Source organism: Rutilus rutilus, assembly GCF_951802725.1.
Source record: "Rutilus rutilus genome assembly, chromosome: 2".
In the NCBI taxonomy this organism is placed as follows: Eukaryota; Metazoa; Chordata; class Actinopteri; order Cypriniformes; family Leuciscidae; genus Rutilus; species Rutilus rutilus.
This window is the reverse complement of record NC_140210.1, coordinates 13515602-13803959: the sequence shown is the minus strand read 5'-3', so window position 1 is coordinate 13803959 and position 288358 is coordinate 13515602. Positions and strand designations below refer to the sequence as shown.

General features: G+C 38.5%; 11 protein-coding genes and 1 long non-coding RNA gene across 21 annotated transcripts in view; 4 read left to right on the top strand and 8 right to left on the bottom strand.

Annotated features, from left to right (window-relative positions):
- Positions 1-35928, bottom strand: part of trim2a (tripartite motif containing 2a) — a 36017-nt gene extending 89 nt beyond the window's left edge. Inside the window, exons 1-13 of one of the 4 annotated variants that reach the window (XM_084401674.1) lie at positions 35802-35928; positions 12510-12688; positions 10936-11170; positions 10566-10717; positions 9404-9584; positions 7187-7619; positions 6893-7027; positions 4466-4569; positions 4158-4325; positions 3786-3954; positions 2153-2223; positions 1837-1977; positions 1-1612 (exon numbers count right to left, since the gene is read on the bottom strand). The exon at positions 1-1612 is cut by the window's left edge and continues 89 nt beyond it. In XM_084401674.1, coding sequence (XP_084257800.1) covers positions 1460-1612; positions 1837-1977; positions 2153-2223; positions 3786-3954; positions 4158-4325; positions 4466-4569; positions 6893-7027; positions 7187-7619; positions 9404-9584; positions 10566-10717; positions 10936-11170; positions 12510-12643 — 2076 coding nt within the window. In that variant the 5' untranslated portion in view covers positions 12644-12688; positions 35802-35928 and the 3' untranslated portion in view covers positions 1-1459. Of the gene's footprint in view, positions 1613-1836; positions 1978-2152; positions 2224-3785; positions 3955-4157; positions 4326-4465; positions 4570-6892; positions 7620-9403; positions 9585-10565; positions 10718-10935; positions 11171-12509; positions 12689-27600; positions 27772-35801 lie in introns of those variants that run through there. The other 3 variants (XM_084401673.1, XM_084401675.1, XM_084401672.1) reach the window with 3 other exon arrangements.
- A 17039-nt stretch (positions 35929-52967) lies between these two features.
- On the bottom strand, positions 52968-79816 carry fhdc1 (FH2 domain containing 1). The gene is made up of 12 exons (XM_084395485.1): positions 79688-79816; positions 66194-67081; positions 60170-60231; positions 59021-59123; positions 58410-58495; positions 58192-58292; positions 57337-57407; positions 56992-57099; positions 56778-56848; positions 56366-56483; positions 56063-56227; positions 52968-55428 (listed from the first exon to the last, which is right to left on the bottom strand). The coding sequence occupies exons 2-12, from the start codon at positions 66629-66631 to the stop codon at positions 53257-53259; spliced, it is 3495 nt and encodes a 1164-aa protein (XP_084251611.1). The 5' UTR covers positions 66632-67081; positions 79688-79816; the 3' UTR covers positions 52968-53256.
- A 2485-nt stretch (positions 79817-82301) lies between these two features.
- On the bottom strand, positions 82302-113582 carry arfip1 (ADP-ribosylation factor interacting protein 1 (arfaptin 1)). 4 transcript variants are annotated; one of them, XM_084401676.1, is made up of 10 exons: positions 113390-113563; positions 111046-111356; positions 105358-105456; positions 94146-94251; positions 86536-86637; positions 85343-85455; positions 84734-84955; positions 83620-83777; positions 83345-83519; positions 82302-82524 (listed from the first exon to the last, which is right to left on the bottom strand). In XM_084401676.1, the coding sequence occupies exons 2-10, from the start codon at positions 111352-111354 to the stop codon at positions 82369-82371; spliced, it is 1440 nt and encodes a 479-aa protein (XP_084257802.1). In that variant the 5' UTR covers positions 111355-111356; positions 113390-113563; the 3' UTR covers positions 82302-82368. The 4 variants fall into 4 exon arrangements, with proteins under 4 accessions (XP_084257802.1, XP_084257804.1, XP_084257803.1 ...); XM_084401678.1 differs by lacking the exon at positions 111046-111356 and having other exon boundaries at positions 113390-113573; XM_084401677.1 differs by lacking the exon at positions 86536-86637 and having other exon boundaries at positions 113390-113554.
- Positions 113583-115218: 1636 nt separating this feature from the next.
- On the bottom strand, positions 115219-119733 carry sfrp2 (secreted frizzled-related protein 2). Its single transcript, XM_084402698.1, has 3 exons — positions 119175-119733; positions 118914-118994; positions 115219-117846 (listed from the first exon to the last, which is right to left on the bottom strand). Exons 1-3 carry the CDS (start codon positions 119668-119670, stop codon positions 117539-117541), a joined length of 885 nt encoding a protein of 294 aa, XP_084258824.1. The 5' UTR covers positions 119671-119733; the 3' UTR covers positions 115219-117538.
- A 32377-nt stretch (positions 119734-152110) lies between these two features.
- LOC311285849 lies at positions 152111-152877 on the bottom strand. Its single transcript, XR_014626444.1, has 3 exons — positions 152777-152877; positions 152416-152537; positions 152111-152177 (listed from the first exon to the last, which is right to left on the bottom strand). It is a non-coding gene; the product is annotated as an uncharacterized lncRNA (long non-coding RNA).
- A 6858-nt stretch (positions 152878-159735) lies between these two features.
- Positions 159736-214299, bottom strand: dchs2 (dachsous cadherin-related 2; the record flags this gene model as incomplete). Its single annotated transcript, XM_084402770.1, has 20 exons — positions 159736-162868; positions 166676-166817; positions 166940-167226; positions 167365-167495; positions 169306-169457; positions 169683-169894; positions 170492-170605; positions 170811-171662; positions 178124-178333; positions 179824-179958; positions 185368-185607; positions 186890-187730; positions 190398-190555; positions 190685-190781; positions 192221-192408; positions 192810-193838; positions 204483-204719; positions 208996-209227; positions 209317-209508; positions 212566-214299. 20 exons carry the CDS (start codon positions 214297-214299, stop codon positions 160257-160259), a joined length of 9795 nt encoding a protein of 3264 aa, XP_084258896.1. The 3' UTR covers positions 159736-160256.
- Positions 214300-220433: 6134 nt separating this feature from the next.
- On the top strand, positions 220434-229628 carry plrg1 (pleiotropic regulator 1). Its single transcript, XM_084401775.1, has 15 exons — positions 220434-220577; positions 220782-220888; positions 221653-221789; positions 221917-221970; positions 222096-222189; positions 223327-223417; positions 223742-223840; positions 224044-224136; positions 226334-226483; positions 226588-226689; positions 226786-226888; positions 227020-227128; positions 227650-227789; positions 228415-228608; positions 228834-229628. The coding sequence occupies exons 1-15, from the start codon at positions 220569-220571 to the stop codon at positions 228891-228893; spliced, it is 1542 nt and encodes a 513-aa protein (XP_084257901.1). The 5' UTR covers positions 220434-220568; the 3' UTR covers positions 228894-229628.
- A 2923-nt stretch (positions 229629-232551) lies between these two features.
- fgg (fibrinogen gamma chain) lies at positions 232552-236269 on the bottom strand. Its single transcript, XM_084402066.1, has 9 exons — positions 235966-236269; positions 235823-235879; positions 235527-235710; positions 234792-234876; positions 234540-234670; positions 234312-234445; positions 233807-233991; positions 233129-233406; positions 232552-233023 (listed from the first exon to the last, which is right to left on the bottom strand). The coding sequence occupies exons 1-9, from the start codon at positions 236023-236025 to the stop codon at positions 232842-232844; spliced, it is 1296 nt and encodes a 431-aa protein (XP_084258192.1). The 5' UTR covers positions 236026-236269; the 3' UTR covers positions 232552-232841.
- Positions 236270-243780: 7511 nt separating this feature from the next.
- lrata (lecithin retinol acyltransferase a) lies at positions 243781-245428 on the top strand. Its single transcript, XM_084402108.1, has 2 exons — positions 243781-244313; positions 244614-245428. The coding sequence occupies exons 1-2, from the start codon at positions 243795-243797 to the stop codon at positions 244764-244766; spliced, it is 672 nt and encodes a 223-aa protein (XP_084258234.1). The 5' UTR covers positions 243781-243794; the 3' UTR covers positions 244767-245428.
- Positions 245429-247957: 2529 nt separating this feature from the next.
- LOC311286072 (lecithin retinol acyltransferase) lies at positions 247958-249929 on the top strand (the record flags this gene model as incomplete). The annotated part of the gene is made up of 2 exons (XM_084402109.1): positions 247958-248464; positions 249774-249929. 2 exons carry the CDS (start codon positions 247958-247960, stop codon positions 249927-249929), a joined length of 663 nt encoding a protein of 220 aa, XP_084258235.1.
- A 4086-nt stretch (positions 249930-254015) lies between these two features.
- On the top strand, positions 254016-256491 carry npy2r (neuropeptide Y receptor Y2). Its single transcript, XM_084395372.1, has 2 exons — positions 254016-254233; positions 254953-256491. The coding sequence occupies exon 2, from the start codon at positions 254976-254978 to the stop codon at positions 256119-256121; it is 1146 nt and encodes a 381-aa protein (XP_084251498.1). The 5' UTR covers positions 254016-254233; positions 254953-254975; the 3' UTR covers positions 256122-256491.
- An 838-nt stretch (positions 256492-257329) lies between these two features.
- map9 (microtubule-associated protein 9) lies at positions 257330-285643 on the bottom strand. 4 transcript variants are annotated; one of them, XM_084395327.1, is made up of 14 exons: positions 285541-285643; positions 285358-285445; positions 285060-285174; positions 284247-284864; positions 283389-283588; positions 281606-281687; positions 281388-281443; positions 281090-281160; positions 278534-278690; positions 278324-278413; positions 277870-278031; positions 271889-272034; positions 258833-258968; positions 257330-258388 (listed from the first exon to the last, which is right to left on the bottom strand). In XM_084395327.1, the coding sequence occupies exons 2-14, from the start codon at positions 285430-285432 to the stop codon at positions 258269-258271; spliced, it is 2028 nt and encodes a 675-aa protein (XP_084251453.1). In that variant the 5' UTR covers positions 285433-285445; positions 285541-285643; the 3' UTR covers positions 257330-258268. The 4 variants fall into 4 exon arrangements, with proteins under 4 accessions (XP_084251453.1, XP_084251455.1, XP_084251452.1 ...); XM_084395329.1 differs by having other exon boundaries at positions 277870-278025; XM_084395326.1 differs by having other exon boundaries at positions 284247-284867; positions 285541-285627.
- Positions 285644-288358: the final 2715 nt, after the last annotated feature.

Sequence of the window (288358 nt, the reverse complement as noted above, 5' to 3'; positions counted from 1 at the left end):
TTTTTGTGCAAACAAGCAGCACTAGTTCCATGTTTATGACAACGGGACTGTACATGAGAACAGACATACGGTGAGACAAGGCAGATTCACTTTCTGCATTTATCTGTTTGGCATTAGTACACTTGAAAAGAACACAGGGCACTTTTTCAGTTTAAGCATGAGTATGAACAACACAAAATAACCACTCTCACAAGTCACAACACATGATCATCACTAACTAATACATGTCTTCTGATAAACATTAAACCAGGGGCCCTTTAATATTAGCACTATACATGTTTTTTGTGGTGCTAATTCACAAAGTGCATCGGGTGAATTGCGCATTTGATACATCACTGATTTTTTTCTGGTCAATTCTCTGGTCTTAATTCAGTGCATTGATATTAAAAAGGTAGTTTTTTGTAGACATCTAAACAGCATATCAAGTGATTTGTTTCTTGCATATTATGGGTTAAAGTGATTACAGAGATGTACAGTAATTGCATTATACAAACATTGTACCAACCACAGTTGTGCACATCACAGTCATAAGCACATATATTGTGGTATAAGTTATAAATATTCCTGACATCACTTTTAAACATAACTCTGGCCAAATATTGGTGATACCGGCCCACCATAGTGAGATTATTTTGTCTGTTTGATGTGTAGATATATAAAATTGAATAGCAGTTTGGAATTGCATTACTTACATTCTTATACATGCCAATACTTTGAAGAGTTCCCTTTTTAATCAGCTGAGTGTTGAAAGAAGAACATTCAGATTCACACAGTAGAAACAAACGCTTCCCCTAATGTGTAGCAGTTTTTGAGTCAAAAGTGAAGAACAGCGTAACCTAAATCTATATTGTTTAATTCTTAAAGGGACAGTTTCAATCAAAAATTACATTTCTGTCATAATTTACTCATCCTCTCGTTGTTACAAATTATCGTGACATTCTTCCATGGAGCACAAAAGGTTTTTTCATATAATGAAAGTGGGAAAACAATCGAAAAAGTAGTCCAAATAACTCATGCGTCATGACAGATTTGCATACAAATGAATGGCAATTAAAAAAGATCAAATTGAACATACATATATTGTTTATCATCCTCTTCAATGAAACTGAAATCAATTACGAAAATGATGCATCAATGCCAACATCATTTACGCAATTTATTTGATTTGAATTACAGCGATGATTTTCAATGAATAACAAATTTCGTTTCGTGCCTTTTATATTCCATGGAAAATTTTGAACAACATGAGGTGAAAAAAAATAAAAGACAGAATTAATATTTTTGGGTGAATTATCAATGTTTTTAGGTTTGCAAACCTCTATGATCAGGGTACAGAATCCCATTTCCTTCGGTTTTATTCTTTTCTCCAAGGTGAGGGTGTCACGAGGCTACAACGACAACTTCAATGCAATATGAGGGTCCCATTTGGCACGAGGGTGGCAGCATTAAGGAATAAGTGCTATTGTAGATAACGGTATACTTTAAAACAGTGGTTCCCAGAGTCTGCCACCACAACGTGGCCATCAGAGGTGAGAGCCAATCCTTGCGGGCCATACAGAGGGTCCGCGGAGGTGTTGATGTAGGACAAGAAGGATCCACTGCTGTCAAACACCTGGAGTCCCACAGATGGATGATATAAAGATGTTAAATCTACTATTTTTTACCTGACATGACTAAAATATATGTGTGCTGCCAGTCATCACACTGTTCAACATTTACTTAATCTCACAAGTTAATGTGCTTACTTTGATTAAACTAAAACTTTTTGTTAGGGCTACCAATCACACATTTTTGTGAAATATTTTGAAATATTCAGTTGATCTAAGCCTGTGTTACCTGTATCCGGCTGTTGCCCCAGTCGGCCACTATAATATTGCCATTAGCATCTACCGCCACACCTGTCGGTGCATTAAACTGCCCATTTCCTTCGCCATTCGACCCAAACTTCAGTAGAAACTCCCCCTCTGGACTGAACACCTGCAATTAGATGACACAATCTGCATTAACACATCAATATTTAAAAAGACTGAGGTTTTGAATGACTTTGAACAGGTATAAGTGAACTGTTTTTCAAAAAGTAACCACAATGGTGGCTAACAAGACAGCACATTTTAGGAATATGACTATTATAGGATAGGATAGGAAATTTTACCTTTACAGAATGATTATGAAAATCAGTCACAATGATTTCATTATTTTGATTCACTGCTGCAAAGTGGGGACCTATGAAAATGATAGAAGAGTTGCACATTCAACTTTTGGTAAACTAAAGCCCTCATCCCACTAGTCTACTCAATAATAGTCACTGTTGTTTTTGATGAAATCTCTCCTGTTCTTTTTTTGTCATTAAGTGTCCCATAAAAGTGCTTGGTTACACAATCAACATAACATTTGTGATAAGTGGCTTTTCCTTTTGGTTGAAAAATTAGCTAGAGAAAACACTGTTTTAGATACTGTATGAGCTGAAGGCTGAAACAATTTGAGCAAGGACAAGGTCGTTAGATTAATGCCGCCTTCATGTGTTATCTACATTTTTCTAATTCTTTCTTCTGAAGTCGTAAGTATGACTGTGTTGTATTAAAGGGATAGTTCACCCAAAAATGAAAATTCTGTCATTAATTACTCACCCTCATGTTGTTCCAAACCCGTAAGACTTTCATTTATCTTTGGAACACAAATGAAGATCTTTTTGATGAAATCAAAAATGCTCCGTTGACAGCTACTCAACTACCACCTTGACGCCTCAAAAAGTTAATTAAGAGATCGTAAAACTAATCCAAATTAATTGAGTGGTTTAGTCCAAAATTTTCTGAAGAGACGCGATTGCTTTATATGATGAACAGATTGAATTTAGGCTTTTATTCACATATAAACATTCATCAACACACACATCAGTTGTGGTAAACGGAAGCTCAAGCATGTTTGCTTGACGTGTGAGAACCAATGAGGTTCATTCACGTGTGTTACGAGAGCAAGAGGTTTGTTCTCACGCGTCAAGCAGGTTCGGTTGAGCTTCTGTTTATGTTCGCTGATCAATGTTTAAATGTGAATAAAAGCCTAAATTTAATTTGTTCATCATATGAAGTGATCTGAGTCTCTTCAGCTCAATTCATATAGATTAGTTTTACGATCTCTTTATGAACTTTCTGAAGCGTCAAGGTGGTAGTTGCGTAGCTGTCAACAGAGGGACAGAAATCTCTCAGATTTCATCAAAAAGATCTTCATTTGTGTCCTGAAGATGACCGAAAGTCTTACGGGTTTGGAACAACGAGCAATTAATGACATAATTTTCATTTTTGGTTGAACCATCCCCTTAAAGTGCCGTTTAGTCAGAAAAAATAGGAATTATGGAAGATGCCAGGTTTATTCTTGCCTATTTCTTGGGGAAATCGGATTTTGAATAAAATGTAGCATTCAATTTGTTGGCAACCACATAAACATTACCTGCGCTATTGTATACATTCACCGTGTTATCTAGAATCTGGGATTTCTTTCAAATAAATGCTGTTTTCGCTGTATAAAATGCATACAGTGTGCATCAAATGGCTATTTATATACATGATTGTAACAGCAAAAGAAAGTTGAACAAATGAAACTTAACAGTCACTACAGCAATGGTTATCTACTAAATTTATGTCCTGCCCAATTCGGAAACTTGGGTATCAAATTAGTTTTGCGAAGCCATTCATGCTCAATTTCTTACTAGGAAACTTCTATTTACAATAATTCGGATAGCATGTGAAGGCTGAATAAGTGCCAGTACAGTATGTAACCAAGGTAAGTACCTGCAAATTGCTTGTCACTGTTGCCTCGGTTTCCAAACTTGGAAACAAGTTTTCCATTGGGCTGGAAAATGAAGACGCAACAAGATTTATTGTCAACCACAATGATGTGGCCATTTCTATCAACCGATACACCCTTAGGACCCATGAGCTTCCCTGAGCCAATTTTAGTCTGAAAAAAGACACAGAGGACACGAGAGAGAGAGAGAAAAAAGTGTTAAAATTCAACCTGAAATAATTTTCCTTTAAGTGTATTTATAAAAAACATGCCAATAGTATTTGTCACAAGTATTTGGTAAAAATCTATTTGCCATAAATTCTTAAAAGTTAACATATTCTTTAATAAAACTAATAATAAAAAGCAGATGCAGATACCTTAAACTTGCCATCACTGGAGAAAATGCTGACCCATTTGTTATCATAGTCAGCAATGATGATGTCACCATTGGGGTGCACAGCGACACCAGTTGGCCGTTGAAGTTGTCCTGGTGATCGGCCCCTCACTCCGAAGCGACTCTTAAATTGTCCATCATTTGAAAATATCTACAAATGAAACAATTTACATCTTAAATTAAGCACTTGTTTTCTTACTTGTTTTATTAAATAAAAAGGACATTAAGCACAGAACGATGGTAAAAAAGAGTGAATTTAAACTGTGATTAGACAGGTGAGGTGTAGTATACCTGAACACACTGGTTGTTACTGTCTGCTATCAGGACCTTGCCAACAGAAGAAGCAGCAACTCCCTGCAGATTGGTGAACTCACCCTTATTTCTGCCTTTAGTTCCTAAGAAGAAAAAAAAAAAAAAAAAAAATAGATAGACGGATGGATGGATGGATGGATAGATAAACAAACATTTTTCATTCAGGGGCCGTATAACAGAAACTTCCTATCTTAAAGGTATTGCGGAGGATTTTCTTTTTCCGGGTGGATCATCAAGTCTATTGGTCCTCCTAGTTGTCAATCATTCTGGTGATATGTTTACGTAAGGCCGTCGTACGTGCTCGTCCCTAGGTAGTTTTCGCTTTCTGCGCATGCGCACTTTCGGGTGTATGTGTGTGGTGAGCTACGGTTTCAGCCATTCATTGAAGCTCACCCGTTCTCACCGGGTTTTTTCAAAATGTCTGAGGGTCGCAAGAGAAAAAGTGTCTACGAATTGTATGACAAGAAGAGAAAGGCCTCTGAAGAAAGAAACAGGACCAGAGTGTTTTTGGGAGAATATTTCACACGCTGGCGTGCGCTAAAAGCACAGGTTGGGCTTCCCACTGATGCCTCAGTCGCGAAGTTTCTACTCGACAGGTAAAGTTTGGCATGCTATTTGGAGAAATCCATTTAAAATCACTGTTAGTAAAAGTTAATGTAAGCTATGATTAGCGATGCTAGCCCTGGCACAAGTCTGCACGCACCGCGCAGACACGGTAAACATCTCAATTTGTCTAAAGTAATTATGACCAACTGGTAAAAGGTATCACGCTGAAATGTTCTAAAACCTTGTGTGTTCATTTTTGATAATTCCAATGTGTTCACATAGTATTTATTACACAAATGCAACAAGCTACTTCTCCATTGCAGATCATGTCTTGAGTCCTCACTCAATCGATCAGTATAATAAGTAAATAAAACACAGAAGGGCATTTGACATTTTGTCTTGCATGAATGTTTTTGAGTTAGAGTGTATTTGGGAGAATATTTGACACGCTGGCGTGCGCTAAAAGCACAGGTTGGGCTTCCCACTGATGCCTCAGTCGCGAAGTTTCTACTCGACAGGTAAAGGAAAGTAGGCTTGTATGAGCCATGCCAACAGCAACTTGTAAACAGAGCGTGCACGAGGAGAACTAGGCTCGTGCATGCTCTCTCGTGCACACGTTTAATAGGCGTTCCCTCTCGGGAGCAGGTAGAGTGTTGCGCATGTGCATTTTTTCAAAAAGTGGAGAGGGCGGGAAAATCCTCCGCTATACCTTTAAGTCTAAAGTTAAGATCTCACAAATTAATTCAGGATTTTTCACAAATTTGTATTACAGAAGCAAATCTTGTGTTGATTTAGGATTCTTATCCTATCTTACAAAATCTCATTTTATCTGTAGTTAGGAAATCTTTAATCACTCCATCGAGTTCGGTAATCAACTCTCAGGTCTGTTACCAAGCAACCAACTACACATAAACACCTGCTGTGAAGTAAAACGGAAAAACTCAGATAATAGAAATAACTGAGATTAAAATGGTGAAACAAAATAAGTAGTGCTTTTCATTATAAACCTTTGATGAGCTTGGTAGAAAAGGCAAAGCCTAATCCTTTTATTTCATAGAAGTCTGTAATTATTTGTCAGTGTTTTGTTGTCAAAGTGCAGCACACCATTTGGGTGTTCACAAAGTCTATCCACCATCAAACATCGCTGGTCTTCATTTTGTATCATTAAAAAATGTGACGTCATTCTCAGACAGGGCTATTATGTGATTTTTATAGTTTATGTGTCCTTTTTAGTTAGGACACCAGTGGAGTCAGGATGCTTCTGTAATACCATTTTCCTATCTGTAGTTAAGATAAGATTATGCACTTAAGAAATATCATTTTGTAATAGCTTTTGTCCTAAATGAGGTCCTAACTGAAATCGTCATGGTTACCAAACAGATAAAATAGGATTATAAAGTTCTGTAATGCGCCCCCAGGATAATATAAATGCTGGATTATTGTATTTTTGTGGACATTCATTCAAAACTGATTATTCTTTTTTTATTGTCTATCATCTGCCAATATTGGATATTTAATTGTTTATTAAGAGTATAGATTTATATACATTTCATATAGATTTATAATATCGACCAATATTAAACACACACTAATCATTAGATCCACAGAACACCTGGAAATGTAAAAGCTATTGCACTTTAACAAATAGATACTTTTCTTAGCAAAAGTAATATACAAATACTAGTTTTTTACAAATATAAAAGCATTTGTTCCTCTTTATAGTTTGATTATCATCAAATGATCAGGTTTTTATTTATTAAAAGCAATCCCCTTTTACAGTGACCTGACTGTAGTAGTTTTCATTTCTTATGCAATCTGTTAGGACAGGATTCAGACAAAAGGAATGTGAGCTCATCATACCGATTCGGAACATGAGGTCATCTTCAATTGGGTTTTCTTTCCGTTTGCCGGTGCTGTACATGCTGGCCGGGCGCTTGATGGCACGCTGTTTCACATGGCTGCTTCCTGGAGATTTGAGGCGTTTCTTGCCTGCGTCTGCAGTCAGGGAGATCTCTGTCATTTTGTTGGCACGTATGCTGAATGGGCTGCCTTTAATATGCTGATCATAGAGCTTCAGCGAGAGCGTGAAGCGGCCCTCACACGGGGCCATGTATACAAACTCATAAGTGCCATTTTTATGATCCGTGACTTCACCTTCCCCCACTATGGTGCCATCAGAGGCAGAAAGATTAGCTATGAGCAGAGCATTTCCTGTCCGGCACAGTCCGCCGTCTCTGTCTTTTGTTGTTATGGTCACAGAGGTTTGCTGTCCCACGATGCAGTGCCTCAGGCCTTCACCGGTGGCAACAGTTTCTGCGGCTACAGCATTGGTGGTTACTATAGCACCAAGGTTGTGGATGGATTTGCGAAGACCGTCGGTCTCCACCAAGAAGTCCAGCTGGTTGTTCTCCTCAGGCTGAAGTGGGAGCTCCTGATTGGCCAGCTCGTCAAGACGCTCGCTCATCTGCTTCTTGACCAATAGGACCTCAGCTTCCGAGCCGTGATTAAGAGCCTGCTCAGTGAAACTGCAGCTGCTGCATATGCCCTCCTGCCCCTGCAGCAACGACTCCAGCTGAGCTTGCAACACCTGCAATGACATACAAATTACATTTCAGTCATGAAAAATTTCAACCAGCATTTATTGGCATGGGCATTATACATAGGCTTGATTTTGGCGGACAAGATCTGCTACGCTGCTGCTGAGCAAATACAATCATTTGTATTTGCGGAGGAGGAGGGATGAGGGATAACAGAAGTATTCATATCGCGCAGCGTGCCGATCGCAGGCTAGGGTGCGATATGGTTACGTGGATTTGGAAGTACTTCTGATTGGCTGGTGCCGCGCCATTGAAAGAACAAATCGGTGTTCGGGCGTAGAATAACACTCATTTAATGGCCCAACGCTACAAATAAGTGTTCCTGAATCCAACTGAGCCTAAAAGGTTTGTTCACAATGGCATAAATATTTAGATCTGCAGCCACACAGACATAGCAGCACAAACAGATGATGATACACATATAAACTGCATATACAGTGGGGTCCAAAAGTCTGTGATTTTAGATTTAGAAAATGTAAAAGAAAGACATTAAATGAGAGGAAATATTGAATATTTTGCATTATTTCTAGATCACCAATCAAATGCAATAATTGTGTGATCCTCTTAACTTCATTTGAACAGAAGACCGGATGTTTTTGCTTCCATTAAAGCACAATATGCTCTCTTGAACATTGACAAATCACGCTGGACAACATGATCATAAGCTTTTGTACTTAGGCTGTGTAAGATCAAGTACATGCTGTCAATTAAACTACTAAAAACCAAACCATTTTCACTTGTGGAGCCCAGTGTCTGTGTAAACAAACAAATGCTAGCAGTTAATAAGTGCTAAAAGCATATACTGGACAACATAAGTCACCTCTAATGAACATCAATTCCTGACATGTACAAGTACTAATCATTTACCGAATCTGGTACTTATAAAAACTTTCTATCATGAATATCATGGTCTGATGAATTAGTTAGCATAGCATGACAAGGACCAAATGTACTCAACAGTGACAGATCCATGCTTTGATAAAGCCACCCTGTTATTTCAAATACAACAAATATCAAATGAGGAAAAACTTGACACAGTTTGATCCTAAAACTAAACTAAACTCCATAACAAACTCAATTCAGAATCCTACCTCACCTCAACTTGTTTATCACAGTCCTCTTCCATTACAATGCCCCAAACTATCTGTGCCTGCTAGCTACTAGCTGTGCTGACTTTGTTTACTTTGTGTTTAAAGGCTGACTCTGTAGTTGGTCTGGTTCTTCCAGATGAATCATTCCCATGTGACGCACTGCCAGATGCCAGGACTAATGTCAGACCCACAAAGAAGCATGTGCTACGGAGTTATTAATTTGTTTAATTCACCACAGCAAAACAGTGCGACTGATATGGGAGGAGACAAGATTCAGCATGCATGCAAATAAACATTGCAATGAATAAACAAGTCTACTCTACTTTGCAGCTTATTTGGGTCGAGAACTGCCCTTTGAATAAGAAAGAGGCAGGTATGTAAAATAGTCAACCAGAAATCACTAGTTTTTATTTGACATTTATTTGACATTTATTTTGGCTCTGCCTTCTTTGACGTGGATATCTTCTCCAGTTCATTTCTTCTGTTTAGTCAGTTGAGGTCAGACACAAGTATAACATCAACACGCTGGAGAGCTGCTTTAGAAATTAAAGTTGTGATTCTAACTGAAAGTGACACTGACACGTTTCTTTTTTCATGGTTAATACTGTAGAACACGCTAAACAGCTAATTACTTACAAATGATAACATTTAAAAAATGATAGCCTCTAGATAAGTGTACTAGCCTTCTGTTTGAGTCCGTAGTTGACCTCCAGCTCCATCAGCAGAACACTCTTCCGTACATTGAGGGTCTTCTGAAGTTCCTCAAAAGTAGCATGAATCACTTCTTCTATTGAACTCTTCTGATTGCTCAGCTGCTGCAAAATCTCAGACAGAACCTCCAGCGCAGAGTCAATTTCTGGCAGTCTAAGGAAAAGACGAACAAGTTACTCATTTTATCTCTTTTTATGTTACTTTTACTAAAAAAAAATTATACAAAACTAGTCAAATGTTTGGACAAATCTACTCGGTCACTGTATATGTTAAAGCAGTGGTTTTCAATCCTGATCCTGGGGACCCACCGCTCTAAACATATTGTATGTCTCCCTTATTTAACACCTATACATACACTGCCGTTCAAAAGTTTGGGATCGGTATGATTTTTTTATGTTTTAAAAGAAAGTCTCTTATGCACACGATGACTGCATTTATTGAAGAAAAAAAAATAAACTAAACTAAATTTAACTAAACTAAAATAATATTAAAAAAAAACTGTAATATTGTGAAATATTACTACAATATAAAATAACTGTTTTCTGTTTGAATATATTACAAAATGTAATTTATTCCTGTAATCTCAAAGCTGAATTTTCAGCATTAATACAGTCTTCAGTGTCACATGATCCTTCAGAATCAATCTAATCTGATTTGGTGCTCAAGAATCATTTAGACTTATTATCAGTGTTGAAAACTGTTGAAAAATGTAAGTTCTGAAACATTATACCTTACTGTTCAAAAGTTTGGGGTCAGTAAGATTTTTCTTTGTGGAAAGAAATGATTACTTCAGCAATGATGCATTAAATTGGTCAAAAGTGACAGTAAAGACATATACAATGTTACAAAAGATTCTATTTCAAATAAATGCTGTTCTTTTGATCTTTCTATTCATCAAATAATCTTTTGTATTATACACATCATGTACTTTATATAATCTAATAAAACAGGCCTCCCTGGATGACATATTTGGTGTAATGGGTGAAATTCACAGTACATTTCAGGTGTTCACATCAATTTGCTTGTCTTCATACTGCGTAACGAGCCTTATTTTTAATACGACATTTTACTTAAACAGAAAACAATGTAACAAAAAATTCTGTAGCAATGTGTACGTAAGCGTATGTTACATGCCTGTTTTTGACGGCGTCCAGCTGCTCCTGTAGCGAGGCTTTGTGCTGTTCTAAAACATCCTTAAGCGGGACGGTGGCGTGTTCTGCGTGTTCGCCGCTTGTACACTCCTCACACATGGCTGTCTCGCATGGTGGACAGTAGAACTCCATTACCTGATGAAAAGAGAGGGAGAAGCATCCCTGCTAGTGACAAGCCAAAGACAACTTTTCACATTATGTTTACATATACTCCCTTTGCAAAAACCTTAAGGAATTTCACATACAAAAAAGAACAGAATGCAACTTGCCAGGAGGAAAATACTTCTAACATATATAGTCGGGCTTCTGTACACTAGAGATTCAGTTATCCTGTACTGCTGTGTAAGTCTTACGTTTCCTCCATGATTGGGACAGGAGAGTGGTTGTCCAGTGGCCACTCCATTGATAGCGTCTGTGCAGTCCTCACTGAGGTTAATGTCTGGGCTCCTCTTTAGCACCTCCATCAGGTTGGTGATGAAGAAATTACTCTGAAGTGCCGCCACACCTTTCTCCGGCAGGATGGAGGTCTGACGGCACACGGGGCAAGACAGAGTCAGACTGTGGGCGGGAATGTAGTTCTGCAGACACCTGGAGCAATAGGAACAGGTTATTGAAATGACAACCTATGTGGTAATAACTGGCTCTCATCAGAAAGACATATTCATATTGTTTTTTAGATAAAACTGATCATTGGGCATCTTGTGGGCACCCTGTATAGATTCATGTGGAGTGCTATTCTGGAATAAAACAGCAAACACCTGGTTAACACTCATGTTTCCTGTGAAATATAAGGGAAGTATATAACACTGATGCCGTGAACCTTTCCCTTCCCTTTCCCTGTTGTGTGTTGCTTCACGGGATATGGAAATGAAGCCTCATGAAGCGCTTTTCCCTGATGAAACCAGGACATTTTTTTAAAGCCTTTGAGTATCGACAACAGCCCCATCTGCTGGTTTGTAAACTTACAACAGCCATTAAGCCAGGAAATGTAATGCATATTTGATCAATTTGAAATGTTATTAGACATAGGACATTCTAGTTTTTAAAGCAGATGTAATTTCTTATATAAGTATATAAGTATTTGTAAGAATTATCACTGCTTCACTCAAACACCAAAACCAAATGGCTTAGAAAACTTTAAAAGTACACTACACTCCTCACAGTTCAGACTAGGATTAAAGTTCTGACATGGGAATCGATTGAACAGAAAATGAGGCTTTGTTTGTCATCACTCACGTGATTATCTGAAAAGAATAGAAGCCATGATGCAGGGCTTCATTGTAAATTGTGCTGCATACTCGATACATGCATTGGCACCCAGGTGCCATATATTACATCACTAGTTGGTTCTATAATTTTTGTTAAATGCAAAAAGCTGGTATAGAAGAAGGGACATCCTCAAATTTCAAAAATAATTTCCTCTCTCATTTTTATTACTCCTCTATTATCCTAGACGGAACTGTGTCCAGTCAAACTTTATGGCATCTGTGAATTAGTAATATGGCCAATACTAATATTTTGTTTCACATTTATTTATGCATGTACAAATGTGTCAGTGTTTCTATTCATGTTCACACAGCATCTATTATACATGCATCAGGTTCCCTGCACATCTCCTTCAGACAAAAGTGTTGACGTATTTTGCAGGCGCCCACTTATACTCTGCTGATGACGTCATAGACTTTGACTTTGACCACTGACTTTCATCGTATGGACATTTTCTGTGATTCTCAAAAACAAATGTAATTTTTTTTAATGAAATATCCCTTTAAGTTGTAGTCTGTATTACAAAGCCTTCTAATGAGTAAAATTACCTTTACAGAACTAAGAATTGGAAATAAAAAATAATGCAATTTACACTTTACAAAACAAATAGCTGTAAAATAACCAAATTAAGCAATATAACGGAATATCAGAAGTGAAGTACCTTTCACAGAAGGTGTGGAGGCAGGGAAGGACCTTGGGATTGTTGTAGCGATCCAGACAGATACTGCAAATCAGGAACTGTTTGTTGATCTGACGCACCACAGGACTTGGGAGGGTAGAAGCTTCAGTGGCCATCCTAACACTCTATCAAAGGCCTCCCACACTTCTTCAGCCCGGGCCCTGGGGAGAGGGTAAAGGAGTTCAAATAAATAAATGAAAAAATAACAGATGAGCTATTTTTCCTGGAAAGTGCCACATGATGTAGCTGTTAATTTTTTCTGTGAAAACGTACTGTATTAATTAACACAAATAAGGTGCTAGGTGCAGAGGAGCTCACGTCACAACACTAGAATTCCAGTTCTCAAGAAATCTTAAGCTTTCACCATTACAAGGTGGAGTAGTACGCCATGCCTATAAAACCATGCCTTGCAGCTGGTTTGCGTCTGTAAGCTCCGTATAGCTTTCTGTTTTGAATCTCTATTTCCTATCATTCCTTTTTGTTTATATTGCTAAATATAACTTACTCATCAACATATATTAGATTTAGTCTAATATTGCCTATCACATTAATCTGACTTCGCTAGCTTTTATCTAAATCGTTATCGCTAGTACAACACGCTAGTATTTCGCTAGCCTGTTAACCTGCCACCCGTGCTTGCCATCTTTTTTTTTTCTCTCACGCTTTTTACGAGTCTATCAAACAACTGTGGTAAGTTGGATCAGTCAACAAACACGGTGAGTAATGTCTTCTCCTGTTATTGTCACTTGCACTTCGTGTCACATGTATAGCATAGCCTTCTCTGTCAGCACAGAGGACTTTTCATGTGATAAATACAGGGAGATAGTCAGGCTGACGGAGAAGATCTCAAAACTAGAGACACACATCCAACCTTAAATCGAGAATAGTAAGAATGCAAGGGCTATAGATACTGCTTTGGATGCGACTAGCTTAGTGAACTATGTACATTGTTCGGTTCCGGCTGTAGAGCCTGTGCAGCAGGGCAACTGGGTGACCGTGAGACGCTGTAGTCACGGGACAAAACACCACTCTTCCATTCCGATTACCATAACAAATAGATTCTCCCCACTCAGTGAAACACCCACTGTGAATCCTGTTGAATGTGCCCTAGTCATTGGCGATTCTATTACACGGAATGTGAAAATAGAGACACCAGCCACCATAGTCACATGTTTGCCGGGAGCCAGAGCGCCTGACATCAAAGCAAATTTAAAAGTGCGGGCTAATGCTAATCGTAAATTCTCTAAGATTATTATTCACGTCGGCACTAATGATGTTCGACTTCGCCAGTCGGAGTTCACTAAAATTAACGTTAAAGAGGTGTATGAACTCGCAAGTACGATGTCAGGCACTGTAATTTGTATTAATGTTTAATAAAAAAGATTTGCTAACACAATTCAATTTAAATAGTACATTTGGTTTAATTTGTGGTTTAAATAGTACAGTGGTCCAGTGGCAGAACTTTTACCAAGTGTGTCAGAGGTTCTGGGTTCTAATCCGCACTCGTATATATATATATTTTTTCATCAAAACCGATTATGTTTATCAGTGGTTGTATATCAAGCAAGGACACTTTTGTGTGCATTTTGTTTTGTAATTTCACCGGAACGAATAGAGAGTCTCCACAACGGATTGAAGCGCGCGTCCGAGTGAAGACTGTGCGCGAGCCACAAGAGAACACAGTCTCCGCGCCACTGATCGCAGCAGCAACGAGCACATTGATCACTTTATTTAAAAAACAACACATTTCAGTGCTAGATCGCCTCTTATTTAACAAACGAACTAAATGAATGCACTGCTAGTTAACTGAAGATGTTTTATTTATTTGTATTGGTATATTAGTGCCGCGAGATGTTTCAAAAGTAGTGGGGACAATATCGACCTTAGCAAAAAGTGGTGGGGACATGTCCCACCCGCAAATTACGCCTATGTTAAAATAACACTTGCCTGATGGGTTATGCTACTGCTAGATCGGACGTTAACGTTGAGAAAAGTCAGTAAAAGTCCTGGCAGAAAGCGAAGCATAAGGATGTAGTGTGATGATGATCCGAGATCCTGCGAGATCCATGTTTGGCATGTTGTCCTATCTTTTAAGTCACGCTACAGTAGTCTGAAGGAAATAGTGCTTTATTTGTAATTTAAAATAATGGTGCTGATGATTTTTAGAGACGCCCACAGGTGTATGATTTTACTGCTTTCATGGGAGCTCATCCTCTCTCTATGGGAACTCAGCTCCCACTGGCTCCCACGTAATTCGAACCATGTGCTCAGGTCAGGAAGCAGACAGACTGGCTAAACCGACCATCTGCTAGCTGTCTCACGTCACTGAGGTCAGATAAATTCCATCACATAGAGACTCTTTCACCTAGATATCATCATATAGAAACTGTGTCTGTTCCCCGAATTAGGAAATACAAAAAACTCCCAAACCCATTTAAGGGTAAAATTTTTATTGATGTTAAAAATAAATAAATGTTAACAACAAATAAAAAACAGATATAATATAAATGAACAAATGATAAAGCTCGGGTTGCTGAATATTTGATCCCTTACTTCAAAAGCACTTATTGTTAATGATATGATCACAGATTATAACCTAGATGTGCTGTGTTTGACAGAAACCTGGCTAAAACCAGACGATTAAATTACTTTAAATGAGTCCACCCCCCAAGATTATTGTTATAAACATGAGCCTCGTCTGAAAGGCAAAGGTGGAGGTGTTGCTGTAATTTATAATAATATCTTCAGAATTACTGAGAATTGTTTTGAATATAATTATTTTTGAAGTGTTGGTGCTTAATGTAACACTATCTAATGTAAATGATAAATCACGTTTGAGATCTTTGCTGGCTACTGTATACAGGCCACCGGGGCACCAGACTGAGTTAGTACTGGCTGCAGAATAAAGTCCTAATTGTTGGTGATTTTAATATACAAGTAGATAACGAAAAAGAAAGATGCATTGGGAATGGCATTTAAGACATTCTTCTGAACTCTATTGGAGTTAGACAACACGTGTCAGGACCTACTCATTGTCATAATCATACTCTATATCTAATATTATCACATGGAATCAATGTTGATGCCGTTGAAATTCTGCAGCAGAGTGATGACATCTCAGATCAGTATCTAGTCTCGTGTATACTTCATTTAGCCAAGGCTTCAAAGCCGACTCCGTGTTACAAATAATGTTAGACCTATCACTTCTGCTCCTAAAGATTGCTTTATTAATAACATTCCTGATCAGTTTAATCTCCTCAGCATCCCAGATAGCTTAGAACTCTATATATTTATTTGAAACAGTGGCTAAATTAACGAAAAATAAAGCTTCAACCCCAGACGTTTCCAAGCAGCACAGGAGTAATGACTTTATGAACTTCTTTACTTACAAGATTGATAATATCAGGGAGAAAATTATAACTATGCAACCGTCTAATACAGTATCGCATCAGACAGTGCATTGTAGTCTCCCTGAGGAAAATTTGATTCATTCATTGCTATAGGAGAGGAAGAATACTCTAAATACGTTAAATCATCTAAATTGACAACATGTATGTTAGACCCTATACCGACTAAGCTATTGAAAGAGATGCTTCCAGAGGTCATAGATCCTTTTCTTAATATCATTAATTCATCTTTGTCATAGGATACGTACCAAAAACGTTTAAGCTGGCTATGATTAAACCGCTTGTTAAAAAAACGAAACTTGATCCTACAGCATTAGTCAATTACAGGCCGACTTCAAATCTATCTTTTCTGTCAAAGATACTAGAAAAGGCAGTATCCTCACAACTATGTTCCTTTTTAGAAAGAAATGGTATCTGCAAGGATTTCCACTTCCAATCAGGATTTAGACCGTACCATAGTACTGAGACTGCTCTCATTAGAGTCACAAATGATTTCTCTTATCATCTGATCGTGGTTGTATCTCTCTATTAGTGTTACTCGATCTTAGTGCTGCATTTGATACTACTGACCACAACATTCTTTTAAATAGACTCGAAAATTTTGTTGGGATTAGGGGAATTGCATTAGCATGGTTTAAATCATACTTATCAGTATCAGTTATCAGTTTGTAGCAGTAAATGAAAAGATGTCTTATTGATCACAAGTTCAGTATGGAGTACCACAAGGCTCTGTACTAGGACCATTGCTGTTCACTCTGTACATGCTACCCTTGGGAGATATCATTAGGAAGCATGGCATTAGTTTTCACTGTTATGCCGATGATACTCAGATCTATATTTCTTCACACCCTGACGAAACTTACCAATTCACAAAATTAACAGAATGCATAGCTGATATAAAAAACTGGATGACTAGTAATTTCCTACTACTTAACTCTGAAAAAACAGAGATTCTAATTATTGGACAAAACATTTCGTCACGTAATAACCTAGAATACTGTCTAACACTTGATGGCTGTTCTGTCAAACCTTCATCATCGGTTAGGAACCTGGGTGTGCTCTTTGATACCAATCTTTCATTTGAAAGTCACGTTTCTAGTATCTGTAAAACCGCATTCTTTCATCTTAAAAATATATCTAAATTACGTCATATGCTTTCAATGACAAATGTGGAACAATTAGTTAATGTGTTCATGACCTCAAGGCTAGATTATTGTAATGCTCTTATGGGTGGTTGCCCTGCACACTTAATAAATAAACTACAGCTGGTCCAAAATGCAGCAGCTAGAGTTCTTACCAGGACCAGGAAGTATGACCATATTAGCCCGGTTCTATCAAGACTGCATTGGCTCCCTATTAAACATAGTATACATTTTAAAATATTGCTGATTACTTACAAAGCACTAAATGGTTTAGCTCCCCAGTACTTGAGTGAGCTCTTAACGCATTATAGCCTAGTCCTTCACGTCTATTGCAATCTCAAAATTCCGGCCAGTTGATAATATCTAGAATATCAAAATCGACTGCTGGCGGTAGATCCTTTTCCTATTGAGCATCAAAACTCTGGAACTGTCTTCCTAACATTGACCGGGAAGCAGACACACTCTGTCAGTTCAAATCTAGACTAAAAACACATCTCTTTGACCTAACATTACACATAACACATTATAAACTTCTATAATGCAATGTTAGGCTGCATAGATTAGGTCAGCCGGAACCGGGAACACTTCACATAAATCCTGATGTACTCGTTACATCATAAGAAGAATGGCGTCTATGCTAATATTAGTCTCTCTGTTTATCCCAAGGTTTACCGCAGTCCGCCGGATCCAGGCCGTATCCAGATCTGATGAAGGACCTGCGCCTGGACACGACGACAACGCAGTCCTGAAGTGTCAACTAGTCTCTCCCCTGTGAAGGCCCCCTTCTCCTTCCCTTTACCTCAGTACAGATAAAACGTTGGCAAAATAGTTCCGGTTCACATTGCTACTCGGAAGCGATAAATAATTCTGTATTATACATTTTTAAGATCAGACAAGTAATTTGTTTAGGTCAATTTGTAAAGAAAGACAACACGCCTGCACACATATATATTCAAACGTGCATACCTATAGACTAAACATGTAATACGCATGTGCACGTCATCAGCATTTTCACAGGTTTGCGTTTTCAAAGCTTGCGCAGAAAAAAAAAAAATATATATATATATATATACAGTATATATATATATAGATTTCTTTTCTTCAAGGCTTGCACCTTGGAACCTATTTCAAAGTTTGCGTTCTCGTGCCACCAGGCACTGTTGTTGTGCGAATGAGCAGGCCGGAGCTCGTTAAGGGTTTTCTGTTAGAACGGTGTTGTGTAAGCGGCCCCTAAGTTAATAACTAATGATCTTTGCAACGGAAGTGAGTCGATCAAAACTAACTTTAGCTGGACAATAACTTTATTCTTTATTCAAAACAATCTCTGTTACTTCAATTTCCTATTATTACTGTAAAGCTGCTTTGAAACAGAATGAAGGTGATTTGACTTGACTTGACTAGTAATTAAAGCATGCTGTCATAACTTATTGTCAGTGGACAAATAGATCAAATGAATAATTTAAAGGGTAAAACATGAGCCATGACTGACAGTGGACAGTGACCTGATCTGAGTGCAATGTCACAGCTACAGCACAATATTAAATAAAATGTTTACTGGTTAACTCTGGATATGTGGTATTGCAGCACTGCATTATAGGCTCCTTATGATCAATTGTGTGTTTTTTTCCTTTTTCTGTGTGCTAATTTGGATTCAAAATAAATAAATGTGAAGTATATATATGTTCATATATGTTCAAAATGTAATAAGACATACTGATTCACACACAAGATTAGGGATACGCCAATTTTTTTATTCTGACCGATATGATAATAAGCTAATAATTATTTCCATGTTATGGCTGATAGTATAGTAAATTCTACACTAATTTGTGTAGTAAGTAATTAGTAAAGAAGTTTGTAAATAAACAAGACAATTAATAATAATAATCAAAAATAAAATACATTTTTTAAAGCTACAAGTAATTTTTGCCATTGCAACTTTAAAATGTACAGTATGAAAAATCAAGGCCTATTAATTTTAAGATTTGCTAAAAATGTAATTTGTTATTAAATGTGTTAATAAATTATTAAGTGTTAAATATTAACTATTATGAACCTTACATGACAGCTGTCAGGGGTTGCATGAGCTAAATCCGAGAAGAAAGATGCATGACGCAGTTAATGTACACCCTGGTATGAGTGGTAGTGTGTCAAACTTTTACAAATTACTGCTAGAAAATGTGGACAATAACCCAGAGAAAATAAAACATAACTGGGAGGAGGAAATTGGTTTTAACATTCATGAAAACGTGGGATGAGTGCTTGAGAAACATACATACATGTTCTATGAATGCTAGACACAATTTTATTCAGTTCAAGGTAATTCATAGGCTTCATTATTCTAAGTCAAAACTGCATAAAATGTATGTGTAAAATGTCAGAAGGCACACGGAATTTTTTTTTATTTTTTGCTTGACATCTCCTTTAATTTAACTGTCTGATAATACATTATTTTAATTTCTGTTGTTGCCGTTCACCAGGATAAAATATTGTGCATGTTCACTCTTTGCCCATGTACAAAGTGTTTTTGTTTGTAGAGCACTTGAAGAAACCTTTTACAATCATTGCAATAGTGTGGGGGGAGGGGGGATGGATGTTCTCATTTAAAAGCTGTAAGTACCTAGCTCAAAGTAGCATGTACAATGGTACTGCTTAAAAAGTATATTTAGTTATATTCATGTATAGTTACTGTTTTGGTGGTATTGTGCGTGTGAGTTGTCTTTAAGAAAATTTAAATAAAGTAATAAAAAAAAAAAAGATGTGTGATGCAGAACTTGGAACTGGGCTTAACCAACGCTGACTTGGAACCGGGCTTATCCAGCGATGACTTAGATGACATGGAACTGGGCTTAATCAGTAAAGACTTGGAATTGGGCTTAACCAACGCCGACTTGGAACCAGGCTTATCTAGCGACAACTTAGACGACTTGGAACTGGGCTTAATCAGTAAAGACTTGGAATTGGGCTTAACCAACGCAGACTTGGAACCAGGCTTATCTAGCGACAACTTAGACGACTTGGAACTGGGCTTAATTAGTAATGATTTAGCTGTTCCTTTTTTACATAGTAAAAATGAAGGCAAAATATCTGCATTTTAAAGGATACTTTTAAAAAAGCTTGGTTGTCTTGTTGCAGTGCAGGTTGAAGGCTCTCACCAGTTTTGTAAATATCTATTTTTATTTTTAAGAGATGCATTCTACAGTACCCCTAAGATGTTATTAAAACAGAAAGAGTCATAGCAGTAAATATTTCATTCAGCCTTTAAAAGCTGTCTGTTTTAAAGCACACAATGCAAAAAGCCAAGCAGAAGAGCAGGCCAGATGTCCTCACTGCTGAGCAGAGCAGAATCATGCTTCTGTGTTTCGATCCACTGACCACAACGTGCTCAGTGAAAGTCAAACTCTAAAGACAGGCTTCAGGACAATATCTACATAACTGACTGAAAATTATACTCTGGTGTGGGTTACGGAAGCTCATAAAGAGAAAATTGATGGGTTTGTCTGCACTGGATGCCGTATAAGGTAATCATTTTAGAGTGAAATGCAAATCTCTTACATATTGGGAAATCTATTTAAGTCTACAGTTTAGCAAAGCAACACCCTCTCATCGTAGATAGATGGTTAGTATGAAAAAAAAAAACTTTACCATACCTTATCATGAAAACAAATACAGTGATAAAAAGTCCTAAAATGTATTATTTAAAGACAGACAGCTTGTCTTATCCAGTCTGCCCTCAATGATGAGGAAAATTTAGACTTTATGCTCTAAGATTAAAATGCTTCAGATTACCACAATGCCAGCATGGTTCCACTCAAACCCATTTGTTCTGTAATTGCTATCATTTCCTGTGTAGAGTATCATCTTTCTTTTCTTTAAGGCAAAGTGTTTGTGTGTTTTTTCCGTTGGCTCTGCCTCCAACACTCTTCTTGGACCCTGATGATCTTAAGCTCTTCTTGAAATCAATAACACTGCCTTTTTACGCATACTGTAGCTACAGTGTGAGCTTCATGTTACATGTAAACCATTTATGCCCAGTTCTTAATTCCAATACTAAATTTGGCAAATTTGTGCAAAGTCATTAGTACAGTCATTAGTACAGTTCAAAGTTGTAGTACTAAAATTACTAAAATGGAAATACAAAACTAATTAAAACTATATTGAAATATAAATAAATGAATAAAAAATGACAAGAGCACACAGGTAAAAAAAAATAAAAAATACACAGCATAAAAATAAATTACTAATAGTTTATAAATAATAGTTAAATAACACAAAAAACGTTCTCCACAGTTGAAACTAAGCTGCAAACCGTTTGTTCTGTACTTCTGCAAATGTCTGACGTGTGCATTTGAACGCATGAACACATGAACCCACATTTACACATCATCGATGCCTATTTAGTTTTCATAAATCTGACTCGCCCAGTTGCGTTGAGGAAATACGGAGGAAGTAGGATATCACTGATAACCATCAGAAGAACTAATGAAAAGAGTAAATTGTGGGATCATCTGTCAGACCTTGGGATGTTCCCGACTATGCATATAACAAGATGCTCTACATATCATACAATTGCTCATATTACAAATGAATATCAGCTGGGAAAAAAATGACTAGTAAGACACTGGCATTAGAGATGTAACAAGCAATTTATGAGAAAACATCCACAAACTGTCATCTAAAATAGAAACATTAGATATGATTCACATAGTGCAGATTAGCTTGCAATGTAGGGCATGTCACAAATACTGTAGATCAGTGAGACTGAGAGAAGCAGGACACAGCCACAGTGCTGGAGCGGATCCCTCAAGGGCATCCACCCCCTCGTTCTACTGGAAAAGAGCTTCACTGAGAACACATCACCATAGCAACGTTGAGAGACGTAAGGAGGCCATGAATATCTGAACCAGAGCATAAGGGGGCATTCACGTAGGACAATTTCTTAAATTAAAACCAGCTAAACGGAACACAATGGAAGTGAATTAACTCCCATACACTGCTGCAAATAAAACAGCAGTACCCTAATACGTAATATGTAAATGTATCTGTATATTGATCTGATTGGTCCATTGTTTTGATGTAAATTGGTGAACTATTTTTAACTTGACATGGTGTCAAATCACAGAGATCATGGTGGAAGATGCTGAAAAAACAATGATACATAGCACAGTTCACACAGCAGCAGAATACGGTTGTCACTCTAGTATTTGAGTCCTTAATTTGGTTATGTTTACACACAGTATGGTTATTTACGGGAGCGACAACTGCATTCTATAACCGAACTCACACCCGTACATTTTCAGGACGCATTCTCAGAAAACCCCTGTGTGACGGAACCGGACTGGACAACTAGTTGTTGGTCACGTCATACAGTGCGAGAGAGACGGTTAGCGGGTGGGACGGTTAGGACATGTCCCCAACACTTTTTGCCAGGGTTGATATTGTCCCCATCAATTTGAATCTCGCTGCACGTATATACCTAATGCAAATGAAACATATCCAGTTGATGTTCATTTGTGTTAAATAAGAGGCAATCTGGCACTGAAAAGTGTGCAATGTTCGTCATCAGCAACAAGAGGAACAGACTATGGCCACGGGTCGTGCTGTTCAGGCGCTGATAACCCAAGTGTCTGAACTGACTAAACAGGTACAGCAATTAAGAATCGAGGCTGCTGCTACTCAACACCAGGCCGCGGCTAATCCACCTGCTCTGGTGATCCAGACCATTCGTTCCACTGAACCTCGCCTTCCGCCTCCAGCATTCTACTCCGGTGAGCCCTAGTTGTGTCGTCCTTTTTTGGCCAAATGCTCATTATACATCTCGCTTCAACCTTCTGCATTTCCCATGGAGGAATCCAAGGTAGCATTTGTGATTTACGTTGCTTGCGGGAAGAACGGGCAGCTGGGGAACGACTGTTTGGGAGCAGAGACTACCGTGTTGTGCATCCTTTCAAACCGTTTCTAATGAGCTCAGAAAGGTTTTTGAACGCGCTGCTTCTGGCAGATACGCGGCGCGTCTTCTTGCAGAGCTGCAACAGGGAGAACGAATGGTAACAGACTATTCAATTGAAATCGAACGTAGGCTGCAGAGTGTGGCTGGAATGCTGAGGCACAGTGGGACATGTTTTTATATGGACTTTCTGAGTTCATAAAGGACGAAATCTACGCATTGGAATTACCCGTCGGGGTGGATAAACTTATTGATCTGGCGGTTCAAGCGGATACCAGAGTACGTCAACGAGGTCCACGGTCACCGCGAGGTTGGTCTACTAGTGCACTCAATCCTGTTTTTAATTCTCCTGGCAAAACTACGGCATTTCTTCCTGATCCTGAGCCCATGCAACTGGGCAGGTCCCATTTATCGTCACAGGAGAAGCAGAGGAGGAGAGAGAGGGGACTATGTTTATATTGTGGAACCGCCGGTCACATCGTGCTGCAGTGCCCGGTAAAAGCCAGCACTCTAGTAAACTCAGGAGCCGAGGGTAATTTTTTGGATGTTAATCTTGTATCTTGTCTCTTGAACTCAAGATACCAGTGGTGGCGCTCTCCCAGCCCATCTCTGTGGTTGCACTTAATGGTCAACTTTTACCTTCCGTCACACACTCTACCGTCACCTTAAGACTGATCACCTCTGGTAATCATTCAGAAAACACTGACTTTCTATTGATTGACAATCCTTCTGCTCTTGTGGTGCTAGGTCATCCCTGGCTGGTACTCCATAACCCGCATATTGACTGCCGTATGAATTCTGTTTTCTCCTGGAGTGAATCTTGTCATGCTTCTTGTTTATTGTCTGCATGTTCTTCTGTGCCTTGTTCTGTGTTTCAGGATGAACACACGGATTTATCTAACGTGCCATGTGACAGGGGTCCCCAATTTATTTCCAAATTTTGGAGAGAGTTCTGTCGTTTTCGGGGGTGAGTGTCAGTCTTTCTTCTGGGTTTCATCCTCAAAGCAACGGCCAGACCGAACGTGCCAACCAAGGTTTAGAGAGAGTGTTGCGATGTTTGGTTTCTCAGAATCCTTCCTCCTGGAGCCAGAAACTCTCATGGGTTGAGTACGCACATAACTCATTACCAGTGTCATCCATGGGCCTATCTCCGTTTTAGTGTAGCGTAGGGTACCAGCCACCTATTACACTTGGAGTAGAGCCCGCGAGACTCTCCTCTAGGTGGGAGCGCATATGAAGGCTCAGGCCGATCGCCACCGGTCGAAGCCTCCCGTCTACGTCGTGGGTCAAAAAGTGTGGCTTTCTTCCAAGAACATTCCTCTCCACTCTGTGTAACAAGTTAGCTCCCAAATTCATCGGCCCGTTCACTGTCACCAAGATTCTTAGTCCGGTGGCAGTCCGCCTCGAACTCCCTCCTGCGTACAGGAGAATTCATCCCGTCTCCAAATTAAAGCCTGTGTTCCATTCACACATTAATCCGCCTGCCCCGGTTCCCCCTCCGCCGCGACTCGTAGATGGGGAACCCACTTATTCGATCAATCGCATTCTGGACTTGAGAAGGAGGGGATTTCAGAACCTGATGGACTGGGAGGGTTACAGTCCGGAGAAGAGAAGTTGGGTTCCTACTAGGGACATCATGGATCACTCCCTTATCGATGATTACAATCGCCGGGTAGGTTCTTCTCCCGTGGGCTCACCACCTGCAGGAGGGACCGTAAGGGGCCGGTGCTTAGTGGATCGGGCGGCAGTTGAAGGCGGGGGCCTCAACAACCCGATCCCTGGACACGGAAACTAGCTCAAGGGACGTGGAACATCACCTCTCTGGCGGGGAAGGAGCCTGAGATTGTGCGTGAGGTTCAGAGGTTCCAACTAGAGATAGTCGGGATCACCTCCACGCACGGCTTGGGCTCTGGAACCACACTCCTTGAGAGAAGATGGACTCTTTACCACTCTGGAGTTGCCCATGGTGAGAGGCGGCGGGCTGGTGTGGGTTTGCTTATAGCCCCCCTGCTTAGCCGCCATGTGTTGGAGTTCACCCCAGTGAACGAGAGGGTCGCTTCCCTGCGCCTTCGGGTCGGGGATAGGTCTCTCATTGTCGTGTGCGCCTATGGCCAACATTGCGTGGCGGTCGGGGACAGTACCTTTGGACTGGCAGACCGGGGTGGTGGTCCCTCTTTTTAAGAAGGGGGACTGGAGGGTGTGCTCCAACTATAGGGGGATCACACTTCTCAGCCTCCCCGGGAAAGTCTATGCCAGGGTACTGGAGAGGGGAATACAGCCGATAGTAGAACCTCGGATTCAGGAGGAACAGTGCGGTTTTCATCCCGGTCGTGGAACACTGGACCAGGGTGCTGGAGGGTTCATGGGAGTTTGCCCAACCAATCCACATGTGCTTTGTGGATTTGGAGAAGGCATTCGACTGTGTCCCTCGCGGCATCCTGTGGAGGGTGCTCTGGGAGTATGGGGTTCGGGGCCTTTTGCTAAGGGCTATCCGGTCCCTGTACGACCGGAGCAGGAGCTTGGTTCGCATTGCCGGCAGTAAATCAGACTTGTTCCTGGTGCATGTTGGAGTCCGGCAGGGCTGCCCTTTGTTGCCGGTTCTGTTCATAATTTTATGGACAGAATTTCTAGGAGCAGCCAGGGGCCGGAGGGTGTCAGGTTTGGGGACCACACGATTTTATCTCTGCTCTTTGCGGATGATGTTGTCATGCTGGCCCCATCAGACCAGGACCTTCAGCATGCACTGGGACGGTTTGCAGCCGAGTGTGAAGCGGCTGGGATGAGAATCAGTGCCTCCAAATCTGAGGCCATGGTTCTCAGTCGGAAAAGGGTGGTTTGCCCACTTCAGGTTGGTGGAGAGTTCCTGCCTCAAGTGGAGGAGTTCAAGTATCTTGGGGTCTTGTTCACGAGTGAGGGAAGGATGGAACGGGAGATTGACAGACGGATCGGTGCAGCTTCTGCAGTAATGCGGTTGATGTACCGGTTTGTCGTGGTGAAGAAAGAGCTGAGCCGCAGAGCGAAGCTCTCGATTTACCAGTCAATCTACGTTCCTACTCTCACCTATGGTCATGAGCTGTGGGTCATGACCGAAAGGACAAGATCCCGGATACAGGCGGCCGAAATTAGCTTTCTCCGCAGGGAGCATGTACCACCGGGAGGAGACCCCGGGGAAGACCTAGGACACGCTGGAGGGACTATGTCTCCCGGCTGGCCTGGGAACGCCTCGGTGTCCCCCGGAAGAGCTGGAGGAAGTCTCTAGGGAGAGGGAAGTCTGGGCATCCCTGCTTAGACTGCTGCCCCCGTGACCCGGCCCCGGCTAAGCGGAAGAAGATGGATGGATGGATGGAGGTAGGTTCTCCTGGGAGTTCCAGGAGGCACTCTTAGGGGAAGGGGTACTGTCACGGTTCATGGATCCGTGTGTTCATTTTGTTTGTGGGTACTGGGTCTGTGTGTGTGGTGGCTGGATTATTATATTGATTATTATATTGGATTATTGGATCTCTCTCTCTATTGGAGTTTGCCAGCCTTGTGGATGTGACATTCTGTCGGAGTATTATCGCTGTCCTGACTGTCTCAATAAACTGCCATACTTGCATTTGGATCTACGACTCTCATTGTGACACCTTTAAGCCCTCAAGTTGTTTCAAACCTCTATGAGTTTCTTTCTTCTGCTGAACACAAAAGAAGATTATTTTAAAGAATGTTGGTAGCCAGACAGTTGACGGTAGCCATTGACTTCCATAAAGGAAAAAAATACATTGGTAGTCAATGGGTGCCGTCAACTGTTTCATTACCAACATTCTTTAAAATATAATATTTTGTGTTCGACAAAAGAAAGAAACTCATACAGGTTTGGAACAACTTGAGTTATGACAAAGTATTCATTTTTGGGTAAACTATCCCTCTAAGTTGACAACATAATTAGCTGAAGTTCACTTTCAAGGCAACAATTGTGTAGACCCTTAACTACTCACAACTTAATATATTTCTATTTTAACAATTAGTGTCTATGTTTACCGGTGTATATATATTACAATAGTCAGGCAACTCTAAAACAAACACATTTCCCAGACTCATAAAGCCCTTGTAATTTTCCGCATACCATCCCTGCTTGGGTCTGTTACATAATATTTATATAAGCAAGCCTTGTGCAGAATTTCTGTCACATCAAAGAGTGCATGCTAAAGATGACATCTGATTTTAATACCAGACTGAATAACAACAGGGATTTACCACTATAAATTAACAGATCATTTTTGGCTAACACTACACACCAGAAGTCACACCATAATGCAGTTACTGTAGTCCTTATGCCAACCCTAAAGATGCATCAAGAACAGATTATTCTAAATATATATAAATATATATCAAGATATCATTTTCTCCACACACAAATTAGCAATAATGAAGCATTGCTGTATCAAGATAAAAGAAGAAGCCTACATTCTGGCCAACATAACCGTGTAAAAACATAATGTCATTGAGTATTATCATCCAGTGACAAAATGTTACCAGCAGCAAGAGAATCAATGGAGCATCAACAGTGCATATCAGAAAGAGCTCCAGCTGAAACCTACCATCAACCAGCTGTTCTCAAGGCACCATCCCACATGTTGATACCCGGCAATACTGCATTTCACGTCTGCACTGAGAAGAGAGGAAATCTGAACACAGCTAAGCTAGAAAACAGATGACAGCTCATTTCAAACTATCATATGAGGAGAAGGATTACTGGTCTCTCACTCTCTCTGGATCTTTAATCAGGCCACACCTTTCTTTCGTTCACTCTCTACGTCATTCATAAATTCAGCATGTAAACATTCACACACACCCCCCCCCCCCCCCCTCCCTCCCTCCCTCCCTCCCTCTTTTTTCTCTCATCAACTCACTCTCTCTAAATGCTAACTCACTGCAGTACTCTTTGCAAAGCATTGTGGGATTGTGATGTAATTCTGACTTAGAGTAGATGAAGGTGCAGATGCCGCCAATGCGAGTCTGTTTCTCAGCCAACAGGGCATTAGGAGATTAGAGTGAACAATGATGCAGAAGCAATAGTGTCAGTGTGTGTGTGTGTGTGTGCGAGTGAGTGAGTGAGTGAGTGAGTGAGAGAGAGAGAGAGAGAGAGAGAGAGAGAGAGAGAGAGAGAGAGAGAGAGAGAGAGAGAGAGAGAGAGAGAGAGAGAGAGAGAGAGAGAGAGAGAGAGAACATGAGAAAGCGCAAGCCAATGAGATACAGCTGCTTTTGTCAGCATGCATCCTTAGTGCTGACTCACAGTAAGGCAGTCAGAATAAGAGGGACGCTGTGGGACTGAAAAACACACACACAGCTAGAATAAACAAACATATACAGTTCCAAGAATGAAAGCTTTATGAATATGAATTTGTATAATAATTAAGAGATGTGATCAAAACCAGATTAAAGGAATGTGAAATGAACTATGAAATAAATAAAAAACTTAAGTCATTCCAAACCTTTATACATTTTTCTTTCTTGTATGAAACACAAAAAGAGATATTTAGCAGAATATCCAAGCCATTTTTTCATATAATGAAAGTGGATGTGGATGGAAAGAAAAGAAAAGCTTTGTTCCACACAATAAAAATGTATGTGTCAAAACATTGCATATATCTAAGGTCTAATACCTTATAGACAAAAAGACAACTTTTTTCCCCCAATTATATATATGTATGTGTGTGTGTGTGTGTGTGTGGGGGGGGGGGGGGGGGGGGGTGGGGTGGGTGTGAGTGTGTGTGTGTGTGTGTGTGTATTCGATTCATATGGATTACTTTTACGCTGCCTTTATAAACTCTCTGAAGCATGAAAGTTTTGGTTGCATGGACTTTCAATGTACAGAAATCTCTGCCTATCTTTGAGGATGAATGAAAGTCTTATGGGTTCGGAACGACATCAGGGTGAGTAAATGATAACAGAATTCTCCATTTTGGGTTAACTGTCAGTTTTTAACTTATTATATAACCAGTGTAACTCATTTAATAATCAGTTCTGTGGTGTTAAAATTGTTATCATGAAATTGTATTGCTTTTTGAGTCCACTATTGAAATTCTGCTATTGTAAGAACCCAAGTTTGTACACAAATAAGCAATCAGTTAAAGTGTAAGAAAACAAAAGCATAAAAGGAAAGACAAATTCATATACAGTTTTATAATTTACAAGTGGCTCTAATTTTTCAATCACTCAAAAATAATATTAAATGCATATTTAATATACCCTAACAGCAACACCTTTTTTGATACCTTACACTGTAAAAAATTTGCTGTAGTTATGCAGCTGTTTGCCAGTAACTTACTGTAGATTTAAATGTATGCTATTTACTGGCAACAGTTTGTTCAAAGTTAAATGAACATTAAACATTAACAAGTCTTTGTCTTTACAGAATAAAACTATAAAATAACAATCTAATGCAAAGCATTCTGGGAACCAGAAATCTTCATCAACCTTTTTCTGTTTTTCCTTCAGATTTTGGTTCCCATAATGCTTTGCATGAGGCTGTTATTTTAGTTTTATTCTGTAAAGATAAAGACTTGTTAATGTTTAATGTTAATTTAATTTTGAACAAATTGTTGCCAGTCAATAACATCAATTTAAATCTACAGTAAGTTACTGGCAAGTAGCTGCCAGTAATACTGTAATTTCTACAGATTTTTCTAACAGTGTAGGTTTAAGCAAAAGCAAAGTTAATCATGACTAATCATTATTAAGACAATATTTCACATTATAATATGCATTGCTTTAAACAGAAATTTCATGGTAGGGTTTACTCACTCTCTTACAGAGAGAAATCCTAGTTTTCTTCAGAATTCAGCTATAGCAAAGCATTACTCTGCTATGATGATGTTGATCTAAACAGTCCAGCCCATCACAGGGCTTTCCAGATACTGAGCTCAGCTGTTTTGTTTATGACCCGCCTTTGGCAATTGACCACATTGGATTCGCACAATTGTACTGACCAGTGACCATGGTGATACCAAGACCTTGACCACATCAGTCCAAACAACAAAAGCATAACAAAGCTCTGTGTTTTAGTGAAAAGTAAACCTATTCCTCTTCTTACAGCAGAATGTAGGCTAGGGATTTGAGTAAGACCATACTTATAGTGATCTGAAATCAGATATTTGATTGTTAATGTTGAATATACTTTACTGTAAGTATTTAAGCTAAATATATTTAGATTTTTCATCTTCCTAAGCAACCAATATAATAACATTTACCATGCTGCTGCCTTGACCAGCTCTGGAGGATACTATGTTATAAAACTAGTTTATTTTCAATGTACAGTAGATTTACATTTTTTATATCACTTTGGCATCTTTTTTTCATGATTAAGTGGCACATTTTCCAAACTCAAAGTACTAATTTGATAATCAAAAAGATAATCATGATCATGGCTATTTCCAAAATGCTTAAGCTTATTTTGAATAAAGATTTCATCTAGACATACCTTTCAATTTAAGTAGCATAAGTAGCAGCCTTTCAAAATGCAATTCGCATTAACTTTTCACTTGCATATGATCTCGTCCATTTAAATTCACTGATCTTAAAGTTGACATGAAACGATTGTATTTTCCCTCTTTATTGTGACGTATATCAAAGTAAAATGGCTTCTAGAATGTAGGGCAGAAATAGATTTTTAACATCGGGAATTGATTGGATTGCTGTCATGTGAGTAACAGGTTGCTAGATGAAAAGGATTGAAACTGGACAGGCAACTAATGCAACATTACTGCCCAGCCCTTGTGCAGGTGCACACATTGTGTTTGTAAAGTATCAACATCTAAACTACTATTCAAAACCAATTAATTATTTTTGCAGTATAACCACTACAGTTGACCATTTATTGTATGTAAAGTATTTGTGTGAGCATTTGCAGTTTGTTAGTATACAGCAGGATAGACAACAAGGGAGAGCAACCAATCAATGACTTTGTAGAGGCTCATCAGAGAAGTCAAAGAGGCGGCCCTGGGGCCTCTGAAAGAGGGAGGAACACTGTTGTATCAATGCCTGGGAAAAGGTCAACTGTCAATTTTGATGTACTCACTCACTTACTGTATGGAAAGATACATGTTAACAGTAAGAATGCACAATATGCACTACACTACACCATTGCTGTGTACATTAGTGCAAGTACTTGCTATCTGTATCTATCTATCTATCTATCTATCTATCTATCTATCGACCAACAGAAAGAAAGAAAGAAAGAAAGAAAGAAAGAAAGAAAGAAAGAAAGAAAGAAAGAAAGAAAGAAAGAAAGAAAGAAAGAAAGTGAAAGCGCATACTGGAGTTAAAAAAAAGAGCGATTTAACTTTTTTGAGTTAAAAAAAAAAGAGCGATTCAAGCCATAGATTGTTGGGTCATTCAAACCAACAAACCATACAAAAAGTGAAAACAACTGTATTATAGGACATAATAATCAATGTTTCACAAACTGTCTTTGATTCACTTACATCATATGACAAAGTGAAAACCCACTTTTTTCATTAAACAGGATGTAAAATAGGGCTGTGTGATATGGATTTATTTTAGCAATATTACGATTTCGATTTTAATCAGTTTTGAAACAATATTTCCTTACACACATAGGCCTACTTGTCTTATTGATGATATTTGCGGGCACCATATCTTTGCATAAATGATAGATTATGTGACGGCGTCGGTTATTTTTTATGCCTTATTTCTTATTTAGTTATGAGCCAGCTTCTTCTTCAGCTCCGACTTCGCGTGCAGCCGTACACGAGCACAAAACCTCACAACACCCTCCCCCAGTCGGTGATTGGTTGGAACACTATTTGTTTTGGTTTTGAGTGGTTGGTGAAACCAGCTGTTTTTGTGTGCAGATCTCAGAGCCTAGGCTGCCTACAGAGACGTGTTTTTTTGACGGCATGCTTATGGGGCGGGCAGCTAGCGGATCGTTAGGAAAGATTAGATGAATGTGATCATTTTTTTGGGGGGGCCTGAAATCACTGATACAACCTTTAATGTATGTTTGTATGTCATGAAAACATGTTTTTTTATTACAGCCACTGTTTAAATATTTACAACAACAAATTGGAGTAGAAACATAATTCTGCTGTATGTGCACTGTTTGTACAACTCCGTTTTTTCTTTTTTGAGTGTTAATTATTAAACAATTTGATTAATCAATTGATTATTAAATAAACTTTATTTTTGGCTTTGGCGTTTTAGTAAAAATTCATTTTGGTGCATCACTAGTAGATATATTCATTTATAACTAATAAGTCAGCAGCTTTTATGACCTCATTAATTGAAAGGCTACATAGAATATTTTGTACTTATAAAAATCCATCTGTCACACTGCAGGAATATTTGCAAAATGCAATTAATGCAATGGAAATATAAATAAATAAACACATACACAAACAAGTCAAACAAGTAGGCTACACCTCAGAGAACTAAAAATATGAAAGAAAATTAGGTGCACACATAGACAGCATATAGACATGTTTGACCTTTGCCATACATTCACAGCCCATCACCATCCATGTCACACAGGGTCGACGGCCCTCCCCCAACAGTTTCATCAGCAGCAGTAATCACCTCATCAGGGCTTTAACCCAGACAAACACACACACACACAACCAGGGCATGTGTGACATCCAACAATGAGCACAGGAGAAACCACAAAGTAATAGTAAAACTACATTCTGCTCATTCATCCTACAATAACTCTTAAGAGGAATGGCAACTGTGTTTATTTAATCAGGTTAGCTAAATTCCTATTTCTTACGAACCTAAAAGATAATGAAATTACCCTACAGTGTTGACACATCATTCAATAGAATAACCATGGAAACTGAATCATATCAACAACCTTTGAGTCTATGATTTCAGAATGAGGGCAGTGGGTAGAAAGATCTGGTTTACATCTGGCTTATATCTGTCATGTTTTACCATATGTCTTCTTGATTTATAAGAGCTTTGAGTTACCAATATAATTAACAATTCAATTGATGACAATTTTAATAACTTGAATTGAGAATCCTCCTTTAAAACTTTGTTATAAAAAATCTGTGAACAGTCAAAATACTTGTGCAAATACTCTGTTTTAACTAATAAACATAATTTGACCAATTTGTCCTCAGCAACAACCTAACCTAAAGCCTTAAAGTGTTAGTCCACCCAAAAATGAAAATATCCTGGCTCTTCCAAGCTTTATAATGGGAGTGAGTAGCGCCAGAGATTCTGAAGCCCAAAAAAGCACATCCATCCATCATAAAAGTAATCCATACGGCTCCAGGGTGTCAATGAAGGCCTTCTGATGGGAAGCGATGCTTTTTGTAAGAAAAATATCCATATTTATAACTTTATAAATTATAATCACTGGCTTCCAGTAACGGTGGACGCGGCGGAAGAGTGACCTCTGACCCCATGCATGACGTATTGATGAACAACGCGGAAGCGCAGACGATAGAGCAAAACAAAACATCAGTCACGAATTAGAAGTCTAAAACGAGAATTTGTCGGAGGATTTCGATATACTGTAAGAGAAGAGAAGCTTGAGTTTGTAGCCCTATTTGTTTATAGAGGCGCCTAACTCTCACCTAAGCTTATGCTACATTCTACATCCTACGTCATACGTCGGGTCAGAGGTCACTCTTCTGCCTGAACTCATCTAGCCTTTACTGTACACTTCTGCCTGAACACTGGCCTTTACTGGAAGCCAGTGAATATAGTTATAAATATGTTTGTACAAAAACGCATCGCTTCACTTCAGAAGGCTTTTATTAACCCCCTGCAGCCGAATGGATTACTTTTATGATGAATGGATGTGCTTTTTTGGGCTTCAAAATCTCAGGCGCTACTCACTCCCATTATAAAACCTGAAAGAGCAAGGATATGTTTTAATATAACTCAGATTGTGTTTGGCTAAAAGAAGAATGTCATATACACCTAAGATGGCTTGATGGCGAGTAAATTATAGGATCATTTTCATTTTTGGGTGAACAATTCCTTTAAATTTCCATTAAAACAGATTGGTAAGTCTAGTACATTTTTGTCCAAAATGACCAATTTGTATACTCTACATACTAAAATTAATTATACTGAAACTATGAACCATACTTAAAAACTGCTAAAGTGTCAATTTAAATCATGATAGAATAGTGCGCAGAACTTTATTTGCATACAGCTGTGAGTGCAGCACACTTAGACAACATGATTAATAAAAGAGGAAGAGATGTGCAGGAAACTGTGCAGGAACATCATTTGTTTTTGCATGTGTGATATTTTGTAGCAGATTTACAATAACTTAAACATCAATCTCTTCTACACAAAACTTGTCTAATTGTATGGTCATTTTTTGGACAAAGTATAAATCAATAACCACTTTAGTTGTATGGGAATAAACAGCAAGGACATTTTTTCTAATTTCTCCTTTTATGTTCAACCAAAAAAAAAAAAAAAAAAAAGGATAAAAATAAATAATAATCACACAGGTTGCGAACAGCAGGGTGCATACATTATGATAACATTTTTGGAGGGTTAATTTTTCCTTTCAGTGTTAAATTAAAGACAACATTCTGTCTTTAGTACCACTAAAAATATCATGAGCCACTGCCTTCCTGTATGCAAACCAGGACACTGGGCCAATCAGCTTCCTGGACGCCTCTCTGCTTCAGTGTGTGTGATTTACAGCCCAAGAAGACAAAATGATCTCGTTTATAATCTGCATTTCCTATCACAGTCTAATTTTGGTTAAGACAAACAATAATACACAATGTTTGTCTGAAATGATGTGTTGATTCAGACAAACTGCTGGCTTGGAAGTAGTGCAGTGTTACAGATAACTGCTATTACAACTGTGTGTGTATGTGTGTGTGGCAGCAACCTTAACTGATTATATACATTACAGTGATCATTAAAATTGCAATCACTGAGTGATTTACAATAGGAGAGCAGAGAGCACCACCAAGGTCTGTCTAACTGTCGAAAAGATTAACATTACAGAACACACACACACACACACACACACACACACACACACACGTCTTCTCATATCAGAGTGGCATATTTTCCTTGAATAGGCGTCAGTGCACAGTCTGCAAGTGTAGATAAACTCTTTCCAGACGTGCAGGAAGCTGAGCAGGGCTGTCACGTTACAATGAATTACCACAAAAAGAAAATGGCTTGTATAATAATGTTTAGGCATTCTGAATCTGAAATATGGTGGTGAATCGTGATGATAAAATTAATCACATGTGAATAAACCTCAATAAAAGCCGCGTCTGCTTACTGATTAAATGTAAATAGTGATAAATGGTAGGCCTAACTGTGAGATTTCTAAACATGTCGGCTACAGGTGAATTCAAGTCCGGTGACCTGAAGCATCTGAACACACTGCTTACTTGAGCTTCAGTCGAATACATGGCTTAAATAATAACAACATATTTTAATCATAAAGTTCATTATTTAAAATACCAGAGCTGTAGTTTGTATCTTAAGGCTAAATATTAATGTAGTGCATATCATTACAAACTTACAACCTAAGAACCGACAAACGAATGTTTTCTAGTTATGTCTTTTATGAAGAAATGCTTATTCATTCAAAAAAAAATAAAACAGGTTGTCTGCTATGCCATGTAAAAAGTTATAGAAGCATGTTGCATGCCGCATAATGTATCACAATATTGTTTAAAAATGCACATGTTGCTGGCATCGCAGATAGCAGAATAAAGCAACACAACGTTGGGAAAGTGCATCTCTTTGGGTGCCTTCTTTTCTCTCTATGTCTAAAAATACTTACGCGTTCTCCATGTCTGCACTCCTGCTCAAGCCGATTAATTCCAGAAAACAAAACCGTCAGATTGTCTGTCCATTCATCTTTCTCAAAATGAAACGTGAGTCACGAATAACAAACTCACTGTACCGTCAGCAACTGTCAAAAGCCAAAGGGAGGAGCTGTAGAAAGTGACCAATCAGAGCGGCTTTGATGAATGTCAGGGCGGAGTTAGCGTCTGTAAGCGCAGGTTTCCAGTTCTTTTTAGTGATATTAAGTTATGTTTTTTTTTTTTTTTTTTTTTTATCTTTATTTACTTGCTGCTACTACTTAGTCGACAGAAGCTTTTAGGAGCACAAGAGATCTATTCAGTCTATTCAGGTGTCATTGTAGGCCTACATTAAAGTACTGAATATAATACTTAAAATATTGTAGTGTCCAATGTTTTCGGAGAATATTTGTTTATTCATGATGATTCCTTTGCATGTTAGGCTCTGATTAGGTTGAGCTGTTACAATTTAAAGAGAATACTAACAAACGTGTGCGATATATTCAGCCGTCAAGAAAGTTTCACTTAAACCAGGTAATCAAGGTTGGCAACCATGGCCATCACACTACTCATTGTTAGCATGATATACATTTACACCATCAAAATTAATGATCACTTAAATAAGAGGAATATTTTTTTTTTTAAGATTGATAATTGTATTTAGTTATTTCATTTAATTAACACTATCTTCTAACATTTAAAATTGTAAATATATTTTAACAATCATCAACCGTTTCAATTGTGAATTATACAACCAGTTAAATTAATGTAATTTAAAATATGAATTCAAATAAATTTACATTCTTTATCGTCACTAAAGCATACACACAAGTATCAAAGTGAAAGTCTTGGATGCAATTATGTTGTGACAGGAAAGACCAGAATCCACAAAACATTAACTGCATAATATACATGTAATGCACAGTATTCTCATACATTACTATACAAAATGCACAATTACAAATACACAATACATTTTATACATTTTAAATGTTGCAATGATTCTTTAAACAGTTCCTGTTGCAGTACAATAGCAAAGCAGTGACTGGATACAAGCAGTACAAGGATAGTCCTTTACTCTAATCATTTACTCACCTTCATGCCATCCCAGATGTAGGCTATATGACTTTCTTCTTCACATAAACATAGACAAAGATTTTAAAGGAAATAATCCATCTCTGTGAGTCCACAATACAAGTGGATTGTAACCCATGTACGTAAGACAGTTGGTCAGAAGTGATTTTTAATAGTTAAAACAGTCACATTATTAGTATTTCTTTTATCTAGCCATATTGTTTCACTTCAGAAGGCATTGATTCATTCACTGAGGTCGCATGGATTACCGTCATACTCACTGTGTGTGGTTTAAAGTGTCTTTAGGACTCGCAGAGATGGATTACTTTCCTTACAATCTTAATTCGTGTTTATCTGTAGAAAGAAAGTAAAATGCATCTGGGACAGCATGAGGGTGAGTAAATTAAGTGAGAATTTTATTTTTGGGTGAACTATGCCCTTAAAGGGATACTCCACTTTTTTCGGAAATAAGCTCATTTTACAACTCCCCCAGAGTTAAACAGATGAGTTTTACCGTTTTAGAATCCATTCAGCCGATCTCCGGGTCTGACGGTACCACTTTTAGCATAGCTTAGCACAGATCATTGATTCTGATGAGTCCAGTAGCATTTCTTTCAAAATGACCAAAGAGTTTCAATATTTTTCCTATTTAAAACTTGACTCTTCTGTAGTTAAACCGTGTACTAAGACCGACGGAAAATGAAAAGTTGCGATTTTCTAAGCCTATATGGCTAGGAACTACTCTCATTACAGCGTAATAATCAAGGAACTATGTGGCTGTACCATGGGTGCAGCAGGCGTAGTGATATGACGCAGCGCCTGAAAATAGTCCCCAGCTCGGAAACTTCTTCCAACGTGACCGGGACTTAGTTTGTCTAACCTATAAGACCTATTTTCAGGCGCTGCGTCATATCATTACGCCTGCTGCACCCATGGTACAGCCGCACAGTTCCTTGATTATTACGCTGGAATGAGAGTAGTTCCTAGCCATATAGGCTTAGAAAATCGCAACTTTTCATTTTCCGTCGATCTTAGTACACGGTTTAACTACAGAAGAGTCAAGTTTTAAATAGGAAAAATATTGAAACTCTTTGGTCATTTTGAAAGAAATGCTACTGGACTCATCAGAATCAATGATCTGTGCTAAGCTATGCTAAAAGTGGTACCGTCAGACCCGGAGTTCGGCTGAATGGATTCTAAAACGGTAAAACTCAACTGTTTAACTCTGGGGGAGTTGTAAAATGAGCATATTTCCGAAAAAAGTGGAGTATCCCTTTAAAGGTACAATATAGCATTTTTCGCCGCGAGGGGTCGCTAACCTATTTACAATAACAAAGGCGTAGTTTGATGACGCAACATTTGCTAAGAATTATGGATCTTGTCGTCAACGTCAAGCCGACCGATCTAATAATGTTTATAGATGACTGAATACATCAATGTTTTTATCATGACTGTGATATGAAGCAGTTCGGGATTGCTAAGAGACAGCTAACAGCTCCACACGTGACGCGAGTCCCGCGGATATAAAAGGAATATGGACATTTCATTCTACCGAACTACTCGCAGAATTACTACTTACAGGTCAGTTTATGAGACAAATTAAACTTGTGAGGTAACGCAGCGCTGTTTCACTTGGTCTAACATTACACTAGCACACTAAACTGCATTTGAATGTGTTGAAATGTGTTAGTCTATCTGTATGAGACTAACCTAGCAGTAAACTAGATCAACATTAGAATAACATACAGATTATATTCTGACATTTTATCATTGTTGAACTATAAAACATTGATTAGTTTTATGTAAATGTGCTCACCTGTTTAATAAAGTAACTGTAACATGTAGAAGTGGTCGAAGTCTCGGACGTGGAGCTCTCGTTTATATAACTTTACTGTCTATGGGAGCTCTCGGCATCTCGAAAACACCGCGCTGATATTGATTCTCGTTTTAGTTCTCCTTTTTTTATACAAAGTCTGCTTGCCATGGTCCATAATGTTTGAACGAAACAACAACAGCGTGCAGATAGACATTACCAACTACAAAGTTGTCCGCGTCGTCGCTTTGGTTACTATCAGACGGCTCTGGTTCATAGCTCTGGTTGCTATGGCAGCACGAGCAGAAACCAGGGACAACACGGATATGACGGCATTGGCGGCGACAAAACGGAAATAAAGAAACGGGACGTTTCTCGAATTAAATTACAAATTTCTCCTGGTTTGAAAGTTGTTGTAAACAGTCAGGATAATGTAAGTACACAACTAAAAAAAATATATAACATAGATATAGTGATTTTTGCTATTTTTAAAGCAAAAAAGTTACATATTGTGCCTTTAACATTCATATGCTGTTGGTATGCTAATCCAAGATCAGCATGATTAATAAGAATAAAGTGCAACCTCTTGTGTAGGCCTACTTGTGAACTGTGTTTGTTTTAATCTAGAGGAAATTAAAATATTTGCTAGTTTATATTAAAATAAAATAAATCAGGTGTCTGAAGATCAAGATCCCAGTCATTCAAAGGTGATGTGTCTGAATAAAGTAAGATTATTGTCTGATAGGGACAGTGGATCTCTGGTACTATCACTCCATCAGCATCACTCTGTGTCAGCATCAGAATTTTGTTTATGGAAAAGTTGCTTCACTTCCTGGAAAATGAGAGAGGAAATGTATTATAATCTAACAATACAAACTGCTTTGAACTCCCACATACAGTAACAAGTTGCAGACTTAAAATATTTATTCCAAACAAATTATATAAATGTTTTAAGGGATTTTACAGTACTAAATATTTACCTCGGAGTCATGCAGCATTTATCATCTGTAATACGGTTGTGTAACCAGTAGATGGCTGTATAGCCCTACATATAAACATATATCCATGGCTGTGTATTCCCTAGTTGCTGGATGTTTTCAGTCATAATCACTTGCATGTATTAAGTTTAGTTGCATGTATTAAGTTGCATGTATTAAGTTTTTAATTTGGACAAATATTTATTATTAAAGACTATTAAAGATTAAACATTTTTCTCAGAAATGTTCATTTGAAGTGCATATAGCTACATATAATAGCTTTATCAGTCATATTTATCACAAAGTAATCAGAATAAATATTGCGACCAGGGCGATACTTCAAAATAATTGAGTGTTTACATGTTATGAACAAAGACGTGTTCTGTGGTCAAGTCGTGTCTCCCCTCTTTCAAAAACTCTGCATCGCAAATTAATCAGCAATTTAGAAATTCAGGTTTAAATAGCTTTATTGGCATTGTAAAAAAAGGCTTTAAATTGCCAAAGTTGAATCAGGCAGCGATTGACAGCGCTCTGGTCCAATGGCATCGGTCATTGACTGATACAGTACTTTTTGTACTTTAGGCTACAGTACAGATACTGTACAGTACTCTAGCCCAATGTTGTTTGGGGTGGCTGGGGGGAAATATGATCTAATCGAAGACTGTAACCGAATGTAGATAAACAAGTCATGTAAGTTAACGTTAGCCTATTTGGACTAAGTTAACAGTTCAATCAAGACAACACAGCTGTATAATGTTATGGGCTCTCACTGAGCTCTAAAATGCCTCTCCACCTGAAAAAAGCCAGTACTATAAATAGTATTAGTATAGTATTAAAAAAATATATAAAAAAAAAAACAGACTTACCACGAGTAGGCTAACGTTATCCAGTATCCAGATAGCGACGATGACTAATGATAATGATATCATTCGTCTGTACTCTGTACTATTCCTTCTATAAGAAATTATCTCAACAATATAGTGTAGCAGCAAATAAATACAGATATAAACTTAATATAACTCAAATTAAATAGAAAGCTGCGATTACAGACGCTCACATCCACACATAAACACACCACTGACGTCTTCACTTCCAGGTGAAGAAGCTGTCAATCAAAAACTCAGTAGCCAATGAGAACACATTGTCACTAGCCCCGCCCCCACGAGAGAAATGTGTCAGAACGGCGAACGAAAACTCAGGCAGCGTAAACGAAAACTCCAGAAGCTTAAGCGAAAACTTCAGAAGCGTAAATGAAACCTCTGGAAGCGCATTTGTAAGTTCAGATCAGCGATTGAAATATGAGAAATAGTCAGCAAAACATGCAGTGTATTAAAAACGAAGTAAAAAAAATTGCCTGCGATTTATTCTTTTTCAGTTTCAAAGATATTTTATTCAGTTTCAATTTATATTTTCATTAGTTTCTTGAAAAGCTACGTTCATTATTATTGGCACAAGAATAACTCCATAGGATGAGAGGATTTAAACAGTTCAGGTTGTGTATGTATGTGTGTGTGTGTGTGTGTGTGTGTGTGTGCGCGCGGATGCAAATTTGTACCCAGAAGTGAGTTAAATCTGACAAAATCTCCTGAATCCTAACCCTCCTTTTGGGGTCGTTTTCATTTGTAAAAACGATAGGCCTATAAAAATGATTATTATTTTTATTAAAATAAATTGTATTTAGTTTTCTTCAAATGCTACACACATTAAAATTAACTTGCTATTCACTTGTTTTCACGCATGCACCAATCTGTAGCCTACAGTATGCACTATGCCTAAAATAAAGTCCATCAAATAATTTTTCCAGATGTCAGTGTCTCTGTGTTTCATTGTGTTTATTCCCCATTTTCCTATGACCAGTTTCCCAGTGTGTCTGATTAGTTATCCCGTTCATCTGTTGTCTTGTTAATGAACTCATTAGTCCCTGTGTATTTAAGCCCTTTGTTCTGATCGGTTCCTTGTACTGTTTACGTTAATATATGTTCTGTTCCCCTGAGGTTTTAGCTGACTGTTCAGTGAGTTATTGTATTGAAGTCTGTTTCTTGATTCTAGATTCTTTCGTTTTGTACTTCCGTAGGCTACTATACCGCCTGTGACATAATTGGGTTAGGCTATTGTATTTCCATAAATTAGATGCACATTTTAGATATATTTGCTTTCATTAAAACTTATAGGTAGTTGATGAAATCATTCAATTTGCATTCAGTGTTGCTATGATGTATCTTCAATTAAAATATGGGTAATTAAATATGTAGCCTAAATATTCAAATACCTATAAAAGTCACAGAATAATTTAACTTTTCAGTTGAATCTCTTTTATAGGATTCTGCTTTGTCTGTCATCGGTTATTCAACTAAATTGATTTCAACAAAATTCATTTTTAAATGGAAAAGTTGATTAGTATTTTACATTAATGACACTTTAAAAATATAAGAAAAGTAATTAATTTATACATTCTGTAAAAGTTTTTCCAGGGTTTTCTTACCCCAGGTATATTCCTGCACATGTTAAACTTATATCAAAATATGTTACAATTTAAAAGTAAATGCACATTGTTCTAAAGGGGGCATCATACCCCATGTTACCCTACACGTATATCTCCTGAGTTTAAAGGTCCAATAAGTGATCTGGGAAATGCTAATTTTAGCCTGCTAGCGTTGAAAGCATATGATCCTGCAAATTGCTGTCCAAAACCACTGCAATGATTGAACAAACATTTTATGGTCTTATGCCTTCCACAGACAATATATATTTATAAAAATATATTTAGACCACGTTACATAGTGATTTCTATCAGGATATGAGGAGACTTTCAACTAGCATAACAACAACAAAAAAAAACCCAGCCATTGCTCCTTTAACATAAACAAATCTGTGATCTCCAAACACCTTATATATCATTAAATATTACCTATTTTTTATATATATATGTTATTATTCATATTTGTCAGTTGCCACATGACTGAATAAATTGCTGACACAATTGAGACAATCTCATTTGTGTCTTTTAAAATAATATATAGTAGGCTATACTATTTAAAGAGGCAATTAAAGAGATTATATTAAAAAAATACATGTTGTAATCTTGAATCGTTTGCATGAGCCATTGTTGATTGGATAAATTAATATATTTCATTTGTTTGAATTTCTGTTATTAATAGCATTTCTTATTTTTTTATTTTTTTATTATTTTTATTTTTTTTTAGGTCTAAGTGATGCTCTGTTGCCCTCTTGCGTTTGTATCCAAACATTCAGCCTAAATATTTTAATGCGATTATTCGAAAATAAGCTAACTTGAATAAAAAAAATAAAAAATAGAAATCGTTTATGGTGTTTAACCTGGTGTAGGCTAATGCTGGAAAATAATTAGAAAACTTTAGATTTTTGTACTATTGGTGGTGTTATTTCTATTGCCAACTGAGTCGTCAGTCCATACTTTACAGTCCATTCTTAACTACATGTTTGTGTGCTTTGTACTATTTAAGAGCTCTTTGGTTTGTAGTACAACAGTAGACCGTGTAATATTCGACGCCATCGTGGACACGTTAAACTGCAGTTATGTTCTTGTATTTGCATAAACATTTTGTTAACGTCATGCAATGGAACACAGTGTTGCTGTAGTCTGTAGTAGGCTATTTTGATTCTTGTTTGTGACTGGGACGAACAATATTGTCTTCCAGTGAACGCAAATATACAGAAATACATAAAATAATTATTAATTTGTGTTTAGATTTATACCTTTAAAACATATTTCTGAAACATCTCTAATTCTGATTTTCTCCTCCTTGTGCCTGACTCATTCCATCTACATGCTACTGTTTGAGTCACGGGGCGAGAAAGATCGACGAGAGAGCCAGAGGTAAATTAAAAAACGGTAGGTTTAGTAACCCAAAATTTGAATCCATAATATTAATGTTACATACAAATAGTCTACATAAGAATGCATCAATAATTCTGGTCTAGCCTCTTTATTTCTGTGCATGATTCTCTCCATCTAGAGAATGGAGTTTGACCACACAATGGAAAATATGGCAAGAATGGTCATGCGAAAACATTAAATTAACATGGTATGCCAGCTTTCTATTTCAAACACTAAATCACATGCACAATTCAACAATTCTGACCTGTCCAAACAATATAAATAGCTATTATGCCATCTAGTGGTACAACTGTACATACTGGAGGATCTGGAGTTAAACAATTAAAGAGAAGAGGTTTGGACTTTTGCTACTCTTCACCTAAACAATTTGCTCATTTTCAACACATGGACATTTACTTTTCTTTCTACATTCACAGATCCTAAAATTCACTTTGTCATTTTTCGTCCTCTTGGTCAACAGGGTAACTTTGAGCTGCTTTCCTCTGAGAATGACACTCAAATGCTACATTAACATCTATCTGGACTAACCTCCATACCAGTTGCTGTCTTTCTTCCTATACCTCATGACAGCTGATAGCTTTGGCATGTTTTTCACCAATAAGCTGGCGACCATCAGCAACAATTTCTCAACGCTCCACAACCAGCGACTGCTCTTAGCAATCTGTTGTCTTTCATGAAGACTGACGTTTCTCCACCTATTCTACCAACTCACCTCAAGACCATATTTTGCAAGATACAGCATTTCTCCATCTCTCACATACTGTACATCAACAACTACATCAACAACACATTTTCTGTAAAAAAAACACATTAAACTTGAAAAGATGCATTTCACCTTTACTTGTACATTTCCCGATGACTGCCACTGTATGTCACATTGGTTTAAATTGTGTGCTAAAGTAATAAATATAAATTTGACTTGTCTGTCCTGTGGTAATATTTTGCACTTTGAGTACAAGTGAATTAGGGGCAGTAAAAAAGAGATTTACTGATAGAATGATGAATCAGTTTATTCATCATTCATCAACCTTGCAAGGCTGTGTGTGGGACAGTTAGACAGTTAGAGGAAATCTTTCCTGGCATCAACAATGACAGCCTAAAAAAAAAAAAAAAAAAAAAACGGAGATACACTTGAACTTTACTTCCTAAAACCTTAAAAAAAAAAAAAAAATCCCCCATAAATCACTGTAAAAATAGAAGATAACTGTTTGTTTCTCATATACTGTTATTTATAATTCTCTAAATAAACAATACATCAGAAAATTCTGATCTGACCTCAGAGTAAACATTGACCATACACTGGACATAATAGCTTTGGCTAATTTTATTAGTAGCCAAACACAATAAAAATAAAATTGTTACAGGAGGGACTTTTGCATTCCTTTCACAAGTCCATTTGCCCATATAATCTTTAAGATAATAAGGTTAAGTGTATTTGGCTTGCTGTCTGCAGTGGAGGGGCTTGAGGAAGCAGCTTCAACTCGAGCTTAGATATCACTTTAGATAAATACTTTAGAGTTGATCAGTGCTATACAACACAATTTCTCTAGCTGAACGGTAAAAGCATAAGAGAGAGGTCTAATGCGCAACAGAAAAAGCTCTTTCCGTCCATTCAATATTTAAACAGACCCTGATGTAGTGTGATGGGCATGATGTTTTTTTGTTTTGTAACCAGTTATTTTTAGTCTCTCAGTTATCAGGCAGTATTTAAACCAAACTGGACATAGCCTATATATTCTATGAATAAATATTATCTTTACCAAGAATGTTAGTCAAATGTTACTTAATCAAACGCAAAGCAACGTTGTTATAATCAAAGAAATCTACATTTAGAACTGATCGTGAGAGGTATTTTTTTTTTTAGTTTAGATATTCCTTCTAGCAGAAACTATTTAAGACATAAACACCAAAATCATCCAGACAAGCATAAAAGACAAGAATAAGCCTTTGTACATGTATGGGTATGTATGTAAATGGGTTTACATACATTTAACAATTAAACATACATTTAACTATGTACTTGTGTCAAAAATGTAATTTAGTATGTACTTATTGGGTTCATATTGTAATGCACAACACTTTTTCTGCTATTAAGGTGAGATACAAGTTAGTGACAGATTTCATGGTATGGTTAGTTTTAAGGGTCAAGTGTAATTATAGATGTAATTAATGAAATAAATTTAAGCTGTAATTATGCAGGTATTTAAAAAATATATATATAAGTACAATGTAAAAACATGTATGTACAAAATAAGTGCATTTTATCAACTGATTAATTTAAATCACTGTACAGATTTACACTCAATATAAAGTGGGAAAAGCAAACAAGCTGTACCTTTGCAGACAGATGACCAGATTAAATCTAATTTGCTATGATAATCTATCTGCACAATGACATTGACATTCATCACCAACACAAAGTCAAGAGTAAATAAACCATTTTGAATGTGTTCGTGCAAACGGTTTTTGTGTATGTACAGTATGTGTTTGGCTCAATATACAACTGAAAACAAGTTGTCAAAACATCATCAAATTCAATCAGTTCACACAAATCATTTTAAAAGTAGTAGAGTAATGATGTGATGGAGGACATCTGTGAGAAAAACATTTTCACACATCTTTAAAATGATTACATGAGCATGGCAGGCATTAGAAATGTTTAAAACTTACGCTTACTTTGTAGGTACCCAGAAGTCCTAAGAGTCCTTTTTGCATTGAATTATAACGGTCTTGTTGAGAGAATAACTATTCGCACTGCCTACAGCATTCAAAGTGAACGTCATCTTGCTGAGTCTCACTAGGATGCTTCATGTAAGACCAATTTGATGAATTATTCAGCTGTTCGTGAGGAGGGCGGAAAATATAAATAAATCATAGATTAGCCTTGTTTGCAGAATAAGACTGTTTTAAAAAATAAAATCAATGTTGCAGGATACTGTCCTGTGACAGATAGGTGTGTTGTTTCTTTCATATTCATTCAGACCTTCCTCTTGAGCTGGCAGACATTCTAATCTCCAGAACATTTTTGGTCAGTGATTTAAAAGTTTAACAACTAAAGTGAACACATCATTGATTTGTGGTGAATGTATCTAATGAGTGATTATAATCAAGGTATTAATCAATATTTTTCCTTCTAAATATCACATGAGTTGAATGACTTCTCTAGGCTTATGAGATTTTACTTGTTATAGAAGTTACTAATGTGATTACTGAACTGTTCTTTTCATGTATTCTCTAATGTCTGTTTTAAATATCTGAGAGGTGACTGAAGGGTCTGGCCCATGCCAGGAATGCAGTAACAACACATCTGTTCTTCTAGCTCACCATGACGACTATAGGTCGTACCATCTCTATTCGTACCATCTCCCTTCTGAATGTGGAGGGCAAGATATTCTTTGGAATATTGGCGAGCAGACTCACCACCTTTATGCTGAGCAACAAGTATATGACACCTCAGTACAGAAGGGGGAGTCCCAGGAGTTCCAGGGTGTATCGAGCATACAAGCGTCATCTCAAAGATAATTGAGGATGCAAAGCACAACCACGGAGATATTGCAGTCCTGTGGCTCGATATATATCCAATGCATATGGAACTGTCCCTCACAAGCTGGTGGATCTCACACTACATGTGTACCATGTCCCAGGGAAAGTCCAGCACCTCCTGCAGGAGTATTTCAACCGTTTCAGGATGCGATTCACCTGTGGGGACTTCACCACCAGCTGGCAGCGGTTTGAAAAAGGCATCGTAACTGGATGTACCATCTCGGTTATCTTGTTTGCAGCTGCAATGAACCTCTTGGTCAAGACAGTGGAGAAGCCTATAAGAGGTGCAGTTCTGGCAAGCGGGATTCAGTAGGCTCCAGTTAAGGCATTCATGGATGAGCTGATCATAACGGCAAGATCATTCCCAGAAGGTCGGTGGATTCTGGAAGATCTATGCAAGACAGTATCGGGAAACGGAAGTGAACGCTGGCACGTATGGTTGCAGCTGCTTTCTCCGTAAATTTTTTGTTTTCTCTCTTTCTCTCTGCCTCTCCTGCTGCTTACATTCGTAATTTCAGCAGGGAAATATATGGTTATGTACTCAGCAACTCAACAACTAACCTTGATGGATTAACTTGCCTGTTGATTCGTTAAAGTCTACATTCTTGGCTGCTGTGGTTCGCGGCCTTGCCGGCCATTAACCTACCTGCTGATGTTCTCGACTGCTGCCGTTTGAAAATCCACTATGGCGATCAACGGATCGTTCCTATGGACTGTTTCTGTCTGGATCATTCTCTCATTTTTGCTTGATCCGGTTTCGTCAGTTCTTCGGTACTCAGTGGTTGAACTTTTCCAGCTGCGACTCCATATATCCGACTCACCCTCGGTTTTACATCTACATCCGGATCTAGTTTTCCATCAACGGCATAAATATGTCCACCGTGGATACGGATGGAGATTCAGCATTGATGACTCAAAACCAATAAAATATTTCTGGTCATCATCACCTCGTCCGCCAAGAAAACACCACCGTGCTGTTAATCGTGGTGTGCTAGCTGACTTAGCCAGGTCAGCTAGGGCAAATCCTGGCTACAGCCCTGTCTCTGTCTGGGCTGTTTAACATCCGCTGGCTCACAAACAAGGGTCTTTTGATCTACGATCTTTAGCAGGAAAACAAATTTGATTTTTTGTGCCTGACTGAAACCTGGCAACGGCAAAATGATTACGTACAACTAAACGAGGCTGTACCTCCCGGGTTTGTTTACACCTGTCAATCACGCGTGTCAGGTCGTATCCTGGTCGCCCGCCTGCTATACGTGGTGTTTTGAGTTATTCATCTGTTCAACCTGCCTTAAAGGTATAGCGGAGGATTTTCTTTTTCCGGGTGGATCATCAAGACTATTGGTCCTCCTAAGTGTCAATCATTCTGGTGATATGTTTACGTAAGGCCGTCGTACGTGCTCGTGCACACGATTCACACGATGGAGTGCGCTCAAAACACAGGTTGGGCTTCCCACTGATGCCTCAGTCGCGAAGTTTCTACTTGACAGGTAAAGTTTGGCATGCTATTTGGAGAAATCCATTTAAAATCACTGCTAGTAAAAGTTAATGTAAGCTATGATTAGCTTGTGCATGCTCTCTCGTGCACACGTTTAATAGGCGTTCCCTCTCGGGAGCAGGTAGAGTGTTGCGCATGTGCATTTTTTCAAAAAGTGGAGAGGGCGGTTCTTTTCTAAAATTCGGGAAAATCCCCCGCTATACCTTTAAATAAACTGTTTACTTGCACTTGGATCTACGACTCTCATTCTGACAATAACGTAAGATACAAGATAATGGAGCCTTTTATACATTTTCGTGTTTCTTTAGAAATAAATAATGGAGTCTTTAAACGCCTCAGATGTAAAGTTATTTGCCGTCAAAGTGACGTCAAAATGAATGGGAGTCAATGGAATGCTAACAGCAGGTGATGGTCCGCTAATCAATGGCGGCCCCCGGGGAAGCTTCATTTTTTTCTGAAAGATTACCCCCTTGGTTATTATCCCACTTTTTTTTTACATTACATTTTGCCCCAGTTTCTAGTCGTTTATGGTTTGGTTGTCTTATGCTGTGGCTCCTCCTGCTGGTGACTAGGTGTACTGAATCAGTAGCTGCCTGATGTTATATTACTCTTTTTTCCCTCATGCACCGTGTGATGGTTTTGGAGACCATCACACGGATTTAAATAATAACCTAAACTGTCACAGCCAAAGTGCCATCTTTTAACAATATCACTGCTGAAGGACTTGATAATTTTATGTTGTTTCTGGTTTCTTGAATACAACTTGTGTCTCTCTGAATTCATTGGGTGCAATGATTACACCTTACTACCAGTGCAGAAACAATTGAATACATTTGCATATTTGGCTTTAATCCAAAAAGACTAGGGCTGGGCAAGTGGGATTACATTTTTTTGCCATTGCATGTATTCCCTGAGAATTTACCCTATATCCTTGGCATTGCTAGAAATATGTGCTCTCACAGAAAACTATTCAAAATGACTGTTAACTAACTGTGCAGCAAGCTAGTCACTCTAGCACAAGGATTTTTTTCTGTTTATATAAAGTTTTAGACAAACAGTGTCTTATTCAAACCCATGTATAAGTGATTTATGTGTCACCCATGTAGCTATAAACTGACCATTTATTAACCTAACTATTGTTAACCGAGGGACTGTATATTTTTCTGGGTCAAGCTCAAACCAATTATATCAACAAGCATCATAGTGTCTCAAACATGTACTGTATTTCAACATACAGTATGATTACACAATTATCTACATTAGTAGATAGGCTAGATTGTAGATAGTAGATAAGTATTTAGCTTCCTGAAATGATTTATTTTATTTGATAAGAACTCTGATGACATGCAAATCTGTGCCATTTGTTTAATGCTAAATATTTTTCAACACAAAATCATTTTGTACTTAGATTTTATGACAGAATAATTGTTTTATGTGAACTACTTCAGTCATAATTTACACACCCTCATGTTGTTCCAAAACTGTTTTACTATTTTCTTCTGTGAAGCACAAAATAATATATTTTGAGGAATGTTTTAGTGTTCATACAATAGAAGACAATGGTAACCAAAAATGTTTTTAAATGAACTATCCCTTTAAGTGCCATGGACAGAGGTGTTTTCACTTAGTTAAATTGTAGTTTGATATTTAGAGTGATACAAATAAAACCCCCTTTAAGGGTAAATAGTTCTCCACTGGAACAGCATCACTATAGCAACTTAGGAGCTAGAATAGAGACCACCATAAAAGTCAGGCGGTGGGAAAAGGATCTCACGCCAGCATCACCCAGCACCGTTTATGCTCCTTCACAGAATGAACAGCAGGTGGCATTCTAGTAGAGAAAACGTAAAAAAGGTAGGATGAAATGAGAGCGTTTGCCCAGAGCTACAGGGGTGTGTTGAGCTTGTGTGGGTGCAGGTACCGTGTAAAAAAGAAAGACTAAAAAGAGTGGAGTTTTTTTGTGGTACTTTTGCTGTTATCAGTGTGATTTTCCCTCTTTTTGTTTGCCGTACTATTTTTCATTTGCATCTCTTTCTCTTTCTCGCTCTCACACACCCACACAACTAAACATTGGGTGTGGTTCAAAAAAAGGTAGTAAGCACTCCATAGCTAATAATATTACCTCCTCCCCTCCCCTAAGGAGCAAAAATAACACATTGTAATTCACAATTGGCAAACTGAAATTTTCTCAGTGTACTTTTCACATGTATTTTATTGATGAGCTTATGTTGATTGTATATTCTACAATCACAGATGAAAGGGCTCAGAAATAACATTCAAAATAGAAAATTAAAGCAATATCAATAAAATATACACATTGACACATATGCCCAAGTTGTCTGACTTGGACAAATGCAACTTTCATTTTTATTTTAAAGTTATAGCTTAAAGTGATTTTGCTCCAAATTTTGCTAGTTTTATCTACAGCTGGAACAAGGATTCCATTGTGTCAGACTTCACCATGTTGCCATGGATATATTCTAAAGCATGTTAACCAATCAGTGCTAAATACAGATATGTCAACACATAAACCTTTCTAAGAACATAAAAAGGCATTGTACATTGTAACTGAGGTACACCTGCAGAATCATTGTGAAAAGACAATGATTCACTTGATGAGTGAGCCATCAGAATATAAGAACCAGAGGTGGCAAATATGATTCTAGAGGTAGAAATCAGGATTTTTAGGCTATTTTTTGTTATCATGCTGTGAAATCAGTATTGTCTTCATCAGCTGACAACTATCTATGGTTACACTTTATTTTAAGCTGTCCTTGTTACAGTGTAATTATACAGTGTACTGAGTAATATGAATTAACTACATGCACTTACTATAGGTTTAGGATTACATTTGGTTTAGGGTTAGTTGCATGTAGTTATGCATCAGTTTTTAGTTATTACAACAGTAACTAAATGTAACGTGTAACTAGGACACTGTAAAATAGTGTTACCCTATCTAATTTTTTTTGTATTTATAATAATTATGAATTTACATAGCCATATTCTATTTTGAGCATATACTTTATGCCCTCACCAACATGGTGGTTGCTTGATAAGGAGAAAATGGTTAAAGTACTCTTGGTGTCTGGTTCATATTGCACAGCTTTTACCACTGTATTAATCAAAACTAATTATGTTTAACCAGTAACACTTTTACAATATGGTTCAATTTGTTAAACTGAATTTTAACTAATCAGTTAATGCATTAGGTCTCTAATACTATCAATGAACAGCTGCTTTTGTCGCATGTATTAATCTACAGTAGGTTCATGTTAATTTATTATTGTTCATAATACATTTGCTAATGTTAATTTTACATTTCGTTAGCCTCATAGCATAATTGCCTAAGTAATATTTAAAAAAAAAGGACTTAGGCAATTATGCTATGAGGCTAACGATTTGTATTAACTAATTTATTAGCACATATATATATATATACATATATATAGTATACAGAGAGAGAGAGAGAGAGAGAGAGAGAGAGAGAGAGAGAGAGAGAGAGAGAATAAATTTATATTAACCTAAATTAATAAAAGAAGTAAAAAATATTATTTCATTCTTATTATTGAATTAATTGGTGTTTAGAACCGTACTGTAAAAGTGTTACCTCTTATTCTAACACTGATTTGTTAGTTTTGAGCAACACATGTTTTTGTATGTAAACAAAATTTTTTGACTACCTGTCAACTTAATTTCAAGCAGATAATTTGAGAACATTTGTTGCATACAGTGTATGTGCTTTCTCAAAAGTTTGGGCCAAACTGAAACTTCACAGCCTTTCCTCTAGCACCAGGTTTTGCCACTCCCGGTTAACAGTATGGCTTTATAAAGAAAGAGCTATCAGCATATTCACAGAAACTTCACAAATACAGTGTCATCAGCAGCAAGACAGTGTACAGCGATGTGTACCCTGCATGAAAAGGCAAATTGAAAATAAGCAGTTCAGTTTCCAAAAACATCACTGGAGAGGCATCTTCGAACTACTAGCTGTAGTACGTACTCATTGCATCAGCTACACTAAGGTGTAATTGGATAACATTCATAGACATATTCATCAAACAGTCTTCAGTGTGATTTGTCATCATGCACAGAAAACAGCTAAGTGAAATGTGGATAAAGTGTTCATGATTTTTTTTAATGGAAATGTTACCCTAGTAAACAGTATTACATTACTTTTACTACATATTATATAAAATAAAGCAAGCATATGGATATATGACATAATTGTCTTCTATTTTATTTGTCCGCAGCAATTTGTGAGAACAGCTCACATAGTCTTTGTAGAATTAATATCTATTATAAAATATAGGGTTAATCTAACACTAAGTACAATTTGTGATTGATGTGTTTTTTTTTGTGACAGTTGATAATGTGTCAAGTATATGTAAGAAAAAGGCCATCAAAACCATCCTTGTGTGGATGTTGAAGTGCTACTAAATGTGCTGTCAAATGGTGACAGTAGCTCACGTTAATATTAAAACTCTTGGTGAGCATCTAGTGACACAACTTTAGCTACATTTTAAAGGCTGTAGATACATTCAGAATAATTTAAGAGGCTTCTGTGCCTCTTTAGTAACTTTAGTATGTGCAGAAAAGTTTGATCTTCTTTGTTAAACATTGTTTTTTTGAGCCACTACATAATATGTCCATTCTACTTCCATGTAGGTTTGTTGGTCCTGTTCGCGATAGAGTCTTTAATCTGTGTGGATCTCTCTGAGAAACTGCTACTTTTGAGGGAGTGTTCTCGTCCAGACTGTGGAGGAGGAGTGTCACTGCTCCGACTGGAAGCCCTTACACTTTGAACCCTCCTAATAGACCCCCCTAGTTTATCCTCACTCCTTAGCAAAGGTCCGCTACTGACAGAGTCCGTTCTAACACCAGGCAATTTCTGAGAGCTAGTTCTGGATAAGCTCTTTGATGGTGTTCCTGTTACAGCTGGTGAGGGCAAGTCTTTTTTAGATCTGGAAGATGATGCCACAGTGTTGCGAGCAAAGCTAGGTAAAGGCGAAGAACTTTTTAGGGTGTTGTTGGGACTGTCAGGTGTACTTCCTTCAGAGGTTCCTTGTGTCTGGGCCTGAGCTTGGGCCAAGGCACGCATTGTAGAACGACACATCTTTTCCTCTGGTGCTGGTTTTGAAATGTTACGAACCGGTTTGGTATTTGTTTTTTTGATGGAGGGTCTGTGTTGAGTCGAGTCCCTTGCCCACCGAGAGTTGCTTGGTGTCGCTCCTCTTTGTGCCCTGGGATCCTCTGGAGGGAGGCTTGAATGCCGTGCAGGTCTACCTTGTCTCTCGCCTCTCCTGGCTGGCATGCTTTGGTCGCGAAGTATACGTCTGGGTTCAATGCTCTCATGTCCAGGTGGTTTTTCGACTTTCTTCATGCTGCTACTAGATCGATTCTGCCTTGTAATTGGCACCACTTTGCGCAAGTTCTGAGTCTCAGTTGCTGTGAGGGTTCTTGTAGGACGACTGGCATGAGCAATCACTTTGAATGGAGACTTGGTTTTGACAAGTGTTCTGGGGATACAGGTCTGGACTGCTTTCTCACCAACTCTTCGCCCTTCAGCTGTGTCACAGCTATCTGTCTCTGCTTCTTCAGTATTTACAGATGGACTGACTGATTCTAGACATGCTTGATCAAAGCTTCCTACTAGTGGTTCATCACTTGATATGGACACAAAGTGACAATCGGTGGACTCAAAATTGGAGGATAGAGAATTGGTGTCCTGAACGACTCTTGGATAGTTGGCATCCTTTGACTTTTGGTTAAGTCCAAATCCTTCTTTCATGATAGGAGAACTCTCAATCTCGGAACAGTCCAACACAATGGAACAATCAGTTTCAGTGCAGTCCATGACATTCAACCCAGGTTTCTTACTAGACACAGAAGGATCAAGGGGCAAAGGGGTGTCACAAGTTGTTGAGGAAAAGGTGCTTGTGTCCGCTTCCTCATTCTGTGATGAGATAATTTTGTCATTCCATACTTTTTCTGGCTTAGGTCCCACCTCAGAACTCTTACTAGATGGGGGCGTATCAAGGACAAATGCTTTGGGAGGGTCTTCTTCCCTTTCCAGATTTGTTACAAACACTTCACACTGGTTGTCAAAAGAAACATTACTGTTATTATTGATCTGGCTGGTTATCTCAAAGGGTTGAAGGCCAGAAACTAGTTTGTGTTTCTCAACACAAACACTCATGTGTCCAACACCATGACCAGATGTCCCCTGATAAACATTCTTTGTGTTATTTAATTGAGGTGTAACTCCACCTTCAGAGAGAGTAGTATAATTATTATTATTATAGGGATCTGTGTTCATGTTGTAGCCAAAACTTGAGTATCTAGCTAAAGGACTGATGGGTTCTGTCTCAGCCTTTGGTGAAGCTGCTAACTTCTCTTGGTAAACCTGACTCTGCGGACCCAGCTCCCTATTATCATCCTGTGAGACAAGCCATGCCATGGTCTTTCTTTGATGGTTCCTGCCTGAACGTGGCAGGCTGTTGAATTTGGCATAGTCGCTTTCTGAAGACCCAGAGATCTGCTCCATATAGCCACGGACGTTGCGGTCACTAGAGGTGTGATGGTAACGGCGGGCACTAGACGAGCGCCCCAAAGGACTGTGGGGGCTTTGAGGTCTTGATTGAAGCAGGAAGTCTCGGAGGCCTTCTTTGGTAAGGATGTCAACATCATTTTCGCTGCTGCTGCGACCAAAACCTCCACTATCACCTGTCTCATTATTGGCTGCACCCCAGGCACACCGTCTCTCCTCCAGTTCACGTAAGCGTCGCAGTCTCGATTCCTCCTTCAGTTCCCTGTCCAGGTTGTCCTGCAAGTGGACAAGAGATCACTATAAGAGGGTGTTCACTGACAGATGATCTGTAGCATGATTCATAAAGACTTTAAAGGGGACCTATTATGCCCCTTTTTACAAGATGTAAAATAAGTCTCCTGATGTCCTCAGAGTGTGTATGGTAAGTTTTAGCTCAAAATACCCCACATATATTTTTTATAGCATGGTAAAATTGCCACTTTTTGTGTGTGTCCCTTTAAATGCAAATGAGCTGGTGCTCCCAGTCCCCTTTCAAGAAGAGGGCGGCGCTTCAAGAGCTCATGCAACAACAAAACAGGACAATCTCACGCACTTAAAATGTCAAAAACTGTCAGTAATGGTCTTCAGCCTTATATGTTCAAACCGAAGTCGGACAATGATGCCTACAGAGCCAGAGAATATATGGTGCATGGAGATATGACAGGTATAGTTTAGTTTAATTACGGTTATAACTTGTGTTGTCATCTTGCTTTCATCCACTATTACTACAAGCCTCTTGTAGCGGACCCGTCTGAATGATGGCCAAAATTTTACTGATGAGTTTTATGAAGTTTATTGTACATCACACAAAAATAGATGATGCGTTTAAACTAAAGGTTGGACTCGATATAATAGTAAATGTGATATGTACCTTAACAGCTTTTTTGAATTTTAGACAGAAGTCTTGGAAAATTCTGAAGCACTCATCCAGTTTAAAGGTGTCTTTGTCTTCACAGAAGAAGTCGATGAGGGCATTGCCCTTTTTACGCAAGTCTAGCCTGCGATGTTTGAGGTCCTGCAGGGCATGTGTAGAGCTCTAACAAATAAGAGGGCAGCAGGTGAGTCATTCTTATTGGCATAACAAAGTTAATCAAATTATTATAGCAAATACAATAGAAATATAAAACCATAACCCCCCCAATTGGAATTCTAATTGGGGGAATGATTAATTTACCTGCAAAAATGGACCCAGCTGCTTTTGCAGCTCATCGTCATCCTGAATCTTCTCTTCCAAGGAACGTGTTTTGACATAGAGAGAGGAGAACTCTCCTTCTATATTTTCTACTGAAATTCTACAACAATAAAAATCTAAGTCAGAGAAAGATTGAGGAAGGGGTCATAGAAAGGTGAGACCTGTTGCATTATTAGCACTAGTTAAACCAGAAGAATTTGGATTGATTTTGCTGTAGTCTCACATAGCTAGACCTTTACAGGATTATGGATTATGGATACAGGATACAGGATTAATAAAACTCTTAAGAAAAAGATTTTCTAAAAATAGAGTTTAAGTTTCATCAAATGAAAAGATTATTAATAAGAGAAGTTTTGAGAAATAATAATATTTAAAAAATAATATTTTGTGTTACCTGGCTGCACTCTGAACATGTGTTAGCTTCTCTGGGAACTTCAAAAGGGCCTCATCCTTTTTCTGTGCTTCCTTTGTGACAAAAGTTAAGAAAAATCCAAATCAAATCAGTTAAAAAAATTGTTGTTGTTATTGGCTGGTTTCCTAAAACATTTGCAAACATTTATCAGTAAATCTGGAGAAAACTACAGTGCATCTGGTTCGGTCCTACTTACTAGTGCCACAAAATGGAGCAGGTTCATGCCAGGCTTGTTGGCCTTCGTATCAGCCAGAGAGAGAAGCGAGGACAGTTTGAAGCCCAAAGCATTGCCTGCATAGCCACCCTATGAATACACAGAGAACATCAGTCAGTGTCTGGTCAATGCTGTAAAAGCCAACAACCTTTCCTGATTTAAAAATGTCAGGGAATGTTTTGGAGAGAAATAGTTGAAAGGAAAGAGCAAAGGTGAAAAGAGGACTGGGGGGAATGTCCACAAAAAAGGGACAGATGAGGGGTAAAGGATAGGGAACAAAAGAAAGACAATAAACGGAAAAAAGGCTGGAGACAGAGAGAGACTTACTGCATTCATGATATTTCCCGCTTGGAGAACTAAGTGTAGAATGGCATGGAGCTCTTCACAAGTCATTAGTTCTGAGGAATAATCAATAGAAATTGAATAATCATAGGCCATTTGGTAAATTACACAACACTCTAAATGCTATTACATATCCTTCCTACTGTCTACAGTCTAAGAAATTGAAAGGAAATCTATAGACTCAATGCACATTTAAATTAGAAAAAACATTGCTGACAGTATGTCCTACTGTATCATGATGTGCTGCTAAGATTAGTTAATGCAGGATTAATAAAACTCAATCTGAGTTTTTATAAATGCTCCTAAATCAAAGTGATGATTAATGGAGTGCCATATCTTTACATTTAAGTACTATTGAAGTGTAGATAGGTCATGAACCATTGAATTCTGCTAAGGCTAATACAGGCAAAAATGTCTGAAAATGTAATCCCATATCTCTACCCGTAAACCTAACCCTACCCTATAAGTTATCCCTAAAATCAGAGGGAAATGATAGATGAAAAACACTGATGTAGAAGCATCTAACCCTGGTTGTAAGCCTAAACTTGACATAAATTGTAAACTTGTCCCTCAAACCTAATTGGCTGACTGGAATGTTGTTCCAGGATCAACAAATATGTTGATCAGAAACATGTTGCACTTGGTGAAAAAAGCTGAGTGAAAGAACATGACTCAGCAAGAATTGAGTCCTAATGAAAGTTCACTCTACTGTTTATTGGTCTACACTTGACAGCATATATTTTGAAAGTGGTGGAATGGTGCATCAAATTATATGGGTTGGTGAGTTTGTGTATTAGAGAGAGAGCATTAGATCATTTAAAAACGTATGTATGTTCTTACCTTCTGTAGCCTGACGCACGATGTTAATCTCACGACTCATGACCGTACAGGACGGGAGAAACTCTTCCTGAAGTACCATAGCCTCAATACACACCTCAAAGCTTCAAACATGAACACACAATCATAGTCGACTTGTCTTTTTGTCATGATGTTGTTCGGTATTATGAAAATGTATATTTGTATCTCCTCGGTAAAGAGAGATGTTGTGCGTCTCTTACCGTGGCACTTGAATCAGCAGGAACATGAAAGAATCAGCCAGTGTCAGCTTATTTGGGTCTCCCTTGAATTCCTTCAATCTCTTCACCTACAGAAGATAAGTGATTTAAATTCACATTCAAATATCAGAGCAAACACAAAGCATTTGTACGATGGGATTCTCAATGTATTTGTACCATTTTTAATGTATCGATAGATTGGATTAATTGTACAAGCATTTTTTTTTAAATAATATAGATTACCATTGCTATCATATCACTCAAAGTTAATCTGCTGTCGGTTAATTAAGATTTGACATATGAACTCACGGCTGCTCCATTTGACACTTGTTGTTTTAAAAGTGATGAGACTTTTCAGTTTTATGGACGTCGCCATCTTTGATATTACTTTAGTCACTTTGATATTACTTTAGTCACTTTGATATTACTTTAGTCACAGAATACGGATTCAATTACATGTAAGAAATCCCATTTGATTGCATGTTCACGCAGACAGTATTCGAGATGCTTGTGTAAGTTGCTGTGTTAACAGAAAGTTTCGAGACTCACACCTGTAAGTAAATGTGGTTGTTAATTCTAAAAACTGACAGTGTGAATGTAGCCAGAGTTCTCACCTCTTCTGCCTCTGGTAGTAGTTTGAGCAGTTCTTTCAGTTGTTCAGTTCCATACTGCTCACTGTTGCCAAGACGGATGTCTTCTACTATTGCATGATTGGGCCTGAGGGAGAAAAACAGAAGAACAAAACAGACAATCAATTCGTGGCTCTGCCTGATCATCAGCTCAGTAGATCTCTTGAAGGATACTTCAGTGTATTGCTCCAAAGAAAGATGGAAATACAAACCTTTAACTTCACAAGGACATTGTGAGTTATGTATACATGTATATTTAAAACAGTGCAGGTATTTTGGGTGCCACTCTTGCCATTTTAGGTGTCTAATTACTATGTACATATATTAAATTAAGCATAATGTAAGTTTAGGGGTATATAACTATGTAACAGCAATCACACTAATTCTATCTATCCATCCATCCATACATACATATTGTACATTAATGTCCCATTTGGAAATCTTCATTAGTTTTGTAACAGGGTTTGATTATCATTTTTCTTAATAAAATACAAAATGAATGTGTCTCTAAATAAAGACCCATTCAAATATGAATATTAAGTAAAAAAAATAAAATAAAATAAAGTTGTGAAAGGTTCTTCTTTTTTCTATGCATTTGTCTTTACATGTAACTCTAAAAATAGATGCAGGAAGTGACTTGACTCACAGTGTCTGATCAGCCTTACTGTACATGGCCATTTACATACACAGAATACACACAAACATCACAGACAAACATAAATATGATCACGTAAATCTGATTACACATGAAAACATTGTCTTTTTGCATAATCATTTATAGTCTCTGAGGATGTTGAAATACCTGTTCAAAAATAAACAAAAACCCTGTTTACACAGGCCACATCCACCTTCAGCTGCCCATTTCACCAGGTCTGACGTAAACTTATCTTGTTTTATTCTTTTATTCTGGCCTAGTTGTCCGTTGAGTACTGACGACATACCATGTGTCTTATCTGTATCACGGTGAATGTATACAGCATCCTCATGTGAACTCTCAAGTATCAATCAGAACCTGAAAGCTATTGATCTTCACACAAGATCATCGGGTTTCTCTTGACCACCACCAGATCCTATTTCTGTGCTGAAGCACATGCATACAAAGGTTTTTACACATGATGATGCTTAGAAACTTACTTCTTAAACTGTTTGAGGAAAATTCCAACGTTCATTCCTCTCTTGGAGTCCAAAATGCTGATCTGGGAGAACAGGGGAGAGAGGTTAATTAAAACGGATGGAAAGATACACAAAGGACAGACTGTGTGTGTTCTAAGCAGAAGCATCACTCCCATTCAAATTTTGGGCTTTCAGGTAGCTGTGGTAAGCTGATTTGAATGGAACTTCCAAAATAAATATAACTAGTATCTTTGATGGTGCAAGATTACTATAGGTTAAAAAAACAATTTATTTATTTATAGTTATTATTTTAATTTTAGAAAAATAGTGTGCATTTGGTTCCAAAATGTAATTAGAAAGAAGGAGACAGATGAATATCAAGGGCACACTAAATTAAAACCACTAGACTTATGTGTCTTATATTTAATAGAACTAGAACTAATAGAATATAACTAAGTTGTGTTTTTAAGTGAACCATACCCGGACTACCACTGGTTCCCCTTAAATAAATAGATTTTTATGATATGACAAAGACAGGCAGAGTTTCTTAGATTAATATGCTTTGCTTTACAAAATAGCTGACCATCAATTCAGATAAGCTAAACAGGAATGAATCTCTTTCCAGTTTCTAGACATGTTATTATTATTTATTTGTATGAATCTTAAAGGGATAGTTCACCCCGAAAAAAAAAATTCTGTCATTATTTACTCACCTTCATGTTGTTTCAAGCCCATAAGACTGTTGTCAATCTTCGAAAAACATAATGACGATCTTTTTAATAAACCCTGAGAAATTTCTGTCCATCCATTGAAAGTTTTGAAAACTTTTTTAAGCATGACGGCTTTTAGGGGAATGGACTTTCCATGGAGGGACAAATATCTCTTAGGTTTGATTAAAAATAATGATTTCACTTTAATTTTGATGGTCCCTTTAACACATCCTGTTGACTGTAAGTAACATGTCTACTAACTCTCATTGGAGTATTAATTGAGTATTAGTAGACTTAGGTTATGGTTAGAATACTGTAAGTTGACATGTTGTTGCAAAGTTACTTATAGTCAGTATAATGTCTGTTGGGGACCATCACAATAATATTAATATCAAGCAGACAGTCTACTAATAATCTAATGAGAGCTAGTTGCAAAGTTACTTATAGTTAACAGAATGTTCAAAAGGGATCATCAGTGTTACCAAAATATCTTCATCTGTGTTTTGAAGATGAGGGAAAGTCTTATGGGATTGGAACGACACGAGGGTGAGTAACTGATGACAGAATTTTCGTTTTTGGGTGAACTAACCCCTTATAGAATACAATGTTATACTTGTTATTCTCATTAACACAACATCAGCACCAGGAAACCCTCAGTAGCGTGATGACTCATTTTGGCCCATGAGATCATTAACTTACTAACATGACAGCCATTTTAGTGGCACCTAAACAGACACACAATCTGTCACTCTCTCTAGCAAACACATTTACAGTATCTCACAAAAGTGAGTACACCCCTCACATTTTAACAAACATTTTAGTATATCTACTCAAGGGACAATATTATAGAAATGAAAATTGGATATATTTTAGAGTAGTCATTGTGCTGCTTGTATAGCTACTGTATATATATATATATATTGACTGTCCTCTGAAAATTACTCAACATGATACAGCCATTATTGTCAAAATAGCTGGCAACAAAAGTGAGTACACCCTAAGTGACGATAGCTGTACGTCATTTAACCATGCAAAGCCACATGTCATGTTCATCATGTTCATGTTTTTGTCTGCTTGACAGGACCATACAAATTGTTGTATCTTGTATTAGAGCAGTTCAAATTTATGCTTTGAGTACAATTCTCTCATACTGACCACTGGATGTTCAACATGGCACCTCATGGCAAATAACTCTCTAAGGATTTGAGAAATAGAATTGTCGCTCTCCACAAAGATGGCCTAGGCTATAATAAGATTGGTAACACCCTGAAACTGAGTTACAGTACAGTGGCCAGGGTCATACAGAGGTTTTCCAAAACGGGTTCCAATTGGAACAGGCCTCGCAAGGGTCAATCAAAGAAGTTGAGGTGATGAAGGCGATGGAGTGGCCAAGTACTTGTCCAGACCTGAACCCTATTGAGCAGCTGTGGGGCGTCCTCAAGCGAAAGGTGGAGAACCGCCATGTGTCTAACAGCCAGCAGCTCCGGGATGTCATTATGGAGGAGTGGAAGAGGGTCCCAGCAACAACCTGTGCAGCTCTGGTGAACTCCATGGCCAGGAGGATTAAGGCAATGCTAGATAACAATGGTGCTGCTCACACAAAATATTGACACTTTGGACACCGGTTTGACATGTTCAGTTATGGTGTACTCACTTTTGTTGCCAGCACAATGACTACTCTAAAATATATCCAAGTTTAATTTCTATAGTATTGTCCCTTGAGAAGATAAACTAAAATGTTTGCTCAAATGTGAGGGGTGTACTCACTTTTGTGAGATACTATACATGACCCATGTGTGTGATACATGCAATTTGTGACGCATCACAAACTCAAAGGACTAGCAGGATGGTGTCTGAAATTACAAACGAGGCCACACGCATGGTCCACGCCACCTCATACAAACAATAAAAAAGCTTCATTAGATCGGTACTCTCGGTGTCTTCGTGGATAATTACAAAGCTACCAAGACCAGCGGCAACCACACAAAACAAAACAAAAACACAGCTGGTCGCTTAGACACAAAACGACAAGCTCACGGGAGTATGTGTTTTGGATGAATGTTTGTTTCAGCGACATGTTTGTTTTATGTGAAGGTGGAAAACTAAGTTGCGCACACCTAATAACACCTCTTATAAGCCAGTAAGAAAATCCCCATGCTTCCTACATGATAGGAAATTGTTAGCAAATTAAACATAAACATATGAATATCATAACCACTTTGTTTGGAATCAACTTGATTTCTTTAGTTTTTGTAGGTATATGTACATTATGTTTACATATAAACTGAAAAGGACACTTTGGATTAATTTACAGTATCTAAAACATAAGTAATTATGCATGCACAGCTTTTGAAATGTTAAAATCTTTATGAATCCCTTATATTACTTTTATATAATAGCATTTTACTATTTTATATTTTTAAGCCCCTAACCCACCCCTAAACCTAAACACTTCTTAACAATATCAAAAACATGTATACTGTTATAATGCCAAAGCATAAAAAACGTGATGTGATTTAACATATTAATCTTATGGATTAAATACAATAAAATCAATATTATACTATGAACGTAAAAGTTATTCATACTGTAGATAATATGCGTATGTTTTACATCTTGTCAATAATGTTCTTCAGATATTGTAAAATAAATAAACAAATATGTTTCAGTGTCTGCAAATTTATGGAAATATATGTATGCTAGCACCACCTTTTATGTAGGAATACCAACGATTACTGATAAAATCATATTGAATATAAAGATGTTTCACTGTATCCGGTAAAGTAACTAAATAAAGTTACTCTAGCAGGCCTAGTAGATGTAGTAGATGTAGCCTACTTTACACTGAACAACGCAAATAGTTCAGTGATGTTATGTTAGCTTGCACTTCACTTCAAGGCATTCATTTTTGTCAGTGATATAATTCAGAAATATCAATACTGATAAGTGTTAATACTTAAGTGTTGGTTGTGGGATTTGTTTCTCATGTCTTAAATAATTTCTAACCCAATTCTATGCCTGATTGCAGAGCACATTGCAAATGCAACGTGTGATTTTTCTAATATTGTTTCTACAGAATAACTGGATTAATTACACTGACTTCCAAAGACCACAGATAAAAATAAATAAATAAATAAATACTATAGCTAAAGCTCTTTAGAATTCAGAGAAAATGAAAGAAGATTCTCAAACCTGGGTATAGGTATCGGATCATAGGTAAAATAAAAATTAAGCTAATAAATTATAGCCAAATGATCATGGGGCCCAAATTATGCCTAGTATTCCTTTCTATAGTTAAACACAAATTACATCAAATGTTTACTTTGAGTCTGTAAGTTTTCTTTATTATTCACTATATTTGTGAAAGTATTTATCATTACACTTTTATAAAAGAAAGTTGGTCATAGATGCGTATAAATTTCTTTTTTTACACCAACGGTTCATTGTAGGCCAGCATTTGCTACATGATTGTGGGACAAGGTTGTTTTCTGCAATTGTTATGCTGTTAACTGAATGTTTTTTGCATTATTTTAGTGTCATGTGTGTTACCAACCATGACAGTGTTTTGTATTTTGTATTTTGTATGACACTGTGTGCACCTTCTATAGTTTGTACATCAGCTTGTGGAAAAGCTACCTGTGATGAACTTTGATTCATGTGATTTTCTTTTTACCACCTGTGTTTTTAAGGGAGTTGTCAGTATACTATAAATGCAAAAAAAGTACTTTGGTATATTAACATAATTTCCAAAACATTTTACTGTACATTTATTTTCTGTCTGCAAAACTTAACCCCCCCCCTGTTGGTGAAATGTCTATGTGGTGTTAATATGCTTGCAATGTGCAAATTCATGTCAACACCATTGCTGAGTATTTCCTCCTTAAAACTGCAGTGAAAAAAAGACGGTTTGAAATGGTTGGTGTTTCTACCTATAACGCGTCACAAACTTCCTTGTAACCAGTCACGTCAACGTGCAGGCGGGCTTTAGCATATCATTAAAGGAGAACTCCGGTCAATTTTAACATTGAGCTCATTTTTTTGTACATTTGGAGTGCTGTCAGTACAGAGAACAACGCCAAAAATCGGTGTTGCCTACACCGAGTTATCCTCTTTTTAAAATTTGCACCCTGTTGACTTCAATGGGGCAAGTTTTAAACCTGCTTTTAGGCTCTTAACATCCTTGATGTGTCATTACAAGTGCACAGAAAATGTGAGTGATTCCTTCGGAGTGAACGCGGGTGAATCTGACTGCAGTAGATGTGAAAGATATTAATAAAAATGATGTTTATTCAGCCAGCGCTCACACCTGTATTTACATCCTGTTTTCGGTCGAAGTCCACAGTAATCGATTGTCGAGTTCATGCGCATAGGTTTAGTACCTATGATCACGCGCGTGAACTCGACAATCGACTACTGTGGACTTCGACCGAAAACAGGATGTAAATACAGGTATGTGCGCTGGCTGAATAAACATCATTTTTTAAAAAGAGGATAACTCGGTGTAGGCAACACTGATTTTTGTCGTTGTTCTCTGTACTGACATCACTCCAAATGTACAAAAAAATGAGCTCAATGTTAAAATTGACCAGAGTTCTCCTTTAACTGCTGCGAAGCAGAGGAGTCTCAAGAGAAGCCAGGTTTTCCCGGTATAATTTTCTGTTGATATGAAAAATTGGGTTCTTTTAGCAATTTAGCGGGTGAATTATGCATGATGTATATTATGATGTTATAATGAACTATATGCCTTTCTCCACTAAAGTTCTAGTTCTAAGCGTTTCTAAGGATACTGATTTTTAGAAGGCAGCTGTCTGACTCTGAGATGGCGAACGGGAACATGGTTTGTGTAACATTAGCAACACATTATAAGCTGTTGGATAACGTAGTCAAGCAAAAGGCTAATCAATTACCGTTATGTGTCCGATGTTGTAGAGAGCGATACATAAAACACATTACCTTGACTACAGGGGGACTTTAAAACTTTCCTTTTTACAGTAAAGTTTTGGCAACCACATCTTTTACCAAAAATTACAATACATCTATTTTTTCCATTGCACAAAGTGTATATATTTATACTATTAGCCATTTTCAGTATTTAAGCAATTATTTTCATATTGATGCATCTCTAATATCTGGCAGTATTGGCTAAAATTTTGTCTTGGACAATCTTAACACAAGGCCAGCTATTCATCTTAATTGAAATAGGATGTCTCACGACTGCTGCATGGAATCGCAAAACATATGCATATTGTGTAGAGACAAGATAAATCACACTGTCTAACAAGCTTTAACTGCAGATATTCCAAGCAATGATTCATTTCTACACAGGTTGCCTTACCTCATCCTTGCTCTCTTTAAATGAACCTCTAGATCTCCCAAGACGAGACTGTCCACCGCTTGTCTGGGTTCGAACTTCCTCCTGCTGGCCGAACAGCTCCTCCACTGTCTTTACGTCAATCTGATACTGCTGCTGTCTCACTGCTAGAGTCCAAATATTAGGTTTACCCCTAACCTTCTCCTCTGGAATGGTTTTCCAAAAGAAGCTCCGTACCCGTCGTTTCTTGCGTGAAGCGTGTTGACCTGGAGCCTGGGGTGGTGGTGGAGGAGGTGGAGGTGGTGGTGGAGGTACTGCCGAAGGGCAGGAAGTGCTGTCATGTCCATGGCTAGGGTCATTTGTAGAGGTTGTAGAAGGTTCAAATGGCAGTGGATTTACTATTGGTATGGTACAGTCGCTTGCCGACTCCTCCAGAGCAGTCACACTGGCCATGACAAGCATTACATTAGCAATGACACCAGTCCCAGAGGGGCAGGCTGTGAGGGGAATTTTTGCCCCGTTTCCAGAAGACCCTTTTATAAAATGCCAAACAAATCGGTACAGCCTCCTTGTTTGATTCTAGGTGGTGTCTGTTGGAGTCCCAAGGTCTCTCTCACTCATAGTCGCTAATATAACAACTAACAGCTATGTAAATAATGAGTTTTTCCTCAAGCAGAATATGTGCGGCGTTCATTCTAAATTAGGATTTAGTGCAAAGAACAAAACTGTTGTACAAAAATCTGTTGACTGACTCATGGCTCTGACATGATGGGGTTTCGCAATCTTCTTAGGTCAATGTCGTGACATTCTCACATATTTTGTCTTCACTTCTTCTACATGGTCCCATAATGCCAAGCTGTTACTTCCAAGCTTTCACCCACGGCGGTGTGGTCAGAGGTCAAACCCTTGGATCTGCAGGAAGGACAAAACCCACACACATTCAAAATCAAAATTACTGAGGTGCAGTCAAGCGAATGAACTTGGAACCTAAAAACAGAGGAAATGAGAAAGTAACAGACATCAAAAGAGATGTGGTTGTACACTCAAGAAAAGGCCCCAGTAGGAAAATGCCAAAAGCTATTGTTCGTCTTAAGGCATTGGGGCCAGCCTGATATGTGTAAAAATGATCTTGACAGATGAATCAAATCTTCACTAATGAAAACTAAGGCACTTTCAAGGGATTTGTACGTCTCATGGCAAAATAATTTGGCACAATTACCTTTACATAACATTAATTATACAGTAGTTACATAACTTGTGGCTTACAGTAGTTTGGTGCTAATCTAAAGCGTTGTACATATTAAGAAATAAATAGTGTTTTTTATGAAGCATCATATGATTGGTGTACATGAAATGAAGACTCATAATACTGTGGTTCTGGAACAAGTGTTTTAAGTACGGTTCAGGTCATCAACAATAATAAAGACTCAAGTTGCTTCCTTTTTTGTTGGACAGGTATAGGAATTAATTATTGTGTAAACCGCTCTCTAAAACTCACTTGTATTATCTGTGTAATTTAAAAAAATAAAAATAATTCAAAAAAAATAACTGATAGAGTTAGCTAGCTAAAGACCTACTGAATACACCTTTAAAAATGTAAGTCAAATGTGTGCACAATCATAATGAACACTGAACAAGAACTTTGCTCATGGTGTAAATGATCTAAAGATTGTTTTTATTTTACATTTGGAAGGAACTGCACTATAAATTAGTATAATATTTTATATAATAAATATTGGTAAAAGTTTAGCCATTAAATAGTGAATGACATAATTACAATAGTTTTCATACTGGTGATTCACTTGAGCCACATCTGTTATTTGAATATGCAAAGCAACTGACATCAAACAGCCTTCAAAGTACAGTGAGGTTGTCAAGGAGACCAGGCAACAACCAATCCACAAAAAAGCAGCTATTTCACGCAGACATTTGCAAAGAAATGCAACCAAAGCTCTGAAAGAAACAAAAGATATTGCAGCTTATCTGTTATTTTGATATATAATTTACAAGAGCTTACACTGATCAGCACATTACAGTATCAGATTACTATATGGCTCAGGTCTTGTCATGCAGGTGTCTCTGTATCACAGATATCGAGTGAACAGACTGAAGTAAATGGCACTGGTTTTCGTCTTATGTCCTACTGTCAGGAGAGACATACTGATGTCTGCTGGGAGAGGCCGCAGCAAAATGCCACAGCACTTTTGACTGTCAGACTGAACAGTCTTATTGGGAATCTGTTATGTAACCTGTATCTCAGAGAAACTGAAGGTTATAAAAGTCTGATTTCATGGTAAAAGCAAAAACGCAGGTTGTAGTGGCATCGTTACTTATGAGTTAGCCTATCTTTAAAGTCACCATGAAATCAAAATTGACTATCCTTTTTTCTTATGGAATATTGCAGTATTTTTAAATGCTACATCCATGCACATTATTATTATTATTATTATTATTTTAATTCATGTGCCCTTAATCTATATTTAAAAAAACTTCCCCTCCCTCTTACAGCAACATCTCTTCTCTGATGACGTGTTTACTGGTGCGAGGATGGGGATTTTTTTCCTGGTTGAGAAGCCGTTTCACTTAGATATATGTAACAATTAGCCTGGGTTTCCCCATGCTGCCTTGAGCGCAGCGCGATTTTATTCACGCTGCTAGGCAGTCTGGATACCATGGACCAGATTTTCCCCTCAGTTAGGGAACCAATCACAGAACGGGGAGGGAGCAGCAAGACGATGACGACATCTATGCGACACACCGAAGCAGTTTGTTTATATCTATGGCTCCAACATGACAGACGTAAAAATATATGCATATTTTTAGGAACACATCTACAAAAATATGCCTGTATTTCAAGTTGATAAAATAATTTAAAATCCACATCAGTTTATTATTTACCACGCCCTCCCAGGATCTATAACGTTACCTAGGCTACTTTCACTTTTAAAAATTCATCATAACCGCGCACGCGCGATCTGCTTGCAGTTGTCGAGATAGATGCTGAGGAGTTGAAGAAAAGAATAGCTAGTGGAGATTGTAAAGTTGTCGACAATACGTCATCAAAAATCAAGTCCAGTGTGTGGGAGAAATTTGGAGTTATCTGAAGAAAATATTGTGAAAGGCTTTGCTGCAAACATTTTCGTGTTGGATAGCCGCAAATGTGGAACTTCATCCCTGAGGAAGCACGCAGAAACTGTGGTAACAAAGCAGTTCTATCGAACAGTATTTTTCATATTTAACACTGTTAAGTATGTGTGGTGTGCAGGGCGTGTTTGAACCCAGAATTGTCAGATGTAGGCTAGACGAAATAGCAGATATAGTGTTGTAGCCGCGTCTGTTATTAGGCTTCTCAGTTTTGTGGTAACGTTAGCCCTGTTCTTCATGTACCGGCCTTTTGACAGCTTCGGCTGAAGTTGTCCTTGTGTTAATTGTCGTGTAATAACTTCTGTATGACCTGGCAATAAACATTTTTGTAAGTGTGTCTATAATGTGATTGTCTAAACTGTTTTTATTTCGGGTGCGGGTCGGGTGTCGGTTCTATTTTAAGCGGGTCGGGTGAAGATTTTAATTAGTGCTGCTGTCGGAAAACTGGTCGGGTGCTGTTTTAAGCACTGCGGGTACGGGCGGGTGCGGATTTACAAAATCGGACCCGTGCAGGACTCTGGTGTACACATAAATCTCTGACCCATCGTCGTCTTCTTCGTTGAATATCTGTCGCTCTACATATGTCATCTGGTAGAATTGAAACGATTGGCTATGAGCTACGTACAGGCACATTTGATAGACATTTGTAGCACCCAATAAACGGCTCTGGGCATTCGTAAACCACGCCTCAAATACGAGAAAATGAACATGTAGTTCCCAGACCACGTCTCAAAGAGAAAGTGGTCTGACGTTAGCCAGGCTATGTAACAATAGGGAAGAAAAGACTTTAACCGACTTTAATGCTGAGATCGATGTGTAGACAACACAAAAGTCTGAAGATGTTATTTTTTACTAACAAAGTTAATTGCAACTGAATCCTAAAATGGTCCATTGTTATTGGTTTGTACAGCTGTGGTGAAAGATGTTCTAGAAACAGAGAATAAGACACCAAGTGCTGTAAACCAGAGCTCATCATACTGCAACCTGTTAACAGGGTCTCATTCGATCCTCTAGGTTTTTACTTATTAAAAGACAATTGACGTCACAGGAAGACTCTGTTTCCATGCTGGTTCAGCTGAGTTAGGCCTCAGCTACTTTGTATAATTAATTCATGTGTAAAAGTAGATGTATTTTTCCTTTTAAGGCATCTTCTTCATAAGGGTTATGCTGTATTTACCACTTATACAGAGTAAAAACATGCACTTTATTTCAATATCTACAGCTATTTTATATACATACAGTCAATTAAAATAAGATTAGTATAAAATAGATTAGAGTCCAATTCTCACTATTAACTATTAACTACGACATTTGCCTTAATAAACTCCTACTGCTTATTAATAGTTAGTAAGATAGTTAAGTTTAGTTATTGGGAAGGATTAAGAGATATAGAATATGGTCATGCATTAATATGTGCTTTATACTAATAAACAGCCAATATCCTAGTATTATGCATGCTAAAAAGCAACTGGTTAATAGTGAGAATTGGACCCTAAATTAAAGTGTCACCAAATATAGATATATATGTGTGTGTTCAGATCCTAAATGAACATGTACTATGTTGGCTAGAGAAGAGAATACAGGGTTAACACTCTGTAACACATTCTTCCTCACCTCAGTGGTGTCTTTGCTGCAATGTCAGCGACAGTGTACAGCAACACACCCAGATACACCGCACCAAATCTCTTAATGATTATAACCAACAACACATTTACAAACATGCTGAAAACCCATTTGAGGGTACGTTAAAGTAACAATCATTTAAAGATAAATCAGACACTACAATAATGTGATTCAACACAAACACACAAAGCCTAGCAAATCTAAAGAACGCAAGAAATCCAATCGGCTACTCATGAGAATAACATATGTGGATGAAGGAAACAACACTGTTCATGAAATGAATAAACAAAGGGATAGTTCACCCCCCCCAACAATTCTGTCATTATTTCCTCACTCACATGCTGTTTAGACTACCACTAATCTTGAACAGAAATTATGTTTTTTATTTATTTATAATATTCTCTCATCATTTTTGTGTGTCCATGCATTGAAAGTCAACACATCAGCCAAAGCTTTCACACACCAAAAAGTACAAAAAGACATCAAAAAAGTAATCCAAATGAATCTAGCGGTGTCCTGAAGAGACACCGATCGCTTTATACAAACAGATTTAATTTAGACTTTTATTCATATATAAACATTGATCAGCACCCATACCTAGAGTTCATTAAATATGCCATATGCAAGCTCAACCCTGCTTGCTTGATGACGTTTGTTGATTCCATGTTTTAAATCCTAATGGCTTTAATGATCAGCCTCCTCCTGTACTGTGATAATAATGTTTTTCCTCTCTCACACTACTTAAACATGTGACATAATTTAATATTGTTGTGCCTGCTGGCAATCCTGAATGTTTACCTCATTTTGGAGTGGTATGATTTCCCAGATCATGTCACAAATACAATTTATTTAAAGGGATAGTTCACTTTGAAATAAAATTTTGGTATGTTTTAGCTTACCTCAAGGGCATCCAAGATGTAGGTGTCTTTTTTTCCGCAGTAGTTTCAATTTTGATATTTTTAGGTCAAACCGTTCTTGTCTGTCAGTCATATAATGCAGGTCGATGGTCACTGTCTCAAAACACAAGCACAGAGTCCAAATTAAACAATTCCCCATCGTAAGTACACATTGATGGCCTAAGACACGAAACGAGCGGTTTGTGTGAGAAAACGAACAGTATTTATATCGTTGTTATCTCTTGAACACAGCACACGTCCAAATGATCTGACGGCGCGGGCGGGTATAGATATATACATAGATGTCGCCTTGGCTACTGCAGTTCATTGGAACGAAACCGTAGCCATGCGACATCTAGTGTATACATCTATACCCGCCCGCGGGCGGGTATAGATGTATACACTAGATGTCGCCTTCGCTACTGCAGTTCATTGGAACGAAACCGTAGCCAAGGCGACATCTATGTATATATCTATACCCGCCCGCGCCGTCAGATCATTTGGACGTGTGCTGTGTTCAAGAGATAACAACGATATAAATACTGTTCGTTTTCTCACACAAACCGCTCGTTTCGTGTCTTAGGCCATCAATGTGTACTTACGATGGGGAATTGTTTAATTTGGACGATGGGGAATTGTTTTAATTTGGACTCTGTGCTTGTGTTTTGAGACAGTGACCATCGACCTGCATTATATGACTGACAGACAAGAACGGTTTGACCTAAAAATATCAAAATTGAAACTACTGTGGAAACAAAGACACCTACATCTTGGATGCCCTTGAGGTAAGCTAAAACATATCAAAAATTAATTTCAAAGTGAACTATCCCTTTAAGCTTATGTTTAAACAATGAAGCATGTCCTTGTTTCTGTGTTGATATATATATATATATATATATTTTTTTATTCATAAAGAATGCAGACTGCCATGATACATCACATGATGTGGACAGCAGAATACTTCATTAATTTTACTGATAAAAAGAGAGGCTGTTTTTAAAAAGAGGCTAAGCCTCTTAATAAGAACTGGGAGCAGGACTCCGGGACTGTGATTTAAAATCTACCTCATCACAAAGCTGACAATTTTAAGTATACTTAATGGATATTTGGCACATTTAGAAAGATTGGGACAGTGTTAATAAACAAACACACTGTACCCAGACCATTAGACATCTGTTCACATGCTTGGCAGTCTAGCAAATTAATCTGACCTCCTTTCGAGAAAATCTCCTAACATTTCTCATTGTTTGTTTGTTAGTGATTAGTCCTTTTGTTTTTGGAAAAGATGGCGGCACAGAATCATCTAATAAACTGAATGGAGCGTAGGTTATATGCTTAAATTTGAACTTGATTTGAAAACCAAATTTCCCGGGAAGAATACTCATCCTATTCTGGTTCAAAGGCTCTGTTCAACACTGTAAAAATATTAAGGGGCAATCTCTACCCAATCTACCCCTTAAATTTACGTAGTTTTAACCCAGGTTTTCCCAAACAGGAGTTTGTGAGTTGATGAAAAGCTAATAATAATTATTATTTTGAATGTAAAATCTAAATAATGTACATGTATAGTCTGATGCGCCACATGTTTTAGAGTCAAATTATTATAATGATCAAATATTCTCTGTATATTCTATACAATTGTAATTTACAATATAATATATTTCTGCATTCATTCTTACAGTAGCCTATACTTCCAGTTAAAACATGCTACTACAACTACCACTACTATTACTACAACTACTACTAATTATATTATAATAATTATTATGTATAATTATTATTATATTATTATCAACAACAGAGATCTGTGAACATGTGAATGTGTTAAATTATTGAAATTTAAACTTAATATAAACAGTTTACATCTAAGGGGTTTGGCTGACAAAAAAAGTTTAGGACCCCTGGTTTAACCTAATGTATATATAGGGTGATGATAAATAATATTTTTGACTGGAATAAAATCAATTAACTTAGATGTTACTACATTCAACATTTTTAGACTAACATTTTTTTTCAGTGAGGTAAGGATACTGTGATACTGATACTGAAGGGTAGTTAGTGGCAGTGATCATTCAAAAGACCCTCAGAGGCAGCAGATGCACAAAAGTGCATTCATATTCATTTTCAGACAGCATAACAGTAGATATGTTTGCCCTTGGGTCTGTCTACACACAAACACAGACAAATGGTACGTCTTCTACCCCATCACAACTCTTCAGACAAAGTCTTGCCCTGTTACCTGACTCAATTGATACCGCAGTTTGAATCGCTCTACTCGTAGATTGATTTCCAGTATGTCTGGTAAACGAGGGCCAAGGCAACAACCCACATAACGATTATCTAATACCTTCAGTGGGATATTTGGGTGCAATGAACAGCACCAAATACAAAGAACCTTTGAGGAAACACACAGCGATTAAGAAATACTTAAGGAGATTCAAGTATTAATGTCTTAATGGTGCTTGTGCTTTGGATTCAGTGTTTTCGGTGCAAGTGTTTCCCGGTAAATCGGCCATGTATCAAAGTCCAAACACACACTGCTTTCATAATCAAGGGAAAGACTGGCAAGCTAAATGATCTAAAATGAACATTGATAAAAGCCACTGGTTTTGTTTGAGACCCATACATACTGACCACAGTATAACATCATCAGCTATGCAAATCATGAGGTTTAATTAATTTAATGTCAAAGTGTGATGATGGTTTAAAGCTGTTTAAAGCTGATGATTTAGATTAGAAAGGCTAATTATAGGGGAATCATCATCTGTAGCAGCCATAACATGTGATCATCAGCAGGTGCGAATCTTGTGTTGTGACATTTTATGACAACTCACTAATTCTCAAATGCATACAACAATTTTCTATTATTTAGGGTAGGAAATATCCATGAAGACCATCTTTATTTTGTTGAGTAAGTATTACAGTGATAGTGTGGCTGATGTCAAATTTCAGACCTTGCAAAAGGAAAATACAATCTGCTTCAAGCTCTGTCAATACTGTCTTTACAACCTCAGGTTGTAAAAATATGCATTTTTATGTATGTGTAAAACATGAGGCAATCAAAGCAATCAAGACTGTACCAGTCAGTAGCTACATTTGGCCTACATTTATCTACTACAATAAAAATATTGTATATTAAATTGAATATTGTTGTTGCAAATTGTGCTAATAACAATATCACCACCCTGGGGGTGTTCACACTTGTAGTTCAGTTCTCCTGGTCCCTTTGGTCCGGATCAAAAAAGAAAATTATATTTAGTCCTGGTTCACATTGCATTCACACTGACAATTTTAACAATGAACCAAAAGATACAAAACAACAACAACAACAAAAAACGCCTTTTATGAAGTACATTTTCAACGGATGGTAATCCAAAACAATGCTGTGTGCTAAATGGGCTCATTATGTGCTTGAAGATCTGCTGCAAGGAGACATGGTTCTGACAGCTGTACTGAACTGTAATGGACAACATTGTGACGATGAGATAAACCAGGGATGCTCAAGCATTCTGTCCTTTTTAGTGTCGCATCTTGTGACATCACGTCCTGTTTGTGGTTCGTTTAGATGTCTTTGGTCTGTGTTGCGTTCAGTCGAATTGCACCAGAGTTTATTTGGAAGTGGACAGAGACCCATCTTTTCAGCATTCTCAGTCCTCTTGTTTGGTGCGGACCAGGGTTCGGATGGCAGCGTTCACACTTATTCAAAATAACCGCACTAACAGAGCAATCACACCAGGGTTCGTTTTAATCAAACCAAACCTGCCAAATGTGAACACACCCTAAATGTTATAACTGGTTTTTTTTTAACATAAATATAGCTTTTATGTACTTAGTAGCCTATAGTTATATAGCTGCTTAATTTGCTGGTTATATTGTAAATGAAAAACATAGTAATGTTTTGTAAAGTAACTTAACATGTAATGAAAAACATAAATATTTTATATTTGCATTATATATTTAAATTCTATATTTTTATCCGTATTTCTGTCACATTAAAAACATCTAGTTGAAAATATCCTTATTGTTTTGCCCTGATATGACTCTTTTAATGAGGTCACTACAGAATCGGCCCTATTTTATGTGTGAGGTGTTGGTCTGTTTGTGAACAGGCTGGTTTGGCAGCATCAAAGTGCTTAGATATTTACACATCCTCCTGCATTCATTCACAATGTGGGACACAAGAAGTGAGAAAAAGATAGATACGTGCTATGGAGTTGTTTCTACTATCCACAGAACCACATAAACACTGGTAGTACCATCATTTTTTAGCTCAAGTTGCAGTGTATCTTTGATTATAAACCTCTCTTGATCGAATTCTGTATAGGTGAAAATATTCATGTATTTAAAAATATAAATTTTTTATAAAAATGTGTACTAGCATAGCACCATGATTTCTCCATTGGTGGCAATGATGCATTTTCTGCTAATCAAATTTAACCACAGCTAGGGGGAGGGGTGAAGCTTAACCCAAATACAGATTGAAAGGAAGATATTATAATGAAGAGATTAGATAAAAAAGAAGAGGGACTCAGACATGAAACACATCTGGATACATTCAAGAGAACTTTAGGAGAAAATAAATAAACAAATCGAATTCCCTAAACCAGGGCACCCAGCCATCTGGGTAATTATATTATAAATTGACATAATTGCATAAATGTAAAAGCTGATATTTTAACTGAAACAGTGCTGCCGGAAGCTGTTAAGTATCCAGCATGAGAAAGCTTGCCTCTCAAAGCCTAGTGATCTCTACTGATCGCAAATGGCCATTAGAGAGGGTAAATAAAGCAGCAACAAAGACCACCTAACAAGTAACCAGACAGAACTCAGGGAAATCTAAGAGCTTCAAGAATTCAAAGATCTCAAAGAAGCAAAGTTCCAGGATGATCTAATTTCTGTACATCACACACTGCATGAATCTGAAGCATCCGATATGAGAAGGGTTTTTTAATGTGCCCTTTAAGTTTCTGGGAAACCCATAATTTGTCTATAGGTTCTTTTTAAAGCTGTTTGAGTCCTGAAGATCATCCTGTCTGCATGGGACAAGGACTTTAAAAGTGCACCGACTGGAGTCTGCACTAATGTTAATGGTCCTTGCTGTCAATCACAGATGCTGCATATTGACTATAGTGTTGGGCAAAATGCTAATGCTTCACATGCTTCACTTTGATGTGAACTGAATGAGTGTTTAGTTTGTAATCTCTCACATACACTCACACGTGCTAAAATGGACGCAGTTCGATTACTAGAGAGGACTAGCAAAGCGCACGCATTGCTCATATTACAGTCACACACTTGGTCTGACTTGCCCTTTGACCACAAACAGACAATATTTTCTGTCTCCCACAGCCACTACAAGCTCAACTAAATGATTTAGAAACCATGGGAACAGCTAGTAATAGTAGACAGTGAAATGACCGCAATAAAATATAAATGGGCTCATACAAAGAGAGCACACAGGTGTAAATCAAACCTCTCAGAATACCAAAACAATCCTAATATATCTGGATACGTAGCATAATCGCATTTAGCTATTTAATAGAACTAAATAGGCAATACTAGATTTCTGATGTTTTTCAAGCCATTTTATACAAGGAAGTGAATCAGCCAGTGGGACGACAGTATGCCCTTTGGTTGCCATGGTGACAGCAGGTGGGAGGGGAAACTGAAGTCCAAACACCTGATGTTTACGTGTGTGCAAATGAAAGAGCTATACGCTTGCTGCTGAATAGAGTCCCTTTAGAGACCATTAGAAGTGTTGAGACAGATTAAGTAAAAACAGCAACTGGAAGTGTCATGACGGCAGTGTTGTTATGGTAACTTAAAGCTAAAACTAATAATAAAATTTTTTTTTATTTAAATTAAGCTGAAATAAAATAAAATATAAATATTAGATGACAACTTAAACTTAAAAAACTTGGTAACTAATTGAAATAAAATAAGTTTAACAAGTATACTAAACTTCTCAAACTGAAATAAAAAATACATTACAGCTAAATAGGAATGTTTAAAACCAACAAAACCTAAAAAAAATGACAAAAAAATATAATTATTAAGATTAAAATCAAATAATACTAAAATTACACTGCAAGACAGGCACATGTTGTTTCCTGGTCAGATGCTGTATTTCGGTGTTCTGTCTGTGATTAGAAAATTGATCTTTAATATGTCTTTGTTTAACTCAAGTCAAGTGCTTTATTTATTCAGCGCTTTTACAATACAGATTGTTTCAAAGACGCTTGACAGTGATGACAGGAAAATAATGCATCAAAGTTTGTTTTGGCTGTAGAAGATCTAGAAGAAAATAGTGTCATACAGCCGCTTTGGAGAAAACCGTGATGTCATCGTCCAGCTCAGTTCAGTTCTCATACAATGGTGTCAATGCATGCTGATCAATAATTTTGTTGAATATTAAGTGTCCCCAACTAAGCAAGCCACACTTACTAAAACTTACTACAATTTTGAATGTTACTGTTTTCAAATATCCACTCTGATATTCCTTGTACATGCAATTTACCAAAAACATAAAATAGCTACACTGTCAGAACCCAAAACAATCCACAAATTCGCAATCATGTGTTACCACGGTAATCAATCAAGTCAGCACTACTTTAGGGGGGCTTCCACCAATTGAGTTCCACTACTTTAGGGTGTGTTACCGTGGCAATGTGACAACAGACAACCACCCTCCCCGTTGACCTCACCCTGAGGGAAAACTTTTTCCTAAGCTTTGTTCCAGAACTCCTGAATGGATTGTCTCAATTCATCTCACCATGAGAAATGGGATGGGTCACTAAAGAAGCTGGCTTCAGAGGATTACAATAAAGCCCATCACAACCGGTGACAAAGCAGCACAAAAGCACTAGAAACAGCCCTAAGGTTCTCTGCGGGGCATAAGAAAAGCTGATCAGCAGCAGAAAACTTCACATTTATTTATTTGGACATACAGTTCTACTGTCAGTAGGCAGCCTACACATTTATACTGTGTGACTATGACAGATTTCAGATGATGTAATGTTTACAGACCATGTTTCAGGCACAATAGGGTTAAATAAAGGAGGCACTGGAGGCTTTTGAGCAGGAACCTGGTAGACTTTTCTTATTAAAGTCTGAACAACATGTTCAGATTACAGAGAGGTGACTGACTCATGGGAGCAGTGAGGTTACACCAGCAATACTGTGATCTTTAGTGATGCGCGTCCTATGGCGTGACAGCGATCACACTAAAGGCTACAGAATAAAACCTGAGTGTTAATGAGACGAAAACACAGGATGGATCGATTAAACCCAAAGGGGAAGACAGGGAGAATTACGGACGAAATTGCAGAATCAATAAATGGATACAGCTGTCAGTCTACACTACTCGCAGCATTTATTATAGCCTACACATAGCATAGCCTACTATAAGTATAACTTTAATATTCTCCTCGTGATCTCGCATGGTAGCACATTAGGCAAATATTCCTGCTTTAGGCTATGACACAGTAATAGCCTATAGCCTACTATAGCCTATATATATATATATATATATATATATATATATATATATATATATATATATATATGAATAGCTCATTTGAGCTATATTTCAAATGAGAATATTACAATTACTATTATTGTGTTAAAAAGCAGAAATATATTTACCTGTGCGTTCATGCAAGAATCACGAGCCCATTAAAGTTATGCTTTTCAGAATAAACCCGTTCAGTCGGTCTATGAATGAATGGCATACGCATATCTACAGGACATCGCTAGAAGAAACAAATCATTCAGCAGCAAAAGAAGAGTAGGCTATAAAGCAAGACGAAATTTTCGGATCTAAACATGCACATTAAACTGCGTTAAAAAAACGTACCTTGTACAGTTAAAGGACAATATGTACTAGTTTTTTTTTTTCCTGTTGCGGCAGGTGCGTGTATCCGAGGGTAGGTGAGTGTGTGTCGGTATCACCGGCATTCTGCGCGTCCAGCGCGGCAGCGACGCTCTCCAAACTGCAGTGTATTACAGCTTGCGGACACACTGCGCATGCGTTTTGTGGTGTGTGCCGCGAGACCGCGCATGAGCAGCGCGCTCTCGCTGAGACTGGTTCAGGTGAATTTTTGGGACGGGTAGTGTGTGACGTATATCACTCGCTGGTGACGAGTGTAACATTAGCCTACTGCTCAGACACAATTATTAATATTGACATACATCATCGCTGGCTGTATTAAACATAAGCAATTCGGCAACCATGGATATGACGGGCCAATTATCTAGATACAAACAGTAAGTTGAGGGTAATTTTAGAGCTTACTGAAAATGTATTAAATATTCTAAAAAGCTGTATGAGCACGAATATATATTTTCAAATCCAGTGGCAGGAGGAATGTGACTGACACATTGTCAAGCACCATTTCCCTCACTTGAAATCCATCTCCCCATTCACAGCATCATCATCATGATCCATCATTAACGACTAAACGAGTTTTATAGAAAGTTATTCCAGTGGTTCTCGACCAGGGCCCACTAAGGGGCTGGCAAACTTACAGGGGAGCCTCAGTCTTAAAATGAGCAATCTTGTTTGACATGCTAGAAAAACAAAAAATAGAAATGCACATCATTTAACTGACATTATATTCTAGTTTTATGTTTGTTTGTTTTTAAACAAAAATGCTACAGGTAGCCTACAAAGCAGCTTTGATAGGAAGGCCTTTGAATATTGTATTGGACAAATGGGGGCTGAGTTATTCTGTAATGCTAGCAGAAAGTCAATGAAAACGCTAGGTCAACTAGTAAGAAAGACAACAGTGCCCTCTGTAGGCAGAATGCAGTCTTGACTGTATGATAAATAATGTCATAATGTATCCTGTGAACTGAAACAATGTTACAAGTCAAAGAATGTTTTAATTCATAACCAGAAAGGGTGTCAGGTGTAAATATGGTAAAAACGCATAAATTAGCAATGAGAGTATTTAATAAATGTGAATAAAAAAAAAGAGAATTATACATAAGAATCAAGAATTTTATTATTGTCTCCCATAATTCAACATTCAGTACTTCAGTCTTTTTTGCCCTTAAACACCCAGTCCATTATTTATCAACAAATCCTCAAAAAAAGCACACAGCAAAATTCTTTATACCCAAAGTAAAATACACGATTTTACAAATATATAAATGTGTCTATGAATGTGTCCCCTCCCCACCTACATACTGCTATGGCAGAATTTCTTTAAATGTCCAGGCTTTTCCAGGTTAGCATCTGAGTTGGTACTGGGTTAATCTAATTTGACCAAACGTTCTACTTTTGCATTTACAGAGTTCAATTTATAGGACCCTTACTACAATAATCAGAAGTGAATGCTTTAGAAAATCTCTTCTTCCTTTAACATGTGTATATATATATATATATTAAAAAGTTGCGTAGAGAAAGAACAACAAAACCCAAACAGATATAAACAGCTGAGGCAGCTGACATGGTATTTCATGTCAAATTAATTTGGTTTACATTTTGTACAAAATAGTCTCCTGGCTTAGTTATTAAAGAAACGGAATGCAAGGAGAGATGGTTTAAAAATGAAACAAAAGAAAAAAGAAAGATATCACAGATTGTAAATGTCAAGTTAAGTAAAGGTTGCTGGTCTACGTGTACACATATGTGATTATCCAGGGCTGCACATATGGCTGTGTTTATTGGTCCATTCTATAGTCTGTAGGATAGCAATGGGAGTACATTTGTTTTTCACAACTCCTGACAACACTGAAGATGATTCAATTTGATGATTGACAAAGAGCAAGGCACATCAAGTCAGAAATGAAGCTCCATCCTCTTCCCATGGAATCTACAAGTTTCCCTTTAAAATTTGCAGTAAACTTTAAAGATAAAAAGCCAAAGATTGAGCATTTATAACGTCCTGTTATCCTGCCCTTTTTTAATTTTAATTGTGAGAACAGTAAATGCATCATAGCAAAACTAAAATGCCCAACCTTTCAGTTGAACATGCCCTTGAAGGCAGAAGTGTGGAAATCTATGCCATTGTACTTGATGACAATATAACAATGCAGTTACATAAGAGTTAGGAGAGGTGGACACAAGTGAGGTCTAGAATTATGTCTCAGATTGGTAATGTTTTTTATTTCGAATCATTTGAATCATCTTTGTGGAAAAACTACTTTTACAACATTCACATGGTGCTTCATTTCTTTCTGCTTCCTGTTAAGTTTTGTATACTATAAAGTGCTGGTAACTTGATTCAAAAACAACAAGATTGTCTTTTTGTTGTTGTTGTTGTTGTGCAAGAGAGTGCAAACTCTCTGACAAAAGAAAAAGCATTTATTTTAAAAACTAAACTTCAAGTGTAAAGTCAGACATAAGGATAAAGAGAGGGGCTAAATATTTCTCTCTTTTATCAAACAGTTTCCTGTTTTAGACATTTATTGACAGGATTTAGTGTCCTGAAAAGGAGTAAAAAGGGAAAGGAGTGATAGAAACATTTTTGCTTTTTTGTTTTGGATTTGGTCTCTTTTAGGAGTGCACATATTTCAGGAATGCTGACTCAATCAGTGCTCCTCCAGCCAAGAGGGGGTTTCTCCTCCTGGTAACTTTAGTTTGATGTGGAACTGTTTAAGGGTTTGTTCCAGCTGCTGTTGGTTGCCTGCGAAGTACGCTGCGATGGCGTTATGGAAGAGAATCAGCTGGTTGTGTAAAACTTTCACCTGAGGAAAAGGGAATGAAAACTCTCAGTGACTCACACCTTGAGAATGTAATTCAGAACTCAAAGTACGGAAAAGGAAAAAAAATTATCAAAATCATCAGTATAAAAGAGAATTCAAGAGACGTATCAACTATTTCAATTATATTTCAACAATAAAAAATGTATTGGAAAAAATTTACTGAAATGACCCCACATTTTCTAACTGATTATTTCCTAAAATATGCCTGGCAAATTTGGAGTAGCCTAGACAACCGCAGCGCTAACCAGCCATTTTTGTGTTTATCTTACAGTGACTGAATAAAAAAGATGCCTTAATCAGTTTGAGTTTCCAACAGGATATATTAGTCAACTTGAAATGGCCTTTGCAACATATTTTACTTATGTAATGTGATGCGCTGTTTCCAAGTGAACAAGAAAGGTTGAAAAACAAGAGAATTTAGTTAGATCAGCCAAAAATGAAGGTTGTTTCAGAGTTGGTTAGTTTTTTAAGATCACAAACATCAGCATCACATTTACAAGGAGAAGATTTAAATACAAAGACATTGAACTTTGCTAACATTAGGACTGTAGGTACAGAATAATGTATAAAACCTGCTACTACCTAGAAGGTCTAGAAAAGAGGGAAGTAGCAGTGTTAGGAAAAACTCATTATTTCAGCAATTACGTTTTGTCATACAAATGGCCATTTATATTGAACTTTCAATTTGGTCAATATAGTGCAAAAAAGTGCCAAACAAATACTGCATAGCCACCATATTAACTTATTATAGACTATTAAGATATACAAAAGCAGCTGATTTCAAAAGACACATTTCACCTACCTTGTTTTCCTCCAGAAACTTAAGTTTGACTGAGACGTCATTGCGCATCTTTTCATATTTTTCACGGTGGATCTGGAACTGTTGCTGAGACAGCTCAATCTTGGGGAGTGTGTTGGCGTCCCGTGGACCCAGATTGAGCTCCTCTAAATCTGTGCGATACGCATCATATTCAATCCTACCAAAAAAAGCACATGCCTTACAGAATGAGGATGTTTTGCTCTACAGGTAAATTATATAAAAGTAGCATACAGTGGTTTATAAAGATATATTCAGACCTTGCTGCTTCATATTGCTTAATGTTGATCAAGGTGTCCTCTATAGTTTTATCCACTAGAGTTTTAACACTGGCAATGAAGAAGTTGATAGCTCCTAACAGGGTTTCTCCATTTTTCGCCAGGAGTTTTTGGGTTTCAGCATTGTAGCCAAATTCCTCCTGAAATACAATTCAATAAATAAAACACACTGAGATGAAATGCGTATTTGCACAAAAATAGACAGCTAGACAGTGAAACACCACAAATAAAACAATGAAACGGTCCCCTCTCTTCAAATTAAGTAATTCAAATAAAATGGTACTCCCCAAGAAACCAATGCACTTTCTGGTTATAGTCTAGTCATAAAGTATTTAGTATTTGTGGTGGTTCTGGAAAAAGCAATGCCAAAGTGTATCCAAAACAGTCCATGAATAAATGATACCTTAGGAAGGCAAGGCAAGACATCCAGTTATACTGTCAGAATTGCAATTTTCTTTATCAATAAAAGCTGAAAATCGATGTACAGTAGTCTTCACAGATGCATTTAAGTCGTATTATAGTGATTCAAACCAAATGTCACAATTATGAAATGATTGTTTGATGGCTATTTTCTATTGGTATATTGCATTTATCTCATATAGACACACACAGACTATAAATAATAATAATAATAATTTGGTTTGGTGAGAACATGTATTCTCTTTGTATTAACCAGAGTAATCACAGTTTTTATCACATGACCTAAGGATATGTACTAAGTCTGACAACCTGAAAGCAAGCACTGCTGTTTTTTTTACTTGTATTATTTCAAACAGTACTGTTTTACCTTTTAAAAACAAACAAGAATTTTGTAGAATATTTGAAAGATGATTTGAGATTATTGGTTTTGAGACCACTGACAGAAAACCAAGTGTGAGAACAAGGTTAAAATGTGTGTTCATGTTGTATAACCAAATTTATATAGCAAAATCACTTACCACTGTGAAAAAGTACTTAATAAGAACAACGAAAAAACTATAAGATGATTATTATACATTTTTAATGAAAACTCAAAAACTGATTCTGATGACATTTTATTTAAAATCCAAGAGGCTGTAGCAGATATAACATTAGATGCAAGAGTTTTTATACTTACATGTAGTTCGGGTGTCTTGAGACTTAGGTCAGCGAACGCATCACCTAGCTGTCTTTGCGTCTGCAGCATCTGCGCCAGCTGAGTGCACAGCGTCTGCGCCAGTTTGACAACATGCTCGTACTTGCGTTTGTTTTCACGAAGAACCTCGATCTGAGCCTCCAGCTCCAGATCAACTGTACGGGAGCCGCGACCTAACTTCTCTGACAGAATTTGCTTAGTGCACTGTAGGGATACAAAAAAAAAATCGAAAATAAATATCTTTTTTTCACCTTATACCCTTTAAGATGAAAAAAAAATATTTACAAGGCTACACAAGACTACAATGGGCACAGGGGAGATATATAGAGGAGATATATTTTTTGATAATAATATAGAGAGGACAGGAAATGATGGAGAGAATAGTGGGGAGCAGGACTGTTGGATTAAACTTCTATCACACATTCTTTCAACTCCATACAGACCACAACTCTAAAGAGCTATGCACTACATTTCTGTTTCTCAAAAATAATCCAAGTGCCTCAACCCCAGCCTTTTTTGACACATGGATGCTTGAGACATTTTTTACTGAACACTGATACCTTCATAACCAGCATGGCAGGAATCACTCACTTTGTAAGTGTTGATGCTCCACTTCCTCACCAGCTCCAGTTTCTCTATGGCAGGACTCTTCATGTCATCGGCAAGGACCACTGCTCCTCCCATCTGCTGCTCTCTCGAATCACCTAATGACAGAATGACATCTGTTTAGTGACAGTGATTACTGTATAGTATGTTATTACCCCTCTACTCTTGTGACTCACTGGCAAAAATGATTAACCCCAAAATATGTCACCTGAAGTGATTGGCTGAATCAAGTCAATCAAAAGTCTGTAGAGAAAACTCTGCATTCAAAATAATTATGCATTTGACATAAAACATGACAGCGTAGTTATCGTTAACTAAAACAAACTAAAAGTAATAAATAATCATTTTTGTTACTTGAAAAAAGACTGATAAATATTAGGATGAAAACCCTAAACTAAATGGAAATTAGAGTATAGATGATATAAAACAAACTAAAGCTGAAATACAAATAAATAAAACCATTAAGAAATTAAAAAAAGTTTCAAAAATGGCAATAGCAATTTTGAAAAAAATACAATTACTAAATTAAGCTCAAATTAAAGTGAAAAGATAAAAATAAATGCTAATTCTAAATATTAACTGAAAACTAAAATAGTATATATATATATATAAAAAAAAAAAAAAAACCCTACTGAAACAAGACTAATACTAGACTAAGCATACTGTAGTTGAAAAAGAGTCTCTTTTTAAATGTCAGAAGGTGGCAGAGACAGTGAGAATCGACAAAAGCAGTGCATTGTTTTGCATTAAAGTCCTGAAAGGGGAAAAATAGTAAATTATTGATGAGAAACGGTCTTTATCATTTGCGATCAGTCAGGAAGGCAAAAGGTTACAGGGTGGTCAGCCAACACGAATAAATGAGCCCAGACTTCAAGTTATTAAAGAGGGAAGCAACAATAAGGAAGAGAACAGGCCTGGAGATCACAGAGTTTGAAAGAACACCATCATAAATTTAAACACTGCCAATCTAATGAATGCTGCGAGACACATTTCAAAAGCAGGAAGTGATGTCAATTTTATGTCTCTTGAAGATTGAACATTTCAACAGACATCACTGGAATCTACTAGAATAAAGTCTTTATGATGGTATAGTCTGAAACGGACAGTGCGGCGTTAGTAAGGGAGAGATTAAGGAACGCAGATTCATGCGTGACATCGTCTGTTACGGTATGTGGTACCTTTGTGTGTCTCCACCTGACTATCGCTGATGCTGCGAGCTAGCCGGCTGGCTGCTGCAGGACTGGGGACAACTGTAGGTGTGGTGGCCTGGAATGGCGACTCTAAAAATGGTCAGTGATTAATTTTGATCATTTACACACCGAGTCTGAAAAACTATTAGTAAAATACAGCCACAGACGGGGAAATGTCCATCTATCAAAAAATGTATTAATTAATGAATAAGTAAAAAGAAAGTATTGATTGTTTGGCCTTGTTGTTTATGGAAAGTATGCTGCAAAAACAGGTAAACCAGAGCGTGGTAATAGTATCAAAACTACTAGCGCATTAAATTGACTACCCACATTTACACTACCATTCCACTACCAAAAGTTTAGGGTCAGTTAGTTAGGTTTTTTTTTTTTTAGAATAATGCTTTTATTCAGGAATGATGCATTAAAGGTACAGTAAGCAATTCCTGAGAAATGCTATAGAAAATTTAAATCAACACCTAAACCATAGACTGTAAAAAAAGATGGACAGTGCGTCTCCACTTCCTTCCATTGTAGAAAAATGTCTACGCACTAGTGATCCTGAGGTGGAGCCACGGCATCAAGGTCCCTCTTATACTCAAACTTAGTGCTGGGCTGTATACCGGTTCATCCCGAATACCGGTGTTTATTTTTGTTATGATATTAATATTTAATATACCGCAATACCAAAAAGAGTATGTCGCTTAAACAATGTTGGGAACGCAGCACGGCGTGACACTGTTTGAGAGGGTTCCCTTTTCACTGTTGCACTGTGGTGAGGGCACAGCTGTATGTGTTACTAAGTGTGACGGTGAAGATGGATAGGTTAAACTATAATTGATAGCTGTCAAATTATATTACAGTGTTTCCCAAACACTGGTTCACAATATCAACACTGCCCGCCACAAATAGATTTTTACAACAGGCTTTGAGATCGTTGAATAAACATGAGCACTGCACATTTCAAAGTAAAAACGCGGTGCAAGTTTTTTATATTAATGTATCTTTGAAGGGAACTTCAAAGTTAAAGTCTTTAGAAAAGTGTCAATGTTATTTTCATTTAATCTTTCTTTTTCTTTCCAGATGAAGCAGCGTTTATGAGCGCTGTGCTGCTGTGTACAGCCGTTACCGGGGAATCCGCCATTTCTGCTGCTCCTAAAGCGCCTCCTGCTGGCACCTCTTTGTAAACTTTACAAACCTGTATTAATACTAGTGTGGAATTTTTCTAAAATATTTACTCATGCCAGTACAATAGGGCATTCTAAGTCAATCTACTGCAGTATTTCCTCTCTCAATCGGTCGAAAATGTGGTTAACACCCAGTCATGCTTGAAAAAACAAAAACAAAACGTCATATACCGTGAAACCGGTATATTTAGAAAAATACTGTGACATAAATCTTTGGTCATACCGCCCAGCACTACTCATACTTGTACACCATGTATATAGACTGTACGATGATGACACTTTGAATCGTAGGCTACGACACAAGTTAGTATAGAAGAATAAAACGTCAACAGCATGTGCTACTGGTAAACAAATCAAGCAAGATGAATCGCACTTTTATGTGCACTGAAAAAAAAAAAAGGAAGCGAAAGAAGAGAATATGCACAGATATTGGCACAACTTGGCATGCCAATTTTGCAAATGGCAAATTTTTGCAAAGGAGCATGAGGTAAGTAGTTTTAGCGCCGCCATGTCGCATTGATCAATACGCCATTTCATGTTGCGTTTTTATTGACTAGTCAGTAGACGTGGGTCGTGACAGCAAACGCACTGCGAGATGATCATGTTAATCATCATTCTGACACTGTCAAAAAAATGATGCAGGCTATTTTTAGTCGAAATACCGTGAAAAAGGCCGCCTTTGAACCTCTCTCACTGTATGACGTAGGACCACCGTTTAGGAGCCACGAACACAGAAATCACCATGATGGTCATCTTTTGTCTGGGACAGCCCAAAATCGTACAATGTGTACAGGGCACAAAACCAAACTTATTGGGAAAATCTGTAAAAAAATTTTTGTATAAAAAAAAAAAAAAGTGATTGGATTTTTAGTTTGCCTCATATCTCATTCGACTACATGGAGACCTATACTGCAGACAGCCACCAGAGGGCGATCAAAATGCTTTGGCTTCACTTCTCAGGACTTGCGCGGCCACTTTACTTAAACAATTTTGTGAATATTTTCTAGATGTCTGTTCTGTGTGTGCTGGAAAAAAAATTTGGTTAGAACATAGTCCTGGCTGGATAAAAAACAAAGTGGATTGGACGATCCACTGAGTGCCACAAAACTCTTATAGCCAAACCGCATTAGGGGGCGTATACGTTCATGATGGGGGCAAGAGAAAGTAAGACATTTGCAAGACACTACAAGACACTACAGGTGAATAGGGTAAATTTTTTAACTAGCAGATATCACCATGAAACTTTCCCAGTTGATTACCTACATTAAGATGAGAAAAAAAGTTTTCTGTAATTTAATGTTTAAATATGCAAATCAGGCAATATCTAATCAAATATGCAATATCTGAGTATTGGATAAAGCCAGGTTACATTTTTTTTTTTCATTGTGTTCACATATTAGATGGGGAAAAAAATACAGAGGGATTTATGGATATCTACTTTTGTTATCCTGTAAATCAGAAAATACTGTCAATAGCCTTAAAAAAATTATTTTCGCCATGTTTTTTGGAATAAAATGTTATATAAATCAGGCTAGGAATAATATATTTACAAATCCCTCTGTAAATGTCTTCATAATATAACTAGGTACAAGTCTGGAAAGTTTGGTGTATATAGGTGCTACTGAAGTGAAGATTTTGGACTTGGAGTATGAGAGAAAAGTCATTTTGAGAAAACGGGCTTTAAAGATTTTTCATCAGCCAATGAGATTGCGCATTCAGCCCTTTTACTTTCACGATTGGTTGCTGATAAAAAGGAAATGACCATATTTGGATCCGACAGGATTGTACACAAGAGAGAGAGCTTCCTAACGGTGCATGTGATGACAGGCTGACGGCAGAGATCCCGGAGCAGCATGTTGATTTAGAACGCGAACTTTTGTTGAATTTATGAGAAATCTACAGACGCAAACAGACAAAGTGTAGTAAAATAAAGACCTAAATGTGTATTTCGGACTTTTTTTCAACACAACTCTGAAAGAAGACATGTTATTGAAGACAAATATCCAAAAATCTCAAAATTGACCAGTAAAAAACCCCGATGTTTTTGCCTGCCGTGTCTCGCCTTAATATGGGAAAAGCTTTCCAGTGCTGGAGAGACGTTAGAGAGCAGGAAGGCCTGAAAACAGACACAGAGTTTGCTTTGTTTCTGCTCGATACATGAGTAACATTGGTTTTTGTTGTTGCAGAATTTGTTGTTACATATCGTGTTCATTATTTTGGGGGCAGAGCAATAAAGGGAGGGGTATGTTTGTTCGGGTGTCGATTTCAAATGTCAATAGTGTTTCTCAGAAATTTCTTACTGCACCTTCAAATGGATTAAAAAACGTTCTATTCATCAAAGAATACTGAAAGATCATTTGACATTGAGGACTTGCTGCTGAAAAATCAGCTTTGCATCACAGGAATAAATTACATATTAAAACATTCAAATAGAAAAATATAATAATAGAAAACAGTTATTTTAAATTGCATAAATATTTCATTATATTGCTGTTTTTACTGTATTTTGACCGAATAAATGCAGCCTTGGTGAGCAAGCATCAGTGACTATTTTCAAAAATATATAAAAAAATCTTCCTGACCTCCATATTTTAAACAGTAATGCTTGTGTACTAGGGCTGCGATTTAATATGTGATTATTTTTTAAGCTCTTTATCTTCTGTATTATTCAGCAAAGACAAGCAATAAATCATTGTATAGTAGTGATGGGAATCTTTAGGCACCTCATGATCTGATTCCCAAACTATTGTTGATCTACTATATTTTCTTATTAATGAATCTTATTATTAAAGCTTAAAATCTTTTTTATTTAATTAGGGCCCAAGCCCCAAAAGGGCGAAGGCCCTATTGGTTCCAGAAGGATTTTTTTTACTTTTGGGGCCCTTAACATGCTTAAAAACTCTTGAAATTTTGCACACACGTCAGAACCTGCGGCCATCAGGGCCGGACTGAAGTTGATACCCGGGCGTGGCAGGGGGGCTCGACAGCGCCCCCTGGAATGGTGTCCGAAAACTTGGTCCATAAATCAAACACGCTTGCATGTAATAATATGAAACTCAGTACACATATAGATCTCATCGGGCCGAACAACTTTCATGCTCTAAGTTTTACAAAAGCCCAACAGGAAGTCGGTTATTATACGTTGTTTGGAAAACGCATACAATGGAATGTGAAATACTCCTCCTAGGGAATTCATCCGATCGCCACCAAACTCGGTGTGAATGAATTCAAGACATTGAGGATGAATTCTTGCGAACGGATTTTTGATATCTCAAACGGTAACTAAAGGCACCGGGGTTGCGGTGCTACCGGCTTGAGCCCATAATCGCTGCTCGCAGCTATATTTACATATGTAATTATAAGTACTTTAAAAAACAATTACACAATTTTTTTTATTAAAACAATTGCATGTTAAGAATTTTAAATAGGCTATATAAACTAATATAGCTTCAAAACATAAAAACAAGTGAATAAAAAAGAGGAACAAAAAACATATTACAAGCAATAAACAAAGAGTGCTTTCAGTAATTAAGAGTAGGCTATCCAAAGATTTTCCATTCAAGAGCTTGAACATTAATTTTGCGTCATAAAAGCATTTTCAGATGCAAGTAGCTACATTTAACCACGGAGACGAGTCGCTCACAGCCGCATGCGCGAGCGCTCTTCACAAAGCGCGCTTAATAGGCTTGGGCGGTATTCGAATTTTGAAACCGTCAAACCGCCTCCCTATTTTACCGGGGTATACGCTATTACCGTGACTAATTAAAAATTATGACATAATGAGCTCAGACTGCGTCACCAAACTGTTGGCTTGTGCCTACACCGTTCAGAAACTGAATGCCAGATCGGGCAAAAAAACAACAACAAAAAAATTTGTGTGAAAAACACGTTGTGTCTGAGTCAGGCCGACGGCATTAACTGTTATTATGAGCCGGAGCCCACCATTATTCAACATAATATCTGTGTGCGTGCAACAAGCAAGAAGTGCCTTTGTAATCCGGTGACGCGTGTCCATTGATTTTTATTAATAAAACTTTTCTGCAAAGATGGAAGTTGACGATCGCCATCTCTGTAGTGAACGCTATAGAAAGAAATGCACATCATTACACAATCAGAGAGTGGCCTTTTTCTTTTCGTTTTGAATGGTTTCGTTTACTGAAATTGACGATCGCATCTCCGTATGAACGCGCCTAGAGAGAAATGCACATCGTGGATTACTTAGCCTAATCAGTGAGTAGCCTATTTCTTTCGTTTTGAATTGTTTCGTTTAAAGAAATTGACGATCGCCATCTCTGTAGTGAACGCTATAGAGAGAAATGCACACCATTGATTAATCAGACTATATTTCTTTTCGTTTTGAATTGTTTCGTTTAATGAAATTGACGATCGCATCTCTGTATGAACGAGAGAAATGCACATCATGGATTACTTAGCCTAATCAGTGAGTTGCCTATTTCTTTCGTTTTTAATTGTTTCGTTTAAAGAAATTTCAAGCTTTATTTATTTGTCATGTCTGTGAGGCATAGCCTTTTTTATGAGATTTCAATGCAAGTGACAGCGGCATGCCCATCATGTCATGATTATATTAAATCCAGGCAATTTGTTGATGAAAATTTTATAAAAATTTAGATACAATTTATACAAAACGAAATTCGTTTTAAAGAGGCCTTTTACAAAACTAAATTTATTGAAGTGGTCAAATTGTCTGACTCCCGATGCATCCCATCTTATTTGTGCTGTTCACTTTTCATAATCAACAAAGATGGAAAAAATAACATTATAATATTTTAACAAATACGAAACTTAATGCGCTTATGTATCCTGGCAGCAGTAAGTGGGCGGTTGTTTCGGAGATGCGACTTTAGAGGTGTTTACATCTCTCGCGGTCACCTTTTTATTGCACAATTTACAAATTGCCTCGTCAATATTTACCGCCTCTCCCTTCTCATTCGGTTGGAACCAGAAATATTGCCTAACTGCAACCACACATAAGCATTTTTTAGGCAATAAATAAATTATATATATTATAGGCTATATAAGTGCCGGTAATGACGGTATTGAAACTGATACCGGTGCTATTTTAAGATCCCGCGGTATCCGATATTACCATAATACCGCCCAACCCTAGCGCTTAAGTATTTGAAGTTGAAAGCAGCCTTCTGTCAGTGAGTTTCATATATTACTATGTAAGAACCACTGCATTCCAAAAGACCTTCGTAGAGCATTTGTAAGTAAAATACCGGCGGGCGATACCGCGCACTGCGAGTAACATCAAGCAAAGCTTGCATATCCTGTGCAATGAAGCCTTTTAAATGTCCCTGTAATTCGCTTCAACTTTTCCGAACTTTATGAAAGACTATTTTACGGAAGGTCCGAGTGGTGTGCGTGTGTACGGGTGTGAGAGGATTTGGAAGCAAGCAGAATAAGGGTGTTTTTAAAACACGCAGCATCATCACGCATCTGTGTTTAAAAACTCAGAATCGATTCTGAAATTCTCTGAATCGATCCAGAATCGTTGGAGAGAGAATCTATAATACAATATCACATCAATAATGTCTAAAAAAAATAATTGCGTTTTATCATATCGCGATATTATCGCAAATGCAATTAATCGTTCAGCCCTATTGTGTACACAGAAATTACTATTTTGATTTCAGCAACATGAACTGTCGGAGATTCCAATCATAACAGGACTTGTTTACATATGGACGTCTTAAAAGTACGGTATCAACATCAGGGGAAAATTTTAAATGATACAAAACTTTACAATATGGCACCTTTAAATAAAATGTTTCAAATTGATTTCATTGCCAGTAGGTGATACTGCAGCAAGGAGATGAAACAAGCTCCATAGCTTACTAAGCTAACAAGTGACAAGGGAAATAATAAAAAGGGGTGGTGCGCAATTACACCCAGCTAATGACAGGTTGCCAGGTTTCTGTCCTACAAATTAATTCACATAGTAAATGAGCATGAAATAATGAAAGGGGAAAGCAGATTAAAAAAAAAGAAAAAAAAAAAGATCACAGACGACTCTGTAATGAGACAGGGACACTTTTCTTTTCAAATTCAAATTCTCCCTCTCTCCACAACACACACAAAGAGAAACACAGACAAACAAATGTGGGTTTAAAATAGACGAGCTGGATAGTGAGAAGATATTGAACCTAATGACTGAAGAATAACGCTCTATCCAGCCTGATCTCATTTAATACAATGAGAGGAAGTGTTTTTAAATTATTAACATTTTGTCCATCTCTGAGCGAATTGCCAATCTGTATGTAATCTTATGTAAGCACATTCGTTTGTGTGCAAACAAACTAGTCAGCTGTAGCATGCTGAGTCATTGTTTGTATTTGTGTGAAGAACAAACGCAAAATAATATTCATGTCCAATGCATGCTTAGTGTTATACCTGTGAATGGACCCACTTGGACCACTCCCTCGGCCATTGCATAGTTTTCATTTGAATTGTGGGAGTGTGACATGATTGTTCCAGAGGAGATATTATGTGGCAGATCCTTGAGAGAAATAAAAGAAAGAGAACAACAAACAAGAATATAAATGAATGACACTCAAGAAAGATATCACAACAAAGCATTTCCCGAGTATACTGTGTTTTCTCCCATTTTTCCATCTGATTTTTAGCCGTCAAAATTTTAAGTTACTTAATTTCAAAACTGAATAATTTATCAATTTCATGCTAAAAAACAAACAAAAACTTCTAAAATAGTCTAAACTCTGTAAACTCAGGGTTAATGTTCTTATTTGCATATTTATGAGGTCAATAACAAATTACACAAATACAATGGGCATATTATCAGTGTCAATGTGGCCAAGTAAATCTGTTCTGTGTGTTTTAAGTCACCCTATATGTACAAAAGTATAAAACTCTACAAGTACAAAAGGGTCTCTCTCCTTTACATCAAAATGCTCTTTATTTCCTCAGACACTGAAACTAAATACATTGTGCATGTGCATAAAAATAATGCATTTTTATAACACAAGGTTAAAAGCGGTGCAAGGCATCTTTAAAATTTCTTGTGTGAAACGTTTAAACAGGTACCATTATGTACAGTCATGGCCAAGAAGTTTAGGCAGTGACATGAATGTGTTTCGCAAAGTTTGCTGCTTTAGTATTTGTAGATTCTTTTGTAGATGTTTCTATGGTATACTGGAAAATGATACGAATTTCGTAAGTTTTAAAGGCTTTTATTGGCAAAAACATTCAATAGATGCAAAGTGTCCATATTTACAGTGTTGACCCGTTTTTTTTTCATAACCTCTGCAATTCGCTCTGGCATGGAGGATATCAGCTTCTGGGCCAAATCCTGACTGATGGCAATACATTCACAAATTGTGGTCTTCTGCTTGTCCACTCGCCTTTGGATGACTGACAATAGCTTCTCTACGGGATTAAGATCCAGGGAATTGCCTGGCCACATATCCAAACTTTCAATGTGATGATCTCCGATCCACTTCATTATCACTTTAGCCTTGTGACATGGTGATCCATCATGCTGGAAAATGCACAGATCATCACCAAATTGTTCCTGGATCGTTGGGAGAAGTTGCTCTTGCAGGACATTTTGATACCATTCTTTATTCATGGCAGTGTTTTTGGGCAGAATTGTGAGAGAGCCCACTCCCTTGGATGAAAAGCAACCCCACACATGGATGGTTTCAGGATGCTTCACTGTTGGCATGACAGGAAGCGTTCACCTATTCTTCTCCAGAAAATGAAATTTTCAACAGTTGGAAAGGAACATCAGAAAAAAAAAAAGAAAAAAAAAACTTCCAAGTTCCAATCCTTGTAATTCTGCAGAATTTCAGCCTGTCCTTGATGTTTTTCTTGGAGAGAAGTAGCTTCTTTGCTGTCCCTCTTTACACCAGGCCGTTATTTGACAAGTATTTGCCTCAGTGTTTTCAGATGCAAGTTCTTGATCAGGTAAATGGTTCTTTCAGGTGCAAAATTGTGAGGCATTTTTGATGCATGCGATGATGGTTGCACATCTTTTTTTTGGAGGTAACCATAGCCAACACAAGAACACAATGATTGGAAACACTTCTTCCCTCCTTTTATAACAATCACTTATATAATCCAATCAGAATGATATGTGATTTCACCTGACTAATACTTGTTCACACTTTCCCATGTGCTGATGATATGATTAGTAATATAATGTTAGCTGCTCATTTCGTGCTAGGGCCAAAAAGAAGAAGCATAATTTGGGTAGTGATAAAGCAACATTTTTTGACCAATGAAGTTTTTGCAATTATTTAAAATGCATCTGATCACTCTGCACAATAATCTAGAAACAATGTGAAACAAAACCACAGCAACAACTGAAGCAAACTTGTATTTGTCAAACAAATTTGTCACTGCCAAAACTTTTGGCCACGACTGTGCTTTTAGAGATGCCTGTTGATTCATGTTGTCTAATTCTTCTGTTTAATGTGAAGAATGCCTAGCATATAGATTTGCCATAGACATGACACACATTTAGTTAAATACTCAACCATGAGCTCTCTGGCTGGCTTGGATGTTGGCACACTTTTATGAAGCTAATAAAAAGAAGTCAAGCTCAAAGTAAATCCTAACCCGGATACATGAACCTGAAGGTGGGGCTGGGCAAACCAACATAATCCATAACATACAATAATAGCAACTACGGTACATTGGTTGGTTATAGAATCAGAGCAGTGCTGCATTGATTTGTAAAATAAATAAATAAATAAATAATATGGATTGGAATCCACTGCTGCTTCAATGTATATGTAATGAGTGATTATAATCAAGGTATTAATCAATATTTTTCCTTCTAAATATCAAATGAGTAGAATGACTTCTCTGGAGATTTTACTTTGTTATAGAAGTTACCAGTGTGATTACTGAAATGTTTTTTTTTTCATGTATTCTTTAATGTCTGTATTTGATATCTGAATGCAGTAACAGTGCTTGCTTATTTAGCCCGGCATCCAGAAATGAAATAGGGACTTGTTTTGTGTTTAAACATACGTTTAAACGTGTTAAAACATATTGGGGGCATTGAAGACAATAGTTTAAGAGACCATTTCTTTGTTAAAGCCTTACTTTAAAGTTAGACTAAAGTGTAGCTCTCCTTGAGAGAAAGAACGCATTATCTTGATGTTTTTAGAGGACTCTCGTTTATAGTTAGAGCCTGGCCAAATCCAACCTTGGAAAAGCTGTGTGTCGGTGTGTGTGTTAAGGCCTCATTATACTTCTGCGTCGGACCTACGCCGGAGCCTATACACCGTAGGCAATGTGTTGGTTTTAATTTATACTTCTGTGTCGTTGTCCGCGTTGACGTGTACCTAGGGAGTGTGTGAAACCCCGAGGGAGGGGTTCTGGCAGACCAATCACAGCGCTTATGTCCGCGTAGAATTGACGCTTTGTTACATTTTTGGAGAGGTGCACGTCAGGGTACGCCGTAGGGTACGCGCGCTACACACAGCCTACGACGTAGCTACGGCGGCAGTTCGACGCAGAAGCATAAAACAGGCTTTAGTCTGTGTGTTAGTCTTCTTGGTTACAGGTTAAGGAACCACTGGCATTATTGGAGATTGACTGAGTTGTTGACTGGACATGTTGGCGCCCAGCAACCCAAGTCTGAAAACTGGAAGGTCACGACATGCCTAACTTGCATAATCAATGGAGATATGCTTCAGTCTATTTGTATATGTGTGGAAAATGACTGTTTATCTATTTCTTAGCCAATCTTAGCCGATCTATGACGTCAAAGGGTATCAAACACCGCCTCCGCAGAAGATCAACGCCTACTTCAACACTGCCTGATTAGCCCCGCCCACCGATTCACACTTTACAAGAAACTCATTATAATATGCAAAACTGTTATCCAATCATAGCAGTGGCCGTTTACTTCCAAGTCTTCAATGCGGCACGCCCATAAAAACCGAACGTTTCAGGAGCTAGGCTCAAAACCAGGGTAGAAAATAGCCTATTACTTATTCATTTTGATGTTTTTGAATGTAAAAACCAAGCAAACGTCATAAGTTGACCTCAGACAACATTATACATTTTTTTAAAAAGCCAGTTCATGACCCCTTTAAAACCATGTCAGTGGGCATTCGATTATTTGTCAATACCTGCTCTCTCCTCATCTTCATCTTTCTTTTTCTCTCAGTCTCCTCATCCTTCCCTATTTCTTCCCCTCCTAATGCAGAACTTTGACTGATAATCTTTTCATTTTCGTCTGTGTCAGTGAAGAAAGTAAACTCAACTGATATTCATATGTTTTTATTAATCATTTTCTTAGTTAATTGACTCGAGGCTACCAGGAAAGATGTAGCCTAAGTCAGCATTGCCAACAGAAACCTTCTACAAGCTTTGAAATTTGAAAACGTGTTTTTAAATGTTAAAAGTAATTTAAAATAATACAAATTATAAGCTGGGGTTTACCACAGTTGGTGTCATTGGCAGACGTTCCCTTAGGCATCATGCGCTGTGGAAACGCATTAAAGCATTCTCAGGTATAAATATGCAGCATTAATGCACGTAGGTGATTCTGAATGAATATTTAATGTTGATATACAATTGTTACATAATGTGAAAACTAATCCTGCTATTGATATCTTTGTAAGACTGCCGACCCTATAGAACATTGGCAAGGGCAAACAAATGTCAGACGAATATCGAACCTAAAACTAACTTTACCGCGCTCAACCACCGTGAGTGCATTTCAGGCATTAGTGTTCAGCGGGGAGGGAGGAAGGACTTTGTCTGCATGCGTGAACTGGTGCAGATGCACTCAAATCAGACAGGAGAGCCGTGACTGAAAACATAACATCGGGAAGCGTGTTTGCCAACCATCAATACCCTACCATCGCGCTATCATTGATATTAATGAATCTATTTATTTATTAATTTATCTGAGGTGCCGGAACGCAGTTCCGCACCGTTCCGGCCCACTTTAACCCCTGTATATATATATATAGAGCAGTGTGGTCTTCGGTGGTGGATGACGGACATGGTCATCCACACAGTAAGCAGTAGCCTACCCACGTGATGTGCAAGCCCAATACTGACAATAAATGTAAAATAAATGCAATGAAACAGTTTGTGATTTTCCTTATCTTATTTTGATATCTCATACTATGTATGATCTCTTAACAATGTTTGTTTCTTTTGTTCCTCATTGTTTACACATGGTTGCTTATTCTGGTTCATTTTTTTGGCCCCTCATTTTCTTCCGGACTGTGTCTGCTATAGGCTATGCAATTATCAGACTAGGTGTCACCATCACAGTCATCCTTTCTTTCCTTCTTTGCAAATAAAGCGGTGATTTTACCACTGGTTTTCATAGCTTTGTAAGATAAGATCCTTCCTTGCTAGACGTGATAATTATTTTTGTATTGTCATATTAATATTAAAAAGTAGCATTAAAAAGTTTATTTTAACTAATAGTCTAATTTTCTACCATATACAGTACAATAGAATAAAATTAGCAGCTAGCTAACAACAACTTGATTTGTTCTGGTTTCACCTCACTCTAGTTTAAACTAAATGATTTTGAGTAATTTACTACACATTGTCAATATAAATAACCTGAAATTGCTGTGGATTATTAAGGCTAAATCTTACAAACCACTTTTGCTGAATGAGGTAAGCACACTTACGTTTTCATTTCAGAGGTGTTCTGAGTAAATGATTTGTTATACCCCGATTCAGAGAGTGATGTCTCGTGAGTTCAGTGTTGGACAGATCACTTGTTTTAACCACTCATTAAAATGAATCGGTTCAAAGGAGTCATTAGGTCGCAAATCGGACACTAGCGGATGTAGATGCGCTGTGTGCTAATCCCGGCTGTTAGGACAGTGCAAAAGATTTGACAACACAGAAAACACTTCATCACTGAATACGATTATTTTTAGTTTCGTTTAAGTGTGGCTTATGTCAGCTGCATGTGTGGAACGCTTGTCAGAGAAGAGTCAATGTTTTTTTTACGGTAATTCAGGAAAAAAATTCTTCGAATGCACCACGTGCAACATAGATTCTGTCTTCCAACCTTTTACCATTTCTGTCTTAGTTTGAAGACAGAAAGTGCGGGCGCAGGAGGGAGAGGCTCTTTGTTCGTTCTCTATCTCAGTTAACATGCGCCCTGTCACAAGCGCAACAGTCATCTACATCACTCATAAATCACAATAACTGATCAAATAAGGCTTTGGCAGGACAAAAGTTCAATGTAGGAAAAACCCTACATAGTTGTAATTTCAATTATTGAACCCACATTGCAAATCAGGTTGATTGGCAAAATGTACAGACCTTCAGCTATTTGCAATGAACAAATCAAACAAAAGTAATTGAAATAGCTCAACAAAACAAATGTGTCCCCAAACTCAACTGGAAATGCAACTTTTAATGACTTCTGCAATCTCAAAATTATTCAACCCCTTCATGGCAAGCATCTTTAGTACTTGGTAGAATACCCTTTTGCTGTTATGACCTGCTGCAAACAAGATGTATAACCACACCAGCTTCTGCCAGCGTTTCTGAGGAATCTTAGCCCATTAGTCATGAGCAATGGCCTCCAGTTCAGTAATATTCTTGGGTTTGCATGTTGCAACCAACTTCTTCAAATCTCACTAGTGATTTTCTAGGGGGTTCAAGTCAGTTAACTGGTATGCCACTTTAAAAACTTCCAGGACTTCTTCTACAACCAAACCCTGGTGGATTTTGAGGTATGCTTGCGAATGTGATCATTGTCCTGTTGGAAGATCCAATGATATCCAAGCCTCAGCTTCCTCACTGACGGCATGACGTTTTTTCCTAGGATTTCCTGATACTTCAATTAATCAATCTTGCCTTTCACACGCTGCAGGTTTCCAGTGCCAGAGAATGCAAAGCAGCCCCAGAGCATCACAGAGCCACCACCATGCTTAACGGTGTTATTTTCAGCATATGCTTCATTCTCCTTCCTCCAGACATACTACTGATCCATAGGGCCGAAAAGATCCAGTTTTGTTTCATCGCTCCACAGGACAGTGTCCCAAAACTTCTGTGGTTTATTTATATGATTTTGAGCACTTTTCGTGTGCTTTTGGGTCAGTAGTGGTGTACGTCTTGGAGTTCTGGCATGGAAACCACATGCATTTAGTATGCGCCCTAGTGTGCAAGCTGAAACCTCAGTGCCTGTTGCCTCCAAGTCTTACTGCAGGTCTTTTGCAGTCACACGATCGTTTTTCTTAACCTGCCTTCTCAGAAATCTGGTTGCAGCCATTGATAGCTTCCTTTTTCTGCCCCGTCCAGGTCGTGTAACCACTGTTCCTTTAAAGGTGCTGTATGTAACTTTTTCACTCTACTAAAGCATAAAAATACCATAATATGTTTGCATATATTGAGGAAACATGCTAAGTTCACATACTCGTTTCTCTGAAAAACACTTCTACAGCCAGTTATTTTACTTTGAAATGTGCGTTTCCAGGCTGGAATGTTTGATTTTGTTTTGATACAGCACGTTGCCAATTTGGCAATTTTCATTGTCCATTGCACTCGTTTCTGTTGCATGTGCTCAAACTGGCAACCCGTGTGAGCGCCATCCAAACTGAGGAGCAATTGGCGGGAGAAACAACGATCTCCGCTATTTTGAATTAGACTGCAGTACCCATGTCATTCTTACAGACTGCACCTTTAACTTTAAACTTGCAAACTGTGCTTCCAGCGGTGTCTCTAGAAACATTTAGTACCTGTGTTACTGTCACTCTCACACCACATGGACTCGTTATGTTTTGTCATCACCTACCTTCCTCACTCATTTGTTGTCACAGACACTAATTACGTTCAGCTGTGCACTCATCAGTCACCATCATTAACACCTGTATATATGTTCAGTTCTGTTTGAGTTCAGTGTCCGGTAGGCTTGGGCGGTATTCGAATTTTGATACCGTCAAACCTCCTCCCTATTTTACCGGGGTATACGGTATTACCCTGACTAATTAAAAATTATGACATAATGGGCTCAGACGGCGTCACCAAACTGTTGGCTTGTGCCTACACCGTTCAGAAACTGAATGCCAGATCGGGCAAAAAAAAAAAAAACACGTTGTGTCTGAGTCCGACGGCATTAACTGTTATTATGAGCCCGAGCCCGCATTATTCAACATAATATCTGTGTGCGTGCAACAAGCAAGAAGTGCCTTTGTAATCCGGTGACGCGTGTCCATTGATTTTTATTAATAAAACTTTTCTGCAAAGATGGAAGTTGACGATCGCTATCTCTGTAGTGAGAAATGCACATCATTACACAATCAGAGAGTGGCCTTTTTCTTTTCGTTTTGAATTGTTTCGTTTAAAGAAATTGACGATCGCCATCTCTGTAGTGAACGCTATAGAGAGAAATGCACACCATTGATTAATCAGACTATATTTCTTTTCGTTTTGAATTGTTTCGTTTAATGAAATTGACGATCGCATCTCCGTATGAACGCGCCTAGAGAGAAATGCACATCATGGATTACTTAGCCTAATCAGTGAGTAGCCTATTTCTTTCGTTTTTAATTGTTTCGTTTAAAGAAATTTCAAGCTTTATTTATATATAGTTGTCATGTCTGTGAGGCATAGCGTACACTGAGTTTCGGTTAATTTATGAGATTTCAATGCAAGTGACCGCGGCATGCCCATCATGTCATGATTATCCAGGAAATTGGTTGATGAAAAATTTATTAAAATTAAGAAACAATTTATACAAAACGAAATTCGTTTTAAAGAGGCCTTTTACAAAAGAAAATTTATTGAAGTGGTCAAATCGTCTGACTCCCGATGCATCCCATCTTATTTGTGCCGTTCACTTTTCATAATCAACAAAGATGAAAAAAATAACATTATAATATTTTAACAAATACGAAACTTAATGCGCTTATTTAATGAACTCGAGAACAAAATGCATCCTGGCAGCAGTGAGTGGGCGGTTGTTTCGGAGATGTGACATTAGGTTAGAGGTGTTTCCATCTCTCGCGGTCACCTTTTTATTGCACAATTTACAAATTGCCTCGTCAGTATTTACCGCCTCTCCCTTCTCATTCGGTTGGAACCAGAAATATTGCCAAACTGCAACCACACATAAGCATTTTTTAGGCAATAAATAAATTATATATATTATAGGCTATATAAGTGCCGGTAATGACGGTATTGAAACTGATACCGGTGCTATTTTAAGATCCCGCGGTATCCGATATTACCGTAATACCGCCCAACCCTAGTGTCCGGTGTCGTCAATGTTAGGTGTGTGTTCTGTTCGCCTGTCTGTTGTTCTCTAGTTAAAGGGGTGGTTGACTATGATTTCACTTTTCTAACTGTAGGTAGTGTGTAATGTTGCTGTTTGAGCATAAACAACATCTGCAAAGTTACAACGCTCAAAGTTCAAAGTAAACGGAGATATTTGCTTTTAAAGACTACAACAAACAGCTGGTAGGGACTACACGACATTCCTCACGGGTTAGAGATTTACATAAACCCCGCCCCCGTGAACCATGTTGAGAAGAGGAAGAGTTGTTGTAGTCGAGCACATTTGTGAGTCTGCTCAAGCTGTCGCATCCGTCTTTTCACATGCAATAGAAAGTCACTCTGTGTGCATCTCACAACAGTTCCTATATGAGCGATTTATAGATTATCATGACAGAATATGCTAATTGAAGATAGTTAACTCCACATCAGCAACATAAATTCATCAACTAACCATTCAGAGACGCTTTATATAGCATGTTAAAGTTGTCACTTTTCTGATGTCCCCAGAGATTTATTTTACATCTTGTGAAAAGGGCATTATACCACCCCTTTTAATAAACCTTTGAATTGGATATCACGTCTTCCTCATCTGTCTGTCAGCAACCACCCATGACAGAACACCGGACCAAACAAGTGAACGCGTGTGTAAAAACGTTCTTTTTCAGTTTTCGTGTTCAGTGTTTTTGTTCTGTTTTCACCCCTGCTTGCACCATGGACTTTCCAGCAGTAAGTCTCATGTGCCTTGAGCAGGGAGAACGCTCCCACGAGAAACACTTAGAAGAGTTGTTGAGTCTCGCCCATCAGATCACCTTCCCGGACAACTGCTTGTGCACGTTTCCTGCACAGTTGTCCGGGGAGGTTCCACGAGGGAGCTTTGCGTCATATGTGGAGTGGGTGCTGGCATCCTGCGGATCTGCGTTCACCGTCGAGGATGCCACCAGCCTCACTCCCCATCCAGTGCCCAGCCAGAACCACCCAGACAGCAAGGATCGTCGACTTGAGCCCACCGCAGGTAGCGCGACGGAGACCGCTGCAATGAATGAGCATGCGCCCACAAGAGTGACCAAGGACCATATCGCCATGGAGCCCGAGCAGTGCGCGCCTGACCAGGTGTGTGAGCTGGCCATCGGCCATTCGGTCTCGCCGGACTCCCTCGGCACGTCGGCTCCACCGAGGTCAGACATCGCTTCACCTCCGCTGCAGACTGTCCACTGCTCTCTGGTCCTCCACCCCTTCTGCTACGGTTTGCTCCGCCATACCTCAGGCTCCACCTCCGCCCTCGGTCACTCCAACTTGCCCTCAGACCTCCAGATCCCCACCTCGCTCTCGTGAGGTCGTTGTTGCGACTCCGTCGCGGCCGCCAAGATCATTACCATCTCGGCTCATCGGCTGCGCGGTGGGCTCCATCCTCTCCGGTCATTCCCATGGTGACCCTCACCAACATTCCACCGCCAGTCAACGCCACCATGGGGCACTCCGCTGGCTGTGGCCTGGATGGAAATCCATCAGCCCCTCCTACTGTGCCTGCTGTCTATTTTGCCAAGCCTTTGCCATCTCCTCATCCTCTTTGCCTCGTCACCACGGTTCTGTCACACTGTCACACCTGCCTTCGTCACTCATTTGTTATCACAGACACTAATTACATTCAACTATGAACTCATCAGTCACCATCATTAACACCTATATATATATATATATGTTCAGTTCTGTTTGAGTTCAGTGTCCGGTGTCGTCAATGTTAAGTGTGTGTTGCTCTCTGTTCACCTGTCTGTTGTTCTCTAGTTAAATAAACCTTTGAATTGGATATATTGTCTTCCTCATCTGTCTGCCAGCAACCACCTGGGACAGTTATCTTTTAGTATCTTGTTCTAGCTCAAGCAAACCTTGTGCAACTAATGAAGCCCTTGATTAGTTGCATCAGGTGTGCTTTAGACAAGACCTGTTTTGCCGATTTGTGCTGATTTGAGGGATTCTATTCAGGGGGTTGAATAATTTTGAGACTGCAGAATCATTAAAAGTTGCATTTTTCAGTTAAATTTGGGGAAACCACTTTAAACATTTGTTGTGTTGAGCTATTTCAATTACTTTTTTGATTTGTTCATTGCAAACAGCTCAAAGTCTGTACATGTTGCCAATAAACCTGATTTGCAGTGGGGGTTTAATTATATATATATGTAACAATATAATAGTCTGTTCATCCTTTCCAATAATTAGGAACATAAGTACAATCATGAGATAACTTAAGTCATTTTCATGTGTCATCATTACATAGTACCTTGGAAACATTCATCTCCAAATATTCTGTGTCAAATGGCACCATTGTTAGTTGAAAAAAATTGGTCTTGCTCTATGCAGCATGTCTTACCCTCTGAAACACTTCCTCGTGACTTTTGTCTGCTTCTCCGTTTCTGGTGACTGAGATTTGAGCAGCTGGGCTTCTGTGGGCCTCCTCTGCCATAGCCACCTTCAATACACATTACACAGACACACAATTACTAGGACATAAAAAAACAACATTGAAGCGGTTAAGCTGAGAGTTCAGATGCAGAGCGCTTCCACCACCAGAAAAGCTTTGCACAGGGGCTTGTCGGGGCTTGAGAAGTTATAACCGCACCACCATAAGCAAAGAAAATATAGCTATAAATAAAATGGATCAGGTCACCTGCTGCTTTGGAATAACTATTTAACAGCAACAGGGAAATATAACTATTAGTGAATAAGAAACTAATCACAGACATATCACCCTGTAGCCCAAGACTGGTTGCCCACTGAAGCCAAGCAGGTTTGAGTCTGGTCAGTACCTGGATGGGAGTCCTGGGAAAACTAGGTTGCTGTTGGAAGAGGTGTTAGTGAGGCCAGCAGAGGATGCTCACCCAGTGGTCTGTATGGGTCCTAATGCTCCACTATAGTGACGGGGAAACTATACTGTCACAAGCACCGTTCTTCGGATGAGATGTTAAAACTCTTGACTCTCTGTCTGTGGTCAATAAAAATCCCATGGCACTTCTCGTAAAGAGTAGGGGTGTAACCCCGATGTCTAGGCCAAATTCCCTCCATTGGCCCTGATCAATCATGGGCTCCTAATAATCCCCATCCTTTGAATTGGCTTGATCACTTTATCTCCTCTCCACCTATAGCTGGTGTGCGGTGAGCGCCCTGGCGCCGTTGTTCTGTGGCTGCCGTCACGTCATCCAAGTGGATGCTACACACTGGTGGTGGTTGAGAAGAGAACCCTGACATTGATTGTAAAGCGCATCTGGGTGTACAGTAGTACATAGTATAGCACTATATAAATGCTTGCTTCCTTCCTTCATTCATTTATTCATCAGGTACAGTCAGAATAGCTAAGTCTAACTACACTGCCATCTGGTGATCATTGTTTTCAGTTTGAGGGACAATTTATTTTCTTTACTTCTTTAGGGGAAAAACAACAACTTTGGACTCATTGTAAGGGAAGAAAATACATTTAAAATTTTTTTTAGTAATGTATTAGTAAATGTTGAAATGAACAACTACTAATGTAGTTAACTAATGTTAACAAATGGAACCTTATTGTAAAGTTTAACCTAATAAAAAAATAAATACCCTAAATAAAATCTAACCTGACTGAACTCTGTACAATGATGAGAGAAAGTGAGAGAGATAGCAGGCGGAAACTCACTAACAAGATAAAGCCTACGTGACATTGCATTAGAAAGTTGTGCCAAGTGGCTAAGAAGATTGCTGATGAGCTTTGTGGACAGTCTTTAAACGCTCTGATAAAAGCTGAAGTTCACTGCATTACAGTAAGTCCACCGGCTGTTTTTACATGACACACGATAGACAGAAGAGCTTCTACTTGGTCACTTCATGCACTTTTACTGAAAAAGACATGAGAAGACACATTTGAAACGCACAAAAATCTGATCACTCAATCCAGGTACACATGAGCTATAGCGACCATACCCGATCCGACAAATGACCCTGGACACGATGCAGGAGTGAGAGTGGAGACTAAGGCCCCGTTTACACCTGCTATTAAGAGGAGTTTTGGTCGATTGAATCACAAGTAGATGAGGGAGACACAAACCCGTTTTAATACGTCTCTTTTGTCCACTTTCAACCACTTCTGTCCTGATTTCTTCAAGGGGAGGGTCTATGGGCTGGTAAATGAATGTGTTTTTTCACATCTATCTAATGGACAAAATAAGCTTGCGCATTTTACATATGAACATGCCCGGAGATGACGGAAAAACAGCAGCTTTCATGTCTGCTCTGATAGCCCACGCTGAACACGGTGGGTGCATGTTAGAAATCCGGAATGGTGAGAGTACATTGTGCTTTGTACGTTTTTCATCTTCAAACCAAACTTTGGTCTCCAGCCGACAAAGTTTAAATCCATTCTGGCTAGTATAACGTTAATGCATTAAGTCAGTAGGGGGAGAGTAGGCGGTATTTTGTGTCTGTTCAAACACATTCGACCACATGAGCATTTACAATACGAAAGCAATCCAGTCTAACGCATTTTCGACTACCTCTGGAAGTGGTCGAAAGTAGACAAGCTCACAACAGTTTAAACCCTGTTTACACCTATATTTAGCGTCATCACCTACTTATCTACTACAGCAGCGCAGGGAATTCGTTGTGCCCAGGAGTAAAACAAAAAGACATGAACTTTCTTTTATTCAAATTGTTTTATAACTAACTTACAGGTTTGAATGTATGATGCCTGGTGTATTTCAGGTTTTTCTGTGTATCTGTTTGACCCCACCTGTTATTTTTTTATTGTTGTTGTTTTAAATTTCTTTTAAACTAGGTACATAAGGTTGTCTTGAGTATGTGTTATGTTTGATACATTGCAGGGTTTTGTTCTACAATATTCTGCCTTGTCAAACTCTAAATAAAACTAACTAATCCACTTGTGAGCCGATCGAGCAAAACGCATCTTAATACCAGGTGTAAACTAGGCCTAAGGGTGCGCCGATTGATCAGTGCACTTTCTTTCCTCCCTAAAAGCTAGCTAGATCATTGATTGACATGAAATACAGTCAACTGCTAAACTGCAGTTACATGTGCAAATGAAAGCAAATTACGAATGCAAAATACAGCTTGCTGTCACTTTGGTTTTGCAATTTATGGCTTTAAGCAATTAAATATGCCATTATTGTTAAAGTGTCCTTGCATGTGGTTTAATGTGTAACTACAAAAAAGGCTATTATGGTTTGTGTTATGCGGAAAGGCTCAGTGATTTGAATCTTAAAGAACGATCGCTTGTTTGTCTGGCCAGTGAAAACAGCACACAGTGTCCAATAACAGCGCATGAATCTTTTAAAGCCACCTGATGCCATCATGCCAGGAGGACAGTGACTCTAAACTCTCTCAGATGAATCAAATGACAACTGTGGTTGTCACTGGTTTCTTTAAACAACTCTACAAGCGATTCAAATCTGGATTGTCTTTTGCAGTCACAATTTTAAAAGCCCTTATTTCCAAACACTGTACAGTTTGGCATCAGATTTGATGATTAAAGCAGCATTGATGAACAGTGCCTCGGTCAAGCCCAGCAGAAGAGTCCCCTAGAGTTCAGTTGCTTAGAGACATTAACAAAGAGAGCTACAGAAACAACAGCAATCTGATCAGACATTCTAAAGACAGAGCTGTTGTCATGATCTCTTCATGAAAGCGACATAGGTCTAATAAATGCTTGAAGAAAACAAAAGATAGGTTTCTTAAGCAAACCCTTCAGTTATCAGAAAGAGTCAGTTAACATTTCCTTATCAGGACAGGCTGAATAACTATTTCAATCATGCTGACAGATAAAGTGCAGTAATCAGGCATGTGACTAGCTGACAAAAGACAAAAAAACTGACATGACGTGAAGGCCGGGTAACCCATCCTCGGAATTTGTCCTCTGCGTTTAACCAATCCAAGTTAAGTTAGTACGTTAGGAACGAGTAGTGAACACACACCCAGAGCAGTGGCCAGCCAGTTTTGCTGTGGCGCCCAGGGAGCAATTGGGGATTACGAGCCTTGCTCAAGGGCACCTCAGTCATTTCCTACAGGTATTGAGAATTGAACTTACAACCTTCAGGTTACCAGTCTGACTCTATAACCAATAGGCCACGACTAGGCATTTTATAAGCAACAACACTTGCAGAGTAGCTTTTTCAGAAACTGAAAAAGAACAGTGCAACAAGTAAGACTATTTATTCATATAATTACATCAAACCGTTACGATATGATGATCGCACTAAACCATATCATTCTCACAACCATGCACTGTCAAAATTCATAATAAAGTTACAGGGCAACTGGGGAGTAGCACAGTTTCAAATGCGATTTTTACTCGCATTTAGTGCTTTAAATCCTGGCCAACAAGCTAAGGGTGTCCCGCAGATGGCGCCGCGAACTTCAAGCAATCCTTGCATGAAATAAATGTATTAAAAAACAACATTTTGCTGATTATTTTGTAATTGTTTAAGGCCATTTCATGATTTCAATCATTATACAGTAACCAGCACCCCCCATCCCCATTTTGTTCCCCCTCAGATTTACCCAATTCATGTGGGTCATACTTAATACGGAAAAATCACATCTTGAGTAATATGCGTCCTGCTGTCAGTTTGTTAGAAAAGCACCCATAGTGCACTGGGCTTGTTGCTCCAGTCTGCTATGGATATGCCTACCAGAGTCAAATACCGCCTAGCTTTAATAGGAAATACTTCTTAGCAAACTTTTAGTCACAATGGTGTTGGACTTGTATTGTTCCCGGGTGCAAAAATGCACAAAAAAAAACAAGTTACTTTTGGTTTCCAATGAAGGATCCAGCATGTTGTAGGCTGTGGCTAAAGGCCGCAAAAAATCATAAATACGGAGAGAACAATGCAACGGAAAATCTGAAAAACCTCAGTGTTTGTAGTCAACATTTCAAACTGGATGACCATGAACACAATGTTTTAGGCCAAACAGAGGGGACAAAAATGAATGAAACTGCTGTTCTGTCAGTTCCGCCAAACCTCCGTAGCAAAACACAGTCACATACAGGTAAGAAAGCTGTTGCCATAATGTTTCATTTTTACCATAATGCCGTCTAAAGAGTAGACTAAGTACGATAATAACTGTTCTGTTAATAACCCTCTGTCAATCGAACTGTCCATGGGCGGGGATACAAATACGTGGAAGTATAATCTGTAGTTTTCACGAAAACCTGGGAGCGTTTTGCATCATCCGGCGGACTTTTACTGACAAATAAACATGAATTTCTCGGTCCAGGTAACACGGAGAACATTCTTCATTTACATATACTACCGACATTGAAACAATACAAAGCGGATTGAAAATAGGCAAATTTACACTTTAACGTTAGACAGTTTAGATTTATATGCTGTTGAATGATTAATGATCACTTTGCAATTTGCATAAGCAACTTACTGGTTCAAACATATTTTTATTTGCTTCTTATTGGAACCGGAGATGCTGTACTATTTCAGAAGATCCGTATTGGTGCCACCTCTCTGCTAACTTTCCACTGTAAATTTATTATGGTTACATTTAGAGGAATGTACTAGCAGATCGTTTCACTGACATTGGACATACATATTATATATATATAAACTTTGGTTGAAATAAAGTGCATGATTTTATGCACCGGTGAATTGTGTGTAAAGTGTGTAAAGTGCATCACATCACCACAATGCATGGCAATGACAAGTCTTTAAACTAAAGAGCATGAAATAGTACATTAAATAAATGCAATAATAACAGCAACGACCAAACAAAATTTACCAGAATAGGCAATAGGAATATATATATATATAAAAATAAAAAAAGCACCATCACCCATATAAAGGAAAAAGGACACCTCGCAAAGAAAGAGAACAAGAGAAAGATGCTTCATAATGCTGTAACATTCAGGCAAAAGTCCAGTTATTTTAAAATCACAGACAATTTGGCTGATTCAAATAATATTTATATTTCCACTTATGAAAAATCATTCATGCCTGAAATCATAGCAACATGTATGAGCGAGATTAAGCATAAGCCAAGCTACAGGTCTCACAATATCATTAGTCACCTTCACTTCAGCTTCTGTCGCCACACTGCTCGTTTCAGAATCACGATTATCCTCAATGATTCCACTAGTTTTACTGTGGGCCTGAGAATCCTCATCTTCATCACCATCCTTACTAAGAGTATTATTGTGGTTTCCAACCTCCTTGTTCTCACTGATGTCAATTTCAGTCATGTGTGTTTCATCCAGGCTGTTTTTTCTGGCCTCTGATTGGCTCAGAGATTCAGCAGTATTTTGGAGGCCCTGTTCTTTAGGGTCCAATTGATTATCCTGTGAAGCATTCTTCTCCGAGTCAAAACTAGCTTCTGACATTCCTGAAAGTAAACATACATATGAGCAACTGACCAAGTTTTTTTCCCTTCTTCTGAATTCAAGAAAATGTTAGAATTCCACAGAGGCTGATGTTTTAGGAAGGGGATCTGCCATTACACATCACGAAACAAACATCCACTTTAAGTACAAACCACCTATAATTATTACAGGTCAATGACCAAGAACCAATTTTGATGGCTGAAATTCAGACCTGGCAAAAGATGGGTTAGTAAATCGAAATACAGTGTATGCGCCACCTTTCTGTCGAATGTTAGTTTCAATCGGCTTTTAGATCATGTTTTTTGACAGAAAGCCATTTTGACTTCCGGTCTGTATTTTCACAGCGATCTTGCGTATTTATGAATGAACGGCTCGTTTTAAAATCTTCCCGGTCTACTGACATTTGTTGAGACATCTGCTTTAAACATTACAATCCTCATGATAACTTTCGTTAACTTTTCATTAATTAAATCCACTTCAAAAGCTAATTACTCCTGGACAGCAATGCCATAGAAATATACAGAGTGACTGCAAAAACGGAAGTTCAAAGACAATATTCTAAAGATGGCGGCGCCCTCGTTTCTCTGGCGCTTAAGGTCTATAAACTACACAAATAAATGCAAATTCAGGCCTAAAAAGACTTTTTTATACATTTGCAGCACATAGCCTACAGCAGTGACTAGTAACTAAGATCCACCATCTACACTACTCACATCCAAAATATTAAGTTTAATAAGGGAAGCCCTTTCTACAAAGGAAGGCTCAAATGTTCTTTAATTATTAAAGTCTTGTCTACATATTTTCATATCCAGCAAACAATATAAAAATTATATTCAATACCAAAAGCAACCTCATACTATGATCATGCTGCCTCACCAGTGGCAGTAAGTCGAAGTAAGTCCAATTTTATGTGTATTGCTTGCCATGCAAATCTGTCCTAGTTTTGAAGATTGGTTAACCATTCATACATATATTATTAACCATGATTTTACTACAAATAAAACCAAAAAAACAATACTTACTATAGTTAAACCAAGTTTAACCATGGATTTTGTTGTAAAACTGATTATACAAATGGTAATCAATTTGCCCAAACACATGGTTACTACACTTTTACTATAATAAAACCATGGTTAATTTTCATACCTTTCATGAGTGTAATTTACTCATTCCGAGTTTAAAATAAAATATTTAGAATTTTTAAGCATCTATTTAGTTTTAATAGAAGGAGGGTAAAAGTAGGCCACAGACAATTGTAGGAAGAAGCCCACTGTTCCTTAAAAAAAATAAGCTGGACAAGAAATTAAGAAACCTATTACGGCGAAGGCCTCACACTGGAATATCTCACTTAGGTCACGCTAGTTTGAACTCTTCATTGGACCGTCAAGTCACATGACGTTATTAATATTCATGAACAATTCCTTTGCCATAGTAGGATTCGTTATTTCGCGTCGTGGACACGTAAACGATTTTCTACTTTCCAATGTTAAGCAACTCGTAACACTTTCCGATGTTAAGCACAACACTTACAATCAAAAACAAAACAAGGTGTATATTTAAAAGCATCCTCTTTATGAACACAAGTGTTGTTGTTTAATTAATGGCATTGTCTTATTCCTTCCTGGAATTCAATCTCTCACTGTTGCACCCGCACGTCACAAAGTTGCTATTGAGTTACTTCCTTTGCCTAGAGCACTTAAGTCGAGTTACGTGTTACAAAACGCAATAAACATGCTCTTTTACTCTCTATACCGCTTTTAAATCAACAATGCGTCCTTCATTAATCATAAACATATGAATGATAAGGAATATGAAGAGTTGACATTCAGTTTTTTCGCCTCCTCATCTAAGGCGTGAAATGATTAGAACCGAATATAAAACAAGTCGACAGTTTGGTATGCTGAATTTCCTTAAGTTACTTTTCCCCATGGAAGAGGAGGCAGAGAATCAACCCCGCACACTGAAGCCATCATGCCAGCCATCATTACATTCATGAGCACCGATGCAACAGTTGACTCTGTTCAACAGCACTCACCTGCACACGGATTACAACTGTTCTCTTTCCTGTTGCACAGCTCGTTTCATAAAAATAATCTTGGCTTGACTTTGAGTTGCTAGGTGTATCATTCGATACACAGCGAGTCCCTCCACAGCTCAGTGAAAGTCTTTTCAAACACACCCGGAAGAGGACGTGTGTGTCAGTAGATATACTGGAACCAGAGCATGTCTGTCTCCTAGCGGTCAAAATAACAATGCCAACACCAACCAAACAATAAACATCGCACTGTAACCACAGAACCAACTCAAATATTATCAGAACCATATTTTATTATTTGATTTATTATCATTTTATTTGATTTTATTATAATACTGTTTATTCGTATTTTAAACGAGCTTATGTGTATTATATATTTTTAAATGTATATTTTTTAATGTTTTTAATTAATGTTTTAATTTTGTTATTATTAGTTTTTGATATTTATATGTAGCTTTAATTTGTATTTATTTTTGTATTTTAATCATTTTAGTACTTAATCTATTTTTTACAGTCTATGTTCTTAATCTTAAGATAATTTTCATCTAATATATGTATTTTATTATATGTCAGCTGTCTTCAGAAATGCATTGAATATACTGACTTTACATTTAGTCCAAAACAATTGTGTGGTGGTTAAACCGATGACTAGTATACGAAATAAAACTAATATAAGCAGTGTGGTCTCCTCATGGATCCAGGGAGGCCGCCAGCAATTTTGGGCCCTATGAAAGAATATGAGGTTAGGCCCCCTGCCGCACCCATTCCATTAATAAAATCGATCTCTGGGGCCCCCAAAAGTGCGTGGGCCCTTAGAATCGTCCTAACTTTCACCCCTTAGCAGCCCCGCTGCATGGATCATTCCAAAACGTAGCATGGAAATCACAATAATGGGTGTCTTGTAAAATCTGCTCTACCTTGGTAAACGGACACAATTTTCTTATCAAATTAGCCTATTTATTTTTAGAGTGGGATATCTACAGTATGTTGAGTGCAAGTACGCATAACATTTCAGCCACTAGGTGGCATGGTAGGCTATGTATGTTTTAGTAGTGTACAACAGCCCACATGCTAGGGCAGAAAACAACAAATCTAAGCATAGGCCTATAGGCTATTCATTTCTAATTTATCCTTTTTTTTTTTTTTTTTTATTCAGCGAGCATTCTACATTTTTGCAAATGTAGTGAATATTAGTGAATTTTATTGTGATTCTATTGATAAAGTTATTGTTAAAATAAGTTTTAATATGCAGTTTGATATAATGCAACATTTAGTTTTGGTCCAGGGCTGAAAAAAGTTTGAGCATCTCTATAGCGGTTTTCAAAGTAGGGTAAAAAATAAATAAAAATAAATAAAGTGTTATGTTTAGGGCTGTCAAAAGTTAACTTAAGTTAAGTTAAGTTTAAAATAAAGTTACCATTAATTAAATAGGTTTAACATGTTCATTTAACACACATAACACACTTACCATATTTGACATTATTACTTTCATTCTCATTTCTAAAGACAAAAATGTCATGTCATGATTATTTTATTCTGTCAACAGCTCTAGTTTTAACAGTAAGAAAAAAGAAAAGTGCTTATAAAGCATTTCTGAATTCAGTGCCATCACTAGGGGCCACTAAAGACCACAGATACCTGCAACTAACTGAAGGTCTGTTTTAAAGTTAGAGGTCTGTTTATCAGGATGGTGTGGATATAGGATTGTTAGTGTATTAGCAGGAAACGTTTTAGTCAAACAATCTTCGTATACATATTGTTAAAAAAAAACCTTTAAGAATAAACATCACGTATGATTTTCTTTTCTTACATTTATTTGCTTTTATTTTGTATTGAGTGACGGCTGAAGAAAAAATGATACAAATCATCAATGATCAAATTACATTACATGACGGTGGGTGTTAATAAATGCACTTAACACTAATGAAATGACAACATATTGCTACTGTGACAAACAAATAAAATGAGACAGGTGTTGAAAATATGTACAAACATAAAAACCTGAATATTTACAGAGTATGACAAAAGTTTGGACATTACCATGAGACGATTTCACTTACCAACTTCTGTACATAAAGTACAATTGAATCAACATTGCTCTAAATGAGCACTGAGACCGAGAGAAAAACATCTCTGTGGTTTTACCAACATGTGACTTTACTCTAATACTGGGTATTCATAAGCCAAAACGAAACAGCAAACAACTTTGTGAGCATAACAAGAAACAGACCCATACAGTACAACATTATTAATATAACTGACACAGAAAAGAAATAAACCAATATTGTGTATATAAAATTGCTGATTGAAATTCAAAAGGCATAACATAGAAACAGTGCAGTATTGAGGCTCAAGTATGGAGACAAAAACACTGGGCTAAAGAAATTATGCATTTGTGGCCTTCTCATAACTGTCTGGGGAGAAATGAAAACATTCACATTAACATACATGATTATGCTTCAGAGACTAGCGTCACATGGGATATTTTGAAACATTGAGAATAGAGCCAGCTATCTCATTGTGCTCATAAAAGTACTTATAGGAAAACTAACTGTTGGCAGATTCCATGTAGTCCATGCTAAAAAAAAAAAGTGTCTTAACCATGTTTGATGGAAACATCTTTCATCTTTTTTTTCATCTATCATCTTATGGCCTTAAAATCTTCACACCTACCATTTTAACATCTCACATAAACTACATATTTCCAAAATATATGATAAACCCTTTCTAATTAATGGGTCTGGTGATTCCAGTAATTTTTGTGAGGACAATTATTGCAATGGCATACAATGGCATTCTATGGATTTTAACTTTGTTGCAACGAAGATTATCATAAAGATTTTCAATAGGGTTCTGACTGGTCAAATTCTTGCACATCCAACTCAATAAATCAATACTATATGGAAATTGCTTTGTGCAAAGGGGTATTGTCATTTAGAAACAGAAAAAGACCCTGCCCAAACTGCTGGAAGTACAGAATTGTACTTCTGTCTATGAAGTACAGAATTGTCTGGAATGACATTATAATGAGAAGCATTACAGGGATACTTTTCTTTCCCTTGTTTTCTGCCCCTCCACTTCAAGTCTATTAACCACAACTTTGATGCTTCAAAATGTTCATAAAGGCATCAGAAAAAGTCATCCATATAGGCGAGACATGATGAACAGATTTAATTTAGGCTTTAATCACATAAAAACAGGGATCAACATGCATAGAACAAATCAGATCTAGTAAACGGAAGCTCAAACATGCTTTCTTGATAAACGAGAATAAATTAAGTATCACGGAAGCACGTTCAAGCTTCCTGCAAGAACCAGCGAGGTTTGTTCTTATGCGACAAGCAAGTAATGTTAAGCAAGTTTAGCATATTTGTTGAGTTCTATGCATGTGCGTTGATCAACTTTTATATGTGAATAAAAGCCCAAATTAAATCTTTTCATCATTTAAAGCGATCATGCCTCTTCAGACGACTTGGATTATGCCACTCGATTTATATGGACCACTTTACAATGTCTTCTACAATTTTTTAAAGCATCAACATTTTGGCTGAATAGACTTTCAATGGAGGACAGCAATCTCTCAGGTTTCATGAACAAATATCTTCATTTGTGGTTCGAAGATGAACAAAAGTCACAAAAGATGAACATGGATTTGGAAGGACATGAGGGTTTTTGGGTGAACTATCCCTTTAAAGTTTGTTTTCACTGGAATTAATGGAATAGCCAAACTCGTTAATTAGAAGGGGGTTTCCACATACTTTTGCCCATATAATGCAGCATCTCATTAATCTCAGCCAATTTTAAAATAATAACATAAAAAATGTAGACTAAAGATATAAAACATCTCTCTGGAAATTGTTCTGCACATGAGTATTGTGGATGGTAAATATTACAGGTAAAGTAAATGAACAACAGTCATGAGTAGAAATGAAAAGTTGGAACTGAGCTGAATCTATGCTAGGTACTTTTTGACAGTTACATCCGACAGCTCCACTACCCTCAATCCTGAGATCTGAATGGCCAGTTCTCAAAACGGCACTGGGAAAGCAGACATTAGGGTTTTGAATGAACTTTTGCATCTATCTATGGTGTGACTCTAACAGGTCTTCATTTTCAAGATCCTTTGAGTGCTCTGATCAGTGGACAATCCTAGCACTGAAGTTTGCGAATACTGCGGGAAATTCTCTTAAACTCCCGCTGACCCTTCTGCCAGCGCTTCAGTGATGTGATGACTAAATGACCGTCCATCTTCTGGCCCATCACCAGATAAGCAGCGTTGATGTCATTCATTTCGTCGCACACACACTTAAGGCCATCTTTCAGCCAAAGCACTGTCTTCCTGAGGTCACGCTCAGTGACGCCACCATTTAGCTTGTAGATAGTCTTGCTCTTGGTTTCTGGAATGATCTTTGTGTCGCCATTCATGTAGGAGATCTCCTTGACTTTGATCTTTAAAGCTAGTGAGTGAATATGATTGAAGGTTGAGGACAATGGATATAAACAACTGCTTAAATTCATTGCAAACTATGTATATATATATATATATATGACCTTTTGGTTTTTCTGAACACTTAAAAATAAACATTCCTCAGTAATTCTTTGCAGATCATTTTCTCATTTTCACTTAGTCTGCTGAAGAGTATTAAGATTGCTAAAAGTGCATCTTAAGCCAGTGAAGAACAGTAAACCAGCCTTTGCTGGTTTAAGCAGGTTTTTCAGCAACTATATGTGACCCTGGACCACAAAACCAGTCATAAGTTGCACTGGTATATTTGTGGTAATAGCCAACAATACATTGTATGAGGCAAAATTATCGATTTTTCTTTTATGCCAAAAATCACTTATATATTAAGTAAAGATCATGTTCCATGAAGATATTTAGTAAATTTACCATAAATATATGTATCTAAAAAAATATTTTTGTGAGTGGATGCAGCAAAATCACGAACAAAAATGGACAACATAAAGGCGATTTTCTCAATGTTTCGATTTTTTTTTCAAAGGTTCTTTAAGTTTTTGAGCTCTATAAAGCACCAGATGGTTTTCAAAAGAACAAGAAAACAAAAAGTCCCTTGTTGAATTTAAAGGGATATTTCATGTTAGTTCTCCCAAAAATTATTTACTCCTGTATGCATTTTGTTCTTTTGAGGGACACAAAAGAAGGAATTCTGAGAAATGTCTCATGGCCAGTTTTTTTCTTTTTCTTCTTCTTTCTACAATTAAGTCACATCAAGTGTTGTTTTGGACCCCAGTTGCTTTCATTTTATGGGGAAAAAAGAGTTGAAATATTATACAAAATATGTTATTTTGTGTTCTGCAGAAGAAGAAAAAGAAAGTAAATAATACATGTTTGGACATGAGGGTGAGTAAATGATCTTCATTTTTGGGTGAATATGGCTCATAGCTTTAGGCTGCATAACCCATTTAGGTAATAAGAAACCTTTATTTTTAATAGTGTAAAACAGAGATAACCCTACATTAATTCAGATGCTTAAAGCAAACATAAAACATACTGTATCCTTACCGAAGTCATTTTTGCACAGGCTGTCCACAATTTCATTGTCATTCTCAGGCTTTTCTTTGCAGGCATCACACACCTTTGGAACTAAAAAAACAAAAACAAAAAACAGAGAGAGAGAGAGAGAGAGAGAGAGAGAGAGAGAGAGAGAGAGAGAGAGAGAGAGAGAGAGAGAGAGAGAGAGAGAGAGAGAGAGAGAGAAAGATCACCATATCAATGAAGGTAAAGGGTGAAGATGCATCTAAAAAGTGACTTATACTTTCATACCTTCCTTGGTATCTGGCACTAAAGCATCTGCACCAGCGGGTGGTATGCACAGGTCATTATCCAGAGGGAAGCGATCGCAGTCCAGCATGTCCGGCCAAGGAAACCCAAAAGCGGCCATCACTGGAGCGCAGCCGCTCTTCACGTTCTCACACAGTGACCTGCACGGCTGAATCGGCTCGTCCAGATCATCCAGACACACCGGAGCGAACAGAGAGCAGAGAAACTTCTTGGTGTCTGGATGGCACTGTTTCTGCACCAGAGGGGTCCAGGAGGATGCCTGCTGGAGAACCTCGTTCATGGTTTCGTGTCCGAGGAGGTTAGGCAGACGCATGTCCGTGTACTCGATGTCATGACACAGGAGCAGGTTTGCAGGAATGGGTTTGCAGTTGCTCTTTTTCTGAAAGAGCTCTGGCTGATCGAAGGCGTATAATCCATGAAGCGCATCTAAATATCCAGGTAAGGTAAGCGTAACCAGCAGTGCCAGATACGCGCGCATCTTTATTTCAGTTTTGCGGAGACAGAAGTCTAACGAGGTGTTATGGATAACTGAATTCTCTTCTGTGCCAACCTGTTATCTTAGGAAAGTCTGGGCGGAGCGAGAGAAGGCGCTCAGATGTCCACAGTTGTTACGCTGTTTCCTGCATATAGCCTATAGGTTTGATTTCACAACCTAGTTAGTTAGGATGCACACCTACATCGCTTTTGGTCATCGAACGTTCGAACGGCGAAATAAATTCTTGAATTTGTGAAAAATGTTTCCTCCCAACTAAAAAAAGCAAGTTCTAACGTTGCTAACGAGTGTTATAAAAACGTTAGGCTTTCTGTTCTCTGTAGGCTACGTTCAAAACGGACCCAAACCTTAAAAAAAGATTATTCAAGCGCGCTATTCTTCTTCTTCTTCTTCATCTTACAAACTAGAAGTAGGGCCTAAGATTTGTACTTTTTATGTACTTTTCAGATATATAAAACAAAACTATACAAGTGGCTTATTTATCTTTTTGTAGCCTACTTCTATTTCATAAGAAATAACACTTAGAAAAAGGTTACAAAAGGTTGTTTTTTTGCAGCGGTGCCATTGGGTTCCCCAAAGAACCTTTCGGTGAACAGTTTTCATGGAACTATAGAAGCTAATAAAGAGCCTTTATTTTCAAGGTACACTCAAGTGGAATGAATGCAGATTGTTAAAGGGTTAGTTCACCCAAAAATGAAAATTATGTCATTACTCACCCTCATGTTGTTCAAAACCATAAGACTTTCGTTCATCTTCAGAAAACAAATGAAGATCTTTTTGATGAAATGTGAGAGCTTTCTGTCCCTTCACTGACAGCTACACAACTACCACTTTGAGGCTTCAAAAAGTTTATAAAGAGATCGTAAAAATAATCCATATGAATTGAGCGGTTAAATCCAAATTTGTGTTCCGAAGATGAACGAATTGCTTACGGGTTTGGAACGACATGAGGGTGAGTAATTAATGACAGAATTAGATGGAGATTTACATCGACTTATTTAAATGACTTGATGATGATAAAGCACTTACACAGTCATATTACTATGACAATATTTCATATGAAAATATGCAAGATATTGTGGTAGATTTTTCTTTTTTCGCACCTGACCTAAGACTACCTGGGTCTCGTCTACAATCGACGGCCCCGTTCAATAATATTTAGGCTATATTCTAGCGCGTCTCCTCATCGACGTCGGCCGAGTCCCCTAATCCTATACTCTAGCTTCTGTTACTTGGTAGAAGCAAACTCTGTTTTCTTGATTACTTCATTGTTAATCACAAGTCCCCTATTTGTTATTTATACACTCACACACTCAAAGTCACGAGTTTTCGACCAAAGGGTTTGGAAACATTTAAGATTCAAAAGCATATAAATGTTGTTCCTGCAAGAAAAATAAATGTTAGTTATGATTAATTTAAAAATCCATCAAAATATCCATTCTCTTTTCTTTTCAAGTGATCAATTGATTTATGAGTTGCTGTAAGGCTTTCATTTGGTATAGGTGCATAATTCATATTCTTTGGTGAATGATGCTGTGGTCTTTACCCTTTTCACACTCACGGTCATCTGTCATCATTAAGGCACAATATGAGAAGTTCATAAGTTTATACAACATGGCTAACATATATATATATATATATATATATATATATATATATATATATATATATATATATATATATATATATATGTGTGTGTGTGTGTGTGTGTGTGTGTGTGTGTGCATGTGTGTGAAGTGAAAATGAGAAAGAATGAGAATGATGGAGAAAATAAGAGAAAGAGAGCTGTTGAGGGAATCTGAACTCCTGCAGTAGATCTGGTTCCTGCATCATTCATCACTCTGTACGGTCCAGTTTTAAGCCACTGAGTGGGTCACACAAACAAACCCTTTCTCATCTCAAGACAGCCTCCCACCCCTCGTCCCTCTAGAGTTAAAGGAAGCTTAGAGTTGACAGCGACAATTCTGAACCACATAATTCGTTAAGTGAAGACAAAGGTTCTTTATAGTGGAAAAGGTTATTTTTTGATTATCAAAATGTTCTGCACTCTAAGAAAAAATGTCCATCATTAAATCAAAATCAAAATGCCATCTCTGCAAAAATCCTTTTGAATCCTTTTTAAGAGTGTATAAAGAAACTTTTGTTGAATAGAATGGATCCATGGATGTTTAAGGTTCTTCATGGAACCATATAGATACCAATAAAAAACATTATTTTCAAGAGAGTATTGTAATGGTCTGGGTGTATGTTATTTTAAGACCCATGTTTAGAGTTTCCTCAAGTCTTGCATTTGTGAGGAGAATGACGAAGGCGAATATATGCTGTGCCACTCTGTTCTGGTTTATGCTTTAAAAAAAGAACAATAATAGTAATAATTGTTAACAGCAACCTGTGTCATGTGGATCATTTACAACACACTATGGTTACAGTATGTAGCATTGTTGAGACACATTTTTTAGATCTGTCTTGTCACCAGGTAACTGAGTAACAGTTTCTCCTGAAGTCCTTGTGGAGAAATTCCCCTAAGGCTTCTAAAGGTCATAGGTTCAGAGGCCCCCATTAAATACAGGTTAGCTGCTGGGGTTTCCCTTCTTTGGGATCCTGCTGGGAAGTAGTCATTTAAAGGCTTGTTTCTAGCTGTAAAGTGATATTCCTGGGTCTCTATGACGATAAGACAAGTTTTGCTCTCTAGGAGATCTGTGTCCTCCATTTGCCCTTTTGTTGTGCTTAAGTTGTGTGTATGTGTCAATATTTGTCTGTCTAGCCAGAGTGGAGGGGTTACTGATATTGATTAGATACCAGATGGTGTCTTCTTAAGTTTGGATCATTCGGGGTCTCATTTTATGAGCATTACAGACAATGTGTGTGTGTTTTTTTATATCAGTGAAACGGTTCTTAAACTGATTTAACATCAACTGTTCAGCTGTTGAACAGTCTAACACCAACTGCTTTAACTTAACCTTGTGTCAGACAGCTTAAAAACTGGTTTAAATCAATTAAAATATCAGTGTTGCTGGTTTTATTAAATCCCCTTTCACCAAAATTGAATAATGTTTACAAAAATCATGCTGAAATTTCATGGTGAAGCTTGAGTTTGATTTAAAAATGGTTTCTTATCAGATTTACTCGGTGCTTTTGACCTTAGAGCCATTCAGAATTGAATTAATGCCTTTTAACTCTTTCCCCGTCATTGACGGAATTTTCCAGGTGGTGCTCACTGCAGAGCCAAATGACGTCCAGCTCCACCACTTCTCTGGACGTCATGGGTTGAGCTAGTCCAGCTCCACCTCTGTGGATCTAATAGGTGGAGGGAAAGAGTTATGGGCAGGGTTAGGGTGTGGATGGACCTTCTATAACTCCACCTATTACGCCATATTACATCCAGAGAGGGGGAGCTCCAACAATGGCTCTGCAGTGAGCTTCCACTCGATTTGTCCTTCTTTTCCGTGTTTTCACTTACGCATATTCTGAAAGAGGGTAGAATCTCTGGATCAAAACACTGGCAAAAAGGGAGCAGCAACAAGTGACAAAAGCATTGCTTATGCACGTTTTATTCTTTGAAAGAGTCTTAGCCGCTGCCAAAAAAGAATGCATGAAGCTTGAATAAAACGGGTTATTATGTTTAAATTAAGAAGCTTTGTTCTTTCTTTTGATGTATTGCAGGTTGAGATATTCATACAACAAAATATTCTGGGGGCCATGGAAGTTTTGTGAAAATGATCAAAAATGTTGGTGGTGGCTGGCAATTTTTTTTTTTTTTACGCTTGTGGGTGAGGAAAGAGTTGAAATCCAGGTAAAAAATAAGATGCTGTATTGCATTTGGAATTTGAACATAAGTAAAAATGATATAATTATTTTTTCATTCTAATTGCTAGAAAAACAGTGTGTCAAGACAAACTTTGAATGTTAGTTTGACAAAGACTTGCTTGAAAGTTTTTTTGGAGAAAAAGGTTTAAAAGGCTTGAAGTGTAGTTCACCCAAAAATGAAAATGATGCCATAATTTACAGTATTCACCCTTATGATGTTCCAAACCTATAACTTCCTTCTGTAGAACATCATTAGCATATTTTGTATTTATTTTATAATAGTTGTTGTTAGTTGTATGTTGTTCAGTACAAAGAAACCAAAATTGTTTGGTTCAAAATATCTTTTGTGTTGATGAAATGCCAAGAAAAGTATCATATTAACTTTCCTAAACTATTTACATTTACATTTACATTTACATTTAGTCATTTAGCAGACGCTTTTATCCAAAGCGACTTACAAATCGACTTATTTAAAAGTGTATACTTAACAAACAGAGATGATTAACTACTAATTAACAACTAATTAAAAAATGTAACCTGTGATGTTAAGTGATGTAGTAGTTAAAGTTTAGCGCTTGTAATCAGGTCGCTAGTTCGTCTCCAAAAGGGTTTGGAAACATTTAGGATTCAAAAGCATATGAATGTTGTTCCTGCAAGAAAAATAAATCTTAGTTATGATTAATTAAAAAATCCATCACAATATCCATTCTCTTGTCTTTTCAAGTGATCAATTGATTTATGAGTTGCTGTAAGGCTTTCATTTGGTAGGTGCATAATTCATATTCTTTGGTGAATGATGCTGTGGTCTTTACCCTTTTCACACTCACGGTCATCTGTCATCATTAAGACACAATATGAGAAGTTCATAAGTTTATACAATATGGCTAACATGGCTAAAATATTCTGGGGGCCATTGAAGTTTTGTGGAAATTATCAAAAATGCTGGTGGTGGCTGGCAAAACATTTTTTAAACGCTTGTGGGAAAGACTTGAAATCCAGGTAGAAAATAAGATGCTATATTGCAATTGGAATTTGCAAATGAACAAGCCAAAAAGATTAAATATTGAATACATTTTAATAAACAAAGTATGGCTAAAGCTATAACACAGTTGCAACCATCTGACATGATATTTTTAAATACATATTTAAAAAAAAAAAAATGTATGAAATTTGATTTTCATATGTGTAGCATGAATTGTATGTATTTAGCATAGTCTTTGGTCAGTTGTGTTTCTCCTAAGAGTCAGTGCAGGGTTAAAAGCTGTCTTCGGACCAGTTTTGAGATATAACCTTCACCTTCAGCCTTCATAGCTGACAGCAGGTTCTCATTAATGTGCCCATGAGAAAATGAGAGCCAGCTTGCAGCAGTTCAGCATCTTACATCTGTACCTCTCTAACCTATGTCTCTCTCTCTCTTTCTTTCCTCAACTTCCAACTGCATTACGCATCACTATTTCCCTAATACATTTTTTTGATCAAGATTCACATGTCAGGCCACTGTCATAAATAATTAGAGAATGTATGCTTTCTCTGCCTGTGACCCTGCAGAGGCTAAATCGGTTTGGAGAATGGATGGATGTACTTTCTGGCAAGAACAAATGGGCCTTTGATAGTTAAACATCTTCTAGTGTAAGTTCAGTTCTTCAGCGTTTTTATTTCTTCGACATTAAAGTTCTTTTTCTTTTTCAAATAGGGTGGTCAAATAACAGGAAAGTATGTTGGCTCATACAAACTAAATGCTGCCAGCAGTTGTTATTATATGGTAACTATTTTGTTTCCCAAAGGGCACACAGCAATCATAATGTAACAATTGCATATTTTTCCTCATAATTGTTTCTTTGAAATGAATATTCGGTGTTGCTTGTGGTAAAAGAGTCAAAATTTCCGGTAAGATAAATATGTTTCTACTTTGTACAACTAAAGTAAGTTGTACGGTGATATCTTCAATGAGATCATCAAAAAGGGGAACTTGTGATTTTCTAAAGACCAGAAAAAGATACTTGCAGGTCAATGATATGATACTAATTTTTTGTTGTTGTCCGGATCTATTAATTTATTCAAAATTTCACACATGCTATGACTAGAGATCTTCTATTAACTTCCATGATTATTTTTTATTTAAATAAAAGTAAAATTCTGATATTTTAATATGTGCCATAAATTCAAAATGGTCAGGTTGATGATACAAATGTCCATATCATAATGAAGGAAAAAGGCTCATTAAAAGAATGAAAAAAGAGACATATTTATATTATTACAAAAGAAAATTGTTTACTCTTTTAATATTATTTTCAGAGAAAAAACATACTCACTGATAAGTATTTTAACAATTTTGTCTGCCAATGTCTATTAAAAATCAGGGCTGCATTTCTCAAAAGCATTGTGAGCTAAGTTGATCATAAAGACCACTGTTGGCAATGGTTCTTCACCGTAGGCTCAGGATGCTTTTTGGTTGCACTTTATTTTACAGTACAATACTTACATGTACTTTCAGTACGTGCTTGCCTATAAAAAAGTACCCAGTAATAATTAACTACATTAGGTTTTTGTGTAGGTTCAGGGTTAGTGCCACACTCTGCATGTACATGTGGAATGGGATTGTGAAATAAAGTGTTACCAATATTATGTTATAACTTTTACTTCTGACACTACCTGACATATTTAGTCATTACATTTAACCATATGAAATCAACATACATACAAAGATAACTTTTCTAACAAAGTGGAACGTGTTTGAAACCAGATTTCCTTTTCCTTATTGTGAACACTTTAATGTGTCATTCAGGGAATGTGGGGGATTAACTGTGGATGAGGTCTAAAGATTCAGCAGAGGGCATTAGCACTCATGTGGACTGTGTCTCCCCTGCTGGGAAGGAAAAGGGCAGTTTAGAGAGAGAAACAAGCTGCAGCCCTAACAAGCTTGTTAGTGTCAGTCTCGGCTCTGCACAGCTTGAGCTGAAGAATTCAATCACACTGCAAACGTATTAATGTAACTGAAGTTCCATGTAGTCATAGAGATTGTGCTTACATGCTGTAATTCAAAAATGCCCCTCAATAACACATACAGAGAACTGGGAGGTAATTGAGTCAGCATGTAACCAATGGCAGTATAGACTGAATGACTAATGTGGGAAGACTTTCTGCAAGTGTGTCTGCATGTGTGAGTTTTTTTTTTTTTTTTTAAAGCAGGCCTATATGAGATTAATTTTATTGCTCAAGGTTCTAGTCATTTCTTTCGTAAATTAAATCTGTAAGTCAAAGTCTGGTCCACACTGAGAAAAACAAACAAACAAAAACTGTGCATGTGTTCTTGTTCACTGGCTAGTGAAGTATGAAATTCAGAGGTGCTTATATACCATGCTACCAATTATATATACCATGCTATATTATATATCATACGGTTTGTTCTTGGCCCACAGATACATACACAGATTAATATATTTAGCTTCTCTTCAAAGTAGCTGAGATTTCAGTATACAAGTTTAAATCACATACAGTCCCACCGATAGAAAAACATTAACTTTTTTACAACATGATAATGTTCATATACTATTTTGCAATGGTTAATTTATGTCCGTTCATACAGTGTTTGTAATTTATACAGAAAAACCTTGTCATATACTGTACCGTGGAAAAGTTTTAAATGGTTTAACATTGGATCACATGTTTTTTTTAAATGAAAACCTTTGATTTATCTAATAATTTATAGTGAAAAACAGTAAAAGGACAGTCCTAGATGTACCTGTGTGACACTGTGTACCTAAATGTACCTGTGTATATATTTCATCTAAACAATTTTGTTTCTTCTTATTTTTGTCACAAGTAATCTGTTAATCTGGTATTTTGTTACATTTTCTGTTATTTAGTTTGTACTGTATTATTTTAGTGTTGTGTATTACTCTGATTGTTACAGCCCTGCCCCTGTTTTTTAACTTTAGATTTTTTTGTGAGAATTCTAGGACCGACTCCTCCTTGATGGGCGGGATTGCCCTAATGAAAACCAGCTGCACCTGTGGCACCCTACACTGTTAGAAAAATCTGTAGAAATTACAGTATTACTGGCAGCTACTTGCCAGTAACTTACTGTAGATTTAAATTGATGTTATTTACTGGCAACAATTTGTTCAAAATTAAATGAACATTAAACATTAACAAGTCTTTATCTTTACAGAATAAAACTAAAATAACAGCCTCATGCAAAGCATTCTGGGAACCAAAATCTGAAGGAAAAAAAAACAGAAAAAGGTTGATGAAGATTTCTGGTTCCCAGAATGCTTTGCATTAGATTGTTATTTTATAATTTTATTCTGTAAAGACAAAGACTTGTTAATGTTTAATGTTCATTTAACTTTGAACAAACTGTTGCCAGTAAATAACATACATTTAAATGTACAGTAAGTTACTGGCAAACAGCTGCATAACTACAGCAATTTTTTTATAGTGTATTTAAGAAGCTCCTGGATTTTATCTAGCTCTCTCTCATTTTTGTTTTGTGTCTTTGTTTGAAGAGTGGGTTCTTGAGTTGTTGTGTTCCCATATTCAATTCAATTCAATTCAATTCAATTCAAATGTATTTGTATAGCGCTTTTCACAATACATATTGTTTCAAAGCAGCTTTACAGAAAGTGCATTTCAGAAATGTACATAGAGAAATACAGTTAGTTAATCATGTATTGATTTAGGGCATAAACATATCGCCAGCGTCGAGTCGTCTCTTTACGGGCGTCGAGTCGTCTCTTCACGGGCGTCGAGTCGTCTCTTCACGGGCGTCGAGTCGTCTCTTCACGGGCGTCGAGTCGTCTCGTCACGGGCGTCGAGTCGTCTCTTCACGGGCGTCGAGTCGTCTCTTCACGGGCGTCGAGTCGTCTAGTCACGGGCGTCGAGTCGTCTCTTCACGGGCGTCGAGTCGTCTCTTCACGGGCGTCGAGTCGTCTCGTCACGGGCGTCGAGTCGTCTCTTCACGGGCGTCGAGTCGTCTCTTCACGGTCGTCGAGTCGTCTCGTCACGGGCGTCGAGTCGTCTCTTCACGGGCGTCGAGTCGTCTCGTCACGGGCGTCGAGTCTTCTCTTCACGGGCGTCGAGTCGTCTCTTCACGGGTGTTGGGGCATCTGTAGTTTCCATGGGAGGCTGGATACAAACTGGAGCTGACGATCTGTATTTATCTCGGGACTAGCGTCCCGAGATAACAACAGAAAAGCAGATGGGAAATAATTAGCGTAGCTGCTGTTCATAATATTAATGCATTCAATCTGATTCAACTGTGGTATAAAAGGTAATTATTATGTGAATGCTTGGCTAAAGAGATGCGTCTTTAATCTAGTTTTAAACTGGGACAGCGAATCTGAGACTCGAACAATATCAGGAAGACTATTCCAGAGTTTTGGAGCTAAATGTGAAAACGCCCTCCCTCCTTTAGTGGACTTAGATATCCTAGGAATGACCAGAAGCCTCGAATTTAGTGATCTTAAGGAGCGCGATGGATTGTAGGGCGATAGAAGTTCCGTTAAATACAGGGGGGTTAAACCATATGAGTTCCATGACTCTACAAACCCCATTTCCAACAGTTTATTAATTTGAGGTTGTATTGATATTTATTATTATTACCTTATGTTTTGACCCTAGGCATTATTTGTTTAACTTTAAATAAACTATATTTTCTTTATTGAAACCCATCTTGTGAAGTGTCCTCTTTATTTTATGACTTTGAGCCGGGCCGTAACACTGGAGTTTGACCCTGTACACCAGCATTGGCCATGTTTTGTGGACAGGCCACATGCCACTTGCGATGAACTCTGATTCATTAGGGTTTCCACCACCTGGTGGTTATTTGTACATTTTAAGGTAATAGTTCAGGTAGACAGATAATGTGGCAGTTCAAGACTGGTAAATGAACAGTATTTGTAGGTGTGAGTTGTAAAATATACAGGCTCCGATTTTACTCTTTTTTGTTTTGTTTTGTTTTTTACCGTAAAGTTCATGGTATTGTTAATGTTACTTTATAGAACTTGTTTAACACTAACCTAGAATAATAAATGTTGAAAAAGTATTGTTCATTGTTATTTTCATGTTAATGATTGCATTAACCAATGCTAACGTATATAATCCTAAAGGAAAGATTCACCAAAAATCTTTTATCTTTATAAAATGATCTTTGTCAGCTAATATCACAGTGAAATGTTCGGAATGTTTAGTGTAAAACATGCCAATGCACAAATGTCTGTGACCTCTCACCTGTGAGTCTTCAATGTCATAAAGTGTCTTTGTGGATGACTGTGCTCCCTAACATCTGTTTTACTTGTGATTTGCTCTTGGTAAGTATATCAGAAATGTAACTTCAACAAAGACTTACTTTTTAACTCAGAACAATAAAAGGAATACAGGAGTTCTCAATTAAAATGAAGGATGCATGGTAGTTACAGAAAAGGGATTAACTGCTGTTTTCTGGGCTGATACAAGAAAGTATTTCATAGAATAGTCTGGAATAGCGAATGTCAAAGTTCAACTAAATCATCCACTGCATATAGAGTGTTACATGGGCTGCAATGTGACATAAGGTGACCCGGGGCATTCCTGAGAATTGCTTTGTGGGTAAATAAAGCCTGGCATCTATAAGAGTTTGCCTGGTGGCAAAAAAGGGTTTACAGGCATCAGCCAAACGAGTCCTGGTGATACATGAGGCAAAACAGACACTCAGTAACCCCCACTTACTGTCTCACACATGTGCACACATTTATTCTGTTATGACTGTGATGTATTTAAACCAAAGCTACACTACACAAGGCATGCAAAGAGAGTACATTCATCATTGCATGGTCATTTAAAAGATGTATTGTTGAATAGATATTTTGTTTGGTTTTGTTGCTGTAGACAGGACTGTTGGGACTGTATTAATCAGATTGATATACGGACAAAGCTTTTAATCTGTTATGCTCTAGATTATATTGTTTTAACAAGTGAAAGTTGAGTGATTCACTTAGAAAAAATCTCAGAAGTGGAGGTAAAAAGATAGAAATCTATGTGGAACCAGCTGTATCAAGAAAGAAGGAATGCCATGCTCTCTGGGACATAAAATAACAGACAAGGTTGTAATCAAAGAAATTTAGAAAATAAATGATTTTCTACTAAATGAAAGATGTAAGCAAAGGGGATGCTTTTACATCTTGGCAATCGAAAAATAAACATTTTTTTCGGCTGTAATTTTGCTATCATGCAAAAACACTTTAAAAAAGCAAAAAATGCAGGCTATTGCTCAAAACTGTGATGGATTTAGTTGTAGAAGTGTATTGGGTGACAAGATCTATTAAAAACGGTAACGCTCACAGTTTCAGAACTTGTGGACCAGACTGAACTAGTAAAATTACTTTTGATCTATGAGACATTTTCCTCTAATCTATTGCAGTGTTTTGTAATCAATGTTCATGCTAAGTGCTATCACAAGGTCACCATTTTCCTCTTCTGTATCACTTCAAGTCAAGTGTTGCACATAATGAAACTTGCTTTCATCAAGCTGCTGCTGCATGTTGAAGTGTTTGAGTTAAAGTGGCTGTTTGATTATTATGACAAGGCATGATGAATGATTTTGCAGTGGCTTGAAGTCCCACAGCATGAAGGCTTCTGGGAGTCAGGGTAATTTCTTTGTTGTTTTTCTTTAGCCAGAAGGCTTTTCCTCTGACTAACTAAACTTAGTACACTTGGGCAGTATGACAAAAAGGAGATTATCATCTTTGGCCTTGTCCCAGATGGCACACTTCATGTGCACTTGCAGTCTTGTGAACTTACAATGGCCGCCGTGTGCACATGTCCATTAAGACCACAAGACCATTTTAGTTTTTAGACGGGTGCTCGTGAACACCCCTTTTGGGGCCAATATGCACCCTCGATGTGCACTTTTGCCGAGCAGCAAGCCTGCGAGCTCCGCAGCAGAGTTCTGCTCGACAGGAAAGCAGCATCAAATATGTGTGGTCTCGGAGGAAGATCTTAGGGTACATTTGGGACAGGGCCTGTGTTTGGCTGTTTGTCACCTTTGTTCACCTGAAAGTACAATTTTATGCAAATAAAATTAATAGATTTTGTTTGAAAAACTTTCAGAGTAATATTAATGTGGTTTTGTTAGAAAAAAAGAATGTGTAGGTTTCATAAACTTATACTGTTTGAGCAGTCATGAGTTATGAATTTAATTAACCTTTTCACACATAAGTTTAAAATATTCTATCTTGACCCCCCAGCGTGAGTTTTTTAGAATGTATCACCTTATAATTTCCATGGGGACACATCATGCTTGTCACGTGACACACCGCAGCCACAATAGTGTTGTATGACAGATGTATCGCTTTTATTTCATTTTTCATTTTTTATTCGAGGAGTCAAAGGTGCTCCACTTGTAGTTTTTGTTTTACACTCGCATACAGACAAGCGTCTCCTGAAGACAAAAAGAGTTGATGTCTACAATAATTGTCTCTTATACTTACCGGCACTCCGGTAATGACGTCATGGACTGTCATCGGCCAATGAAATTGTTGTGTCTTCATGTTCTTCAGACACCGGTCACACTGTTCCTCATAGTAAGTAAGTAAAGTTTATTTATAAAGCGCTTTTCATAGATAAAATCGCAAAGTGCTGTACAATAGAATAGGTAAAACAAACAATATATTAAAAAAATATTATATACATATGTAAAATTTAAGTGACACTAGTGAAAATCCATCAACCAAAAGCTTTCCTAAATAAACATGTTTTCAGATCCTTTTTAAAAGAGACAACAGAGTCTGCCAGACGCATGGACAGGGGCAGGGCGTTCCACAGTCTGGGCTCAACAGACTGAAAAGACAGGTCCCCTCGGGTCTTATAACGAGTCATAGGGACTACAAGCAGGTTCTGGCCAGAGGACCGAAGAGTGCGGCCAGAGGAATAAGGCTTCAAAAGGTCCAGGATGTACTGTGGGGCCTGACCGTTTAAGGCTCTGAAAGTCAGCACTAAAATCTTAAAATCAATCCTGAATTTTACAGGTAGCCAATGGAGAGCCGACAAGACTGGAGTGATATGAGACCTTCGAGGGGCACCTTTTAAAAGTCTAGCAGTTCAGAGCAGACTTATTCAAACAGGTAAAAACAGAGTTGCAGTAGTCAAGTCTTGTTGATATGAAAGCATGAATTATAATTTCCAGATCCTTCTTTGACAACATTTTGCGAATTTTAGAGATGTTCCTAAGATGATAAAAGCAATTTCGGACGAGCTGTTTTGAGTGTGTCTCCAAAGACATGGCCTGGTCAAACACAACCCCCAGATTTCTGAGGCTGGATTTGACAGAGGAGCCCAGAGAGCCAAGGTGCTGTTTGATCAGTGGGATCTTATGGTCTGGAGCAAAGATCAGCATTTCAGTCTTGTTTGAATTTATCTGCAAGTAGTTAGTGGCCAGCCAGTCTTTGATGGAGGACACACACTCTAGGAACAGAGACAAACTATGGAACTCAGCATCATTAAAAGAACAATACAACTGGACATCGTCGGCATAGAAATTATATGATACATCCTTGAAACAATTAATGTAATAATTTGACCAAGTGGCAAAATGTACAGTAAAAACAAAATAGGACCCAAAACTGACCCTTGTGCCACTCCGCAGGACAAATTGGTCACATCAGACTGTACATTGTTTACAGCAACATTAAAGGTTCTGTCATGAATATAGGAAGAGAACCACTGGAGGACAGATCCTGATAGTCCCATCTCATTATGAAGCCGATTGATCAGTATACTGTGATCCACAGTGTCAAAAGCAGAAGTCAAATCAAGAAGTACAAGTACAGTGTAGTGGCCAGAGTCTGCTGCCATCATCACATCACTAGAGACTTTGATAAGAGCTGTTTCAGTGGAGTGTAATTTTCGAAAACCAGACTGAAAAGTATCAAACAAGTTGTGCTGCTCCATAAAGGAGGTCAGTTGGCATGCCACTACTTTTTCCAAAATTTTGGAGATAAATGGGTTTAGATATGGGCCTAGGTTTTAGGTTCTGAAAGGTCAAGATTGGGCTTTTTAAGTATCGGGTTTACCACAGCGTGTTTGAAGTAGCTGGGGACTGAGCCAGATCTAAGTGACAGATGAATTATTTTTACCACACAGGGGCCGACAATATAAAACATTTTCAACAATAGAGTTGTTGGGACAATGTCAGAGGGGCTCGAAGACGGTTTCATATTTCCTGTTATGGTCTTCACATCCTGTAGGCTGACAGGAGTGAAGGACGACCAAGACGACACCGGTGAGAACTCAGTAGAACAAACACTAATGAGTGGAGGATTAACACTGGCCCTAATGTCATGTACTTTGTTAAAAAAAAACGACAAAAAGTTGTTACAGTCCTCATGTGTGTACACAGGCACAAGAGGAGCCGACGGTGCAGTAAGATTTTCAATGGTGTCAAACAAGACTTTTGGATTTTTCTTATTTCCTGACACAAGATTAGAAAAATAAGCTGAGCGAGCCTGCTTTATCAATTCATTCAGATCCAGCATCATGTCTTTTAAATGGAGCCTGTGTACCTCTAATTTAGTGGCTTTCCACAGACGCTCTGTCTTCCGACATTTTCTCCTAAAACTACAAATGTTATCATTTATCCATGGGAGGGCCTTCTTCTGTGACCCTGAAATCTTTTTAACAGGCGCTACCATATCCAAAACCGACAGACAGTGGTTGTTGAAACTTTGCAAAGACAACAAAGGAGCGAGAGTCAAAAGAGGCAGAGAAATCAGTAAGTGTTGTCTCACTAATGATGCGTTTTTGTGTTACAACATTACAGACAGTAGGCATCATGGTAAGTGACAAATTAAAAGAAATACAACAATGGTCACTAATTTGAAATTCTTCAACACTCAGTTTATCAATGTTTAGGCCACAAGAGAAGACCAAATCTAACGTGTGGCCTTTTTTATGCATGGGGCCAGAAACATGCTGTACAAAATTGAAGTCCATAATAGTCAACAGTTCAGCTGCAGTCGAACAAGAGGGATCGTCAGTATGCAGATTAAAGTCCCCAAGGACTAAAACGCGATCTAGTTTGATGATAGATGTTAAAAACTCAGATAAATCATCAAGAAATGTACGTACAGGACCAGGAGGTCGGTAAACTAAAACACAGTAAAAGGGGTGTGTTTTCTCAACCTTACACATCTGCAGCTCAAAGGAGTCGAACGAAGCGGTGTCCATCAAACTGCAGCAGAAAGAATCCCGAAAGACCAGCGCAAGTCCGCCTCCATGGCGCGCGAGCCGAGGAGTCCCAAACACGGAGCAGTCCGGGGGGCAAAGTTCTTTAAGATGAAAGTGCTCGTTCTCCCGCTGCCACGTCTCCGTAATGAACAGAAAATCCAAGTTCTCTTTAGTGAAATGGTCGTTCAGGGTAAAAGCCTTGTTCGCAATGGAGCGCGCATTGAGAAGTGCAATCCTCGTAGAGCGCGTGCGTGACAAGGGCTGGCCTGGGACAGGCTGGATGGCATGATCCGTCCGACAGGTAACCGGACACAGGACACGCTGGCGGGGCGCATGATGGCAAGCAGACCGGGTGGGAAAGATCCGGTCGGAGGTGCTCCACACAGGCGATGACGCACAGACTGCGTCCCGATCTGACTCGCAGACTGGAACCGGCCTCAGGCACCGCTCACTCCCGGGAGCTCTGGATCCATTCGGCCCAGATGAAAATCCACGGGATCGCCACTTTCTCCTCCAGACTTGGACCCCAGCCCTGGATCCCCGCTTCCTTCTCCTGCCGCGGCGCCGGGTAAGCAACAGGTATTCTGGCGATGATGCGTGGCACTCCAGTTTTGGAGGGAAAAACTCAGAAAATCTGTCCCGGGTAATACAAAAGTCCTGCATATGTGCCTTAATGCGGAACAACACGGCCCGATCATACTGTATAATTGCAGAGACATAACTGATAGTTGATAGGGTTGACACAAGGAAAATCACAAGGAGGATTACAAATGTACGAGAGAGCAGAGAGGTGACCGGCGCATAACCAAACACAGGCACCATCTTAGTCCCTGACTAAGTCCCTGACTCTGCTCATAGCTTCGATCCAGTCGCAGTGTTAAATTCCACTTCGAAAAAGGAACTACAATTTTTGTTCCTTCACTAATGAGATCAGATACAATATGGTTTTAGTTAAAAAAATGTAAGTTGTGACTGTTTTATAAGCTTACTCTCTGCCGGGTCCAAACGTACTGGGGAATGCAAAAGGTGTATACAGCTTCCTTTCGAAGTGGAACTTAATGCTGCGTCCTTGAAGCACAGTAAGATGATGTCACAGTTGCAACGACCAGCTATAAAAGGGCGCCAGACCACGTCATCAGATTCTTTGTCTTCAGGAATCAGTTTGTTTGTGTGTGCATGTGAATATCTCTGTCTGTCGTCAGGAGAAAATAAAATAAACCATGACTAGCAGATCTAAGTGATGTGTAATGCCGTGTTTGAAGTTTATCCACCAGATGATACACATGAATTGTGTGTCAACTGTTTAGGAGCAGAGCACACTTGGTCAGCTCTTGAGGGGGCTAGCTGTGCTCACTGTAATCGTTTTAACAGTAAGGAAGCTCTGCTCCCACCTGGCTTTCCTTAAGGGGGATGGAAGCCAGTCATCTGCACTCCAAGGCTCGGGTCCTGCTGCTACCGAGGCATGTGATTTGCAAGTGGAGTTGGGCTGAAGACCTTGAGATGGGTTTATCCCTTTCTCAGGCATCACTCGCCAGCTCCGATGCTCACTGGCCAGATCAATGTATTGTATCTCGTTTTAAAATATAAAATTATTCCAGGCTACAACAAAAGCATAATGCATTAACACCAGATATGAGGTCATAGCAAACAGGTTTCCAGAAACAGCAACAACTTTTGGACATACGACTGCCTTAAGAAGTTTACTTTAAATAGTTTCATCACTAGAAGGTCTTCTTTCTGTCCCTAGAAAACGAGAATCATCAGTGCTGGACTGGGGCTAATCCGGCCCACACGTTTCTCCATTCATATTTTGCTGTGGTAAGTTCTTTAAATTGGAATAAAAGAAGGTTTAACAATATTAATATTGCATTATATTGCAAGGATTCAAGTGAGTCAAGCAACTTGCACTGGTTATTGCTTCAATAGAGTGGCGAAAGCGTCAAGCAAGTTCGTCAGCACTGTGCGGAAGATGGTCCAGATGCTCATGTGCTGCAACTGCTGAATGAACTTGTGGTTTAATCAGGTAGCCATTTCATTGCTTAGCTTTTGGTCTTTGTTTCCAGGTGCACCAACAGTGCTTAATATATGGGGGCGTGGTGGGGGTTTTGCCATCGACCCACCGGAAAAAGTTCAGGTGCTCCTGATGGTACTACTCTACAGCCAATCGTGGGCCCTCGCCTTGCTCGGCTTCAACTGGGCCTTCAACCCCCCTAGCCCTATTGTTAATGCTGCCCTGGTTATGACCCACGTCACAGTCAGACTTAATTTAAATTGGTCTCTGGAAAGACCGGAATCTGCTCCTGACAGACTTGATGAGTGTTTGCTTGCGGGTCACAGATTATTATTATGATTTCTGCAAGATGTAAGTAGGGGGTGGTTGGGTGCTGTTTCATACAGTGAGTGCTAATTCAGGAAGGGATGTGGATGTAATTGAGTATTTCCACTTTTTGCCCGTTGCTATTTTCAGTTGATTTGGATGCATCTCCCTATCATCATTTACAGAGATGCATGAGGTAGAGATTGGGGAATACCGCCACTCGCACCCCACTCTCTTTCTGTTATTCACTCCAATACAAATATGAAGATGATATCGGTATTTATCCTCCCTGTTAGGGGTGTATACAGAATAGGAGAATGAGCAGCTCCACCACTCGCATCTCATTTCCTAACGTCACCCTTGCTGATACTGGAAGTGCGGGCGTTAGTGATATGCTCTCTTCGTGGCAGAACTGATAATGAGAGTGGGCATAATCGCTGTTGCACCCCACTCTCTCATCGGATGCTGTCCCAGTTCAGGGGCTTTATTCTGAAAGAGGGTGAAGATGGTAGACTAGAATACTAAAATGTTTGTTGTACCAACAACCTACACATTCCAGCATAAACGCTCCCGATAAATTATTTGTTATTAAAATGGTTACGTTCACAAACCACTATAATTTGAACAGAAAAGCAAGAATAGCCTACTGAATGCGTGATTTAGCATGGCAGCCAATTTGAATAATAAATAACTATCGCCTTGCCTAACGCAGCAAAACAAAAGTTTTATTCAGATTCTGAATAGATTATATATTGCCTAGCAAGCATGCAAAGAGCGCTCCCTTTATAATCACTAAAATGCTGTCACCTTAATTCAGCAATATCACAATGTTCCTCTATAATCAATAGCTATGTTTCCATCACCTTGTTTTAATGCGCATTTTGAAGTATCGCATCAGAAAGGAGTGATGGAAACGGCAAATAAAAAAAACTCCCTTACTTTGCAAAAAAGTTTTTTAAGCTCGCTTGAGGTGTTTTTTGACTTGTGCGAAAGAGAGTTAATGTGAATAATGGGAGATTGAAACTCATTTGCGAATAAATTCTGCTGTAGCAAACATTAAACCCACGTGACTACTTGGCTAGTTCCTTATGATGGGAATTCCGGCTCTTTTTAGGGAACCGGATCATTTGGCTCAGCTCAGTAAAAAGAGGTAAAAAAACATATACTGTAGGCTTGTGGCAAGATAACCGATGGCGGAGTCAGGGAAGATGCACGTTTTCTAACAAAGTCTCTTGTTTATTTTTTTTGTTCACATATATTTTTTCCAAATACGTGCAAATATTTACAGTGTCAGGATAGTCAAAAATGCTAAATAAAAACTGTTCAAAAAGTAAATAAATAGGCATTAAGTTGCCAGGCTACGTCTCTCAAGACCCTGCACACTTTACCCATCAGCAATACTATGTCACAGTTCTCTCTCTCTGCACAGCACCCTGCAACTGAGGCCATGGGGCCTAATACAGCCTTAAGGCCTGTTCACACCGGGACGAATTTCGCGCGCGATATTCGCCGACGTTTAACGCCTCGTGACTAAACAAAGGGCGCCAATGTGAGTGTGCACACCGACGCGAAAAACGCCACGCGTAAAAGCGTCATTTTAAAAAAAAACGCCTCGGGTTCGTTTTTTTGGTTTGACGCGCCGCGTCAAAAACTATCCGACCAATGAGATTGGCGCTTTTGCTCACGTGTCTGGAGCTTCTGAAGTTACAGTAAAACACAACTTGGGGGCGCTCAAACACAAAACGGTCTTGCCGAGCACACATACAGGCGAAGAAGATAGCGTCTTCACTGCTGGGAAGAAATAAGACGAGGAAGATGCAAGGCAAGATGAATGTAGAGCTGCTGGCCTCGTTGGTGTCGGAACATAAAGAACTATATGACAAACGCGACTACAAAAATCTTGATAAAAGAGAACTGTTATGGAGTGGTATTGCAGAGCAAATGGGCCTTGATGGTGAGTTTCATTTTACTTAATTGTCTTTCATGTACATAGGCTTGTAACTTTTTCCCACGAACGTTTGACAATCGCGCCATCTAATGTCAGGGAATGAATTTGCATGTTCACTCGGCTCATCGTCAGCGAAAATCGCTTGGGTGTGAACACAAAAAACGCGTTGAAAAACGCTGGCGAATAACGCGCGCCGATATTCGTCCCGGTGTGTAAGGCCCTTTAGACTAGCTATAGCCCCACCCACTAGATTGCCCCATTGCTAACAAAACAATTAACCATGTAATCACACAAAAATAACCAAATAATAAACCAAACAAGCAACCAACAAATATACAAACACATACCAAATGTTTCCCCCCACCAAAATCACATTTGTAGAGAGAAAAACCCATAGTAGTGATAAACACAAAAACACCCCTGCAATAATGGTTCCCACCACCAATCACCCGCGAAACCCCTCTATTTCAGCCTAGTGGAACATCCCCTCGGCTTCCCCACGCGAAACCAGGAAGTTGAACTGGAGTTCGGGGCGGTGGTGGGTTAATTGCAGGGGGGCTGGGTTTTGTATTATTTTGAAGTTTCCCCGGGCGCCGCCATTGGCTAGCGGACCATCACCTGCTGTTAGCATCCCATTGACTCCCATTCATTTTGGCGTCACTTTGACAGCGAATAACTTTACATCTGAGGCGTTTAAAGACTCCATTTGTCCATTATTTATTTCTAAAGAAACACGAAAATGTATAAAAGGCTCCATTACCTTGTAGCTTACGTTATGCAGCGTTATTACGTTACTTCTATACGTAGAAGCAATTTTTGTAAAAATAGGCTAACGATTGCGTCATAACCACGCGACTCTCTGTCGCACAGTAGAGAATTACCGTATGGACAGGAGGAGAAGCTCGCGGGCAATCGGGGGGACGTGGAGGCAAAATGACAAAATAATTAATCTGAATACATAGCAAAAGTTCCTCCTGCTCCTAGCTCATGGACACCTCCTACTCACACTCTCCGTCTCTGCTAGTTTCGGAAGGGAATGATTTAGATTTCTCTTGGCACAGCTACTAGAAGACAGATGGGGTGCTCCCGTCACATCTACGTCGTCAAGCTCAGTTTGAGTCTGCGCAGTACGCTCGACCATCAGGAAGTAAAAGCTTCTAATTGACTTCACTTTTCTCCGTTGAATCCAATGGGGTCGCTGTGTCCAGTTTATATACTGTCTATGGTTAATTGTGTACAGATTTGAAATTACAAAGTTTTAACTAAATAAATGAGAAGTTTGACAGCCAGTGTGGATATTTTCATTACTTGATACCAGAAGACATTAATACAGATGGGCGATGAAAATGACAATGTATAGTTCGCGTAATATATGCTTGGAGTCATGCACAAACATTTGCTACTTAAGAATGCCGGCGAACGCTTCGTGAGCACGTAGTAAACACTATTAAACGTGTATTGAACATTTTATTTATATTGAACTATCCAAAATAAAAAGCAAATCACACTTAAAACAGAACACATTTACTGTATAAGGTTGTTAAATTTTGTCTATGTTATTAAAATGCACCCAAATGCTACTTGGTCATCTTGTATTCTGACCAGAGGATCTTTCCACCACACTGCTTGACCACACGCACTCCATGCAGTGACTGTAAATTACAGTATGTTAATGTATAGCCTTCTGTAGCGACAAATTGAGAGCAGCGAAGTAATGTCATCACACGTGATCGCACTCACATACATATCAGAATTACATTCAGCTAGAAACTACTTGACGTGTGGCTGCGCAGTGTAGCGAAAGGATAATCATATTACTCTGTCTTATATTAATATAAAAAAGACTCTCACTGGTCACTTAAAGGAGCCGGCTCATAGAACCGACTTGTTCGCGAACTACACATCAGTACTGTTTCCGTAGATGTTTTATTTACTGTTGGTTACTAGTTTACCAATACCACCGTCATCTGCTCTAACAACTTGATTGAAACGCACCTAATTCGCATTTGTTTTTGTTTTTTTGCCAACTTTGAAAAGATTCGATTCACGTTTGGATGGAAACCCAGCTAATGAAGCTGACTACACAATAAATCTCTTATTTAGCCTACATAATAACACTTTGTTTGGTATAAGATAACTTATAATGAGAGGATTTGCTAACATGCAGAACTCAGCACTGGAGCGGTTTTGAGTGGTGAATGGATTCTAATTTAAACACGTCTGATGGGCCATTGCATTCAAGAAATCAACTGATATGTTTGTGATTGGCTACATTGCTTAACACTGCAAAACGCCTTGTAAATAGAAACCTTTGATGCTCTCAAGAGCGCAAACACCAATCTGTTTTGCCAATATGCTATTATTACGGAGAAAACTGATCCTAACAGCTATGAGCTATGTGCTCCCTCTGTAGTTAAATAAATGGGCTGTTACAGAAGAAGAGAGTGGGCAATACCTCTCCGATACTGAGAGTACAAAGGTAGTAGCGATATGCTCCTTCTGTATTCACATAAGAGTGATAGGCTGGTGTAGATGAAGAAAGTGGGCAAAGGGCTGGTTACAGAATAGGAAAAGTGGGCATTACCGCTAGTACTGTCCCACTCTCCTATCTGTCGCCCCCCACCGGAATGGTACGGAGGTTGCATTAGTATGTATTAGTATGGAAAATAGTACAACTAAATTACATAATTTGTGCATGAAACCTTGATTAACATTCTAAGTAGAGAAAAAGATACAATATTAAAAAGTAATTTAGACATCTCTAGGTTGTAAACATTACACTTTTTTATTTTTTATTTATTTATTTTTATTAAAATGCACATAATAAATTACAGTATTGAACAGTCTGTATGTTATTACAATGCCAGTGTTTGTACATTTTAAAAATAGTTAATTTACACTGTAACAAATTCACAAAAGATCAACCTAAATTAAAGACATGGGTCTTATTTATAATTCATAAGTCTTTAAATGTATAGTCAAAATTGAAATGATGTATATTTGCAAAAGTGTTAGAATGCCCTTTACATTTCCCAGAGGTATAGCCATGACTGGTAGCCTGTGTTTGTGCATGTGTGTGTGTGTGTGTGCGTGTGTGTGTGTGTGATCTGCGTTTGATTAATGATCTCACTGTCTGATTGAAAGCTGGCTTGTCTCACAGCATTTCCCGGCCAGCCAGATGTGTTTTATGCTTTACAGTTGTTTAAGAAAATACAATAAACTCTTATTAAGCTCCAAAACTGTTATGACTGCACTATATTAAACCTGACAATATAATCTGGTATATCTATTTCATACCTACCAACTAGAGAGAAATTAGACTTCTTATGTACCGTTTTAATAATAGTATATGACAATTCACTGGTTACAAGCTGTGCAAATATCAGGCAGTTTTATTATGAAACTCTCCAACTTTTTTATCTCTCTTCTCAGTCAATCCATGCAACAACAAAAAAATAAAAAATTCCACCCACTAATGGCCAAGAACATAGTCCTGGATGAGTTATAAAAAGAGGTCTGGATTGAAATGCCTCTTTTGACTGTCAAGGACACATTTTATTGTGAATTATTAAACTGAATTATGGCTTGAACATGCTGGACTGAGCTGAAAAAAATATAACTATTGGTCTCAGTAAGATGACATGACAAAAATATATTATCTGACCCATGTCTGCAACTATGTATGTTGTCATATGTAAGGCATAGTCAAGACTGAAAAAACAAAACAAAAAACCTTGTATAGGATGATTCAGACAATACACATATCTTGTGGTTTTGCTCTAACTGTGACTTGGAAAGGTCTTTTAGTTCTGAATCACAAAATAAATTTTAATAGATTATATATCATTCTTTTCAGCTTATCAAACCCTTGGAAACAAATGTTACAAGGCAGTATTCGCACTATTAAGTTGTGGTTTTGCTCAGTGCCATGTGATTTTCTATAATTTTGGCAGAAAAAGAGTAGGCCTATGTTCACCACCAGCGTTTTAGTGCAGGCTGGAACAAACCAGATTCAACCCTCTATATGCTGCTGACAGAATTAGAGAATAGATTTTTAGCGATAACTTTTAACCTGTAAAATACAGACCTATACTGTGAGCTACAAGGTTGCTAATCAATGGTAAATGCTTTTGTTGAAGCCATCTGTTTGCATTATTTTAACTTATTTTTTAAATAATCCTTTTAAACAGTGGAATTCCAGGTGAAAACCTACATTACCCTAGCCTGACGTCGTCATACTCAGATTCTAGTCAGAATATGAGTCTGATACTGCTCCATTGGGCTGTGATTATGGGGCGTGTTTCAACCAAACCAGGAAAGAAAATGCCTCTGCAGTCAATTGGATAGACCTGAAACCAATCAGAGCAAGGAAGGACATAGGCAGGACGGCAAAAACATCTTTCCGATCGACAAATGCCTTGATCGCGGTTCTCTATTCCTCTTTTAAAATGAATGCGCTGTCGATTTCTTCTATAATAGACGCGATGGCGGAATCGACACATCTCAATTCTCCAGCGGCAACCGTCTTTGTTGTAAACGAATTCAACCCAAGTGCTCTTTGGTGACGTGGATGATTACGTTACTGTTGATCATCTGTCCATCATCGTATAATGCCTGCCCTGACAATTTGATTGGTCCAAACAGCTCTGGTTCGAGCATAGTTGCTCTACAATGGATCAAGTCCAGACCGAACTTCCCGACCTCAAATGTTGTGGGCTGGCATCCAGGCTAACTTTACCCATAATTCTGCAAAATAATCTCCACCAATCAGAGAATTGAAACAAGCAAATTGCACCAAAAGAACAGGCGTTTTCGGCTTGAAGTGGCTCTGCGCAGACCGACTGGTCTATGACATCAAAGTAGCACGAGAGTGATTCAAAAGCATACAAGCTCATACACTGATAAGCCTACGCAGCGCCACTTCATGCCGAACACACCTAAAATTGCCTATAATCAACACATTTAAATAAATATTTTCCTCCATCTTTTTCATTTATGTCATTTGCAATGCTTCTTGGGATTGTACTAGTACACAGTCTTGTACATACCTTTGTCTTTTTGAACAATTTGTCAAATAAAAGTTTAGCTGGTAGTTTATGGCTTTTAACTCTTTAACAAAAATTCCTATGGGGAAAATGCTTTCGGAACTAAGGTTGCTGAGAAAGTGGCATGCTAGCATGCTAAGTGGTGTTAGTAGCATACTAACACTGTAGCAGAGATTATGTTGGAATGCACCAATATATATGTTCGCGCTTTGAGGTCTCAGAAAAAGCGCTATATAAATGTAACAAATTATTATTATTATTAAAACAACAAAATTGAAGGAAGAATAAGTCAGTAATTATTCATTAGAATATAAGGTACATTTTTTTATTACTGTTCTGGCACACACTGATATTCTGAGTTTGTATGAATTTGCATCATTGCATCATTCACCCATCCATCTATGTTCTATTTATTTTGAATCATTTATAACTGATTCCTGTAATTTAAAAGCAATCAAAAACTTAGTTTTTTCTCTTTCAGACATCTGGTTTCAACCATTCAGAAACTTGGTTTAGGCAGCGAGAAGCATATTATTCACTCCCTAATTATTGTGTGCTATGATTCAAAACATTTGATGAGTAGGTTCCCATATATTGTTCTTATAACTTAGATTCAAGGAAATTAGTTAAAAATTTGTTCAATTAAATGCAACATTGATGGATATGTGCCGTTAGATGCAAAGAACCTGAAGCAATAAAAAATATCTGCATGAAAGAAAAAAAAAACACACACATTGTGTACACAAAGTAAACCTAAAGGCAAGGAGGAAATTACTGTTACTCAAGCATTTGAGACAATAGCACACAAAATCATCATCATTCCTGTAATCTATCATTCAAAAAATTTGGGGTCCACATGGTTTAAAATAATAATAATAATAATAATACTTTTATTCAGCAATAACAAATTACTTTGTTACTAATAAAAAAAAATTTTTTTTAAATAAATGGTGTTCTTCTGAACTTTATATTCACAAAAGAATCTTGAAAAAAGTCATGGTTTTAACAAACAAATAAATCAATAAATAAGCAAAACACTGATGATAATAATAAGAAATGTTACTTGAGCAGTACCAAATCAGCATATAAGAATGATCATGTGACACTGAAGACTGGAGTAATGACTGCTGAAAATTCTTTTAAAATATATTAAAATAAAAACAGCTATTTTGAATTGTAATAATTTATCACATTATAACAGTTTTTACTGTGTTTTTGATTACATAAATCCAACATTGTTGAGCATAAGAGACACACTTTTTTGTTGCAGAGTACCACTGCTTACATTGAAAAGCAATGTTAAAGCCTGTATGATTTTCATAATTGGATCCACTGAGGACTTCTTTGCACCAAGGTATCCCATCATAAATACTGTACAGTGTAACTGAGGTGTTTGAAACATGATCCCATTGCAGCACAAGGTTCATTGCCCACTGCTAACCTGTGCCAAAGGTCTGACTACATGTTCCAAGGCTCTGTTTAGTCCTGAAGTCTTTTTACAGAATGTTTTGTGTATCTTTATTGATTCCAGGCATGACTACATTTGAGCAATCCACGTTTGCAGAAATTAAGATTAATGTTGTGAACATGCTCTGAACCTCATGGTATCTCTTTTTGTGTTTGTGTTGATAAATATTCTAAATAAATATTCTAAATATTGATAAAAAAAAGTTCACTTTTTAGTATGAAAATTATTTTCCATTGCTTAATGGAAAATTAATTTACAGCAGGAGTCCTGGTTTATGAACCAAATCAAATTCATTTTATGATCAAAGTTGTTTTCTATCATAAGATTTATTGGTTGAACAGTGGTTTCTGTTGCTAAATTTACTTACTAAGTCAAGAAATATATGAAGTTGGTTATCGAGGAACAAAGAAAGATCTGGGTTTCTGCGTGAGGTCGCAAAGCCATGCTTATGTAACACAGTGCATGTGTAACCAATCAAAAAATGAACTTTCTCTCTATATAGTCAGGGCTCTGGAGCATGTGGGAAATTAAGCCCTCGTTTCACCCTCTCTTTTCGTTTAAGTCAGAAGCTATTAATGATTAAGTGCACCATGAATTGCTTACGATAACAGTGTCCTTCCTTTCAAATGCAGCTTTTTGCTTACAATAGCACATGGTACTTCAAACGAAACCCCTATGCTGCATTTGCATCCGTGATTAAACCCGGCCCAGCTGCGGTCTGATGCCTCCGCATGCCTTGGGAAGATGAAACTTGCTCCTCATTCTGCATCAGGTACCAATTGGGATCTGGCAAACCACAGGAGAACTGGAACAACTTGACCTATACTGTATAGAGTCTGTGACCCTCCGCAGAACATAACATATGGATTGTTTCCTGCTTAATTTAGGCATTGTGGGCCAGTGCACTCATTACCCTTGTCAGTCACACTCCAGCATACTGCTCAGCCCAGCAGGCCATTTGAACTATGGACTGGCGGGGTGTAAATCAAAAGCTTGCTGGCCTTGACCTGGTGACCGCCCTGGTTGAAATGCATTCCGACTGCTAAAAGACTGGAGTAAATGGGTCAGTCTAGGAATCCCAGTGTGCACAGAATGAAAAATGTTTGTGATAAACCTTCCCAAATTCTCTGGTATTTGTACGGTAAGTGGTATTTTAGCATGCACAGACATTAAAAAATGCATTATTTATAAATTGACAGCCTCTGAAACGTAAGAATTTTACATATGAATAACTTTAAAGATATATACAAATGTTTACGAATTCTTATTCTCACATTTTATGCCCATAGTTTTATATTGTTGAGAAGGAGGTTAAGGGTAGGAGTGGGGTAAGGGGATTAAAAATAAAACACTTTACAACATATACTTTATTTAAATAGAGTATGTATTATAATAACATTTAAAGAATAAACTTAAATGCAAACTGAATGTAATGTTTTTGGACATTTTTGTAAATTGCAATGAAATGAAATGAAAAAAATATTATTGTTTAAATTCATATTAAACGCATTTAGCTGAACTTTAGACTGGTTTTTTTTTTAAACCCACTGACTTTTTTTTTTTTAACCCACTGACTCTTCTACAAAACATTCAGATTATTATGTAATTTCATAATTACTTCTTTTGTCTTTGAAACATGGTTAAAGTGTACTGCTGAATGTCTTGACAAACATTTATGGTAACTAAAATATACTTTAATGTAATTTCTATTGAAACTTGTATGTCATGCATTTAAAAACAGTTGTAATTGTACATTAATAATGAAGTTGCAATTTAGTACATGAAAACATACTTGTCCAATTTCACAAACAAGGCTTAAGCCTAGTCCCAGACTAAAGATTTAGATTTTGTTGACTAAAATCAAATGGGTTTAGTTAAATTGTAATGCATCAGATTCCAATTTCCAAACTCATCATATAGCTACTTCTGGAGAAAATATCTATTAACCTGTTAATATCAATTATATTAAGGTTTGAACATGCAATACAGACACAGATTTAACTGCTATGACATATAACATGTCTTTATTTATCTTAAAATTATATATTATAAAACCACTTGTCATAAAGAAACAAGAACATGGTCTTTTTAATGAATGATATATGCATTATTTATAACAACCTCCATACAACATTCCTATTCCTTTCAAGCTGACATATTTATTTGAATAAATTAAATATAGAGATGAAAATCCTTATTAAAGTTATAAAATGTATTCAGTCAAGAACATTGAGTGATTTTCTCTTTTTCCTTTGTTGTTTTTTGTTGTCTTTGGACAGCAGCAGGTTATTGGACTGCTGCCACTTTAAAGGGTTAGTTCTGTCATTCTGTCATTAATTACTCATCCTCATGTCGTTCCATCTTTGGAACACAAATGAAGATCTTTTTGATGAAATCTGAGAGCTTTCTGTCCCTCTATTGACAGCTACACAACTACCACTTCAGAAAGTTCATAAAGAGATCGTAAAACGTCTTGGTTACTAATGTAACCTTCGTTCCCTGAAGGAGGGAACGGAAGACATCACGTCAACGTGACGACGTAATTGGGATCACTTCAGGGAGCCCTATCATCTTCGAGTGTCTACAGAACGAGCCAATGCGTGAATCGCGGCCAATGCGGGTATAAACAGGAAGCGGGGTGCACGCACACATTGTTTTTCGCTGAGGAGCCGAGATTGTGACGGCTGTACAGCGATGGTCAGCAACGGTGGCGACGGGACGTTACGTCTCCCATTCCCTCCTTCAGGGAAGGAGGGTTACATTAGTAACCGAGACGTTCCCTATCAGTCACTCACATTCGACGTAACGTCGAAACGTAATTGGGATCCCATGGAAAACGCCGCGGTTGCTGCCACATCCAGCGCTCTACGCAAGACTCACAGACCCCCAACTGGCTGTGGCGGAAGGCCTGCGTAGAGGAGTTCAAACTACTGTTCCGTTATACCCCACACAGTATAACTCTTGGATAACACTGGGAAAGCATGCCCTTCCAGGGGAGAGGGACGCTGCGGAGCCACATTTACATTTACATTTACATTTAGTCATTTAGCAGACGCTTTTATCCAAAGCGACTTACAAATCAGGACTAAATTAAGCGAGTCATCATGAAGAGGCAAAAGACAACAACAACGCAAGAAGTGTTCAGAATACGAAGTTCAGGCATTATTCAGAGTAGCATAAGCATGATACGTGGGATTTTAAGGGAAAGTTTTTTTTTTTTTTTTTTTTTATATTTTTTTTTTATGAGTTTAGGTGCTCATGGAAGAGATGGGTTTTCAGCTGTTTTTTGAATGTTGTCAGGGATTCAGCATTCCGGATGAGGGTGGGGAGAGTGTTCCACCAGCATGGAACTGTGAATGAGAATGATCTGGAAAGTGATTTTGTGGCTTTCTGTGATGGAACCACGAGACGTCGCTTGTTGATTGATCGTAGGCGTCTGGTGGGGATGTAGGCTCGTAGGAGTGAGTGAAGGTAGGAGGGAGCTGAGCCTGTGATAGATCTGTAAGCAAGCGTCAATGCCTTGAACTTGATGCGAGCAGCGAGAGGTAGCCAGTGCAGAGAGATTAACAGAGGGGTGACGTGGGCCCTCTTGGGCTCGTTGAAGACAAGACGAGCTGCAGCATTCTGGATCATCTGAAGAGGTTTGGTAGCACATGCTGGAAGTCCGGCCAGAAGAGCATTGCAGTAGTCAAGCCTAGAAATGACCAGGGCCTGGACGAGGAGTTGTGTTGCGTGCTCAGTTAGGAAAGGCCTGATCTTCCTGATGTTGTGCAGCGCAAACCTGCATGATCGAGCTGTCTTTGAAATGTGATCTGTGAAGGTCAGCTGGTCATCAAACGTTACTCCCAGATTTCTGACCGACCTTGATGGGGTGATTGATGATGAATCAAGCTGGATGGTGAAGTCGTGCTGTAGAGACGGATTGGCAGGGAGGACGAGCAGCTCAGTCTTTGCCAGGTTGAGCTGCAGGTGATGTTCCTTCATCCATGTGGAGATGTCTGCCAGACAGCTCGAGACCCGTGCAGCTACTGTGGGATCATCTGGTCGAAATGAGAGGAAGAGTTGTGTGTCATCAGCATAGCAGTGGTAGGAGAAACCGTGTGCCTGTATGATGTGTCCCAGTGATGTAGTGTAGATGGAGAAGAGGAGGGGACCAAGAACTGAACCCTGGGGAACCCCTGTGGTCAGTTGATGTGCTCTGGATACCTCGCCTCTCCATGCGACTTTGAAGGACCTACCTGTGAGATAGGATTCAAACCAGTCGAGTGAAGTTCCTGTGATGCCCAGTGATGAGAGGCTGGACATAAGGATCTGATGGTTCACGGTGTCGAAGGCAGCAGACAGATCAAGGAGAATGAGGAGTGAAGATTTGGAAGCAGCTTTTGCAATCCGTAGGGCTTCTGTGACCGACAGTAATGCAGTCTCAGTTGAATGCCCTTTCTTGAAGCCAGATTGGTTGACATCCAGCTGGTTGTTTAGAGACAAGAAGGATGTTACTTGGTTGAAAACAGCTCTTTCAAGTGTTTTTGCAATGAATGGTAGGAGAGAGATGGGTCTGTAATTCTCTACAAAAGATGTGTTTAGCGTTGGTTTTTTAAGCAGTGGAGTGACCCGAGCCTGCTTGAATGCTGTAGGGAAGGTGCCAGTATGGAGGGATGAGTTGATGATGTGTGTGAGTGCTGGTAGAAGTGTGGGAGAGATGGCTTGTAGAAGGTGTGAGGGGATGGGGTCTAGAGGGCAGGTGGTAGGGTGACTGGAGAGGAGAAGTGTAGATACTTCTTCCTCTGTTAGCGGCGAAAAGGAGGACAGAGGGGTATTGGCTGTGGAAGGGGTCGGTCTGGGTTCCTGTGTGTGTGGAGCTGAGAATTGACTGCTGATAGTTGTTGTTTTGTTGGTGAAGAAGTTTGCAAAATCATCGGCAGTTAAGGAGGAGGAGGGTGGTGGTGGAGGTGGACAGAGGAGTGAGTTGAATGTCTTGAAGAGTAGTCGTGCGTTGGAGGAGCTGTTGATCTTGTTGTGGAAATAAGAAGATTTTGCAGCATGAACATCAGCAGAAAAGGACGAGAGGAGAGATTTATACATACTCAGGTCAGATGAGTCTTTTGATTTGCGCCATTTCCTCTCCGCTGCCCTGAGTTCGGTCCGGTGTTCACGAAGAACCTCAGATAGCCAGGGGTTAGAAGGAGTAGCGCGTGCTGGCCTGGAGGAGAGAGGGCAGATTTTGTCTAGAGTAGAGGTTAGTGTGGAGCATAGGGTATCCGTTGCAGTATTCACATCCAGAGATGAGAATTGTGAGGGTGGGGGAAGAGAAGAAGACACGGCAGAGGAGAGATGGGAGGGGGAAAGTGAGCGTAGGTTTCGCCTGAGGGTGACTGGTGGTGGGGTTGGTGGCGCAGGGGTAGCGAGTTGTAGACTGAAGGTGATGAGGAAATGATCTGAAACATGGAGAGGCCTCACCAAAATGTTGTCTGTGATGCAGTTGCGTGTGTAAACCAGGTCCAGTTGGTTGCCTGATTTGTGAGTACCTGTGGTGATGTGTCGTTTGAGATCGAAGGAGGCTAGTAGAGAGGTGAAGTCTGTTGCATGTGGTTTTTCGAGATGAATGTTGAAGTCACCGAAGACTAGAAGTGGGGTGCCGTCCTCAGGGAAAGAGGACAGCAGCACATCCAGCTCCTCTACGAAGTTACCCAGCTGACCTGGGGGGCGATAAATTACTACAATATGGATCTTACTGGGAGTTGTAAGTGTGATAGCATGATATTCAAATGAATTGTTGTTGCATAGAGAAGAGAGCGCTGAGTATTTCCAATTGTTGGAAACGAGAAGCCCTGTCCCGCCACCCCTCCCAGACTGGCGAGGGGAGTGAGAAAAGGAGAAATTGCTAGAGAGAGCAGCGGGGGTTGCTGAGTCTTCAGGACGAATCCAGGTCTCAGTCAAGCCCAGGATACTGAGAGTAGAATGAGATGCAAAGGCTGGAATGAAGTCAGCTTTGTTGACTGCTGACTGACAATTCCATAGACCCACGGAAAGAGAGAGAGGAGTGTGTGAGGATGAGAGAATGGGACGCAGATTAGCAGTATCGCGCTGCCTTGTGCGCGTGATGAAAGGGCGTTGTCGAACGATAACAGGAATGTGTTGAAAACACATGCTGATTCGGGAGAAAGATAAGATAAGAAGTGGAAAGGGAAAAGGCGAATTTTAAGTGCCTTTCTGGTGTCCCTGCTCGGTGGAGTCGCGCAGGTAGAGTCGATGGTCTTTACCCGAGTCGGTCTTCACACGAGAGCTGAACGCTTCCGCTGACGCTTCCGCGACAGCGCGCAAAATACACAGATATACAGAAAAATGCTTTCACCGCTTGAGTGAGTACAGCTGTTTCGGTCTTGCAATTAAGTGGATAACGCGATAATGGGCCAACTTTCGCTTTGAAAGTGCTAGGAGCAGAGGCTTAAAGTGCAAATTAGACTTTAACAATAATAATTTTCACTCGCGGCTGCTTGTTTAATGTGGCAACGCGTCCAACTAAAATACACAATTATGTGAAGTTAAAAATATAAGGGAAGCTGAGAATCGAAGATGGGCTTACCTTGACTACAAAGCAACGCTGACAATAACAAGAGAGCAGAGTATTCCAGAAAACACACAGTTGCGCGTTTCAGTCGAGCCTCTTGTTGCTCGCTTGTCCTACGGGAGTGAACTGAATCTCGTCTATTTAAAGGTATTCTAACAGATGCTGGTTCGGTCTTGCAATTAAGTGGATAACGCGATAATGGGCCAACTTTCGCTTTGAAAGTGCTAGGAGCAGAGGCTTAAAGTGCAAATTAGACTTTAACAATAATAATTTTCACTCGCGGCTGCTTGTTTAATGTGGCAACGTGTCCAACTAAAAACACAATTATGTGAAGTTAAAAATATAAGGGAAGCTGAGAATCGAAGATGGGCTTACCTTGACTACAAAGCAACGCTGACAATAACAAGAGAGCAGAGTATTCCAGAAAACACACAGTTGCGCGTTTCAGTCGAGCCTCTTGTTGCTCGCTTGTCCTACGGGAGTGAACTGAATCTCGTCTATTTAAAGGTATTCTAACAGATGCTGGTTCGGTCTTGCAATTAAGTGGATAACGCGATAATGGGCCAACTTTTGCTTTGAAAGTGCTAGGAGCAGAGGCTTAAAGTGCAAATTAGACTTTAACAATAATAATTTTCACTCGCGGCTGCTTGTTTAATGTGGAAACGCGTCCAACTAAAATACACAATTATGTGAAGTTAAAAATATAAGGGAAGCTGAGAATCGAAGATGGGCTTACCTTGACTACAAAGCAACGCTGACAATAACAAGAGAGCAGAGTATTCCAGAAAACACACAGTTGCGCGTTTCAGTCGAGCCTCTTGTTGCTCGCTTGTCCTGCACATCCTGCACGAAGGGAGGTACCATGTGGAGAATACACATATGGACTGGCCGGTTAGGGGCAGTGCAACATATGGAATGTCACTGGGGTGGCTCCAGCCTAAGAAGGGCGAGGCAACACTAGACAGTGACGGCAGAGCGGACTCTGCCACGGGAAAGACACGGGCTCACCGCAGGGAGCTGGTCGTGGAAGAATACACATATGGGATCGCCGCAGGGATCACCATATATGGAACCCAGCCTAGCACAAGTTACACAAACATATGAGCACTAGGCCTGGCGTCGGACGCTCACAACGTCCGAATGCCGAAGGGGTGCGGAGGAACTCACAGGGTTCGCCTGAGTGGGGAACTCGACTGGAGCAGAAAAGCACACGTATCCGCTCCATATGGAGAGGAGTTGCGCAGCAAGCTGACACTACAGCGGGAACTTCGGTGTTACCGGCTGGTTGAAGCGAGCACACAGGAAGAAACCGGCTCAACACGTAGGCTATAAAACTTAGCGAACATGTTAGGTGTCTCCCAGCCCGCAGCTCTACAGATATCTGTCAGCGAGGCGCCGTGTGTCAGTGCCCAGGAAGAAGTGACACTCCTAGTGGAGTGGGCTCTCAACCCAAGCGGGCAGGGCACGCCTTGGGCTTCGTAAGCCAAGGCGATGGCATCCACTATCCAGTAGGCCATCCTCTGTTTGGAGACAGCCTTTCTCTTCTGCTGGCCCCCGTAACAGACGAAGAGCTGATCTGAGGTCCTGAGGCTTTGCGTTCTGTCCACGTACAGACGCAGAGGGAGAATGGGACAGAGAAAAGCCAGGGCTGGGTCTGCCTCCTCTGAAGGCAGCGCTTGCAGGTTCACTACTTGGTCCTGGAAGGGATTGGTAGGAACCTTGGGCACGTATCCAGGCCGGGGTCTCAGGATCACGTGAGAGTTAGCCGGGCCGAATTCCAGGCATGATTCGTCGACCGAAAATGCATGCAGGTCCCCTACCCTCTTGATGGAGGCCAATGCAAGCAGGAGTACTGTCTTACAGGACATAATTTTTAACTCAGCTGACTGCAAAGGCTCAAAGGGTGGTCTCTGAAGTGGCGAAAGGACCAGAGACAAATCACAAGAGGGTATAGAGAGCGGGCGAGGCGGATTTAGTCTCCTCGCCCCCCTCAGGAACCTGACGATCAGGTCGTGCTTTCCCAGCGACTTACCTTCAACTGCATCATGATGTGCGGCGTTGGCTGCAACATACTGTACACTTCAAGGGTGGAGGGAGACAGCCTTTGCTCCAACCCATCTTGCAGGAAGGAAAGCACGGCTCTGATCGAGCATGTTCAGGGGTTCTACTCGTGAGAAGAACACCACTCAATGAACAGGTTACACTTCAACGCATAGAGGCGCCTCATAGAGGGGGCTCTAGCGGAAGTGATGGTGTCAACTACTGCTTGGGGTAGGTCACCTAGAACCTCCGCGTCCCGTCCAGGGACCACATATGGAGTTTTCAGAGGTCCAGACGTGGTTGCCATAGGGTGCCCAGTCTCTGAGAGAGCAGGTCCTCCTCCCGGACAAGTACCGGCTAAGTGTACCATATTTGTTGGCGTGATTGTGGCCCAGTGCCGGCAGTGTTGTCTCAGTTTTAGTACTGGCCCAATGCTGGAAGTTTTGGCAGCCGGACTCGGGCCAGTGTATTTGGACTGATTCTGGGGCGTCATTCATCCCACGTCCATCCTGAGTCTGTCGACCGCAACCGGGCCAAGTTATTTCTTCCGGCCTGCCGGATCTGGGCCATTATTGGGTCGAACTGTTTTGCCTACCTGGGTAGTTTTTCTCTAGTTTACAAGACTACTGTAGTGCATGGGAACAAAACTTCTACAGTTCAAACAAGTATTAACTGAATAAGTATAACAGAGCTGCCAACTAGGAAAACTCTGATAAAGTTGAATCTGCCACAGGCCTTGATGATCCAGTTCCTCTATCATTGAACATGTCACCTCATCCATTGCTGTGATGAGTGTGTTATCTGATCAGCAGTGATTCATTGGCTGCAGCGTGTCAAGATCATAAATGATAACCCTTTACCTCTCACTTTGATCTTTTAGATCTCAAACTTAAAGAAACATTTCAGTCATTAAAACAGCCAATGAATCACCAGGCACAATTCTTCCAACTGGGAAGTGTCTGTCATCAGCAACTTTATAATTTAATACATTCAGGTACTAAACGTACAACCTGTTTTTTCTTTTCTTTAGTTTTTTTCATTCTTTAATATTAACCCATAAATTGTATATATTTTACACAGAATTTATATAGCTTGTTGTTTTCAATATGAGATACATTTTCTATCAATAACCATTTAGTTTGTGTGGAAAAACTAAAAGGCTAGAGTCTAAATTGTGAAATCAAATGTTCTCAAGTTCACCCAACATCTTTGATTGAGCAAAAGCAAGTCTGAGAAATAGTCTGAACACCCAAATGTACATAAAAATAAGGCCTTTGCCTTTGTCTCAAGGTCCAGAGAGCAATTTGGAACACATCTGAAAATCATAGAGCTAATGTTCCACATGGTTTTGATAAGGTCTGATGCAAACAATAGAATGTGAGGGAAGCTGAGGCCTATTGTACAAAATATATGGTCATAAATATGCACAGAGGTTTAACACATTCACTGTCAAAAATCTAAAGTATTTTAGCTTTTAACTATGTGATAATCATGTAGCTTATGATATATACAAATTAATATAAAAAAACACCTTTATAAAAAATATAAACATTCAGAGAAAAGTGTTTAGCATGTAATACCACATGAAATGCAATTTAGACCCTAATTATTATTTCTATTATTTATAATTTTATGTTTGATTTTTAAAAAAAGGTATCATAACCTCATTAATTTAATGTATACCTTGTTGTCCACTTATACACACAAACACAAAATAGGCTACATACTGTATGGACTTCAAAATGAGGCCAGAGACCAGCAGGCTCAAAAAAAAGAAAAAAAAAGAAAAAGAGAACCAACAAAAATATAGCTCAAATGACCTTGGGGTTTTTGGGGCAAACTTTTGACCCTGTCCTCCTTTCCCTAAATGTCTGGGTCTGGTGTTGTGGAGATTGTTCAGCGATGATGAATGTTCGGCCATCATTTATGCAGTGCTCTACTGTAGTGATGAAAGATAGTAAACAGAAAACTGGAGCTGCTGTAAAGTCTGCTGTCTGTCATTTATCTGCATTTAACGCATCACTCTAAGCTGGCTGAAATCTAACACAGATGTGTAGTCTCTCTTTTTCATGTTTTTTGGCTGCTTTGTCTTAAAGGCTCTGGAATATTGTCGACAAATGGCATGATTTAATGGTTTGGGATTGCAAGGTTTCATTGTTACCAACAAGTGTTGGCAAGTGGCTCAAAGCTCATAGAGTTGATGTGTAATACATTTTTGATGGCTTCTGCACAAGCTGAAATTAAATGAGGGTATTCCAGAAAATGGTTGGGTGGACAGTTGAAATCTGAACTTTCCAAACTAGATACTTTGGATGATTGGATGGATATGGACAATGAATGTTTGAAATCTTTGGTCTGTAGTTTATTCTATTACAGTGTTTATTTTAAATAAGCAGTACGCTTCAAATTAGGCAAAAATGTATTTTCAGAACCATCGCTAAAGACATGTATCTAAGCTCTGCAGTTTTTTTTTTTTTTTTTTTACGTTTTCATAATTAAACACACAGAGATAAAATAAAAAAAGAAACACAGAAGACAGTTTTGGCATGTTAAGTTGGGGCATGAGGTTGATTATGTATTTCAGGAAAAGGAAAAGAAACACTCCCAGATGCTTTGTTATGATGCTTCCGTATGTTTGAGCTTAGAATTGTTTCTCTGAGTCTGTCCAAGCCTCAAAATTATCCATGCTATCCACATTGGAGCACATCTGTATACATTTAAGAGCTGCTTCATAGTGTTTTGTTTGAGTGCTATACATTAAGCCCTATGTACTGTAGCATCCTAAAATGTAATTCAGGCTTTTTTTAATAACCAAAGGTTAATTTGCTGTCTTCCAACACCATTGCTTAAACACATGCAAGAAAGTGATCAGATTCCACAGTGGCATGATAAACAATTTATTGATGTTTTCCATAAATTAGTTCTATTATTATTTATTTATTTTTAAATGTGAGTTTTAATTAAATATGTTTATAATAGGGAGAAAAAAAAATAGATGCAGTATGTGAAACTCACACATGCCAAGTAATCAAAATACACATACTGAAGAAGGGCCTGCAAATCAAGCAGATCAATACATCCTTGGTGTCCAAAGATAGCATGGTTTGTTTGTTGTCACCAGTGTCATGGCTCAACTTTTTTTTCTTTTTTTTTTTAAAGCCGCTGAGCTGAAAACATTTAAAGTAGAAGATGAATAGACGGTAAGGGGTGATTTGTGGGAAATGTGGGAAATGTGGTCATGCGCTTTTACTGAGTTTGGATTATAGGAGTTGTTAAATTGGCTAAGGCATTTCTGCCACCTCACTCATGGTTTTAGAGCCCCTTATCGTGGTTCTGGAACTTGGCAAATTGGCAAACAGGTGGCCACATTTAACAACTCAGCTATAAGAACATAACTCTGCCTCTTTGTTCCAACAAAACCTTAGTTCCACTTCTTCAAAGTAATGTATAAACAACATATTTGGCCGCAATATATTGGTCATGTGACGCACAGGCTTGAAGAGTCTAGTGGTTTAGACTTTGCATGTGGCCTTTTCTGTAATTTCACTAAACTCGTTCAACATTTTGACATGCTGAAGAAACAAAAAGTGAGAGAAATTCTAATAGTGAGGAGATTTTCTTATAATTGCAAGCACTGCTACTTGGGCGCAAAGATATCACGCAACACCTGAAATCCGCTATCTCTGCGCCCAAGTAGCAGTGCTTCGCCTGTGCTTCGCCTGTGCTTCACCCCAATATAAGTCAATATCTGCCTAGGAAATCGCCTAGTCTTGATCTGCACTGCTATTTGTACTCGTTGTGAATACCCAGGCCACAAGAAGTCATTCGTTTTTTATTTTATTTTATTTTTTTATCACTTTTACTCACGACATCCAACAAAGGATTCCATTCATTATGCTAAGCTAAGATAGCGGCGGCGCTGCCAGACTAAGACAATGCATGAACTGAGACAAAAATGCGTTTGACCACCTATCTCAATGTAGGGGAGACGGTGAATAACCCCTATTTAAAAAAACGGTGGCGTGTTCTTTTAAGATCTTTCGCATGGAATGGCAAATTCAAAATAGGCCTGTAAATGGACATATCGGCTGTACCCATACACAAAAGAATTGTATTTGAAATATATTTTCTGGATATGTTTTGGAATATATGCAAATATTTGAAATTGGCCCAATAAATATATTTCATACTTATATTTCATATATTTTTGTTATATTTCAGAATATATTTCAATGTATTTGGAATATATGCCACATATATTTTTGACACTTTTGGGGACCCGTACAGAAAAAAATACATTGAAATATATTCTGAAATATAACAAAAATATATGAAATATAAGTATGAAATATATTTATTGGGCCAATTTCAAATATGTGCATATATTCCAAAACATATCCAGAAAATATATTTCTTTTGTGTATGGGTATCACTCCCTGGCTTTTTAAGAACTGGCTTAACTGCTCCTGTTTTAAAAACGGGAGGGACAATCCCATCAAGTGAGGCGTTAACAATAGTAATAATATGGGGAATTATATATAGCTGTCAAACAGAATAGTGGGAAGAGGATCAGGTATTCAAGTAGAAGAATTCTGTGTTAAGATTAATTTAGAAATATACTACAACAGTAAAACGAACAAAAAACAAACAAAAAAAAAGATACAGGAAAATTAAGAAGATGCAACTCAACTAATTTAGATGCAGAAGCACAAGCAATAGAGTTAAACATATTCTCAGTTTTAGGTGAAATGTAAATGAGAAACTTGTTACACTGCTCAGCTGATGTTAGGTTTAGTTGTTCTAAACAGAACTTTAGAATTAGAAACACCACTACTGATAATAGTTGAGTAATATACAATTTTTGCAGAAGAAGTAATCAAACTAAAAGTAAGGAGCTTGTGGTCACTTATACATACATCATGATACAAGTTGGTCAATAACTACATCTGAAGTTCAAACTAGATCTAATGTATGACTGTTTGTGTGTTGGAAAGGTAACATACTAAGTCAAATTAAAACATTCTAAAATATCCATAAAACTCACAGTATTATTACAATTTACAGTCAATATAAGTGTAGCCTGGCAAAGCAAACATATTCAGATTGAAATAGTTTATGGAACGGGTGTTCAAATGTGCAAACCTGGTTGTATCAAGGCAGACACTTCCACTAGATGCAGTAGACTTCTTAAGATAGGAGAGATTAGTGGAACAGATACCACATGTAGCTGTGTGATGACAATCCAAGCACCTTTGAGAATTATGAAATCCAGGTGTTCAAATAATTCTTGCCTTAAACTCTAAATAAAACCAGTATGTAAATAATACATTTAAAGCAGCAAGGCCGCATATTGTTATTGGATATAATCCAAATAGCGAATAGTTAGGTGTCCGGGCAGATTGGGTGGCAGCAGAGTCACCACAAAAAGCAAATCCACATTGGCAGCCGACAACGTCCTCTCTCACACCTGAAACTATTTCCTCATTCAACTTTAATATATGGTAAAGTGTGGCCCAGAATATTTATATTAAATTATGATATTAAATCATATTTTCTGTTTCACAGGTACAAACAGAAAACAAAACACACCTTATAGCAGGGCTATATATTTGACAGTTTTATTAACTAGACTATGGCCCTGATTGTTGAGCATTTTAAAACAAGTGGCAAATGTTTGTCAGTGCAGATACAGTAATTACGATGATTGGTCAATACATCACTAATAATTTATCTTAATTTAATCTTAATCTTATTAGGTACTCCAAATGTATAATGAAATGCTTGTTCAGTTACATATACTCAAATGTACTTACATGTATAGAGATCCTTGCATAGCTTTTTGCTTCCTAACCACCACAATTCAGAAATTCCAAAGCAAATATTTGCCAAAATAAAATGAGAGAATTTTAAGTGAATCAGCATTAAAACAATTAGAAATGATCAAAAATAAAAAAAAACTCACATAATAAAAATGTTTGTGTGTTGTATTTTTATAACAATAAATTATTATGATTATAACTTTGGTTATTAGCATTATTTATATAAAAAAAACAGTCATTACAGTAATCTTTCATACAACACCAAATAATAATTCATACAACACCAAAACAAAAGCACATTCTAAATTAAAAAAGTGAAAATTTTTACACATGTACATACATATTTGAAACACAAGATTACACTTGAATCTCTGCATCGTCCAAGATATCTCTTGGCAGTGTTGCTATTTTTGTATAGCATCCCAAACCGGTTTCTGAAACCACTGGGGAGGTACTGGGTGTCCTAACGGTAAGTAACGACAAAGAGGGGGAAAAACTAGGAATCATTGCTGAATGGGTCAGCTCTGTGTTTCTAGTGCAAGTATTGGTGTATGTGGGCAATCTGACCAGGGGCAATCTTCTATGGGGCATTCTGGGAGGGACAGCACGAATTCCTGGTTGGGCAACTGCTGTGATGAGAGGAGGTGGGTGCAAAAGGCTCTGTGTCTCTGGCTCCACATCTCTGGCCCTCATCCCTTCATCTGGAAGCATCCCAATGTCTGTAAAAACAGAGGCCAAAGATTGGAAGCGTGGCTGCCAATTGAGAAAGTAGTCCCAACCGTAGCTCCCATGTAGCTGTTCCTCAGAGGAAATCAGATTGGTGAGTGAGCCCTCAACTGAACCCTGGTTATCAGGCATAGACATGCACCTTCTTATGACCTCCTCCACTTCCTTCATGTTGACTACCTGAGGAAGCATTCCCTCACCTCCTCCTTCATCCCTGAAATTATGGAGACTATCAGAACTGGGCATATCCACTATTCTGACTATACCAATACTGGCACCAGAAATTGGGTCTTCATCTACCGAGTGAAAGGAGAGTTGGTCTGAGTCCCCAGGAATCCCTGAGTCTGAGACTCTTGATGCCTGTTGTGTTGTTACAGAGCCAAGCTGTTTGTAACATGGAAACTTGTTGATCATCTTGATCTCTTGATCCTCAGCAGTCTCTTCCTCAGTAGATCCTCTTCCACTTGAGGCTTTTGAGTTTGAGTTTCTTGAAGGGTTTGGGATATCCAATCTTCCCCATGATTCTAATGGTTCTTGTAAATTTTGGAGGTTAATACCATGGATACTCCTGTTAAGGTTGCCATCTGTTGTTCCTAAAGAGTCAGTCTCAAGGTTAAGGTTAGCAGATACGGAGGATGCCTTCTTTACGGCATTCTCTTTGGACCTGTACCTTAGAACAAGGGCAATGAAGCTCATTAAAAGGAGGAGGAACACTATCAACGACACACTGAGACTGGCAGCGTGGACACTGAGATCAACACTTGCCAGAGACTTTGCTGAACTGGTTATGTTCACAACAACATGACACGTTGATGACCTGGAGTTCAGTTTGGGGCTGCTTGCTAGAACTATCAGGTCCTCTGTTGTCTCGTTTGAGTTCGATCTTCTTCTCTGATACACAGAGTTTGAGACATATAGACAGCCAGTTGTTTTGTTGACATTGAAAAATGGGGATGGGTTGACTAAAGAGTACTCCACTGAGCCATCCAGACCACCATCATGATCCATAGCCATCAGGTTGCCTATACTTTGGCCAACCTTGGCATTAGTCGGCAGAGAGAAATGGTACACATTCTGGGTGAAGATGGGGCTGAACTCATCAATGCCTTCAATTTCGATTTGTAGTCTCAAGGTTGCCACTTGATCTCCTTTGTCACGTGCCTCTACCACAAAGCAGAATTCACTCTCTCCTTCATAGTCAAACATTTGCTTGGTGTAGATGTCTCCAGTAAGAGGATCAATACCAAAGGCTTCTTTCTTGTCTGGGTTGCTACTGTCATAGTCCACATAACAGGGGGTTAAAATGGAATAAGTAAGTAGTCCGAAGATTCCTGCATCTTCATCAACAGCATGTACCGTGCACACAGGGGTAAAAGCCGGCAGGTTTTCAGACACCGAGCAGTTGTAGGTAGGGAACATGAAGAATGGGGAATTGTCATTCTCATCAAGTACCAATATGTAAACAACCGCAAATGATACTTTTTTGTAACTTGGAGCACCACAATCTGATGCTTGGACTGTTAAGGTAATTTTTTTATTCTCTTCATAGTCCAGTGTCCCATTAACTTCAAGGACACCTGTTGCAGAGTCCATTCTGATCAGGCCTTTGCTGTTACCTGAGATGATGTTGTACGTTACAGTCCCATTTGCCCCTAGATCAGGATCATAGGCAGAGATATGGATAAGGGCTGTACCTATGGGGCTGTTCTCAGTGACCCGTGCATGATACTCTGGACTACTGAAAATAGGTGCATTGTCATTAATATCAAGGACTTTGACTGACACTACAGCTGAGCTGTTCAGGGGTGGGGTTCCCCTGTCTGTTACAGTCACAGTCAATGAATAGGTGTCTGTGGTCTCTTGATCCAGTGTATCACAGAGCACTACTTGGCCAACAGTTCGGCTGTGGGCTTCAGCTGGAATGCTAACAACTTCAAGGCAGAACCGCCTTTCGTCATTTCCAGCTATGATTGCATACTCCAAATGGGTGTTCATATTTGAGTAGTCACTGTCCTCTGCTAATAGAATGAGTAGAGTGCTTCCAACAGATACATCCTCGGGAACACTCACCTGGTATGAGTTCTGTGTGAAGAAGGGGGCATTATCGTTAAAGTCCACCACCTCTATGTCCACAGAAGTGACACTAAATAGACTGGGGTCACCACTGTCATGTGCCTCCACCAGTAGCCGTAACATGTTTCCATTTGCAACATAATTCAGAGGCTTGTTCGTGAACACTGCACCTGTAGGCAGTAGAACATTCAATAGAAATTCAATTTTACACACAGGATTGTTTTATTATTATAGCAAGAACTATGGTAAAACTAAAACCACTCTAATTTACATAACTGAATAAAACCCCAATAAAAATAATTACTTTTACATATCTCTAAGATACATGTTATATTATACAGTATATATCGTCGCTGTCGGGCGGAATCCTCGTATCTCCAAAACCATTCTTTTTCAGGAAATTTAAAAAACGGCATTTTTTTTAGTTATTAAACATTGTATCGTTAAAGTTGGTATTATACCTTATATTGCTATCATATACTGTTGTATACCAACATTAACACAACATTTCCCCAAAATAATGTTTAATCGGAGATACAAGATTTATGACTTGGAAGTAGGGAGATACGAGGTTAGGCTGTCATTGATAAGAATGGTACGGACACAGACGTCGCTGCTGCCAGCAGTGTTCATCAAAGTCTGCGGTCGCATTGAGTCTTTTGACAAGAGATAAGGCTTTAAGAGCTATTCAAATCTAATGATTGTGGTTACATACATCTTCCTAAACTCTATTTTAAACGTTTAAGAGATATGAGTGATGCAATACCAAAATACTAGGCTGTCTAAAATAGGCGAAAATTAATCTGCACGCAAACAAAGTCGACGGTCGCGTTGAGACTTTTGACAAGAGAAAAGGCTTCAATAGTTAACCAAAGCTAATGACTGTGGTTACATACATCTTCCTAAACTCCATTTTAAAGGGTTAGTTCACCCAAAAATGAAAATTCTGTCAGTAATTACTCACCCTCATGTTGTTCCAACCCCGTAAGACCTTCGTTCATCTTCGGAACACAAATTAAGATATTTTTGATTAAATCTGAGTGCTGGATCACTCCTCCATAGGCTTCTAAGACACTATAACTTGCTGGCCCAGAAAATGTATTAAAGACATCGTTAATATAGTCCAAGTAACTCCAGTGGCTCAATCTTAAGTTTATAAAGCGACGAGAATACTTTTTGTGCGCAAAAACAAACAAAAATAACGACTTTATTCCACTTTTCATTTCCTTCTCTCTGGGCCTCGAGTCTTTTCACGTAGTGTTTAAGCATAGCGCGTCTGTGTTGCATGTCACCACGTATCACACACATGACCAGCGTCGCCCAATAGTGAGCCTATGTGGTGACGTGCAACACAGACGCGCTACGCTTAAACACTACGTGAAAAGACTCGAGGCCCAGAGAGAAGGAAATGAAAAGTGGAATAAAGTCGTTATTTTTGTTTGTTTTTGCGCACAAAAAGTATTCTCGTCGCTTTATAAACTTAAGATTGAGCCACTGGAGTCACCCACATTTTCTGGGCCAGCAAGTTATAGTGTCTTAGAAGCCTATGGAGGAGTGAGCCAGCTCTCAGATTTAATCAAAAATATCTTAATTTGTGTTCCGAAGATGAACGAAGGTCTTACGGGGTTGGAACAACATGAGGGTGAGTAATTACTGACAGAATTTTCATTTTTGGGTGAACTAACCCTTTAAAGGTTTAAGAGCTATAAGTGAAGCAGAACAAAAAACGATGAGGTGACTAGGCTGTAATAGGCAGAAATTAGCCTAATCTGCACGCAATTGAGGCTCACGGGCCTCCTTCTGCACTGAAGCATTACAGCTATCGATTTTTAACAAAACAGGCCTACTCAAATGTATCTAACCTAACTATTTTCACTCGTTATTGTCTAAAAAACAGATAGGTAAGCTATCTAAAACCTATCCAAAGAAGGTACCTATCCAAAGATAGGCTTACTTGGCGCCAGTAGACAGACCTTTTTTCTCCCATAAATAAAACCTGCTAACGTTACTTGGGGTATTTTACATGCACAGTGCCAACTTCGAGTCAGTAAAATAATAATAAAAACAATAATTTAATGCTGGTATCCAAAACATTTAATTCAATTCAAGTATTATATTAGATACATTTTAAAACTTCAATGCACACGTATAATAAGCCTAGTAATAATAAGCCTAGTAATAAGTAGACATTTAAAATACATCAATAACTGATATCATAGTTTAACACAGATAAAATCAGAGTTAAGGCTTGCTTTACGTGTTGCTCGATGAGGATTTCTTAATCGTTGCGACTTTCAATCCTAAGGGGACAAAATGCAGCGGAGGCTCCCGCCGCGGAGTGAAAAAGAGGTGGAGTTACGAGGATTCTCAGACAGTTGAAGTGTCCAATGGAGTTAAGAGATTTGCTCTCAAGCTATTTTCAACACTTTAGATTGGTTAATAATTTGTAAAAATAACAGAACCACGTGGGGACTGACCAATAGCATCGATTTGTGAAAAAATATGAAATTGACAATATTTGGACATACAAGGTTTCCGCCCTGACAGCGACGATATGCTCCATTTTTCTGTTTTTATTAGCATTTATACAACAGTTCTGGTTCTCGAATTATCTGATTGGCTTAGAGCCTTTTCCAGGCATGTGATAATTTCACACAGAAATCGTTTCACAATTTGTATCATGCCACTTGTTTATGCCGCATATACTAACAACATTCCTCACAGCGAGCATCAATGGCAGAGGAGCAAACCCAATATAATTTTACAAATACTATGTTGTGTGAGTTTTTTTTTAGGTCAGAATGTATTTGGTTAGACCTCAAACGAGAGATTTATATATAAAAATAGTGCCAAGTTTTCGGAGATTTGGGCGCCAAGCCGTCAGCGGCTTTTTACCACTCATGCACAGCCGAGAACAGTTTTATATCGGCCAGTCCTTTGGGAATTTGCCACTGGCTCTTATGCAGTTAAACATGAGATATAATTTGTATTAGGTATATCAAACAGGCAATCTTTGGTCTTATTAATCTATTACTTGTTCCACATCAAATAGATTTGTCAAATGGCAAAGTTAAGTTTCATAACTTTATATATTTTTTATATTTATATTTAATTAACTTAAATCCTGTACTAACTAGAGCGCTGCTTTTGTACTTTTGACTGAATTGTTTGCCTGTGTTTATTTCCTATTGTACAAAGTTCTTATACTTTTATATTGGGTATTATTGTTCATTTAAATATTATTGTTCTTTAAATAATATTTTATTTTATATAAATAATATGCTGTATTTGGTATTGAGAAAGGGTCTGTGAGTGATTATGATTTCGATTTCAGATTTCGACCTAAATACATTATTACGGCATTAGATGACGGCAAAATCTGTCTTTATGAGTGAGTCGGTAGCAAAGACTTTTATATTGAAAGGAACTGAAACAAGGTTATTAAAAAAAGACATTATTTTTACTTTAAACAACACCTTATAAGACTCAACCAACAACTGCATTGACTAGTGCTGTAATGTGAAATCCTCTTAACTGAAGCAAACTAAAACAAAGATATCACTTTCTTTAAGCAGACATTCAAACTGATTATTTATTATGAACATAAGATTGACCTGAAGAATAAATGCTAAACCAGATGCAGGTAATACACTCTGTTAGTTGATATCTTTCTCATAATACTCTACATAATACAATAAGATTCAATGAAGCAACACTGCGATCCTTTGTTGCTAGTTCTAAAGTGACGTTTTAGAATAACTGAGCCTTGGGCTCATCTGTTAAACTGTCAACTTGAGATTTGATTCTGCGGCAGAAGGAAGTAGTTTCACACAAAAGAGGGTTTTGAAAAACACTCTGTTATTGTTTCTTATTAATTTACACACTTGTGCCATTGAACTGTTGTATAAAAGCAAGCTTGCTTTATTGTATTACTTTAGGTAGAGATTTGTGAGCAAGTAATTTTGGTGGAAAATTACCATTGTCAGGATCAATGTAGAACCCTCTCACTGGGTTGGAAAGAAGTCTGTATGAAATTCTTCCATTTCGGCCAGAGTCTTTATCAGTTGCCGATACAGATACAACATATGTGTCTGCTGATGTGTGCTCTGGCAACAAAACCTGGAAGTGAGCAGCAAAAGATGGTCAATACTATAAGAAGAGCATGAATAGTGCATGATTGTAACCTATGATACTAAAAAGTAATCAAGACCTCTTAAAATAGTTTAATATAATATTTTTACCTGGTAAGACTCCTGAGAGAAGACTGGAGGGTTATCATTGACATCCAACACCTGGATGGAGAGTTCGGCCTCAGTTTGATGGACAGAGTCTGATGCTTCCACTCTCAATGTATAGACAGCTTGATCTTCATAGTCCAGGCTTTTAGTTGTGGTAATTACCCCAGAGTACTGGTCAATTGCAAAACTTCTGCTGGTCTGATCCTCATCTTTGAATCTGTATGTAGCTGAAGGACTAAGGTCTACATCATTTGTAATCACTTGGGTGACAATGTAGCCAACAGGAAGATCTGTGAAGATGGCAAGGAAAGAATAAGTTCAGTGTGTTGTACTTTAACATTTTGAACACATACTAAAACTCTTTAAAACAAATAAGAAAGGTGTGAAAATGCAGACATTGTATCAGTAAACATAAATAAGTTTCTTACTTTCTGCAATGGTCGCTGGTTCCATGGATGGAATTGTAGGACTATTATCATTTACATCTACAACCTGGACACGGACAGTGCAGGTGCCTGTAAGGGGAGGACTTCCCATGTCCTTGACCTGAAGAATTAATCTGTATTTGAAAACAAAATAGTTTTATTAAAAATAGAAATTCATAACCTTTAGGGCTAACAGGAAAATAAATAATTATGATATAGGGCCCTATTTTAACGATCTGAAACGCAAGTGTCAAAGCGCAAGTAACTTTGTGGGCGGGTCTTGGGCGCTGTTGCTATTGTATGCTTTTATAATAAAATGTCTATCTATCTATCTATCTATCTATCTATCTATCTATCTATCTATCTATCTATCTATCTATCTATCTATCTATCTATCTATCTATCTATCTATCATAATAATGTATGATTTGCAAAAATGATAACTGCTGCGTCTGTGTGTAGATGAGAGAATCAAAGTGTATGCACGTTGTGCACATGCTACATTGATTAAGGCCAAGCATGCGCCCTTAAAATAGCATATGAATAACATGGCGCAATGCGCCACTGACTTTAAACTGTTTTTTTTCGGTCAGTGGCGCAATTGTTTTTTACAGTTTTTCTCAGTCGCTTTGGTGCATTTCTCACATCACTACTTACATTTGCACAACAGTTAATTCAGTTCTCAAAACAATTAGTACAAACTGCAAAACCTAGTTGATAACCTGCAAAAGCGTGTCACTTGCTCAAAATGGATAGCTCATTCCTCAAAAGCAAGTATTCATGTCAATGAAAGTGTCAGTGTCATCAAAATGAAAAGTCCTGACACCATTGTTTATGAACAAGATAGTAAATGTTTTCCAATGCAAAAAAGTCAGATCTTGGTGACACTACCTGAAAATGCTCAAGACAGCACTACATACTATTTGCACAGCCATTTGAAAAATACAGTAAAGTTACACATTACTGTAGTGAGGTAACTGAGTACAAGACACTGAATATGTATGTTTCACATTTTTACTGCATATGCTCTTTGCAATTCTAATTTGTTCACAGCATTGTGCAAAAGAAAAAATACACCCTTATTTTACAACAAACATAAACTCCCTTTGGGTAGAGCTGTGCACAACTGTAAACAATATTGCAGTACATATTGGAACTGAACATACAACATACATAGTACTGTAATCATTCATGCACATCCAGACGTTCCTCATCAGTGAAAGCTGAGATTCACCTGAGAGAAATTGTTCAATTTAGGAGACATTTTCAGGAAAAAAAAAAAGATTTAAAAAAATGTGTAAAATTTGCTTGACAGATTTTGACAACTAGTTCAACATTTTTGTATGTAATGACTCAAGCAATGAAATGAGGACTATTAGTTTTATATGGAATGACTATTCAGCATTCACATGTATAGTTAATTTTGACTGACATGACATAAGCAAATGATAATGTTTTAAAACAGCAGAGAGTTGTATGAAAGCAATTGATGCATGTCCAAAAGCATTTGCAATTTGTTGGAAGGAATGAGAAACTGCTACTATGATGTGCACACATGACTAAATGTTGTGGAGGTTGAACTAACTGTTGTGCAAATGTAAATAGTGATGTGAGAAATGCACCAAAGCGACTGAGAAAAACTGTAAACCTGTAAAATAGCATGAGGGAACGTTTGCGCCGGAACACGCCTCCTCTTTGCGCTGAACCGCCCCGGGGAGCGCAAGTGTATTTCTTAGTTAACCGACGTGCATCTGTGGAGGGAAAAGTCCGCTTTGTATTATAATGATACATGCGTCGGTGTACAAAGTCAATTGCGCTGGGTGCAAGATAGGGCCCATAATGTCTAAAGGACTTCCATGATTGTTCAATTAATTTCCAATAGACCATTTCCATATAAACTTAATTGCGAAAGAAATTGAAGAAGTTCAAGAAAGTTTGCCATACTTGTAGGATGAGAAAATTTCTCTGTCCAAGACAGCATTGGTGGCAAGAATCCCACGAACAGAGTCGATCACAAACGCATTATTGTGGTTCCCATCCACAATGAAGTAACTGATCTGCCCATTGATACCACTGTCAGAATCTGTCGCTAAAACCTACAAAATTACAGTCATATAATGTTAAAATTGGGATCTGAAATGTAAGTTAAAAAACTTTTGGGTTAAACTGATGATCATACACAACATGATTCCATTTTATTTTTGATTACAAAATAGTTAAATAAAGTCAGTTTGTGTTATTGTGTGAATCAGTTACAAGATAATTTCATAATAATTACCATATTAATCATGGCATGGTCAAACAAATCACAAAATTTGTACCTGCATGACATAGGTGTTATGAATTTGACCCTCCCATACTGCTGTTCTGTAGTGGCTTTGCTTGAAAACTGGTGCGTTATCATTGATGTCCAGCAGAGTGATGGCCACCCTGGCATAGGCTGTTTGGTGTCCATTTTCAGCCAGAACCACTAGGTAAATTTTACACTGTACCTCAAAGTCTATCAGTCTCTGCTCCTTAACTGTGATATCACCTGTCAATGGTGATATTTCAGAAAATTAAAACTTGACAATGCCCCTGGACCACATACTTTATACTACAAAGAACTTTATACTACAAAGCATGATACTTTTTATTCTTTTTATTCTTATTAACTTCAACTACAACTGTTTGTTACATTTACTTTCTCAATACTGGAAATATTTAGAATTTAGAAGTGCCTAAGTGAAAGGTGTCTAAGTTAAATTTTTATTCTGTTGTCAACAAAACTGACAAAAGAACTGAAGAATTATTTTAAAGATTTATTATTATTATTATTATCATCATACATAGAATTCATGAATAATATTAATGTACGAAAGTATCATCATCGTCATCATCATCATCATCATCATTACAAGTACCACCACTAATACTACTACTACTACTACTACTACTAATAATAATAATAACAATAATGTATTGCTGTATTATTATCATCATTACAAATACCATTAATAATAATGCTGATGACAACAACAACAACAACAACAACAACAACAACAACAACAATAATAATAATAATTATGAAAAGAAATTATTACATTTTATTAACACTTTTAAATTATGTGAATGCCTATACAATTCTCACCTGTAATTGGGTTAATAGTGAAGGCTTCATTTTCACTGCCGCCGAAAATACTGTACTTGATTGTTCCTTCATCTGCTGTCTGGTCATGAGCTACAACATTTGCAACCCAAGAGCCTTAGAAATGATAAGCGGTACACACAAACACAGTCAGTTCAGCATCCACAATTACTGACCTTCTCAGAAATACAAGCTTTTTGGAAAATTACGTCTAAGTAAATGACATTAAAGTAAATCAATGGTGAAATGTCAAGAGAAATATCTCAAAGGTGGAAAAACATCTAAAATCTGTAAGCTTAAAAAAAAGTTGCTCAAAGTATACCTGTTTTGCTATTTTCTGGTATGGTGACTTCATAGAGTTCCTCAGTAAACTGCAATGGCGGCTCTTCACTCTTAAGGTGAATGAGCAGAAGGCAGCTAGAGGTGAGGGAAGGTTTACCTAGATCCACAGCCCTTATCCGGAGCAGCTTTGTCCCAAACACCTCATTACTCAGGGGGACTTTCAACCTGACAGCTCCAGACCCATCAACCTGAAACAGCTCATCTTCTTCTGCTAGGCTAAACACTACTGTCCCATTGTCTCCTTGGTCTGGATCTTGGGCTGTAACTGTTATGATGGATTGATTAGGACGTGTGGTCATGGAAGAGACTGACACCCGCATGGGTTCCTTAACACATGCAGGTGGATTGTCATTAATATCTTCTACATGTATTGTAATTGTAGCGATTGAGCTGCGTGGACCTTGGCTGCAGCCGTCAGTAGCTACAGCGCGGAAGACATGCTGGGAACGAGTTTCACGGTCCAATGGCTTTGTGAGCCTTACCACACCAGTAGAACCATCAACATAAAAGTTTCCAGAATTATCCTCCTCCAAGGAGAAGGTCACTACACCATTGGGCCCCTCGTCGGGATCCCATGCTATCAGATGTAGGATCTCTGAACCCACATGGAGCCCCTCACTAATGCTGGCACGATAGCTTTTCCGAGTGAATGAGGGGCTGTTATCGTTTTCATCTGAGAGGGTGACGTGCAGCATTGCAGTGGAGCTCAGAGGTGGATGCCCATGGTCAGTAGCAGTGATGAGAAGCGAGTAGTTGGATCGTTCCTCTCTATCCAGGAATCTAATGGTGCTGATCGCCCCAGTCACAGCGTCAATGCTGAAACACTCTTCAGCTTATAATAGTGGATGAAAAAGAGACATAAGCACTGGTTCAGACCCTGAAAGGTTTTCTTTAAGTATACATTTTTTTTATTTATAAACACTACCATTCAAATGGTTTGGATCAGAAAAAATTTTTTTTTTTTTTTTTTTTTTTTTTTTTTAGATTTAGATTTAGATTTCTGAACGATCAAGTGACACAGAAGACTGGAGTCATGAAAATTAAGCTTTGCCTTCACAGGAATAAATTACATTTTTAAATATATTAAAGTGCCATTATTATGCTTTTTCAGATATTACCTATCATATTGTGTAACATAGCTGTCTGTCTGTGAATGTAAAAGGTCTCCAGCAAAGTTTCAAAGATCAAAGTGCTCGATAAAAGAGTTATTTTCTCCCAGGAAAATGTCTACTTTGACCAGCCCTCAAACACTATAGTGCTAGCTGAGGCTTGGAAGTGTTTAGTTTGTGTTGTTGACATATGCTGTTTTCTGTGCTGTGAAATCAAATCCACTTTGCATGCACTCCCAAAGGATGAGGACTCGGGCTTGTATTGAAACGGTAAAACGACGCCATCATTACTGTTTGTAACACAATGTATTAGAGATGCTCGGATCAGTTCTAACGTCACCCAAATCCACTGTTAAAAGCAAATCATTCAACCGCCACCTACCCGCACCAATGATTTTCTCTGATTTAGATATCCGCACCCGACCCACACCCGATCGTCACATTACAATTATTAAAATTCTCAGTATTAAGCGCGATGATATGCTATTACATTACACTGAAGTAGGCTGCTTTTAAATTAACATTTATTTAAAGCAAAAGTTCTTCTTTGGCAAAATTTCAGGGGTTGGCAACCTATATGGCACACAGTGTGCCATATAGGTTGCCAACCCCTGAAATTTTGCCAAAGAAGAACTTTTGCTTTAAATAAATGTTCATTTTTTCAATTGCTGGCACGTGAGCAAAAGCGAGATATGTGTATATCGAGTACGAGTACATTGCACCTGCATAAAGATCTACATTTTGAGGTAATCATTCATCATAGTAGCACAGCTTGTATTATTAAGTTAGGAGCTATAAATATGATTAAAGTGTGAGATTTAAATTACGAAAGCGAGCAGCTCTGAAAGCACATTAAAGCAGTCAAAAGTTACTGACTGACAGCTTACAGCTTGATCCGCTATTTGTTGCGCTTAGCTTTGAGAATTAAAACAAATTTTATGGAAAATTGCTTCCACCATTATGTTGGAAAACACTCTTATCAGAATAATTTATCTTAAGATTGTGTATATTTTTAGATAAACCTGTCAAGTTATTAAGCAATGTCTCATGCAGGTTCCTTTTGCGTTTTATATAATGACCACTAGGATGTGCTCTAGGCATGTTTTCTTTGATTGATTTTCCCTGAAGAGAGGCTAAATGTTGTTGTCGAAAACTAAAGTAAAAGAGTGATGCAGTAAAAGAGTTTGTTGCATTTTACTATGAGATGAGAGTTAATGATTTATCTCTCATCCACCCACAATTTTCGGAATGTTATTATCCGCAGCATCAGCGGATATAACTGCGATCCGCGCATCACTACTATGTATACAAGTAGAGGGGTTCCCTTAGAACAAGTGTCTGCCTCCGGAGATGAAATTCAGATGGTAACTGGAGTTTAATTTCTGACATGCGCTGTAAACAATTAGACCAATCACAGCAGACTGGACCACCTGACCAATCAGAGCAGAGTAGGGTCTCGGAAAAGAGGGGTTTATAGAAAGACCGAATCCCTTTGTCGAACCGTTTCAGACACTGTGAGGAAAGAGGGGATGATGCACCAAGCCACAAATTGTGGCCCACTCTCTCATCTGTTGCCCTTCCCAATTTATCAGATTGGGGTTTAAAGCAGGGTTATGCTCCTTGATAAACATATTTATGGGTTTAGAGCATGGCAGATGAGAGCTGGCATGGACTAAGTCGCAGTAAACAGCCCACTCTCTCATCTGTTGTCATCCCCAATTCAACAGATTGGGGATTAAGCAGGGTTGTGCTCTCTTGTGAATGGTTTAGTGCCCATTTCCAGAATACTTGAAGGTAATAGTGGGGCCTTTGGCACAGTAGATCTGTATTATGCATGCCAGACAAGTAATTGGCAATGTCACTTTGTAAAGAAAGACTACGCGCCTGAGCACATACACATTCAAACATGCATTACATACACTAAACATGTAATGCGCATGTACATGCCGTCACCGTTTTCACAGATTCACGTTTTTGAAGTTTACACAGAGATAATAATGACGGGCAGGACTGCCATCAGCCAATTATACTGCCGTGATTTCACACATGCTTCAGACACCAGTTTCTGCGGACGTGTCCCCATAGCTTCAGCATCTGATGCAGCATCTCGTTCCTCTCTCAGGGAACTGGGGATACATACGTAATCCAAAGAGGTTATTTTATAGTGTACTAATATTTCAAAATTACAGTTACTATTGTAACCTCCTTTTCCTGCTGGAGGGAACGAGACATAGTGTTAATGTAGTGACACTAGGGGTCGCATATGGGGGCCCCAAACACCTCTGACACTTTGATAAAAGACAAATGAGAATTGGCAAGTGAAATTTCTAAAAGGAGCTGGCGTGCATCCACTCATTCAGGTTTGTGCTGAGGAGCCGAGAGCATGTACCGGCCATTTCAGCAGATGGTTCAGTGTTTTAGCAGGAGGGACACTATGTTTTGTTCCCTCCATCAGGGAACAGAGGTTACAATAGTAACCAAGACGTCGCCCATCTGTCACTCACATCTGAACCAGATTTTAGAGATGGGGAAGAGCTCTTCTTCCTAAGTAGGAAAAAAAACACAACTGAGACCACATCATGCCAAAGGGGAGGTAAATATGTGGAGAATACATCACATAGACTTATCAACTGGGAAGTACCACACATGGAAAAAAGTTGCTGCAGTAGTTCCTAAAAGGGCCAAAAGGGCACAGCAGAGCACACCCTTTGCCTGCTAAGCCAAGGCAATGGCATCAACTATCCAGTGGGCCAACCTCTGTTTGGAAATAGCCTCCTTCTGCTAACCCCCAAAACAAACAAAGAGCTGCTTAGAGGTTCTAAAGCTCTCCATGTGGTCCAAGTAAACAAACAGGGTGCGCGTACTGGACACAGCAACGATAAGGCTGCAAGTTAACCACTTGATCCCTAAGAAGTGGTAGTGGGAACTTTGGACATGTAGCCGGCTGGGATCTCAGGATCACATGAGAGTATGCCAAACTGAACTCAAGGCATTTCACTGGAAGAAAACGCCTGCAGGTACCCGACCCTCTTGATGGAAGTTAGCACGTTCAGGAGCACCGTCTTCAAGGAAAGGGCACTTAGCTCAACTGACTCCAGGGGCTCAAAAAAGCTGTAGGCCCAGCAAGACCATAGAGAGGTTCCAAGAGGGAATAAGGCACAGTCTTGGAGGATTTATCCTCCTGGTGCTTCTGAGGAACCTGATTATCGGGTCATGCTTTCCTTAAAGAGTTAGTTCACCCAAAAATGAAAATTATGTCATTAATGACTCACCCTTATGTCGTTCCAAGCCCGTAAGACCTCCGTTCATCTTCAGAACACAGTTTAAGATATTTTAGATTTAGTCCGAGAGCTTTCTGTCCCTCCATTGAAAATGTATGTACGGTATACTGTCCATGTCCAGAAAGGTAATAAAGACATCATCAAAGTAGTCCATGTGACATCAGTGGGTTAGTTCGAATTTTTTAAAGCATCGAAAATACATTTTGGTTCAAAAATAACAAAAACTACGACTTTATTCAGCATTGTATCTCTTCCGGGTCTGTTGTCAATCCGCGTTCACGACTCCGCAGTCTTTATTACCTTTCTGGACATGGACAGTATACCGTACATACATTTTCAATGGAGGGACAGAAAGCTCTCGGACTGAATCTAAAATATCTTAAACTGTGTTCCGAAGATGAATGGAGGTCTTACGGGCTTGGAACGACATGAGGGTGAGTCATTAATGACGTAATATTCATTTTTGGGTGAACTAACCCTTTAAGATCTACTGTACACTGCGTTGTGATGTGCTGCTATGGTGCCACATACACTTTCAAAGGTAGAGGAGGACAGCCGTAACTCTCCTGCAGGAAGGAAAGCACTGACGAGAATAGGTATAACTGTGGGTCTTCCTTTAGGAAAGAACACCAGTTAACGAACAGACTCACTCCACTTCAACTCATAGTAAGGGCTCTAGCCTGAGTGATAGCCCACTCAAGTCTTCCATGTCCCATCCAGGGGCCAGATATGGAGGTTCCAGAAGTCTGGGCTCAGGTGCCAGGTTGTTCCCCGTCCCTGAGAAAGGAGGTCCTTCCTCAGGGGGATTTGCCAGGGAGCTCGGAGAACCAAGTCTGGGAGGGCCAATGCGACGCAACCAACAGTACCTGTTCTTCATTCTCCATGACTTTGCACAACGTCTATACAATCAGGCTCACTGGGGGAAAATTATATTTGCGCAGGCCCCAGGGCCAGCTGTGTGCCAGTGCATCCATGCCAAGGGGGGCCTTGGTCAGGGAATACCACAGCGGGCAGTGGGAGCATTCTTGGCAAGCGAACAGATTCGAACTTGCCAAATCGACCTCAGATCAGCTGGACCACCCAGGGGTTGAGTCTCCACTCTCCCTAGAGCGTCACTTGTCATGACAGCATGTCTGCTTCACAGTTGAGATCACCAGGGATGTAAGTGGCCCGCAGTAACTTCAGGTGGGCGAGTTGCAAATGCAAAACTGGCAGTTTATGTATGCAACTGTTGCCATGTTGTCCATCCGGACCAACAAGTGCTTGTCCTGGATCAACAACTGAAACCTCCACAGGGCCAGCCATACCACTAGCAACTTTAGGCAATTGATATTCCAACGCAGTCGGGGTCCTGTCCAGGAGGCTGCGTGCTTGTTGCATACAGCACCCCAAGCCAGACTTGGACAACGAATTTGCTGTGACAACAACATATCTGGACACTTGTTCTAAGGGAACCCCTGCCCATAGAAATGCAAGGTCTGTCCAAGGGCTGAACATACAGTGACATATCGGCATGATAGCCATGCAATGTGTACCGCAGTGCCATGCCCATCTTGGGACTTAAGTCTGAAGCCAGTGGTCTAAAGTGGTCTCATATGCATCAACCCGAGTGGCGTTACTACCACAGAGAAATATGGCGTCCTCTGCGATAGTAACGCCACTCGGGTTGATGCATATGAGACCCCAGGAGCCTCTGAAATTATTTCAGGGGGAACGCTGTTCTTCCTCTGAATGATTTCAGGCATCAACATCTTGAAGAGAAGCCTATGCAGGGTCCAGTTCAAAACTCGTAGGTCTAAGATTGGTCGTAACCCATCACCTTTATTTGGTATGAAGTAAGGGCTGTAAAATGCATCTCGGCTGGAGGAACAGGCTCTATTGCGCCAAGGGCATCTTTTCCTGCCACCAAGTAAAAAGGATGGCGTTGAACCAGGGCGGGCGCCTGGCAAACTGAATCGCATAGCCGAGTCTGAACAAATCTGAATGAGTGGTTGCATGCCAGCTCCTACACATATGTCCGGGGGAGTGGAGCATGCAAATTCCACTTGCCTATTTTCATTAGCCTTTTCTCAAAGTATCAGAGGTGTTTGGGGCTCCTAAGTGTGACCACTAGTGTCACTATATCGACACAACGTCAAAGAGAGTGACAGAGGGGAACTGCATTTTTGCAGAAATCAAGGACTAGATCCCCTTCATGTTTTCCAGAGTGAAATTACTTTAGTTTTTTCTTTTATTATTTTGCTATGTATTTAATTATATTATATTGAAATTCATAAAATAACCAGTTAATAACATTAATATTTAGTCCAATCCTTTCATTGTACACAGGAGCATCACTTCAACAGGACACTTATACAGATATGTTACAGAACTACTAATAAATATATAATACAAATAAATAATTTCTGTTGCTGTAGGTATGTCTTCAATATAATAACTGCCATGCCATGAACATGTATTCATTACTTCAATGAGCTCTTTGTTTCTGTCTTAAATTATGACATTGTTTAAATGAATACATTATTAGTTAACTCTGTGATTTGTATATGTACATTTCTGAAATACATAACTTGTATAACACCTCTGATAACAGATCACTCTAAATTGTAATGCAGACATGTATTTTCTGTAAAGCAGCTTTAAAACAATATGTATTGTGAAAAGCACTATATAACTAAATATGAATTTAATTTAATTGAATAAATTATACTATTTGAAAAGTAAGTTATGGAATTCCAGAATGGGAATTATTGTTTATAATATAAGTATTGTTTCTACTCAGAGTTAAAATTAAAAACATTTTGTTTACTAATCCCTTGTATCAATGCATAAAATGTAATAAAAGCAGTTAGATGTAAAATCAGTAAATATCAATAATGTGAAGGACAGATGAATTTACTTACCTTCTATGGAATACTGAATAGTTCCATTTAGTCCATTATCAACATCTGAGGCCTGGATGATGTGAATGACTCCAGGAGGCAAGTTCTCTGGGATAACTATGTGCAAATCAGGCTGAGAGATTTCTGGAGTGTTGTCATTATCATCCAGGATGAAGCAGAGGACTGTTGCAGTGCCAGAGAGAGACAGAGTCCCACTGTCCTCTGCCTGAACTGTAAAGCAGTCAAAAACACATAAGGAGGTGACCATGTTATTATAATCAGGGAACCATTGACAAGTGAAGGTTGTAACAGCACTTAAAATTCCAGTGGTTAAAGTATTTTTAATGAACATGCAATTACAGATTATTAAAAATATTGTGCAAATGTCCTTAAAAAAATAAAATAAAAAAAGGCTTGACAGGGTTATCATGGTGAACTAAAACTAAAACTATAAAAAATATATATATATATTTTGTTACTTGAAATAAAATAAGCATTAACTGAAAAAAAATATATATATATTTTAATATAAATATATAGGAAAAAAATATACTATGGTAGTCAATGGGGACTGAGATCTGTTAGGTTACAAACATTCTTCCAAATATCTTCCTTTGTGTTCAGCAGAACAAAGAAACTCATACAGGTTTGGAACAACTTGAGGGTGAGTAAATGATGACAGAATTTTCATTTTTGGGTGAACTATCCCTTTAACATACTGTAAATATATTGTTTGTTTGCAACTCAGTTCAGGCTTGCGTCCTTTGCCTGTATACCTCACTTTTACCCCTTGATTCCCCCATAGGGATTGTAACACATGTATATTAAATTAAAGTATGGTAATTAATATTATATTATTATGGCATTATTATATTATTATGTAGGGAGCAGTGAACACTGCATAGGGACCCTGTCAATCGGGATGCATCCGAGTTCATGGAGCTCTATTCTAACGAGCTGATGATCTGAATCTGAAATCGTGCCCTAAACCCTCATTCACTATTCCCTACATTAGTCCACTAATACTGTTCACTTGAAGGAGTGAATAAAAAAGAGTGAGCAGATTCGGACAGTCGTTGAGCACACATCGGTTGTACACTCGTTATTGCAGTGCAATGTCGGATTGAAATTTGATATTTGAGGGTATTGGGGGCGATTTCCAATTCAGCCATACTGTGCCGAGCAAGGAGCCGCGAGGACTGGAACTGGGAACCCCTGTTCTAAAATAACACTGTGGCTTGATATTTGCATTTGTGTTTAACAATAATCATTTTAAAACTGCCTTACCATCTTAATGTTATCCTACAGATTTCTGTTATTGTATTTGATGATTAGCTATAATTACCCATTACACTCTGTAAGCAAACACTGACTTGTAAAACATCTGAAACCATTTACTATGCTAATAGTCCTATTCCAAACCATATAATTCTACAAATAATATTAATACAGCAACAAAAATTTGCTGTTAAATTTATCTTTGTCAATCAATAATCCTACCTACCACTAAAAAATCTCATATAAATCATGGCCTTCAGTGTCTAATTTTTAGAAGCAAGTTTGAATAGACAGTGTGACCAAGCGAGTTCATAATATTCAATAATTGCTAAACAGTATATAACTTAAATAGTGTGTTCTAGATTCTGAACACTCAAACATAAAAAAAAAAAAAGGTTTAGGAAGGACAGGGAGGAAGGATTCAGCCAGATGGAAGATCTCACCTCTGAGAGTAAACCTGGATTGGATCTCTCTGTCTAGCCGAGTGGAGGTGCTGATCTGGCCCGTGTGAGGGTTTATCGTGAAGAGCTCATATCCAGGACCGGGTAACAAGCTGTAGCTAATAGCAGAATTCACCTCTGTGGGAAAAACACACATACTCTTCATACAACTCTTCACAGATTGGATATCAGACCAGAACATTTGTTTGTCTACAAGAAGTTGCTCCAACATCTTCTGATTCTGATTGCATAACGTCATGACAGAGAGTTGACGTACTATTGTACTAGTAGTAATTTACTTTTTAATGTGTGCCTTCCTCCACGTTTGTGTTGCGGGTTCCAACAAATGCAGGAGAGTTGAGCTGTGATGAGTATTTGACAGCTGAATAAGGTTTTATTTTTAGTTTTGAATTAACATTTTTAAAAAACATCACCAATATGATTTATACGCTGTTTTTCTCATGGGGACCAAAAAATGTCTGATTGTATTTTACTTATACGTAATTACTTATTCAAAATAAGTACCTACTCAAGAGAGTATGTGATTTCAGGCGCAGCCAGTTTGCCCACACAGTGACACTCATTCAGACACACATACAGATACATACAGGCATAGGTCAATGACAAAAAGGAGTGTAGACAAAGAAAATAAAATAAATAGAAGAGATTAAAAAGATTAAAAATCTAGTTTAAATCAGAAGTGCTAGGAAATGTACTTTTTTGTATTTATGCTGGTTTCATAGAGGTTTTAAAAAAACTCTCCACCATTATCAACAAAAAAGGTTGAAATTTTATTTTAAGTATAAATATTAACTAGTGTACTGTCACGTATGTTCAGTGTTTGATCTTATTTAATTTTTACTGTTACCTGTTCAGTATTCTGAGTTAGTTCATGTTTCCTGTGTCTTAGGCTGCGTTCACACTGTCAGTCCAAATCCGATTATTTGTGTATCCGATTGGAATCTGATCTAAAATTATAGTCGTCCACATTATGTATCGCAACTGTTCAGAGCCGATCTGTGTGTCCATGCTGGATTATCTGCATTGGTTTATATGACGTTGCTTTGGCATATGCCAGAAACAACAACCGCAACATAGAGGGGTTTGCAATACAGGTGTTATCTTATTTACAACATGACAATGAGTAGCCGCTGCGCTGGACTACTAGGTCTTATGAGGCAGTGGACAAAACGTAGTATGAGGTTGGTATGCGTGGCTTTATTCCATGCTGTTGTTTCCGCCGGCTTCAAAACATGTCTCCGTTACAGTGTATAGTCATTTTCTGCTTATCCGGCACTTTGCAACAACACTTTCTGCAGTGACTTTCAGCATGTTTCCTTTAACAATGGCTGACGTTTACATTTTACGTGGCGTGAGAAAGTCACATAAACCATGCGAAATCTGATCAGAGCAGCCAGATTGAAACGGATTTCCAGTGCAATTTGAATAGGTTTTCAAACCACATATGAATGTAGCTCGAAACGGATTTGTAAAAGTCGCATTTTATGTGATTTTTTTTGCCATTCACACTTGCTAAGTCTGATTGGATTTCAATCGGATATGCAAAAAATCGTAGTCATTAGCCTTAGTCATTAGTTGCCATGGTTTTTGATTTGCCCTCATTTGTTACACCTGTGTCTAGTTAATAATCTAATTTAGTCCTTTTAGTCTCGAAGAGTTTCTCTGTGTATATATTGCCCCAGTTCCAGTTGTTCTTGGTTTGTTATTGTCTGTTTAAGGTTGTTCTGCCTGAGTTTACTGAAAAAGTTCTGAGAAAATTCTGAGAGTTTTGCTATTCTGATTTTGTTAATAAATAAGACTGCTGCACATAGCTTTTTTATCCTTTGCTACAACCATGCTATGACACATACACATCTCAGTCATTATTTATATAAAATTTTATTTATATTATATTTTTACAATTGTAATTAATTTATATCTTCATGTTTTTGAGTCGCACCACAGGACAATTTAGAACCAATTTAGAACTAACCTTGCCTTGTCTTAAAAAGTCAAATTAACTGATATTTTAACAGATGTATTGACCTTGACGCCTTGTCTTTGATTTTATGAAAGTTTTTTCCAAATACTAATAAGCACTTTTGTTAAAAATTTAAATGCTTGTCAAAGAAATAAAAATAACATTACTTATTAAGATTGTCACATTAAGTTGGTGTTTTGGTTTAATTTTCAATGACTTTTAGTTTGTTTTCCTTAATTCCGGTGTGTTCTTCCTTTTTTTGTTTGGCTGTCACGGTAATTCATTTCACTGATTAGTGCACACCTGGTTTGTATTGAATTCCATTACTTAAGGCCTTCAGTTCTCTCATTTCATTCATTGTCTTGTGTTAGTTGTGGTTACTTCACAGTTTCATTTATTTCTTGTTTTTCTTTTTGTTCTTTTGTTTGATTTAACAACTTTTAGTCGCAATTACATCTGCTACACCTCTCGCCTTCTATCATCAGAGTAATGTTACATATTATGGCAAACATAAGGAGGTTTGCCTTCCCAAAAATGTAAACATGAATTTTAATTCCAAATTTAAAATGTTACTGTTAATATATTTTTCAATAAATTAATCAATTGTAGAAAAAATCATTGACCCTCATACACACACTCAAACAGACACACTCGTATGCTGGAAACTTCACCAGCAGCCAAAAACATCATATATCAGCTTTATGAGTGTACTAAAATCAAACAATTAATGCAAAAGTAAGAGATAGTTGAATCAATTACTAACATTATCAATCTTCATCTGATGAACATTTGGCACTGTGGTTTTGTGAGGTTTAACGCAATGGAAGATAAAATCTAAGAACAAACCATAGACCACACTGCTGAAAGGAGTGAATTCTGGGAGAAAAAATAACCGGCCTTTATTAGCACAGATGGCTTGAGTTAGTGAATCATCACACACAATTTCAAATATCCTGCAGGAGGCCTGACTGCTGTTCTAGGATAACGTCAGAAACACAGAGACAGGCAGACACTGATATTGAGGCTGAGGTATTTTAAAAGGGCCTGGTAGATTTGTGAATATTTGGACTAGGTACAAGACGCACAGAATAACACACGGCGTGCGAAAAAGAACACAAAGACCCGTTGATTTATGTTGGCAATCAAGTTCGACGAAACATAATTCAGGTGGATGTATGTTTTTTACAGCAGTCTGCTAACTAAATAAATTTCGAGTCTGATGACCAAGGCCATCTGGACTTTTAGACTGAAATCATGATGAACAAATATGAAAAGAAATCTACAACCTCAAGTTACTAGTGCTGACATGTTTTGCTACATGGAGGTTTTTGCAGGCTACTGTTACAGAAATGTGTGCCTGTGTAAAACCCAAGTAAATATCATGAGTCACGTCAAATAACAAAACAACACAAACTAAATTGGAGGATGGGATTTTCTGACCAGCACAGTACTTGTTTGGTCTAACACAGATATTCTTTGCAAAGAGACTAAAGTTACAGAAAACATGAACAAACATAAAGAACATGAAGAGTGTTTGTGCCAGGGAAATGCATGTTTTAATTTGGCCAGTGAATTTCGCACAAGCCAGACAAGTAATAATGTCATTGTGGACTAGTTAAATATACACTATATTGCCAAAAGTATTGGGACACCCCTCCAAATCATTGAATTCAGGTGTTCCAAGCACTTTCACGGCCACAGTTGTGTAAAATCAAGCACCTAGGCATGCAGACTTCTTCTACAAACATTTGTGAAAGAATGGGTCACTCCCAAGAGCTCAGTATATTCAAGCGTGGCACCGTGATAGGTTGGTACCTGTGCAATAAGTCCATTTGTGAAATTTCCACACTACTAAATATTCCACGGTCAACTGTTAGTGGTATTATAACAAAATGGAAGCAAATCAAGCAATTGGGATCAACAGCAACTCAGCCACGAAGTGGTAGGACACTTTCAGCGCATGCTGAGGCACACAGTGCGCAGAAGTCGCCCACTTTATGCAGAGTCAATAGCTACAGACCTACAAACTTCATGTGGCCTTCAGATTAGCACAATAACAGTGTAGAGAGCTTCATGAAATGGGTTTCCATGGCCGAGCAGCTGCATCCAAGCCTTACATCACCAAGTGCAATGCAAAGCGTCAGATTCAGTGATGTAAAGCATGCTGCCAATTGACTCTAGAGCAGTGGAGACATGTTCTCTGGAGTGACGAATCACGCTTCTCTGTCTGGCAATTCAATGGACGAGTCTGTGTTTGGCGGTTGCCAGGAGAACGGTACTTGCCTGACTGCATTGTGCCAAGTGTAAAGTTTGGTGGAGGGGGGATTATGGTGTGGGGTTGTTTTTCAGGGGTTGGGCTTGGCCCCTTAGTTCCAGTAAAATGAACTCTTAATGCTTCAGCATACCAAGACATTTTGGACAATTTCATGCTCCCAACTTTGTGGGAACAGTTTGGGGATGGCCCCTTCCTGTTCCAACATGACTGCGCACCAGTGTACAAAGCAAGGTCCATAAAGACATGGTTGAGCGAGTTTGGTGTGGAGGAACTTGACTGGCCTGCACCCGATAGAACACCTTTGGGATGAATTAGAGCGGAGACTGCGAGCCAGGCCTTCACGTCCAACATCAGTGCCTGACCTCACTAATGCGCTTCTAGGAGAATGGTCAAAAATTCCCATTAACAGAAGAGTTGAAGCTGTTATAGCTGCAAAGGGTGCGCCAACTCCATAATAAACCCTACGGATTAAGAATGGGATGCCATTAAAGTTCATGTGCATGTAAAGGCAGACGTCCCAAAACTTTTGGCAATATTGTGTATGTGCTGTGGTATGCAGAACCTCAATCACTTCATAACATCACTTACAGAAGTGAAAAACGCATTTGTAAGATAAAAGATGCATTTAAAATGGCAGAAGCCATTGATCAAAGGTCACAACCCAATTTGTGTTGAGCATTGAAGGGACATATTCAGAGAGTTTAATTTTGAATCACAGCCTACATTATGCACATATTTCCATTTCACAACAGTTTGGAATAACCAAATACCAAACTACAGTGTCAAACAGACGAAGCGAACAGAAGAATTACTAATGCAGTATTAGTAATTTGCATTATTAAGATGAAATTAGAAATTAACTTTTGGATCTTTAAAACATCAAATGTGTGTGTGTCATAAATTCAGCCCATGTCATAAAAATCTCACTCCAGCCAGGCAACCTAAGTTGGCAACCCTGCAATTGACAAAAGCTAAAAGATAATTAAGAGAAATATGAGGCAGACTTTAGGCAGGTGAGACAGCCTTATAAAATCCAGACACTAAAGCAATAATGATTAACCCATGAAAAAGGGGAAGAAGGAAGCTTTAAGCAAAGCTGTTTCTGGGTATGACAACGGCATGATGGAAACTGTGAGTAACCATACTGCCATCTTGTGGTGATTTCCACAACAGTTTGACTACCAACTAGTATTTCACTGGCAATATATGTTTGACTATGTTAAATGTAAAACTAAATTGAGCTGAAATTTTGTCAAGGTCACATCATGAGTTTTTAAAGGCGGTAGCCTACCTGAATCCAGGTCGATTGCAGTGACTGTGACAATGATCTCTCCCGGTTCTCTGTTCTCCATGACAGTGGTATTGTAAATGTGATGCTGAAACACAGGAGGATGGTCATTAACATCCAAAACCTCCACTGTGAGTGCCTGAGTGGAGGACATAGAGGGAACACCGCTGTCTCTAGCCTGGACAGTCAGAATGTAGACATGCTGGGATTCATAATCCAGGGATGAATTCAGGTACAGATGTCCTGTAAGAGAGAAAATATGATATACAGTATATATAAGACTTCTTGTAAATACTTGGTGTAAATCTACAGTACATCCGTGTAACAACAGGTGTATAAGGTTTAAGCACTCTTTTAGGAGTAAAGAGGATGATGCTGGAAACCATCAGAGGCAGACAGCGCATAGGTTATGCACTCTATTAGGGGTGATGGGCTCTGGGAGCCATTAGAGGCGGGCAGTGCATAAGAGAACTCTTATTTTAAAATATTTTTCATGTAAAGCACTTTGAATTTCCATTGTGTATGAAATGTGTTATAGTCATGTTAAAAAGAAAGTACTCCCTTTTGAATTCTATAGTTTTATTAGGACATCATAAAAAAATCATCTGGTCCTGGCATGGCAGGTCTTAAAATATGTTAAATACAACCTCAGATGAATAATAACACATGACATATTACACCGTATCATGGTTTATTAAAAAAATTAAAAAATTTAAAATAGGCCAAAATGGAGAAGACTTGTGTGAAAAACTAAGTACACCCATACGGCTTCCGTAGGATTTAAGAGTTTTAAGTAGCAGTGAGGCATTGCTAATCAAATGCATTTGATTAATTGATCATCAGCAAGTGTGATCAACTCTATAAAAGCAGAAGTTTGCTGCTCTAGAGCATTCAGATGTATGTTAACACAGTGATCTCCAGCGTCCCCCTGTCTCCAGCATCTCCCCTTCCTCGGTGTCTCCGCCAAGATCACCCTTTGGACTCCACAACCCTGCTCACCTCATCCTTGCAACTTTGTTATTAATAAATCACTATTCACCATCCATCTTCCTCTCCTGTGTCTACTTACCGTAACAATTATTTCTTTCTCATTAATTTTTGAGCACAAACTCCGCATATTAAGAGTAATTTCTGAAGGCTCATGTGACACTGAAGACTGGAGTAATAATGCTGAAAATTCAGCTTTGCCATCACAGGAATAACTTACATTCTTAAAAACAGTACATTCAAATTGAAAACAGTATTTTTTTAATTGTAATAATATTAAACAATTTTACTGCTTTTATTTTGGTCAAATAAATCCAGCCTAGGTGAGCACAAAAGACTTAAAACATAAAGAATTTAACAGTAGTGTATATATATATATATATTATTTTTTTTTGTTCTTTTTTCTTTTTCCTAATGTTACTAATCAATCATGCCAAATAAGATCAAGGAATTTTTAAAGCTAGGGTCAACAATAATCGATTAACTCTTAGACCTACATTTGCATCCATAAAATGATCCATCCATAATAAATATTTACCTGTGTGCTCCATGTAAAAGTAGCCTTTCTCATTGCCTGAAATAACACTGTATGTGACGTGTCCATTACTTCCTTCGTCTTCATCTTTAGCCATAATATGATGAACCAACAGTCCCATCTCTGCATCCTCTGAGACATAAGCTACTTCCATGGAGACAAATGTGGGGCTGTTGTCATTGATATCCAAAATAATCAGCTGAGCGATGACTGATGTATGTTTCCTATTGTTGGGCTCTTCTGCGTTGTCTCTGGAAGTCACTTTAAATACAATGCTCTCAGTGCACTCACGGTCCAACTGTCCATTTGTTGTGACAACTCCAGTGTGAGGGTCGATGTGTAAAGGCAGTCCCTCTATGGCAGAGTCAGGGTCATAGGTCAAAGAATAATAAAGCTCACTGTTACACAGACTTCCATCGCCATCACGGGCGTTAAAGACATACACCGCTGTTCCGTTGATAACATCTTCATAAACGCCAAACACAACAAAGTTGTCATTGCCAGGGAACCAGGGGGTGTGGTCATTGACATCAACAACACTGATCGCCACAAATACAGTGACATTGAAAGTGGGGGTGGCCTCAGCACGTACAACCAAGAAGTAACGCTGTGTGACTTCATAGTCCAGATGTTGTGCCACATAGAGCTCGCCACTTGCACTTTTGATGCCAAACTGCAAACTACCATCACCCTCAACAATAGAATATCGTATCTGCATATCTGGTGTATTAGAAATCCCAAGTGCTCCAATGACAGTTCCAAGTCTGGCATCTTCCTGCACAGTAAAGTGTTGAAGGCTCTGTAAATCCTCGGAGTTCCCATTTTGTTGGTCTAAGACATAAACCTGTAATAAAACAAAATTTTAGTAACTATACTTAAAATTGGCCAGATTTATATAACACTTTATTCCTTAAAACTTGGTAACATTTTTAACGTTGAAAAAATCTACTCGGTAAAAACTTTTAACTCTAAAATGTCAACAAAATGAAACAACAAGTTTGAACCTGAGTTTATCCTATGTTTATATTTATGTTCTGGAAATGTATGCAAAATGCAGCATATTTAATTCGATCTTCAAACACTATGCCACAGCACCTTAATGTCAGGTGCAGTCAATTTATCATTTATCAGCAAAATTTTGCAGGTTAAAGAAAGCAGACAAAAGAGAAAACAAACAAATTATATAATAAATACTGGTTACACTTTATTTCCATGGTGCACTATAGCGGTGACACTCTGCTAACTAATAACCTTGCAACTACATATCTACTAACTCTTATTGGAGTATGTAGTACTCAGTTTGAGTACTGTTTGTAGACAGTGCGAGTTAGAGGAAGAGGGGCCCTCCTCGGGGGTGGGGTTTGGGGTGATGGTCCCCCACGTTCCTTTCACGATTGCCACGGGGCCCCCTAAGGCGTGCACCAGTTGCACCGCCCTAAGGACAGCTGTGCTTGCAAAGTTACTTATAATCAGTAGAATGTCTGTTGAGGGACCATCAAAATTAAGTGTTAGCAGATATTAAGTCTACTAGAGCAGCATGATTACTCGTTACATTCAAATCTGCTGAGCCAGAGAGAGCAGATGTCACGTCTAGGTATGAAACAGCTTCACAAACACAGTATAATTATTTCTGTGTAACACATTCATATTGTAACCGGAATAAAAGTTTATAGTTCGGATATAAACACTGATGTCATTAAATCATTCATTCAAAGCGATTTCTTTAAATAATTGTGTTAAAATAATTGTTTTTAAAAAATTGCGATTCTCAATTTATCCAGAATTATGCAGCTCTACTAATACTCTAAGGAGAGTTAGTTCACATGTGGTTGCAAAGTTACTTATCATACAGTAACACTTTAAGATACCGTTCCATCATTAATGATGAATAACTACTGAGGAAAAAATTTATAACACAATATTAACATTCTAGTAACTGCTATTAACTAAACAAGAAACTCTGATGAACTTATTAGTAAGTAATAGCGCTCAGTTGAATAAGGTAGTTCACTAACTAATCAGTAACTACGTTTTTTTATTTATTTTTATAAAAATAAAAATAAAATAAAAACATTGGGTTATAATTAGGGGTATTGTACATCCAGCCAGTTGTTATCTCAGAATAAACCCCTGACAGGGTGATGAGGTCTTGCATCAGCCTGAAGGGGGTTTATTCTTAGATAACAACGGGCTGGACGTACATTATCCTGCTTATTACACGTGTTATTGTCACATGTTGTGATTTGTATAGTCACAGTGTGTATAAATAACGTGGTCACATATTCTCAGAAGGCGAAGCATTGCTACTTGGGCGGAGTGATTTGCTCGCAGCGCCTGAGAAGCCCCATGGTGAGGAGCAGAGTTCGCTCAGAGTTGGACTAAATCACTCCGCAGAAGTAGCAGTGCTTCGCCTTCTGAGAATATAGTTCCCAGTATGTATACGGTTAGAAGATGGCTGTGTCTCATGTGACTTTGTTATTCGTACATGCTGTGACTATACAAATCACAACATGTAAATAGGAAAATGTTGGCGTTATTTTGTCACTTATTGGGAGCAGTATGCTAGCTGGAGCCATTTACCTTCAGTCTTTGTGCAAAGCTAGGCTAGCGGTGGGTGCGTCAGACAGAGTTACGGTAGACACGGGGGATAAGGTGAATAAGCTTAAGTCCCAAAAAGTCGGCGTGTTCCTTTAAAGGTGTACTAAGTAACTTTTTTACCTTAACTGAACAGCTTCAGAGTCATTGGAATGGTTATATTACTTATTTCGGGTTGAATGGTGGTCGTTTCGCACCCCCCTGGTGCCTGTGAGCGGAAAATCCGCACTTGCAACTTTGAGCCGGCGGGCTGCCGGCCGCCGCGTCAGGAAGTATCGCGCGATATCAGGTCTCGCGATGTAAACAATTGCTTTACGGCCAAAAGAAATCTGCTAAAATGCTGTCATTATTGCGCTCCCTCACGCTGTTCGAACCCGAATGAAGAAAACGTTTTAAAGAATGTCCCATCTGCTTTGATGTCGTTGATCTACTAGCCTCTGGTGTCTGAGAATCGCCAACGAGTTTTTACAACAGTGTTGTCAAATATCTATTCCGAAGCTGTGGGGGGAGCTCTAGAGAGAAACCTGCGAGCAAAAAGCAAGAATACAGCTAAGAAATCCCGTAACTACTGAGCCCCGCTTTAAGGAAACATTTTTTAAAGTGGAAAAAAAGTGGCTAATGAGTGTAGAATAATGGGATTTTTTTTTTTTTTTTTTTAGCATCTAGCGTGCTGCCTTATTTAATGCTATTGAAGCGTAGTTTGCAAAACTGACTGAGACACTGCCAGAATAAGCATCTCGTTCATTGTGTTACGAATCTCCGCCTACACAGAGGTCATAGATGAACGATACATGAGACTGCACTTTAAGAGGCAACTTTTCTTTAGATTGTACACAGAATAGAAAAATCTAAGTAAATCTTCTGCCCTACTCTGACACATACAGTGTTGTTATATGCCTGAACCAGCTTCACTAACTTGTATGTGAACAACTGCGATTTCCTCCAGAGGAAAAAGCCCATTGTCCATGGCAACCACTCTCAGGGTGTAGCGCATCTGTGGGTTTGAGGAGAATCGTGATGTCACCTTGACGTCACCATTATGACTATCAATACTGAAGTGTCCCAGCTGATTATCTAAAAGAATGTGGAAGAAAACAAGACATCTCAGATTAAATCACAAATATAGTTTTCCTTCATTCAGAGGGATATAAACATAAATGAGCCATGAATTAAAAATAACTTGTCATCTCCTCATCAGTTTACCTTTCATGGAGAACTTGACAGTTCCATTCTCTCCAGCATCCAGGTCTTTAGCAAACATACTGATTACAACAGAATTCACAGGAATGCCTGCCCACACCTGCACAAAAAGCTATATAAATATTTTCATACCATATATGCATTTGTTAGATGCTGCTATCCAAAGTTCTAAATGTCTACTGTAAAATGTCTACTGTCAATTTTGATCAATTTAATGCACCCTTGCTGAATAGAATAAAAATATTAATCTTACTGGCCCCAATCTTTTGATGGTAGTATACATTTACAATATAAAGATTCTGAAAGTCATGTACTTTCAGAATTGCGTAGAAAATGTCACTGAAACAGTTTACTTCTCGAGGATAGATCGGGGGTTGGCAAACTGTGGCACACAGGCCAACAATGGCACATGAGCAAAAAAGAGAGGAATTTTATTAAGTTGGGAGACAGAGATACTATTAAAGTATGAGAATAAAACTACACAAGTCAATGAAATCGTGCAGCTCTGACAAACCATTAGCGAGACAACTGCGCATCATGAGCATCTGAAAGCTTGATGCAGATTAAAGGGATAGTTCACCCAAAAATGAAAATGCTGTCATCATTTACTCACCCTCATGTTGTTCCAAACCTGTATGACTTTCTTTCTTCTGCTGAACACAAAAGAAGATATTTTAAAGAAGGTTGGAAATTAAACAGTTGCTGGTCCCCATTGACTTCCATAGTATTTTTTTTTTCCTACTATGGAAGTCAATGGGGTCCATCAGTCGTTTGGTTACCGACTTTCTTCAAAATATCTTCTTTTGTGTTCAGCAGAAGAAAGAAAGTCATACAGGTTTGGAACAACATGAGGGTAAGTAAATGAGGACAGCATTTTCATTTTTGGGTGAACTATCCCTTTAAAACAGCAGATGTATCAAACAAGTTAAGTAAGTTTGACTGACAGCAGTTTGTTCTGCTGTTTATTGCCCTTAGAAAAAAAGCAGTTAATGCTATACATTTCGGAGATATTCAACTAAGTATATTGAGTCCTATTAAACATTCCACACACATCACAATAATGGTAATGTGCAAACTCCGTTCAGGCATAGTGGGTTTAGAATCACTTTGGAAATCTGTTATTCAAAGTCTTATTTAAGCCTGAAAACAAACAAACTTGTAGGAGTTTGACAAATAAAAAAAAGGAAAATGGGTTCAGTAATATTTAAGGTTCTGAACTATTTCTATGTAACTAATCAAATAAGCATGTTTGTGATTGATCAAGTAATGTTTGATCATCAGGTTTCAACTGTTCTGTTACGAACTTTTAAAATATGGTTATTTGCATTTATTCATGGGGGAGGGGGCGATAATGGTCAGTGATTAACTAGAAAACCTAAAAATGGCACTTCATGACAAAAAGGTTGCTGATCCCTGTCATAAATTGTCAATGTACATGAAATGTATAATTAACCAGAGGTTCATTTAACTTCAATTATAAAATTATAAAATGTACAATTATATTTTGTATATTTAGTTTTCTAGAAAAAGTATTATGACCTGTACGTTTAGCTGTTTAGTCGCAGGTAGGTGTGTGAATTGTGGAGGGTTATCATTGACATCTGTGACAAGGATGCGAACGATAGTGGTGGTGTTGAGACGAGGTCGACCCTGATCTGTGACCATCACTCTTAAAACATGCTGCGCCTGCTCCTCACGATCCAAAGCCACCAGGTTTATGATTTCTCCTACAGCCAGAAAAAGAGAAAGAAGACAGAGTGAGAGAGAATGATATACTGAAAAAAAGGTTTAAGATTTACTAGGAAACAATTTTCTTTCAGAATTTAAAAAAATATATAAAAAAAAATAAAAAAATAAAAAAATAGATACAATTTTATTTTATTTTATATGATTACTTAGTTTTATTTTATTTCAGTCTGCTTCAGTTTGAGTTTTATTCAAAATACAAAATAATGTAAAAAATGAAGGGAACAATTTTCAACTTTTCAAGCTTTGGCTAAGTCTGTGCACGAAATATCAGCAGAACTCAATGCCTCAACCAATTTTTTTTGCTTTATGAATTTCTGGAATGATATTTTGACAAAGCAGTCTGAATGAAATACAGCACTAATTCGACAGTAATTCTGACCTGTTCTGGTGTTGATGTTAAAGTATTTTCCATCAGACAGCAGGATGTAGGACAACACTCCATTGTTAAGCGAATCTCTGTCTGTAGCTTTTACCGTTCCAATCAGGCCATGAGGAGACGGTCCCTCCTGCACACTGAAGAAGTACACATCCCTACTGAACACTGGCTTGTTGTCATTCTCATCTTGAACCATGACGACCACCGTTGCTGTGGCCTCTGTTTTTCTATTATGTGCCTTTGCACACACACAAAATCTATAAATGGGTTCAGTTTCGTAGTCCAGACTATGAGACACAAACATCCAACCAGTCTCTGGGTGGATCCTGAAAGGTGGGACTCCAGAGAGGGGTTTAAGAGAGTAAGTGATGACAGGGGGCTCTGTTCCAGGGGTCCCTTCATGCTGGGATCTGGTTCCGTGAGCACGTACCTGAATCATTCTGGTGTCTTTTGGAGCACTTTCTCCGATTTCCACCTGGTAAACCAAATTTTCAAAGGCTAGCGTGTCTTGCACAGAGCCTAATAAGTCTATCTCTATCACAAGCCCTAATGTAGAGTTCAGTGAGGGATGACCCTCATCCTCAGCTATAACACTGAGATAATACCTTTGGCTGGAATCTCTTGAGAGGTCGCTGTTCAGCATAAGAGTCCCAAGATGTGGGTGAATAATAAACAAGTGGCTCTCAGGACGTAACATATAGTGAATTCTGCCATTAAGGCCACTGTCACTGTCATGGGCATGTGCAATGAAGAGTGCCGTTCCTGGAGGGGTGTTATGGGATATGGTGATGTGTTCTGAGGTTTTATGGAACACAGGTGGGTTGTCATTGACATCAATGATGGTAACATTGACCTGAACACTGCTATAGATAGGATGGGTTCCTGTGTGGAATTGTATGGTCAAAAGAACATAAGAGAGGGACTCGTGGTCCAGGGGTCGGGCAGTGGTGATGATGCCCGTCTGAGCATCCACTGAAAAAAGCCCTTCCAGATCACCTGAGGATATGACGTATGAGACTACGTCCACTGAATCTGCAATTAGAAAGACAAATATCAGCAAAATATCATCAATATGACATTCAGTTTTTACAGTTAAAAGCATAGTTGACCCAAAAATTTAAATTCTGCCAATCTTATTCTCCCTCACATGCCAATCCAAAACCATTTGCTTAAATTTTTCCATGGAACACAAAATGAGACTTTCTGCAGAATTTTCAGAAAAGGACCATAAGCTCCAACACAATAAAAGTACACTGTTAATATATTACAGGTTAATAATTGCATTACTTTCTACAGTGCATATGTACTATGAAGGCACCCAGCATTCAATACAGCATAAAATATTATGCTGTACGTTTTCTTTGTTGTTGTTGATATTTCTTGTTGGTTTTATCTGTGCTGCTAAACTTATTTTTAGTTCACTTTTAGCAGTTTGTGTTTTTTTCATTTTTTTTTCATTTGATTTGTCACAGTTCTGACTTGGCAAGATCAGAAATTTAAATATGAATATACAAGGTCCAAGATCCCAAGCAAATGGAACTCTAATCACCATTATCGTGGCTTCAAAACAAATTCAGTGGTAAACAATTACATTTCTTACAGTGGCATGGTTAAAGACAACTTTATAATGATAAAAATACTGTCAGGAACTGTCAGTCTTTAGTTCATTTAGTTTTCATTTTCATAGACTTTTAGTTTAATTTGTTTTAATTTCAGAGAGAGAGAGAGAGAGAGAGAGAGAGAGAGAGAAAGAGAGACTACTTTATGGTTTTAAAAGAACTACGTCAAGATCATTCAATAATTCTTCCTTTGTTTCACCTTTTTACTGTCGCATAAAGCTTTGTCAAACTCCCACAAACTGTATGATTATAAATTTAGAACATACTGACATACTCAACCCTGCCATATGTATTGAAAGCAGTATTGCAGTTATCCTATTGTTTGGCAGTTGAGACCTTGATACAGCTGGACTAAACAAAGCCTCCAGAGATTAAGGGATCTGCCCCCCTTTCCAACTCAGAAACTCAGAAATTCTGGCCCTTCGTTTGACTTGAAGAGAGGGTTAATCAGTTAATCTAAACGTTAACCTCAATTGACTGTCTACTGTTCAACTGTTAAAGTGGAAGGCTAAACGTTTGTGTGTGTGCATGTGTCTGGACCAAAACCTAATCACAAATCACTTTAATAAATCAAGAATGGAGTGTTTAAAATGAGTGATTCAATACTCATTATGCTTCATTTTATGATTCAAACTGGTAGACTCTAAATCACCTGGGCCAGATGGGTTTTGCGGAGAGTTCTTTAAGGAGTTTCAAGAGTTGCTTGTAGACAGACCCATTGCTTAATATGTTTAATTACATAATTAATTTCGTTTGTGGTTAAAGAATTACCAAAGACCCTTAGAGATGCTAATATCTCTCTTATATTAAAGAAAGGTAAAAGTCCTGATTTATGTTCTTCTTACAGGCCAATTGCATTAATGAATGTGGACCGGAAATTACTTTCTAAAATTTTAGCAATGCACCTTATTCTGCCTACGATAATTGGGATTGACCAAACAGAATTAATACCGGGTTAGGAATTCATCTGATAACATTAGACGCCTTTTAAATGTTATTTATGCATTTAAAGGGAAATCCATAGATGGGCTAGTGCTGTCTTTGGATGCAGAGAAGGCGTTTGACCGTATTGAGTGGTTCTATGTTTTCTTTGTTTTGGAAAAATTTGGTTTAGGTGAAAATTTTGTGCAATGGATCAGAGTGCTGTATACAGACCCAAAGAATAAAGGCATAGTTACTTTTTGTCCATTGTTCTTTGAATTTGTCAGTCTACACATCATTGTCTTCTGTGTACTTGCTGTAAAAAAGATCGGTACTTACATATGTTTGAGTTCGCAAACAATTACCTCCACCCTCCCCACCCCCACCAGGATGGTCCTGTCCATACCTCCCGGGGGGTCGGCTGCGCCCCTGCCTTCGTCTTCAGGCAGGAAATGCAGATCCGCTACCCTCGGATTATGCACTACGGAAGGGGCCTACGCCAAAGAACTTTATAAATAATTGCTTGCTGGGCTGTCAATAAATTAATGCTTTGTTACATCATTCTATCTCCCGAGTCTTTCTGGTAGAAATGACTTTATTGCTAAAATATCTGACCTAAGCGCCGCGGAAGGAACGTTAACTTTTCTTTTTTTTCTTTTTTCTTCTTCTTGCAAAACATACAGAAATGAAATGTAAATGATATACAACTTTGTATACAATATACAAAAAGAACATTAACTTGTGCTCATGAGAGAGTCATTCTCCACGATGATTGGCCGAGAAGACATAACGTGAAATGAGCTGGAAGACATGCGCACGTTCACATTCTCCTCTCAATAATGACGGTAGACGTATAATCCACAGCTAGATCAATGAGTATAGAAGCCCTATGATTACAACAACCATCATTTGAAGTTAGGGTTAGATTCTGAAATTATCGTACATTATGGGATTTTTTTCATTATTGATCGTACATCGTACAGAGGTCAAAATTATCGTACAAACACGATAATTATCATCGTCTGGCAACACTGCAGCCCAGTGATTGGGTTAAAATAGTTCTTTCTCATGAATAATGCAGAGAAGCGCTCAGAAACCGTTGAAGTAAAATCGTGTTGGCAGCCAGTCACACACTCCAAAAGCACTCTTCTACTTTGCTTTTCAACCCAGAAGAAATTGCGAAATTGCTCAGAAAATTGCTGAGAAAATCACAAAAATAACCAGTTTCTACTTGTTGGTAAAATGTATGAGTGCTTTTAGTGTTTTCAGTGCATATCTGTTCACATCTCAAAAAAATATGTTTTAGAGTTTCATGACCCTTTAAGACTGTGTGATTAACCCTATACCATAGCCAACTACTGCGCATGAGATACTGTTCACTAAAAACATTTGATTGTAGACTAAGAGAGCCACCAAAAAAAAACAAAGCATAGCAAATCTTATTATCTACCCAAACAACCCTGTCAACTAGACTGATATTTAACCCTCTGATCAGCTAATCCCTGACCCGCAAGCTGGATTAGTCATTGGAGTAACAATGTCTGGAATACTAGGTTACTAGTGGAAAGGGAAGGTGTAAAAAAGGATGGATGTGTTTTGAAAACTTGGACTGCAAGTGGATTTGGATTTGGTGTTATAGGGCTTCAAACTGGATTTCATATTTATTATTTATTATTTACACTGGAAAAAAAACAAGTTCCCTTTCGAGGGAACTCATGCTGCGTCAATGACACCATGGGAACGCCTCCGCGTGATTACGTCTGAAGCACGTATGTCAACTAGTCCAATGGAAAGAGTGAACGTCACGGGCAGGTGACGTCATGACAATGAAAGGATAAAAGCACATCCGGTGCAACTGGTTAGCTTTTGTGCCTCAGCAAAGCGTTCTGTGTCAAACTGTCTGTGTTATTTATTGTTTGTCTGTCACATCCTTATCTAAGTATGGCGAAGCAGTTATTCAAGTCGTGAGCTTCTCCCTGCCCTCGTTTCCTTACGGGTGGGGATACTCACAAACTTTGTGTAATCTGTTTGGGAGTGGAGCATGCAATGTCAGCCTTCGAGGGGGCTGACTGTCAGCATTGTGAGCAGCTACCGCTCCGCATGCTCTGCTCTTGCTTGTCACTGTTTGATGAAAATGGCCAGGCTCGCGAACCCCAAGGTGCAGGATCCGCTGCTGCCGAGGCAGCACAGAGAACACATTCCTGGGGTTCGCAAATGGATCTCTCAGTGGGGTTGGAGACGGGTCCTCCCTTACCCGGGGGATCCAGTGCTCTCTTGCCGGTGTCGGAAGCCCGCCCTGCGGCTTCTTCTGCCCGGGGAGAGAGCCCAATGCTTCGGTGCTCTAGCTCTGAGGAGTTAGATGTACTGAGCATTGGAGAAAGTGACACAAACATAAAGGACGAGGATTCACCATCTCTTTCCCCAGCATATGAGGAGCTTGTGAAGGTGATAACTCGTGCTGTAGACAAATTAAAAATTGAGTGGCCAGCCGAGAGAAACTGTGTTCGTCCCAAAAGCAAGTTAGACGAGCACTTTTTGACTTCTAATTTAACATCTCCATCACGGGGCCTTCCATTTTTTCTTCCAAGTGGAATAGACCTTCCCGTCTCTTCAGTCCCCAGGTGCATACATATTCAGATATAAGGGGACTGAAGGAACATGGTTATGGGTCGATGCCCCGGGCTGAACAGACACCCGCGAGCTATCTGTCTCCTGGTTCAGCATCGTCCCTGAAGGCTCCCGCACTGCCCCCTAAACCTTTAAAAACCACATCTAATTTAGTGGGCAAAGCTTATGCAGCAGCAGGTCAAGCTGGAGCCTGTCTTCACACTATGGCAGTGCTTCAAGCCTATCAGGCAGACCTTTTGGGGGATCTGGATAATAGTGAGGGAGTGGGTCCCGACGAAATTCGAGAACTTCGTCGGGCCACAGATCTATCTCTCAGGGCTACGAAGGAGACCGCTCGTGCTATTGGGTGGTCTATGGCAGCCCTCGTAGCTACTGAGAGGCACCTCTGGTTAAACTTAGCAGAAATAAAAGAGAAAGATCGGGCGTTTCTGTTAGATGCTCCAATTTCTCCTACTGGTCTTTTTGGCGACTAGCTTCTCATTGAAAGATTTTAAGAAGCTAAAAAGCAATCAGAGGCTTTCAAGAAATTTCTCCCTCGCCGGGTCCAGCCCCCCGGGGATGCTGGGCGTGAGCATCCCCAGCCAAGCTCCTCATATCGTGCACAACAGAAAGAGAGTGTCGCGTCTCATGCTCCTCCTAATAAGTCATGGGGGCAGAGCCGACACTATTAGCCGAAGTCTTCTAAGCCAAAGCCAGATCTGAGGACTGTTCTAATGGCTAAGAAGGCTTCGGCTCATAAGCGGTCCTGACGCCACGTGCGTCAGACCGTTGAGGACAGCCCCAACCGGAGTGGAGCGGTGTTCACCTCAGTATATGGTGCCCGTTCCACTTCGGGGTCCTCAGGGGACCGTTCTGCCAACACCGCCACCCTTGGTGCCTCGGGACGGAGCGGTCTCCAGCGAGCTCTTGGCTTAGCGTCAACTCAACGTTGCGTCAGACTCGCGCCCTCTGAGGGGGGGGGGTTCAAAAACAGTCAGTTCGTTTTTTTCCTGCCAGGATGCTTCAGGTCACTGAAGTGGCTGTTACAGTAACACCAGAGGCCAGTCTCGAGAGACTGGAACACTTTGTAGATTTTCTGACATAGTGGAAGAATCTGCCGAATATATCTCCATGGGTCCTGCAGATATAGAGAATGGTTACAGAATCCAGTTTGGTTCTCCTTCACCTCGTTACAACGGGGTGCTACTCATGTTAGTACATCCCGAGCAGGCTCTGGTAATGGAGCAAGAAGTAGAGTCTCTATTAGCGAAGGGAGCTATAGAGCAGGTGTACTCGCCCGACAGAGAATCAGGGTTTTACAGCCGATACTTTATTGTTCCGAAAAAGGAGGGGGATTGTGTCCCATTTTAGATCTTCTTCTGTTGAATCGTGCAGTCAAGAAACTCAAGTTCAAGATGCTCACACTCAAACAGATCATGATTCAAATCAGATCCGAGGACTGGTTTGTCACGATAGATCTAAAAGACGCTCACTTCCATGTCTCCATCCTCCCTCAAAACAGGAAGTTCCTGAGGTTTTCTTTCGAGGGCAAAGAATACCAATATCGGGAGCTTCCATTCGGTCTAGCTCTATCACCCCGCACGTTCACGAAGTGCGTAGATGCAGCTCTGGCCCCGCTCAGGCTGCAGGGCATACGCATTCTGAACTACATTGACGACTGGCTGATTCTGGCGGAATCAGAGCAGTTAGCGGTTCAGCATTGAGATGTCGTCCTCGCTCACATGAAGAAATTGGGGTTGAGACTCAATGCCAAGAAGAGTGTGCTTTCTCCACTACAGAGAACCACTTTCCTTGGTGTGGCATGGGATTCAGTCACGATGCAAGCCACACTATCGCCCGTGTAGCTGCTATCCTCAGAGCCACAAAAGAGTTGAAGCTAGGCCAGTCACACACTGTGAAACAGTTCGAAAAACTGTTGGGCCTCATGGCAGCAGCGTCCAATGTGATACCCTTTGGCCTACTGTACGTGAAACCCTAGCAGTGGTGGCTCAGGACCAGAGATATAGTTTGGGGCAAGACCATGGAGTGCTTTGAATGTAATAAGGAGTATCTTGTACTGAATGCGATAGCGGATGGGTAACCAATGTAGACTGCATAAGATGGGAGTAATGTGGGAAGATTTCTTAGTGTAAGTGAGGACTCTGGCGGCAGAGTTCTGGATATATTGAATTTTATTTAATGATGAATTTGGTAGGCCATAGAAAAGAGAATTGCAGTAGTCGAACTGATGAAAGCATGAACTAGCGTCTCAGCATCACTGATGGTAAGAAATGGACGTAAGCATGAAATATTGCGAATATAGATTTCATGCGAATATAGATCATAAAGATTGGTTTCTCAACTGAGGTTGTTGAGACCATCCTAAGCTCCAGAGCTCCAGCTACGAGGAAATTATATGCACTAAAGTGGAGAGTGTTCACTTCTTGCTGTCATCAGCATCAGTGGGATCCAGTTAACTGTTCAGTTAGTACAGTACTTGAGTTTCTGCAAGATCGGTTTGCATCAGGTTTATATCCATCCATCTTAAAGGTCTACGTGGCGGCCATTGCGGCTTTCCACGCCCCGGTGGGTAGTACATCATTGGGTCGAGACCCCCTGATCATATGTTTCCTTCGTGGCACCTTGAGGCTGAGGCCTGCAACTCGCACTAGGGTACCGGCTTGGGACCTGACAATAGTTTTGGAAGGCCTGTCAGGGGCTCCATTCGAGCCCCTAGAGTCGGTTTCAGAAAAATGTCTGACATTCAAGACCATCTTTCTTCTAGCCCTCAAAAGAGACGGACGACCTTCTGGCCCTTTCGGTTTCTCCCACCTGCCTTGAGTTTGCATCCGGGAAGGTCAAGGCATTCTTATTCCCTAAACAGGGATACGTCCCTATGGTGCCGACCAATATTCCGAGGCCTATTGTGCTGCAGGCTTTCTGTCCTCCTCCGTTTGCTTCTTCGGACCAGGAAAAACTGAATCTCTTGTGTCCAGAGCGAGAACTGGATACTTATGTCCACAGGGCTGCCCCGTGGAGAAAATCAGATCAGTTGTTTTTCTGCTTTGGATCGCCTAAGAAGGGTCTTCCAGCCTCTAAGCAGACAATCAGCAAGTGGATAGTTGAGGCTATCTCTCTTGCCTATGAGTCCTCTGGCCAGCCGTGTCCTTTGGTGGTCAGAGCTCGTTCTACTAGGAGTTTGGCGGCCTCTAAAGCCTTATTATCTGGGGTTTCCCTTCAAGAGGTTTGTGATGCGGCAGGGTGGTCCTTGCCGCTCACATTTGTGAGGTTTTATAGCCTGGACCTGGACGCTACCCCAGGGTCTCAGGTGCTTTATACTTAGATTGCCGACAGTTTCACATACAGGCAATTGTAAGTATGGCGTATTGGGTATTCTCGTTCCCAAGGCATCATCGACGCAGTGCGACTGCAAAGGGAAAAGGGAACGAGACGCTGCGTCGGCCTGCCATACTTCCTGCATCCCTGTGATAAATAGTCTGAAATCCTTAGACATGTTTGCGAAGATTGTTTTGTTTACAGCGTGCGTCTCCCTCAGACTGTAAACGAAGCTCGGGCGCACCAGATAACACGTCAGCAGCGTCTTACGTCAGCAGCGTCACTGCAGAGTCGTGAACGCGGATTGACAACAGACCCGGAAGAGAATACAATGCTGAATAAAGTTGTAGTTTTTGTTATTTTTGGACCAAAATGTATTTTCGATGCTTCAAAAAATTCTAACTAACCCACTGATGTCACATGGACTACTTTGATGATGTCTTAATTACCTTTCTGGACATGGACAGTATACCGTACATACATTTTCAATGGAGGGACAGAAATCTCTCGGACTAAATCTAAAATGTCTTAAACTGTGTTCCGAAGATGAACGGAGGTCTTACAGGCTTGGAACGACATGAGGGTGAGTCATTAATGACATCATTTTCATTTTTGGGTGAACTAACCCTTTAAAGCCTTAGTTATTTTGAACTAACAATGAACGGCACTTAACAATCAAAAGCAATTAAGTTTTTATGAATCTCATGTTAAAGTGGAAACTATTTCAACATCAGTTAATGTGTTTCTAATGTTTGGGCTCTTTACTAACATTATTTATCAGGAAAAGAGCATTTATTAAGGTATTGCTGGACCTTACTGAAATCTGTACACAAAAGTTGTTCATTGTTAGTTCATGTTGACTAATAAATTAACTAATGTTAACAAAATCAGCTATTAATTTTAAGAGATACATTAGTATATGTACAAGTTAACATTAACAAAAATTAGATAATGCTGTATACAGGTGTTGTTCAGTTGTTAGTTAATGTTAACTAAACTGTTGACTAATGTTAACAAATACAAACTAATTGTAAAGTTCCCTTTCGAGAACAGTCTTTCGTATTGCGTAGCTATACGCTATGGGAAAACTCCTTTTCTCGAGAATATTGAAGCCTTTATTTTAAAACGCAGTGCAGCTGCACAGTTCTCGTTCCCGGAGTGTCAGGGGCCCCGACCCAAGATTGTGTTGGACCCTGAGCCTCGAAAGCCTTCCTAGTCGCATGACAGGAAGGAAAAGGGAGGGTTTGAGTCCCGCTGCGGCTGGACCACCCTCAAAAAGAGCTTGCATACTTCTCCCAGTCCCCTCTTCAGTTCAGGCGACTGGAGATGTTCATACTGCAGTCAATGGGCCCGTTCTAAAACACGCACCCCTGCAAACAAACACTGTTTTATCAGCGACCCAAATAGAGCACAAAAAGAGCATTTTTCCAACTCACAATATCTGGGTGGCTGGGTCCCCTTTGCATGGCGGCCCACCCCCAGACTTCATTCAACCCCTAGCCAATCGGGCCGAGGCCTGGGCAGCCATCCCCGATGTGTCAGAATGGGTAATGAACACAATAAAACGAGGTTACTCGCTCCAATTTGCTCACAGACCCCCGCACTTTCGCGCCGTGGTCGAGAAGATGGTGAGAAGCAGCGTGGCTCATGTCCTTTGCACCTAAGTATCAAATCTGTTGGCAAAAGGAGCTGTAGAAACTGTTGCCCTGTCAGTGAGCGAGTCAGGCTTTTACAGCCGCTACTTCCTAGTTTCAAAGAAGGATGGCAGCCTCAGGCCCATCCTAGACTTCAGACACCTGAAAAAGGCCCTCATGAGACGGCCATTCAGGATGTTGACAACCAAACAAATCCTCGTGCAAATTCGCCCGGGGGATTGTTTTTTGTCAGTGGATCTGAAAGACGCTTACTTTCATATCCAGATATCACAGGACATTCTTGAGATTCGCCTTCGAGGGGCAGGCTTATACACAGTCCTGCCATTCGGCCTGTCTCTGGCACCTCGTACATTTACCAAGTGCATGGACGCAGCTCTTTCCCCCCTGAGACAGCGGGGAATGCGTGTTCTGAATTACCCAATCAAAGGCCGAATTACTGACCCACAGATCCTGGCTTCTAAGCCATTTGCAATGCCTTGAGCTCAGGATAAATTTTTCCAAGAGTGTACTGTCTCCCAGCCAAAGTGTAACCTTCCTGGGAACAGTTATCAACTCGGTTCAGATGAGAGCATGGCTCACATTAGACCGCGCTCTCTCCATTCAACAGCTAGCAGCTTCGTTCAGGGCGGGCTCTCACACGCCCCTCAGAACATTCCAGAGGATTCTGGGCCTTATGGCCCCACCATCGTCAGTACTCCAACTGGGCCTACTGCACATGCGTCCCCCTAAAGGCCAGAGTACCAGCTCATGCCGTGTTCATACTCATACTCATGTTCAGGCCACTTGCGCATCAAAGTGAACCACGGCTGTATCAGAGCCCTGGCTCCTTGGAAAGTAGCTGACCGGTGCCAATCGGCATGAACATGGGAGTGGTCTCGAGGAGGAAGGTGATTTCAACTGACGCCTCCAACCTAGGTTGGGAGCTCTGTTTGAGGGCAGGCCCGTATCCGGCCTCTGGTCGAGCCCGGAAAGGGGCTTACATATCAACTGCCTCGAAATGAGAGCGTTTTTTTCTGGCCTTAAAAGCCTTCCTGGTCCGGTCCCCATTGGATTTGACTTTAGCTCTACTATTAACCTCAGGCTTCGAGCCCTAGGTGATAGTTAAGGGCAAAGTGTTAAGCTGATAGCATGGCATTTTAAATAGGTTCCCGTAGCATATAGCTACGCAATACGAGAGACCGTTCTTGAAAAGGAATGTACTCTAAGGGAATGTTGCAAACGTAACCTCGGTTCCCTGAGAGTAAGGGAACGAGTGTTGCGTACCCTGCCATGCTATTACGCTTGGTACAGGTGCTGTCGCTTCAGTCGATTTAAACCTGATTCCTATGGCGACATGGCCTGCTTTTATAGCCAGAAGCCACGCCCATGTTTTCCCATAGCATATAGCTACACAATGCTCGTTCCCTTACTCTCAGGGAACCAAGTACGTTTTACCAAATAGGTTTCTTCTTCAACTACATGGCATCACACTGTCCAGTTTCAAACAGGGAACAGTGTGACAGCCATAACATTTCAGAGAAAAAGCACAGAAAACTCACTGGCATGGGTAACAGCCTGAACCAAACCAACGGTGGAGCCCACGGGTGCATCCTCAGAGATGGAGAAGGTGTAGTGGGCTTTCTGGAAACGGGCAGCGGGCTGGTCACTCTGCAAGATGTTCACGGTGATGTTAGCAGGATGAACGGCAGACATACCTCCTCCGTCCTGAGCAGAGACAGACAGCTTCACGCTGCTACTGCGCAGCTGGGAAAGTGAAGAACTCAGGTAGACAGAACCTGAAGAACAAAAAACCTACATTAACATCTTAGAGGATGCATTCATAAGGTCTTGGCTATTGTTGCAGTGAAAAGAAAGTTTATATTTGCCTATAAGTAGATTACACTAGACTTAACTTAGACTTAAATTTAAGGGAACTGAAATGAAAAACCGGTAACACTTTAGAATACTGTTCCTACATTAATGAATAACTACACAGGAACAAATGAGTAATGCACTATTAACATTCTAGTAACTACTATTAAAGGGATAATTCACCCAAAAATGAAAATTCTGTCAGTAATTACTCACCCTCATATTGTTCCAACCCCGTAAGACCTTCGTTCATCTTCCGAACACAAATTAAGATATTTTTGATTAAATCTAAGAGCTGGATCACTCCTCCATAACGTAACGTTAGGCTTCTAAGGGTTTGAAACTTGCTGGCCCAGAAAAGTTATTAAACACATCGTTAATATAGTCCAAGTGACTACAGTGGCTCAATCTTAAGTTTATCAAGCGACGAGACGAGAATACTTTTTGTGCGCAAAAAAAACGACTTTATTCCACTATTCATTTCCTTCTCTCTGAGTTAGTTCACGTAGTGTAACTGCGCAGCGCTTCTGTGTTATACATCACACGCATGACACACATGACCAGCGTCGGCCAATAGTGAGCCCACGTGTGACGTATAACACAGAAGCGCTACGCTGTTACACTACGTGAACTAACTCGAGGCCCAGAGAGAAGGAAATGAATAGTGGAATAAAGTCGTTTTTTTGTTGTTTTTTTTCGCACAAAAAGTATTCTCGTCGCTTGATAAACTTAAGATTGAGCCACTGTAGTCACTTGGACTATATTGTTTAATAACTTTTCTGGGCCAGCAAGTTTCAAACCCTTAGAAGCCTATGGAGGAGTGATCCAGCTCTCAGATTGAAGATGAACGAAGGTCTTACGGGGTTGGAACAACATGAGTAATTACTGACAGAATGTTCATTTTTGGGTGAACTAACCCTTTAACTAACTAAAAACTCTGATTAACACATTAGTAAGTAATAGCGCTTAGTTGAATGTAGTAGTTCACTATTAGCTAATCAACTACTATTTTTTTCATACCTCCCAGAGAACTAATACAGGTTCATAATTAACATGAATAATGCATAATTTATAATAATAGCCCACTAGTAATGACTCAAGTGTTACTACATCCTTCTAAAGCAGGGGTGGGCAACTTCGGTCCTGGAGGGCCACTGTCCTACAGAGTTTAGCTTCAACCCTAATCAAACACACCTGAACAAGCTAATCAAGGTCCTCAGGATTACTAGAAAATTACAGGCAGGTGATTTTTTCAGGGTTGGAGCTAAACTCTGTAGGACAGTGGCCCTCCAGGACCGAAGTTGCCCACCCCTGTTCTAAAGGAATGATTTATTATTTGGATCAGTATTCTAAAGTGAAAAACATGATAACTTCCTAATATTGACTGAAGTCATTGTAAGCTTTTGAGATGTTTGTAAAAATTTGAATAGTAATTATTTCCGATGGATTTGGTAACACTTTAGTCATTCCTAGTGTGTTCCCATGATCTTCACTTTAGAATACTGATCCAAATAATTAGTTGTTCCTTTAGAAAGATGTAGTAACACTTGAGTCATTCCTATCCAAAACCTTGCAAAAACCTCAAAAGCTTACAATGACTTCAGTCAATATTAGGTAGTTAATCAAGCTTTTCACTTTAGAAAACTGATCCAAATTATTAGTAGTTCCTTTAGAAGGATGTAGTAACATTACTAATGGGTTACCATTACCTTATATTATACATTATGCATTATTAATATTAATTTTGAACCTGTATATAGTAGTTCTTAGTAGTCTTCAGTGAGGTATGAAAAATAGAAGTAACTGATTAGTGAACTACCACATTCGACTGACCCCTATTACTTACTAATTCGTTAATCAGAGTTTCTTGTTAGTTAATAGTAGTTACTAGAATGTTAATAGTGCGTTACTCATGTGTTCCTGTGTAGTTATTCATTAATGAAGGAACAGTATTCTAAAGTGTTACTGAAAAACCTTAGTGATTAATTGATATACGGTTAGGTTGTTAAGGTTAGTATCTAATCAAAGTAAATTCTTTGACTGATAAATAATTAAGAATCTCGTAGAACAAAGTCATGATGATTTAATTACACCCTATCTCAGTCTCTCTACTTTTAATAAACTAAACAAACTTTAAATCCATACATCACTGATGGTGATATGGTGGATATGTCCATGGCTAGTTCAACTTTTGACAGATGGTTGGGGTCCTGCTAGATTCTGTCACCTTGATCTAACTTAAAATCCTTAGCATCTGTTGATTTAAACCAGGGTGGGTAACCTTAGGCATGCGTGCCCCCACTGGCACACAGAAGGGTAATAATAGGCATGCAAGCAAGAGCAAGAGAGATTGATTTGATTTAGCTGTTTGTTTTTGAAGTTCATATAGCACCTGCATGCTTTACCATTCAACAGTTGTTTAATAATCGAAAGGCAAACACTAAAATACTTTTGTCATAGTGAATCTGCAAATACACTTGATTTACACTAGTCTTTGTGTATCTAATAAACATTTAATGCCTCACAAACTTTGGTGAATCCAAAGGGATCTTCCAAAGAGCCCTATGCTATATTGGTTTAGCGGCTATGTCATATTCACTGTATACTGTATGCTCTTTCTGAGAAAATATAATTCCCAGTGGGCAGAAAATAATGCAAGTGACATTTACTATCTTTAAATTAAGTAGTGAGGTATATAAATATATATGGTAACACTTTACAATAAGGTTCATTAACTAACATGAACTAACAATGAGCAATACATTTGTTACAGTATTTATTAATCTTTGTTAATGTTAGTTAATAAAAATACAGCTGTTCATTGTTTGTTCATGTTAGTTCACCGTGCATTAACTAATGTTAACAAATACAACCTTTGAATTTAATGGCGTATTAGTAAATGTCAAAGTTAATATTAACTAAGATTAATAAATGCTGAAGAAGTATTGTTCATTCTTAGTTCAAAGGTAGTTAACTAATGTTAACTAATGAACCTTATTGTAAAGTGTTACCATATATATAAGGCACACCATGTCAAAAAGCTCTAAACCAATGATGCTTAGCAGGGATTTCCCTATAAGCGAGTGAGAGCATGCAGGCGATGTAAAAGAGGGATTATTTACTTTGACTTCAGGGCACTACATAAGAGTAAGCACACATAGGACAGAAAGTATTTTTCATCTGTGTCACTGCATTCTCTTAACTGCTATCTGCTAAAGGAAACCAAATGAAAAAAGAGAGAATCATGTAACATCATTAACGGCAGAACTGTGATTGTAATGGGATTATGGAAAAATAAAGAGCAGACCCTCTACTTCATTACAGTGTAATCTGATTACTGTAATGCGTCACGTCAAACACAGCTCAACAGTAGATCTATGTGTGCGAAAAGCCAAGGACAGTGATAGTAACAGATGCCATTCAAATGACTTTAATAAGCGGAATTATCTGTATTTACCAAATCAATTTAGACAATTTATACATTAGACTTAATGTATACTTATCCTATAGATTGTTATGCTGAAAATAACTTAAGGAAAAGTAAATGTTTATAAATCTATATCAGACTCACTGTACAATACTTAATTACTCAGAATATCACAGTATATTCATATTATATTGTTGCCAGATTAAACATCTTTTTTTTCACCAATAACTAGAAATGTTATGTGTTTTTACTTAGCCACAACTGCAACATTTTTTAATAAGATAACTGAGTACACCGGTCATCATATAAAGCCTAATCACAGATTTCTGCAGGCATTCATTGCTGTATGACAGTCCACTTCAACACTTCACACAGCTTTCCATTTGCACCCATGTCCAGCAAGGATTTAGGAAGATGCTGTGTAAATCCACAGGCTTCCAACTGGGACGTGACAAAAGCAATTACTACAGTATATCTGCTATGGAAGACTCTCAGTCTGACTGTCAAGATAAGCATGCACTATGATGTCTAAACAGAATATATGAGTTATCTTCGCTGTCCATAATGGACTATGAAATCACGCATGTTTGTGTGACAGCACAACAATTTTCTTCATTTTAATCCTTGTTTTGGCTTTATATTTTATTTAAAATAAAAGACTCTCTTAGGTGAACATTGTGGTTTTGTGTACTATAAATAAAAGTAATCTGTAATGTGGCAAGTAACACAAATTTCAGTCCTAGATAAACACATATTAACTTGGGGCATGTTACCTGTTGACTGGTCCACAGTGAATAAAGAGGCAGAATCTCCAGGCAGAAGCTCATAGGTGATTTTTCCATTGTTTCCAGAATCTCGGTCAGAAGCAAAAATGTTGAAGAGCTCAGTGCCAGGTTGAGTATGGATGCTCACACTCGTGACATATTTCTCAGGACTAAAAACAGGAGCATTATCATTCACATCCTCCACATCAATGTGAACAAATGTCTGCGAACTGAGCCCATCCTATAAAAAAAAGAAAAAAAAAAGAAAACATAATTAATACCTTCTTATATAAAATTCCACAATACCAGGATTAACATATTTGAACTCACCTGATCTTCAGCTTTAATCAACAAGTCAAAGGTCACAAGTCGAGCTTCATGATCAATATCTTGAGACACACAGATTTCCCCAGTAACAGAGTTGATGTGAAAGAAAGGGTGGTCATCCTTGCTGCTGAAGCCATCATAGAGGGAATATCGCACTGATCCAAACTCAGCATCATCAGCATCTATGGCAGTGACCTGGACCAGATAGAAATGTATTATTAAGGTAAATCATTTTTAAATCACTTATTTATAACTGCAGCTGATCCAATTTCTTTTGCCTCCAGTTCTAAAATTACTCAGAATCACATGTAATGTTGTGGTCACACTAATATTCCTTTTTTAAGACATTTCGCAAACTTATTTTTAAAATGAACTGTTAATTAATTTTTCATCTGTAACAATTCAGCAGTTTGTAAATGAACTTGCACCATCTTTCTGAAACTAGGAGCCTGTAATCAACCATCTGTGTATTAGAAGCACCAAAATGACCATACGGGCAAGCTTTATCTCATTAACTTTGGTTATGGTGTTGGCACAGCAAAGGGTGTCTCAGATTAACATTTCCAGCTTCACTCTTTCAGATGACTAAAACCCACTCTTGTAATACCACGGAAAAACATCATGCTGAAAGACTCTGTGTAATGCGCTTTGTGTTTTCATTATTATCATCGTTATGCTTAGGGTTGGGGTGGACCTTCATGTGTAGTTTTTTATAAAAATCTTACATTTTCTATTAATTAAATTGTACACATTCATAAAAAACTCACAACCAATTCACCAAAGTCATGTCAATGTTTTTTTCTCATAAGACCAGGTTGGATGGAGAGTCAACTATCTCTTACTACAACATTATTATAGACAATGTTAACATATTTTATTGAATTAAAAGCTAAAATGCATCCTTTGTTATACCTCATATGTATGTTTTCTTTTAGTGTTCTAGATTGTGATAACATCTAGTTAACACTACAGTGTGTTAACTGAAATGTTTTAGCAGACTGGTCACTTTGTCTTTCAGAAAATCTGACCAAAAATATTGATGACTGCACTACACAGACTTACTGTATGTCCTTCCCCCAATACCATAATCAAATACTGTGACATAGCTATAGTATTGTTTTTTTTGTTTGTTTTTTAAAGGGGATGAACCTGAAATGACTATTTTTATTGCATCAACACAGAAAATAAGTGTTCTTGTCAAGCCATTTTCAAGGGGTCTTTAAGCTTTCCACTCAAGTTTGCTATAACATGATTACACACAGCATAAAATGTTGCTTAGTGTAAATCATTAGGTTTTCATCCACAAGTTGTCTGTTGCTGAATCATTAGGGTATGAGTACTGTCCTATCTTTAGCAGCACCTCAAGATCTCATTCTCAGCCTTTCTGTCATAAAAGAGATACTATACTATAGCATTTATGATCTGGTGGGTGGAAGGACTGGGACTTCTGGTCAAAGTCTAAAAGCAACTGTCTGAGATCATAATTACTCTCTCTGCACGCAAAACTGATTGCGGCTATGATCAAAAAGAGATATCTAAAAATATTTCCTCTGAAATTATGACCAAAGTAAATACCTATCAAATATGACATTTTCTCACAGTATACAGTACAGTGTATTAGATCTTATACAAAAAAAACATTTGTCTTTAGATGGTTATTTATATATTCTGCTTCAGCATAGTAGGAAATATCAATTTCAGATGTCTACATTCCTTTTGCAAATATTGTAATAATCCAGAGAATTTTGTAATGACATTGAGTCCTACAACAGATGGTATAGTATCCACAGAGCCCTGATCTTAACATCGCAGAGTCAGTCTGGGATTACATGAAGAGACAGAAGCAGTTGAGACTAAAGCCTAAATCTACAGAACTGCTGAACCTTCTCTAGGATGCAAACTTCCTTAAAAACTGTGCACACAAGTATATCTAGAATTTGTGCTAATTTAAAGGCAAATGGTGGTCACACCAAATATTGATATGATTTAGTTTATAAAGTTCACTGATATAACAAAAACTATTCAATGTATCCTATTGGTTTTGAACATTCTCACTCTACAGCAATGTTGTAAAGCCTAAAACTAACTTTTTTTTTTTTTTATGTTTTGAGACATAGGCTATAATCAATGTGGGTGGCTGGAGAGAGACCACAAAATAGTCTTTAATTAAAATGTTTAAGATCCTTATAAATGTATATTTATTAAAATGAATGAAAAGAGCTTGAAGTGGAACTCAATGTACACTATGTTAAAAAAATGTGGGGTTGATTTTATTTTTAAATTGTTTTTGAAAGAATTCTCTTATGCTCACCAAGGCAGCATTTATTTGATCAATTATAGTTAGAAATTATTATTGTGAAATATTAGAACAATAAAATAATAATTATTATTATATTATTTACTTAATCAAATTGATTCACCTGCTGATTAAACTGTGATACCTTTTCTATTCTTTGATGAATAGAAAGTTTATAAGAAATAGAAATAGAAACCTTTTGTAGCATTGTAAAATGTCTTTACTTTTACTTAATCAAATTGATACATCTTTGCTTAATAAAAGTATTTAAAAAATATTATGTACCCCAGACTTTTGAATAGTAGTGTAGGTGTTTCCAATAAAATTTTAAACTACAAACATGATTTCATTTGTCATGCCAAGTACAATTGTGCCAGGCTACAGTTTCACACAAGGAGCCAAAGCAGTGAGCAGTGTGATTTGGCTATTTTGCAACACTGTTGTCTTTGTCTCAACAAAAAGTCTTAGTACGGTCTCTGTTTTGAGAGTGAGTGTGTGAGTTGTTGTGATAGTAACTGAGTGTTTCTTCTGACATTGTAATCCCTACAATGATTTATTTGTTGAGAAACAGCTTCATTTAACAACTTCTTTTTGATTGCACTTGTTTTAATTTTTTATTCTTGCTTGTTTGTAATTGTTCACCCAAAAATTAAAACAAATTTGATGGTGATAATAATGTGATAATAATAGTGATAATAACAAAATAATGGTCAATGGTTACCAAAACAGTTTGGTCGCAACATTCTACAAAATATCTCATTTTGTATAGAAGAAAGTAAGTCATGCAGGTTTGGAACAACATGAGGGTGAGCAAATCATGACAGGTTTTTTATTTCTGGGTTAACTAATACTGACTTAAATCTTTTTTTTCTTACAAATAATAGTGGCATATTTTTATCACCATAATCAAACTGGCTGCAGTACAATTTCTTGAAAAGGAGCATAATAATAAATACCTGTAGGATGCATGTCCCAACAGCTGTGTGCTCTTTGACGGTTACATTATAGAACTGTTGTTGGAATATAGGTTTATTGTCATTGACATCCACCACGTGGATGGTCACAGTGGCCGTGGAGGACAGCGAAGGAGAACCACCATCGGAAGCCACCACTAAGAACCTCAGTTCCATCTCTCGCTCATGGTCTAGGCCTGCTGCAGTAGTAATGAGACCTGATGTTGGATCTATGTTGAACAGATGCTCCTGCTCTGATTGTACAATAGAGTAGGTGATTCCAGAATCCCCTCCTAGATCTCTGTCCATGGCCTTGACTTGGAAGAGAGCTGTTCCCTCAAGCACATCCTCAGAAATGCTCTCCTCATAGATGTTTTGATCAAAAACGGGTGCATTGTCATTCAAATCTGTTATCTGAACCTGAAATGTTATCTCACTGCTCAGAGGAGGAGAGCCGAAATCTGTGGCAGTCACAGTGAGTTCATACAAGTCCTTTACCTCTCGGTCCAGTGGGCCATCCACACAGAGAACGTAAAGAAAATCATCAGTGGATTTGAGGGAGAACATTCCATCCTCACCTTGGAGAAGAACATCAATCTTCTTGATATCTCCTAAATCTGGATCTGAGACGGCAATCCTGGCAACATAGTCTCCGGCTCTCGCTCCCTCTGATACTTCAGGTGCTCCGGCCTCATTTAGGAACAGGACGCTAATATTTGGGTGGTTGTCATTGACATCCAGTACTTTAATACTTACAAATGTGCTGGAGGATTCAGGTTGAATCCCAGAATCCCATGCTGTCACAATGAGCTCAAAAAATGACTGGTTTTCATAGTCCAAAACCTTATTTACACTAATGATACCTGAGGAAATATCAATAATGAAAAACTCATTTGGATCACTTTGACGGCGGTTTATCTCATAGGTGACTCGACCATTGCTGCCAAGATCTGGGTCTGTAGCAAATACCTGGCAGACTGGTGCCATCAATGGGGTGCTTTCCAATAAGACAGCATGATACTCTGACTGATTGAACACAGGCTGGTTGTCATTTTCATCAAGTACAGTAATATGTACTTGCAACTGGCCTGTTTTGGATGGTACACCACCATCAAATGCCTCAATTGTGAAATTGTAGAAGTCTGTAGTTTCTCTATCTAATCTTGCTTGCAGAATAAGGTCTAAATTTGACATACCAGCTCCACTACTGCGGATCTCCACTTTAAAAAGTTTCCTCATGTCTCCATCTGTAATTCTGTAGCCCTGGGTGCCATAATCACCCATATCCTGATCCTGAGCTCCTTCCAACTCAAAACGGCTTCCTGGAGGGCTTAATTCAAACACATTCAAATTGATTGTTTTTACAGGGAATACAGGGGAATGATCGTTCACGTCCTTCACCTCGATGCTTACTTTAATAACCTCTCCTGTTAAAGCGGCGGCCGCGAACTCGTACTTATCTGTGCGCTCTCGATCCAACACCACGGCGGTGGAGATGATCCCGGAGTCTCCATCGATCTCAAAGTCTCTGAACACATCTGAATCTTTGCTCTCAGATATAAAGAATCCAGAAATTTGGGTTTGCGCCGGCAGTCCAACACTTAAATCCCCGACAATAGTATTTGCAGGTAAACCTTCCTCTATGGAGAGACTGAGATTGAACACCTGCGCGCAACCGTCCTCACAAAATAATGTAAATAAGAGAAACAGGAGTAGAGTCCTTACGTAAAACTCCATCTTTAAGTGAAAACATCAGAAGGCTATAAGTTTGTTAGTTCGCTATCCAAACCGCTCTTCTTCAGGGGCGAATGCTCGTCCGTGTCTTTCCAGCCATCACTCTTCTTCCGCTGCGTGTATGTATAGGTTCAATATAGAATCACCTTCTCCTGGTGAAGTAGGGCTGAACGCGGCACATGAGAAGAAGATCAGCATGAAGTGTCTTATGTCGAGCGGCACGCGCGCCTGAATACTCTCCTTGTCACGTGACGCGCAGTATCTTGAAGCAGGTGTAAAAGACCGACCTCCTGCCATTTCGATTTTTGTATTATATTATATTATATTATATTATATTATATTATATTATATTATATTATATTATATTATATTATATTATATTATATTATATTATATTATATTATATTATAGAAAATTAACCATGGTAACCACAAATGATCCATTGTTTTGCTACACTAACCATAGTTTAACAATGGTAATATTTGCTGTAAAACTGTTATATGTTAATCAATCCGCCCCCCAAAAAACATGGTTACTACACTTTTACTTTTACTATAATAAAACCATGGTAAATTTTCGTATGATGATTTATTCAATCATCCAAGATATTTTAGGCAAATAAATTTAAACCATTTTTAGTTGTTATAGGAAAAATCATTATAGTAAGATCCCAGTGACTGTTCAGAATTAAATATAAATAGCATAGACTCAAAAAGGAACTTTCACTGTTTTACTGAATATCTTGTCCATGTTACTCAGCAAAACAAGAAATGTCCTCTCGCCTTCAACTGCTTTTATTTCCAGTGTTTTTACACCCTTTTTAAGGTTTTTTATTCTGATGAATATTTGAAGCTAACAAGATGTACTTCCCCCATTTTTGCATAGTTGTTTTTAAGGTGGTTGTTTTCATTCTGCTATGTCTCTAGCTGTCGCCCTGGGGAAAGGGGCTTGCACACCTTTGTATTAGATGTAACAGTGCTGGGGAACCTCCAGGAAAACATGAAGTTGGCCTACTACTGGCCTAACCTGTGGGTCCTCAAAATTTAAGGCCATAAAATATCTTAAATATCTTAAATATTAAATATCTTAAAAATCTTAAATTGTATAAGAAAAGCGTTAATTATATTTTCAAGAGGACTTGAATTTGGGGACAAAGCAACAGAAATCACAATGGTGGCATAATGTGATTATTAAACTTTAAAGAGCTATGATTTAATCACACATGAGCGCTGCATGTTTCAAAGCACACACACACACACACACACACACACACACACACACACACACACACACACACACACACACACACACACACACACACACTCACACAACAAGGAAATCAAGGTCTTCAGGATTATTAGGGTGTGTCTCAATCAGCTCCCTAGCTCCCGAGCTTGTGAATCAGTATATCGTGTTCACACATTCGGACACTGGTGAGGACAGTAAAGGATGCTGGCTCACTAGGACACTGCTCTTTCCGGTGTTGTGACAATGTCCTTATTGTACAACATCACTACTGGTATTTATGAACAACAGCAGAGCAGATATTTTTCTGACATTATGATTATAACTCTCAGAAAATAAGGTAAGCTGTCACTGGGACATTACCCTTCAAAAGGGTTCTAATACGTACCATTTAGGTACTAATATGTACACTTATGGTAACAATTTGTGCCTTTGAGGGACTAATATGCACTCTTTAGGTACAAAGGTGTTCCTTTTGAAAAGGTACCGCCACAGTGACAGCTTTTGTACCTTTTTTTATGAGAGGCTTGTAATGTTATTTAATGATAAATACTTTGCTTGTTACATATACGTGCAACATTAAAGCCGTAAATAATCTATGAGACCAACAAAACAATAAGACCTATGAGAAAAGCAAGTGGACAACATTAGTATAACAGCCTTCCTTGGTCACTTATATTGATATAAATGGCTGATCATTTAGAACTTGCTGTAACCCTCTAGCATCAGAAATATTTTTGTATATTTTCTCAGTGTTCTGTTTTTCATGTTTACCAAGTTTGAACATAGTGTTCACAATAAATAGGCTTATTATTAGTTATTATGGACCACTCCCCAAAATAATATATGCTGAATGAATAAATGTAACTCGTGTTAATGTAAAGGCACCGAAAAATGAAAATTCTGTCATAATTTACTCAGCCTCAAGTTGTTCCAAACCTGTATGAATTTATTTATTCTGCTGAACAGAAAATATATATTTTGAAGAATGTTTATACCCAAACAGTCGGTGGGACCCATTGACTTCCACAGCATTTTCTCTCTCTCTCCATACTATGGAAGAAGTCAATGGGGCCCATCAACTGTTTGGTTACCAATATTCTTCAAAATATCTTATTTTGTGTTCAGCAGAAGAAAGAAATTCATACAGGTTTGGAACACCCCCTTTTTTTAACATAGATCTGAACTTAACCCTCTATGATACAAAATATGATATCAATGAAGAAAAAAATATTATTTGTAATATTTTTCCTGCTTAAAATTGGACACTTTAACAAGATCAATAAACATTTTCATTATTTTTACATTTATTTATTTATTAAAAGTTTGCGAGCTCAAGGCAACATTGTACCACACCAAACAAACTGAAACATTTGACATTTTCATGCAGAAAAAATAAATATATTTATTGAAAACATCAATTTCTTGAACCAAACACTTGGATAAACAGATGTTGCCTGCTTTGGCCATCGTACCATCGTGGAACACAAGTATTACCAAACCATCATATCATCAAGTTATCATATCAAACATTAAAATCAGTGTTGTTTCATGGTAAAACATTACAAATCACCATAACCTCCTCCTAATATACCTTATCCTTACAAGCATGCACATACACACACAAGAACCTGCATACACACAAAATCTCCTTTCTCACTGCTTGTGAAAGTTGAGAAAGCAATTCCTCTCAACAGAAAAACACAGATAAGTTGCCAGTTTTGAGCACTGCACTTTTACAGTGCCTGAACAACCTGGGAATTTGCATTGCCCCTTGCTTTCAACCCAAACCGGCCAATGACCTGTCTGATCAAAGCAAACCAGCGTTAACTCTTTTCCTTACAAATTAAAATATATTTGTATTCCAACCTATGCCTGGTATGCCTTATGCGATTCCATTACGGTACAATGTTGCCTCAAGGACACATATCGTTAGTCTCATAGCATAATTGCCTAAGTCATTTTTTTTTAAAATATGGGTTAGGCAATTATGCTATGAGGCTAGCGATATCACTTTTTTGTAATGTCCTGTAATACATCTGATGATATTGTAGTGTAGGAAATTTAAGCTGACTACGCCACCTCCTTATTCAAGGCAGGAGGAGCCCTCCACAGATCATACTTGATTCTAAGCAGCAAATGTACTGTAGTTTGTAAGAAAAAAATCACAATTTTACTGCTCCAACACAAATCATCAAAGATTAAAATACTAATTAAAACATGTATCCATAATTAAATCCACGGAAGTAGGAAATAGTTCTCCTCAAGACTGCAAGAGGGTTGGGCCTGCTCTTATGGACCTTCTGCCACCTGTAAGAGACAGAAGAAGAAAACAGAATAAAACCCACAGCATCCCGCAAATAAGAAGTCACCTTTAATCACCATCACAGTGCCAACCTTCTGGTACACACCACACAGCAGTGCCACACCACCCAAATCACCTACACCAAGGGAGGTTAAGTGTCAATGCAGGCCTGGCCCTGTACAAAGTCACTGAGTAACACACACTGTAACACACAAAGAGAGGAGAGCAGTACTGCCGCACTAAGGCAAAAGGTCGTAACTTCAATTTTTGGCGAAAATGAGTTATTGTACTTTTTAGGACAATAAACATAAGTTTTATCATGTAGACAAACATCAAGTTTCAATTCGATTGTTTTTTGGGTGGAATAAGATTATGTTTTTGCCGTAACTTCAAAAAGCCAAGGGGAAACTATGGTAGAAGCCCGTAACGTCAGTTACGGCTTTATGCCTTCGTTTCTCGCTGCTCCTGAACACTCGAATGAAGTTACGGGTACGCTGCCGTGAAGTTACGGCACTCTGCCTTGTTCTAACCGACCATCAAAGTATTGCCGCGCTGGAGTTAAGGGGTTATGATGTAGCAATTAAATCACCTCAGACACACACGTACATTTTTCACAGTGATTGCTTTTACAATATAATTTAAAGCTTTCAAAAATACTTCTTTATTGTATGTCATTTTGAACCACACTCCATACCAGTCAGTGGCGGTAATACACCATTTTGTTGTTTGTCAACCACCAATAAAATTTCAAAAAGAAGAAGAAGAATACTTCTTTACTCATCAATGAAGTGATTATCTGGATGAAAATTAGTGAAAAAACACAAAAATATGGAGTCGTACACATGTGCTAAAAGAGGACACAAAAGGATTTTTCGACTTAAAGTCCCCTTGAACCAGAAGTTGCAAACGACTTTTCTCCAGTGTTGTGATGTATTTCCAAGTGAAACGGAATATTGAACAGAGGGCAGGGTTTTTCTTTAGCGCTCCTTCTCTCCATTTCTGCTCATGGCAGACTAATGGTTTGAGGGGAGTGGTTAAGCGTTTTCAACTCAAGCCGCCAAACTGACGTCATCAGAAAAGGAACGCCATTTCAGACCAGAAGTAACTTTTCAGATTTTGATTAAAGATTACCACGGCAAACGATTTTTTTCTGTGTATTAACTTGCACAGATTAATTGTTCACCACAAGACTAGTAATATACGCTAACAAAGTAAATAGGGTCAATTTTGATTTCATGTCGACTTTAAAGCGGCGCTGCACAGACCAATCGGTTTATGACATCAAAGTACCGCAAGAGCGATTCAAAAGCTTATGGAGCTGTCTGCTCTAACACTCTCACAAAACTTTGATGTCATAAACTGATCGGTCTGTGCAGCACCGCTCTAAGTTGATCAAGCCTAAAATGGACACCTGTGGGTCATGCAATTTTATTGTTTAGTATTTGAGTTCTCCTCCCCTGCGATGGCATTGACCAATGAATGGGTGTCTTATTTAATATAGGTCTATAGCCTTTTTTTTTATTAATAAAATAGGCTATATTGCCTGGAGCCACCACCATAGAGGGTTAAATGGTCATTCATAAATGATTTGGAGTACAGACCTATAGCCTATGGTTGGTTTCTTTTTAAAGAAGACACTCAACACCTTATTGCTGAAGGAAAGACAGCTTCAAAAAATAAAAGCATAAAGAAGTTATAGATGATCATCTTTGCTGTAAAAAAAAATTAGCCTACAAAATGTATATTTTACAAAATAATTTTGACAATACATTTTCTAGAAAAAGCAATATGTCTAACCAAGTTGTGTTCCAAATTTAGTTGATATCACAAAAATTGAGCCCACTAAAAGGTATTGCACAGAATGAATTTTGAGTGTGATACCAAGTGTCCGGAACACTGACAGTTAACAGGTTAAACTGTGAAAGTTGTCTTTGCAAGTTAAGTTAGTGTTCAATTTTCAGGAGTCAACACTTCACATCTAATACATAAGAACAGAACACTACTATTAGCCCTTAGTTAATGCAGTTTTCAGGGGTATTTTTTCTCCAGCCAGTTGACTAGCTCAGCAGTGTCCAATCCTGCTCCTCGAGGGCCATGTTCTGCAGAGTTTATCTCAAACACACCTGAACCAGCTAAGCAAGGTCTTACTAAGCATATTAGAATATAGAATAGAATATGGTGTGTTGAGGCAAGTGTGAGCTAAACTCTGCAGGATAGTGACCCTCCAGGGCCGAGTTTGGACACCCCTGATTTAGCCTGTACCTTAAACATTACATTAGCCTACTTTATGCTTCATGTGGTCTGTCTAAAGTGGCAGCCAGTATAAATACATAAATAGCCTATTCGTACATGAATGAATAAATATCGTTGCAGTGTACTTTTAAAGTTTAAATCTTGAAGTTAAATGAAAATATTAAATATGCAAATATGTTTGAATATTGCTTTGTAAAATTACAAATATAAAATAGAGTAACCACGGATGACCAAACCTAACCGTATGTTACTGCATAAATGTGTACATTTCTTATAAATACAAATTAGTTACATCTATTTCCATTTTATAAGCGGACTTTTGTGTCATTCTGACGTAACGCTCTACCGGAAGACAGTTTGTCGCGGCCGGAAGTATTGTGTTCATGTCCGGTTCAGGTTGTGATTGTTTGGTGTGTGGCGAAGTTTTTATATTTAAGTTTGAGCATCGTGTTTTGGGGAGCCCACAAACATGACTGAGGTAAAGCGGTGAATTTGGTTAATTGGCGAGTGTTTCAGATTGGTAGTCAAGCTGCATAGTTTCGTGAATAGTTTGTGAATGAAAGCAGCGTGCCATTTTTCTGCACATGTTTGGTATTTTAGATATACAAATCTAATAGTAACATGTTTCTGTATGACTTAACCAATCATCTGATTTTGATAATCTGTGTTTTTATTCCTATAGGACGTGCAGAAGCACTCGGTCCACACGCTAGTGTTTCGCTCTTTGAAAAGGACACATGATATGTTTGTGTCGGATCATGCTAAACCAATAGCGCTGGACGAACAGAGGTAACTTAATACACAATAAATACACCATCCTGTTGCTCTCGGTTTTATTAACGTAGAAAGGTAATCTGGAACGGTGGCGATACGATGTAGCCAGAGCCGTTGAAAAAGATAGTTACGACAGCCTTTGATCGCTCCGTATGCAGCTCTCAATTTTCCAAACAAATCTGAGCTGAATGGTTTTATTAAGCGGGACAGATAGCAGCAGCTAGTGTACATATATGTAACAATATAGTACAGTTATAGTAACACTCTTTTGAGTGACACAATTAATATTTTTCTGTTTAATTTAGGATGGAAGGGGGATTGGGATTTTCATACTTTTAGATGCCACTCATATTGATCATATTCATGCGAGGAACTCCCATCCTAAAATTTAAAAGGCAGCTATAAATTATGTAAAGACACAATGTATACTGTTAAAAAAAAAAGTACAAATATTATTTGGAAAATATTTAGTAGTACTTTTTTATCATCTATTTTTTTACCTTTTATATGTAATTGTATTCATTAATATATTTATTTACTACATTTTACTTAAAGCTAATGTATATTCATTTATTTACATTAAATTTGTATTTTTATAATCATTCATATACGTATGCACAAGTGAATATAATTTTTTTCCTATTAATACCAGCCACTGCTCACTTTAACCCAAGAAAGACATTTTGTGATATTGAAAGTTGCGATTACTTTGTTTTTTCTTTTTCATTTGTGCCGTAAACAATGCTAGTTAATATTACTTGTACCTTAAATGTTTTTAGCTTCAAAATGAAGATGGCAGTGAAGATGAAAACCGAGTACAGACCTGTGTTAGACATGCCTGTGCTGAAAGAGGGCAGAGACAAAGGGCCACTCCATGCCTCTGACTCGTATGGCCAGCCGGAATACCCACTGCCTGGTACGTCTCTTTCTTTTTGGCCTTTGTTATATTAATGTTTTTTTAGTGAATCTCAAAAGGTTTGTTAGTGAAATCAGCAACATCGATTAATCAGTTTACTGTAATTGTTTTACTTTTATTAATGCAGATACTAGTCCAGATTACTTGGTGACAGGAACTCATCCATACCCATCTGCTCCAGGTAAGACTTGAGGTTTTCAATGTCCTTTCCTTTAAGCTTGAGAACCTAGATGCTGAACATTTTACACTGTTTTCTTACGAGGCCTAATCATAGAGTTTTTTTTTTTTTTTCTCTAATGTTTTCAGGAGTGGCCCTCACTGCAGACACACAGATGCAGAAGATGCCCAGTGAAGCAGGTGTTCACTCTATGGCTTTGGCTCTTCCTCCTTCTCAAGCTAGGTACTAAGCTAAACGCCAATACTTCACACTACAATCTCTCATTTTCTTCTAAAGGCCCAGGTATACGTAAGGAGTTTACTCCTTTGACCTTGAGCGTGAATAGATGTGCATGTCGTGTGTGCACTTTCTAGTGCACCATTGTTTTCAAGTGATTGACTCACTCACACATGCTAAAGTTTTGACCACTCAAGCTCTGTAATCTGTGAAAGAGAACTGATTTTGCAATCGCATGCTGTCTGAAAGGCGGCTTTGCGTGCACGCACTTCAGGTCTGAGCGAGAGTAGCGCATTGAGAGAGTTGATTTTTTTTTTTTTTTGCGCTTCCATGGTTTGAACAAACACACATACACACAATTTTCTCAAAATACCCATCTCTAGGGCCTAAAACAAACTTTTTGCTACACCTGCCAATTATCTATGCTTGTAATTTGTTTGTTTGTTCTTAATTTATTACTGACTGTACACACTTGCCTTTAATAATGTTTGAAATGTATTAGTTAGGCTTGTAGTTTTTGCTATGGGTTCGAATAACTTAGTGTTTAGTGTTTTCTTGAAGTAAAAATGGAAAGGTTTTTTTTTTTTTTTTTGGGCTGATCCGCGACTCAAAAACGTAATATGATCCTTGGGTTTTGTGATCCATTGCACTCCTATTAAAAATACCGGTTCATGAGCTGCTCATGCGTAAAAGAGCATGGTGCCGTGCTTCACTATGAAACAAGCAGTACATGTATTTTTAAATTGCAGCGTTTGTGATTTAATAATTGCACTAAGCAATATCATGATTTTGGTTGTATTTTGGTTAATCATGGGCACCTACTCTGTTCTTGATTTAAAAAAAAATTTAAACAAGATGTTTCAGTTTCTATCCACAGCCCTAAACTGATAAAAATTAATTAATATGTGGATAATTCAAGGTAAACACAAAATCCCTTAAAGGGTGCTTTAGCGTTTGCACTGTAATTGTGATGTAATCGCATGGGTTTTTGAATATCTAGTAATGTGGTTTGTGTTTCAATTGCAAAACATTTTGGACCTTGTTCTACTCCTGTATTTAGTGCTGTTCACTTGTTTGATCATTTTGAGACAAATTAAAGTGTAAATTAGATTTTTGAGATGTTTATTTTTCTTTGCTTTGTAGGCAGGAAGCCAGTCGAACTGCAGCCAGTGTGGCAGATATCCACAGACATGCAGGAGGTGCAGAGAGATCTCACCCTCCACAACACGCACTGGTGAGCACCACCTTTCATATTTGTATTTTCAGTTTTCATTTAAAAGTGTAGTAATTTAATTTAGTAATTTTATGTGCTCTAATTAGTTTTGTATGTTAATAATAGATTTTAAAATCAGAAGCACCTTTCATCCACTCAATTCTGTTTGTTTCTTGAAAGCTTGTTTCTTTGATTCTAATGTCATTTCATGAATGAGTATTTCATGTATTTTAGTAGGCTACCTAAACCTAAAAAATAATACCTACACCTTTTGTGTATCAGTATGTAGATTGTTGCACAGTTTTTCAAAGATGAATCATGAGCTTTTCCTTTTTCCTGTTGCAGTCTCTTATGGAAGGAGGCACAAAGAGTTCTGGCCTAGTGCCAAGAAAGGCTCCTACCATGCCCAAACCTCAGTGGCATCCACCATGGAAACTGTACAGAGTAAGTGCTTTGTCTCCCTCCAGGAGTTAATCAGCATTTTTGTTTACATCACACCTGAGTTCGTGAATAGAAAGTTTGTCTTTGTGCTTCATGTTATGTTGTATGTCTGTGGCTTCATTTTTAAAGACCGCACAGGTCCATAAGGGCAGTTTACAATGATGGTGTTTCATTGGTAATGACGTTCTTCTCCGGTTGTCTCTCAGGTCATCAGTGGCCATCTGGGCTGGGTGAGATCTATAGCAGTGGAGCCTGGAAACCAGTGGTTTGTGACTGGATCAGCAGACAGAACAATAAAGGTGATCTATGTGACTTCAGATTAGGGCTGCACGATTTTTATATATATATATATATATATATATAAAAAAAAAATATATATATATATAAAAAAAAAAAATATATATATATATATATATATATATATATATATATATATATATATATATATAAAAAATATAAATATAAATATATATATATATATATATATATATATATATATATATATATATATATATATAAAACAAACTGTATATATTAGAGATGCACCGATACTAAATTTCTCCGCCGTTAGCCGATTATTCAGAATGATATCGGCTGATACCGATAGTTTGTTTACTTTAAGGGGTGGTTCGGAGTAAAATCAACCTAGGGTCCTTTGCACCATGACCTTGAGCCAAACACCCCCCAGAAGCCTTTTTTCCCTTGGTTGAACATTATTAAAGTTAGAGCTTATTTAGAGAAATTAGCCGGATGGCTTAGTGCAGGCGCTAATGGATCCAAGGATGTATCTTGTAAATTACCCCACTAATAATGCCCAGAATGGTACAAAACTTATACAGTAGTTGAAATAGGTTCTGTACTCATAAAACAAGGCATTGGAAAGTTTGTAAGTACATCAGTAGTTTTTTTAAATAACACTTGCCTGACGGCTACTGCTTAACCTGGACGTCAACGTCACTTCAGTGGTTTGGGAAAAGCACATAAAAGTCCTGGCAGAAAGCGATGCATAAGGATGTAGTGTAACGACGAATTATAATTTTTTCCGAAGTGTTAACTAGGGCTGAACGATATGGACAAAATTTCATATCTTGATTTTCATGCCAGATATCTCGATATCGATACAATACGATATGACTACGTAAGTACTAAAAAAACAATACATTTAGAGTTTGTAAAATACACACTGATGTCTATGGAAGAGGTAATAATAATCCTTTCCATTATAATTCGACACGTTTTATTCATATCAGATACACATTGTGTAAGTAACTTCAATGTTTACTCTATTCTATTCCCAGTTCACCAGCCACTTACTTTTAAGTATTTCGGGAGAAGTGGATGAATTCACGTGTTGTAAACATAGAGGTTGTAAATCCAACAGATCCGATTCTCTGAACTGCGTCTGCGGCACAAACTAACACGGCGGCGCCCATCGCGCATACAGCTCAACTAACGCGATCGTTATAAAGGTGTTTAAACAACAATATACTTCCACTTGCATGTATTTGACAATCGGAATATCAAATATTTCATGCCATAGCTAACACATTTGTGAATATTCTGAATAAAAAAGGAAAAATGACATAAAAGCAGATCATCATTCATTGAGCGCTGTTGCTGCTGCGGTGTGTCACGTGACAAGCAATGACGCGTCACCATAGAAACGCCGCCCCCCCCCCTCACAGTATAGTTCCCACGTCCCTGGTAGTGTGTGCGCGCTGGGTTTAGCGGTGCATTCAAGGGCACTCGTAAAACTGATGTTTGTTGTGACTGCCAGAGTTGTATGCAGGGCGAGCGCGGAGAGGGGAAATCTATATCGTCTATATCGTTGCTTTTTTCGATAGTAATATCTTGAAAGTTCATATCTCGATATAGATACGATAACGATATATCGTTCAGCCCTAGTGTTAACTAATAATTGTTGTAAACTGGTACTACCTACAAAATATTAGTGCATTCCTGGAACTGGGCGTCGTTACAACAGATTGAGTGATTACATGAGTTATGATATGGATTTCATTAAGTTGTACTGTAGCTTTCAACATACCTTCTGATATTCATGCATTTTTTTTCTAGATATAATTTGTTTTAAAGTGGAAGAAAAAAATACTCTCGCTCCACACTGGTTCTTGAGCTGAAGCGCTACTGCCTCAGTGACGGATCTGTCACGTCACATTTAAGAACACCCTGGCTTGAACTACGGGTAAATCATAGGGTCAAATAAAGCCTGCATTAACGTCGCTATTTTTTAACTGTTAAAGCGTTATTGTCTTGTTAACTTGCCCTAAATTCAACAAGAGATTTTCTTCCCACACATTGAGTTGCAGTCTGACATTTTGCAGTCGTGCAGTTTTCCACACCCTTTTAATTGACAGGATATAATTGGCCCTGATCATTGGCTGTTTTTAAACAATCGGTCGATTATTGGCCGATACATTGTATCACTGTTTATTATGTATCACTGAATAGTGTTAAGCTTTTGTTCTGTAATGCCAGATCTGGGATCTTGCCAGCGGTAGGCTGAAGTTGTCTCTGACAGGTCACATCAGCACAGTGAGAGGTGTGGCCGTCAGCACACGCAGCCCTTACCTGTTCTCCTGCGGGGAGGACAAACAGGTTAAATGCTGGGATCTAGAGTATAACAAGGTACAAACTTTAAATACAAATACAAACAATGTGCATTCATTTTAAGCTTTACCTAAAAGATACCGACCGATATAGATACATTTTGAGTTTTGTGTTGTCCACAGGTAATAAGGCACTATCACGGTCATCTAAGTGCAGTCTATGGCCTCGACCTCCATCCTACCATTGACGTACTGGTGACCTGCAGTCGAGATGCCACAGCAAGAGTATGACCTTTTTTTTTTTTCTTTTTTTTTTTTTGTGTGATAACTGATCATGAACATGTTATGCAAAGTGGAATGTATGTTTTCTGTGTGTGGTAGGTTTGGGACATCAGGACCAAGGCAAATGTTCACACCCTTTCTGGACACACCAATACAGTGGCTACAGTCAAATGTCAAAGCGCCGAGCCACAGGTGATTACAGGTATGCATACATTTTATTTTTTTGACTCCGCCTTTTGAACAGACTTCTGCTGCTGGTGCATTTTTCAATGAAATACCATGTATTGTTCTAGGTTATGTTCATGTTTCATGTGCTTTATTTCCCGTCTTTAGGAAGTCATGACACCACCATTAGACTCTGGGATTTGATCGCTGGCAAGACAAGAGCCACACTGACTAACCACAAAAAGTCTGTCAGAGCGTTGGTGCTCCATCCCAGGCAGTATGTTGAACAAAGTCATTTTTTTAAGAAACATGATTAACATGACTAATATAAATTTAGTAAACCTGTAAACAGAATAAAGTAATAAATTAAGGCCCTATGAAATGCACTTTTATTTTTTCTCATATTTTTTTTAGCTTGCCATAATCTGCATTTCCATTCCACATTAATTTTTACTGGATTATGTGTTTTTGGTTAAATTAAATGTATTCATTCATATAATGCTGCTTTCAATAATTTAATAGAATTATTATTTAAAGTTATATTAATGTATTATATCATGCATTCAGTTAAAAAAAAGAGCTAAAAAGATATTCTGACTGAAGACCTTTTTTTTTTTTTTGCCATAATTTGTCAAATTTAATTCAGTTTGTGTTTTCCATATCACAGAAAGCATATGGCCCTGATCAAATACATCAGTTACATATTGTTGGTTATCTCCCACACTAACTAAGTTCCAGTTCCCTGGATCGGTTTCAAAGTATTCTTGTCTTTTTAAAATCATATCCTCTCGTTAACAGGTACACCTTTGCCTCTGGCTCTCCAGATAACATTAAGCAGTGGAAGTTTCCTGATGGGAACTTCATCCAAAATCTTTCAGGACACAATGCCATTATCAACACACTGGCTGTCAATTCAGATGGTGTTCTGGTGTCAGGAGGTGAAATGCTCCTTCAAACGATTTATGTTGCAATGCCAGTCATGCTAAAACAATTAATTGTATTTAAACCATATTGAATTTCTACTATATTTGTTTCCCCTTTGTCTTGTCTGGGCTGCATTTAACTCCACTTTTAAACATATACTTGCAAACTTCCATAATCACTTCTCCTCAGGGGAATCCCGGCCGCCATTTTGAAGCGCGTTCAGCTTCGTCAAGTGGATGAGGGAAGTTTATTTGGACAGACCCTCGACGACTCAATTTTGTCAGAGGGAGCGAGTCTACTGATATGTATCACTTTAGGCAGATCCACAGATCCAATGCAACACGATTGGGACATCACACCCAATAAACTGGCAACCCCGGTCTCCACGGTGGGCTCCAGAGTAGATTCCAAGTGATCAAGGGCTTAGGGTGTTCCATTTAAACCCATTGCAAGGGTTCTGCCAGTTGTGGGCTCTCGTGCAACTCAAGCAATGATGGTCATCCATGTGAAAGAGACGAAGGGTAGTTAGTGAGGGAAAGGCATAAAAAGTGGACTTAAAAGCAGCCTTTTTTTATTTACTTTTGTCCCTCAATTGTTGCATCTTGTTCTGACTATCCTTTCTATTGTTTTTCACATCAGCTGATAATGGAACTATTCACATGTGGGACTGGAGGACTGGCTACAACTTCCAGAGGATTCATGCAGCAGTGCAGCCCGGTTCTCTGGACAGCGAGTCAGGGATTTTTGCATGCGTGTTTGATCAGTCTGAGAGTCGGCTCATAACAGCAGAGGCTGACAAAACCATTAAGGTCTACAAAGAGGACGAAACAGCTGTAAGTTCACTAGTAATACTAGTTTAAAACTAAGTATAATTAATTAAAATAACACATTGACTGTTAAATGTTTATGAGGGAAAAAGGTTATAGTGAATTTAAAATCCTCGAAGAGTTCTCTAAACATTTAAGTTCTTGATTGAAGAGAACTGCCTTGATGTGATTTTTGCAATTTTTCAGTTTTAATTTTTCATTGATAAATATATATATATTTTTTTCTTTCAGACTGAAGAATCCCACCCAGTTAATTGGAAACCTGAGATCCTGAAGAGAAAAAGATTTTAGGGTTATTGGAATTTTTTTTTTTTTTTTTTTTTGTATCTAATTATTATTATTTTTTTTATCCTTTTCATTTTGTTACATTTTAGCTGGCTGATTTCTATGGCAATGTCTGCTTAAAGGTTGTATCAGTGATTTCAGGCCCAAAATTGTTTATCACATTCATCTAATCTTTCCTAACGATCCGCTAGCTGCCCGCCCCATAAGCATGCCGTCAAAAAAACGCGTCGTTAGGAAAGATTAGATGAATGTGAATTATTTTTTTTTTGGGCCTGAAATCACTGACGCCTTTAAGGCGTAAACAAACAACACTTTAAGTGAAGTCAGGAGACACTTGAGATCAGATGGGACATTTTGCTTTGCTCTACCTATCTAAATAACAATATGAATATTGCGGTTGTATACATGAGGAAAAGTTTCTTCCCTGTCTACTCCAAACACCATTTGCAGGTCTATGTGACACGGTCTGCCCAGCTGTTCATTCTGAACTTCAATAAATCCTACAGAATAATAATGTTCTATTTCAGATCTGTGCATTGTTGCTGATCTCAATCAGTGACAAACAATACAAATGTCATTTTGCATATGTATTTTTTTATTATAATTTTTTTTTTTTAATTTACAGCGAATTCCTGGAAATTTAAAAAAAGGAAAAATCCTATACCATGTATCTCTCATGTCTGGAAAAATGTATTTCCTGACGAAATATTTTGTAAAATAAAGAACCCTAGTTTAAAACCCATTGTTTTCATCCTATTGAACTGATCTTCATCATTTCATGAAAGGCATAAATTCAAGAACAAAAAGTTGAACCTCTAGTGCCCTCATTCACGAATAGATTTTTTTTATGTGCTTATATACTACTGTGCGTTTCAGCTTTTGCAGTTTCTGCAATTATGTGAAAATGTATATTTTATTCAGTTTTTACTTTATTCAGTTTTTTTTTTATAGTGTTTTTTTGCAACAAAAGAAGGTAATAATCATTCACATATTACCCAATGATTAAACTTACCCCTTGTCCTGATAGTTTACCCCTAATATAAGCAAAACATTAACAGCGATGTTAAGGTTCCAGATAGAGTTGTATTTCTGACACAAACTACAGGTACATCTCTACTGATGGATTCATAATAGGTGAGATACAAAAAGTCATTGCTATGAGCTTGATGGCAATAAACTGTCCAGACATTTTAATTAATCAAGACTGATAGTGTTACATAAAAAATTCACAACCACAATGCAAACAAGAAGGCACTTGTTTCCTGTGTCAAAATTGCTGACTCAATATTTATTTATTGATGCTCCACAGCAGGGATGATGAAATCCTTGCATCATTCAGGGAGCTTGGAGTGCAGCCTGATCGGGGTGTTCTATCACAGTACTGGGGCAATATTGACTTACTGACCATGTGGTCCACAACTCCTACACGGAGGTTAACACACCTACACAAAACCTGAATAACAAACAATGATGCACTCCCATGTTCAAATTTTGAATAGGGTGGATGTTTGTAACAGGCAAAGAAAATGGTAAACATAAGAAATAATTTTCTGAGCCGTAGTGTTTTTTTTTTTTACAACGTATTTTGATACCCTTTTTAATTAAACTACTCTACAGTGTAATTACACAAAAAGTAATATCAATTAGGTTTAGGTTTCGGCTAAGTGTTAGTTGCTTGTAATTATGCATAATGTATTATTACAACAGTAATTACGTGTAACCTGTGTAACTAGGACACATTAAAATAAAGTGTTACCCATTTTTTTTTTTGTTATGAAGGTTCTATGTATCTGTTTTTTAAATATAAAATGAAAATAAAATTTGTGTACTGTGGGATTACAAATTTAAGAATCTGTATAAAATCTGCTGATCTTATGTCCTTACCTAACATAACATGAAAAACTAAGGTAGAGTACGTTGAATTTAGCATTTAAGGTTATGATGATGATATCAGCTGTTAAGCAAAGTTTCCAGCAAGAGATTCCTGCCAGTCCTGTTCTCTGTATTGTAAATTAAATGAGTCAGATTACTGAGACTCTCACCCTTTTTCTTTAATGGCTCTTGGAGCCCTTGTCCCAGTCTTTGAATAGTTATGCTGATTGGATTAGGATTGGTAACACTCTAGAGTCTGGGGCGAGTTCCTGTATCTGTATACGTCATTTGCATGCTTTGTTTAACGTCGTCACCTAGGTGCTTTGTCTCCATTTCTAAGCACTGCCCTCTAAATGTACACTCACCTAAAGGATTATTAGGAACACTATACTAATACTGTGTTTGACACCCTTTCGCCTTCAGAACTGCCTTAATTCACCGTGGCATTGATTCAACAAGGTGCTGAAAGCATTCTTTAGAAATGTTGGCCTATATTGATATGATAGCATCTTGCAGTTGATGGAGATTTGTGGGATGCACATCCAGGGCACGAAGCTCCCGTTCCACCACATCCCAAAGATGCTCTATTGGGTTGAGATCTGGTGACTGTGGGGGCCATTTTAGTACAGTGAACTCATTGTCATGTTCAAGAAACCAGTTTGAAATGATTCAAGCTTTGTGACATGGTGCATTATCCTGCGGGAAGTAGCCATCAGAGGATGGGTACATGGTGGTCATAAAGGGATGGACATGGTCAGAAACAATGCTCAGGTAGGCCGTGGCATTTAAACGATGCCCAATTGGCACTAAGGGGCCTAAAGTGTGCCAAGAAAACATCCCCCACACCATTACACCACCACCACCAGCCTGCACAGTGGTAACAAGGCATGATGGATCCATGTTCTCATTCTGTTTACGCCAAATTCTGACTCTACCATCTGAATGTCTCAACAGAAATCGAGACTCATCAGACCAGGCAACATTTTTCCAGTCTTCAACTGTCCAATTTTGGTGAGCTCGTGCAAATTGTAGCCTCTTTTTCCTATTTGTAGTGGAGATGAGTGGTACCCGGGTGGGGTCTTCTGCTGTTGTAGCCCATCCGCCTCAAGGTTGTGCGTGTTGTGGCTTCACAAATGCTTTGCTGCATACCTCGGTTGTAACAAGTGGTTATTTCAGTCAAAGTATCTCTTCTATCAGCTTGAATCAGTCGGCCCATTCTCCTCTGGCCTCTAGCATCAACAAGGCATTTACGCCCACAGGACTGCCGCATACTGGATGTTTTTCCCTTTTCACACCATTCTTTGTAAACCCTAGAAATGGTTGTGCGTGAAAATCCCAGTAACTGAGCAGATTGTGAAATACTCAGACCGGCCTGTCTGGCACCAACAACCATGCCACGCTCAAAATTGCTTAAATCACCTTTCTTTCCCATTCTGACATTCAGTTTGGAGTTCAGGAGATTGTCTTGACCAGGACCACACCCCTAAATGCACTGAAGCAACTGCCATGTGATTGGTTGATTAGATAATTGCATTAATGAGAAATTGAACAGGTGTTCCTAATAATCCTTTAGGTAAGTGTATATAAACTACAATGTACACTGCCTTAGTTAGACTTGATTACTGCAGCTACCGACAGCTCGTGTTCTCAATAAAGAATCCTGCTGAAGATACAACCAAGTCTCCTGGTCTTCGCTTCTGAGTTTCCTACAGTCCTTTGTGACATACCTAATTTGAACTTCACCAACATTGTCAGTGATCACTATATTAAGTAAAGAGAACTACAGAATACCTTTCATTTACAAAAGACAGAGAATTTTTATTAATTCATTGACAGGTGCAATGCAATGTTAGACCATTTCATTTTCATGAGTTGATTGAATTTAAAAACATGACCAACATGACTTTTGACAAGAAGCTTTTGCAGACCTAATTTTTGAAGAATGGAAAATATCAGACACCAATAGACATGTTTACACTCACTTGAAAATGCTTTGCCCATGTCATTCCCATGTATTTCAACAATTGCTTCACAAAAACAAAATGATATCTCAGAACAATGGGGAGAGCTTTGGTAAGGCCTTTAAATGTCTCCCAGGCCTCCAAATTGCTTGGCACCGCTGTGCTGCCCTCCAGCAGTGATTCTGTTAACAGGAATGATCTTCATGGTGGTCTCCTTCAGAGAATACCAGCGACTGTGCCACGTGGCCCAGATAATGCCGTTGTCATATCCCTGCTCTGTGTCTTTCTCTGTGTACTTGCCACCTGTAAAGACAGAAAAAAATACATCAGTAATGAGATCAGTATAATATTGATGGATTTTGGAAGGAAGACCATCTCCTATGAAGAGGAAAGAGTGTAATGGTTTACCCTGGAAGTATTTTCCATTGAGATGAGCAGCATGGCAGCGGTTCATCCACCAGCCAGACCCTTCCTGCAAGGCACAGTTTTCCCCGAACTTGTCATTGTCTTTGTCAGGTGTACTGAACTGCATGCCATTGTGAGATGTGTAGATTTTGTCACTGGGATCGTCGCCAAAGTCGTAACCATCAAAGGCATCACCAGCATCTCCGCCAAAGTAATAAGCATACGTCAAGCGGTATGCATCAACTTCTGGTCCAAGTTTGAAAGTGTGGTAGTCGGCATACCTGAGAAGGCAAGTTTTACAAGACAGAATTTGTGACAAACACTCAGCCTATTGATTGCTGTGCACCCTAATGTTCAGCAGCGTGTTTGATCTGACTGAAGAGGTCATGAAATGTCACTTGACAAAAATCAATTTTGGTAGCAGAGCAAAGTCCTGTTTGACAACTGCAGATAAAGAAAACTCTTGCATTTGGAATTCATGGATAAATCTTGCTTAGGTTTGACACTAAATTGATGTCCAAAATTAAACACAATTCCTGTAACCCAAACCATAGAAAGTCAGTTTGGATAAAAGTATTCCAAATGCAAAAATGCAAAAATAAAATGATTGTGGAACTCCACTTGTGAGATTCAAACATAAGTAAGAGTAAGAAAAACTCATGTTTTCCCATGGTTCATTACTTTTTGTTGCCTTCCCAATCGACCATCTCTATCCTTAGCACATAAGGCACGCTGGACTGAACCGACAGCAGATGCATCTTCTCATTCCCCAGCCAGAACTCTGTTCTGTCATCTGGTGAGAGGTACCCAAAGCCTTCCTTATACTGAATCCAATTTTTGTTGAAGTCAACGCTGCCATCCCGTCTCTGAAAAACATGTAATTAATTTTGATTGATCAATAAAGTAGCATGCATTTGTAACTGGTCCTACTCACACCACATCAAGTGGGATTAGAGCCAGCGTCAACCGGCATGGGAGACAGGTGTGGTAAAAAGAATGTAAGAAGCATGTAAAGTCTGTCTTTTGTGTACCTCTTGAGGCCAGGGGAGTGAAGTTTACCTGAACAACTACTGGACTCACCACCCTAAACCTCACTCTCATCTGGGTCACGGCACCAACGGCCCTGTATCTCTTTTTTTTTTTAAAGGAAATTGAGTGACTGTGCATTGTCTGTTGTGTTGCGTACCCTCTGAAGTACAGTCCATCCACGTCCAAAGCTGTCTATCTCACAGTAGACCAGGAACGCCTCAGGAGCCCTGGCTGGTTTCACATAGTAGAGCCCACTGACCTTACCACCTTTGTTTGCAATGTCCTGACAATCTGGGGAAAAGTACACATAATTCAGCTCTCTAATCGTATGTAAAGAAAATTCACCATGTCAAATGTCATTAAGATGTTTAAATGCTGATTTTACCTTTGCCTGTGACTGTCTGAATCTCCACAGTGTCTTTGCAGGGCTCTTTGCACAACTGGTCCAGCTGGAGAGACATCTGCTTTAAATCAGTTATTCGTTTCTCATTAGCCTGTAGGATTGACTGCAGTTGACTGGGGAGGGGGAATAAAAAAAAAAGTATATTTAATAAGACTATTGATTTATATAATGACATTTAATAAACTATCAGGACATTAAAAAAGTGGTATAAAAAAAACAAGAAAAAGTACTCACTATATTTGATCTTCCTGAGCGAGAATGCTTTTCTCAAATCGCAATACATCATCCAGCATGCTTGAAGATTTTTTGATGTATGTATCTGACAAAAGGATTGTGATTAGCCTCATGAAAATCAAGTGAAGTTTAACATTTATTTTAAAAATACAATTCATACATACAATGACTATTCAATGATAAGCACGTTTTACTTTCTGTATTTAAATTAAGTTTTATTAGACAAGCAAAAAAAAAAATAATTCTGTAATTTTTAAGGCCAGACAAGTCATTTGGTGAGGTCAATTTGTAAAGAAAGACTACACGCCTGTGTACATATATATTCAAATGTGCATACCTACAGACTAAACACGTAATACGCATGTGCACTGTCAGCGTTTTCATAGATTTGCATTTTTGAAGTTTTACGCGGAGATGATAACGTTTAAAAAAATTATGATTGACATTTTAAATAAATAAATAAACTATTATATTTACTTTTTTTCAAAGTAACAAGACACAAACACACACACACACACATATGTATTCAAGGTGTTGGAAAAATATGTTATTTGTTGCTTACACCACATGGCAATTTTCATGACATTCAGGGCCCTTATCTATAATTTCAAATAACAGAAACCTGCATCAACCCAGCAGGAGCAGATTTAAAAATCTCAAAAGCTCATCCGAGACAACTGTAACTGTAAACACATGTTTTGCATTTTGCACCTAATTAATGAAAAATTGTGCTACCTGGTGCTTGTTTTTGTGCTTGTGTTTCTGAGTCTTTCAGATAGACCACTTTGTCCTGCGCTCCTCTGGTAAGGTTGGCGATCTCCTCCAAATCCTGTTCCATTTCATCCAGCTTTCTGTCTATATCAGGCTTGTACCTCTGTAGGTAATCAGCAACTCCACATGTGGTAGGGCAGTATGTCCCCTGAGAAAGTAAGGACGGAGAGTGACTGTTAAACCAATGACTGTTACAATGTAGCATTTTAATTGTTGAGTTTATTACTTAAAACAATCCAGAGCAGACAATCTGTACTTACAAACCCATCATTTGGGTTACACAAATCTTGCGACGGTGAATAGTCCCCTCTCATTTGCTTTAGGTGAAAAAGGGAGAAAAGACAATCAGTAAAAGGCATTATAACATATTTACTATTACAATAATAATAATAAAAAGTCTCACCGCTGATGTTAATGTGGACAGCAGCAGGATGGAAGCAACCACATGCATTAACGAGGCCATGTTGGACCTGCAATCTGTGTGGTGTACCCTTGAGATTGTGTGGGACTGTTGTCTGCCGCAGGATATTTATCCGAACAAGGTCCTCCTCAGAAATGAAGATAACAGTCCACTATGCAAATAAAAGCTAACACAATCCTTCTCTTACTCACTGTCTGAATCAGAACTAACCGTAAATGATACAGAGATGGGACATTGTGTTCAATTCCTGCAAATGTACATACATAAGCAGAGACAACTTGTAAGGGTTTCATTACTGGTACCTGAACATTATATCGATCAGGGTTATTCAACCTTGTTCAGACCAAGAACATTTTGGGGGTTTTATATTGTAAAGAAATACTGCTGGTATTTAAGCCTTGACCATAGTAAACATTAAACATGCATTTTAGTCAGGGATTAGGCTAAAGCCCTGTCTGTGAAACAAAACTGAACTGAAGCTTATTTAGCTTTGGTTGAAGTTAACTTAATGTTTTATGTTTCTTATTTTTTTCTCCCTAAAAACAATTAGATTAATTAGACTAAATTATACTAATTGGTGGACCCCCTGCACTATCCCCTTTTAAGGACCTTTAGATTCAATTTTATGCCTTCCAGCAATTGAATCACTGCTTTGTTAAAAATTGTTTTTCCTAATACATAATCATAATACAGGCATAAACAAGCCAACAAACCAAAAAGACAAACACAGATCCATTGCTACAGAGCTAATGGGTCATTATCCAATTTTAAGTTAATGATTTGTAAGTGTTTTCTTTTCCAATAATTTGAGATTAAATGTTCCACAAATCTCTACACCACATGTACACACACACACAGACAGACACTTTTGCTGACGTTTTAATCTCTGCCACCTGAGTCACTGAGGCAAAATTGTCTTTCTTTATTTGGTAATGACCAAAGCACACACACACACACACACACACACACACACACACATACACACACACAAAACAGGTTGAATAATGTGATATGAATATTGAATATTAAGCAGTATTTTAACCTATTACCAAACAAATTTTAACAGCCTGATTGATCATTTGAAACTTTAGTTATAAACTTTTTGTGAATTTGGTGTCTTAATACCACTAGTAAAATTGAATCGCTCTGAATATCAATATTGTTGCTCAATACTTGTATATGTTTCCAAAGCTACAAACATCAGTACCAAAGGTGAGAACATGTCTTCACCAACTAAACCACTAGGGGATGTTGCAAATCAAAAGTATTACATGATCCTTGTTACCAGAGAAGCAATACACACATTTGCATCTGTTTAAAATTAATATAGCCCTAAGCTACTTGATATACAGATACTTGTATACTCATCTGAATGGATAAAAATGAATTAGTTTCAATAAGCTAAATTGAGGTACATTTGTAAACTGGTGAGTAATAATTAGAAGGTATGCAAACACACAAATCTTGTATCTGAAAAATCATATTGGTTACTTTTTTGTGTAAATGTGTCTCCAGGAACCTTTTATGTAAGCATAAAGAAAGAGTCTTGTAGTCTTTATGTGTTTGTATTTTCCTTGTAGATGGTCCCTTCGGACTTGTCTCTTAGCCAATAGCTCATAGAGATCAATTTATATTATAAAGCACGTTTTGAGGAAAATTAGGTTGTAGCTCATTGTCTACGTTACTATGATTAGAAATAGGTGTCATTCGTGTTTTAACAACGTTTAGCTCACAAGTTATTGATCCGGGAAGGTCAAATCTATGAATATATTGCCAACTTTACTGCTGGCAATTTTTACTAACTCCTTGAGTTAAGCACTGACCGCATTTCTTTATATTTCTTTATATAAATTCAAATACTATGAACCGCTCCACTGTTACAGTTTTTTTTTCGATTGCTAAACGACAGTGGGCACAACTGGAGTCACATGCGCAAAACTCTAACTACAGTCTGCACAGCAGCAGTTCATGTGGACCAAACTCTAGTTCGTTTTTCATTGCTTGAACACAGTTTTCAAAACTCTACACTTATCCCATGACTTTAACCACAACCTGCACAACACAGTGGATTTACAGCACTTTGTTCAAATGCTAACACACTGCTGTCAAAACTGTGAACCACACATTCAAAACAGAATAGATTTCAGCCTTGTGCAATTCAAACACTGCTGATTGCAATTTCATCTGAAAGTCACCATGTCCCTTTAGGGGCTTCGTAGAATCTGAATGCAGTAGCACAAATTATTAATATTATTATTACAACAAATTTTTATATATACTTTTTATATAGACATTTCTTTCTTCTGTGGAACACATTTTGGTGGGTTTATAAATAACATGAGTGTAGTGGTAAAATTAATGTTCAGTGTTTCCAATTTTGTCCCTTGTTTATTGTCCACTGTGGGAGATGTTGATGCAATGTTTTCTTGATGCTTGCAAAGTGGCATGAATAGATTCAGAGGCCCATTAAGGATTCAAACAATGACTTAAGTTTATCAAAATAAAGATGGATTGCAACAAAAACCAAACAACTTATATACTGCTTTGCAAGTGTGTTAAACCATGCCATCCTGACTCCATGTGCAAGGTCAAAAGAGCGCCAGCGCCCCCCTCCTGTCAGGGGTGGCATATCCTTTAAATGTTATTTCCCCTCACGCATATAGAGGGCACAATCTCACAGAAATAAACAATATTATAACCAAAAGATTTTGAAATGAACACATTTGTAAAAACTAAAATAGTAAGTATGACTCCTACAATGAAGGTGAGTAAATGTTGAGAGTGAAATATCGCTTTAACCATCATCATGCTCTTTAGACTAGATTCCTTGTCAATTTTTTTTATTTACTGTAGGAAAATAACACATGCAAGTTTCTATTAAAGTCTGAAGTCTAAGCTAAGAAAAGCTGCACAGCCGGTAAACCTTTGTTTTGTAAGGACTGTATTGCAAATGCATGTTGAGAGGTGCAATGAAAGCATTCGACTAACAAATCAAATTTTGTAGCATCCATGCATGAGGAGTTTTGTGACAAATCTCCAGCTGCCATTGGAAAAGATAAAACTATTATAAACAATAAGTGATAAACAATATTCAGTGAGTCAAGCAAAGGTCAGCACTGTTTTTCTTCTTTAACTGTGGTAGCAGTAATAGGTGTTTAAATGAAGACTGATCTCATTCTCATTTAAAGCTCTTAATTAAAACAAACCTGATTCGATACAATCAGCTTTAAGACATAAACATACTGGATTCAGTGTAAAATACAAAGAGAGAAGCTGATCTACAATAAATCCACAGAGTTGTCCAAAGCAGTACCTGGTGAAATGTTAAAGCTGTATTTACTGGAGTTTGGATTTGCAGCTTTGTACCCTTGCAGGTCATGGCAGTGGGTCTAAAGAGAGCTTTATTCTTTACATTGCTACAAAGATTCAAAACAGGCTTTCTTCATTCTGTTTTTTTTTTTGACTCTGCCAATAACATCAATAAAGTGACCAGGCTGTGACCTGATTTTATGGTGCGAAACCATTTTGAACGTGGTAGACGACAGATATAAGGCATGGCTGACCTGAGAGTCAACTTGAGCGTCTGTGAACTTAAACAACTCTGAACTGTGCCTGAACCTCTCTCAAAACCAGATGGAGAGCTGCTTCCATTTCACAAGTCCCAAGAAGCAGCCTGCCAACTCTGTAGTCTCCCAAACAAATGATAAGAAATGTCACCACCATTGCAGCCATCATGGAAGGTCATTGCCGTCTAAACTGTACTGAAACGCACACAAAGTCTTAGGTCATTTTGAGGTTACTTAGTATAATGCCTGAACTAAGTTTCCGCCTACATACCAGGCTGAAGTCTGCAAAACTGCCAGGCTTGTAATTTTTATTGGTTTGTATACAAATGGCATATTGTATTGTGAGGACTATGGAAAAATGCTATAAAGGCCTGTTCACCAAATATTAAGATAATAACTAAAGATAAGTATATTTGCATCCACACCAACACACAATAACGTTCTGTTTATTATAAGCGATTTGTATTACCTGTACATTTGATCACACTTTTTTACGTCATCACATTTTATGTCATAAGGAACGTGAAATGTAATGCTGTATTAGCCTGTTATTGATATGTGACTATTTGACAAATGATTTGGTGGGTTAATGTTTTTTAACCTTTAACCCACCAAACAGTTTAACCAAACAGTTTTACGTGTTTAAAACAATGGTACTAAAAGTACATTTGAACGAACCCACAGTCTTTGCAAGTAATGGCTGAATATTTTAAACACATACTGTATTTAATTTCACTGCCATAGACTTGGTCACCAGACTTGATAAAAAAGCATTACTGAAGTATAAACAAAGTGTAGTATAACTGTATGTGTACAATAAATAATATACTTTTGCTTACCTGTCTATTAAAACACATGCGAGAGCGGAGTTTCTGTCAAGTCTAAGTTTGTAGCGAAGCTCTCTCCATCTCGAAAACGCGGCCCATTGAAACAGCCTCTAATGAGGCACCTATGTGTATATATACATCTATGGTTTCTACAAGCGGAAACTTTGGATAGTGCGGATATTACGTCATTGATGTAACACGGGACGAGCCATTATTTAAAACTGGAATTTCTCTGCATTTACAAATCCTTGGGAACTTTTGGGATAATGTAAGTACACAACTGCATTAAATATATCACACTATATTTCACATATATTACAAAGTGTTTTTTGGGATATTTTATTACACAAATCTTACATATTGTGCCTTTAATACAATGTGGTGTAGAACTAAACATAAGTAGCTCAGCTATGCTCCATCAAGACCCAAACATGAAAATCCTCACTTCCCAGAATGGTGGATCTGGTGAAGAAGCTGCCAGAGATAAAAAAAATTATTTTGAAGATGTTGAAAACGATAGTTTTGAGAACATGGTTGAGATTGTGAATGAGTCAGATGCTGAATGTACTTGGGCAGTCTGCTCAAATTGAACCCTTTGAAGATTTAAAAGTAACAAAAAATGCTTTATTTTATTATTTTGTAATTGTTATGAAAATATCAGCAGTTTTATACTAGGCTATTGCAGCAGTTAGATATCATCCATTTTGGAAATAGATCCGGGTCACTAAAGACCCGAATATGTAATAATGATTGCAGAACATTCATGAATTTAAGGGTTAACATTTAACCCTGTAGTGCTTTTTTTACTTTACGAGCAAAAAATAACGTTTTTAATTTTGTCAATTCAAATACATTTGGCAAATCAATTAAATTAAGTTTAATTTAGTTTTTTTATTCGTTGTCATCTTGGACTTGAAATGACAGCCAGTTAATTCTGAAAAAACTCTTCCTAACTCCCCCCTGGATCTCTCCAATGGTTGATTTGAATGAAAATTGCAAAATCACAATAGGTTATGCATTGTTATTGTGATGTTTGCTGAACCATCATGACTTCAGGTGACATGTGTGTTAAAAACTGCAGTAACGTAATTAAGTTTTAATTTTATTCATTCATTTATTTATTTTTTGAATAGAAAACTGCTTCTAATGTTTCCCAATGGGATTGTTTATGCTCATGCAAAGCAGTTTCTCAGGTTTACCTCTCCTGTCTATTTGATTTACTGAAGTCCTCTATCTTCTTTCTTCCACTTTAATCCGTCTCCCTGAATTATGTAAACAGGATTGGAAGGAACCAGCACTGAAAGGAAAATCAATAAATGCACAAAAACAGTAGTGAGAGTTAAGTATAGTGCATTTGTTTTCTCAACAAGAGTACTCTTATCTGGAATCCCATAAATATGATCACAGTGAATTTGTAAGTGGGAGGTCTTAGCAAGGGCAGTGTAAGTTCAGCGGCCATCACTTCAAGTGTAGTTCTGCAATGACCGCAGTTTCACATCTGCCCTGAAGACCTCAGACTGCCTGGTGAGCACAGCTGCCAAATATTTAACACAAAATAAATGTCTTTGAAGGCCACAATAATGAAAATGAATTTACTATTTATCTGGTTTATACTAAACAAGATGGGTATGGACAGATAATTTTGTATAAATAAGGAAACAGAAGACAGTGAACGTGATCACAAACTTGTGTTTATTTTATTTTTTTAAATAAAGGATCTCCATTTTGTTGCATCAGTAAACTGTTGGTGATTTTTCTTGCATTGGTGTTTTAACTATTGCACTTAATAGATATGTGTATGAAAAATGCCCACTTAACAAAAAGTTTTCACAGCCAAAAGCCTGTGCTACTGGACATACAGCACCTTTAAAACTGTTCTAGGTGCAATGACATTTAGATCAGTTCACATCTTAGTTGAACAAAGGAAAACAAAACTGGCCTGTAATTAGCTATTACAGGTGCCTTGAAAGATTTATTGGTTCCTTCTGGTGTTACCATCTGGACATATATGTTAGACCATTTTTAGACCTTATGATTACTTTATTACAGCTGTACCTTCATTACCTCTCCCAGTTTGTCTAATGAACTGGTAGCAATCTTACACAGAACCACTGTGTAGGCAGACTTCTCATGTTAAAATTTGCTGATCTCTATTTTATTTGAATAATGTTGTATTGATTCTGAACCAATGGCATTGCTTGCTTTTGTATTATAAGCTAAAAGGAAGAAGGAGAAATAATTATGTGAGATTAATGTTTATAAGATTCATGAAAAATGTATGAACAAAAAATAAAGTTTTTATCATTGTGGACAAAAAATAATAATCTTGTAGTGTTTTTCTTTGAGATCAGTCATCGGATGTCACTGTCTCTTCTGATTAGCTGCTGATATGTTAAATAGCACTTGGAGCCAAATGTTGTGGAGGAAGATATTCTGATTTCATAGATTGGACAAATGGGTCTAAAGATTTAAAAAGGAAGGGGATCTGGAAGAATCTGGGAATAATATTCAGGTTTATCAGATGACCTGATTACGGCAAAGAATCTCTATTCCAGGCCACTGCTAATTACGGTCACTTCTTCCTTTCACAGTCGCAGAAATCTTTTGGGTGCTTAGGAGAAAGGCTAGGAGGCTGAAAGACTGGACCAATGCATGTGAGAACAGCAAGTGGTATTGTTATAGGATAATCAGCTCCTGCCTCTAATTAAAAGGCTCACGTTTCACAGACAAAATCAGCTCAAAGTGAACTTCGAAACATGTTCAAGCAGAGGGGGGAAAAATATGGTTCTGGATAAGCCTTTTCACATGTCTGAAACTATTGAGGTCACAGACCTAAACGTTTATGGAAAAAGTGTAAATGTACTATATAATGGCCACAAAATATAAGGGTCTAATTTAATTTTAGATAACAAAGTCTCATTGTGGAGTTGGTTGTTTTGTGTTTGCTTTTCCTACATGTGAATTTACAGTCACACAGTTGAATTAATAAGCATATTTTATTATTTAATTAATTATTTCGTGTATAAGATTAATTACAATGCTGATTGTAAGCAATTTAAACAAACATAAAAAGTAAATTTATTGTCAATCAATTTCTATTAATATATATATCAATTATATATATATAATCCTATAAAAGACGATATTTTAATATAGTAATCAAGATTTCCTACTATTTGATAGCTAATTAAATTCATTTTATTAATGGTATTATGAAGTGTTACCAACAATCTTACTGTTTATTTCCCAAAAAACTACACAACATGAAGTAATCCAGTGTTAAAGTATTAAAGCGGTTTATTGTGGGAATGTAACTTCCAGCCAATCAGAATGTTGGGAACCTCCTCAGTCCAAAAGCACATGCCATATATAAATTCTCAATCGACTGTGAGGTCTTCACTGTCATAAAAACACTAAAATGCTAGACTCGCTGACATTTCTATTTGAGAAATTCTTTCTTTTCTCAAATTTTAATCTTTTTAAAAGTGTATGGCAGGGGACGGAGGAGTGTGCAGTGAGATGTCCAATGCTCAGGAGAGGAGATCTATTGGAGGTGCAGCGCACTCTCTTCATTCATTACGGCATCTATCTGGGCGAGAACAGAGTGGCGCACCTGATGCCTGACATCATGCCCATATTAACTAACGAAAAACAGCTTATTAAGCCAGTTGTCACCAACAAAAGACTCATTTTAGGCTGCATTTACAGAAACGCGAGTATACGCGTCGATTCGGTTGAAGATTTCGCGTATGGAGCTCAGATTCTTGTGAATGATATGGATATGAAAATGAAGTGTCAAGCACTGGCGAGCGAGGACGTCGCGAGAAGAGCAGAGAAACTGGTCGGCGACATTCCGTACAGTTTGTTATGGAATAATTGTGAACATTTCGTGACGTATTGCAGGTACGGTACACCTGTGAGCCAGCAGACAGAGAGGGTGAGTTATCTTTTATACAAAACGTGGAAAATATAGCCTAGAACACACCTTAGTCTGTTGTACTTAATAATTAAAATAGCATAATTTATATTAATATTAATATTAATATTAATATTAATAAGTAGGCTATTATATAATTAATATCATGTTATCAAAATGTCAATATTGGATCACAAATGATACAATTTAAATAAAATGATTATGATTATTTTTAGTGCCTAAACACCTGGAATTTTGAAAAATAATCAGTAAATTGAATTTGGACTATTAATGATATCTTTAATGTATTTTCTTGTGCAGTTCTGTAACTGTCTGAAAACCATCATTCGAGACCAGAGAAGTGTGGCCTTAACCGTTGGGATGGGAATGTTGAACATCCTTTGCTTTGGCATGGCACCTTCAACTACATTACCCACAATCCTTATCCCCTTCATTTTGTGGATGGCTGGCTGAGAGACAATTTCAATACATCAACAACACAGTCCAGTCTTAAAGGGGACAAAACATAACAATGCAATGCATCAGTGCAGAAGTGGAATATGTGTATGTAAAATCTGATTATGTAGTCAAGCAATGTTTGAGCATAGTTTGCATTAGCCTATGTTAAATTGTAAGCTTTATCATTCAAGCAATTCATGAAAACATGCCATTAGCACTAGCTTGCTGCATATTTTTCATTTTAAATCATATAAAATTGGTGCCAATATTGTTGTAGCTTAAAGTTACAGATTTCATGTATACTGCTCACTAAAAGTGCCTTTAAAGACATGCATTATAGTTTTTTATCATTATATATTTTTTTTGCTTGATTGTGAATTTGTACAGTTTAAAATATATATTTAATACCTTAAGTTCCTGAACAAGAACCAGAAGAAGAACATTTAGACATGAATAGTAGATGTGTAAATAGTACAATTATTTCTGGTTTGCTGTAAACAGTTGATTTGATTTATTACCATATTTTCATCAAAATAAAGCCAAAATGTTTGAATTCCAAACATTCTCAATGTTTGACCTGTGGTTGAACCTGTGGAATTTGCAAAGGTTCTATAATCTGAGCTGTGCACCTGATTTACCATCACTGAGTGTTTTTAGGCCAGGTCAATGTTCTGTGTAAAAAAAAAAAAAAAAAAGCCTTTCCATTTTGTTAAAGGAAATATTTTCTAACTTTTATTGCAAAGTTCTTCTTGACATTAAATCATACATAATAAAAAAGGAGAAACATTTTAATTATTGAATTATGTCACTTTAGGATGGATGTGGGTAGGAATTAAATGTCAATGTTCACAAAAAGTTGAAAAAATTTAGAATTTTATTTAGAAAGTAGTAGTGTTTGGGTCTAAAGCAGTGGTTCTCAACACTGTTGTCCCAGTGTTGTTAAAGACACTATTAAGAGGCCCCCTCATGTGAGTGCCCCCTTATATATTACATATATATATATATATTTTTTTTTTTTTAAGATGATTTATATGCATTTTATATCGGCAAATAGCTCACCTTGTTTACAAAGGATTTTACACTAACAACATTGGTTTCTTGTCATTAATCTGCCCAAAGCAGACAGTCTAGTAGATGAGCTGGAAGAGTAAAAATGCTCAGTTTAGCTTTTGATGCAACCAACCACAGTTTGAGTCTGCCTTTTCCTGATCCCATTCTTCTCCCTATTCCCAATGCAATTTGATGCATGAAACTCAATTTGTTACCACGCTAAAAACCGTGGCTCCCTTCCTGCACCTTCTAGGACACCTTTACTGAAGGCTGGGGTATTTGTAAGGGTGGGCTTTGGGGATGGGGACAAGTAAGGTCCCATTAAGGTAGCAGGGCCAGCAGGATAGAGAACCACAGTGGACCGGATGGGTCGGAGAGCTGTGGTGGAGTCGAGGGATCGGAGGACCCAGGAGGAGCCTAAGAGCCAAGATAGTCCAACAGGCCGGATGGAACCAACAAACTCAGATTGGGACAAAGGGCTATGTATGGAAAAGGGAAAATGAGGAACCAAACCTGGTGGAACTAAATCAGTACAAATGGAAACTAAAAAGGACATACTAAAAACCAAGGAAACAGGAACTAAACACAAAGAACCAAAACTACACAGACAACAGTGAATATGTTGCTCTTATTACTTCTTTATAATATATACACAGAGGTGCAAACAGTATCTGCCACTAAATAAGTAACTCTTTTTACACTTTGTGCAAATTTAATCTAACTGGCTCTGGAGAAAGGATGAGGTGTGAGGGAGAGCAGGATCCTAGGGCTGGCTGCAGGGGGCAGTATACGGGAGACGTCCCTGCCGCTGCTCCACCACCCGGAAATGTTGCGGGATTAAAGGAGCTATGAGTGGCTCCCGGGTGACGAATCATAGATATCATATAAAGGCTAGATGTCTCGTCCGCGCTGCTGGCCAATGGAGCTCGACATCCGCACACGGCGGCCATCTTAAGACAGGGTGCTCGCTCACTCATAACATGGTGCATGTACTTTTAAATAACCATAACTTGCTCAATTTTCTACCGATTTTCAAACGGTTTGGTTTGTTATAAACGTCAGAGATGTAGCTATTATACTGCATACATATGAATGATTATGTTCAAAATGTTTAAGCATTCAGAATTATAATTATAGCCACGTTAATAACGTTTGTAAGAAACCAAACCGTTTGTAAATCCGTCCAGATTTCAGCGAGATAAGAGGATTTGTGTGCGTGCTGCTCACTCACCTTAATTCACAGAGCCCTGTCCTAAGATGGCCGCCGGTGATGCCGGAAGTGACTCCGCCTTAAGACATCTAGCCTTTATATGATATCTATGTGACGAATCAGCAGCCAGCCCAATTGGCACCGTTGGATGTGCGTCAGGCAGAAATGCCTTGCAGGTATACCCGTGCTTACAATTTTTTTACAAGTACAAATGTGCAAAGAAATGTTTGAAGTTTGCTGAGGCCCCCTCAAAGTCAGAGTACAATCAAAGTTTCACTACTGCCAATGAATACACTTACTAATCTCTAACACTCTTATATGAACAAAATATGTTGCGTGAATGATAGCATTGAATAGATAATAATGCCTCATAATAATAATGCCTCATATACCTCATAAATACTATAAGCATGTATAGCGTTGGCATATCAGTACTTTTAATATTGAGGTTCTCAACTGCAAGGTCTTACATAACAGAAGTGCAAAGCAACACTTCCTGTGAAAGACTCTCATTAGTAATGTGTATCATCCAGGTAGGCCTATGCCTGACCAGACGTATGTGTACATAAATGACAAACTATCATGATACATTTGAATTTAATTCTTGGTAGCATCCTCTTGGTCAGGGTGCATACATTCTTCTAAAATTGTTCTGTTCAACCTATTTCATCAAGTAAGCATTATACAACTAGCACTCTGCATTAATCTCGCTATTGACCCGGGACTTTTACCTCTTGGCAATTACGACGGACTTATTCAGCAGGCCTATTAATATCTATTCAGACACAATGGGGCTTATATAAAACTTGTAAAATCACCTTGTCATAGTTAACATGCGATGCCCAAAAGCTGCTTAATTAAATGAACCACATCACTCCTCCCAGAGCAGATTAAATAAATTGAGTAGATGTGACGTGAACTGCATCACTGTCCACTGCCTTCCACCATGATCGCTCTCAGATTGTTTCATTTGTTCTTCATCACATCAACACTGGAGGATGAGTGTGAAGAAGACAGAGGGATGAAAACTTACGACATCTCCCTTTACAAGCGCGGTGACCTTTTGGTGGTGTCAAGGACTCTTTTTAAACATTTTGGAATCTACTTAGGTGAAGGTCGCGTCGCTCATTTTATCCCAGACATCCTACCAGTATTAACTAAAGAAAAGTCCATTGTTGAGCAGATGGTGACCAACAAAAGACTGATTTTTGGAGTTTTGGCCAAGGCAGCCAGTGTTCGTGTAGACCCTTTGGCTGATTTTGCATATGGTGCTCAGATTCAGGTCAATAGTACAGATAGTATGGTCAGTGTACAGCCACTGAATGGAGAGGAAGTGGCACAGCGGGCGGAGAAGCTGATTGGATCTTTCTCCTACAGCTTACTGTGGCACAACTGTGAACACTATGTCATGTATTGCCGCTATGGTGTTGCATTTAGCTTCCAAACCTTCCAGGTAAAAAAAAAGTTGTATATGGAGAGTGATATATGTGGAATATAGATACAAAAGTTTGGTGTTGGTAATATTTTTTAAGTCTCTTATGCTCACCAAGGCTGCAATTATTTGCTCAAAAATACTGTAATATTGTGAAATATTATTACCATTTAAAATAGCTGTTTTCTATTTGAATATATTTTACATGCAATTTATTCCTGTGAAGGTAAAGCTGAATTTTCAGCAGTGATTAATTCAGTCTTCAGTGCCACATGATACTTCAGAAATCATTCTAATATGCTAATTTGGTGCTCAAAAAACATTTCTTTCACTATAAGCGCCCCACTGCATTTATTTACTTGTCCATTTTTGTTTTCAAATTCCAAGCAGGATATCACAATTTCCTCCTACACAAGGACTGATTATCTCTAATTTGAATATGTCAGTGAACTTTTATCCTCATGGTTTAGTCCCCATAAATAGAGCTGAGAAAAGACTTGTGCACATCTTGTGCATTTTGTAGTAACCTTAACCACATGTGCTAAGCTGCTGAATGCAACAAACAGGATAACTGTCAGAGCACAAAAGCCAAGTTTGAGCTATAACAACAGTTATGAATCTTGTATTTGGAGCCAAACAGCTCAGACTATGATTGCTATGCTATGTATGAAAATTAGTTACTTCATTAGGTAAAATATGGACTAACAATGACAATAGTATTTAGAAATGTTCAGGTTGATGTTATTATAAATGTTTTTTTTCACATTTCAAGTTGTATAAATGAATATTAGATTAAAGTCTATAACTAGATTTAATTTAAAAATGTTATTTATAGACTAAATTCGATAGGCCTAAGTTTAATAAAAATTAAATACATTTTGTTCATTGCTAATGATACTTCATGCATTGACCAATGTTAACAAATTGAATATTTTTGTAAAGTGTAACCAAATTTTTATTTTTTTTACACAACATCATTCAATAAAATAATATAAAATGAGCATGGTTCTTTTCCTATTAAATGTAATGAGCTTTTTTCATTTGCTTTTACATTTGCAATTGATTTTAAAATAAGAAAAAAAACTAAATTCCAGTATACTCCTTTATATCTGAATAAATTCTGAAAAGGTGAAAATGAAAAAGCCATTTTATTTTGCATTTTGAATAGCATCAAACAACAGTACCAGCGCCATCTAGTGGACAGTTGTAATTCATTACCTTACACAGTGACAGAAAAAATAATCAGTTTGTAAAACCTGCAGCAAAGGTTTCTAATATAGAACAAATCATCTGATTCCATTCTAAACATGTCCTCTCCCCTCTCTTTCAGTTCTGCAAAACTGTAAGGACAATACTCTTCAGCAGGAAGATGATCTTCCTGTCAGCTATAATCAGGGTCTTCATCATTTTATATCTAGGCGCTATGACACCTCTCACCACCCTCCCCATTGTCATCATTCCCTTTACCATCTGGATGGCATCTTGAAGACACTCCGGGTGGAATTTGCCCTTTAATGTTGATCCAGAAATTGCCACAAAAGCATCAAAGCATTTACTCTGTCAACAACTGCCCTTCAATACACAGGCTACAAAATCTCTTGGTATCTGGGACAATATGTGTCTGGTATGCAAACTATAGCCTAAATGTTGCAAGAGGTGGTGATGATGGATTATTCATAAAACTTTGATTAAATTGTTGTATGTGTTATCACATGTCATAAGATATAGGTCCTTTGTCTGATGCTTATCATGAATGTGTATGATAATTATGATGATCATTTTCATTTAACCATTTTAGCACTATTTTTGTAATAAATAAAAACTTATCATGAGAAAACAACACTATTTGCAATGTTTAATGTGCACCAAGATCTCAAGACATCTGCCACTGCCCACAGCAGAATTGAAACCTTGGAAAAAGTGAAAGTGAAAAAGAAAAAGAGAGGAAATCTGTCACTGGGTATTACTGAAGGAAACAAACAAAAAATCCCAGAACCATGCATGTAGTCGATTTATATTCAAATATGTGAGTGTTAATTATACATAAATGCATTAACAATTTATAAAAGCTTCCAGTATTTACTTCTCATCACATGCACTTTTTCAAATCATATGCAATTGTCTGTATGAGCAATATAACAAATTCTGTATAATTTACGTCCAAATTTAAGGCAGTGCTATTTCATACTAATGCTATTCAGCAATTATGGGTTACAAAGACACAGTAAGTAATATTTGGATGGTCCTGAGTTCCATGATGTAGTCAGAAAGAATACTAATGGGGATAATTATGATGAATGGCAGTTATTGGAGAGATGCTGCAGACAGTGTTTACATTAGCTAATGTCCTACCCTGAGCCTGGGGGAAATTAAGAAAATTCCACTTAAATAGGTATTATTCAGGCTTGTTTGTTTGCAATTATTATAATGACATCATTCAGTTATTTTTAGATTAATTGAGCAGACATGTACTATTTCACATTTTAATTAAGGGGATGCATTACTAGCAAGAAACAAATCATTTTTTTTAAGTTGATAATGAAGTAAAGTTGAGCATTTATGAGCATACATACGTTTCTTTCTTTACCTTTGAGATAATCACGGAGAGAAAACTTGCAAATATCCTAAAGTATAAGGCCATGAATCTGTCATATTGGAATAAACCGCAGATAAAAAGCTGCTCCGATCATAAAAACAATGTCTCTAATAAGTTATAACTGCAGTCCCACTTATATGACAGATATATTTCTTTACATTTCATGGTGGTATATTTTTACCCTGAAGTAAAACAGCTAACAGCACTATAGATCACTGGATTAACATCAGAACAAGCAGCGCTTTAGGGAGCTGGTTATTTTTGTCTTTATGTTCTCTGTAGTGTTGTTGCACTGATGCTATTTATGTCAATTTGCCTGGCTGGACATTTACCTCAGTCTCTAGAAGTGAATGAAAATCTATACCAATTAATTATACAGCTAATAAGAGACTAAAGCTGCCAGCTCAGTTCTATTAGAAACCTATTGCACTGAGATTTAGGGGTGTTTAGCTGTATTACTGTACATAGATGCCATAGCAACCAAACTGCAATTACTAGAATATGAGAAGAAAACACATCACAAGACAGATTTCCTATGAGCTCCTGAATGAGAAAATCAGGGATAGGAAAGCTCTTTAGACAGTTGTTCGTATACAATCACTAATAACATAATGTGGATTTGAATGCTATGGGGTTTGATATTAATGTTGTGCCAATAATATTAAAGAAAATAGATCACTAAGATTTTCCCCAACTCTGCTTTTAAGGACAATTATTCAAGGTATTTCATTAATCAAACATAGAAAGTTATATTTTTTGTTTCATTATGGATCCACCCAAAATGAAATGTCACATGTCTGAAAAGATACTTTTTTTAGGGCTCAACATTTTTATGATTTAAATAGTACTCAAAGACTTTGTAAAAGTAGGCCTAATCCATAAATCAAGCTGTAAAAGTCTTCTAAAGATACACGATTGCTTTATGAAAGATTTAATTTAGGCTTTTATTAACATATAAACATTGATCAATGCAAATAAATAGAGCATGTCAAATATGGTAAAAGGACATTCATTTTTGTGTGTGCTTGTTTGTCACAAAAATTATAGGTTTCACTTTATTTTGATGGTCCCTTTAACACATTCTGTTGTCTAGAAGTAACATTGCACCTACATGTCTACTAACTCTCATTAGAGTATTAGTAGAGTATTAGTAGACTGGTAGGGTTAGGGTTACAATAAGTTGACATGTAGTTGCAAAGTTACTTATAGTCAGTAGAGTGTCTGTTGGAGGACCATCACAATAAAGAGTTATCAGATATTAAGCAGACAGTCTACTAATACTCTAATGAGAGTTAGTTGACATGTAGTTGCAAAGTTACTTATAGTCAACAGAATGTTCAAAAGAGATCATCAAAATAAAGTGTTACCAAATTATATTAATTTTTGCTCCAAAGATGAACAAAAGTCTGAGTTTTGAACAACATGACATGAGGGTAAATTATGAATTAGGGTGAACTATCCATTGAAAGTATGTTCTTGGTCTTACTGTGAACAATTGTAAGAAACAAAATTATTCTTAAACCAAAAGTAATTTGCTCTTCCTCTGGGTTGAAAATGGCAGTTCATGTTGACTTTATCCTTAATCAATATTCTTTACGAAGCACAGCACAACTAATCTAACTTCTCTTTAAAAGAGTAAATGGCTTCAGAAAAACCTTATGGAAAAAAAATCAATGACACTATCAAATTCAAATTTAGAAAATGAAGCGATGGTGGACGAGAATTGGAAAATGCTAAATCACTCAGATGGTCAACGCTGTGATATTTAACGAGAAAGCGAGACAAGAATGATTAACATTTATAGTCTAAGTGCAGTTCTGCATGGTTGAGAATATTAATGCTCAGGCAGTTTGTGTGAATTTTTTTTATTTAATTATTGCATGCATTAGTCTGGTTCATAAAAGCTGCCCTGCGAAAGATCATAATTGCTGTCTCACTTCGAAACAAAACCTAATGGACTAAAATTCTGAGTTTCTTATGCCTCTGTTTCTAAATGTAAAGTGGCTGGCAGGTTACAACTATCACTGATTAAAACTTGTACTGTATCAGGTCCTTATTACATTCATTACTAATTATCATGATCACAAGATAAAGCATACATCATCATCCAAACAGCTGTACTCCATCAGATGAGAGTGTGTAATATAAGGGAATAATTCTAAAATACCAACCTTGTAATAGCCTATGTATTTTTAAAAAGACAGGCATGGTGATGCTATCAACACCTGACAACAGACATAATCAGATATTATGGCCTACAGCTAAAAAAAAAAATAAAAAAAAAAAAAAAAAAGAAAAGAAAAGAAAAGAAAGAAAGACAACCAAATATTGCTATGGGCATTATTCCGTTTAAATTGAATAGGTCTGGCAACAAAACGGGATTTCTCTTATTTTTATTGTTTACATAATGTGTCCATTTCTACCTGATGTGGATCAGGAGGACAGACATTTGTCCTTTTGTTGATTACATTTCCTGACATTTGAAACCCTCTTTGTATGTATAGTCTACCCATACCATCTGCAAAGCTCAGCTGACAATGGAAAAAAACTGAGAAAACAATGTAAAAAAAAAAAAAAAAAGGATATCATATCATGATGACACTATCCATGAGGTTAATTAGCTCTATATTACTGCAGTTATTGGAATAAGAAAATAGATAATTGAGTTCTTTTCATGTCAGTATTTTTTTTTTTTACAAACACTTCGTAATAACTTTAATTAACACTAGTAAAGATGATTAGCAAACATTTTATAGACTGGTGCTTAACAGATAATTCATGTACTTTCAAAGATTTAAATGTCAAGATCATTAGATTCATTCATTTTAATAAGAAATATATGAATTAGCAATTCAATATTCACAAACCTCTTATCTGTTATATTTGTAATTTTAAAGCAAACTGTGGCTCATTATGAAGTCCGATGTCAATCAACAATCTCGCGAGTACTGGTGGATTTGCGCACGTAGATCATGCAGAGGCAGCCAGTAGACTCCCAGCAGACTCTCAGGGAAGCGGTCCTTTCCCTTTCAATGCATCAAATTCATTCGGACTCGTGTTACTGACACTTCTTGAGGTCTGGCGTAGGGTTGTTCAAGTTAATGTTGGCATGGATTTGGTCTGTTTTTTTCTTCTTCTGGCAGATATATGTAGCCTACGTGAGCTTATGTGGGATGAAACTTCACAAATTAAAGGTAAGAAACTTTCTAAATTAAGTGCACTTTTGCTCAACATATTTTGCTCGGATCACTCCAAGCTGTAACACTTTTAAGTTTATGCATTCTTTTTTTAATCTATATAAATTAATGACCGAGTAGTGACAGTAAATTAACACTATAGGTGCAAACGTGCATTTAACATTATACATACACACACATACACATGCAATTTTCTTTTTACAGATGATAAATAGAAATTCAAACAGATGAATGCATTGAACCTTTTATTTATTTATTTATATAAAATTTAAATTAACATGTTTAGATTAATTAAATAATAAAACGTAATGCATTAATGTATTTCATTTTTATGAATTAAATGAGATCCACTTTATAATACTTTATTTTAAAGTGACATGGTTACACGTTACATGTACTTACTATATTAATAACAGTAAATTATGCATAATTACAAGTAACTAACCCTAAACTAAACCCAAACACTAGTAAGTACATTAATAATTATTACTAAGTAGCCTAATCATTTGTGTAATTACACTGCAACAACATCACCTTAAACTAACATAAACTCCTTGTACCTCCATAATTTATCCTTCTTAAAAATTGTATTCACTGAATGATATAAAAAATATATTTAAAAAACAGGGCATCCAGCATCTTTTTTGAAAACAAGAGTTTTTTTTTTTTCCAGTTTTTTTCCCCACTTAACTCATTCATTTTTCTTTTTTTTTCAGAATAAAGTGACAAAAGTGAACAAATGCTAAACATGGATATGAGAACCGAAACAAACACATCTGAAGACGAAACCCTGAACTCCTTAATTCAATCCACAAACTGTTGTACACCAGCCACTATCCAAGTTGAGGGTGTCTTAGATGGTCTGGAAGACAGTACAAAACTGGTGGGTGTTCAAGTGATCTTGATTTTGGCTTACAGCACCATCATCGTCTTTGGCGTGACCGGTAACTCTTTGGTCATATATGTCGTGTACAAGTTTAGAAATTTACACACGGTTACTAACTATTTCATTGTCAACTTGGCTGTGGCAGACTTGTTGGTCAACACATTGTGTCTCCCTTTTACTTTGATGTACACTCTCTATGGAGAGTGGAAATTCGGACAGGTGATGTGCTACTTGCTGCCATACTCACAAGGCTTAGCCGTCCACGTTTCGACCATCACGCTCAACGTTATAGCGCTGGACAGGTACCGCAGCATTGTCTACCACATGGAAACCAAGATGTCCAAAGACATGTGCATAGTCGTGATTGCGATCACATGGGTGGCAAGCGCAATCCTTGCCAGCCCTCTAGCTATCTTCCGTGAATATGTGACCTTCGACCTAACACCTGAGCAGACAATTCAGGGTTGCGCAGAGAAGTGGCCTGGAAGTAGCGCAGATGGGACAATCTACAGCATCGCCATGTTTTTCCTGCAGTACGGGCTGCCACTGTCTATCATTTCTTTTGCTTACACTCGAATCTGGAACAAGCTAAGAAATCACGTCAGCCCCGGCGGTGGCAATAGCGACCGTCATCAACGGCGACAGAAGACAACGAAAATGCTGGTGGCTGTAGTGGTGGTCTTTACCGTTAGCTGGCTGCCCTTTCACGCCTTCCAGCTGGCTGTGGATATTGATAGCAGTGTATTGGAAATGAAAGACTTCAAATTGCTCTATACAGCTTTTCATATTGTGGCCATGTGCTCCACCTTTGCCAATCCCATCCTCTATGGCTGGATGAACAGAAACTATAGAAGATCTTTTGTGGCCGTTTTCAAGTGTGGAAGGTTAAACAACGGAATGAGAAGAGTTTGTAGCAGTGAGGCAGTAAATGAGAAAAGTACACGCAATAAGCAAAACGCAACCAGTGTAGCCTTTAAACAAGAAAACACTCTGCTGTGATGGCCATTTGATTTTTGAGATTTCAAAACAAAATGTAAACATAAGGAGAAATATAAAAAAATTCTACTGTAAAGAAGAACACTACAAATATATGAGACAATTGTGGCGAATTTGTGACTAAACACTTTGTTTGGAATGTTGTATTTTGTTGTTAAAATGTAATATGTATTTGGTTATATTCGGAATTAGCATTTGATCTGTGAAAATAAAAAGTCAGTGAGACAGGGATTTCATGTTAAGTATATTTTAGTTTTTCCTGTTTGTTTCCTGTGAAAATAAAGGGGATTTTATGCAAAATGGTTCTCAAAACATTAAAAAGGCAGCAGTAGGAAGACATAAGGGTAAGTTGGAATCAAGTGTTTGCATTTTATCCCGTCTATAAAAAATAATTTCTGACAGTGCAGTAGTCATTTTATATATATATATGTGGTTTAATTTATATAGAGAAATAAGCACTTAAGTCAAAGTATTTGCTTGGTTGTCTGTACAACTCACTTGAATGTAATATATTGGTGCCTTGAAAGCTGGTCTGAAACAAGTTTAACAAAAGTATAAAAGGTTTATACAAAAATGCATGTGAATCAACAAATTCATTGGGCAGCGAGGCAGCAAGCCAGCTGCTTTCTATTTCAGACGCCCCATGTCTCGCATGTAATTAGGTTACATGGTCTCTAATACTGCACATTGTTCACAATAAGATGTCTAGGATCACAAGCAATGCAATACCACACCATTTTGATTCCAAGAGCGAAGTGTTCCCTTCTAAAAACCGAATACTCATTAAAATACAAATATTCTCATAAAATGATGTCTTAAGTTCATTAAACAGGAAGTCTCTCTGGTGGGATGTTGTCTCAACTTGTCTCTTATGGAGATTCCATATTGGATAAGGATCATGCGCAATGACAACCCTATATTGGAATTAGAATTATAAGATCATAAAATATATATTTTTTTGTATTATAAAATATATATATATATTTTTTTGCCCATTCATCAGACAGACACTAAAACAATAAATAAATATGGTTTACAAATGGATTGTACTCCATTAAGATCAGTATTCCTAATTCTGATAGCCAATGGCCCCTGAAAGATCAATCAACTGACAGGAACAGACCAATCAATACTCACTGCACAACAACATAAAAATAGAATAAGAGGGTCTCAAAGTATTGATCCTGTCAATGACTGTCCTGTCCGTCTTCGAATGTCCCAAAAGTCACTTTTATTATATCTACAATTCACAATTGAATTCCTGTCTCTGCACAAAACTATTTATCTACAGACATTATTGCATTGGGGATTTTTATTTCAAGCAGATGGCTTTTAGCCTCAAAGCTTATAGGCATGTGAATTACCACTATACCGCTAAGGATTCCAGACACAGAAGCTTTAAGGTGGTTCCTAGTACTCACCTCACTTATTTCACTGTGGATGCGAAATTTCAATTGCTCTAGTGTTAAAGTCTTTGATGCCACAAGCAACACAATTTCCCTTCCTACAGGGATAAATAAAGGTTATTATATACTTTATACAATAGCAGGACTTTGATTGGTAGGGCAAAGGGTGCTGATGGGTAAACTCATGTGCTATTTAAATATTAAAGCATAAAGATCCCAGGCTATGACTTTGAAGAGACCACTTCAGCAAAGTGCCTGCAAGGCTCAGAAGGCTGATCAACTGGAGTTTGAGATAAGTAATATAAAACACAGATGTACAATTTCAAGAAATGTTATATAAGATAATTAATACAATAAAGTTTAACATCAGAACAAAAAATGAAAAGGTCCAAACTGTGAATGTTTAGTCAACAAGTAAACAAATTCCATAAAATAATATAAATTGAACACATGCTTTAAAAACAAAACACACATTTATTGTAAATAAGGTTAAGGCTCTGATAAACCTATAATGCGATGATAAAATAAACAGCCCGTATTTATCGCTATCGCTGTTATCTTGCCATGTTTATGATCAACTTTATGATATTTAGACAAATATCTTAAAATCGCTTTATAACTTAAGTGTTACTGCATTGCATTACATTAAGGGAATTTTAGTTTGATTTATTTACATTTCAACAATTCCTGAAATAATGATATCAAATGTCAAAAAAGCAGGTTAAAAATCTAATTAAATAAAGCTCATTTTCCAAATGGGATGGTTTTATTAGGTGGGCTCCAGGGTGGAGGGGGCTCATCCTGAAGAATAGCCTGTATCCTTTTTTCACTTCTGTCTCGTTTTTGTTGAAACTCTTTTCTTCTCTGTAATAAAAGGACCAGGACCACATAAATTCAACATCAGTCAACAGAGGCAAACCAATGAAAAGCTTTTGTTTACAGCTTTCTCATAAAAAAAAAAGTAAAAAAGTAATTGAAATAGTCTTAGTCTCAAAGCATCGGTTTAAATGTGTGTATATACGTAGGAATTTTTAGTGCATAACGTGACAAATGAGGACTGAACAACCCCACTTAGAATAGAAATATGACTGATCTGCCCTTTACACACACATAACATACGCCATAATGACAAAGATTAAATGGCAAATGCTATTTAAGAAGAGTTAAAGACATTTTTACTATAGAACTAACTTTTTAATACATAATAAACAGAAATGGCATGAAAATATATTTTCTACAAAACTGTTTTACAGTGCAAAATTATGTGTGATTGGGAAATTGTGCGTAAATAAATTTGCTATAACATACCAGCCATTTTTCGTACATCTCCAAGGCCATTTTTTCATTTTCCTCCTTTTCATATTTCTCTTCCACTTCCTTTACTTTCTCCTTCCTGCGTTCTGCCCTTACCTTCTCTTCAATGACATCCTTTTTTCGGTCACTCCTATGTAATATGTAAAATAATTAACTGAAAGTCATGTTCTGCAAGACGGCACAGTCATTAAATTCGATCTATAACCTGAGGCTTCACAAAGGGCACATTTACATCTAAAAGGGGTCCTATTATGCCCCTTTTTACAAGATGTATGTAAATGTAATTTAAATCTCAGGTGTCCCCAGAATGTCTGTGTAGTTTCAGCTACCCCACAGATCATATTTTATATCATGTTGTAAATGTCCATTTTTGAGTGGAAGGAAAAACATGCTGTTTTCGTCCATGTATCTGAGCTGCTGCTACCCCCCGCCCCCTGCTTTCCAGAAGAGGGTGGACCTTTACAGATCGTGCCTCGGATACTCTGACAAAGATGAAAACATCTGTTTGGTTTTGATTATTATCTATATCGCAGTCACGCTCACGTGACATTGCAGTTCCCTTTCAGTCTGGCACGCTCTACCTAGTCGACTGATTGGGATCACGCTAGGGAGCCTGTCATCTTTGAGTATTGTAAAAACGAGCCAATGGACATTGGCATGCGTGAATCGCATCACACGCCCCGCAGCACGGGTATAAATACGGAAGTGGATGCACGCACCCAGTTGTCTTTCGCTTCGGAGCCGATCGGTTCATCTGATGTCTCTGAAGAGTGTTGTTTCACAATGAGTGAGTGTGTCGGTGTTCTTCTGAAAGACTCTCCCAGTGCTGGTGTTGACAGCAGTTGCAGCGGTGATCGCGAGCTATGGAAGCTCTCAACTGCTGTTTTAACAGCATTTTTATAAAGAGTGTTTTGTTGACAGCCAGTTGAGGGCAGAAGTGGTGAGTGCTTCACTGTAAAGTGTTGCCGCGGTTGTTCCCCTGTGTGCTCCGGCACTGGTGACGGGTCCCATTTCCTGAAGAGCAATTCCATTCTCAACTGGAATGTGTCCGGTCGGTGCTTAGAGGTGAGAAAGGGTCCCTCTGAATAAACTTCAGAGGCTCCTGGGGCATATGTGAGACGCAGCCGCATATAAACGGTTTCCTCCATATGATGACCACTTCAGCACTGACTTAAGGCGAGACACGGCAGGCAAAAACATCGTTTTTTTTTTACTGGTCAATTTTGAGATTTTTGGATATTTGTCTTCAATAACATGTCTTCTTTCAGACTTGTGTTGAAAAAAAGTCTGAAATACACATTTAGGTCTTTATTTTATTACACTTTGTCTGTTTGCGTCTGTAGATTTCTCATAAATTCAACAAAAGTTCGCGTTCTAAATCAACATGCTGCTCCGGGATCTCTGCCGTCAGCCTGTCATCACATGCACCGTTAGGAAGCTCTCTCTCTTGTGTACAATCCTGTCAGATCCAAATATGGTCATTTCCTTTTTATCAGCAACCAATCGTGAAAGTAAAAGGGCTGAATGCGCAATCTCATTGGCTGATGAAAAATCTTTAAAGCCCGTTTTCTCAAAATGACTTTTCTCTCATACTTCAAGTCCGAAATCTCCACTTCAGTAGCACCTATATACACACCAAACTTTTCAGACTTGTACCTAGTTATCCAAATTGGGAAGATCAGGAGGCTTGTCTAGGCACTGGAAGGTGGCAGCACAAGTGGCGTCTTAGTAGGGATCCCAATCAGTCGACACGTCGACCAAGTCGAGCGTGCCCGACTGGAAGGGAACGTCTCGGTTACGTATGTAACCCTCATTCCCTGAAGGAGGGAATGGAGACGTAGTCCCCCAGCCACTATTGCTGACCGGGGCCCGCTCGGCTCCTCAGCGAAAAACAATTTTATACATCTATATATATATATAGTATTTATACCCGCGCTGCGGGGGGATTCACGCACGCCAATGTCCATTGGCTCGTTTTTACAATGCTCGAAGATGACAGGCTCCCTAGTGTGATTCCAATCAGTCAACACGACAACTACGTACGTAACCTAGACGTTCTTCATCATCATGAAAGTTTATTATCTGCATGCGTTTTAAAGCCATAACAGTCTAAACTTCTGATATATGGTTTTCTGAGTGCACACATTGAAGCCAGGCACAGAAAGCTAGATGTCAGACGGTGAGTATTAAACTAAGTTCTCTTTCACGTGTTATTGCGCTTAAAGGTAGGGTAGGCAGGAATTGAGAAAAAAAAAAAAAAATCAAAATTTGTTTAAACTTTCTTTATATATCAATACATAATTAAAATGTAAGTACTCTGAAAAAGAGAGTATAAAAATCGAGTGTCTGTAGTCCTCTCAGGACTGCAATAAACACAGATACTTATTCCATTCGCTCCCACCTCCTTCCTTCTGGGCTCCTTCCAAAGCCACGCCCCCAAAACACATGAACGCGCGATGCCGACGTCTGCAGCTGGAGGACGCGTTTGCCAGTGCCAAGCGGAGGAGAAGAGCGCAGTGCATGTAGTGACATCATGTCAGAATCACATGTAATAAAATACTTAACTTTATCATTATGAATATAAACAACTTTCATGGCTGTTGTTAGTACTCACTATCAAGCTAGCATATCGATACGGGTAAAGTTTAAAATATATTGAGGTTGATTCGGTAACGAGCTAGTAACATAAGGCAAAGCTAAAAACAGGTTGCATTGATACACGTTTTACCATTACCTCTGTGATGAAGGTGAATTTCGTGTAAGATTCATAACATATACGGTGTTTTGCATGTAAGAGCTTCCATGATGAAAGCACTGTTGGCTCTGAAGAGGACAAACGTTACACTCCGGTGACAAGTAGCCTACCTTTCTACCTTACTAGTTCCTTTTTTTTGCCTTCGCTGACTTTTTATGCAGGTACTTGGGAATTGTGACTGCTCTTTCTCTGCCATTATTGTGATTCTTCCTTGCTATCCGTGCCTCTCTCCGTGCCTCTTCCCCTATTCAAGTCAAACGGGTGTGCGCGTGCATGCAGGGGTGGTTGCCATGGTAGCGAGGGAGAGTGACAGTCCATTGTGCCGCAAACTCCTGCTTACTCGGTGTAGTGAGCTGAATATTTCCGGGAACAGTGACATGTGATGAGTGCACGCAGGGCAGCGCACGCAGTGGGGCTCGGGCACGAGACATGAAGGCATCTGATTGGTTCTTTACATTCGCACCGAGTGGCAGTGATTGGTCAGTGTTTTTACTGTCCTGCAGCTGCTACAGAGGTCTGATTGTTTTCATTCCTTTTTCTGAACACATAATGTATTGACTACTCTCAGGATGGAAGGACCATTTCACCCAGTATAAAAAAAAAGTGTTTCTGAACAGGATTACCTACTATAGCTTTAAACTGTGTGTTTTTGACATAACCTTCTGTGTATTTGACAAAGTTCACATAAACACACTTGGTTATGACTGATCGTAAACAGCAAGTAAAGAAATTGCATGTGTATGTTAAATCTGTGTATTAAAGTGAAAGCAGTGTAATATACAGTACCTGCTATATATATGTTGTTAACCCTTTAGGCGCAAAGGTTTTTTTTGAAAAAATGCTGGATTTTGACATCAAAATTTCAAAAGCTTGTGGCTTGAAAGGGCTTAAAGAAAGATATCTACTGTAAATTAGAAAAATGTTGGGGATGACTGAAAGTTTATGTGGGGTGTAAATATACTCATCTAATTTGCATATTATGACGTCATCAGGGGGCGGCCCTCTTGAATTTCATAATATTCATGAAATAGTAGATATTGAACTGATGTTTGAACTTATTTGCATGTTTTTTTATATAGTAGTAAAACGCATGTGAACTGTAGCCTACTTTTTGATCAGTTCATCAGTAATATTCAGGAAAACCCAGCCAGCATTGTCATCGCTATTTCCATCCCTATTTAGAGCCAGATCACCCCCTGCTGCCTCTACCACATCTCCCGGCTCTCCCACGCACAGCACGGCCATGTCTACCTCGGCCACTCCCACCTCGAGCCGGTCTGACTGGATCCAAAGAGCTATCGCTACTTCCAGCCCTATTTCTTCTACCCCTGCTGCCTTTACCTCTAGCAACAGCTCTCCTATGTACACTAAGACCACATCCACCCCTGCCACCCCCATCCCCTTTGGGCAAAAGGTCAAAATGATCTGTTTGTGCTTCGTGAATACTCGCGCCTTGCGCGGTGGCACCATTGCGCGGCAAAGTTGTACCGGGAGAGGCGCGGACGGCACCATTGCGCGGCAAAGATGTACCGGGAGAAGTGCGGGCGGCACCATTGTGCACCAAAGATGTACCGGGAGAAGCGCGGGCGGCACCATTGCGTGGCAAAGATGTACCGGGAGAAGCGCAGGCGGCACCGTTGCGCGGCAAAGATGTACCGGGAGAAGCGCGATCATTAGACGGCCGATCGTCATTTCCAAAAGGCAAATATTCCCCTTCAGAGTCAGTATCGGCGAATAACATTTGCAACACATCCTCACGGTACAAGTTTTTATTAGCAATTTGACGATTTTCTCTCACAAATCTCACAATTTACTCAGACGCTCTGAACTGAACTGCTTCCGCTCACTTGCTCTGCTGTTTCCTCCAACACTTTGAATAGGAACATGACGCCATTTTGGTCTACAAATGAGATATAACACCATATTAGGATCTACAGCCTGTTTTATTAAGTATGACGTCTTGTCGCAATTTTGTGACTTTGGCGCTTCGAGGGTTAATATGAATCAAACAACAAAAGAAAAACTGAAAATCACTCACCGCTCTTAAATTGAATCAACTTTAGTAGCTTTAAAGGGATGGTTCGGAGTAAAATCAACCTAGTGTCATTTGCAACATGACCTCAAGCCAAACACCCCCCCCCTCTAGGAGATTACTCCAAAAACATAAATTTTAATTGTTATTTTGCCTGCAGCTTGTCGTGGAATCTTTCTACCGGTGTGAAGGCGCATTCCAGCAGTGTTTACATCTAGATTTGCTGTAAAGCATACACCCCTCGGTGCTTCAGCTAAAAGAGCAGTTCCCTAAAAGAGCAAGCTGGGGTGGTCAGCGTCTTTTCAAGATGTCTTTCCATCCGTGTGTTTTTGGATGAGGCAATTTCCTGACTGGATGATTGGTTCCTGGGTGCCGCGCCCCGCTCCAGTGCTTTTCTTCCCGGAGGTGCATGAGGAGGTTTAGAAGTCGTGGAAGGCACCTTTCACTGCCCAAAGCTGTTCTTATTCCTCCTCTGCTCTCACTACCCTCGATGGCCGGGCCACCAATAGCTACGTGGACGTTTCAGAGGTGGAGCGTGCAATTGCCCGCAAAGTGCCGCCACCTGGCAGAAACGTCTGCACCTCCTGTCCAGGGCGAGTAAGACAACAGCAGCCCTGGCTACTAAGGCTTACAGTGCCGCTGAACAGGCCGCCTCCGCACCGCATGCCATGGCCATCCTGCAGGTCCATCAGGTAAAAGCTCTCAAAGAGCTGCACGAGGGTAGTTTTGAGCCAGGGTTGTTGCAGGAACTGCGCACGGTGACTGACGAAAGTCACGGCCACTCTGGTGGTCCAGGAACGTCATCTCTGGTTGGACCTGGCTGAGATGAAGGACGCCGACAAAGTTTGGTTTGTCTCCCAGGACCCAGGTCCCATCTCCCAGGTCGGCCTCTTCAGCGACACTGTCGAGGACTTCGCCGAGCAGTTCTCGGCAATCCAGAAGCAGACGGAGGCCATAAAGCACATCCTGCCTTGGCATGACTCTGCCACTCTCCCAGCAAGCTGCCGCGCGGTGGCCCCCAGCCTGCTCGTCACCGAGGGCGTCCCCTTGCGGCTGCACCAGCTCCGGGGAGACCGGAGTCATCCTGTCAAAGCGGCCTTGAGACAGGAGGCCCAGGGATGGGGGGAGCTGCTCTGAATCAGGAGATGGCAAAGGCACCCCTCAGTTCATTTGATGTTAGCTTATTTAGCTCATTCAACAAACTCTCTCTCTACTTTCACTCTGACTACCTCTGCTGCCATAACTGATCTAATTGTGAAGTCTAATTCCACATCCTGCCAGCTTGATCCTACACCTACTGTTTTGCTTAAAGGTACAATATGCAATAATTTTTTGCCGCTAGAGGGCGCTACATTCCAAACAACAACAACGGCATAGCTTGATGACGATGTGAAGGAGTGTGGAATGATGGGAACTGTCATTTTAAACTCCACCGTGGATGTAAATCAGTCAGACGGGAATCGAAAAATCATGTTCATGGATTTATTTTTATAATGACATGCTTTTTGTGGCGAGGGGGGCGTGGTTCAGCGCGGTCTGTAACGGGAGAGAGAGAAACGAGCATCCCGCAAGTAGGTCAAGTGCAAATGACGAACACCTGTGTCTTATTGCAGTGATCGGCGTGGAGAGACCGCTTATAAGCCGCGCGCTGGAACGAGAGAGAGACTGGAGAGAAAATTGGACGCAGAGAAAGAAAACCGGTGGATCCGAGCTCTCGTTTTTGAACTGTTTTGTGCCGTCGCGGTTGCCACGGTGAATGCGCGTTGTGCGCGACTTTTGTTTGTTTTGTTTTATTTTAATAAAGTATGAGTCCCAGTCACGCCGATCCCTGTCTTCTTCCTTCCTGACTCTTGAACCTCATGACACTTGTATTTCATTAAAATGAATTAACCGCAAGAAAAGTAAGGTTTAATACTAAATTGGTTATCAATGATGTTACTGTATGTCTAATTCATTGTTGTGATAACGCGGCGCAGTTTTACGTGTTCTGAACAATTGTTGTAAAAGTACATTCGAACATACCCACATCATTTTCCAAAATACTGATTCATCTTTATGTATAACACATGCTATATTTATTTACATGGCCATAAACACCAGACGTGATAAACAATGTCAATAAACTAAACACAAATCTAAAGCAATAATACTTCCCTTACATAAACATAACTATTACCGAATGCTACATTTGGAAAATATAAAATTAAGCATGCTTTGTCGACAGAACCAGCTGCAATCGGTAAAGAATAATTGTGTTCCATAACGACTGCACGAAACAAGCTAACGTTTGTTGCTTGATAGACGCTACAACTACAACTTCCGCATTTGTCAAGGACTCCACGCAGTACGAGCGGAAACCGAGGGTAACGCGGATATGACGCAATTGACTGGCGACTCCCAGCTCCCCCCTGCTCTAACGCCCCGTTTCCTTGGTTAAAATCGCAATTTTCTCACGATTTAAAAATAGTTGGAAACATTTGGGATATTGTAAGTAATCAACTTAACAAAATATATAACACTGGCCTTGAGATTATGGGATATTTTAATGCAAAATTCTTACATATTGTACCTTTAAGATGTGTGTCCCCGAGGTTGCACCTTTCATAACACATTATGATAAACTAGTTTAACATCAGCCATTGTTCCAGCAGAATTAAAAATGGCTGCAGTGGCCCCAATCCTTAAAAAAAACCTTGACCATCTAAACATGGACGATTACAGGCCAATATATAATTTACAATTCTTAAGTAAAATTCTTGAAAATGTTGTGGCTTCGCAATTAAGATCATATTTAGATGCTAATGGAACCTTTTCAGTCAGGATTTCGCCCATCCCATAGCACTGAAACTGCTCTTCTTCGTGTAGTTAATGACATTATTCTTTCCATGGATTCAGAGTTAATAAACATCTTGATACTTCTCGATCTAAGCGCCGCATTTGACACAGTCTGCCGTGAAATACTCATCTCTTGCTTTTCTGATATCGGCATCACTGGCTCAGCTCTTTCCTGGCTCATTTCCTACATCAGCGACAGAAAGTATCATATCACTATACAAGGGTATAGATCTGCCACTGCTCCGCTTACACAGGGTGTTCCTCAAGATTCAGTTCTTGGCCCACTACATTTATACTATTCATATTCATATTCTTTTTCATTATATATATATATATATATATATATATATATATATATATATATATATATATATATATATATATATATATATATACACACACACTCACCTAAAGGATTATTAGGAACACCATACTAGTACTGTGTTTGACCCCCTTTCGCCTTCAGAACTGCCTTAATTCTACGTGGCATTGATTCAACAAGGTGCTGAAAGCATTCTTTAGAAATGTTGGCCCATATTGATAGGATAGCATATTGCAGTTGATGGAGATTTGTGGGATGCACATCCAGGGCACGAAGCTCCCGTTCCACCACATCCCAAAGATGCTCTATTGGGTTGAGATCTGGGGCCTCATTTATAACCGTTGCGTACGCACAAAACAGGCGTACGCCACTTCCGACGCATAAGTTGTGATTTATAAAAACAAACTTGACGGGAAAATTTGCGCACCTGCACGCAAACTCTGACCCATGCGTACGAACGTTTTGGAGATGGAGCAGTTTGGCGACACCGATGGTGAGCTGGAGTTAAGTGTCTTTTTGGTCACTTTTAGACAGAAAATCTAAAGAAAATTAAACATATACAGAAAGATAATACAAATATAATTTCACTCACCAAGCCTGTCACTTGAAGCAAATATCCATCCCTTCTTAAATGTCCGCGTCAGCGAGCGCGTTGGGCCGTTTAGTGAAACTGACGCAAATAACAGTTTAAATAAATAAAATAATGATTTAAACTATGTTTTACTTCTGATATAAACATTTAGATTAAATATGCCATTCAAATTAATGGATTAATGGATTAATTCACTTAAACATGAAATCATGTTTAACATGAAACATAACATGTTTAACATGAAATCATTACTGAGAAGTTACAACATTTTTTATATTCAAATTCAGTCAATAGAAATATTTGTTGTGGATGCGATGTTTTTGAACACTTTTCCTGTGGCGTGCTGTTTTAATGTTTTAACCACAGAGATAATTGCTTATCATGATAATACCAGATTGTCTGAGAAAATAGTTTAGTGCAAATAATGCCCAAGGCCTATCTGTTTCCATTAAAAATATAAATCAATTAAAAATACAATTCGGCCAGTGGAAAAGATTGAGAAAAACTTTCTCTGAAATGTATTTTATACACTATTTGATTTATGTATTCAAAAACAAGGCAAGGATAGGCAACTACATGATTTTTTATAATGTAACGTGCCTTGTACGTTAAACGTTATCACGTGGATGAATAATCATATGCAAATGATATGCAGATGAGGATCTGCATAGTAAAACTAGGCGTTGTAAGCTCCATATATGGTTATTTCGGGGTTGAGACGCATGTGCGCACAATCTTCCGCTGACTGGGATTTATAAAGTGAATTCTGCGCAGGTTCTGGCGTACGAACGGTTTTATAAGTCTGAATATTTTTTTGCGTACGCCTTTTTTGGCTTTCGGCGCACATACACTTTTAGTAAGGTGCCTACGCACAGTTTTATAAATGAGACCCCTGGTGACTGTGGGGGCCATTTTAGTACAGTGAACTCATTCTCATGTTCAAGAAACCAATTTGAAATGATTCGAGCTTTGTGACATGGTGCATTATTCTGCTGGAAGTAGCCATCAGAGGATGGGTACATGGTGGTCATAAAGGGATGGACATGGTCAGAAACAATGCTCAGGTAGGCCGTGGCATTTAAACGATGCCCAATTGGCACTAAGGGGCCTAAAGTGTGCCAAGAAAACATCCCCCACACCATTACACCACCACCACCAGCCTGCACAGTGGTAACAAGGCATGATGGATCCATGTTCTCATTCTGTTTACGCCAAATTCTAACTCTACCATCTGAATGTCTCAACAGAAATCGAGACTCATCAGACCAGGCAACATTTTTCCAGTCTTCAACTGTCCAATTTTGGTGAGCTCGTGCAAATTATAGCCTCTTTTTCCTATTTGTAGTGGAGATGAGTGGTACCCGGGTGGGGTCTTCTGCTGTTGTAGCTAGAGATGCACCGATTGATCGGCTGGTGACCGGAATTGGCCGATTTTCACGTGATCGGCCGTGACCACTCGGGCGCCGCATGATTAACATCGCGCAACATCAGCATCACACGTGCACACGGAACATACATGTAGGAAACCTTGTGAATTACGTCCGTTCAGACCGCAAGCGCGTATTTTTTTTCGGCGTGCATGTTAATCATGAGTGCATTCACAACGGGAGCAGGAGCAGCGCGTGAGCGTCAAGCAGGAGCGTCTCGAGCAGTGAAGCGCGTGTTTCGGCGGCGAGTCTATTTGCTGCACTGCTCACGCTCAATTAAAGGGAAAGCACACTTTTGATGGACAAAATAGCCTAAATAGGGTTTCACAAAAAAGTGCCCAAAATGCACAGAATTTGCGTGTTTTAACAAGAACTGGTGTAGGCCATGTCAGAAAAGAAGACTAATATTTATAGAAAATGTACCCATTTAAACTTGTTTTATTATTCAGTTTGTACAAGTGATTGCAATAGGCCTGTGTGTGTGTGCTTTGAGAAATATCTTTATACTGCAAGGCTATATTTATTTTATTTTTTATTTATATATTATTTTATTGCCATTCCCTGTTTTCATACAGACGTTTAGTTTGCTAAATACATATATAAAAAAATTATTGGATATTGAAATGGAATAAGGAAATGGTTCTTCCATAACACTGCACTTCAGATGTGTGTGAATTACCCACACCTGGAGTCATTTATATAGTTCTTTTTTATAGCGTTTATCTGTTCAAAAAAAGATGTACTATGCAAATTGTAAAATGTTCTATTACAGAAAAGATATCAAATAAATATTTGTGTGTGCTGTAAAGTGGTTAGAAAAAATGAAATCGGAATCGGCTAAAATCGGTATCGGCAGGTCAAACTTAATGAAAAATCGGAAATCGGAATCGGCCCAGAAAATTGTAATCGGTGCATCTCTAGTTGTAGCCCATCCGCCTCAAGGTTGTGCGTGTTATGGCTTCACAAATGCTTTACTGCATACCTCGGTTGTAACGAGTGGTTATTTCAGTCAAAGTTGCTCTTCTATCAGCTTGAATCAGTCGGCCCATTCTCCTCTGACCTCTAGCATCAACAAGGCATTTTCGCCCACAGGACTGCCGCATACTGGATATTTCGAGGAGCAACGGATCCTGAGCTATGGAATACTGTGGTAAGTTTTTTTTCATTCTCAAGTGAATCGCGTTTCTGTGTGAATGAATGAACGAACGGCAGAGATGCGCGCTGTTTACCACAACTGGCAAAAAGACGGTTTAAATTTGAATCGCGTTTCTGTGTGTGAATGAATGTTTCGCTTTTAACAAACTGTATTGCTATACTGAGTAAAAATCGACTGAAATATGTTAAAATAAAATGTATTTGTATAAGCAACGTATTAAACTGCAAATTAACATTTATATTTCTTATAATAAAAACGAAAGACCTATGTTACAGACATATGAAAGACAACATTTCGTTGATTAGTTTTGGATAGATTTTACATTTTTACTGTAAAATATCTGCCACCTCAAATAAGCTTTTGTTTGCCAATTTTTGCTCATATGTTAAATATAGTATGTTTTGTCAAAAATAAAGTAATCAAATAATATGTTATAGTGTTTATTCCAATGTAGCCTAGGCTATATTCAAGTAATGAATCCTTAACTTTGAAATATGTATGATAAAATGTATACTTTAGTTTTTACAAAGAAAGATTACACTTGAATTGTTGTTGTAATTGTAACCTTTTTTAATAAAAAAAAATATATTTACAAGGTAGATGTAAACAAACTATTAAAAGGTAAATATAAGCCTTTTCTTTAAATAATTTTTATTGTGTTTTATTAGTGACAAATTTGGGGAGAGGATAAATATTTCAAAACTGAAAATACAGTATGAGAATTAACTGCACAATTACTAGACATGTTTTCCTTGGATATTATAGGCCAATTTGCAAGCACAATTTGTGAAAAAAAAAAAAAAAATTGAGATGCTTCCAACTGTTGCTCTTGCATTCTTTCTTGTGGCTCAGTGACACACCTGAATGAATGGCTCATTAAGTATGCGGGCCCCATTGTCTCCTCAGGTGCGAACCACAAAATATGCATGATGGTGTTGGATCGTTGACGCCCCCCTCGCATATTGCCTTTCCAAACAGAAAGTGTTTTGCAAAATTGAAATCAATGTATTGTGTTATGTGAATGATTAGGCAGGATGATTTTCACATCATTTTGAAGAAAAAACTCATCCAAATGGATGGACAACATCCATTAGTCAAAAGTCTTATTGACACATTTTAGTATGTGTTTTGTGGCCTTATTTCAGAAACTTTAGTTTTTAGTTTTTTCAATAACCATGCACATTATGAACATCACACCAACATTATTCTCTCAAAAATACAAACAAGTGTTTGAACTGTTGTATAAAATGAATGTCACATTTGAAATCGTATGGATATTCGGGAAACATTAAATTCTTACTCGTAAAATATATGATCAACATTAAAAACAAGAACTCACTCAGGGTATGTTTTTGTATCGAAGAGAGTTTGAATCTTAAATCAATCTCCATGCACAGTCTGTGTCTATATTTGGTCTTCATGCTAGTAAGTGCTAAATTCCCACTTTTAGAAAGGTATATTGTCGAGAACGGCAGTACCCCAGGGGACCGTAAAATATGGACGATATGAAATTTTATGGGACAGGTGGCAACCCTACTGTTAAATGCTCTGGCGAGGAGATAAACATGGCGGACTGTGTACAGCTCACTCAGGACGGGGTCTATGCTAATAGGGCAGAGTCACAGTCGTAGGCGGTGCCTAAAGCATTTGTGATGTCACATATGCAAGAATCTGCAAATGGCTTGTTCTGAGACACTGCTTATGATTTATGAGGATTAAAAAAAGAGAAGTGAGTGGATTTTTACCATTACCATTATGGTTGCTGCTGACACACATTTATGTTCAAATGTATAACAGGTATAATACATTTTCTATAGTGTATTAATCAATACATAATTGCATAATAACTTCAGCATGATCAAATGTGAGCTATTTAACAAGATAAAAGGAATAAATTAGGTTATCATATGTAATTTAAATGTCTTTCTTACCATTCAGTGAAAGCAGAGGTGCAGTCCTTTTTTCTTTCCTCTTTCTCTCTGACCTGCTGTAGTTTTTCTTTTCTCTCAGTCTGCTTCTTTTCCTTTATCCTGTCTTTAAGGATACTGTCATGCTCCTCTTTCCACTTCTCAAAAACCTGTTTTTGTAAATTAGATTGTGATATCTTTATGTGAAAAATAGTACTAAAATTGCATTTAGTAGTATATACTGCTAGGTATCATTTCACTCTCTCTCTCATTTTTATTTACCTTTACTTAATAATGTTTCATTTTTAGTCATGAGCTGTGGCAAATGGATTTTTAAAACTACAAATATTCCATGGTCTCCCAATAAATATTATGAAGTCACCAAAGCTGCAAGCATTTATAAAACAATTAGCAAAATTAATATAGTCTAAGGTAAGTACAGTACATCACAAAGCAGGATGTGTCAACTTCCTATTATTTCAGGACAGATACTGATTTCTCCTAACCCTACACACACCTGAATAACTAATGATAAGAGTAAAGCCTTCAGACCCCTAAACGTCTCGGTTACGTATGGTAACCCTCGTTCCCTGAAGGAGGGAATGGATACGAACGTTGTGACCGACGAATAGGAATCTCGAGACCTAGAGAGGCCAATATACTTCGAGTGAAACTAAACGAGCCAATGCACATCGGCGTGCAATCATTTGCATCAGCTGCTCAGCCACGCACCGTGGGTATATAATGAGCAGCAGGTACGAATGCACTTCAGTTTTTTGCTGATGAGCTGAGCCAATGAGCTGGCTGCCCCGGCGGGTCACAGCAGATGTATGAACGTCGTGAATGACGAATAGGAATCCCTACCAAAGCGCCACAGCTACTGACCCCGTCCAGCGCCTTGTACAAGCCTCTTGCCCCTTCTTGCCTGGAAGGACGATAGGAGAGGACTTACACAGAGTGTATCTATCACTGTTGTTGCGTGATAACCCATACAGTGAGATTATTGGATAACACAGGGAAAGCGTGCCCTTTCTGTTAGGAAGGAGAATGCTGCGGGACCCACATTCTTCCCCGAAGGAGTTATGTGGAGATATACATTAGGGGTGTCGCAATATACCGGTATTGACGATAATCGTGATATTCAAAGCATGAAATATCGACATCGTGTTAATTTAGAGCAATACAATATACCGGTATTGGCGATATTGGCATTTTCTAGACGCAGCGCTCGTCCGCGCCCGCGCAGCTAGAGTGAAACACTCTGTCCACACCCGAAAAAAGTAAGCTGAGCTCGCCAGTATTAACAACAGAGTTCTTCGGCTTCAAAGAAAACAGCACCTTAGAGGTGGTCGCACACCGGACGGGACGAGAAGCGCAGCGCCACGTCTTTAAAATTCGAACACATTCTGTATGAGTGTACACACACCGGACGAGAAGCACAGCGCGGTTCTATTCGGCGTCTGTCCGCGTCGCCCAGCAACGGCTCAGGACCTTGTTCAAAATCCTGCCGCGACACAGAGCGCAGAAAAAAGTGTTCAGATCACAGACTCAGCAACTATTGTATTTAATTGTACAGTATAATCATTACATAGTACAGACATTATCTCAATTCCATAATGTCCTTAAACATAATGATATTGCTGGCCATAAACTGAGAAAGTGCGTGTCCGGTGTGCAATACCTGGAGTTGTCATAGACGCGACGCGGATATTATTTTACTAGTCATCATGGAATGGGAAACGTGACATTAACTGTTAACAGGGGGTTTCTGTGTTCATATATTTAATACAGGGTGATTATTAAAATTAAGAACCCCCGTGCACTTGATTTTTTTATTCAAATCTGCTATCTGCATGACTTTATTGGCGCCAGTGCAACAACAGGTTTAAAAGCTTTTCAGTTCTTCAGGAAACCTTCAGACAGTGTTTGGCTTCAGTTTGAAACCAGATAAACTTCACATGCTTGTCTTCCTTCACAAAAATCCCCCCCCCCATAGATTCTATAGATATCGCGATATATCGATATCGTGAATTCTTTTGGCCACAATAACCGTGGTGTGAAAAATCTAACATCGTGACAGCCCTAATATACATATGGACTAACCCGAAGGTTGTACTGCATATAAAATACTGGGTGACTTAGCCAAAGGGAAAGACACAGACTTCCGTTTAGGAGCATCCGTAGAAGAAATCCCCGCAGGGTCACACATATGGGACCGAGCCTAGACCCGGTTCTCAAGGATTCAACGGATAAAGGCCTGGCGCCGGACGCTCCACCATGTCCGGACCGAGGGTGTTGGAGGACCCAACAGGTTTTTTCACTCTGGAGCAATAAGGGTGCACAGTAGGGTGCAGCAAGCCGACAGAGCCGGGCCTCTCAGTGCTTCTACCCGTTTAGGGTGAGAACATGGGAGGAGACCGGCTCTACACGTAGGTTATAATATCTAGCGAACGTGTTAGGTGTCGCCCAGCCCGCAGCTCTACAGATATCTGTTAGCGAGGAGCCACGTCCCAGCGCCCAGGAGGATGCAGCGCCTCTTGTGGAGTAAGCATGCAACCTGAGCGGGCAGGGCACACCTTGTGCTTGGCAAGCCAAGGCGATGGCATCCACTATCCAGTGGGCCATCCTCTGCTTGGAGGGAGCCTTTCCCTTCTGCTGGCCTCCGTAACAGACAAAGAGCTGGACTGAGGTCCTGAGACTTTGAGTTCTGTCCACGTACAGATACAGAACGCGAACGGGACAGAGCAAAGCCAGGGCAGGGTCTGCCTCATCCAGGTGCAGCGCTTGCAGGTTCACCACCTGGTCCCTGAAGGGAGTGGTAGGAACCTTGGGCACATAGCCTGTACATAGTCAAGTTCAATACCTTTATTTGTCCCCCAGTGGGGCAATTAGTTTCGCAGCATAGGAGCACACAAACTTACAAAAAAATATATATATATATATATAAATACACAAATACACATAATATGATAAATAACATAATGTACATTCTGATCAAATTCAATAATGTGTAAGCTACCTTTTCCTCCTGGCATTTAAAAGAGAGACAGCAGACGGAACAAAGGAATGTTTGAATCTGTTTGTTTTAGCAAATGGGAGTCTAAGCAATGAACCTGATGGTAGAAACTGAAACTGTTGATATAAAGGATGAGAACAGTCAGTCAAGATGGAGTTTGCTAGTCGGTACAACATGGTTGTCACCCGGCCCAAACTCTAGGCACGATTTGTCAACCGAAAATGCCTGCAGGTGTTAAGTACCTCTGGGGGTAAGTCACCTAGAACCTCCGCCTCCCGTCCAGGGACCACACGAGTTTCCAGAGGTCCGGACACGGGTGCCATAGGGTGCCCCGTCTCTGAGTCAGAAGGTCCTTCCTCATAGGAATGGGCCAGGGAGGGAATGTCACGAGGAGCATGAGTTCTGGGAACCAGGTCCGGATGGGCCAACAGGGAGCCACCAGAATGACCTGCTCCTCGTTCTCCCTGACTTCCCTGTCTGTGCAAGTAGGCTCACTGGGGGAAACGCATATTTGCGGAGGCCCCGGGGCCAGCTGTGTGCCAGTACATCCGTGCCGAGTGTTCCCTCGGTCAGGGAGAAAAACAGCTGGCAGTGGGAGGTCTCTGAGGAGGCAAACAGGTCTACCTGAGCCTCCCCGAACTCTCTCCAGATCAGCTAAACCACCTGGGGGTGGAGTCGCCATTCTCCTGGGAGCACAGCTTATGACAGCTCGTCGACCATACGGTTGAGCACACCAGGGACATACATGGCACGAAGCGACCTCAGATGCTTCTGACTCCAGAGGAGGAGATGGTGGGCGAGTTGCGACATGCGACGGGAGCGTAGACCACCTTGTCGGTTGAAGTACGCAACGGTGTTGTCCGTACGGACCAGCACGTCCCTGCCCTGTAGCAGCCTTTTCAAGCGGCTCAGAGCGAGACGTACTGTTAGCAACTCGAGGCAGTTGATGTGCCAATGCAGTTGGGGGCCTGTCCACACCCCTGAGACTGCATGCACGATGTACGTGGCACCCCAGCCGGTGGCAGAAGCATCTGTGAACACCACAGCATGCCTAGACACCTGTTCCAAGGGCACTCCTGCCGACAGGAACGAGGGGTCTGACCACAGGCTGAAGATCTGGCGGCACGCCAGTGTGATTGTCACCCGGTGAGAGCCGTTATGCCTTGTCCATCTCGGTACTCGGCCGTGAAGCCAGTGCTGAAGCGGTCTCATATGGAGCAGCCTGAGCGGAGTTACCGCTGCTGCCGCTGCCATATGCCCCAGGAGCCTCTGAAAGAATTTCAGTGGGGCCGCCGTCCTGCCTTTGAACGTGTTCAAGCAGTTCAGCACTGACTGAGCGCGTTCCTCTGTGAGGCCTGTGTGACCGAATCCAACTCCATACCGAGAAAAAACATCCTCTGCACGGGGAAGAGTTTGCTCTTTTCCCAGTTGATCAAAAGGCCCAACTGGCTGAGGTGCCTGAGCACGAGATCCCTGTGTTCGCATAACTGATCTCAAGAGTGTGCTAGTATGAGCCAGTCGTCGAGATAGTTGAGGATTCGAATGCCCTGTTCTCTCATGGGAACAAGGGCCCTCTCCATGACTTTCGTGAAGACACAGGGAGACAGGGACAGCCTGAAGGGCAGGACCTTGTACTGATATGCTCAACCCTCGAACGCAAAGTGCAGAAACGGCCTGTGTCGAGGAAGAATCGAGACATGAAAGTACGTGTTCATCAGGTCAATCGCTGCAAACCAATCTCGGAGACAGATGCATTCGAAAATGCGTTTCTGCGTGAGCATTTTGAACGGTAGCTTGTGGAGACTCCAATTCAAAACTTGCAGGTCCCAGATCTGTCATAACCCACCGCCTTTCTTGGGTACAATAAAGTAGGGACTGTAGTACCCTGACCTCTTATCAGCTGGAGGGACCGGCTCTATCGCGTCCTTTACCAGTAGGACTGTGATCTCCGCCCGCAAGACATGGGCATCGGCTGCTCTCGCTGTAGTGTAGTGGATGGCCCGAAACTTGGGGGGACGTCGGGCGAACTGAATCGCATAGCCGAGCCTGATGGTCCGAATGAACCAGCGAGACGGACTGGGGAGCACTAACCAGGCTCACAGAGACCGTACAAGCGGGACCAGAGGGACCGTAGGCATACCCGCAGAGGGGCAGCGAGGTGGAACGCAGGGGCGCGGCTCGGGAGGCTCTCTCTGGGAGGCAGTCCGTAGCGGGGTCTGAGTGTGCTGTCCAACACCTGGTTCGTAAACAAACGAACTTCGAATATGATTTTTGGGCAAAAGTCAAAGCCCTAATGTGCATTGGCTCGTTTAGTTTCAATCGAAGTAGACTGGCCTCTCTAGCGAGATTCCTATACAGACAACCCAGACATAAAAAAAAAACAAAAAAAAAAAATTGAACGGACATTCCAAATGAAAGTGAGCAACTGAATACCTCCACAAAGGTCCCTTTCACAAGACTTTTAGCAAAGGGTTCACAAGGCTGCTGCACAGTCTACTGGCCAGTACAGCAAACCACATTCACACACAAACTATACAAGAGAAATGTGATGCATTTCATGTATTTGAGCTACAGTATGCATATTTTTTTAGTGTGACAAAATATAGTTTATTTTCTCAAACCATTATTATATTCTAACAACTTTGACTGGGTTGAGCAACTGTCAGTCTGGGCACATCAGTGCCACCTTGGATTTTTTGTGGACTGGAGTGTATTTTTCTGACATATTTTTCTCTTTCTCGAAATGCTTACTATTGATGTGAAAGCAAAGAGTTTTTTTTAAATATATATATATATATTTTTTTTACCATAAAGTATGGCTGTTTGAAAATATAGTTTTGGTGTCTTGCACACCTAACGTGTGCATATTTGTGGATAATTTACAAACAAATGTCTAGAACAAATACCTTATTTCTTTTTAATACAGTAAAAGGTTTACAATATTTCAAATAAACCAAATTTTTTATAATTACCAATGAAAAATACTGACCTGTTTTGCAGTTTCCTTTTTTTCTTGATTTTTATCCATTTCCATTTGTTGTTGATGGATTGACTTCTGTTTTTCTTGGACTATCTTTCTGATGACTTCAGATTTTTTCTCTTTCCAGGCATCATAAGAGGCCTTTGCATCTGCAATTTTAGCAAGCTTTTCCTCGAAGGGAAATTACAATAAATAAATCATAACATGACTGTGGTGACTTAAGAATTCAATGAATTTATTGCAGAAGAAATGTGCATTGAACATTTTCTGGTGCGTCCGAAATCGCATACTGTCTGAGTAGTTGCTACATTTGAAGTTGAAGCCTCGTGGGAAAGTAAAGCCTTCATCGAATGTGCACTTCAGTTTCTCGGCAGAATCTCAGGTTCTTTTGGCGTACTGTTTTTTGCATACTATAGTAGGGAAGTATTCGATTTCGGACGCAACATTGGTTTATGTTAATTACCTCTTGCATTTTCTCCTCTTTCAATTTCTCTTCCTGCTTTTTTGCCCTCCTTGTTATTTTTAAAGTTTCTTCTTTCTTTTTTAGCCATTCCTGTTAAGAAAATGTTTTCCCCAAATTTAAATAAAAACATTTAATAAAAAAAAAAAAATCATTAGTCAGCCTCTAGCTGTAACTAATTATTATGATGTTTTAGTAAATGATTAGTCTAACCTGGTACACAGCAGCTCTTAGTGAATCTGCTGCTTCTGGAACCTGTTGGATTTCCTGTGTCCTCTGATCCAAAATCTTCAATGCTCCCAGGTATTTAGACTCCACTATATATGACCTTTTGCACTTTCTGGAACTGGATGACCGGGAGCTTGAAGGTCTAACGTCCAAAAGATATTCTTCTTTGAGTTTTCAATGTTTGGTGCATTTAAGTAACACTCTTTAGCACTCTTTAGGTGCAGCAAGTAATTGTTTCTTCATTATAATATATAAAAATAACATATATGAATAAAGGAAGCAAGGTGGGAAAAAAAATAGCATGAGAAAATAATTAACAGAAGTGTTGAGTTGGTGAGACTTCCATGTAGCTTGGTATCAATAAAGTATGTTAATGTACTGTAAATAATAATACCCATAAATCCATGTAATATCTTCAGTTCTCTATCAGTCAGTCATGTTCGACATTAATGTCAGTGACTGACAAATTGGGATTCTCGCCTGAGAGCCCAATTCACCTTCAAGTGGTAACAGAACAAGCCAATGCACATTGGCGAGTGAGATTTGCATCGCAAGCCGCACCCCCGTTTCCGAGTATATAAGGCAGTGTGCAAATACTCACATAATCAGAGAATCTTTCGCTTCAAAGCCAGGCAGACATTTGTCTTCACTCTGCTCTCAATCATTGTTCAGTGTCTACAGAACAAGAGGGAAGCTGTTTGTGTGTGTTAGTGTGACAGTGTGTTCCAGCGGAGGTCACGTTGCTGAGTGAGTGCACGGTCAATTGCAGCGGCTGTTCCCCGGGCCCTAAAAGAGTAAACGCGGGTGTGACGTTGCATCTTTTTAAAGATGTCCTTCCACCCGCGTGTTTCTGGATGCGGTCATTTCCTGGCCCCATCTGACAGCCATGATCTCTGCCTCACGTGTCTGGGCTGTAAGCACGCTGAAGTGGCGTTTCTCAAGCTGGGCCTTCTCATGGGAGGTCCCAGCATCTGCATTGGAGGGCGGTCTAGAGTTTGCTCGCAGCACTTGAGAAGCCCCGTGGTGAGGAGCAGAGAGTTCGCTCAGAGTTGGAGTAAATCACTCCGCAGAAGTAGCAGTGCTTCGCCTTCTGAGAATATAGTTCCCAGTATGTATACGGTTAGAAGATGGTTGTGTCTCATGTGACCTTGTTATTCGCACACGCTTTGACTATACAAATCAAAACATGTAAATAGGAAAATGTTGGCGTTATTTTGTCACTTATTGGGAGCAGTATGCTAGCTGAAGCCGTTTACCTCCGGTCTTTGTGCTAAGCTAGGCTAGCGGTGGGTGCGTCAGACAGAGTTACAGCACGCATGGAGATGAAAAAGGTATGTATGGACTTATCTAACTCTGGGGGATACGGTGAATAAGCTAAAGTCCCAAAAAGTCGGCGTGTTCCTTTAAATGAACCAATTTTCAATCGAAAACAAATACTCTCTGATTATGTAATCCATTTGAAAGTTCTCTCTATAGGTGCGCGCGCGTGCATGTTCACTTTACTGGATGACGAGTCAGCAACGTCAACTGCATCTTTGAAGCCACCACTGACTCAGAAAACACTAGTTTATTAATAAACAATTAAAATTTCTCCTTGCTATTTTTTCCCGACACATTCTCTGTGCACAGCCCTGTCCTACTTCTGCCCCCAGCTGGCTTGCTTAAGGCGCTGGAAGAGGCAGAAGTTGTGGCGTCTTCCCAATTCGTCAGTCACTAACGTTAACATTGCATGTGACTGACTGATAGGGAACGTCTAGGTTACTAATGTAACCCCTGTTCCCTGAAGGAGGGAACGTAGACATTAATGCCCGTCGCCACAATTCCAGTACCTCCGCTGGCGGCCCCGTCTCGGGACCCTGTCTCGGCTCCTCAGCGAAAAACTTGATGGGAGTATTTGCACATTGCCTTATACCCAGAAGCGAGAGAGCGACTTTCGATGCAAATCTTACTCGCAAATGTGCTTTGGCTTGTTCTGTTACCACGTGAAGGTGATTGGGCTCTCAGGTGAGATCACAATTCGTCAGTCACTGATGTTAACGTCTCCGTTGCCTCCTTCAGGAAACTGGGGATATACATTTGTAACCTAGATGCTGTGTTTCGAAGATGAACGACGGACGTAAGGGTTTGGAATGACGAGGCTGAGTAAAGGCTGAAAGAAACTTTTTTTTTTTGTGTGTGAACTATCCCTTTAAGTCAGTGGTTCTCAATTCCAGTCCTCGGGACCCACTGCTCTGCACATTTTGTAGGCTATGTCTCCCTTATTTAACACACCTGAACCAGATCATCAGCTCATTAGGAGAGACTCCATGAACTGAACTGAGTGTGTCAGATAAGAGAGACATGTGCAGAGCAAGGGGTCCCGAGGAATGGAATTGAGAACCACTGCTTTAAGTGTCCAGTTAAATGGATCTCCAGATGATGTTTGAACATCAATGGAAAATGAATTTACACTTTATATAAACTTAGCTTCCTTATTTCAGAAGTTCACCACATGCACATCACTGCCTGTGTCAGTATTAAGCATTAAACAAATTCACTAACCTGTCTGTGGATTTTCTAGACATGTGGCTTTGTGTGGTTGAAGTGTAGTCAAGGTCATCCTGGGAACTCTCCTGATTGGAAAAGTGTGAAGAAAGATTTAATTAAGAATTACATTAGCATTTAAATGTTGACAAGGCAGTTAATTGACCTTAATTTGTAGGGCACTGCATCCTTTAGTAACAAAAAAATAAATAAAAGCTGTTTCTTATTACACTGCTGACAGAGATGCAATTTCCGGAGAGCCATCTTTTAGAATAATCGTTAAGAACAAGATCTTTTCACTCTTAATCAGACTTACATGCTTTTCTTCAAATGATGTTGAGTGATTTCTCTCTTTGCATTCTTCCGAGGCAACTAGAATGAAAATTACAAATGTATTTGAAATTATTAATAAAATACTTAACTATAATTTACTTTAAAATATTAGATGTTAGGTCACAGATCAACAATACCAAAATGTAATCTCTTTACAATAGTAAAAGTCTGAACATTAAGTCTACATTCATTCCCACATACCACTGTCTGCAGTGGCTGGAGCCTCAGACACTTGCTCTGCTGTTGAACACTTTTCTGACATGGCCTGGTGTTCATCTGGACCCTGCAGTAAAAAATAGGGTTAACCCAGATAGCATTCAGGTATTTTTTTTTTTTTTTTTATCCATCATTTTTAGTATGAAGTTGATTTTTTTTTTTTTTTTTTTTTTTAGGTGTGGTTAAGACTGTCAAAATACACAATTTATTTTAAAAGTTTTTTTTAACAAAAAAAATTAAGAGATATAACCATTTAAACTAAATTGTTACAACTTTTGTGTTGAGTACGTTTAGACAGGAAATTGAACAGTGGCTTTACACATGAAATTATGCTATTTATTTATTTTATTTTTAACATATATATATTATTTAGATTTGTCTCAAATTACTTCTGTAAAATACATTTAATCTCTTTCTTACACTGACACACACTGGGACTATATTTTGCTTAGAAACATGCTTGCGTATGCCCACACAATAATTCTTAAATTAAAATAAAATGACAAACAAATTACGGTAATGTTTTAATGTGTTTGTAGAGCAAAAGTTCATAGACCAAGTAGTCTAAATTTAAAAAAGGAAAGGTTTGGACATGGTAACATTTAAAACCTTAAAACGTATGTGCATTCATTCATTAATGAGAAGTTACTGATTAGATATACAATATGGTTTTAGTTGAAAAGCATTAAGCTATGACTGTTCTATAAGCTTATGCACCCTGGAATGCAAAAGGAGTATAAAGTTTTTTTTCTTAATGCATTAGGAGGGTTAAAAACAAGGATCTGTTAAAACATTTGCTTGAATCTGGATTTAGACCTGATCAGCTTGTTTCTGTTGTGAGATATTAACCAGTGGCAGCTCGTCAGGGGAGGCAAGTCGGGCACAGCCTACCCAAAATTGAGGTGAAAATGGGAGAAGGACGATTTAATGTTAATAAAATTCCCAGTTATTAATATTATGTCTCAGAACTGTAAATGTAACCACCGTGCCTCTTCCCCGAATGTGCCGAATCTGCGAAACGCAAGTCTGAGGGGATAGAGAAAGGGAGGGGGAGGCAAATCCATAGCCAGAGACTTGTGCCTCCGTTGGTAAAAAAAAAGCCAATCACCATTGAGTATTTCACTTTCAACGATTAGGAGTGTTGAGAAAAGTAACATGTCAGAGGAGGCATGGCTCCCTTGGTATATCAACCAATCATCGACAAGACATAAATTACATGATATTAGTTAGAACTGCTACCGCTGATGTAACTATGGAGAGTAGAGATACTGAATATTTGATTGCAGACAAATTTAGTAAACTACCATTCAAACAACAGCTACAAATAAAAAAATGAACGAAGACCCCATGCCTAAATTGGATATAGGCTAAAGCAATCAGCTTCACTAAAAGGCAGAACGTGCTCTTATAACACAGACATTTAAAAGGACAGAAAGATGGATTTTTGCTTCAAGTGATAGGCTAGGACTAGGTGGGTGAACTTATGTTTATATTGTCTTGATGTACGTGTTGTTTTCAATAAATATTCTGTCTATTAGTGACCACGAAATCCATTTTTAAGCAGTTAAAAAAAAAAAGGTGTACCTCCTCTATTGTAAAACACACCAACCGCCACTGCCGCTAACAGACAACATATGACTCCACTAAATTCATTACTGTAATTGAAAAATGTAACACCTTTTTTAAGGGTTTTAGTATTTACAGCCGAGCATTTAAATTGGTTTCTGCTATTTCACATTTTCTCTTTCTATCATTTACACATTTTCACCTGAACACTTTCAGTGGTAGAGGTTTGACTCTTCTCAGAAGAGGATCTGTTGGAGAAGGGTATAGACATAGAGGATGTGGCTGTTCTGCTGAAGCCAGGAGTTTCTGCTGGTGTTTCCTCTTCTAACTGACCAGTGTCACACACATTTACTGTCCTCTGTCTGGGCTTGGGCCTGGGTGACATGTCTTGAGCAACGTAACCTTTAATCAAAGAACGTGTATTTTATTTGTTAGTTTCTGACATTTCTTGAGATGATTTTACAGACAAAAATCTGTCTAGCTCAGAAAACCTTTCAGAAGTACACTATCGGTCAAAGGTTTGGAATAATTAAGATTTTTTACGTTTTTGAAAGAAGTCTCTTATGCTCACAAAGGATGCATTTATATGATGACAATACAAAAACAGTAATATTGTGAAATGTCATTACAATTTAAAATAACTGTTTTCTATTTTAATATATTTAAAAATGGATTTTAGCCCTTTGATGGCAAAGCTGAATTTTCTGAATCATTAGCTACTTCAGTGTCACGTGATCCTTCAGAAATTGTTCTAATATGCTGATTTGGTGCTCAAGAAACATTTTCTTATTACTACGGTGAAAATAAATGAATACTTTTATTCAGCAAGGATGCATTAAATTGTTTAAAAGTGACAGTAAAGACTTTTATAATGTTACAAAAGATTTCTATTTCAAATAAGTGCTATTATTTTGAGCTTTCTATTCATCAAAAAGTAATAAGAACCATTATTAATAATTGAGCACCAAAACAGCATTATAATAAACAGTAATAATAATTGGTCTTACAAAATACCACAGATCTTAAACAGCAGCACACATGCAAAGACTGTAGCCCTGACCTGTAGAGAGTTTTGGTTTAACACTTCTCTCCCTGGGTTGAGGAATGGGTAGATCACCATCTTCACCAATCCTTTGTTTGGCCTCATCTTTTTCTGAAGGCAATGGTACTGGACTGTCCCACTGGTAGCCTTCTGATGTAAGGGGGGTGGAAGATTCCCATAGGCTATTCTCAGAGTTTAGTGGCAGTGGAGATTCTGACAGGCTCTTCCTCACCACAGATTCTGTTTGGTTCCTCAACGTCATTACTGATTTTGACTGTTCATCCTTTTGGAGTAAAGTGAATTCTGGTTGAAACTTGTCAGATAGAGAGGAAAAAAGGGAATCTGACTGTTGATTTTTCTCTGGAGTGTAAGAATCGCTTGGACTTTGAGAAGTATTCCTGGACTGGGTGGATTGGAAAGAACTAATCGGGCCATCTGCACTTCCCATGGAGTTTAGCTGTTCAAAATGCACAGGTGAGCTGGTTCTTTTGGTTTTCATGAAAGACACTTTTTTGGGTTTGACATTTTCTTCTTCATCATCTGAAAGCTTGAAATCATTGATTTTGCCTTTTGTCTTCCCAGCTTTAAATCTCTCCTTTTTCTGTTTTTGTCTTTTAAGAAGTTTGTTCAGTATGTCTGCTGAAACAATTCAAGTATTTCAGGGAAAGAACAGCATTAAATTGAAACTGAATTACTGTTTATTGGGGATAAACAAACTGATTCTATGTAAGGTTTAGCCTATAACGTTAGTTCTGAGTAGGCTAACGTTATACCATGAACTTGAGCCATGCTTTGAAGATGATTTAGATAAGCATGCCATTCTGTACCTACCATCATCATCACCACCATCATCATTTTTACCATCTTCTTCATCATCATCTTCAAAGTCATCAGAGTAATAACTATGCTTGTTGGCTTTAGCAGACACAGCTTTCTTTAGCTCATCCTGAAATTCAACAACATGCACGTGTCATAAACATACTGACTTACATTAGAGAGCATTAATACAGTTACGAACGTTCGATTCGAAACATAGGCAGCTCACTAGGCTTTCAGACAAAGGCTGATGTGTCTGACAATCTAAAGAAAGATTTCACTTAAGAGCACACTAATTATTAGACGCTAATACCTGAAAAGTTGTTCGTCTGGATGTTTTAGGGCTTTTCGTGTAAGCAAGCGTTGTAGAAAAAGGCTCGTCATTCATCTTATCGAACGGACTGTTTAAATGCAATCATTTGTTAATTAACAAGCAAATGATCATTTTAGATATAGCATTTAACAATCATCAACCGTTCAAACAATTAAAACCTACCGTAGCTTCAAAACAAATGTGAGGTAGCAAGCGTTGCTCAACTCATCATGGACGCCATTTGTTTACGCGAGTTACCAAGCAACTACCGGATGAGAATGTACGTAACCTACTATGACGAAGGCTAAAATTTAAACGAGGGCGTGGTGACGTTGCTGTCAGCTTCTTGTAGCAAACTACAAACTACTGTGGCAAACGCCCCTTGAGCATGTTGTTAATTTCCTTATCTTGTATGCAAAATTCTTCATCCACAAGCAAAAATGGCTTAGGTCCCCTTTGAGCTTCCCTCTTTTTCTTGCTGACCTTAATTATTTTATTTCATCCCTTAGACTTCTAAATAACAAAAAAAAGGTATTTTTTTTATGCATTATGATGATTTATTCAAAGATATGACTTAACCTTGTTGGTATGCTTTTCTTTTCTTTTCTTTTTTTTTGTATGTATAATTACATAATGTGCTGTATGCAAATCCAGGATTTTTTTTCTTTTTTCGTATCATTGTTTGTTCATTGTAAGAGATGCAACCTTGCTTCACTTCCCTGAGCTTGTAATTATGTGTAAGTTCTGCAATAAAAAATAAATAATAATAATACAAAAATATATTAAAAAAATACTGTGGCAAACGCTTTTTATATTGAATGCCCTAAATTTTACCAGTTCATCCAGTTTGAATTAATTTGCAAAGGCTTTTGGATTTGAAAACCTATGGAAGCCCTATTACGCCACATAAAAAATAAAAAAAATAAAAAAATCGTGCTTTTGTAAATCATAAAAAGTCCAAATTAAAACTTAAAAATTCAACAAAAAAACATAATGTCACAAAAAGTTGAAATTATTACATACTAAATCGAAATTATGACATAGAAGTCGAAATTATGACATAATTTCGACTTTTTAATCTCGTAATTTTGGCAAGACTCCCAGTCCACTTTTTCCTGAGTTTTGCTAACTTTGTTTTCATGTGTGACATTAAGGAACAATTCAACTTCATCATCAGTCCAAACATATGACTCTCCCTTTCCTCTGTACGCCATGATAGCCTACCGGTAATAACCATAGACAGTAAAAGAAATGGACACAGCGACCCCATTGGAACTCAATTGAGACAAGTGAAGCCCATTTTTAGCGATTTCTTAGCACTTCCTTTCCTGACGCGCAGACTCAAACCGAGCAAAGCGTTATACGGACCACGTGAGCAACCCGTCTGTCTTCTAGTAGCTGTGCCAAGAGAAATCTGAATCATTCCCTTCCGAATCTTGCAGAGACGGAGAGTGTGAGTAGGAGCTGTCCATAAGCTTGGAGCAGGAGCAACTTTTGCTAGGTATTCTGATTAATTATATTGTCATTTTGCCTCCACGTCCCCCCGATTGCCCGCGAGCTTCTCCTCCCGTCCATACGGTAATCTCTCTACTGTGCGACAGAGAGTCGCGTGGTTATGACGCAATCGTTAGCCTACTTTTACAAAAACTGCTTCTACGGGGCCATAACATAAGCTACAAGGTAATGGAGCATTTTATACATTGTCGTGTTTCTTTAGAAATAAATAATGGACAAATGGAGTCTTTAAACGCCTCAGATGTAAAGTTATTCGCTGTCAAAGTGACGCCAAAATGAATGGGAGTCAATGGGATGCTAACTGCAGGTGAAGTTCTGCTACAAGATGGCGGCACGCGGCCGACTTCAACTTCCGGTCGACTTACTTCCCCCCTGGTAATAACTTTTTGTTAGGCTTCTGATTGGCCAACGTGGCTTTACGATTAGGGTTATATCACCGCCTGCTGGTGTGGCATGCTCTTGACAGTGCTTGATAGCGTGTTTTTGCTTTTTCATGTAGAAGGAGATTTATTTTAAACCAAGCATGTGTGGACGGGATTTTTTTTTTTTAAACGCAGGAGGAAAAACTCTGGTTATAAAAATACCCGTGTCCGTGTGGACAAGGCCTAAGAATGTTTCAGCTAGTCATTAAGTGTGTCCCCGGCATTAACGACTAGCTGAAACATTCTAAGACTGAACTGAACACACATGCTGAATGTTTCCAACGACTGGAGCAGATTTTAAACACCAACTGTGAACACCGACTGAACGCAACTGTCTCTGCAGACAAACATGTTTGATAGGGCCCAATGTGTCCGCGAGCTCGGGAAATTTTAGATTTGATCTGTAAATGCCTCACATTACATAATCTGGGCCTAACACCGGAACTGCCCTGGATGCGTTTTTTTCCTCAGAATGTCAGGATGGGGAAAAATGGCATAAATCGACCTGAAACTCCTGTCTGATCCCGGCTTTAGATTTAGTACCTGTCTGTCATAATTTAAAGGGGAGTTTCATGCAGTCTGACTTATTGTACTGTTAAATAGTTGGATTCTCATGCTAAACATGGCCAAAGTTTTTTTTTTTAAACGAGTTGGACGTATTTCTATGCCAAATATACTCCTTCAAGATTCGTATAAGTTTCGAAACGTTTTTGTTTTTTTGTTTTTTTGAGTATGGCCCTGTATGATGTCATACATGGCGGAATTCCTTATGGGCACTTCTCCTGGAAGAGCGTGCACACATCAACCAGGGGTGCGTTTCCCAAAAGCATCCTTAGCCAACTTTGGTTGCAAGTTACGTTTTTATCAGCATAGTTCAACGAGTTGGCGTTTCCCGAAAATATTGTTCTAACGAGCATTTGCAAACAGAATCGCAAAGTTGTGTGGTTTGGACGACAGCTCTTGACCTGTGGTTAGAAGCATTTCTTGTTTGCCTGACATGTGGACTTAATAAATCCTTGTCTTGATCAAAATAAGCAAGCTGACATTCAGTGCAATCTGTATCT

Excerpts from the sequence above, each read along its gene's own strand:
- fhdc1 (XM_084395485.1), bottom strand. The coding sequence starts at position 66,631 with ATGCTTGTCATGGCCAGTGTGACTGCTCTGGAGGAGTCGGCAAGCGAC. Across the intron at positions 57,408-58,191 it reads CGTGCGTCAGGCTACAGAAG|AACTAATGACTTGTGAAGAG; the intron begins GTAAGAACATAC and ends ATTATTCCTCAG. Across the intron at positions 56,484-56,777 it reads CATGTTCAGAGTGCAGCCAG|AATTTCAGTAGAAAATATAG; the intron begins GTAACACAAAAT and ends TTATTGTTGTAG.
- arfip1 (XM_084401676.1), bottom strand. The coding sequence starts at position 111,354 with ATGTCAGAAGCTAGTTTTGACTCGGAGAAGAATGCTTCACAGGATAAT. Across the intron at positions 94,252-105,357 it reads ACGAGGAAGTGTTTCAGAGG|GATCTGCCACATAATATCTC; the intron begins GTAAGACATGCT and ends ATTTCTCTCAAG. Across the intron at positions 83,520-83,619 it reads AAGCAATATGAAGCAGCAAG|GATTGAATATGATGCGTATC; the intron begins GTCTGAATATAT and ends TTTTTTTGGTAG.
- lrata (XM_084402108.1), top strand. The coding sequence starts at position 243,795 with ATGCTAGACTCGCTGACATTTCTATTTGAGAAATTCTTTCTTTTCTCA. Across the intron at positions 244,314-244,613 it reads TGAGCCAGCAGACAGAGAGG|TTCTGTAACTGTCTGAAAAC; the intron begins GTGAGTTATCTT and ends TTTCTTGTGCAG.
- plrg1 (XM_084401775.1), top strand. Across the intron at positions 224,137-226,333 it reads CAGCAGACAGAACAATAAAG|ATCTGGGATCTTGCCAGCGG; the intron begins GTGATCTATGTG and ends CTGTAATGCCAG. Across the intron at positions 227,129-227,649 it reads TTGGTGCTCCATCCCAGGCA|GTACACCTTTGCCTCTGGCT; the intron begins GTATGTTGAACA and ends TCTCGTTAACAG.
- fgg (XM_084402066.1), bottom strand. The coding sequence starts at position 236,025 with ATGGCCTCGTTAATGCATGTGGTTGCTTCCATCCTGCTGCTGTCCACA. Across the intron at positions 234,877-235,526 it reads AGCACAAAAACAAGCACCAG|ATACATACATCAAAAAATCT; the intron begins GTAGCACAATTT and ends TCCTTTTGTCAG. Across the intron at positions 233,407-233,806 it reads GATTGGGAAGGCAACAAAAA|GTATGCCGACTACCACACTT; the intron begins GTAATGAACCAT and ends TTGCCTTCTCAG.
- sfrp2 (XM_084402698.1), bottom strand. The coding sequence starts at position 119,670 with ATGCGCGCGTATCTGGCACTGCTGGTTACGCTTACCTTACCTGGATAT. Across the intron at positions 118,995-119,174 it reads AGTGCCAGATACCAAGGAAG|TTCCAAAGGTGTGTGATGCC; the intron begins GTATGAAAGTAT and ends TTGTTTTTTTAG. Across the intron at positions 117,847-118,913 it reads CCTGTGCAAAAATGACTTCG|CTTTAAAGATCAAAGTCAAG; the intron begins GTAAGGATACAG and ends TTCACTCACTAG.
- npy2r (XM_084395372.1), top strand. The coding sequence starts at position 254,976 with ATGCTAAACATGGATATGAGAACCGAAACAAACACATCTGAAGACGAA.
- map9 (XM_084395326.1), bottom strand. The coding sequence starts at position 285,432 with ATGAATGACGAGCCTTTTTCTACAACGCTTGCTTACACGAAAAGCCCT. Across the intron at positions 285,175-285,357 it reads CCAGACGAACAACTTTTCAG|GATGAGCTAAAGAAAGCTGT; the intron begins GTATTAGCGTCT and ends GTTGAATTTCAG. Across the intron at positions 281,444-281,605 it reads TCCAGCCACTGCAGACAGTG|TTGCCTCGGAAGAATGCAAA; the intron begins GTATGTGGGAAT and ends TTTTCATTCTAG.